General features: G+C 30.7%; 4 protein-coding genes and 2 long non-coding RNA genes across 6 annotated transcripts; 4 read left to right on the top strand and 2 right to left on the bottom strand.

Annotated features, from left to right (window-relative positions):
- Positions 1-41,574: 41,574 nt before the first annotated feature.
- LOC129964056 (uncharacterized) lies at positions 41,575-60,460 on the bottom strand. Its single transcript, XR_008784060.1, has 6 exons — positions 60,230-60,460; positions 50,466-50,536; positions 45,312-45,416; positions 42,276-42,317; positions 42,057-42,092; positions 41,575-41,722 (listed from the first exon to the last, which is right to left on the bottom strand). It is a non-coding gene; the product is annotated as an uncharacterized LOC129964056 (long non-coding RNA).
- Positions 60,461-81,349: 20,889 nt separating this feature from the next.
- On the bottom strand, positions 81,350-83,343 carry LOC129963407 (uncharacterized). The gene is made up of 2 exons (XR_008783973.1): positions 82,994-83,343; positions 81,350-81,729 (listed from the first exon to the last, which is right to left on the bottom strand). It is a non-coding gene; the product is annotated as an uncharacterized LOC129963407 (long non-coding RNA).
- Positions 83,344-83,933: 590 nt separating this feature from the next.
- LOC129963602 (structural maintenance of chromosomes protein 2-like) lies at positions 83,934-139,068 on the top strand. Its single transcript, XM_056078071.1, has 23 exons — positions 83,934-84,180; positions 84,264-84,413; positions 85,849-86,010; positions 86,783-86,893; positions 88,034-88,171; positions 89,782-89,922; positions 90,018-90,167; positions 90,648-90,831; positions 94,757-94,932; positions 95,091-95,209; positions 96,847-96,985; positions 99,764-99,910; positions 105,164-105,368; positions 105,874-106,009; positions 107,036-107,160; positions 116,550-116,737; positions 123,421-123,564; positions 128,186-128,380; positions 129,274-129,474; positions 131,934-132,059; positions 132,190-132,341; positions 133,717-133,864; positions 138,829-139,068. The coding sequence occupies exons 1-23, from the start codon at positions 84,013-84,015 to the stop codon at positions 138,937-138,939; spliced, it is 3,516 nt and encodes a 1,171-aa protein (XP_055934046.1). The 5' UTR covers positions 83,934-84,012; the 3' UTR covers positions 138,940-139,068.
- Positions 139,069-141,900: 2,832 nt separating this feature from the next.
- LOC129962769 (uncharacterized) lies at positions 141,901-193,263 on the top strand. The gene is made up of 14 exons (XM_056076765.1): positions 141,901-142,039; positions 151,018-151,125; positions 151,785-151,986; positions 157,225-157,354; positions 157,719-157,843; positions 158,587-158,702; positions 160,553-160,713; positions 166,060-166,158; positions 168,503-168,602; positions 178,430-178,490; positions 182,444-182,495; positions 189,462-189,484; positions 191,655-191,730; positions 193,054-193,263. Exons 1-14 carry the CDS (start codon positions 141,901-141,903, stop codon positions 193,213-193,215), a joined length of 1,554 nt encoding a protein of 517 aa, XP_055932740.1. The 3' UTR covers positions 193,216-193,263.
- Positions 193,264-198,343: 5,080 nt separating this feature from the next.
- Positions 198,344-231,335, top strand: LOC129962768 (glucose dehydrogenase [FAD, quinone]-like). Its single transcript, XM_056076764.1, has 13 exons — positions 198,344-198,427; positions 204,405-204,567; positions 204,677-204,823; positions 206,410-206,612; positions 208,383-208,572; positions 211,118-211,249; positions 214,627-214,748; positions 216,169-216,336; positions 218,535-218,685; positions 221,844-221,992; positions 226,401-226,578; positions 229,306-229,528; positions 231,191-231,335. The coding sequence occupies exons 2-13, from the start codon at positions 204,528-204,530 to the stop codon at positions 231,333-231,335; spliced, it is 1,848 nt and encodes a 615-aa protein (XP_055932739.1). The 5' UTR covers positions 198,344-198,427; positions 204,405-204,527.
- A 4,381-nt stretch (positions 231,336-235,716) lies between these two features.
- LOC129964138 (glucose dehydrogenase [FAD, quinone]-like) lies at positions 235,717-287,874 on the top strand. Its single transcript, XM_056078832.1, has 12 exons — positions 235,717-235,875; positions 248,263-248,409; positions 253,588-253,790; positions 256,969-257,158; positions 260,022-260,153; positions 268,153-268,274; positions 269,327-269,494; positions 272,632-272,782; positions 275,200-275,348; positions 279,037-279,214; positions 280,298-280,520; positions 287,242-287,874. The coding sequence occupies exons 2-12, from the start codon at positions 248,268-248,270 to the stop codon at positions 287,447-287,449; spliced, it is 1,866 nt and encodes a 621-aa protein (XP_055934807.1). The 5' UTR covers positions 235,717-235,875; positions 248,263-248,267; the 3' UTR covers positions 287,450-287,874.
- The last annotated feature ends 484 nt before the right edge of the window (positions 287,875-288,358 follow it).

Genomic DNA, 288,358 nt, shown 5'->3' with positions numbered 1-288,358 from the left:
ACCATAATTTTATATAATAATAATTTTGAATGCTTTATTTATTTTAAGTTATTATTTCCTTATAAAATCATAACAATTACACGTATTTATTTGTAAGCAAAAAAAAAAATCATATACTAAAAATCCTTATTTTTCATGCAGTAATTTTTTTTATGATATATATGTAATGATATCTCTTAACCTAATTCAAATCCTGATTAATTTACTGATTTCTATCTTAATTTAACATATACAAATTTCATTATAAAATGTTCCCTTATTTATTGATCCAATTATACTATTTATTTCATTACTTTCAACATGCGCTTTATAAAAATGCTTAATTCTGCATTTTCTCGCGCTCTGAGAGAAAGGGACAATCTTTTAAAGATGCCCAGATTCCCCTTCACGTCTCAAAGAAATCCCTATCAAAATCTCATAGTAAAACCACTGAAGGGAAAAATTTTGTCTCTTTTGCTCTTCTGCATTTGTATCACTATGTAAACGGACGTCAGATTTATCATTGCTTCTTGTACATAAATTATGCCTCCGGAAAGGAATAGATTAAAGTTTTAAAATTTCAAAAGTTTCTTCTATTCGGCCACGCATCTGCTAAAATATGTTTACATACATATATTTAAAAAAACAAATAAATAAGAACTTGTGTCTTTTCACAAGTCACTAAAATAGAAAAAAATAGTAATCAATATGTTAATGAAATGTTTCAGTTTGTTTTAAGAAATTGCCGAAATATGAAATAATTGATCAGTTATTAAAAGAGGTACTTCATAAGGCGTCACTGTCTAGTTCTCTAAGTAGTGTATCAATATATCTAAATGCGCCAGTCTTCTGGCGATTGCGCAAATGCGCGGAGGGCTTCCGTATTTCTGAACAGATGATGAGTATAGTTTTTCTAGAAATATGGTTTCAGTTGAATTAAAGCAAACTGAATATAAAAAAAAATGGAAATCTGCTATTTCAAGTTATCATGTGAGAATATTATTTTTTAAGTGACGTGGCGTCAATCCGACAGTAAAACATCATGTTCTCACATGACTCATATTTCGTAGTCATCAACATTTAGAAAAGCGTTGGTTTTTGACCATCTCAAAATGAATCGAGTTCTAAAAAATTTTTTCTCGAGGTCAGATTTTTTTCCCGCGAAAAACCGTTAAATAGGTTTTAAACAATCAAATGGCAATCAGATTACGCATGCGTCGATATTTAGAAAACAATGGGGTTTTATTCCCATCTCAAAAGTTTTTTTCTCTCCGAAACTTTATCTCGTCCAATTTTTTTTTTTTTTTTTTTCGAAAATCCGGTTTTAACTGGTTTGGAATTATCACGTGACTACTGTATTGCGCAATCGTCGCTCTCTGCGCTTCTTCGGGCGATAATTTCTTACGACCCTCACCTTTATTGGCCAGACAGGAGAATGGAGTACATGGCGGACATTCGCGCCACGTTGAAACTTTTCGTTGGCGATACATTGCCAAATGTATCTTTATCATTTTCTAATAATTCTGAAAGCGAAAAGTTGATGCTTCAAAAGCGATAACGCGCAAATTTTGAGGCTTCAAAAACATCAAACCAAAACAACAGCATGTCCTCACATGATAAAGGAAATATTTTCAGGTAAACTATTTAGATTTTTTTTAAATCTTCTACACCAAGATTATGATCACAATACTCCTTCTGTTTAATCACATTAGAAATCTGTCGGAAGAGCATTAAATTAAAATAGCATTAACAAGGTTCTACTTTTGGTAAAAATTGCGGCAAGAGTATATCATGAAAAAGTTTAACACTTACTTATATCTGGCAAAGCAGTGCGCTGCTGAAACAATGTGCTGCGAGTCAAACAAAGTACCTCCGCATACGAATTTCATCGAATTTTTATCATATATACCAACCTGCCCAAAAAGAAAACACTTTTAGTTGGATTATTCTGTATTGTCTAAAAGTAATATTTAAAAACAATGACACATTAATTTCAAAATAAATAAAGGGTATTCGAGCCTTTAGTCAAAAACATTGTGACATGATTTTGTTTTAACATTTATTTGCCTATATGTATTTTTCTAATTTACTCTTAATTATACGTGTAGTAGCTAAAACAACTAAGTATTCTTATAAAATATACTTAAAATTCCTTTTAATTTATCAAAATAAGAGTATAGTTTAGTTTATTAACATCCCATTTTTTAAAGCAACACTTGGGCTACATGGGGATGGACCTCATAATTCTGAATCACTATCAGATGACGAGGATGACGCATGAACTGGAACCCCTCCCCTTTCCAAGCTTTCGCACCACACTAGTGAGAGGACATTTGGCTCCGATGGATTTATTTTCACGGTTCTTCGGCGGAATCGGATCTCGATCCTGGAACCTGAGACTTTAACCATCAGACCAGGATCAATTAAAAATTAGAGAGAAAAGAACGAAAATAAAATTGGTACATTGAAAAAACTTACATTATCATTTAATTTTTTAAATGAAGGAAAAATGATGAGAAATTAATATTCTAATATGATCAGAAGTTAATATTCTTAATCAATTCTCAGTTAAAAATCTAATCTGAATTTTGAGAAGCCCCTTTTCAGGGGGTCCTTATTATCCAAGACATATTTATTTTCAATTTGAAAGTTCCAAGCTCAATGTTCTGTCTTCTAGAGCACTTTGAACGAGTTTTTCATCGTGCACGTCACGATTTAAGGACAATAGACCAACCTATAAACGTAATCATGCTAAAATGCATGAAATAAAATTATTACTCCATTTTTTATTTAGTGAAAAGCCAAGTGTTTTATTTGCAAATGCTATTAAAAATCAACGAGTGTAATGTTTCGGTATGTTAATAATTGTAATTATATGTATAATAAATAATCCGTAGTTTAGTTTTAGTTATGTTAACGTCCCGTTTTAAAGCAACACTAGGGCTATTTAGGGACCGACCTTGTAATCTTGAATCGCCGTCAGATGATGAGGATGACACCTGAGCTAGTACCCATTTTCCAAACTTCCCCACCACACCAGCGATAGGAAATAATAATCTGTAAAATATTCATCAGTTTTACAGATTTTTTTTGTTCAGTAAATCCATTAGAGTTTCTTCGGATCAATATCACTCTTATTTTGCATATGAGTTTGGGTTCATTATGCCAGACTTCATAAAGGAAAATGACAATAATTTTAGCCACAAATTGGGACTTAGTCTCGAATAGGAATCAATAAAAGAAATACCGCAAATAACAGCATTTCAGAATAAAAGTTTGATATTTAAATTAATGAAAATTAATAGAATAAACACTGGATTCAATTCTTGATAACGTGGTACACATCAAACGCACTGCATTAATTTAATTTGGAATTTACTGCGTATTTTACATTTGATGCTAATAATATCACATCGCAATATAGAGGTAGAATTTAGATGGCATACGCATTCACATATAATATTTGATTATAGCGTTACGGGAATTAATTCTCTTGAAAAATCTGAATGAGCTTCTGATCAAAAAATGTAAATTAATTAAAAGTCCTCATAGGAAATAGCAAAAGGGAAAAATCTATAAAATGAGTTTGAAGTCAAGGAAATGGGAGAGAAATTTCATTAAAACATTTGAAAAAATTCAGAATACAAGACCAAGCGCAAAGAATCTGATTATCCCTATTTGACCGCTTACTATGCCTCTTTATTTGAGTTTATTTAACTATATTTTGTTCGCAATCAGTTATTTTTTTTACTTCCGAATATACAAATTATATAAAAAGTGGGATCAAATGAATAAGAGTATCAAAATTGTAGTTCTGCGTCAAATTTTGAACGAAATTGTAGTTCTGCATCAAATTTTGAACGAAATTGTAGTTCTGCGTCAAATTTTGAACGAAATTGTAGTTCTGCATCAAATTTTGAACGAAATTGTAGTTCTGCATCAAATTTTGAACGAAATTGTAGTTCTGCGTCAAATTTTGAACAAAAAATGTCAAAGGAAGGTCCATTTAGGCGCATTTGAACTCTGTAACAAAAATTCAATGAACTAGATGAAACTCGATAAAGGGCTCTATTACTTTGTAGGTCGGGACCGGGATAGCCGGTTGGTAGAGCTTGGATTCGCAACCCTTGGGTGGTAAACTCCAACCCCACCGACCGAAGACTCACCGTGTACATGGTGGCTGGTGCACATATAAATCTGCCGTAGCCATAAAGTCCTTCAAATCGGGACAATACTGCTGAGGGTACTGGATCGGAGGGGGTCGATCTTTGATTTAGATTTAAATTACGATCTGTGGATGGATGAATGAAGGAGAGGAAAGGGCTTTGACTCACGAGTAGCTAAGACGTATTCTTTCCCCTAGATGGCGCTACTGAAGCAAGAAACGCTAAATCTCAGCTTAAATTCGCTGAATTGGTCAGTGGGCTTGTCTATGATAAGTGCCATAAGCAAGAACAACAGCTTTGTAGATCTGTATTATATGCTGCTCCGAATAAATGAAAGAATTGATCGCTTGTCTGTCTGTCTGTTCGTATTCATAAAAGGGGGATAACTCAAAAACTAAACTAACTAAATATTTATTCATTTGTGATCTTCTGACTTCCCCAGATAATTTCCATGCCCATGACCACATTGAACATGACTTCCCCCCCCCTAAAAATCTGTGTCTGCCTTGTTATAGATAGCAATACACTTATAGAACTTTTTAAAAATAAATATGCTCTATTTTAAAGAATTAAGTACTGCATTGAATTCCTAAGTGACTTTAAATCGAGTAACTATTTGAATCAGAGAACTGAGAAGCATTTAGAAGAATAAAATAACAGCTGTCACAAATTTCCACAAATAATGCTTTTAATAGGATTAGGGCATATCGGATCGCTTATAAAAAGATTTATTTGAATTAAACGAACGAATCATATATTGTTATGAATTCGGGGTTCTTTCAATTTGTTAGTCAATGAAGAAACAGTCCTTTAGAAGTCTAAAATATTTATTTCAGAAAATTCCAGCAATTCAGGACTTTACACAAACCAAATATTACAATTACGCACTTGAGTACAACGTAATTAAGTTATAACTAATAGCAGAATAACAGACTTCTAAAAGTCTCAGGGGCCGCGGTGGCCTGGTGGTAAGGTCTCGGCTTGGGAGCCGGAGGGTTTCAGGTTCGAGGCTCGATTCCACCGAAGAACCGTTGTGTAAGGGGGTTTGTTGCACGTTAAATCCGTCATGACCAAACGTCCTCCCGCTGGTGTAGTGTGGTGTGGAGAGGGGGGTGCAAGCTCAGGTGTCGTCCTCGTCATCTGACCAGGGTTCAAAATTACGAGGTTCGTCCGAAATAGCCCTAGTGTTGCTTCAAACGGGACGTTAATATAACTAAACTAAACTAAATTGAACTAATCTAAAAGTCTCAGACGATCCGATCGCACGCGAGAATTCTTTCAATGAATTCATCTCTCTCTTCTTACTATATGAGCGTCATATTTATCCCTTATTGGCGAGATATGACGTAAGCATCATTCCACTAATTTCCAGAAAAATCCTGTAATTCCCGAAATATTAGTGATAGAGCTTAAATTTTCGAAATCTTATGGAATGCCACCAAGATCACCAAAAATCTAGCCGAGAAAGTCGCCAAATTGGTCAACACGCGGCAACCCTGCAAACGGAGAAACCGATGCTTCTCTAGTGGGCACTAACCCTTAAAATCTGATTCGTCTGAAACATTTATACAGAGATATAATAAAAATACAAAATATTTACAAATTTGTAACAATATGTGTCCGAGCAAATTATACCTGCGTAAAAACTCCGCTTTTAGTTTTTACCTTAAAAATATACACTTAAAACCATTCGAGTAACAATGGAACAATGTTAATTACGAATTGGGAAGTTAGATCTAACATTTCTATATATTTTTTTAATGAAATGCAGCATAATCATTCTCAATAAGATTTATATTTACTAATACACTATAAATATATTTATTTGAAACCAGAACTTTGTAATTTCTTATTTACATTATCGTAAGTATTTTTTAAGATTAAGCTATCTCTATGTTTAATCCTTGAGATCAAGGCGTAGTGAAAGGAGCACTATGTATAGATAATAAAAGACCTATATTCAGCATGAATATTTCTTAAACCATATGAACACCTACCCTAAACGATTTCACTTACAATAATTTTACAAAGACGAAAAAAATCTCCAATGAGCATTTTCCCTCGTGTGTTATTACTAAAAAAACATATTAGTAAGAAAAATCATTTAAAAAGAGCTCTTGATCTGAACGATTTCCTAGAGCCGGGATAGCCTGATTGGTAGGATGTTGGATTCGTGTCCTTTGGATTGTGAGTTCGAACACCGCCGACCGAAGACTCACCGTGTCTAAGGTGACTGGTGCACGTATAAATCTGCCGTAGCCACAAAATCCTCCAATCGAGACAAGTACGATTGGGGTTGCAGGATCAAAGGTGATCGTTTTTTGATTCAGGTCTAAATTACGATCAGAGAATGAAATGTATGAATGAAGTCCACCACGTGAAAAGGGTTGTGACGCATGAGTAGCTAAGATGTACTATTGGCCCTAGATGGCGCTACTGAAACAAGAGACATTAAATCTCTGCTTAAAACCGCGGTCTTCGTCAGCGGGCTTGACTATGACAAGTGCCGTAAGCAACAACAAGTTTTAAAAACAGTTTCCCAAATAAATGTATCTAGGTTAGTTTTTAAGTAAGTGCATCCTAAAATATACTTCGTTCATTACGTAAATATTCCAAATAAATATACTTAATTTTATGCAGCATGGAATCTTGAAATTTATTAGTGATTTTAGTGAAGGAAGAGAGTGTAACATTATCATTATTGCTGTCATTATTTTCTTTTTTATCTAAAAAGTCATAGTCTTGGAAAAATTTATAGATTATTTGTTTCTTACCACCCACGGCCAAGGAGCTTCAACATTCCTTCCTCCAATAACGAACTGAGGATTCCGTTTGCTTGTGCCATTTCTGTATCCTATTATGGCATCCTCATCTTCTTCAGGACTTCCCTCTTCTCCAGGTTTGTAAACTTTGAAATTTTTCGTCAAGTGCAAAACCGAAAATTTGCCTTTATTGAAAAGATGTTTCCTGTAGCCCAGATGCACAATCTTTTCGAATTCATCTTCTTCTGAGGGCATGTTGTAGTCGGAAAATGGATTGATTTCTGGTGGCTTGTAAGGCGTTTCTTCCTTGCCATAAAGGATTCGTAAATTAAGAGTTTTTTTCGGTTTTTCGGTGCCTTGTAAGTTATCCTGGTATTCTCGTTGAGGATTTTCTGATTTTGCTCGTGTAGTAAACCAGTTTGGAAGATTTCTAATATGTCTTTGGCTCTTTCTATGCGTCTTCTTGTGGTTTGTCTTGTGGTTTATTTGCTTTCCTTTATGGCTTGTTTTGTGTTTCATTTGCTTTCCTTTGTGGTTTGTTTTGTGTTTCGTTTCCTTTTCTTTGTGGTGTCTTCTGTTGGTATTTTTTGAAGGAATTTGATGTTTGTTTCGTTCATTTCCGGATTTTTTCTGCTTTGTTTTGTTATGAGAGGGAGAATTGTTTTTAAGCTTTATTGATTTAATAACACTGTTTTTGTGATGGTTGTTATATCTTTTTCCCTTCTTCTTTCTATGTATTTTATTAACAGCACCTTTGCTGTGCTTCCGCTTTGTATCCTTTGGAAAACCAGATGTCGTTACTAAATTGGTTAAAAAATTATTTTTTTTGTGCTTCAAATTAACCATACCTCGGGAAGCAGAACTTTTCTCACTGGTTTTTAATTTTAATTCTGTTTGATCACTCAAGTTAGAATTATTTTTCGTTATTGCTTGTTGAATCATGTTTGAATTGTTATCAGAAGAAGTATTCCATTTAACTAAAGTAGTAGTAGTTGTTGGTTGGTTATATTGGTTGATCTGATTCTCAAAGGGCTGTGGTTGTGTCAAAGGTTCATTGTCGTGAAAGGAAATGTGGTAAGGGTAACTGAGTTCTGGTTCACCAAGATCTCTCTTAACTCTTATTCCTAGTCTGAAATTCCTACTTCCAGTATTAAAATTAATACCCTTTTTCAAATCTTTGGAAATTGCTACTTTTTGTGAATCATTAAAAGCTACAACGACAGGCGAGATACTTTCAGAATCTGAATTAACATTTGATTTCTTTTGATTAGAGAGTTTTAGTTCTGGACCGGCATTAAAACTGTCTTTAACATTAGATAAAATATCTTTTGCTTCCATACCCATCTCATGAATAATACTACCCCCTTCCATAGAAACTTTAGACGGATTGCTTTCCTTCTCTACTATGAATAATGTAGCATTCTTTTCAGCCTCTGTTGCTCCAGGATTCAAATGAACACCGGTATCACTGCTTTTATTAGAATGGACTGATAAATTACTATCTAAAATCGTTTCTCCTGTAAAATGTTTAGCTAAATGTTCTAATTCAGATGCTGCTTTGCTTTCAGACTGCATCAGTACACCTGATAAAGCTTCCATATTTAATAAACCAAAAGAGTTTCTTATGTTGCTGTCTTCTGTAGTTAACTCAATTGATGCTTTCGCCAACAAATCTGTATTTAAGGCACTTGATAAATCAAGTGGATTATTTTGATGCCCAGGAATTGAAATTTCTTCTTCTATTTTGTGACTATTATGAAAATGGGAACTTGATTCGCTGAGTTTTCCATCTAATCGGCTTTTATCATCGGTATGAATCTCAAATCCCATTCCTGCGTGATTATTCTTAGATTCAGTCAGACTTCCAGTTTCGAAAATACTTTTCTGTGATTCATCTGTCTGATGATTGAGCAAAGATTTCTCAGTCGCATGTAAATCATGTTGAGACTCGACACTGAATAATACGGAAGGTTCATAATTGCCATTTTTGTTGTTTTCTCCATCAGCATGTAAACTGTGTTCCATGCTAAGTTTAAATTTTCCCGCCATAGAGCCTTCATGAGTTTTACGATTAAATTCTATTTCTGAAGCATTCGATTCTGAATTTTTTTTCGCAAATTCCATTACATCCTTCACATTCTCTGAGTCAAATGTTTGATTGGTGATTTTTCCTACCGAGATGTCCTTTAAGTCCTTAGACTGAGATGAATCATGCATTATGAATGTCGTACCGTCACTAAAACGTGTTTTTGTTTCTTCAGTGATTTGTTGAGAATTAGTGGGTTTGAAAACAGTTTCTCTTACTTCCTTATTTTCTTCACTGTTTCCAACCTTGAATTGTCCAGCATTATTGTTCTCTAACATCACTGACTGTCCAAAATTAATATTTCCATTGTTTGCAGCAGAATCATTGCGAATATTAAACAATAATTCCGCACTTTCACTAGTATGAATTGTCGAAGGAGATGCTGTGTTACTCAAGAGCAGTTCAGAATTTGTATCAGGTATTATCGCAGTTTGAAGAATATCTTCTTCCCCAACATTACTTCTAAAACGAATTTTTGACACTCCTTTTTCTTTTGCTGATCTGCCTTTTAAATTAAACATAAAATCTACATCACTCCTGTTTTCTTTATTAATTTTGAAATCAGTTCCATCTGATGTGTGAGGAATATTAGCTTTCATGAGCTTGTATGACTCGACTATTGTATCAGGAAATTCTTTTCCGCTACTCAGGTCTCTATGTTCGGATGCTTGGTGAAACAAAATTTTCCCTCTGTTCTGACTTGACCTCTCAATTTCTACTGCACTTCCTGCAATAACTTCCTTTTCATTACTATCACCTTCTTCTCTAATATGAGCCCATGCTTCTGTCGTGTCCTTCGCCATTTCTGGAGATTGCAAAAATTCCTGTCGCAATTTTCCATCGGCTCTTAATTGGATGCGATCATTTTTGTTTTCAACAGTCTTTGCCCTCATACGCATAGAATGATTTTCATTTCCAGCTAATTTTTCTTCTCCTTTTAAACCAGCCTTCGAATGTTCTCCAGTTTTAAAGTTCTTATTTTTTGATACCCTAAAATCCACCAAATCTTTCAGTGTTCTACCTTTTTCGAAATCTACAGCCTCATCTGTTTTCAACATTTTGGAATAATCTGTTTTATGATCAACTTTGACATGAAAAACATGCAACGGAGAGCCATTTTCTTCTTCGTTTTCGTCAATTTCTTGGTTTTGAATCATGCTCTTCGATCCTTGGTCATCATTGCTCAAAATGACTTCATGTCTCTCTTCCCCGGTGACAACTTTAATACTTTCTAAAGGAATATTTTTGCGATTTCCTGTTCTCCAAACTTGTTTACTATTATGTATAGTGTGTATGTCACTATTCAAATATTCTGATGCTTCTTTTTTATTATTGGTTGGGGTCATTTCTAATCTTAAGTCCCATATTTTACTTCCATCTAAAATCTTTTCATCGACTGTCCCTTTTACCTCACTCTCACTTTCGTGTTGAACTGCTGCCTGTGACACTGAGCCTTCTATGACTTCAGAAACGTTATTTTTAATCGATGACCTTATTGGATTATTTTTGAAGCTGGAATCGTATAAACTTTGTGATGATTCGATTGCCGTATTCGTAATGGAATCCTTTGAATAAGTCATTCTGCTACCTTTTGTTATTTCTAAAGCTGCACTCCTGTCTATTATTGTCGGATCTCTCACTATTATCGCCCGTAATTGCCTAGGACTAAAAGGAGGATATAAAGGGAGTTTGGCAATGTTTTCGTAAGATAAAGGCTCTCCAGGTTTTTCTGAGACCATCATCAGTAAAAGCTTCCGGAGATATTCCCGACTGAGATAATACAACTGTTCCCAATCCTTTTCGTCATCCTTTGCTTCCCTTCGATTTCTTACCAAGTTTGAACTACCTTTAGCTTCAAACGTTGTTCTCTGATCTTTTAAGAAAGATGATTCTCCCTCCTCCCCAGTAAACTTCCAGTCAGCATAGGATGTGATGATTGAAGATTGAGCTGGAGGACAGTTTTTATTCAATTCTACAGTAAGAATTTGTGCAAGCTCTGGATATTCTCTGCATATGGTATCCATCCCTCCAACTTGAAGAATTAATTTTTCGATCTCTTTCGCCATATTCATATATTCTTCCATTACGTTATGGAATGAATCTGGACCATATGACGTTTGTTTGTTCCATTTTGAAACATTTTGCGGAAAAGACCAAACGATTTGAGGCTTTCTATCCATTAACAGATTGTTGAATCTTCGCTCTTCAACTGATGCTGATTTTCTTCTACGTGTATCTTGAGGTGACACGTGAACCAAAGGGACTTCATAATGAATCTCACGGACAGAATCTGATGGTGTTAACAATTCTTCGTCAATCCCATGCTCTTCTAAAGTTGAATTTTCATTCATCTCACCACTTGCATTCGACGGGTTGCGATTTATTATTCCTAAAGAATCAACTAGAATGTCTCCTTGGGTAAGCATACGCTGCCCATGCATACTTTGGGTAAAAGATGTAAATGCAACTTGATATGCAGCATCTGGAACATTCGGATACCTCGTGTCTTGTGAGGGAGCTGCTATGCTGCGAACTCGAATGCCACATCCTAAAATCAATAAAAGATCGTAAAGATTAATAATCCATTAAATTAAAAAAGCATGAACTTTCATATTTCTGAATTTAAATTGGTTAGGAATATCAAGCTGAAATAGAGAAATCGAATAAATTAAAATAACAGAAAAATAAGCAAAAATAAAAAAAGAAGTATTACATACAATATTCGCCTTTTTTTCATTTTGAATCCTTCTATGAATAGCGTAGATATAAAAGACAACAAAATAAAATAAAGAGTAAGATATTAAGGATTTTAAAGAATTCACTTTTGATTTAATTACTTGCATAGTTAATTTAGAATAGTGCTTTTCATCAATAAACATACTAGCAATCATGTAGCATCAAAAATGAATCTGATGCTGTTAATAAGTCATTAAACTTTAAGTAAATCCAGGAAGCCAATGTTCCATTTAACTCTTTGAGGCATACGATTTTAAAGAAATCAAAAAACTCCTAGTTGCACAGTTTTTTTTTGTTATAAATAAACGAGGGGGAAAAAAACTTATTTATTTCAATTAATTAACGTAAATTATTACAGAAAATAAGAAAAAGATAGCAACATTTCAGAAGTCCTTTTTTCACAGGGTGGGAGATATATAATCCCATCAATGCACAGCTTCAAGATTAGTATTAAACATAAAATACAGTACACTCCCGAGTATCTGGGTCGCGATTATCCGGCTTCTGTACTATTTGGCCTAGTTTTTTTCTTATAGGAATTGCAAGAGAAAGGCAAGGTTTGCATTGGCAACATTGCCAAGAAACTGGAAGCGGGACTCTGCTACGATCCTCTTATGTGTCGTGTACAAAATACAAGTTGTGACAGGAAAAGCGCAGCGTTCTGCTCGTTGTACTTTGTCCGTCAGTGTGTAATGGACCTTAGTTGTTGCCGCTGTTCCTGATTATAACTGAGCAGTGCATGCAGTATTCGTAATTTGTTCTTGGTGTATGCTTAAAGTTTTGTTAAGTGCACCACAATTAAGATTTCAAAATAGCTGATAAACGAAAAAAAAAAGTTGTAGTGACTATGGAGGAGAAATTACGCGGTACAGCAATTAGACTCTGGTGTAACATCAAAAATTGGAAAATGCTTCTGTGGTTCACATTTTACTTTCCTTGAGATTGATGGAGGATTTAGTACTCAATAAGAAGTGAGAAAATAGTATTATAACAGTAAGTTTTTGTATAAAAACTTTGCCTTCTGGTATTGGTGGGAAATGAAATGAGTTCATAAAACTCCGACCTATCCGGCTTTGTCCTTCTGCCACATTAGGCCGGATATTCGGGAGTGTACTGTACCATGTTTATTTTAGTTATAACCCAGTTTAATCGCTCATAATAAAACAATACTGTTATGAACAACACATACCTTTATGAACTATAAAAATTCACACTCATCGCACAATGCGCTAAACTGAATCATTGCAACACATACAACATACTACCCCGTTTTGATATGTATAAATTATTTTCACTTATTCATGCATTCACAGTTGATGCATAGCAATACCAACTGAATAAAAAAAATTAAATAAAATATTAATCTATATGACAGAGCTAACTTTCTACTTTGAGAGGTGGTTTAACCTTTAATTGTAAGTTGTTGTCAGTTGTCTACATCCAGTTCCGCTGTATTTTATTCAAAAACCTGAGTGTGTTCGTTTCCGAACGCACGTTGATAACCATAGACTATAAACCATGAGTGAAAGAAAAAAGTTGACATTACTTTAGGCGGAAAAATTATATCGCTTTTTTTTTTTTTTTTTTTTTTTACATTTGAATGTAGTGTGTGATGATTTTGAGTGTGTTACCTGAAGAGATAGTTTCAGTTGTCGAGTTTCCTATAAAGAAGTGATCTATCTAATTGTTAAAAATAATTACATCTCATCTGTTGTCAGGTAAGCTATCAATGTTTCATGTTGTTTTTGAAAATTATATTAGATACAAGCTAGATTTTTGGGAAATACCGCATGTTGCCAAAAGCCTACATACAACTTTTTTCGAAATAAATATGACATATTTTAACCTGGATTTTTTAAAATTTATTTTTTACGAGACCTATTATTATTTCCCTATAATATGGTTATATAATATTCCCTTTTTTTAATCCGAAAAAAATTATCATGCATTTAAGGGTTAAAATATATCTCATCATGCATAAAAAGTTAGAAAACAGTGGAACAATTTTTAACCCATCTAAGCTCAAAGAGTTAATGAATTGAAGGGATCATAGGGAAAATTCAAAGGCATACAATAAAGAATTCTGATTTCAACAACTTTTCGAATGGGTCATGTTTCGAATTAGAACTAATTTCTGTTGTGTTTGTTACAGCTTCACGCCGATAGATGGCGTATCTGTCGAGTACAAAGTTCTGTTAATTCTTTTTTGTATCTGAACGTAGAGAGTGTGTAGAACGACGTTGTGATTGAGACGTGGCACCAATTGTGAGAGGTGTCCTAATCTGTAATAGTCTACATGAAGTGGCACAAAAAACGTGTCCGAAAATAAAATGGTGTTCACCAGAAAGAAATGAGTAATTATTTGTAGAGAATTACAGTGTTAATAATCATATTAACTAATTTTAGAGCATAATCGATAACTCTTCTTCGCATGATTTTTTTTTTTTTTGTGAAATAAGTCAGGGTAATATAATTCATGCTCTAGATTAAAGGAAAAATGTTTAAAAAGATCCTAGTATAAATATATAATATGAAATAATTAAAAAACAGTATGATGAGAATATCTGTCATCATGTAAATTTACATGTTAAGCTCAGTACAAAATAAATTAAAAAATAGTATATCTTTGTATCATTTTTATACCTGATTATAATTAAAAAAACAATTATTATTCTTATTTAGGCACAAATTAATTCCACATTTACTGCATGAGATTGCAGAATGCCCTTTGCATTTAGGGTATTTGTGAGTGATTCACTTTTTGGCCAATTTTCAATGCCCCTCTTTTCTAAAATTCTCTACAAAAATAATATAAAATAAACGTGTAGTAAAAAACATTTTCGGTATACGTTACAAGTGAAAAACTGCATAGTGATGTAAATTTCTGTCACATGGTTTTGGGAAGATTATTTGGGATTTTTGATATAAATTGCGCAGAAAATAACAGAAACACAAAAAGCAAACTTTTTTCTACTCATTATCGCTTTAATTAGCAAAAAAATATTCAAGAATTCACTTGTTTCTTTCAATCACAACAAATAGCGGAATGACAAGTTCAAACCCGCTATAATGATTATGACATTTGATTTTTTTTATTTTTTGTCAGCTTCCTTATTACGCAATAGTCGTGAAAACAGTTGCCAGCAACAACCAATTTGCAGTAAACTTGTTTCGAGTACAATTCTTTGTTCACTAAATGTTATGATGGAAATTTCCATCATCATGCAAAGAAGGGTTAGAGAATTAAAATGATCATAGGGAAAATTCAAAAACCTACAATAAAGAATTTTGGCTCCAACTTTTCAAATGGCTATGCTTTGAATTAAAACTAATTTCTACTGTGTTAATAAATAATTATATTAACTAATTTTTTTATCGCTTCTCATCCTTATGGCTAAGATTAAAGTGTAGTATTAACTAGTTTTACGAAAACAATCATATTAAGTAAAATATTTTTTAATGAACAGTTGTAACCGTAACTGCTTTCTTTGTCCCCTAGCTGCCTCTGCAATAAACAGGAGTCAAAGCATTGTAAGCAAGCTGTAAACTTGATGTTGCCCTGAGTATCATTTTAATTTATATTTGTAATTAAATGTTATTGTCCCAAATAGTTTTGCCCCCTTGTAAATCATGTCCTTTTATGTTATTAAATGTGTTTTAACTGAATTGGCACGATTTATTGATTTTAATCGTCTTCCCTGACAGAATTTAAATTTTTGCGCCCTTTTGGTCACACAGTAGTGATATTCATCGACCAAAAACTCACACATATTGAAATTTATCTGTTTTCAATATATTTACAATTTTATTTTATTTCCAACTTGCCAACTGTAATTTAATCTAATAGTTTGAAGTGCTAAATTTGTTTCATGGAAATGGTTGAACAAATAGTACGAAGAACTTGAAATAAAAAGAATGCTTACCTGCTTGGCTGTGAAAGCTGATCACTGGACAACAGATTCCGATTCCATTCGGTCCACAGATCACTATCTCAGTCAAATTTTGCATCAGATTTGGTCCGCAGTTTTTTGGACTGATGCATCGAAACGCGGGGCCAACTTCTTGAGCACATGGAGCAGTAATGGTTCGCTGATTCAGTCCGATGTTACACTGGGGCAAAATCAGTGCTGCCAGAACTAAGGTTTAAAGTAACCAATTAAAATAGAATTCTTAAAAATTATCAGTACATTTATCAACATATTAAAAAGGTTTTAGTTACATTAATATCACGTTTTAAAGCAACACTAGAGCTATTTCGGGACAGACCTCGTAATTTTGAACCGCTGTCAGATGACGAAGACGGCCCTGAACTAGCACCCCTTTTCCAAACTTCCACACCACAGCAGCTTCAGGACGTTTCGCCCCGGCAGATTAAAATGCACCACCCTGTGGTTCTTCGGTGGAAGCGGGTCCCGATCTTGAAGCCTTCTAGTTTCGAAGCCATGATCGTACCACCATTTCGCCAAAGCCCAACAACGTATTAAAATGAACAAATATATTTCAATTTTCTTCTCATTTTTTTAAATTTTTTTATGATATATTATTAAAAATACATTTTTGAATCGTGAAATAAGTTTTTAAAAATTCAATGACATATAGCGTATAGAATCAGAATTTAATAAAGTGAACCAATAAAGTGATAATTAAGTTTTCAAAGTAATAAAATAGTGCATGAACATCGGGAATACACATTAGAAAATGAATGCAAAACCATTTTTCCAAGCATGAAAAAAATTAAAATAAATAAAAACATGTGAAAATGCAAAGAGTTTATCACAAGATAGATAATTCTGATACAAATAATTTTATAGCTATGGAACTTATTATAGGATAAGATTCTAATGCAGATTATCTGTTATTTATATTAACTAATATTAGGTTACAAATTAAAAACATCTAAAATGTATATTTGTCTCGCTTTATGGTTATTCTCATTCTTTTTCAATTCCTACTATTAGCTCACACACACTCTATATATATATCTTGTTCAAATTTTCAATCTTTAATAAAATACTTTTTATTCCTCCACTCAAGTTCAAATACATTTTTTTAAACTTGTAACGGATGACACTTGATGTCCATACAGTTTTTTTTCAAGTATTAATTAATTAATTCAATTTGTCCAGTCATTTCTATTTGATTGCCAAAGTCGCCAAATTCGTCGCCATGTCGCCAAATGGTCGCCAAGCTCTATTATGCCACTTAATATTGTAATTCTGTCATATGTATATACATATTTATATTAATTGTAATTATTTAATAAAAAGTAACTAAAATAAAAAAAAATGTTGACTAAAGTAGGAGCTAATGTCAAATATTGATTTAAAAATAAATTAATTTCTATTATATGAAAAAGAAAAGAAAGGAAACAGAATATTAAACTGCATAAAATAAGATATGAGTATTCATATATTGTGCGCTGTTGTGAGTTAGAGAATAAAAAAAAAATGTTTCTGATTTTGATCGTTTTGTTGACCCAATTTTGGCAAAAAGTCTTCCAACAAGGGCAATAAGTTGGAACATGAAATAGTTTTTACTTTTACGAAGTATACAAAGGGAAGGTATCGTCAATCAAATTAAATTATAGTTTTGATATATCTACACGTTTCGAACTCCTAGAGCCCCAAAAAATAAATTTTGTGAGAATGTGTCTGTCTATCTGTTAACATGATAGCTCAAAAGTGCTTCGAGCAACACGGATGAAATTTATTTTGTAATCCATACACCAAATATGTAGATTTCTTTTAAATTTTGAACGATATCCATTCAGAGGGAGTCGGACGATATGATTGGATAAGTGCAAGTGAAAATGATAATTTGAAAACCTAAAGTGTTAGATAGATATACATTCAAGGACACATTCATCATCTATCTAAAGTGTTGATTAAATTTTGAATCAAATTCGTCAAAGGATTGACTGTATGCCTGTAAGTTTCTTCTGCATGCATATAAATGCGATTAAAATGTTTTATATTTGCTTGGTTTCTAAAATTGCAGTGGAGTTTTTTTATGGCAAATTTTGATTCAGATCAGTCGAAAAAAGTGTCCAAAATGCAAATTTGATTTTCTTTACTATAGTGCGAATGAAGTTCCAAACTTCAAGCACCTTACAGGATATTGGATACGCTTTAAAAACATTGTCCCGTGAATGATCTTTTATTCCCATTTCGATGTCTTACATCTTATTAGAGAATATGAAAAACCGATGGTGTCAATGGATTATAATATGGAGAAAACATATTTCCTAGAAAACCTCATTTATTAATTTTTTTATTGGATATCGTTTCTTTATTATTTTTCTCTGACAAAGAACAATTGTAAAGTAGATACAATAATTTAATTCTTGGTGTCAAAATAAGGATAAATTTAATAAATAATTGTTTAATACGACATTGTTCCTATTCCCATGTTTGTTTATTTGGAAAGTAAAAATAAATACAGGTTATACTTTAACGTTTGGAGTCAAGTGGAGATTTATCGTTCTAGTTAGAACCAAAACGACTTTTGTATGTGGTATATATATATATATATATATATATATATACATGCATCCTTTGAAATACTTTAATTATCTCTAATTGAAATATTTATTAAAATTGCGGAATAGCTTGTTCAAATTTAATTTTTAATTTATCATCAATTAATGTTTTCAGTACATTCATTTATTTCCACTTGAGATATGCAAGAAAGTAAAAAGTTTAAGAAGTATCGAGCTCTGACGAAAGCGTAAAAAAATTTATTTTTTCCTCCTGCTTTTAGAGGATGAGCAAATATTTCATATGCATTTGCATGAATTTTAAACATTACTTTCATATGGAAAAGTGTTAAAGCTTTACAAAAGGATACAGTAATAATAATAGTAATAATTCTGACTGTTTCGTTTAACTTCTCTCTAACATATTCACCAATATTCTGGTAAGTGTACATTTATAATTGATTAGTATATAGTTCTACGTTGAATTACACCATGGCAGTTTAATATAGAGAAGTTCCTACATAAAAATATTCTCAATATAATATACTCATGTCCAACACGAAAAAGCTTACTTAAGAAGCTAAAAGCAAAGGAAAAGTAGTTTCCAATTTTCAAACATCCAGATATATCAATAATTAGGATACGTTAAAATCTTTTTATTTGTTGCTTTTGGAAATGTACTTTCACCAAATAGGATATCATAATAATAAATCTGCAGATATACATATTATGTCTTGATTTGCAATTTAAACCCTATTATAATTCATACTAAATAAAAATTTTTATTCTTCTAGCTAAGCTACGTTTTACACAAATTAACTTCATAAATATCCGTTCCCATTTGAGATTTATTTTTTAATCGTTAGAAAAAATCCACATTTAAAACCTTTAGAATAAAAAAAAAATGATGATTGTTTTTTAAAAAATATATGCCCGGTATTTCTCAGAATTTTTTTCTGCAATACATCAACAGAATATTTTATTCATGTTTGGAATAATTTATGATAGTTCTTATGTAAACAATTTGATGGAAAAATTCCATTGCTCACAAACCTGTTTTTCAGTATTGATTTGTTTATTAGAAAAGGTATAAAATCAAAACGGAATTTTTAAAGAGAATTTATTCAGAATTAGTTTTTAGAAATTCAGTATTAAAAAAATATCTATAATATTCGTAGGAAAAAAATATTATTTATTCACTGTAAGTGCAAACGATAATTTTGAATATTAAATCAAATGAAACAACAAATTAGATATTCTTCGGACATTTTTCTCATTTCCTTGTTTTCTCATATTCATTAAAGTTTCATCACTTTTTATAACACGTTTTTAAAAGATATAATTTTAATCAGATAATTTAAACTTATATGCATCAGAAAAATCTATCGAAATATGCAAACGTTCTAATAATTAATATAATTTATATTTTAATGTTTCGCTGCATTTTATGGAATCCAAAAGGCATAGGAAATAGCAACAGGTTTGTATTTAAAACTTTTCTATTTTATGATTTACAAGAATTTATTTTTAGAGGCAACATTGATGCTTTAGCATGATTTAAAAGGTAATTTAATCCCTAAATTGGTATAAATATTCGAGCTTAAATATTTGCAAAATAATGAGTTGTTTTGTCAAAATAGCGGCACTGATAAATTTTCTTTAATCCATAAATATATTATATATATTTTTGGTAATTCATATAAATAAAACTTTGATACAAGCGTCCATTTTGTATTACTAAAATTATTCATGTTAATATCTCTTAGTAGCAGGAAATTCATTCTTGTGTTGCTTTAAAAATGAATTGTTTTTTGATTGTCAGCCTCGTGATGTTTTGTCTAGTGAATTTAGAGGAACAAAAATGCATAATCATCAAATAAACAAATTTGCGCTTTGAAATTTATCGGGTACTCATTGAAGTGTTTATCAGGACGCTTTAGGGAAGAATCATTTTTTAAATTTGTAACATAAAGACTATCTTTGTATCTTATATTTGTATTTATTGATTATATTTATGATAAAATAAAATTATTTTGAAATTTAATAATTCGCTGTATTGTTAATAAAGGACATGGTACTTTAATGGCTGAAATAGATTTCCTTTTTTTTTTCACTCATACGTATTTTCAGCAGTTTTAACATGAGATTTTAATTCATAATAGTAATTTATTAAAAATACAAATAAAAATGTTAGCTTCTAAAGATTTGATGCTTCTTAGTATGTGTATAATTTGCTGAAACTAGTTTGAATTCGATAATTTTGATAGTTATACTTTGATCAAAACATATTTAAAAGTTCGCATCATAATATATATATGTACAAACAATGTATAATGTAGACATATGTATGTAAAAAATTAATTAGTTAAAACTTAGGATGAATTTTGAATTTTTTTTCCGTGAAATTTCCCGAAAATATTATTGTGAAAAAATGATTTTTACAACATTTCAGAATTTAAAAAATATAATTTTAATGATATAGAATTAATAATCGTGCAAAGTTTTTTCGAGTTTTGATAATTTTTAAAGCATTTTTTTCCTTAATTACCAACAGTAGATTAACAACATTTTGCTCTGAAATACAAAGCATTTTTATTGTCACTTCCGTTTTATTCTTTTATATTTTCAGAAAAGGAAAAAAAAAAAAATCTTTTTTGGGATGTACAAAAAGGATTGGAAGCTAGGCAAGACATAAGATTAAGATTTCAAATAAGCTTATTTCACGTTTTATTTTTTATCATCAAAACATCTTTTTAAATAGGGAATTAAAAACAGTTTTACACGTGCTTCGTCATATTGTCACAATAGGCCACTGATAATGATAGTAGTAAAATTGATCCCACAGAAGCTATGAAAAATCAACATTATTTTCTAGCAAAATCGTAATTTTCAACAATAGTTGTATAATTTTGAAAGTTGTATAATTTTTATTTTATACAACTTTGATAAAAAATCTAGTAAAATTATTGTAAATTATATATTCGTTCCATCGTATTTAAATCCTTAAAAGATGGCAAAATTATTTTCGGTAAATATATTAGGTTGCTAAACTTTCTAAAGAAAAGAGATCGCATACGTTAATATTTTTCATTAGCTAACTTTTGGCACAGTTATTTCTTACAAAAATATTCATTGAAATCATTTATCGATTCAAAAATTATTACTCTATTCATATAAAAAAATATCTACCTCTTTTGTATTTAACTTAGACAAAAAAAATTCTAAATAATAAAATTGAACTTCTCTGATAAGATTTTGAATTTTTTTCAAAAACTAAAATTTCAAATAGTCTATATTATAATAGACCTATCTTTTCATATAATTGCAGTAATTTATAAATGAGTTTTAAATAAATTCAAATAATTTTTTCAAGAATCAATACGTTAATAATAATTGATAACAAAATAATTACATAATATTTAATAATAATTAATGTGTAACAATTAATGATAATACGTAATATTAATTAATAATTGATACGTAATAATTAGTAATGAGGTAATAATTAATAGGTTAGTAATTTATATACTTTTGCACACATTTATATTGTTTAAAGTAAGTGATTGTGCGTTTTCATTGATTAAGTTAAATTCCATAACATTGATCTGAAAATGAGTGAAATATTTTTATACTCTAAGTATGAGAGTATGTATATATATTTAAAATAAGTATAAATTTGAATATAAATATTGAATATAATATTTTTCTCTCTATTCTTTCTGCTATCAATTTTCAAACGTGCAGCTCATTATATAATAATATTTATGAAGTACTGGCTTATATTTAAATAAGATTCAGAAAATAAGAATGAGTGCTGTTTTTGTTATCAAAAGGCTGCTTTTAATGGTGAAGTTGAATACAAATAGGTGTTTAGTAAATTCCAGAAAATATGGCATTTTTCTTGTCTATACTTCCTTTGCACTAAGTGAGACGAAAAAATAAATCTGTTGTAAAAATTTGATTTAATTTGTTTTAATTTTCCCAAGAACGGAATTAATTAAAAATGTAAAAAGTTCTTTTAACTAGGATACAGATTTATGATTATATGAATTCTTAAAATAAATGAAACTTACCAAATAGACAAAAGCCTTTTGCCCTTATCATTATCGAAATCTTTGTCGATAAGTATCATCCAAAACAAAATTTTTAATCATACTAAGTTTGAAAATTCGACCCGTGGAAAATGAAAAAGCAAAAAGGATTCGTTCCATTCTTTTATTTCTGGAATTAAACAGATTCGCGGACTCGTTAATACCAGGAAATTATCGATTTCCAGAAAATAGAGATTGATAAAAAGAATTATCGTTCACCGTGCGAGCTCAAAATTCAGAAATATACTCATCTGCTATTATTTTTTTATTTCTTTCAAGCTTTTAAAGTAACATGTAATTAATTAGTGTAAAGTAACATGTAATTAATTAAAGAGGTAATTTTTATATCGATATTTTCTTTATTTTCAATCGGGCTTAAGATGCCAATTTTTGTACATTTCTGTTGCAAACAACAGTTTAATATTACATTATTTTCAGAGCTTAATAATTAGTCTATTAAAATTTTTATACGAGGAGGGCGCCATCTGGTAGTCCATTTCAGAAACAAATTATTACAAAATTTACTTATACTTGTAATAATGAATTAAAAGATGTATGAAAGGGATTAAAAAGGAAAATGTTTGTGTTGGCGCTCTGTAGGCTAGATTGTCTTATCTATAGTTATCAAATTTTGATCATATGTAATTTGAGGCTAAAAATATATATCTCGATGCGATTTTTAAAAATTTTCATTAATTAAAAATAAAGGGAATTTTTGGCCTTTCTACGCAATGATTTTCGAAATTATCCATTTGCAAAAATAATTTTTCGAATATTTTAAATTAAAAAAAAATCTTTTCAATGATACCAATTTAATTGTTATGAATTTTTTTATTATAAATTTAACTTTTTAGAATGCTTTCCAGTGAATTTTATATCAATGTTAATATTGTTGTAAATAAAATCCAAATCGTTTCAATTGTTGCAATTTATATTTCATCCTGGTTTTTAACCTTCCATTTTTGACAATCTCGGTATGAAAATTCGATTCATTTTTCCATATTGAATTGGTTTTTGTTTAAAGCATACTTTTAATAAAATTTTTGATGGTTGAAATTTATTAAAAAGTAAACAATAATGAATCTCTTTAAAAAATCTTGCATTTTTGAACATTTTAAATTATTGCTCTGTTAACTTGATGTTTTACTTTCTTACTGAAATAAGCTGTTATTTTTTATTGAACTAGAGTGATTTTAATTGAATGTTCTTTTAATATATTACATAAATCATAAAATATATTCTGTAATACTTCCAAGATTTCGATGGTGAAGGATTTTTTTTTTTTTTTTTTGCACCTGTATATTTTTTGCGAATGTGCTTGGATTCAATAAATAGGCCAGCTGAAATTTAATCGCTTTCCTTTCAAAATTAAACTTCATATTTTAGATGAAATAACTGAAAAACTCGAGAGGCTTATAGTATAAGGTTTATAACAGTATAATGCTCCTAAAATAGTAAGAGTTACAAGACTATCAAATTTGAAATTTAGAAAATACTTTGTTGAGGAAATCTTTAAGACTAAGTTAACTATAAAAGATTATACTAAGTTAACTATAAAGATAAAATATTTGAAATTTTAAGTAATCAATAATTTAAACGATCCAGTTGGTCGCCAAAAGCGGCTAATCGAAAATGATATTAAAGTTTAATATTGAAAATAATAATATCTCTTCTAATAAAGAAGATGAAAATGTGCGCATGAGTCTGTATACGTGTATTGACTCAATACTGTATAGTTAGATCTAAGCCTACTAAACTTGACACATATATTCTTTGGAAGATGGGCATGTGCACCTCTGATTGAGTTTTAAAAATTTTTAATTAATTAAAAATTAAGTGAAATTTTGGAGATTTCCTTCGACAATTTCAGAAAATAGTGCAGCTCAAAAATAATTTTGACATCAACTTAAAATTCAAAAAATTATATTTTCAATGATATCAATGTTTTGGGCCGTTGATATCAATGAAACACAAATTTAACATCTATAATGTAGATACTTATCAAACCCGAAATTAATTCCTTCAAATTATTAACTTTTTGTCGGTCTATACTTTCTCAAGCAGATATGCAAAATAACTTAAATATATTAAATTTGGTAGGTAACTTTGCAACGAGTATGTTTTGAAGTATGTCGATTATTTGTCTTCAATCGGTTGGAAACAAACTAATTTAAAACACAAATTCGATTTTTGGATATTTATTGTTAAATATCAGGAAATAATTGTCCAAAAAACAAAACAAAAACAAAACCGCCAAAGGTCACTTGATAGGTTCATTCAAAATGCTGTGGGTAAGGATAGCCTGGTTGGTAGGGCGTTGGGTTGATTGTTCGAAACCCGCCGGCCGAAGGCTCTCCGAATGTATGATGGCTGGCGCACGTATAAATTTGTCGCGGTCACAAAGACTTCCATGTCAAGAGTAATACCACTGAGAGTACTGGATCAGGGGTGATCGTTCTAGGATTGAGGTATGAATTACGAACTGTGAATGAGTGAATGAAATGCATGAATGAAGTCCGCCATGTAAAAAAGGGTTGTGACGTGTGCGTAGCTAAGTCATACTCTTGGCCCTAGATGGCTTTACTGAAAAAACAAGGGACACACTCTTGGTTTAAAAGCACTGACTTCTAAAGTCAGTGGGCTTGTCCATGACAAGTACCATTAGAAACAACAATAGCATTAAAAATGCTAAATTCAAGCCAAAGACCAATATTTCGTAGCAATTATTCGCCAAAGCCATTGAAGGCATTTACGAACTTATTCAAAAGCCACAATTTTATTGGGAGAAGGATTAACACTTTTATTATATGGGAGTAAAATTAACTCTTTTGTTATATGAGAGAAGGATTAACACTTTTGTTATATGAGAGAAGGATTAACACTTTTATTATATGGGAGAAGGATTAATACTTTTATTATATAGAAGAAGGATTAATACTTTTATTATATGGAATTAACAGTTTTGTTATATGGGAGAAGGATTAACACTTTTATTATATGGGAGAAGGATTAACACTTTTATTATATAGAAGAAGGATTAATACTTTTATTATATGGAATTAACAGTTTTGTTATATGGGAGAAGGATTAACACTTTTATTATATGGGAGTAAAATTAACTCTTTTGTTATATGAGAGAAGGATTAACGCTTTTGTTATATGAGAGAAGGATTAACACTTTTGTTATATGAGAGAAGGATTAACACTTTTATTATATGGGAGAAGGATTAATACTTTTATTATATGGAATTAACAGTTTTGTTATATGGGAGAAGGATTAACACTTTTATTATATGGGAGAAGGATTAACACTTTTATTATATAGAAGAAGGATTAATACTTTTATTATATGGAATTAACAGTTTTGTTATATGGGAGAAGGATTAACACTTTTATTATATGGGAGTAAAATTAACTCTTTTGTTATATGAGAGAAGGATTAACGCTTTTGTTATATGAGAGAAGGATTAACACTTTTATTATATGGGAGAAGGATTAACACTTTTATTATATAGAAGAAGGATTAATACTTTTATTATATGGAATTAACAGTTTTGTTATATGGGAGAAGGATTAACACTTTTATTATATGGGAGTAAAATTAACTCTTTTGTTATATGAGAGAAGGATTAACGCTTTTGTTATATGAGAGAAGGATTAACACTTTTATTATATGGGAGAAGGATTAACACTTTTATTATATAGAAGAAGGATTAATACTTTTATTATATGGAATTAACAGTTTTGTTATATGGGAGAAGGATTAACACTTTTATTATATGGGAGTAAAATTAACTCTTTTGTTATATGAGAGAAGGATTAACGCTTTTGTTATATGAGAGAAGGATTAACACTTTTATTATATGGGAGAAGGATTAACACTTTTATTATATAGAAGAAGGATTAATACTTTTATTATATGGAATTAACAGTTTTGTTATATGGGAGAAGGATTAACACTTTTATTATATGGGAGTAAAATTAACTCTTTTGTTATATGAGAGAAGGATTAACGCTTTTGTTATATGAGAGAAGGATTAACACTTTTATTATATGGGAGAAGGATTAACACTTTTATTATATAGAAGAAGGATTAATACTTTTATTATATGGAATTAACAGTTTTGTTATATGGGAGAAGGATTAACACTTTTATTATATGGGAGTAAAATTAACTCTTTTGTTATATGAGAAGGATTAACGCTTTTGTTATATGAGAGAAGGATTAACACTTTTATTATATGGGAGAAGGATTAACACTTTTATTATATAGAAGAAGGATTAATACTTTTATTATATGGAATTAACAGTTTTGTTATATGGGAGAAGGATTAACACTTTTATTATATGGGAGTAAAATTAACTCTTTTGTTATATGAGAGAAGGATTAACGCTTTTGTTATATGAGAGAAGGATTAACACTTTTATTATATGGGAGAAGGATTAACACTTTTATTATATAGAAGAAGGATTAATACTTTTATTATATGGAATTAACAGTTTTGTTATATGGGAGAAGGATTAACACTTTTATTATATAGAAGAAGGATTAATACTTTTATTATATGGAATTAACAGTTTTGTTATATGGGAGAAGGATTAACACTTTTATTATATGGGAGTAAAATTAACTCTTTTGTTATATGAGAAGGATTAACGCTTTTGTTATATGAGAGAAGGATTAACACTTTTATTATATGGGAGAAGGATTAACACTTTTATTATATAGAAGAAGGATTAATACTTTTATTATATGGAATTAACAGTTTTGTTATATGGGAGAAGGATTAACACTTTTATTATATGGGAGTAAAATTAACTCTTTTGTTATATGAGAGAAGGATTAACGCTTTTGTTATATGAGAGAAGGATTAACACTTTTATTATATGGGAGAAGGATTAACACTTTTATTATATAGAAGAAGGATTAATACTTTTATTATATGGAATTAACAGTTTTGTTATATGGGAGAAGGATTAACACTTTTATTATATAGAAGAAGGATTAATACTTTTATTATATGGAATTAACAGTTTTGTTATATGGGAGAAGGATTAACACTTTTATTATATGGGAGTAAAATTAACTCTTTTGTTATATGAGAGAAGGATTAACGCTTTTGTTATATGAGAGAAGGATTAACACTTTTATTATATGGGAGAAGGATTAACACTTTTATTATATAGAAGAAGGATTAATACTTTTATTATATGGAATTAACAGTTTTGTTATATGGGAGAAGGATTAACACTTTTATTATATGGGAGAAGGATTAACACTTTTATTATATAGAAGAAGGATTAATACTTTTATTATATGGAATTAACAGTTTTGTTATATGGGAGAAGGATTAACACTTTTATTATATGGGAGAAGAAGGATTAACACTTTTGTTATATGGAAGAAGGATTAACACTTTTATTATATAGAAGAAGGATTAATACTTTTATTATATGGAATTAACAGTTTTGTTATATGGGAGAAGGATTAACGCTTTTATTATATGGGAGTAGAATTAACACTTTTATTATATGGGTGAAGGATTAACGCTTTTTTTATATGGGAGTAGAATTAACACTTTTGTTATATGGGTGAAGGATTAATACTTTTATTATATAGAAGAAGGATTAATACTTTTATTATATGGAATTAACAGTTTTGTTATATGGGAGAAGGATTAACGCTTTTATTATATGGGAGTAGAATTAACACTTTTGTTATATGGGTGAAGGATTAACGCTTTTTTTATATGGGAGTAGAATTAACACTTTTATTATATGGGAGAAGGATTAACACTTTTATTATATAGAAGAAGGATTAATACTTTTATTATATGGAATTAACAGTTTTGTTATATGGGAGAAGGATTAACACTTTTATTATATGGAAGAAGGATTAACACTTTTATTATATAGAAGAAGGATTAATACTTTTATTATATGGAATTAACAGTTTTGTTATATGGGAGAAGGATTAACACTTTTATTATATGGGAGAAGAAGGATTAACACTTTTGTTATATGGAAGAAGGATTAACACTTTTATTATATAGAAGAAGGATTAATACTTTTATTATATGGAATTAACAGTTTTGTTATATGGGAGAAGGATTAACGCTTTTATTATATGGGAGTAGAATTAACACTTTTGTTATATGGGTGAAGGATTAACGCTTTTTTTATATGGGAGTAGAATTAACACTTTTGTTATATGGGTGAAGGATTAATACTTTTATTATATGGGAGTAGAATTAACATTTTTGTTATATGGGTGAAGGATTAACACTTTTATTATATGGGAGTAGAATTAACACTTTTATTAGAGAGAATAGGAAAAAGTTTTGGGGAGGCCAGTCCCCATCATACTCCAAAATACAGGGAATCCATGTTTTACATAACATCATTGAAACAGCTGCTCGGTTTATAAATGTTTTAATAATTAGGAGAAAGAATGAAAGATGTAGAAACCTGATTAATTATACTTGATAAAGTGTTAATATTATCCTAATAGTGATTCACAGTATTTGTAATTTTTAAAAACATTAATTTTTCAAAGAGGGAAAAAAATCCTTTAATCGACCTGCTTCCAACCCTCCTCCTCTCACTATAGCAGTCATTAGCAATTTCCTAATCTGCTCAGTTGGAAATTCTTGCAGTAATGTTTAAATGAAAATATTACGTAGTTTACTTGCCATATTGCTGCCTTTTAATTTATAGATCCAATACAGAAAGCACTCATTTAATAAAATTGCATTTACTGTTATCATTTGCTTAATTATGGAACTCATACTATTCCGATACTTTGAATTACTATTTAGAGTTTGGATATAATTGGAATTCCAAATATTAACAACAATCCGGAATTAGAGGATTTAAGGAAATTACTGAATGGTTAATATTTTGACAAAACATAGATCATCCATAAAGGCGATAAGCTAGGTGCTATCAATATAAAACGCTTATGTGGACGCAAATTCAGGCTGCATTTGTTAATCGTAATTTGGCAACAGCTGGCACATTCGATTTATTCATATGCTTGCCTCATAGAAAAAAGAAGAAACAAGTTATTTGCTTTGAGTTAAATATTATGAAAATAAATCTGTGTAAATCGAGCAGTTTCGATAGTAAATTTAATTCGATGAAAATGAAAAATTAAGGCAAAAAAAAGTGCCGAAGAATCTTTCATAATGAGATCCATTCTGAATGAGAGAAATAGAGGTGAATAATCTTTAATTTACCTCAAGAAGTTTCTGAACTTCTGGAGAATCGCCGATTCATTTCGCCTTTTAGAAGAACAGCTTATCTCTCAAAATGCTCTGTCATTATTGCTCTTGTTTAATTTAAAATAATTTGATAAAATAATATGGTATCTTTTTGTAATATGATATATTCGTGAAAGTTAATTGAACACCACAAAATTATTTTTAATAACAGTCGCTGTCTTCGGTGATTATTTCAACGCTATCAGCATTATAACGACAAATTTTGATGAAACGTATTTATCAAAATTGGAAGAAAAAAAAAGTTCAATTTTGACTTTTAAAGATCTCGTGCTTTTTCTTTCTAACACACATACACATAGTATCATAAATTATTTTGGTTTTAATTTTGTCAACGAAGACATTTTTATCACATATGACATTCTGCGGTCTTTACTAGTACCATACATAATAACTATTAAAAAATATCACTCAGAATTTGAGCAGCAGCTTATCTTTTGCATCACCCAAGGCATTAAAGTGTTCAGTACCGGTGTAGGATATATGGAGTACAATATGGAGTATTTATCTTATATATTGCTGTCACAGAGAGAGCTACCTCATATAAACATCATATTTTTTAATAAAATACAATGCTCACACATAAAGAAATATAAAGAAAATTAAGAAAAACATCTACCAGTCAGATTAAATAAAATTATGCAGAATGAAAGCAAAATTACAAGTGCGAGTTGGACACAGAGTCATACAATTTGAAGTGGTGGGCATGATTTAAAAGTAATTGACATATATGACATATGAAAATCGATATCTTGCGTTATAACATTCCTTACTTTTATTATCGCTAACTGCATTTAGCTATCAGCTGTTTCGCCAGGAATATCGACTGGGTTGAATTTCAGTTATATTTTTAACGGATAACTTGATACTCATTATTCTTGCAATAAAATATTTTTAAGCAACAAATAGTGACAAATATTTTCTCACATAGTGGCTTACTTTTTTAAATCACTTATATCAAAATATTAATTTAAGGTTTAATTAATACACTTATTCATTTTCAAAGAAAAAATATTTTTAAAACTTAAATATATACTTTCTTTATTGAGTAGTTTAGAAATTCAACCACGAAACATTAATTACTCTGATATGAGTGATTCAGAAAAATAAATTTCCATGTTTGAAGGAGTTGATATATTTTAGTATCATTATATTAATTGATATATTTTAGTATTTTAGTATTTTTCACCTATTTTGTGTACAGGTATATTCTTAATAATTATGTCTACAAAAACTTTGGTGTTTAGATAATCCTCGAAATAATTCGTTATTCATTTGAAATAACAAAATTTCATTTTCTGATGCAAATTACTCGGAAAATTAGAAGAATCTTTCTTTTTTTTTTTCAACAACCGAAGAAAAGCAGACGATTAAATATTTGTCGAAATAGTAAAAACATCTTTTCATTTCGTTGCTACAATGAAAACTATCGTTAAAATATACGTATGTCTACAATAACTTTGGTGTTTAGATAATTAGTTATTCATTTGAAATAACAAAATTTCATTTTCTGATGCAAATTACTCGGAAAATTAGAAGAATCTTTCTTTTTTTTTCAACAACCGAAGAAAAGCTGACGATTAAATATTTGTCGAAATAGTAAAAGCATCTTTTCATTTCGTTGCTACAATGAAAACTATCGTTAAAATATACGTATGTCTACAATAACTTTGGTGTTTAGATAATTCGTTATTCATTTAAAATAACAAAATTTCATTTTCTAATGCAAATTACTCGGAAAATTAGAAGAATCTTTCTTTCTTTCTTTTCTTTTTTTTTTTTTTCAACAATCGAAGAAAAGTCGACGATTAAATATTTATCGAAATAGTAAAAACATCTTTTCATTTCGTTGCTACAATGAAAACTATCGTTAAAATATACGTATGTCTACAATAACTTTGGTGTTTAGATAATTAGTTATTCATTTGAAATAACAAAATTTCATTTTCTGATGCAAATTACTCGGAAAATTAGAAGAATCTTTCTTTTTTTTTTCAACAACCGAAGAAAAGCTGACGATTAAATATTTGTCGAAATAGTAAAAACATCTTTTCATTTCGTTGCTACAATGAAAACTATCGTTAAAATATACGTATGTCTACAATAACTTTGGTGTTTAGATAATTAGTTATTCATTTGAAATAACAAAATTTCATTTTCTGATGCAAATTACTCGGAAAATTAGAAGAATCTTTCTTTTTTTTTTTTCAACAACCGAAGAAAAGCTGACGATTAAATATTTGTCGAAATAGTAAAAGCATCTTTTCATTTCGTTGCTACAATGAAAACTACCGTTAAAATATACGTATGTCTACAATAACTTTGGTGTTTAGATAATTCGTTATTCATTTAAAATAACAAAATTTCATTTTGTGATGCAAATTACTCGGAAAATGAGAAGAATCTTTCTTTTTTTTTCAACAACCGAAGAAAAGCAGACGATTAAATATTTGTCGAAATAGTAAAAACATCTTTTCATTTCGTTGCTACAATGAAAATTATCGTTAAAATATACGTATGTCTACAATAACTTTGGTGTTTAGATAATTCGTTATTCATTTAAAATAACAAAATTTCATTTTCTGATGCAAATTACTCGGAAAATGAGAAGAATCTTTCTTTTTTTTTCAACAACCGAAGAAAAGCAGACGATTAAATATTTGTCGAAATAGTAAAAACATCTTTTCATTTCGTTGCTACAATGAAAACTATCGTTAAAATATACGTATGTCTACAATAACTTTGGTGTTTAGATAATTCGTTATTCATTTAAAATAACAAAATTTCATTTTCTAATGCAAATTACTCGGAAAATTAGAAGAATCTTTCTTTCTTTCTTTTCTTTTTTTTTTTTTTTTCAACAATCGAAGAAAAGTCGACGATTAAATATTTGTCGAAATAGTAAAAACATCTTTTCATTTCGTTGCTACAATGAAAACTATCGTTAAAATATACGTATGTCTACAATAACTTTGGTGTTTAGATAATTCGTTATTCATTTAAAATAACAAAATTTCATTTTCTAATGCAAATTACTCGGAAAATTAGAAGAATCTTTCTTTCTTTCTTTTCTTTTTTTTTTTTTTCAACAATCGAAGAAAAGTCGACGATTAAATATTTATCGAAATAGTGAAAACATCTTTTCATTTCGTTGCTACAATAAAAACTATAGTTAAAAAATACGTATGTCTACAATAACTTTGGTGTTTAGATAATTCGTTATTCATTTAAAATAACAAAATTTCATTTTCTAATGCAAATTACTCGGAAAATTAGAAGAATCTTTCTTTCTTTCTTTTCTTTTTTTTTTTTTCAACAGTCGAAGAAAAGTCGACGATTAAATATTTATCGAAATAGTGAAAACATCTTTTCATTTCGTTGCTACAATGAAAACTATCGTTAAAATATACGTATGTCTACAATAACTTTGGTGTTTAGATAATTCGTTATTCATTTAAAATAACAAAATTTCATTTTCTAATGCAAATTACTCGGAAAATTAGAAGAATCTTTCTTTCTTTCTTTTCTTTTTTTTTTTTTCAACAATCGAAGAAAAGTCGACGATTAAATATTTATCGAAATAGTGAAAACATCTTTTCATTTCGTTGCTACAATGAAAACTATCGTTAAAATATACGTATGTCTACAATAACTTTGGTGTTTAGATAATTCGTTATTCATTTAAAATAACAAAATTTCATTTTCTAATGCAAATTACTCGGAAAATTAGAAGAATCTTTCTTTCTTTCTTTTCTTTTTTTTTTTTTCAACAATCGAAGAAAAGTCGACGATTAAATATTTATCGAAATAGTGAAAACATCTTTTCATTTCGTTGCTACAATAAAAACTATAGTTAAAAAATACGTATGTCTACAATAACTTTGGTGTTTAGATAATTCGTTATTCATTTAAAATAACAAAATTTCATTTTCTAATGCAAATTACTCGGAAAATTAGAAGAATCTTTCTTTCTTTCTTTTCTTTTTTTTTTTTCAACAGTCGAAGAAAAGTCGACGATTAAATATTTATCGAAATAGTGAAAACATCTTTTCATTTCGTTGCTACAATGAAAACTATCGTTAAAATATACGTATGTCTACAATAACTTTGGTGTTTAGATAATTAGTTATTCATTTAAAATAACAAAATTTCATTTTCTAATGCAAATTACTCGGAAAATTAGAAGAATCTTTCTTTCTTTCTTTTCTTTTTTTTTTTTTCAACAATCGAAGAAAAGTCGACGATTAAATATTTATCGAAATAGTGAAAACATCTTTTCATTTCGTTGCTACAATGAAAACTATCGTTAAAATATACGTATGTCTACAATAACTTTGGTGTTTAGATAATTAGTTATTCATTTAAAATAACAAAATTTCATTTTCTAATGCAAATTACTCGGAAAATTAGAAGAATCTTTCTTTCTTTCTTTTCTTTTTTTTTTTTTTTCAACAATCGAAGAAAAGTCGACGATTAAATATTTATCGAAATAGTGAAAACATCTTTTCATTTCGTTGCTACAATAAAAACTATAGTTAAAAAATACGTATGTCTACAATAACTTTGGTGTTTAGATAATTCGTTATTCATTTAAAATAACAAAATTTCATTTTCTAATGCAAATTACTCGGAAAATTAGAAGAATCTTTCTTTCTTTCTTTTCTTTTTTTTTTTTCAACAATCGAAGAAAAGTCGACGATTAAATATTTGTCGAAATAGTGAAAACATCTTTTCATTTCGTTGCTACAATAAAAACTATAGTTAAAAAATACGTATGTCTACAATAACTTTGGTGTTTAGATAATTCGTTATTCATTTAAAATAACAAAATTTCATTTTCTAATGCAAATTACTCGGAAAATTAGAAGAATCTTTCTTTCTTTCTTTTCTTTTTTTTTTTTTCAACAATCGAAGAAAAGTCGACGATTAAATATTTATCGAAATAGTGAAAACATCTTTTCATTTCGTTGCTACAATGAAAACTATAGTTAAAAAATACGTATGTCTACAATAACTTTGGTGTTTAGATAATTAGTTATTCATTTAAAATAACAAAATTTCATTTTCTAATGCAAATTACTCGGAAAATTAGAAGAATCTTTCTTTCTTTCTTTTCTTTTTTTTTTTTTCAACAATCGAAGAAAAGTCGACGATTAAATATTTATCGAAATAGTGAAAACATCTTTTCATTTCGTTGCTACAATAAAAACTATAGTTAAAAAATAAAATAAAAATTATTTTCAAACAATTGTCGAAATGCATAGCAATTTATTCGGTACAATTCAGAAAACAGTTATTTACTTTCTCATACATGTAATATAGAGAAAGTATAGTAATCGCCAAAAAATTAGAATTCGAGATTTTGACGAATCCTCGCATTTAAGACCTCCCTCAGTTTAAAAAATACATTGTTGCGAAAATGTCTAATTGTCTGCCTGTGACAAAGATAAATCAAACACACTTTGAGCTAGCTGGTTGAAATTTGGTTGACAATTTTGGCACCAAATTTGCAGACTTGTATCAAATTTTGAGTAAAATCTGTTCAGAAGTAGTTCGAAACGAAGAGAACTAGATAGATACGATTCGGTACACAGAATTCACATGCATAGTATAGACACCTGTCAAATTTTGAGCCAAATCCAACAAAGGGTTAATTGTCTGTATATCTATATATACTTTCAGACACATATAAAGGTGATAATTCAAAAGAGCAATGACTTAAATAAATCAAATTTGGTATGGGATTTTGCGACTACAAGTGCAATTTCGTATTAAATTTTCCCCCCAATTTGCTGAGAAAAATGCATCTTAAGCACATTTTTTTTTCTGGATGCTATAAACTGCGTGCAAGGGATTAATCGCCAAATAACTCGCCAAGGATGACATGATAGATTCTGTAAAAAAGGCTAACTTCACGTCAAAAGTTAATATTTTATAATTATTGAACGCTAATGCCATGCAAGTCTTTTTCTGGCATGGCAAGTTTATTAGAGTATGCGAGAAAGGTTTGGGAAGACCAATCCCACTGGTTTATTTAATTGTAAAATGGTGTGAAAATCAATTTTTTGCAATAATTACGTTGAGAGTTATTGTAAGAAAATGCCAAAGTCGCCCTTAATTTTTAACTAATAATTTTTTTTAAAAAAATCGCTTTGAGGCGCACATTTCCACCTTCTAAAGTATATCTATACCAAATCTAATAGTTCTAAGTAAAACGGCCTGTATTGTAGACCATCAATGAACAATCATATTTCTTTTTTACTTGTAGATATAGTGATATAAACTTCACTTTCATTGCTGTTGCCATTAACGTTTTAAAACAAAGGATATGGTATTTGTGTAAATACAGAAGAAAGTGATTTCCTGGAATTGTTGGAAACAATTAAAATTCTCCATATCCAATTGTTGCGAAAAATAAATATTGCAAAACAATTCATAATTTAATTGGCATCCAGTGTCGAAATCAACCGTATTCTATTCTACAAACAGGAAGCAAAAATATTGAATGCAAATATACATCGAATGGAATGAGGACACAACCTTCTAACAGCATTTATTTTTATGAACTTTCAAAATGGAAAGTAAAATATTCTTGAAACTCTAATATTTTTTAGTAAAAAAAGTTGCACTCTTGGAATGAAAACTGATTGAGTTATGAAAATTTTAATGTCTCTATTCTATAAAAAAGCCCGATTTGTGACCTTTCGTTGACCTTCTCAAAGAAGATATGCCAATCAGCGATTGTACTTTTTCTAAGATTGATTGCTAATAATAATGAAAATGTTGATTCTTTTAAAATAATGATATTCAAAGATCGGTCAAGCTTGATCGCAGAAGATTAAACCTTAGAATGTCGAAATAATTTTACTGAATATGATTTATACGATCGAAGGACTGTATAAAAGGAAGACTGCATAATTGTTTTCAAAGTACATTTACTGATTGGAATAACATTGAATATTATTTACCGCATCTAAATCTTTCTGAAGGTAAAACTGAATTTTATGATGAATTAGAGAATTTTTATTGAATAATTGTTTGAAATATTGCATAAATTACATGAAAAATATTTTATGGTAAATATAAGATTACAATGGTGAATGATTCCATTTTCCATCGCTACGTATTTAAAAATGTGTTTGCTTTCAGCAAAAAAGCTTTATCACTTCCATTTCAAATTCAAATTTAAATCTCATGGTAGCTGATAGCAAATTAGAGAGATACAATGAATAAAATATCGTAAGGCTTCTATAATAATATGAGTTATTTGATGATTGAAATTTAAAGCTTAAAAAATATTTCCGGAAGATTCTATTAAGAGACAAAAGCACACAAATATATAATTGAAAATTATGGAGTACAATATTCCTAGCGAACCAGCTGGTAACCAAAGGCTGTTGGTGAAAAATAATTAAGTTTTTATAAGGGATTTTCAATGTCAAATTTTGCTGGATACGCCGCAATTAATTAAACAGATATTCATAGTGTTTTTAATGTAACTAGACAGGACACCTTAATCATTAATCGCAAAGGTGCAGCATTCTCTAATTATCCGAAGCAATTTTATGATTAAGTGTTGAAAGAATGCCGAAACTCAAGAGTTCAAGTATTCAGTAGTAATACGCTTGGTTCAGCAACTGAATCAGCGATTACCACCAACAAGAGCAAATAAATTATCTTCTTATCAAGCAAGGTTAATGTTCTTACAGTTCTAATCATGACGTAGAAAAATATACATGTGAAGCGCAGTTGCAGAGTAACATTTGCAGTTCAATAAACTACTACTGGGGTCAAATGAAAGTCGTTAAAAGAAAGAAGAAATGGGTGAAAAAAGTTATGTGAAATATTCGGCTTTCTGAACTTTGATAGCAAATAATTTTTCCAGAATATGTTTGCCTTTAAAGCACTCTAAAAGCACTTATTTGTTAACTCCAGATTTTTCCCTGGTTATAATTTACAACAGTCATCAGATTACTATTTTAAGACTCAGTTTTGGGAAGGTGTTGTATTTTTGACCTATTTTCGGTATTTACTTTTTATTTGTTCATTTATATGTACATTATTCTATTATGTATCCCTACCTTGTCTCTGCTCAGTTTTGTATTTATTACATATTTTAAAATCTAAAATTTTTAATTTTAATATTTCTGACTATTTTTTAAAACTTTTATGTGATTGCCAATAGTACAATTTAGTTTTATACTTTTAAACGTTGGTAATTTTGACGTTAACAATTACGCATAAAAAAGGCATTTTATCTCTTAAAGCGATAAAGTAATTATATAATCCGTTCTTCAAAATAAAATTCCTTTTTTAAAACAGATGCAACCTTTTACGCTTAAATAAAAGAGAAATTCCTTAGTTAACTTCACGGCTTAGAAAAAAATAATCTGTCTTCGATTTTCAGAATTCATTTTTCTCAGAAACCTAACAGTACGTTCGTAGCGACTGTTTTTTTACACTTTTGTTGACAATTCATGATGATCTACCTCTCAACTTTCTCTCCTACAAAGTATCGTAATCATCAAAAAATTTGTATTCGAGATTTTGACGAATCTCCAAGTTTCAGTTCTTTTTTGAGACTAGAAAACACAATTTTGGAATTATGATTAATGGGAGTGTTCTGGGAATAAGATTATGCTCTAATGGATGTGTTCGTTCAAAATTTGAAAAAAAAAAAATCAACAAATTTGTTGTTATGACCACATACCAAACTTCATTCACTAAACTTTTAAGGATTTTAGAGTTATCGTCTTCACAGCGGGACATAATTCCAAAATTGTGTTTTCTAGTCTCAAAAAAGAACTGAAACTTGGAGATTCGTCAAAATCTCGAATACGAATTTTTTGATGATTACGATACTTTGTAGGAGAGAAAGTTGAGAGGTAGATCATCATGAATTGTCAACAAAAGTGTAAAAAAACAGTCGCTACGAACCTACTGTTAGGTTTCTGAGAAAAATGAATTCTGAAAATCGAAGACAGATTATTTTTACACCATGTCCGTTTCCTTCATTAAAATAATCACTTAAATTAACGAGAATGGTCCCTCCAAAATTTCTCGTATACTTTCCAAATAAGATTTTATTCCCTTCATCCTTCCCACAACATAAAATTATGGACCTTGGATTAAGTATCAAAAGCTTCAATGGAAATTGATCTAAATACAGATATTTGGCTTGAATCTAACATTTTTAATGAATCTATCTTGAGAACATGTATTTTGGACGCCTTTTTATCGAACAGAACTCAAATTTGGCACTAAATTGCAGTTGTAGTCACTAAATAGCATGTTGAATTTCATTGATTTAAGGATATATGTACACACTTGAAACTTCGAAAATCGTTCAAAATATCGAATATTTTTTTATTGTTTAATAATGTTCTCTGATCCTTTAGCTTTCAAACGATACCAAGATGTTGTCAATATTAGAAATATTTCTCGAGTTATAATCATTTTTCTTGAGATGATTTCATTAAAAATTCTAGTTATAGTTTTTTTAAAACTCATTTTATGAAGAATGATATTTTTCCACTATGTTACTTCATTCAAACAATCATTACTCAACAAGAAATTAACCAAATACAATTGTTTATATATCAAAATAATCTCTATGAAATAGCGAATGTTTTATGCCTCAATCAAAGTTATATTTATAGAAATAAATTTTTAATAGCTATTTGAAAGTTAAAATGACAGAAAAAATCTCGCTTTTTCTATTCATCGTTGATGAAAAAAATGTTAAAAAAAACTATATACTTTTATAACTTGATTGCGGCAGACAACATGAACACTAATATTAGACATAATTTCCAATTAGAATTGTGTGTCCGTGCAAATTAGAATTCAAGATATCATGTTTCAAAAAATTAGGTATGGTAATTAGCTCATTAAATATTATTTAATTAATTAATAATTAGTGTAATTTGGTTTTTTTCTCACTGAAATGAGTTTAAACATATATTAATGACCTACTGTAAAAAAACTGGATTTTTAAAGTTAAAATTTTTAAAAAAATCTTCTAGTGTGTACGTACACCTTAAATCATTCTGTTCATGAGTTATTGAGTTTAAACGTATGCAAAAGTACAGACCAACAAGCGGTTGACCGCTTGAAAGATTTGCATCAAAATTATTAAGTATCTATTTTTCTGATTCCAAACCTATGTATCAAATTTTATTTGTTTGGCTAGTTGTATTTAGCAGCTATCTAGCTCACTCGTACTGGAATAGCCAAACCTCTTGTGAATGGATTTTATTCAAAATTTAAAACTAATTCCATATACAAAATTTCAACCATCTAGCTCAAAGTAGCTTTGTGTTATTATGTTCACAGACAGATCGACTGACAGGCAGACATAATGCCAAAAATATGTGCAAGTCTGAAATGTGGAGATTCGTCAAAATCTCGAGTTTGATTTTATTGACGATTATAATAATTCCCCCCCCCCATATATTTTGTATGCAAGAAAGTAAAAAAATGAATTGATGCGTCGTATTCAAAATATATTGGATATGCAACGTAGTTTAATGGGAAAATGTTTATGTTACTAGTGAGAATATGAGGGCGACTTTTATTATTTGGATTTCTTGAATTTTACGATGAAACTTTCTGAAAAGCAATCTAATTTGGATGTTTAAATTTTTTTTTTTTTTGAATCACTCTTGACAAATCTACTAAATGAGGCATTTCAAAGTTGTTTACGATCATTTGCACGAAGAGTTTGTGGTGATGTTCATATAGAGTGTTGTATAAAGTATTTCATCGCCATTAGAAAAATAAAATCTTTATTACACTAACAACTATCGGAACATCGCTGCTTAGCGCACGTATACACAGAACGGGGATTCCCCGGGAGAAGTATTAACATAGATTGTATTAGGGAAAGTAGATAAGTTGCGCTTTAGAATGACATGAATAAAAGATGGCGCTACGATCACTACAAGTTCAATTAAATGACAAAAATCCCCTATCTTCGCATCTCATTAGAGGGATTTGAGTAAACAAGACATTTTCGAAGAGGATAGACATAGAAACACAGATTGGATCTTAATGAACTCTTCAGAGTCTCATTAGATGTCTTTACGAATGATTGAAATGAGAGAGGATGTAAAAAGAGTTTAAGTCATTTCCTCTCATTTTTAATGTATGTAAAATTCGTTATATTCGATTGGAAATTAATTTTTTTTTAAATTTATATGTTTTTCGTGAATTGCAAATCTAATATTTTTTATGAAAATGGTCGTTAGCATTAAAAATAGAGCTTTCTATGCCTATAGTAAAAGATCATAATTTATTTACTTGAAAACTTTACTTTTTTTTTGACGAGGGGTACTCAGCTTTACGAAAATTATAGAAGGGGTACTCATATGTCAAAAGTTTGGGAAACACTGCCCTAGACTATCAGCTGTCAAATGGTTTTTTTTAATGAGTTGCCAACACTTTACGGCACGGATAGTGGCAAATTTAAATCTTGCGTTAATTCTAAAACATCCTTTATAAAGAAATTTTTTTAAAAAAAATGTTAAAATTTACGAAAACGTTGAAAGAAACTAAATTGTTATCATTAAAAATAGAACTTTAAAAATTTTTAAACAGAATAAAAAATTAATTTTAGGCAATAATATGCTTCTAGCTACGCAAAAGAGAATTGATTGAAAGTCAACAAAATGAATATTTCCGGTGAACCATAAAATTACCAAAGCGTCTAGTATATTTAATAATTTCACAGCACTGAGTGTCAACAATGCCGTACTCTGTATGAAAAGAAGCGTTACATTTAAAACGGTGCGCATGTGATTATTAGTGTTCAGATATAATGATCAATGTGAATTCCAGTATAAAAGTTGCAAACGATTTTTGTTATTGTAAAAATCAATACAGTAGTAGTGTAAAGTAGCGTAATTCATACGGTTGAGTCACCAAGATAGAAAAAAAATCATTTGAAAATATTATTGGGAAGGAATGTTTCCGTGGAAACTGAATTATCAGAAAATTTTATTTAAAAGGAAATAATGACATTAGAGCAAACGAAAATACACTTCTTTTCCAGAAACCAAAAGTAATTTTCCCGAATCTTTCTGACAATCAAACATTCTTGTTTTATACTTCATCAGTAGAATTTGAGAATACATGCAAAATGCAATCCTGTAAAAAATAATAATAATAATTTCTTTAAAAAAATATTACATTTTTGATTCACCGTAACTAAAAGGAGCGTCCAAAGTAATATAATAATAAATGGAAATGAGTATTAAAAAATAATGAATTAAAAGTAGCTCAAAAAATAATACTAAACACAAAGATTAAGAGTTGTTACGATTAATAAATGCCTCGCTAGTTTGTTCTTTTATATTGTTGGAATTTGCTTTTTATCATTCTTTTTTTTATTCATCGCAATTTGTAGTTCAGCCGAGACATAATAAAAAAAAAATACAGCTTATGTTTTTTAAGAAATTTTTTTAAATTGCAATTAACTTACTTCAAAAGGAGCCATGACTTTCTTTATCTCTTCTTTCTAGAAAAGTATTTTAAATTCATCAGATTTTTTAGTTTAATATTGTAAACAAAAAGATATTCAAAAAAAATTTCTAATTTCATTTTTCATAATATAATGTCTAACCAAACTATTTCAACAAAATATTAAACCATTAAAAATTAAACAAATTTTTAATTAAAATTACAAAAAAAAAATACTTACATTTGCAACATTTTTTAATTTTTCTTCTTGACATTCATTGCACTAGAAAAGAAAAAAAAATATTGCATTGGTATCTGAGCTAATAATATTAATCAATCAGAATTACAATAAATGAATTTGTTTAAAATATTTATAATGTTTTCACTCAGTAGCAATGAAAAAACTAGAGATAAAGTAATCTTTCCTATGCATGGAAAAAGTTTTTAATTATTAAAAACTTAATTACCTTATAATGTCACGATGCCTTCACTAAAATATTTATAATGCTTCATAGCATTAGTGAAAAAAATTTGAAGAAATTCTTTTCAATAGTTGGGATTAGTGGATTTAATATTGGGTTGGATCTGAATTTTTTTTATTTATATTGATTTTTCAAAATTGGTTCTTTAAATTGATTTAAATATTCTTTTATTTATTTAGTATGCTTTTAAGTTTTTAGTGTTTCGTATAATATGATTAATTTCTAATCTTTTTCTCTCTCTTTACAGTGTTTGATTTTAATATTATCTTGATAGCTCTAATTCTATTTTTTAAAAGAAATTCCTATAATGTAATTGTTCGTATCTACTTCGAACTTGATAGCTTCAAAGCATTGCACTTCTTAATGAAGAGTACTTCATTTTTTATCTTTACATCATGTTTATTTTGTTCATTTCATTCCATTTTTGTACAAATCATTTTGCATTTGAAAATCGTTTGCAATCGAAACCACTTTATTTATCAACAAAATATTGTGATAAGCAAGTTCTATTAAATTGTTTTAGAGTGAATCAAATCATAAGAATAATTTCTATAAATAATATAATATTACAATTTTTCTTTGCAGGGATATTAATATATCTAAAGTTTATTAAATTTGATCGTGTATATTATTAGTCACTGCTTATCATCAACATAAAAAGGCATACATATCATTAATAAAGTATACATATAAATCAACATATCATCAACACAATATACATATACATCAATATATCATTAACACAGTATACAAACACATCAGCATATCATCAACATAATATATATATATATATACATCAACATAATAACATAATGCACGCATACATCAACACATCATCAACATATATACAAATATATCTACTTATCTGTGATGCTTGGCCGCCATTGACAACGTCTGCGGAAACGATTGGCGAGATTTACCGCCGCCGTTGAGGTTTTTTTTTTTTTTTTTTTTTTTTTGAATAGATAATTTTAAGAAAAGTCTTGAGTGCTGCGTTTTATTTCAGACATGTGTTTTCTTTAAGAATACGCTCATGTCATTACAATATCAACATTAATTTGGAAATTAAATTTTTAAAACTTTTACTGAATTTGATGATTGTAAATGATGTTAACAGATTAACAGACCTATCTATGGATATGCCAAAATATAATTTTAAATGTGTGTATAAATGTGTATTAAAAGTATGTATAACCTTAAATATAAATCTCACAGAAATGGTCATTGCCTCGGTATTTTAAGTCGTATATTACAAAATTTTTATTTATTTTTAATCGCAGTTGTATCTACACAAATCAGTTAACTTAAGGAACCCAAGAATTATTATCAGATTACGCTTTTTAAATAAAATAAATTAATCAAAAAGCACTTATGTTTTTTTTTTTTTTTTGCTTCTTTTTTAATTTCTGGGATATTACCTTTTTTTTTTTTTTTTACTTTTTTTGTTTGATGTAAATACAAAGAAAAATATTGTAGTTATCAAAAAATTCGAACTTAAAAGTTTGTCGAATCTCCTCTTTCAGACATCTCTGAATTCTAAAAACACATTTTTGACTACACAAAATACAATAAAATGCTTTGAGCTAAGTAGATGAAATTCGGTATATGGTCTTTACACCAAACTTTAAGATATCTGATTTTGAATGAAATCCATTCAGAGGAAGTCTATCTGTCCAACTGTCCAAAATATACGTTAACAAGATTACTACAAAACGAAAAAAGCTAAATGAATAAAATTTGTAATACAGATTTAACATCTAAAGTGTAGATACTTATCAACTTTGAAGCCAAATTTGACCGGTTTATATTTTCTATAGGTCTTTATTTGTATTTTTTCAGTTTGTTTGTATTTTTTCGTGCATTTAAACGCAATAACTAAAAAATTGAACTACTCAAATCAATGAAATTCGGTATGTGTTCTTCTGGCAACTGTAATTCTGTGTCAAATTTTAATTTCAATCGATCGAAAAACAATGTTCAAAAATATATATTTGAAGAATAAATTTAATAAAAATGCGAGATTCACGCCAAAGAGTCTATGTATTTATCTATTAATCGCCAATACTATGCGATCCATTGGCGGCCTTACAAAATATCCCTATTTTATGCGGGGAGAGAGTATGCGGGAAAGCTTTGGGGAGACCACTTCCACTGGCTTTACTTCAAATCAAAAATGTAACAAATCAATAAATAATTTGTTAACTTAGTACTAAACTATCTATACATTTTTGTCTTTACTAATAAGAAACATGAATGTGAATGATTATGTGTGTGTGTTGGCATTCTACCGGATAGACACTTTGGCCAAAGGTTGCCAAACCTTTTTGGATGGAAAAAGTTTGGCAACCTTTGGTTTGTTGGGTTACCAACAAACCAAACAACCTTTGCAACTTTTGCAAAGGTTTTTGCAAAAGTTGCATTTTTTTCTTACTGCACATGTATTTACAGAATTGGCGGTTTTTTTTTTTTTTTGGTTTTTTTTACATGAAAAAAAAAAACCCTCGAAACGATTTTTTAAAAATAAAATTAAATATAAGCAATATTTTTGTTTTACCAGATGATGGCCGAGCTGTAATTTAATAAATATCATAAGAAATTATAATTAGATTTAAGAAATTATTTTTAGGTTTGGATCTGCAGTATAAAATGATCAAATTCCTTCTCCTGCTTAAAAAAAAATCTTTGACAAAACGAAATAATAAAAATTTAAGTGATTTACATCATATTTGAATATTAGGATTTTGTTCACAAGCTTTTCACCCATTTTATTTTCTCATGTTTCAAAAACAAAGTACCTTTTTTATGGTTTCCACACTCGTGCTGCAATACCAATCTCTGACTTCCTTGCCCGTTTTGCGATCTCCAACTCCAGGACAGCACTGTTTGGCGATTTTATCAAACTGAAACAAAATATATTAAATTTATTTTAATGCTTGTTTAATGAAGGTAAAATTCTTTTAATAAAGAATTATTTTAAATTTTACCATTATACCAGCTCGACAATTGCAATTTCAGTGCAGTCAATGCTAAATCTGCCATCATCATGAGATAGTAAAACCTTTTCTTTTAGATTCGATTATTATTATTTTCCATATTTAATGAAAATTTGTATTTTTAATTAAATTTATAACACACGCTTAACAGCTATTTCAATTCTAATGTGGTTTCCATTTTAAATTATTTTTTCACATTTTATTGGATCTGCCTATAAGGACAAAGTTTCGAAGAATTTAATTGGCAAGGTCCATTTTTATGCGTTGCTAATTAAAAGGTACAGCATAAGATGGGTTTGCACTCGGTCAGTTATAAGACGGCCAGTAGGCAACGTATGTGTAGAAAGGCTGAAAAATGCTGTTCGGTCAGTGGCAACGGGACAACATTCAGCTGTATGGCATTTTTTTTTCTTACTGCACATGCATTTATAGAATTGGCGTCTTTTTTTTTTTTTTTGACATAAAAAAATTGAACACTTATTATAGATTTATTGCGACATTTTTTCGTCTTTGTCCTTTCTAATGCGAGATGGTGTGTATGTTTTTTTTTTCTATAGTTTTCAAAATTTAGGTATGATGATCCTTTTTTTTTTCTTTTAGCATGTTTTTTTGTATAAATATCCATCCTTTTAATACGATACGCAGTGAAACAGAAAAATTCAGAAAAGCCAAAACGGCAATTTATAGCCAAGCATGGAACGCCTGAATCTATCTAATGAAATTGTGGCGAACATAAATCAGTCCTTTTCTGCATATTCGCTGTCTTACTGGCCGTCTTATAATGGCCGAGTGTAAACCCATCTGTACTCTAATTGTGTCAAGAAAATAGCAGGAAACGAGATACTAATTGAAGATAAAAGAAAAAAAGGAACAAAATAATTAAGATGAAGAAATAAAGCATCGTTCCTTCGTCTTAATAATTCTTTTTGCCTCACAGTGATGTATTGAAATTAATTTCTATTTATTCTGCCGATGTCGTGTTTTCAGAATAAAAATAAGCGATCTTAGTATATTTTTTCTTATATACAAAACCATTCTCCTTTTCATTTTCTTCATGGGATTTGGTACTTTTAACGTTACAAAATAGAGAATTTTACTTTTGTATTATAAGCAGAGGATCCACCTTAATCAATGGAAATCTATATCATTATTTAAAACGATTTTGTGATTAACAATGATCATCCAATCAATGGACTCCATTTCTTTGAGGTAACCGTTGATTGTTCTAAAATAATGAAAGCTTCATAACTCAGTTTGGATCCCATACATTTTATAGACGCTAAAATTTAGAGAATTAAATGAAATTATTTATTAAAAATTATTAACAGGACTTTGATTTCACAGTTTTTTTTCAGCGCGACATTTATTGACTGTAACAACAAAATATAGTTCTTGGCATTAGTTAAAGCGTTTTCCCAATTGAAAGCTTACGCCAATCTCTAATGGATTAAAATTAACAATTGCGATTATTAACAAAAATGCAGCCAAATGGATCGATAAACAACCCGCATTTTCTTTGAAGACATTTTGAAAACACGACAACATGAGTGTAAACAGAAATTAATTTCCAAATATCACTTTGAAGAAAGACAAATAATAGAGACGGAGTAAACGAAACGTTTCCTTAACCTGCGTACACGCCCTCTATTGGCCTTTCAGAGTACTATTTTAACGGCATTTTTGATTTTTCAATATATTTAATACTAGCCGCCTTTGGCGACCAGCCGGTTCGCCAATCTTAATGTTCGTTAAAATTTTAATAATTAAATATTTTATGCAATTCCAACTTTAATAGATTCTTCAGCAAAATATTTTAAAACTTCAAATTTTGATAGTCATATAATTCACTCATAATATTATAAAGGCCTTCAGTCATAACGTGATATGTATCTCTCTCATTTTCTGTTACCCCTCGTAGAATTTATGCTTTAAATTAAAGTGGAAAGGATTAACCTGCAATTAATATAATAATATTTTTTACTGAAACAAAGCATTTTTTTAATAATATGATTACTGATAATAGAGTCACTGAGCGTTTAAACTTTATGGGCACTAAAGAATATCTTTCTTAATTTATGTAATATCTCAAGAATTTGTCAACAAAATTTTCTCAGATTCATCATGAACGGATCGATTCATTAACAATGTTTCATTTTAAATGCATCAAACACTAAGAAAATAAAATGAATCGTTTAAAATAATCGGTCGAAAATAGGTTTAAAAAAACTACTTAAAAAACGATGTACTTAAAACTATAAGCATATATAAAAAAAATATATAACTAACATAAATACAATTTAATTACAAAAGCATGCAACTAACCTAAAAATAATTTAAATCATTGAAAACAGGTTAAAAAAAACTACTTAAAAAACGATGTACTTAAAACTATAAGCATATACAAAAAATATACAACTAACATAAATACAATTTACTTACAAAAGCATACAACTAACCTAAAAGTAATTTAAATCGTCCGTTGATAATGGTTGCCATGCCAACAATCAGAACACAGTGCGCATGCGTGAATTTTCTTCGCCTTTTACGGTAACGCAAATGCGTGAATTTTTCTACGCCAGTTGGGGTAACGCTATGCAGATTATACATTTTTAATTTCCTTTATTCTGTGTTATTTTAATTCAAAAGTACTTCAGAATGAATCTGAAACATGGATTAATTAACAATGTTTAATTTTAAATGCATAAAACATTAAGAAAATAAACAGAATCGTTTGAAATAATCCGCCGAAAAATCTTAACCCTAGCCTCATTACTGTTGGGAGAAAAAAAGAACTAAAGCCTAAATCATTTGGCGTTGGGGAAAATGGAAGATTATTTTGGCGGAAAAGTTGGCGGTGGGGAAAATGGAAGATTTTTTTGGCGGGAAAGTTAGTTTTTAATTAATAATTAAAATTCTAATTAAAATTTCAAAAAAAGGGACCCCAGGTGCACATTCCCGACCTCTAAGGTATACATGTACCAAATTTGGTAGCTGTATGTCAAATGACCTGGCCTGTAGAGCGCCAACACACACACACACACACATTGAGCTTTATTATAAGTATAGATGAGATGTAATATTTCGCTAATTAGTTTTAGCTGACAAAAATTTCGCAATTCTCAACTCCTTATTTCCATACGGACTTTTAGTTTATGGAGAATATTATTCATAAGAGTAAAAACTTTTGCGTGATTTTTATTTTCTTTTTCTATTCAGCATGCATTTCGTATTCACTGATCGATTTTTTTTTTCTATTTTTCGGTATGAAGTTGTGAGTAGAGCTGTGCCGATTTTCGGTTTATCGAAAAAAAATCGATTTTTTTGTTGCCATTTTCCGAAAAATATCGATATATCGAGATCATAATCATGAATAACAGTTCACAATGAATCGCGATACAATAAATCGATATTCACAATTAATTTGCGTTTTCGATTTTGTTGTGGTTATCGGTTAGGGTTTATTGTTGCTCTTCCTTTTTTTTTCACCTTCATACATAATTTTTTTAAACTTTTCTATAAATACTGTCGTGTTCTAATAGATAAAAATATTTGTTTTAAGCACGCCATTTTGGAATAAATTATTCTCTGTTCCCTAACTGAATGATACCATTATAGAAAAATAATAGCGATTGTCAGAAGGTTGTTGACTGTCCTTTGTTTAATCGCCAAATATTCATCTTCATAAATAAAAGCAAAAAGGATTAATTCATATTGAATCCACAATTTTATTCACAGCTCGCATTTATACACTCAAACGTACTCGCGTAAAAAAAAGAAAACGTAATTAATTTTTAAAGAAATTAAAATTAATTTTTCTTTTTTGAATTCATGATTTATTAAAATACTTTATTTTACTTGTTAAAGGCATTATTAAGTCGTTTACCATTTTTTAAAATGAAGAATGAAAAAAACTGAAGTATTTTCAAATCAGCAGTAAAAAGAGTAAAATTTTAAAAATTATTATATTAAAATTATTATTGCTTTGCCATTGGTACACTTTAATAAAGGGCTTTTAATAAAATTATTTTCTAACTATTTTTATTCAAAAGAAAACGAATATTTTTATTATATAAATTGAAACTTCTTTTTATTTGGAGTCGTTCTGATCAGTCAATATGTTAAAGAGATGCTATTTATAACTTATAATAGCTATAGATAAATAATGATATCACGATATAGTGAAAAATATCGTTATGTGTTAGACGATATATTGCGATGATGAAGTTCGGTTATCGCCCAGCCGTAGTCGAGAGCTATGCTATGTTTGCGATGGAATTAAGCTAATTTTGCAGCGAAATAAACGTTATTATTACTCACTAGTGGACTGTAACGTAATTATCAGTACGAAACATAATTAAGACAAGCGAATAAAAACAAGATAAAAATTATTCTTTCTTTAATTTGATATTAGAGGACGGCTTTTTTTCCTCCTATTCTTTATTTGTAAAAATGATATCACGAATTGTATAAAAATAAACGTCGAAGTAAAATTAATTAAATGCTTTTATTTCATAAAATAAACTGGTAAATGTCATTGAAATTAATTGGAATTAGTCAGTTCTAATACTTTTATGCAATTTTATATAACTTGACTTGTTTCAATTTGTAATTACGGAATTTTAGATTTCGACTTTATTAGAAATCAATTTTAATTTACTTATGTGATCGAATTTTAAAATTTTGTATATTTGATTGTACATAATGGCAACAAACTATTTTAATATTTTCAATTATACTTCCAATTAATCGACTGAGTTAGTTAAAGTATATTTCCGTACTAAAAGAGTTACTTGCTAGTGAGTTTAATTTAATATTCCATAATGTTTGAAACAATGATATTGCAAATTAAATAGTGATAGAGCATTTTTAAAATCTCTTTTTAGTGAATTTATTATTTTGAATACTTGGTTTTTTTGTTTTGTTTAAATATTTAAAATAGGAGGGAAAAAATCCTACCTCTTCTGGTATTTATGTTTTCTGTATTTGTCCAAAGCAGTTTTCTATTTTATCCCCTGTAACATCATTATCTAGAAAAGAAAATAGATTATATTTTATGCAAATAGAAAATGTCAAGAATTTATACTAGACTATAGCATGGAAAGTTCGGAAAACTTGCTTTGCTTGTATTCGAAACTGCGTTTACAAATGTTGCGTGTAAAATATAAATAGGAAATATCAAATAATCCTTTTATCATGTTTTCTTTTTTTCCTTTCCTTTTTTTTTTTTGAAAAACATATAAAATTAAAAAGAAAGATGAAAGCAACTACTACAGATAAAACACCAGATACACTATTATATTACAGTACATTCCTGCGTATCCGGCTTAATGTAGTGGATGAGAAAGCCCGATAACAAAAAAAACCCGGGTAGGCCAGAGTTCTATGAACTCATTTCGTTGCCCACCAATACCAGAAGACGAAGTTTTTACACCAAAGCGCTTTTATAATACATATTTTCTCACTTCTTAGTGAGTACTAAGCCCTCCATTTATCTCAAGCCACGTGAAATGTGAAAGCCGCCGTTTCCCGGTGAATCATTGAAGCAGTTGCCTGTAACGTGTCGAGTTGAAATAGAAGACTTTGCACTGGTAGTTTAATCTTCGGCAATGAAGAAATAATGAACAACAAGCAGAACGCTGCTCTTTTCCAAACACAACTCATATTTTGCACACGGCATGAAGAAGGGTCGTATCAGATGCCTGTTTCCAATGCCTTGGCGATGTTGCCTATACAATACCTTGCCTTCCTCATTTAATTACAACAAGAGAAAACTAGGTCAAATAGTTTCGAACCGGATTCTCTGGAATGTACTGTAATTAATTACTTTTCTTTTCGTTAGAATAAATTAACACCAGAATAATTGGCAACTAGAAATGTTCATCGGAAGAAAAGTTTAAAAGATTCCTAGTCCAGAATAGTAGTAAGAAATTAATAAATCCTTTAGTCTAGTAGTTTTTCAAAATATATATGCAATACAAATTTTATCAATTTTAATATTAGTAGTTTTGAATTATTGGGAAAAGAAGTGTTTGCGATTTTAATTTTGGAATCACGATACAAGTTGGTGCACTTGACGTTTTTGAAATCTATCCTTCTTGTAGTATAAGTTGAAGTCGCTCCAGGTATCACGTATAATCCGTACAGTGCCAATTAATATACGTGAGGAGTGTTATGGACTTGACAACATTATTTTGCTTATTATCCGCCTTTGGAAACCAACTGTTTTATTTAGAATATATGTTGCGTTTAAATTTAAACCAATTTCTGAAACATAACTTGATATTCATCATCCCCTTAACATATTTTAATCATTCAATTATGACAGATATTATAGTGGTGTTATATTAATAACCTTATACCTGTGTTCTTTTAATCATGTAGTATATGAATGACCGCAGAGTAGTTAATTATTAAAATATAATTATTCGGTGATGTCGGTCTTCTTAATTTTATGACTTTATTTGACTTTCTTTTTCTTCATGTAAACTACACAGAATCCTTATTCATCAGTTATAAACAATAAATGGCCAAGATCTGTTGCCAATTTTTGTAGAAACTGATACCACAACAATATTTGCTGTTTCCCTCCCTACATAAAACTGTCTATCAAATTTCAGAGCCATATTTTCAGAAACGAAGAATTAACAATACTAATATACTGTTTCAACAAGTAAAGTCCCCGGCTCATTTTTATCCTGTGATCAAAAGCATTTTTATATTAAATTACGTTAGATGTGAAGCCGTTTTATTTTAATGGCCAAACACCTGTTCAGTTTTTTTTTTTTTTTTTTTTTTTTTTTTTTTGATCCACTTGAAAGTTCCTCGATGGGAAGAGTCAAGTTCCAGTTATCACAGAGGTCGTGGTGGCCTGGTGATAAGTCTCGGTATCAGAACCAGAGGACTTCAGGTTCGAGACCTGATTTAACCGAGGAACCGTCGTGTAAGCGGGTCTGGTGCACACTAAATCCGTTGGAACCAAACGCCCTCCCGCTGGTGTAAAGCTGGAGAGGGGATGTCAGCTCACATGTCGCCCTCGTCATCTGACAGCGGTTCAAAATTACGAGGTCCGTCTTAAAATAGCCCTAGTGTTGCTTAAAAACGGGACGTTAATATAATATAACTAACTAACCATGTTATTACAGTGCCAATAAAGGTATAACTGGGCGAATAATCTGTTTTCAAATTGAGCATTCATTCTTAGTACTTTAGCGTACATGGCAATAACTTTCTTATTTTTTATGCAAACTGTGAAATTAGTAAAAAGAATCCTTTTTCTTTAGTTTTCAACAATGAAAAAAAAAAAAGGCATGCGATTCAATATTTCATGAAACAATGACAACTGATTGAATTTCATTACAATAATGGCAACTATTGTTTATTGTTAGTAATTATACAAAAAGTATTTAGAAAAATTATTAAAATTCAAGAAAAAAAAACTGCAAAGCAGTTAGACTGATATCATTGAAAAGATAATTTCTTTTAATATTCAAACTACTTAAATGCTTTTTAACTTTTTGAAATATACTAGGAGAAAGTTTAGTAATCGTCAAAAAAATTCGAACTCCAGATTTTGACATATTTCCACAACTCAGACCTACCTGAGTTCAAAAAACCCATTTTTGGAATCCTATCTGTTTATCTGCCTGTGAAAAGCCAACTTAAAAACTCTTTGACCTAGAAATTTAGTAATTGATTTTTAAATCACATTTTTTGATTTCTTTCAAAATTCGAATGTAATCCATTCACCGAAAACATATCTGTCTGTTTGTCCGAATGCTACTAAATGCCATAACTGCAGAATAAGGAACTAGACAGGTGAAATTTGGTATGCAGTTTAGCATCTTAGAATTATTTCAAATTTTGAGCCGCATTTTTCGAAGAGCTGATCAGTCTTAACTTTTGCATACATGTAAACGCGATTAACTTAAAAACGAAATGACGCGCCTAAATGTGATATATTCCTCGAAATGACAGTTCTGTGTTAAATTTCGTTTTCCATAAGTTGTAAATAAAACGTTCAAAATATACACTCTATTTTCTTCTTTACTCTTATGAAATATAAAAAGTATATGTCCCGGAACCTGACAATAAAAATTTGAGCTCTTATGGCTTTCATTTTCTTGTCTATGGTCCCCAATTTTTATGAGGGAGGTAAGGTGATGAAACCTTTATACGGAAGTATGCCAGAAAATTTTGGAGTTCGAGTATTTTTGCCGACTTGTGCAAAGAAATTGTACAATTTCAGCAATTATTGCCAACAAACACCAGTATCTCGCTTAATTTTTAATCAAGCGACATTAAAAATTAAGGTAAATTTAAAACCATTTGGTGTGGTCTCCTCAAAACAATCTTGCATACTCTCTAATAATTTGCCAGACCTTACGTGGTATTGGCATACAATAGTTACGAAATATTAACTTTTGGCGTGATTTTTGCCTTTTTACTGAATTTATCCACGTTTTTCTCAACCGATTGAAGTAAAAAATTTGACCCAAACGTGCGCTTGAAGTCACAAAATCCCATACCAAATTTAATATATGTATGTTTTTATATATTATGTTATGTTTTTGAATTATCGCGTTTCAATGTTTCTGAAAGTACAGACTGGCAAACCGGTCAATCCCTTGTTGCATTTGTTTCAAAATTTGACAGGTGTCTACGCTATAGATGTTAAATCTGTGTACCCGATTTTGTCTATCTGACTCTCTTTGTTTTGTAATTATCGTGTTAACTTATATTCGAACAACCGGACAGACGAATTTCCTGTGAATAGATTTTACTCAAAATTTGATCAAAATCTAAAAATGTGGTAATGCGATCCTATACCAAATTTCAACCGCCTAGCGTTTCAAAACGCTTGTGAGTTATCTTTGTCACAGAAAGACAAACGAACATCTTCCAAAAATGTGTTTTCTGAACTCGAGGAGGTCTAAAATGTGAATATACGTCAAAATCCCGAGTTCGAATTATTGACGATTATTATACTTTCTCTAAATAACGTATACTAGAAAGTAAAAATAACTCCCTGGTAGCCAATTTTTACTCTCCAAAGTACATATTGGAGAAATTTTGTAGAATTAAATCAAACATCTGCTCTGTAGAGCACAAATGCAGATACAAAGACAAACATTCTCTTTCATGATTAGCACTGATTATGCTCTAAATGGAACGAGATATTTTATTCAAAACAAGGGTTATTTTTATAAGCATGGACAAAGAGTCGGAAAGGGCCTGTTCAATAAATCAGTAAACACCTGATAAAGTAAAAACATCCTGGGCGTGCAAATCTTATCTCTAGTTTCAAAGAAATTCATTGCAGGAATGGAAGAGGAGAATCATCACTCTCCATTCAGATCGAAGAGTAAGTTAGGAATGACTAAAATCGATTACGCTTAGTGCTCATGGCAAAACGATGCAACGGAGTGAGAGAGTGATGCTTTTCAGCCTTAGCCATTCTTCTTCTAGCAATATGATCCCCTCCCCCCACAGGTTGTTTGCGAAACCAGCTGTCGAGGATTGGCGCTCGAAATAGCAATTATTTCTATCCTGTGCTATTGTATTTCTACCACGATGTTTATTTTCTTATAATTACTATTTTTATGGTGAAAGGAAACTTTCCATTTTATTAATGGATATATGCACTCCCGAGTATCAGTTTCGCGACTATCCGGGATAGTTTTCTTTTATCGTAATTAAGTGAGGAAGGCAGAAGCAGAAGCAGAAGAAGTCCTCTATTAAGGACTTTTTCAAAAATTAATAACTGTAAGTTTTGACTCTTATCTTAGGGTTATCTTTTCATATCTGTGTAATCATTTATCAGTGAAAAATAAAATCAGTTTGTGTCTTTTTTTTTCTTAAGAATTAGGCCTACAATTTCAGATTTTGTTTATGTTTCTTGAATTTAAGTTAGGCATTACCGAATCTGTGTTAAAATGTGAACAGTTTATATCCTTTAACTTACTTTTTCTACCGGCAACTGCTTCTATGATTCACCGGACCGCGGCTGTGGTCACATTGAGGTAAATGGAGAGATAAGTACTCAAGAAGAAATGAAAAAATGCGTATGACGTAATAAATTTGATATAAAAACTTTTTCTGGTATTGGTGGACAAAGAAATAAATTCATAGAACTCTGGCCTATCCGGCTTTTTTATTATCCGGTCTTCCCTTCCGCCACATTAGGCCGGATACTCAGGAATGTAGTGTATCTTAAAATTTGTTCCTTCTTCAAATTAAATTCGTGATCGAATACGTTTTATTATACATGGACAAAACGTATTTTGTTTTTACATTATCTTCGAAAATGAAATTCCAGCAAAGCACCGCTTATATGTTTCTCATCATTTTCTCATTTATGCGCCATTTCATTAGAGTACTGATTCATTGTAGTGGCCATAAGTAACAACAAAGCACTTAGTTTTCACGAAGGAAAGAATGCCTCCCCCCCGTTTTTTTAAATTCGAAAATTTCCAACATCACCCATTATTTTTCTGTTCCTTTTAACCCATTCACTGCCATTTACGAAATATCTCGAAGCAAACTGCTATGAAATTAAGTGTCTGTAAATTTCTCTGGCAGTGAATGGGTTGAAAGGACTGTGAAAATAAACATCTGAGCGCTGGTGGAGTTCACGGCCTTGTCCAAGAACCACAGTTTCATGTTGAGGGGAGGAAAGAGGATAGCATTTTTGCGGGAGAATGCGAGAAAGTTTAGGAGTAATCACACCCGCTGGTTATTCTACAAATATTAAATACAATTCAACTTCATTTGCTTTTAAGAATGGAATAAAATATTTCATGAAATAATTGAAATGGTTTCGATTTTGTGAAATACATTCTTAAAAAAAATGTGTTAATAAAAATCTAAATGTTCGTTTGTTCAAAATCTTAATCTTCGAAAGCTCACCGATTGTTTTGAAATTTTAGCATAATGCATTTGAATACATGCATGTTTTTATATATATAAAAACTTTTTTAAGAAATAGCGACACCTATTGGACATTCTAAACATTTTTCGATTCCATTTTAATCTGATATCCAATTTTATGATTCCAAGGTTTCCGATTTCATTGTTAAATTGCATTTCCATAGATTTCAATTTATTTTCTTTGTTATTTAATTCTGTGACATTGGGTTGGAATTGAGGTATGTTGTTTATCATCGCCGTCATTTTAAGGCAATAATTATTATTATTTTTTTTTTTTCATTTCGTTTTTCAAATGTTTTTTTTTTTTTTTTTTTTTTTTAATTCGCAATACAATTGATGGTGGATTTGAGCTGTATCGGTTGACTTTCATTTAAATTCAAATTGCGTTGCGAAAGTGTCTTCTTCGGTATTGCGAGCGGATTGAAATATTTTGTTTCTCATTGTATTAGAATTGAAACTGTATCAGTTGGTTTGTATTTAAATTAAAATATTTCGTCCATATTTTCCATTTTTTTCACAGTGTTTAATTTCTAGTATATGTAGGGTAGAGAAATCGTCAAAAGCTTCGAAATGTGGTGAATCTCCACATTTTTGATGCCTCTGAGTTCCAAAAACATATTTTTTTTAAATAAAAGACCATCTGTCTGTGACAAAGATAACTCAAAAACGGCTTGTGCTAAACAAATGAAAATTGATATACGGTTTTAATAAGTCAACCATCTAACTCTCCGACCCGCCCGAAGGCACACGGATTTAAACCATAAAACTGAATGACCTGACCGCCGCAACAGCAACATTAGCGGGAACTGTGGTTGAGTTCTAAGGGCCGTCACCGGCCACGGTACAACCCTCCCCGAAGGAAGTACGTCCCGTCATCGATGGGAGGAGTCAGATCCCCCACCTAATAGTGTACCCTCCAGAGTGGCGAGATCCAACCACCATGCCGGAAGCATCTCATCCTCATTTCGAGGTGCCCCCCGGGGGTTATACGGTTTTAATAAAAAAAAATTGCAGATTTCTATCAAATTTTGAGTAAATCTGTCCAGAAGAAGTTCATCTGTCCGGCTGTTCGAATACAAGTTAACACAATAATTACAAAATAAGAGCGCTAGCTAGGTAAAATTCGGTACACACATTTAACGTCTATAGTGTAGAGATCCGTCAAATTTTGAATCAGATGAGTTGACCGTCTGTCAGACTGCCCTTTCAGAAACATGTAAACCCGATAGTTAAAAAACGCAATGATTTAGATATATCAAATTTGATACGCAATTTTGTATCAAATTTTTGTTTCATTTGGCTGAGAAAAACATATCTAAAACACAAATTCGATTTTCAAATACTATTAACTGCATATCAATGAATAATCGCCAATAAACTCGCCAAGGATGAGACTATAGATAGAGTAAAAATGCCACATTCATACCAAAAGTTAATATTTCGTAATCATTGTACGCCAATGCCGTGTAAGGCGTCCTCTGGCATGACAAGTTTATTCGAGAATATGCGAAAAAGTTTTTTTGCGGGACCACTCACGTTGCTTTTAGTTTGGGATTTTTCCTTTTTTATTGTTTTAGAATTTTATATGTTAGAACCTAGCATATTCAAAGAAACTACGATAGCAGAATGTGCACGATGGTTCTCAACCAAGTTAATTTCTTACTTAACGATATTTAAATTCACTTTTGTAGCATATCCCGGGTAACATATCCCCCCCCCCCAGCGAAGGCTCTTCAAATATGGGGACGAGAAGCTTCTGGAATGGTGGTTGGTTCTCGGCGTTCTGGTGGACATAGAAATGGAGTGGAAGAACTACCCCTATCGATGACTGGACGTACCTCCTACGGGTAGAGGTTATACCGTGGCCGGTTATGGTTCTTAGGATTAAACTTTAGTTTTCACAAGGTGTCCGATCATTCAGATTTTTCCGTGTGTCTCACAGCGGGTTGAAGTAGTTGTTTAGTGATACCTCGGGTAAAGTAGAAATATTGCCCCGTTTATTTTTCTATATAATATGATTGTTAGGATTAGCTCCCCTTTCTAACCCTATATGGCAGCGCATTCCCATTGTTTTTGAAAGTTATGTAGAAAAGATTGCGAGTTCGCAAATTGTACAGACTAAGTCTATGGCAAAGAATACCGACGTGCTCTGATTGGTTTAAGTCTTGGCATCTTTTTGACAATGTTTTACACTCATAATAGTGTAGTTCGCTTATTTGGCTCATACCTTGTACCTTTCATTAGTTTTATGGAAGATACGAGTGAATATCAACCCTGTCTAATTTTTATTAATATAATTGTTTTCTCTAAATATTACTAGTAATACTACTATTAATAATAATAATAAATATTACTAATAATACTAGTAATACAAGTAACTAATGTTGTTTATGCACAGAAGTATAAAAACAATATGAAAGTAATTATTCAACATATGATGCAGCAAAAATAATTCTTTTTTTTCTATGATTTTCGTGCCTTTATTAGATAATTTATGCAGTCATTGAAACTTGTTGCTGAAAGTTTGTTACTTTCCCAACAACTACATATGGGTAGATGATTACTTAGTGACCAAAACGTATAAATATGTAAGCTTTAACAGAATATATGATTTCGTAGCTAATTTTTTTAGTTATATCAAAATAATATTAAGAAGAAACACAAACAAAAATATTTTTAATTAATTTTAATTTTTATATTTCCTTAATTTAGGTTTCATGATTTGATCTCTTCTGCTATATATGTGTTCCAGATTAATATTACATGTAAACCGTAAAAAATGGGGGGGGGATAAATTCACATATTTTATTTATTTTTATAAAAATATATTTCGGTATGGCATCTTTTTGGCAAAACATTGCCAAAAAAGATGCCAAGGCTTAAACCAATTAGAACACGTCGGTATTCTTTGCCATAGACTTAGTCTGTACAATTTGCGAACTCGCGAAAAGATTTCTTGTTTACTTGGCAGTCAAGAAAAGTAAACGTTCACGTGAATGTGAGCGATCAGTAACTCGCGAGTAAAAGAAGAGCAAATTTATTTTAACGATCACGCGGAAATCCAGCGAGTTTCTTGTGAAATCAGTAGCTTATGAGGAAAATAATTTTTATTGTCTCAAAAAAATATTTGTAACCGTGATATGGAATTGCTTATAATATGGAATTGCTTAAAAATAAGGAGTGGCTCGATGTGAATAAATGGATGTCTAGTCAAGAAAACTGTTTCCTGATTTTTCTTGGGTAGAATCTTCTATTTTTGGGAAACAGAAGCACAGAGTATGTGTTAACGAACAGTGCAGAAATACTTCGTTAGGGAAATGTCCTCTATATTCGACAATAATGAATTAAGGTATTATAACGCGATATATAATAAGCAATTTTTTGTACGTGTTGGACTATAAACATTACATATATGTAGATTAAAAAAACACTCAAAAAATGTAAATAATAAAAAAATAATAATGTACAATTGACCGAGGTTAGATGATTAAACCTGCATTTATAATAATTCCTATTTTCAGTATTATAGTTTTGTTTTATTTTTCAGCTTTTGAATAATAATTAGATTGATAAAATACACTTTTCTGTCTAAGAAACAAACTTTTATTACAGAATTTCTTTTATTTTAAAAATGCAGGCTAAAAATTAATTTCTTGATCATTTGCCCCGCATTTTTTATATAGATTCACGCAATTCTTGTTTAAAAAAACACAGAGAATAATGCAGTGTAAGATTAAAAGAAGAACAAAGTTTTGAACTTTCTCCCTTAATTTTATACAAAACTGTATACATACCGCAAAAGGCAATTTTCAAAGCCTTCGCTTCCTCTATTGTAGATGCCTTCACTGACTCTGCCATAAACACAGCAGTCAAATAAAGAAAAACGCCTAGAAACATTTCACTTTTTACCTGAAAATGCGTTGTGAATATGTTTGAAATAATAATAATAAAAAAGGAATGGTACGCGTATTTTATACTAATGACAAACGAAGAAAATGAATGGCCTTGCTACCTCCTGCCGAGACCCCCAGTCCCGAAAGTGTGTCGCAAATATTCGTTTGATTGAAAAAAGAAACAGTGGTGATGAGTTAGGAACTTTGCTGCTGTCGAATTTTGTCCTAGTTGCGAAAAATGCATGAGGAAAAACCTCGATTTGGAATACAAGATGTACGACGCTAATAACGAAGAGGAGAGATATACGTGTTCGTAAACACGTATTAATTAATTCTTCTAAAAGTTATTGTAGTTGCGAAAGCAATCAAATGCTTCACGAAGAGAAAATATTGTACAAGAATTTCATTAATTATCTTTACTACTATTTTGATGTTAGGGTAATTATCACCATTGTTGCAAAATCAATAAATAGCTGTTTAAAAATTGATGTTCTGTTCTAAAATTGATTTATAGTAGATAATTAAGTTAAAAAGACAATTTTTTTTTATTTAATTAATTAATTTATTTATTTATTATTTTTTGCAAAAATATTTTTTTTGTTTAATATTTTTAATTTCTGAACTATCTTCTTCATAAAATCGTTGAATTTCGTTCCACGCTTATTCTTTTGGAAATAGCATAGATTTTTATATTTGCATAATATATGTATGTTTTTGAACTATTTTATATCTTATTATCACCACTTTTATAGAATTAATAAATAGCTTTCATTTTTAATAGTTCTCATTTCTGTTTTTTTAAATGATTTGTGGTAGATGATTAAATTAAAAAGACATGTTTTTGAAAAAATATAAAATATTTTTTTGTTCAATATTCTTAATTTCTAAACAATCTTCTTCATAAAATCGTTTAATTTTTTTTCTATGCTTATGTTTTTGGAAGTTACATGGATTTTTAAATTTACATAATACATGTTTCAGAGCTATTTTATAGCTCTATGTGCGATTTTGTCAAATTCTATGTTTTGGCCGAATTTTCTAACGGAAGACATCGCAAATTAAGATCTAATCCATAATTATTGTTCTGATATAGTGTAATAATATCTCTAAATGTTCTGCAATTCCTGAACTTGAGAATATGTAATATGTTTGTTTAAAAAATATTCTATAACTGTTTTATTGCTTCAAAATAAGAAAAAAAAAAATGTAAATTTTTATTTATCAGTTTAATCCCAATATTTAAAGACTAGATGGAAGGATAGCTTCGTTTTTAATTCAGAAACTATGAAATATATTTATTAAACTAATAGAAATATTTTGAACAAATCCTTTGATAAATTTTTAAACTAGATGGTTTTACTTTATTATTCTTTTTATTAAAAACATCAGCAACATATTTTTTTTAGAAAAATTAACATTTAACGTATATTTTGGTTTAATTGATTTTTTTTTCATTCTGTTTTACAAAAATATTTCAATTTTACAGCTTTTTTCAAAAAATTCATGAACATAGTCATTTACCTTAATAATATAAAATGAAGTGTTCATATTGATTGAAAGAAATTTAAAATATATTTAACTTTCAAAATATTTATGCTGTTCATAAATTGTATAAAAAGTTGAAAAGGGGTGATTAATTTTTTTACTGTAACTTACTGCTACTTAAAAATTACTTCTCTTTCAGAATTACTTTTGGCCCAGAGTTTCATTTGAAAAAAAAAAAAAAAAGTGTATTATAAGATTGTACAAAATTATTCGTTTTGGAACGTTCCAGAAGCTTCTGCGAGATATATAAATTTAAAACTTGCGGTTTAGTTCCTTTGAACGCATTGTTCAAACAACTGTATTGCTTATTTTTTAACTAATGTTCAAAGCAACATCAAGTTTCTTTGAAAGAAAATATATTTCCACAAAGAAAAGTGAATTTTAAAAAGCAATTTCATTTATTTCAAAATAAACAGAAAAACAAAAATACTAATATACTCGCTTCAAAGATAACGATCATAATAAAATAGATCCAAAGGAATTAAAATATGCGTTTAAATTTATTCATTAAGTAGAACTGTCTAGAATTTTCAAAAATGGACAATTTTATACAATCTTGCCTATAAAGAAAATGAATTAAATCAAGGAACAGAGATTTAATTTTATTCCATTCTGACTCTAGTTCATTTGCATCTAATTTCGTAATTTTAAAGTAGGGTTAGTAAATTAAATGTTTAATTACTTTTATATATGCCAATACAGGCTATTTAAATTAGTTGTTATTTTTAAAGTATAAGTAACATAAATAAATTGTAAAAAAGAAAAAAAAATCATTTAGGGGTTTTAGTTTTTGTTTTTTAGAAATTTTTCAGAATTATCGTAATGTTTTTTTTTAATCAATTCAACTGTTTTACATAATTCATTGAGGAAAATGGCTTTTAATATAACGCCTAAAACGTATTACCAATTGTATGCGTTCATTTGGCCTACCGTCATATCTTACAAGCCAAAAATAATGGGCATTATGTTTACTACATTCTTTTAAAGATACCTAAATTCCCTTTCTTAAATCAGCACAAATGTCAAACAAATCCCTATCAGAATCTTGTAGTATAATCGCTGAAGAAAAAATTTATGTCTCTTTCACTCTTTTGCACTTGTATTGCGATGTGAAAAGACGTCAATTCCATTATCGCTTCTTGTACATAATATATCTCCCGGATAGAATAAAGAGAAGTTTTAATATATATATATATATATATATATACATATATATATATATATATATATATATATATATATATATATATATATATATATATATATATATATATATATATATATATATATATATATATGCGTGTGTGTGTGTAATGATATTTTAATTCTAATTTCAATTTAATTAATTTCCAAGATTTTATGTTAATTTAGCCCATAGTAACTTCATTCTAAACATATTCTCTTATTTCGTGATCCAATTCCACTTTCGGTTTAATTAATTCCTCTGTAAAACTAATGCGCCATCAGTACTACGCATCAAATGAAAGTGATACTTCCGTTGCCCTTGTCAAAAGTCAACATATGTATTCCATCGGCACGTGGCCGGAAATCCTATGTTATATAAGACTAGTGATCATTTGCTTCGTGCCTTTTCCCTTCTTTACTTCGCTTTTGTGCCGCGTGTCTTGTCCGCGTCTCTGCTTGTAAATAATTATGCTTTCACGAAACGGATATTAAAATTAATTTAAAAATACAACGTCTCGTCTATATCTTCAAACCTGCATTCTGCTTCAAACAAAATAATGTTATATATATAATCTTAAACAAAACTAGTTGCCGTTGGGAGCCAAAAAATATTCCTGCTAGGGAAAAACAAAACTCTTAAGGAAAGAAGCTTAAATGATTTAAATCTTTTTAATGAAACAAAAGGACATAACACACGAAAAACAATAATAGGACAAACAATTAATACAAACATTTATGAAAAGTACAATTCTCAGGGGCAAACATTATGCTTAATCTATGACTCCATAGCACAGACTGAAGCTTTATCGAGCGGTCGCTAGGTAGAAAGCTGGAAAAGTTGTCCGGTTACAGACTCTCCCTCTGGTTCGCACGACTTCTCGGCGAAGAGTCAGTACGGAATTTCTTTGGTCTGCCACATCTCCGGAGAGGTGCTACAGTTCCACTGTCTCTAGTAACTGGTAGTTCATATGCTCATAAAGCTAAGCTGTGGTAAGTCCCAAGGACTTCATCTGGCTTTGCTGGGTCAGCAATGTCATACGTAGTGGGCGATTAGTAACCACTAAATAAGGTCCTTCTCGCTTGGACATAAATTTGCGACTTTTCTTACTTTATGACTTGCTAACAGGATGTAATGTCACCCATGCTAGATAACCTGGCTTGTAGAAGACTTGTCGTCATTCATAATAAGCTTTACGCTTGTCTTGCTTTTTCTCGACGTGGTCTTTAATCTCTGCAGTCAAACGAACAAACCGCTTGAGATATGGGGTTTTCTCAGCTACGAAGTTATCATTGTCAATCAGTGCTCTTAAGTCGTATGTGACGTCATCTGTTGTTCTTAACTCTCTCTACCAAATTGCAAATATGCTGCTGTGCGATTTATGTTTTCACACTTGGCAGAGTTTAGTGCGAAGCGAATCATTGGTAGTTTTTCATCCCAAGTGTCGTGTTCATCTCTGACTAGTATGGCGATTCGGGGTTTGAGATCTCTATTTTTACGTTCCAATGGGTTAAATTGGGGATGATGCACAAGAATAAGGTCTTGCTTAATGCCAAGAAAATTGCAAGTTTGTTGTATTACAGCGCTGAAAAATTGTGAACCATTGTCACTGATGAGTCTGCGTGGGAGTGCATATCTTAAGAAGACTTCTTCGACTAAAGTTTTGGCGCAGTTTACAGATATTGTTTCCTCAATTGCAAATACCTCCACCCATTTTGTACTGGTATCTTCTACGAGAAAGATCCACTTCTTACCAAATGAGTTCTCTGGAAGAGGTCCAAACAAATCAATAGCGAGCTACGTTACTCTGTGTTCCATCAGCGAGTGTGAAAAAAATAGTCTTGGATTCTTTTTTTTTCTTTTGCTTTGTAGTATCTGGAATAACTTTTCTCTTGCAATCGATAGAGATTCACTGGTATCAAAGCACATACAGCAGATTCCAATCCACAAATTTTGGAGAACAATTAAACTCTTAGGAGATGTCAGAGATTCAAATGTAAATAAATTGATGCTGTTTGCAGACGCTTTAACTTCTTCTTTAGATACCGAGCAGGTAGGACATTTAGATTGTATATATCCTGGTGCTCCACATCCATAACATTGGAAAGTTCTTCTTTCAGGGATAGAGCTTGTCTTCTTGGAGAATACATTTCTTGCTGTCTTTTCTTGTTTATCTTCTCTTGATGTCGCAGTGGACTTAGACCTTCTCTCTGTTGTCACGAAATCACTTCTAAAATTTTGTTTGTTATTTGGAGTTGAGTGTTTTTTAGAACCTTGATGGTTATTTTCATAGGAATCCAATTTCTTTGCTAATTCTAAAGGCTGATTCCATTCTGCCCATGTATCAATAAAATGTTCCTTAAGATCAGGTGCTGTTTTTTTCTTAATTTGGTCGCTAATAATTTGACTTTTAAAGCTGTTCAAAATCTTTAATGTTAAGCTCTGTGATCCAGCCCTCAAAATATGATGATATTTCAAAGTAGAAATATCTCCAAGTTGTATCTGGGCTTTTCTTGTGTTGCGAAAATAACTGTCTGAAACGATCTGCAGTTAATCTGTATTGCTTAAGAAGCATTTCTTTAACTTTACGGTAATCTTGCAAATCTTCCTCATCTTCTCTCGCAATAAGTTGTGCTATCTCAGTAGGCAATGAGCTTATCAAATAAGGAATTCATTCTGATTCTGGAATGCCTAAGAATTTTAGTTGTCATTCAAATATTGTCAAATAGAGTCCTATTTCATCTGCTTTTGGGTTAAATCTTGGAACAATTTTTGTAATATTCATTCTAGGTTGGTTAGTTTCCTGAACTGTCTCTTTTTGAGAAGTTTTTTGCATTTCAAGCTGAATCTTCAATTTTTCTAACTCAAAAACACGTTCTTTTTCGACGCGTTTAACTTCGGAAGCTTTTTCCTCCTCTGCTTTCTTTTGTATAAAAGCAAGACAAGTTTTACAGAAGTTAGCATTATATGATGCACTTTTAGTGATGAGGTCTTTGATGTTTAAAAACGTCATATCGCTTGTCACTTCAATTCCAAGATCCATAGCTAGAGCCTTTAGATCATCAATTGTGCTTTGAGCCAGGAAGGTCATGGTCTAAATGAGTCAAAGTGGAACCAGAGAGGGAATATAAATGAGTTCTTATCTTGAGGCACCAATGTCTTTAAATTATTATAAGAGTTCTTTTACGGTGCAGTCAATTGCAAAGTTATAATTGATAAATAAAAATGTATATATTTATTTATTTATATAAAAATGTATTTACACTTAACCACATTATCATTTCATATTGCGAATCAATTGCAAGAAGAAAATGATGCCAAACACTTTATAGAATCAAGGAATATGTATATATGCATTCGCTAGTTGACAAGACAAAGTTTAAATACGAGCTTTCACTGAATATAAATAAAATATTTATAACTTCTACTTTACTACAATAAAATAAGAATGCAATTTCAAATTTTATTATTAGAAAGTAGTGAAATTTTCCTTTATTTAAATAAGATTTCAATTAAATTTCATATTTATTTGCATTAAAATTATAGATGTGATAACAATACCATGCAGATATAGAAATATTTAAAATGCTATATTTATGCTATAAAATACAACAGTAGAATATTTTTTAATTACAAAGGAATAAAATTCTTCTTTTCAAAATGTTAGAAATCCATCTGAAAAACATATATACAAGCAAAAAAAAAATTTCACAATAACTGAATATGCATTCGTACTTTTTCTTCTAAAAAACAAAAACTCAGCAGCATTTCTTGAATATAAATGATTAGTTTCAATTTAATATGAATGATATACTAAATTCTCAAATGAAAAGAATCCTTTTTATTTCCGGTGAATACTTTCAGAATTTTATTCTATATAAAAAAAATTCATTTGCTCCAAAAAAAAAAAAAAAGAAGTAGACATAAAACAGAAATAATTTCACCTGCCATTTCCATTCGGAAATATTTAATGAAAACACTGGTTCTTTCTACTTTTATAAATGCTTATAAATACAAAATTGCATAAAGTATCAATACTATTTACTTTAATTCTTCAACAACAAATATTCATCATTTTATATACGTCAGGAATGACGTCGATACGGTACAGAATTTTATAATAATAAAATGAAAAGTTACTTGACTAAAAAAAAGTATATATATATTTTTTTCCTTTTATAAATACTTATGAATACAAAATTAAACAGAGCATCAATAATATATTTACTAATTCTTCAGCACTCATTCATACTTCAATACACGTCAGGATTGACGGCAATACGCTACAAAATATGATATTAATAAAATGAAAAGTTACTTATGTTCTTCCGTGGAAGATTTATTACCAAACAAAGCAGCTTCGGGATGAAGGCTTATATGCATCAATTCTTTTCTTTTTTATTGATGGGCAGAAACAAATCGAATTCGTTTTTAATTTTAACTGATTTCAAGCATATTATAAAGCATATTCTTTGTTATAAAATGCATATAAAACCTGCTAAAAAAACCGCCACCTAAGTTATAGATGTCTCGTATGTGCGTGTGTTTTTCTTTATTTTTCTCTTCGTAAGGAATAGTTTAGAGCCTGTTCAAATAAATATATATGTATATAATTTTTTTCACTGCCCAAGAAGAACTTTCTTATCATTAAATCTTTAGAATCTCACTTATATTATATGGATATTTCATGAAATCTGCCTTCTATTATCCATAGACAATGATCAATCAACCGAAGCCAGCAATTATTTGAGGTCCCGCAATTTTGTATAAAAAGAGGGCGGTGAAAATATCAAAAGACTTTTTCAGATTGATCTAATCGTTTGTTTTCATTTGACTTGTAGTAACCATTTGCTCATACTTATTCACATTAAAATCTATACTTATAATAAAGCTCAAAGTGTGTGTGTGTGTGTTGGCGCTCTACAGGTCAGACCGTTTGACCTACAGCTACCAAATTTGGTACATGTATACCTTGGAGGTTGGGAATGTGCGCCTGGGGTTCCTTTTTTCGAATTTTTAATTAGAATTTTAATTATTAATTAAAAACTAACTTTCCGGCCAAAAAAATCTTCCATTTTCCCCACCGCCAAATGAGTCAGGCTTTAGTTTTTTTTTCTCCCAACAGTAATGAGGCTAGGGTTAATATTTTTCTGCGGATTATTTCAAACGATTCTGTTTATTTTCTTAATGTTTGATGCATTTAAAATTAAACATTGTTAATGAATCGATCTTTCAGATTCATTCTGAAGTACTTTTGAATTAAAATAAAACAGAATAAAGGAAATTACAAATTTCTAATCCGCATAGCCTTACCCCAACTGGCGTAGCAAAAATCACGTATTTGCGTTACGTAACTGGCGTTGAAAATTCACGCATGCGCATTATGTTCTGAATTCCGCATTCTGTTGACAATTATTATCAACAGATGCGGACTGGATTTAAATTATTTTTGGTTCGTTGTATGCTTTTGTAATTAAAATGTATTTATGTTAGTTATATATTTTTTGTATATGCTTATAGTTTTAAGTATTGCGTTTTTTAAGTAGTTTTTTTAAAACCTGTTTTCAACCGTTTATTTTAAACGATTCGTTTTATTTTCTTAGTGTTTGATGCATTTAAAATTAAAAATTGTTCATGAATCGATCTGTTCATGATGAATCTTAGAAAATTTTGTTGACAAATTCTTGAGATATTACATAAATTAAAAAAGATATTCTTTAGTGCCCATAAAGTTTAAACGCTGAGTGACTCTATTTTCAGTAATCAGATTATAAAAAAATGCTTTGTTTCAGTAAAAAGTATTATTATATTAATTGAAGATTAATTCTTTCCACTTTAATTTAAAGCATAAATTCTACGGGAGCTAACGGAAAATTAGAGAGATATATATTACGTTATAACTGAAGGCCTTTATAATATTATGAATGAATTATATGACAATCAAAATTTGAAGTTTTAAAATATTTTGATGAAGAAGCTATTAAAGTAGGAATTGCATAAAATATTTAATTATTAAAATTTTAACGAACATTAAGATTGGCGAACCATCTGGTCGCCAAAGGCGGCTAGTAAATAATAAAAAGTTAATTTTTGGAATATTATAATCAGTATTTATTTAGGTTTTCCCAATTTACTTGTATATCGCTATGGTCCAACTAATATCCCAATTTGTTGATTGACTTATAAGAAATTACTTTGTTAAATTTTATATTAAAATATTTAGAATTTACTTTTAAATTTAATTTTTCTTTACATGCGAAACATTCAGATAACTCTACGAAAATAAATTGTAACTAAATTTATAATTATTAGATTTTGTTAAAATATTTGTTACTTAAAAGCCATTTATACAAGGATTAAATTAAAATCAATTAAAAATTATTGGTTTTCGTTATTGGATGAAGTTTCAAAAGGTCTTCAGAATTTGAATGCCCATAAGACGCTACATAACTAAATCAGGCTCTGCCCATTGATAAAAATTACTTTTAAATTTCAATTTTTACGCGAGACACTCAAATAAACTCTACTTAAACTGAATTGCAATTAAATTTATAATTACTTCACTTTGTCAAAATATGTATTACTTAAAAACCATTTCTACAGGCATTAAATTAAAAACGATTGGTTTTCCTTATTGGGGAAGAGGCAAAAAGTCTCCAACATTTGAATGACCATAGGTAGTTGAACTGAATCAGGCTCTGTTGTAAGTAGTTTCATATAATTGTCTTATTTAATTCCTTTCCTCACTACTATTGTTTGAGGTAAATAGATTCGTTCACTAATGAAAAAAAGATATGACTTCATCCTAATTCATATGACTTCATCCTAGATATGACTAATCCACAATTTTGGTTTAGTTATATTAACGTCTCGTTTTAAAGGGCTATTTTGAGATGGATCTCGTAATTTTGAATCGCAGTCAGATGACGAGGCCGACACCTGAGGTGGCACTACCGTCCTCTCCAAACTTCCACACCACACCATTCCAAAGGGAGGACGTTTGGCCCCGACGGATTTAACGTAAATCAGACCCGCTTACACGGCGGGTCTTCGATGGAATCGGATCTTGAACCTGAAACCCTTCGGTTCCAAAGCCGAGAGTTAACCACCAGGCCGCTACGACCCTCCACAGTTTTGGAAAAAGACTATAAATATTTCAGACAACAGGTTTTCGAATCAATTGAAGAGAAGAGAAAACATTTTTTTTTTTTTTTTTTTTAGTTTCTCCTTCCACATTAAATTTTAATCCACATGAAAATTTTAAATCTTACCCCCTTCTCCCGAAAAGGCCTTTTTTTTTTTTTTTTTTTTTTTTTGTCAATTTGAAAGCTAAACAAAAGGTAGAAACAAATTCCAGTTTTCATAAATTTCGATGGGTACTTCAAATGAGTATAAGGATGAGATTGATTACCAAGGGAAATAATGTGTTGAATGTGTTGGTGAAAATACAACAATACCTGGTAGAAAAAAATCACTTACCTAAAGCTTCTAACTATGGAACAGATTTACATTGAAGGATGGAAATATGCAACCGAATTGAAACTTTAATTAATTAAAATTATTATAAAATTTATTATGCATAGTTTCAGTTTATTTAATTATTTACTAGTCTTCATTGTTGCATTGTAATTGGAATCCTTTTCAGTGTTTTATATAATGTTAAATCAGGTGATTTTTTTTTAGTGCTTATAGAAATAGAAGATCGCATTTGTTTAATGCTTGTGTATCCATTAGAAATAAGAAAATAAAATCACAGTACCTCGGGAGTTAGAAGATTAAAGGACAGTTTCATTTTTAGTAACACTTTGATGTCATGCAACAGAACTCCATTAGAATAAAGTTAATGCACAATTAAAACTACAAGTATAAGGTTATTAAAATAACATGGTTTTAATGCTTATATGCACTCTATTGTATGCTTAAAAATATTAAGATGGAATCACAGTCATGAAATTTATTTATCTCCAAGAGTTATTCTTGAAATAGCTAGAAAAAAATGTATTTTTAACCGTTTCAACCAAAAAATACGAACTGGTATGGACTTCAGGGTATTCAAATATTGCTTAGAATGAAAAGCCTTATTATGAAGCAGAAATGGCCATGGAGTTGTACCCATACATTGAGTGGATTTCTGTTGATGATATAATCTCTTATCATCAAAAAACCTCATTCCAAATTATTGTTACAAACCTGTAATTTTGCATCCCATCACGAATAGTATCATCATAAGAAAGACCATTTTAAAATCATCTGTATCGGATGCTGTCGGATGCCACGCCAGTGATCTCAGAACTTGGCGACCATTTGGCGACTTTGGAGACAAAATGGATAATGCTCGAAACTTCGAGAATTTTGTTGATCCGTCCATTAGGAACCGAAATATGCCTTATTGGTCTAGAAGATTTTAGGCCCGCCTCCTGGGAACTATAAAAGGCAGGCACTCTCAAGATGTGGTGAGTCGTCGAGAGACGTCATCGTGAATTGTAGTTGGAGTCGCCGACAAGTAATGAGTCTTCGAGAGGATAGCGAAGAAACAGCGTTGTGTGGAGCGAGTGCTGAGCTGCTATGTGCCGAATTCGGTTGTCTACTGTGGAAGCAGCGTCGTATCTTTTGTGTAGTAGCCAGTTGTGAGAAGTAATGAGTTGGTAGCTAAAGTGAGAAGAGACAGTGAGAAGTTCAGCCATTGAAGAGACCGTAGAGCGAAGCTTCGAGGATTCCCTCTAATGCTGGATTCTGTCTAGTCGCTTCGTGTGCTGTGGACGATTACTGCTTGTGGGCTACTATCTACTGTAGTGTGCTACTGTGTGCTGCCCTGTGTTCGTCTCTGCTGTAAATATTTGTCGTCTGTGTACTCGTCGTCTTTGTATTAGTGCCTTCGTGTAAATAAATGTCATTAGTTTCTACATTTATTGATTGATTATTGATTTACGTTTATTGCCTGCTGATTGTTTTTCACACCATGCACCCACTATCAAGCGAACCTAGCGGTGGAAAATCCGTAACAATAGACATAAAATTTATCAAAATAGTAAGTACCAAGAAATATTAGGAGATATTCTATCCATTCTTTATTTTATTCCACATAGATTTAAAATAGAAAAAAAGATGTACGTCTAATTACCCCGACGTTACTGCATGAATTTGGATTTTATAACAATCCTGACTGTCTCTTCTGTAACCAAGAAAAGGATATTGAATATACTATTTTTCTTTGTTTAAAATATTCAACTTATAGAACAAATCTCTGCAGCAAGCTCATTTTCAACCACAAAAAATTTCGTCTCTTGAAGTTTCGATCCAAAAGAAACTGTTTTTCATAAACGCTAATTGCAAATTTGTCTTCGTTCGTTGAAACGTTTATTGTGAATGACAACTTTTTCTGCTAAAAATCTGAATTTATCCATTTCAATAATAATATAAATTGCCTCCCAAGATTCGGCACTTGACTCGATAATCGACTGAGCTCAACTCAACTGACTCCAGCTCGGTCACCCGGCTATTTGTAGCTTCCGAATAAGCGCATAGAAATTTCTAGAAGAAGCATCATAATTTGAGTCCTAATGATTCTTATCTCCAAAATACCTGTTGATTCTGGAAACTTCCATTTTGTCGCCAAAGTTATCGCCAAGCCGGTTATTAATCCATTATCTGTTCCGCCTGTATCTTAGCTGTTCGTAAAACTGTATTTCTTACGATAGAACTGGAAAACATAACAAATTCGGAATCATATGGTCTCGTCACTGCAGTAAAAAATGCGATTTTAAACATAAAATATTATTTCTGGATTACGTTTCTTGCACAATGTATTTATGTGTATATGAAATGTTTAGATGGTTGGTACAACATCTGAAACTACATACTATATATTAGGAATCACATAAGAATATTTTCAAATTGTTTATTTTAAGAGTAAAGCCATCTCTAGTAATTAGTTTGCTAATTTTATATACATATATAGTATATATATATATGTGTGTGTGTTACAATTAGTTTAAATATATAGTATAAGTTAAAAATGAGTAATATTGCAATTTAAATTAGGATTGCGTAAGGGGTTTTTTTTATTATTAATAAGGCAATCCTTGTGCACCACAAAGCACAGAACAAAGCTTACAGAAGTAAGTAGAAACAAACAACTACATACATAGATAAAAACAGATAAAAATAAAGATAAAAAGAACCTAAAAAAAGCAAACAAGACTAATTAAAAATTGAAGCAGCAAAGGCAATAAATTTACAGAATGAGAAAAAAGCCATTTTGTAGTCGACCAAAACATGAAGCGGAGGTGGAAACAATATTACAGGCATCGAGATCCTCAATAAAATTCCTTCTTCCTTCAGTAAGTTTGGAGCAATCAAAAAGCAAGTGTTCGACGTTTTGAACTCCACCCACACTGCAAGAGCACAGATCAGTGTCCGATAATCCAAATTTCTTGAGATAATAATTGAAATTACCGTGGCCAGTAAGAAATTTCGTTAAGTGAAAATCACTTAAGAAATGCTTGTTATTTAATCTTTGAGAAATTGAGGGGAAAAATACTTTAGTTAAAGAGGCAGTTGATGAATTCTGGTACAGCTCATTCCATAAGAAAATGTTCTTTTTGTGATTCTCATTGCGAATGCGAGATTTGGGGATGCTCACAGGATCAATGATGTTTAGCTTTGTGGCTTGCTTTGAAAGCCAATCGGCTCTTTCATTCCCTAAAATGCCAGAATGACCTCGGACATGTGAAAAACAGACACTAAATCCTCTTGCTTGAAGCTTGTAAAGAGTGATTCGAAAATTCACTACAATTTTTTTGCAGGAAGAAATATTACTAAGCACAAATAAGGATGAAAGAGAATCAGTACAAATAAGAAACCTGGATGACAGAGTACAGTGGTTCACGATCCATTTGAGTGAGTTACTGAGGCACAGCAATTCTGGTTGGAGCAACACACTACACTCATCAGGAATTCTAAACATAAATTGTTCCATTTCGGCGGCGTTTTGAAACAAAACAAAAAAGCAAGTCCAACACGGTGGTGAGTTTACTGCCATCAGTAAAACACACTATAGGAAAATTGCTAAGAACATTGTCATCATAATCGATAACTTCGATAGAAACACGTTCAGTAGGATGGGGAAGATTAGGAAAAAACACTTTGGAATCTTGGATAATATTTACAACATTATCTTTGAAATCTTTATTTTGCAGGACAAAAATATCAATTAGGGAAACACCGCAATGACAAAACAGGCTTCGTAACTTACAGTCCTGTAGCCACGTATAATTCTGAGTAAAATCCTTCTTTGAATTCTACGTAGATTACGGCAGTTGACTTTTTTTTCAAAGCATTACCCCAAACTCTAGAAGCATAGCAGACAAAAGATGCAATTCTCTGTTTATAAATCATACCAATAACATTGGATTTCAATCCGCAGGTGTTGCAGGAGACACGATTTAGTCCTTTAAGAATATTTTCACATTTTTTGGAGAGATATACAATGTGATGTTTCCAACAAACTTTGTCATCAAGCATTACCCCTAGATATTTGATTTCATTCACCATTCAAGCCGTATGTTATCAAAAAAGAGTTGTTTGCTGGAAAAGTCCACATTCTTTTTCTTACTTGCCATAACCTTCGATTTATTCGGGTTGAATTCCATTTTGAAATTTCTTGCCCAGTTTAAAATATCATTCAATGTGCTTTGAGCAAGTCCAAAATTATCATCAAGACATTTCCCTTGAAAGCCGATGAGCAGATCGTCCGCGAAGGCGACAGTTGCACATCTGGAGAGCTTCAAAAACCTAGCAAGATGGCTGTTCACAATTAAATTCCAAAGAATTGGACCAGAGGCAGATCCTTGGGGATAGCCCCTTATTGTGTATGGTTAAAAAAAAACAAAAAAATTATATATATATATATATATTGGATTTCATACTTCTAAAAAGTTATTCTGCCTAGTACTTTTCTAATAGTTAATTGTAAGCATGACTCAAAAGTTTCAGGAGTATTTTTATTTAATGAAAAAAAAAAAAGAAATATATATATATATATTAATATAATAGGAAAGTGGCTTTCCTTTAGAATTTAATACAGCCAAAGTATTTTAAATTTACAAAATAACTCAATGATATATTTATTAACCATTAAAATGTGAAAAAGTAAAATATCTGGATTTTTGTCTATATATGGAATATAAACATAATACAATTTTTTTTCTATAACTTTGCAGACTATATCATCCATAAAATTCAGAGCTTTATAAAAAAATTATTAAATTACGCGACAAATTTCCAGGTATTTCAGAGGTTATAGTCATTTTATCATGCATTTTAATTTCAATATAGAACATTAAATACTACTTAGCTGTGAATACATCGACTTAATATTTATAACGTAAATTATCCTTAATAATCTACAATTTTAGTCTTGAGAAATATTTTTAGACTCCCAAATTTAATCAAAAAAGCTCTACAAATTTAGTTTTAATAAAAAAAGGAATGATTCGGCTAAATTTAAATGAAAATCATCCTAGATACTATGATAATATCAATTGAGAAAGGTTGGATAATTTAAATAATTGCCCATCTTTTAAAAATAGTAATTTTTTTCATTGATACAAAAAAGGTATTAATACAGATTAATGCTTTAAAAAATAATAATTCATAGCATATCAAAATATTTGATTCCTTCCCCTTCCATAAATCAAAATATTAACAAACATATTTGCTTTGCTATCTCAAAAACAGATATCAAAATGTAAAGTAGCATTTTAATTATTCCTCTGCTTATTATAAGTCTTATTTTCATAATTATACAGGTTATAGATTCATGACAATTTAATCTATATTTAATGTAAAGCAATGTTTGAAACTCACACACACACACACACACACACACACACACACACACACACACACACACACACACACACAACCAATCTAAAGTAAGAAATATTTTGAAAACGAAAACAAAAAGCAATAGTTTGGGAATCGCACCGAAAAATTATTTCTTATTCAAACTAAAACCAAAAGAGGAACAGAAAAAACATCACAGTATTTAGAGAGCGCAAATGCAGCTACTTCTAAAACACAGATGAATTGAGACAAAAGTAATAAAAATCAAGTTAATAGGAAAAACAAATTAAACCAAATAAAAAAAGAATCCGGCCTGAAGACGTTTTCAAAGGTCACCCTCAGGCAGGGATTAAAAAAAATGGATTTTTTCTGCGTAGGAATGCAGACTAGACAGTCTAATAATGATTCCTCGTGATCCGAAAATCCCCTGAAATTAGGCCCAAGAGATATACCATTTTAACAGAAAGGAAAATACTGAACAATAAATTAGAAGAATACATCCACTAATAAGCAAATATACAATAACGAAAATAACAAAATACCATAAAAAACACTCAAACCAGTAATCAAAACAAAAAGGAAAAAACATACCAGCAGCAGGCAAAGAAATTTTAAGCTAGCGATTGTGATTCCTGCTTTTTTACACCTCCAAGCTAACGCATTTAAGGTAAAAAAAAAAAAAACACAAAAAAGAACACACACACACACAATTGTAGGGTTTCAGCGTCATCTATTGAGTGATCTAATATGCAAGGGAAGTTCTATTTTTATTTTAGGTAAAGGATTAATCCCAAATCATGTCTTGTTTAATCAAAAAGTTGATATTACAGTAGTTTCTGGGAAATTTATTATTAATTAAATTTTTAATGAGATTATTTGATGCTTCAATATAGGAATGTTTATTATTGTAAACCCATTTGGTGCTGTTAAATTATGAGAAAATGAGATTTTTGAAAATTTGAGAGTTTAGATTGGAATGATAATTACTAAGTTTTGTTATTTTAAATTTGAATTCATCCCTTTTATCGTAGATACCAACTATCGTTTGATTATTAGCAATTTCGATTTTTAGATCCAGAAAGGTAGCCTCAAGTTGATTTTTATTTGTTTCTGTTAAAATTAAATCTTTTGGATAGCAATTATAGTATTGTAACAATATTAGTATTGTCTAAGTTTATTAAAAGTAGGTCATCAATATACTTCCACCCGTTTATTAAATTATATTTAATTATTATATTAAATTATATTTAATCATAGTAATGTAGGAAAATATTAGCTAAAACACTTGAGAAAGCTGTTCCCATTGGAATGCCCTTTACTTGTTTATAAAAAATAATTCCATTAAAAACGTAATTTTCACTAATATTAAAATTACAGAACTCTAGCCAGTTATTTTTAGGAATAACGTCTTCATTTAAATATTCGTCATATATAAAAGTACAGACCTTTATTAATTTTTCATGAGGTAGATTGGTGTATAAATTTTCGAAATCGTGAGTATTAAGCTTATTAATGTTGTTATCTTTAAGAAAATCCAGTACTTCTTTGTTACTAGAAATTATAAAGTTGTCTTCGTCTTTGATTTTGTCCAGGATAATTTTTAAGTATTTAAAGAAATGATTTCCCGTATAGTAATTATAACTGCCAGTGCTACAAGTCACGAATCTGAATTCTAATGGATTTTTATGAAACTTAACTGTTGGGAATAAATAAGGATAGTTTAGAAAGCAAGTCTTCATTTTTTTTTTCTTTTTTTCGAAAGCTAGCATTTTTTTATCTAATTCCTTTTTCCCGATGTTCTTTAAAATATAAGTTGCGTTAGACTTATATTCTTTAATTAAAAGTTCTTTATAATAATATTTACAAATTAAACAGAAATTATTTGCTGTTTTATCTATTACTGTAAGAACAAATTTTTCTTTTAAATTTTTTTATTTCGTTTTTTAATGTTTTGCTAAAATAAATCCCCCGTTCTTTAGATCTGTCAATATCAGTATTCATTTTTATTTTGATTTCCTCTAAAATTCTCACTTTTCATTCCCCGAAATCTTCCGCAAGTCAATGGTATTTTCTAGATAATTTAGCAATAAAAATATCCAAATCTTTACCAATAGAAATTAAAATGTTATTATGGTTTATTTTTTCTCTTAATCTAAATTTAGTTCCTCTTTCCATTAATTCTCTTAAAAAGTTGGATTCAATAATTTTTAGATTACCTGTAATAATATGACCTTTATCTACATCTATAAAATCTTTAAAGTTTTCTTTGTCACAGTAACAATCTGTTTTATTTATTTTATCTAAATTTTTGCTATAGTAATTATAATTACAAATTTTTTTTCCTTTAAAGTTGAAGTATAACTAAACGCCATTGTAACAGTTGTTTTATCTGATAGAGGGAAAAAAAAAATTATTATTATGTACAGTTTTGGGTAATTTTAGATATTCGAAGTAAAAATCCAAGAATTTAATCACACAGAATTCTTTGTAAACTTTATTTTTATTATTAAAAAGTAAATCGTTTTTTCCAACGTTAAGCTTACATTTAATTAGATCAAGAATTATACATTTTGTGTACGAATTTTTAAACTCTAATTCCCCGAATTTATTATTTAAAAACCATTTCATTTTATTATTTCTAAGACCAAAAATGTATTTCCTAATTTTGTGAATGTTTTCACTATTGTGTTCCAGATTACAGTAATTTTGAAATTACTCAAATATAATTTGAAAATTGCCACCTTTTTCTTTACCTCTTTTAAATCTTTTAGAATAGTTATCTTTATTTAGAAAATTTTTAAATATGTTAAATTTCTAATAAATAAATGCAATTATTGTTTAAATCTGCGTAACCTTCCCCATTTAATTTACTGTTGAGACCATAAGGAAATAAAGTTTTAAGGTTACAAATATAAATGTTTTCTAGGTCTAATCTTTTGCTTAATTCGTTAACATTGTCTTCTTGAATGCAGATATTTATATTATTAAAGTTATGGTTTTGAAAATGTTCCAGTTCAAAGTCAGTAGGAAGCATTCACACAGTCAGTTATCACAAGGAATTTCATTATGATGACAAATTTTAAATACTTATGTAAATATATGGAAGACCAAAAAGTAGTGTCATATTTTTTGTTTTTTTTTGTTTAGTGATAGCAAATAATTTTACAATATGAATTTATTTTAAATCCTTATATAGTAATTTTCACTATGAATGATGTTATTTAGTAGGTAATGATGTTATTAGTAATTTATCTAGTAGATAAATTCTCAATTCTGGATTAGTAGAAGAAAGATCGATTTTGATTTAAGACAAAAATTCCTGAATTTTTTCAAATCAAAAATCTCATTCTTACCATAATCACCATGAAATATTTTTGAACTAAAAAAAAATGTAACAATGACTTGAGTAAGCAACTATTTGAGGTTTTGATATTAAGTTAATTTAGTGGGTGGAGCAGCACTTCCTCCTTTATCTTAATTTTATTTTATCTAAAGTCTTAATGTGGTCTTGAATTGCCATCCATTTCATTTGGCATTTTTATTTAACAGCTACTTTTCAAATAATGCTCAATTTACATTGTCAGCTGTTATGTTTTGTCTTACTTTTCACAAATCCCTCACGGGGGGTACCTCCTAATTGAAGATGAGAAGCTTCCAGAATGGTGGTTCTCACCACTCTGATGGGTACACGAAAAGGTTGGGGTCTGGCTCCTCCCATCGATGAAGAGACATACTGCCTTAGGGAAGGGTACGATAATGGTCCTTAGGACTCAACCACAATTTCCTTCAATGTTTGTTGCAACAGCCATACAGTCATTCAGTTTTTATCCGTGTGCCTTCAGGTGGGTCAGAAAGTCAGTGTTATGACTTACTTTTCATAAATGAAAAATGATTATATTTCAAATATTCTACCAAACACTCAAAAGAATCTTTCTTGAATAATTTTCAATGAATGCTTAGTTTACTCAGCCATCAGGTTTGTTTTGTTTTTAGCAACAGAAAAGTGATTATATCCAGAGCATTCTACCAAACAGACAGCATCAGCTTTCAAGGATGCAAACTTAATTTTAAAGTATATAATGCAATTTGATTAATAGAGAGCCTGTGTGTTGATATATAAGATTTATTTCTCGTCTTTGGAAAATTCTTCCCAGAAAATATTTTAAACACTCAAGAAAATATTGTTTGGGCAATTAGAGATAAAGCAATTATGATCAGCACTTACCTCAAGAAGCTAATCAATTGTACCTTCAATCATAGCACAACCAAAACATCATTCAACTTTAAGTTACTATAACAATTAATTATAAGTAATTGATTGATTAGCTTTGCTCTCTTTCATCAGGGTGTGTAGTATCTCAGAACTTCCTTCTTTAAGATTATTAATTTTTTTTCAAGTGTTCTGAATGTTACTACTTTATCTGATGACTGTGATCATTGACAATGATTTACTTCCACTTCTTAATCATCATCAAGAGATACTAGCCTTTCTGAATTAAACAAGACTTAAAGACTAAAATTATCCCTCATGAACCTAGAAAACTATTTAAAACACAACAAACATCTCTTTCAACTGGATAAACCTCATATATGTTATTTTGCAAATTTTGTTGTATCATCAGCATTTTGTCCCTCCAATAACAAGTATTGCCAGACTTGCAGGTTTTCAGTTTTTAGCATGATATTTCAGACAGGAATCTTATAAAGATGAAATTAATATATAAAGCAAAGCAAAGAAATTATGTCCACGATTAAAAATACTTGTATGTGTACAATCAGTTGATTCAAACAATCAAATAAATCTTGGCATTTATAAATAAGACATCACTTTTCAGTTCTCCTAGAATTCTTATATCTCAATTTCCTTAGGAAAAAATTCTTGGACAGCACTTTAAAAAGTTGTGCATATCATTATAGAGACAATTTACAATAAAACAACTTTTATATTTCTTAAAAATATACAGTAAAACAATTAATACATTTTTCTTCATTTTTGATACAATAGGAAATGAATATCAAGCAGAAATAGTTTAAAGGATCTACAGAATGCTCAAATAAATTAATTTTTTTAAAATAAAAAATTATTCTTAAGAAATTAGAATAATAGAAAAGAATTGCAAATAATTCTGAGATAAATATTATAAATAAGACAATTGAGTAAAAGAGTTCCAAATCAGCTTAAGGTTGAAGGAATAAATATTTTCATAATGGTTAATAATCCTAAGCAGCATTGAATCAGTCACCAAGAAGACATATGAAAATAAACTCAGTTTAACAGTTTGCATTTAAGCTTAAAAACTTATTAATATATGGACATAATAATTGAAGATTAATCCCAAAATACTATACCTTAGTTTATTCTATTTTGATAAAAAAAACTGTTTTTACTGATAATACAGTTTCATATTATCTACAAAATAAAATAAATAAGAGGCAGAAATCACAAAGAATTAGTAAATTATTTATTCAAATCCTATAAATAAACAAAGATATATATAGATCTTTTAGATTAAGGCCAAGATTTTTTTGTTTATTCATTCATATTGATAACTTTTCTGAAAAACTAATTTTCATAGTTTTTCTTACATTTTATTTGAAATATCTGCAGATTCAAAAATATTCTGACAGGTCTTTTCTTTGGCAGATTCAATTTTATTTCATTATCAAGTCCATTTCACATTAGAACAACAGCAAGTCTTTATCAGTCTTTTGAGTTGCAAAGAGCAATTCACGGTCACTCAACAAAAATGTCCAGTCAGTAATTAGTAATATAATGAATAATATGGCTTCTCTAAGTAGACTTCAACAATCAGGTCAATGTCCAGATCTGAAATCAATTACGAAATCCTTGAAACATCATAGTATTCCAATACAGAACCATATTTATAAAATAAAGGCAAAACTTCAACTATTTTTCCTAATTCTATAACATCAACATAAGTTTAGAAGAACTAAAACTAGATTGGAATATATACTCCTCCATGATTAATAAACCATAAAAATTATATCTAATCTGCTGGACATAAAGCTGAGACTGGAAAAAAGTCTTCATAATATTTGCTATCATGCATAAGCAAATGCTTATTCAAACTATCTTTCCGGACAAATGATTTACTGCATTTGTCACAAGCATGGGGCTTTCTTTGCAAATGAGTAAGTGCATGTGCATTCAAATTATCCTTCCTTGAGAATGCTCTGCTACAAACTTCACAAACATGAGGCTTTGTATTAGTATGTGTTAATACATGCTGATTTAATGCACCTCTACGAGGAAATGCCTTGTAGCAAATGTCACATACATGGGGAGTTTCTTTTGTATGAACAACTAAGTGTCTACGTAATGCAGCCCTGTATGCAAATGCTGTCTTGCAGATAACACATATATGGGGCTTTTCTTTTGTATGCACAAGTGTATGAGAACTTAAGCTACTTTTTTGAGTAAAGGCCTTATTGCAAACATTGCATACATAAGGCTTTATATTTGAATGAGTACGCAAATGTGTTTTTAAATTAGCCCTTTGAGTAAATGCTCTATTACAAATATTACACTGATGAGGCTTTTCGTTTGTATGAATAAGCAAATGCGCTTTCAAAACATTCTTAGAATGGAATCCTTTACTGCACAAATGGCACACAAAAGGTTTTTCTGGTGCATGAATAAGTAAATGGGCATTTAGAGATCTTTTTAATGTAAAAGCTTTCTCACAATAAACACAAACATGATTTTTTTCTGGCTTATGAATCAATAAATGAGAAGTCAAATGGGCTTTCTGGGCAAATGTTTTGTTGCACACATCACAGACATGAGGTCTTTCTTTAGTATGAGTCTTAAAATGAGTATAAAGAGTACTTCTATGGGCGAATGTTTTGTTGCAAGCGCCGCAAGAAAGAGGCTTTTCGGTATTATGTTTGAGCTTATGTGAAACAAAACTTTGTCTCCGAGAAAATGTTTTCTTGCATACATCACATGCAAAAGATTTTTGTGTCGTTAACATATTAAAAAGTAAAGATCCCTCCATACAGAAGAATTCTTTAGAAAAATCTTACAAATTATTTTTTTAATGATAGAAACTACTAATGTCACAAAATACCTAAATCATTGTTTGAATTCAAAACCGCCTTTAATGCATCGAATAATTTTTTCATGCTTATTTCTTTTAAAAATCAGTAACGGTTTCAGACGTGTGACGGTTTGTAAAAAAAGGATAAACATAATCGAAGCAGTAAATTTGGGCTCATTTGCTTGAAGTCATTCTTTTGAGATTCATGCTCACTGTTCTTTTCTGATATTCACTACACAAATACGATTGAACTTGAATATAAACAGTGAGGGATACAGCGACAAACGCTGTTATCCCATAGGAACGAAAAAGTCACAAACAGGATTGTTGATCACTCAAAACAGTATGTTTGATTGTATCACTTTGATTGATTGATTGAGATGGCGAATTGAGGAATTTTTAGCAGCAAAGACTTATCGTTCATGGTTCACAAACTAATTAGATAATATCGATATACTTTTGGATCTGAATAAATTCATGAAAATGAGTGCAACTTTTTAAAACACGTCAAAAGATTGTCTATCGAAAAGTTTATAGAATTTTCTGAAACACTGAATAATTTAAACATAAGATGTTATCAAGATAACACTTAGCATAGGATAAGATAACATTGCATAGGATAATTAATTGCAAATATAATGATAATCCTTTAAATTTGCTGAATAGTTCAGAATCTGAATTTGTTTCCTTTTAGTCACATTTTCACAATTATTTCACATGGCATATCGATCAAAACAGAAACCATTCTCATAGACTATCGCAAAGGCACTATCCGATATTAAGTGATAAGAAAATAACACTGTTAAATGATCGATTTTAATAAATTTTATAGGCAAAAAAATTGTGCAATTTTAACTTCAATACAAATTTTACTAAATTTTGATCTGGGATACAAACAGTTAAAAAAAAAAAAAAAAATCTAATTTGTGATTGGCTGCAAGCTGATCATTTCAGTGTACTGTAACTGTTTTTAAAGGATTAATTTCGCGGGAATGGAAAAGGTTGACGGCTATTGTTTTGCTTTTGAATTTTGAAAATTAAATGTCAAAATGTATATTAAAAGCATTGTGTTAGAAGGTTTTAAGTCATATGGAAACAGAGTAGAAATAAATGGATTTGACCCACAATTTAATGCCATAACTGGAAATAACGGTAGCGGTAAATCGAATATTTTGGATTCCATATGTTTTGTACTCGGTATACAAAATTTACAACAGGTAAATGATCTCTTATTCATAAATAATTTAGTTTATTTTTCAAATTTTACTCCCTTTCTTAATTATATGCTTTTTTTAATTAGGTTCGAGCTGTAAATTTAACAGAACTTGTATATAAACAAGGTCGAGCTGGTATAAACAAGGCAACCGTTAGTATTACTTTCGATAACAGAGATAAAGCAGCATCTCCCGTAGGATATGAACACCTTCATGAAATTACTGTTACTCGTACCGTAAGTGAAAGCATTTATATAATTTACTTAGAGTGTAGTGAGTGCTTATCTAGTACTTAAACTAGTTACCCAGTATCCAACCGATTTTTTTTTAGCAATGTAAAAATAGAACTTTACCTTTTCGTTTGATCAAAAATTTTATAATTTTTGAGCAATCATTTACTTTTCTACATTATATTTTTGTATATTTCTTTCATGATTCAAAGATTTCTAATCCAAAATTTTAAATGCATTTCGACTTCAATTTACATTGCAGATGAGCTATAGAAACATATAGATTAGATTTGAAAACACAATAGGACATGAATTTTTTTTTATTATAACTTTCCAAATTTGGCATTAGATTTAATTGTATAATACCCAGTGGTCAGTAAAAGTGTTGTTAAATTTGTGATATGAAAATAACGTGCTCTTAAATGTAATTAATATTCAACGCCCATCAGAATCGTATATTTGGAACCACATTTTTCTTTAAGCAGCAATGAGATATGTTAATGAATCCACATTAAACATCTTTATTTTTCCCCCATGTGATTAAATAACTTGTATAAATCATTTAAACTTATATTAGGCAATTTTTTTTTAAGTTAATAAAATTTAGTTTAATATATATTCTGTTTTATCATTTCTTTAGAATATGATTTTTTTCCCTCTACTATTGTATCAGAATTAATGTTGTAGCTTTCTTTATGGAATATTTTTAAAACTCGTTTTCCAAATGATGAACTATTTTAATGAGATTTATGATATATAAATGTATCAATCTTTATTTGCTTTTCATAAATTGTATGATAGAGACAAATTACTTAGTGCTAAATTTTCAACTTCTTTTCTTATCCTATTGGAAAATATTAATTCCCAGTATTTACAATATTTCCCTGGTTGATGTTTGTAATTTTTTTCATCTAGTTAAATTGAAATTCAAATGCTTTGTTAATTGATTTTCTTGATTATTCTCTATTAGCTTATCAGCTGAGAGCTCTTAACTATATAAATCTTGCAATTCTATGGCATCATTAATATCGGTATCAAAATCTTTATCTGGCAAAATTTCATCAATATTATGTTGATCAACATATTACTGTATTTTCAAACTGAGTCACGGTGGCCTGGTGAGATCTTGGCTTTGGAACCAGAGGGTTTTGGGTTCAAGACCCAATTCCACCGAAAAACCATCGTGTAAGTGAATCTGGTGCACATTAAATATGGTGGGACCAAACATCATCTTGCCTTATATGGTGTGGAAGTTTGGAGAGGGAGATTCCAGCTCAGGTCTCATCCTTTTCATCTGATCATGGTTCATATTTACAAAATCCGTCCTAAAATAACCCTAGTGTTGCTTTAAATAACTAATAACCTAGGGACTTTAATATAACTAAACTAAATTTATTTTCAAACTTTTATTTTTTATTTACTTATTTATTTTTAATTTTAGGTTCTAACAGGTGGCAAAACAAAATATCTCATCAATGGAGTGAGTGCCAATAACAATAGAGTTCATGATCTCTTCCAGTCTGTCCAGCTCAATGTCAACAATCCTCATTTTCTCATCATGCAAGGTCGCATTACTAAAGTATTAAATATGAAACCACTTGAAGTGAGTAAAAATTTTACTATACATTTTTTATAGGACTGATACTTGTATTAATTACTGTTGAAGTTCAAAATCTTTGAAATTTCATTAGAGCTATCAGTTCTTTTCTTATGAGTTGTACATAAAGCAAATGTTTTTTTAAAATTTATCGTGAATTTTATTAATCTAATTTCTACTTTAATTCTACCATGTCACCCTATTTTTGAAATATCTAACCTGTTCTGTTAATTGTTTTAAATCATTTAATAGTTTGAAGAATATTATCTCTTAATTACATAAATATAAGATTTTCAACTAAATACTTGCTGATATCTAAAATAATACTGGAGATTCTCAATAGTTATGTACCATGTTTTAACCATACCAGTATTTAGTGATTGTTGGATATTTGATAGACATTTCTGCTTGTCAAAAGATGTAATTGTATTACAAGTTCAGCAAATCAGGTAAATTAGATTTGAAATCTACTGTGGATTTTCCTAGGTTCAATATATTTAATATTTCTAGAAAATCTATTTCTACTTGTCAAAAATATATTTTATTATATAGTGTATAGTAAAATATATGCATTATATAAATATCACTATCGTATTTTTTATAGAATTTTCAGATTTGTGTTTTGTATTATTCATATGCATCAAATGTATGAAAAATATTCACCTTTACTGACTTCTGTTATCACCTTAATTTTGAAAGAATTTTTTAATCTTGTACTTCACCCTCACTAAACCAGAATAAATGTCAGTTAGTTTTACATAATATGAATGATTTCTAGATTCTCTCTATGATTGAAGAAGCAGCTGGTACAAGAATGTATGAAGAAAAGAAATTAAGTGCTCTGAGAAATTTGGAAAGAAAAGATACTAAACTTCGAGAAATTAATACAGTAATTATTTTTCATTGAAATTCTTATTTTTGTTTTTTCTTAAAATTAATACAATTTGTGTGTGTGTGCTTAAAATAGAATCCAGTTGCACAAATGATGTTTTTGCATTTGGAGTAACTAATTTTTAAAATGTCTGAAAAATAATTTTTTTATTTTATTGCTAATTATTTGAATTTGAGTGCAGCATGTTGCTTTAATTATGTAAGTAAAATGAATTATAAAACAAATATCCACATTTGAAAATTAAATTTTAAAATTAATTTTCATTTTTAATTACAAGATGCCTTCCATTATGGGAATATATGATTGCTGTAGATATATAGTTTTAGCTTATAAATGTAAAATTTCAATAATTTGAATCTTGAATAAATAACTTAAAGGCTTAATTTGTAATTTCCGGAGTTCTTCTAAAGTGATGTCATGTGAACAAATATCTGAAGTTCATTTATCTGATTATTATCTTTTTATTTAGCCATGAAGTTTTTAAGTCTGATGGTATCTTTTGCATGTTACATGATCAAACAAAATAACAGCAAATTTTTAATTAGTCAAAAGAATTGTAGTTTTTGACTTTCCGTTTTTGACATGTCTTTCATTATTATTCTTAACTTTTATTATTAATTATAATGTAAGTGCTTCAAAATTAAGAGAGGTTATAAGTTTAGGGAAACTGAATGCATTAATCCCAAAATCGCTTAAAATGTGGTAAAAATAATGAGCCAATGTTTAAATGAGCCAAATGAATAATAAGAGTTAACAATTACAAATGGTAATGTTTAATCTGGTGTAAATTATGATAATGTCTAACGTGTTTTTAAAAAAAAAATTTTTTTTCTTGGAATTTTTTAATTTTATTCAAAATTAAATTAAGAAAGGTAAAGTATGATATTTTCTGTGTGCTCCTAAGCTAAGAATCCGTTCAAGAGCATATACAGGAAAACGAACATCCATTCTTCCTTCCTTTTAAATCTAAAATAATTGAGAAATTCAAGATTTTTTTTATTTTATGCTGATTTAATTAGAAATTGCTTAATTTTATATCTGTGATTTGGATGAGTAGCAGATAATTAAAGTGATTTTTTTACTTAACACTTGATCAAATTTTTGAAGTGTTTATGATTTTTAAAATTTTGCTTTTAGATGCTTGATGAGCATATCTGCCCTCAATTGGAAAAACTGAAAGAGGAGAGAAAAGAATATACGAAGTATACAAAAGTTGTAAGAGAACATGAACATCTGTCAAAAATTTATACTGCTTGGGATTATTCTAAAACAGAGGTGAGAAATATGTACACATGGGGGGGGGGAGCTCTTTTCAATGAATTATAAAAAATTTTATTTCATGTTAATTTTAAAATTTTCATGGAATGATTAGTTTCAAGTGATTACTTTTAGTTATTGTGATTTTCCTTAATATATAATCTGAGAATAAAGGAATCGAGTATATTTTTACAGTCACCTCTATTTAAACATTGTATTTCTTTCAGAAACATTTTTTTTTTTTTTTTTTACTTAAACAATTTTTAATTCTGAGAGTTTAAAGTAGTATTAAAAATTATAAAACTTTCTCTTGGTTTATTCAGTATATTGGTTTCCAGAAAATACTATGTGGGCAGCTTAAAATTTAAACCACACTTGGTATTGAAAAGAATTAAGTGAATTAATTTAATAAACTCTTATAGAACAATGTCTACACATGTAAAGTATTGTAAGTATTCATTCCATATCAAATCTATAGTTATTGTCGAATCTTGATGAAATTTGGCTCATGCTGTTCAAAATGATTTAAAAAAAAATTTTTTTTCAGAGATCAAAATTGATTGAAAACGTAGCAAAATATTATAACTAAAAAAATGTACATTAGGCTGTACAAAAATGTCGTACCATAATTGTTAAGGATTTGCTCCATGAAACCGATGGCTGAATTATTTGAAGAAGTTGCAGAAATTGGTGGCCAAAATACGTAATTAACATACATAATTGAAAATGAATAAATAAAGAAAAGTAATTTTGCTTTGTAATGATTTTTTGAGTTATTATTAAATGATTTGTGTCATAGCAAAAATGTTTTGTGTTTTATTTCCCTAGAGTTGCTTGATTTAGAGAATTAAAGAACATGAGAGGCAATATGCCCTTCTCCTTTAATATATAAATTTTGTCTTGCTCAATTCTAGATAATAAATACAGAAATATTCTTTTTTTTATTTAAATACAAATCTTTTAATATTCTATTTTGAATAATCTTAAATTGTCCTTCTTTTCCATGCTTTTTCTACTCCTTAAAACCATATTGTATTGTAACTCGTTCATGAGCGCATATTTCCAGGTACCTTGAATATACATACAGGAAAAACACAGAATTTTATTTCCAGATTTGAGTGGCAATCCTGTTTATATTTATTGTCTGTATTATACCACCTAGGTGATTCTTTTTTGTGCTTTGTTAAACTGCAATATTATTAATTTTCATGTGGGAACTGCAGCCCATGATTTTGACTGTTGTAAATAAATTGTATCTTTTTATTTTTTAATTTATCAATTTGTATTATTTCTTTAATGTAAAACTTTGGCCTGAATTTCTAACATTTTCGTTGCAATACATATTGATTCCTACTTTGATACAACTTGATCCAATTTTAAAAAATGAGGTACATAAATTTTTTCCCTTTTAAATTTTTCATTTAAAAAAGTATGTGGTTGTTTTTTATGTGCATATAAATAGCCTTTTTTCATTTTTTATTATAAATATTTCATTTATTAACTAATAAAAGTCTTTTGTTGTAAGTAAAGTAATTTGTTGATTCCAAGAACCTCAATTTTTGTTTAGTATTTATACATAAAGAAAAATTATTCAGCTGTCTTTTTTTTCTTCCTCTAACTCTATTTAGGAATTAGTTCAAAAATCTGATGAAGAAAAAGAAAAACTTCAAAACAGTTATAAAGAGCAAAAGAATTTGATTGCTGATTTGAAGAAGGAGATAGAAAAAGCGGATAAGAAGATAAGTGAAATAGAAAAACAGATAGATGAGGTGATATATTTGTTTATATCTCATAGTGTTTATGATTGTTTGTCTGTAGTACTTTGACTATGTAGTTGTAAATGTTTTGAAAATATTTTATGCAGGAATGTGGAAATAAACTTCAAGAAATTGAAACTGAGTTGAAAAACAAACAAGTTACCGAAACCAAGATTGATACACAGTTGAGGAATTTGAAAGATGCTTTCAATGAAGAGAAGAAGAAACAGTCTGAATTGATAAAGAATTTAAATGAAGTAAATAGAATTTCTTGATATTTTTTTCACCTTCTATCAAATGATTAGGATTATTATTATTATTATTATTATTATTATTATATTTATATAGTTTAAATATGAGATAGTTCAACCATGAGATGTGATAATAATATATAATTTAATTTTAATTTTTTCTCTCCTAGTAATATAGTAATTTAATTTTCTGATTTTAATAATTTTTTTTAAATAATTTTCTCTTATGTAATAGTTGGAAGTTTGTTTTATATGTAAAATTTGTGTGCATAATTTATTTTCTGTCAGAAGCAGGGGCCATAATACAATATTATTCAGAATTCTGATGTTATTCTTCTGAAACAATACGATAAAACTATCTTGATTCTAATTCTAGCATATATGTGACAGTAAAAATGATCTCAGGTTATTTATTCTACTTGCATTTAAAAAAATTTAGTACGTTAGGTTTCGCATCTTGAATTTCATAGCTTTATTTTCTTTTAGGAAAAAACATCTTTAGCCCAAAAGCAAAAAGAATTGACTAATTCTTTGAAGAAGCTTGAAAATTTACAAGCCATATGTGACAAAGATAATGAAGCTGTAACTGCTGCTGAAAATCATTTCCATGCAGTGAATGCTGGGGTTGGTGATGACGGAGAAGAAGCTAGTCTTGCTGCTCAGATCATAGGTATGTATTTATTTCTAAAATTAGATAGGAATTAAGTCATTCAATTTATTTGGCATATATTCTTTAGTTTATATTAAAAAGAAGGCCCAGTGGATTGGTGGTAAGTTCTTGGCTTGGAACTGGAGAGTTTCAACTTCGAGACCTAATTCCAGCGAAGATCCATCTTGGAAGTGGGTCTGGTGCGGAAATTTGGAGAGGGGGTGCCAGCCTAAGTGTCATCCTCTTAATCTTACCACAGTTTAAAATTACAAGGTCCATCCTAAAATAGCCCTAGTGTTGCTTTTAAATGTGACATTAATATAATTAAACTAGAAATTGTATTGAAAAGAAGAAAAAATACTAAAATTCAGAAGCATTTATTTAACTAAATAATTACATGGACTTATATTATAGCATTTTACTTGACTAGTTTTGAAAAAGGAAATTGATATATCTTAGCAAATAATTAATTTGTTCTAATTCTAATATTAAAATGAAGATTATCGTGAAATGCTAATAATATTGACTATAAAACATATTTCCCCAAATATAACATTTTCTAAAATGCTGAGCTTGAACTTGTGAAATTTCAGCATTAGAAATTAATAGCTGTTTACTTGAAAATTTAAAGAAGTTTCTTGTTTTTTTTCTGTGCTATTGAAACAAATATTTATCTTGATGCATTTTTTATGCAGCAATAAACTATAAAACATTTTTCAAGAATGTTTTATGTTTAATATGATCTTATTAAAATTATGTGAATAGCTTATTTAAAATAATTGGATAGTTGTGGGGACATCTTCAATGAACTAGATTATTTAAACAATTTTAAATATATTAAACAAAAATAAAATTACAGTTTCTTTTATTTCTAAAATTTTATTGAAAAATAAATGGGGATTAATTGGGGTTGGTTTTGCTTTTATAATATTTAATGTTATGAATTTAGACTCTAATTTTAATTGAATTTAGCAGGCATTAATTATTCTGAAAAGACCAACAGTAATATGAATGCTAATTGTTGGCCTGCTTTTTCTATTCCTCACCAATCGTACTGAAAATGCAAGAAAATTTTACAATGTAATTCGAAATAATAAATGATGAGTGTTCTGATATTTCAATAAAGGTGTTCATTTGGCATGCCAAAAACTTGCCATTTCCTTATCAAAAGCAAAAACTTTTCTGTACTTTACAATTATCCCGAAATAGGAATTGATCATCAATACTGCAATTAGAGAACTACCATAAAGTTAAAAAAATAATAATTACTCAAAAGAAAAACATGGCTTTGCTATCAAGAAATTAATTTGCAGGTTGCATATTATGCACCCATTTCTAGTCACCCTATGTTATAGCAAGCAGACTAAGAGTATCTGGGAAATAGGTGACTTTCTTTAAAGACATCTATCGCACGATTGCAGTGAAGAACTGATAATTTACTGTATTTTAATTGTTTACAAAATTATGCTACAATAGTATGCCTTAAATTTGGGGGCAACCAAGATAACTGAAACTGCGACAGAAGTTTGGTAACAACTGCAAATTACTTAAACCCAAGAGCATTAAACTGCCTTAAAAAAGGGTGTCTTGTCTCTTTGAAGAAATGGGGGGAAAAAAAAGAAAAAAAAAAAAAACCACCATAAGAATAATGCACCCACTATTAAAAATGTGAGATATCAAAATTTTAGGAATGCAAATTCAAAGCACTTTTACTAACATTAATTGAAAAAACATGAATCATGATGGCTTGTGATGACCCACCTCTCTGCAATAAGAAATAAACATTTATTTCCACAATCTCGGAAGGAAAAGTCAATGAATTTAAAAATAATGTGTATGCCCATAATGGATTTAAGAAAATTTGTGATGAATTTTAAACTTTCAGTGATAAGAAAAAAATGTAGAGCAAATAATGATCTCAGTGAATTTCAGATTTTTACTAAAACTTTGATTCTAAAGTTTTAGTAAAATCCCTCATTCAAAGTTTCCTTTGAATGAGGGATTTATCATTTGCTACTGGAATGATGATCTAGCTGACAAAATTTTACTACCTCTAAATTTTCATAGACGAGCACAATCATTCCAATTTCTTGTTTTAAAAAAGAAAAGCAAAGAAAACAGTTCAAGACAAAAATTCTTTCTTCCAAATTTTATCAAAATCATGGGTGCCAATTTTATTCTGTGCCCTCTTCTAGAACATGTATATTTATTAAACAAAATCTCCTTAAAGAAATTTACATTCCTAATTTCAGCTGTAATTCTACCTCTGTCATCAAATTAAATCTTCTTAATCCACATTTTATTCACCATTTCCTTTGTTTATACCCCTCTAACTTCAATCCAAGCTTTATTAATGATATTTCAAATACCTATGACATTGATAAAAGCATCATTATATGGGGTGTTTTTAAAGCACTGTCTTCTTCCTAAATTTGTAGTTCAATAAGCGGGACAGGCAAATTGTCTTTAAAATATTTCACAAAATAGTTATCTTGGAAACCTTGAGCTTGTCCCAATTAGATTTAGTACCATCTCCATGACTTTGGTATTTGTTTTTCTTTCACAGCATTTTGCGTGCAATTTCAAAATTGGATTCGTAAACTCTTATCCAATTATGAACTCATTCTGTTTTACTCCACAGCTAAATTTATATTTCTTAATTGGTAGGATTAATTTACGTTATTACTGGTAGGCTTAGTTTCAAAAACTACCTAAATAGCATCCCTTCTTAATTATTTAACTCTTTACATCAATTTATTGACTCTATTGTTTTAGAATCATTTATATAAATATATTTCTTGGTATTCAAGTGTATCAAAATAGTTCATGCTCACTGAAAAACTTAAGAACTTTTAATTTCATGTGTCGTTGTTTATCCTGAAATGAAGTAAAAGATCTAGTAAAGCACTGGAAATTCCTCAGAAGAAAATAATTACCACATGGCTCAAGATATGTTATGAAATTTCCATAAATACTGTTAGAAATCTGTAATGCTGCTTCCCAGCACGGTTAGCTCAATCACTAGAAAGACTGTTTTACGATCAACTCTGTTGGATGCTGATTGGGTGCTGAGTGAGTGTTACCAGAGTTTGGTATTAAACTTGGTGACGAATTTGTTAATTTTGGGAAATAAATAAATAATACTGAAAACTTCCAGAATTTTAGCAATTGAGCCAATATAAAGTTAGATATGCCTGGTTGTTCCAGAATCTTCTCTGTCTGCCTCCAGCAACTATAAAAAGCTGTTGGTCTGAAGCCAGAGTAGTCATGAAACAAAGTGTCGAGAGGATAGCGAAGCAATCCGTTGGATCAGTTCAGCGAAGAACAACCATTGTGTGGAGCTCAAGTGATTGCTGAATTGAGCTGTGTACTGAGTCCTCGTGTATTGTAGAAGCAGCATTGAGTCGAGTGTGAAGTAGCTAGTTGTGTAGTAGTGAGTCGGCAGTTGGGTACAGCTAAAGCGAGGAGATAGTGGAAAACTGCAGATGTTTGGAGAGACCATAGTGTGAAGCTACGTCTGCTGAATTTTGTCTGCCTCCTTCTGCTGAATTCTGCCTGACTGCTTTGTGTGCTGTAATTGTTTTTACTACCGATTACTACTTGTGGGCTATTATTTGTTGTATTGTGCTGCTGTGTGTTACCTGTGTTCATCTTGGCTGCATTTGTTATACTTGTTGTCTTCATGTTTAATAAAAGTCATTGTTTGTTACTAAAGGACTATTATATTGTCCATCAAATCATGAAAGAACCCTGGAAGTATCCTTAATAATACTGAAAGAAATTGTATGTATTTAACAGTGAGTGACTTTTGGTATATTTGGAGCAATTTTCTTGATCTCCAATTTTCAATTGTATGTTGCAGCAGGTAGATAAAAAGCTCGGTTCAGTGTGTTGATGTGAATTTTTCTTATGAGTAAAAGCTTATTGCAAATTATGTGTTTTTCAGCTGCTGGAAAGGACAAAAAGACCGCTGAAACTGAAGCAAAGCAACTTGAGATGTCTATAAAACACACAAAAGCAGAAATAGCAAAGAAAGAAGCTGAAAATAAGAAGGTTGATGCAAGTTACACTAAGGATCAAGCTATGCTTCAAAGCTTGAATAATGAAGTTAAGAAACTACAAGTAAGTTGAAATAAGTTAAGCTATATACAAAATAGAAATATAGTTACACTTTATTTCTACTTTGCATATTTAATTTATTTTAGTATTATTTTCTTTAAAAATAAATGTTGTCATTTTGTTACTTTTTAAATATTGACACAAAACACTACTTATATTAGGCTGAAATCAGAAAATTAAATTACCAAGAAAGCAAATATGAAGCGCTTGTTGCAGAACAAAATAAAATAAGTGCAGAAATTTCTAAATACCAAGAAGAAATTGACGTTATATATACGAGGTAAATATATATTATTTATATTAGCAATTAAACTTGTTTGCTGAAAATAAAGTTTGATTATTTGTTTCATTTTCAGAATATGTTTTGTAGATATTCATTGAATTTGTATTGAAGGTTGCTTGAAATTGAATCTTAATCATTATATTTATATTATACTTTTTTAATGTATTAAATCTTTTGCTGTATCTTATAATTAGGTCTATTGATTAAATATTATTCTGATGTCATTTTATGAAATAAACATCTAAATTATTAATTCTTGTTGATTTGATTTGGTTTGGTTATTTCTTGCTAATTTTGCAATACAAGTAAGTTTGTGAAATTTTGGTTAGCGATTGACACATCATAACCAAGTTTTTGTTCCACAACACACAACCAACTGCCAAACTATCATGATAGCTTTATACATTGTGAATCTGTTGAGGTTTATTTAAAAATACTAAAATTTTATTTAAAATAAAGCTTATAAGGTTAGCACCAGTTCCCATTTTAGTGTTGAATAGTAATTAATAGTTATTTTCAGATGTAATTTTTCAATTTTTATTATATTTAGTTCTGGAAAAGATTAATAACTGTCTAATTTCAATGAGGCGTCTTTTGTAGATTGGAGTATATGTTTTTTTTTTTAAAAAAAGGGGGGAGGAGAGAAAAAGGTGCACACACACATACACACCATTATTTTACAAAATCTTTCATCGACTTGTACACTCATATAACCAGAGTTTTAAATTATTTTACCTTTAATTGTCCACTTCTATTGGAAATTCTGATTCAGAAATTATTTGATTAAATTAGCTAATGTGATTTTTGACCAAATTAAATTTATAAGTTTAATTTGTGAAAGAAATTTTCAAAGATGAAATTACCTAGTACAAACAGTGAAAATTGTGAATACTCAACTTTACGTATTGTATATAAACAAATGGATCGTTTTTATGCTTTATATTGGAAAGTGATAAAATAAGAGAAAAATAATGTATGTGAATTATTACTGGCTTAGTAAGTATTATTGAATTTATTACTGGCTTATCCTTAAATAATCCGGTGAAAAGAAAATGATTTGTAGGTTATATTTGTATGCAACCAGAAATTGGTTGAAAGTGTAGAGATCTTTTAAAGGAGTTACTGTTGTTTAAATCCAATAATCTTATATTTGAAGTTTTTAAAATTTTTATTTAAGGGATGAAAGACAATTTTAAATTGACCAGAAAATATTCTAGGTAAGTCTAAATTATGCCTATTATTGAAGTGGTATTACTTGCAAAGACGTACTGATCACTGAAGACTATCAAACACAGAAAGAATAAGTTACACTAATTAGATTTTCAAAACAGTAGAGGTACTAAAAATATTAGAGCAATTTGTAATTATCTGTATTTGAATTAATTAGGAGTAATATTTTAATTTAGTGATATCATTTGTGTTCCTATTGTTGCTGATAGCTTTCGTATATGTGGTTAATTAGGTAGCAAGTTTTCTTATGTATCAACGAATGACTTTGTCTATTAATATTTTTTGTATCTGGTTTCTGTAATTTGTGGCTTAAGAAAAAGAAAAGTTTTTAAAAGTTATTATTTTATGATATTTTGTAATTTAATTTTTACTGGCTTTTACATATGGACAATATCTTTTTATAGATTTCCTCGACTTTCATTTGAATATGTGGACCCTGTTAAAAATTTTGATCGGAAAAAAGTCCATGGTCCTCTTTGTTTGCAAATGCAAGTGAAAGATATTAATGACGCTCGTGGTGTAGAAACTGTAGCTGGTGGGAGAGTAAGGCCAACTTATAAAATGTTCTATTTTTTGTTATTTATATTTATTATTCAAAATGAAACATTGCTAGCAACCTAAACTGAATCATGAGTCCTAAGCCACATTTCTTTCAATTGATGATACCAAAATCAAATGTTATCCATTTTATATGTATTTTATTATATATTTCAGATTAAAATAAATGCTGATGCTGTTTTGCTATTTTTAAATATGATTTTAAAGACGTTTATTTCTACAACTGAAACATTACTCTTCTTTGACACAATTTAACCTGATGAAATGATTCAGTTATTAGTAAAGTTGAATATGCACAGATTGTTTTGTTTGTTGCTGTAATTGGTATTTGGTTTTTAAAATTCTTAAGGAATAATCAAATTTGATTTCCATGGAAAAAAGTGCTTAAGAAGATTTATTTTATTTTATGTACGGGAGCTTCCAGAAATGGAACTAAAAAAGAAATTGCAGAGTTTATCTGTAAGTTCAATTTCTTTTCATCATAAAAAGAAGTGAATCATTTCACTAATTCTTCACAGAAATTATGAAAATTAAATTTTTAATTGAATCTTATGTGCATCATTTAAATTTTCAAATGATGTTGGTTCTTTGAAAATTTAAAATTGTGAGAAATTATTTCATGTACAGATGTTCTTATCAACAAATATGCTGCTTTGGTGTATCATTGATAACTCTTGTAGTATTAGAATGGTAGTATTTGTTATTATTATTATTAAATCATGAATTTTTGAATTTGCAAGTATGAACTCCATTTTTTAAGCATTTTGTTTTAGAACAAATATGATTTTTATATTGCTTATATTATATCAAATGTAGTACATTTTTGACAACCTAATTGCTGTGTCAGACTTTGAAAATTGTCTAGTCTCATTTATAAAAATAGACTTAAAAGTTTTTATGTTGAAAATTTCGTACCAGGATTCTTAAAATTCATTAGCTAAACTTGTTGATAGTTCCTGGAATTCTGATGCTTGAGAGTGTTTATACTTTATGTCTTAATGTAATATTTGAAGCTTGAGTTGAAAAGCTACCATAATTTTTTTTTAAATGTATAAGCATAGACTAACCAAATTTATTTTTACATGTTAGTTTCTATTTATTTTCTTTTGTAATATTTAGTGTGTTTAGAATATGGTTTTATGCAGGATGATTAAAAAGCCCTTAAACAAGTTTCCTCCCAAAAGTCAGTGCCTTTCAAACAGATTTGCTGGTTCGGGTAACATGAATTATTAATTATAATAATTCCCTAGAAATATTATTCCTAATGATAAAAATTTGGTAATTTCTGAATTTGAAAAGAAATGGAATATGCCATATATATATGACAAATTAAGATTTCAGTTGTTAACTAAGAAAAATATGAAAGGAAATTCCTAGAACTTAATACTCTCTCTCTAGGAAGGGGGGGGGAGCTGTTTATATTTCACATTATTTCAAAAAGTTATTCTCAAAAGCTTTAAAAAATTGTGTTGTTGTATTGTATGGTATTATACATATTTGGGATTCACATTCATACATATTGAATTAATGTATTCATACATATGTATTAATGTTAATATTCTGAAATTCCGTTCAGAAATATCTGAAAATTCAGTTCAGAAAATTCTGAATTATCTGAAATCATGTACTCCATGGTAGTTTTCCAGGTTTCTGAAATGGGATTGCTATCCTCTTCTAGTATGAATTTTAGAAGGGGGTAAAAAACCCCTCAGCAAACATAATTGCATTCATGAATTTAAATATTTTAGCCTATGTGTTATGCAAATATATATTATATACTTCTGTTGAACGTTTCGTACAAATGACAGTAAGTGAATTTTGTGGCTGCTACAGAATTCTAATATTTACCCCCCCCCCTTCCATATTTTAGTGTTTTAAAAATATCATCGATAAAACAGTTTACTTTGTACGAGGCGTGATCCAAAAAAAAGTTTACAAGTAGCAGTATTTGCAATTGCGTATGGGAATATTGTTAACCAGAATGGAGACAGATGGCTCTTGTTGTCTTAGACGGGTCGTTAGAGCAGATAGTGTAGTACTGAGACTGAAACAGCTACAGTAATGGCAAGACGTCTAGAGAAGTGGTCTCGCACAGAGGTGTGAGCCGTGATATGATTTCTATGGGCCAAGAATTAGTCTACATTGGACATTCACAGACAAATCGTTGAAGCGTATGGGGCGAAGCAATAAGTAAACAACGGGTAGTGAAATGGTGTCAATTTTTTGAAGCGGGCAGAGAGACTGCTGGAAATGTTTAGGTGGGAGGTCTGGAGCCACCCCCCATACAGCCCCGATTTGGCTCCCAGTTACTATTTCCTTTTTCTGGCATTGAAGAAACACTTATCTGAAACAAAGTTCATATCAGACAGTGATGTTCAAAGAAGTGCCAAGTACTGGCTCAATAGCCAGGGACCTGATTATTACCAAGACTGGGTAAACAAATAGGTCCACCTGTGCGATTAATGCCTCAACAGGTTTTGTGATTATGTAGAGAAGTTACCGCCACATATGTCTCTTAATTACCATTTGTATCCTGTCTGTTGTTAATAAAGCATTTTTCCTTTGCCTAATAAACTTTTTTTTGGATCACCCCTTGTATTTTTCTTGGTTTTACGATTGTAGTATAGATTATAGGTGAATAATACTGCCATGGCATATCACTGCATATGTTTTTAATAAAATTACTTTTGTTCATTATTTATTTATAATCTTTTTCATTGCTCATCATGATTACTCAAACAATGCTTGGTTTCTCATTTATAGCTGTATAATATTATTGTGGACGATGAAGAAGTTGGCAAGCTGATATTGTCTAAAGGACAATTGATGAGAAGATGTACAATTATTCCTCTCAATAAGGTTATGCCAAAAGTGATCGAAAACAGAATGCTTCAAGAGGCTGAAAATCTGGTTAGTTTTATACTATTCATATTGAATTAGTAATAATATTAGTATAAAATCTATGGATATTGAGAAAAATAAAAAAAGAAATACATAACAGTTTCCAGTTCATATGTGTATAGCATGCTTATTCGTATAGCATACTCATCAATATGATATTGTTTTAATTAGATATTAATAAAATTTCTTTTGTTATGATGATATATTGTTTTGATACAACAAAAGAAATATGATATTCATTAATTTATAGAAATGGAAGCAACTATTTTGTTTTCTTTAAAAAAGGAAATCATTATTAATTTTGCTAGTATTATTTTAAATGGAAGTGTCTTCCTTCTCCTATTATAGATCTAGAGATGATTGGAATTTGCAGTTTTGTTTTCTTAAAAAAATATAAATATTTAATGATTCATTTATTACTTCTGGCAATGCAAATAATTGGCAAATTTTTGTATATTGATTTTGTATGTATTTATTTGCATATTATTTATAATATTTAAATGCTGTCTTCTATAATATTAAAGGGCAACATATTTGTTAGATCTGTAGTCTTATATGTTTTATAATTATCTATTCTACTTGGGAAATGCCTTTCTTCCCTTTCTTATTTTAGTAAAATATCAGTAATTAAAATTTCTTTATATATTAACTCTTATAAAAGAATGAAATATGGCCGATAATATTGTTCTTTGTATGCAGATATCAACAGTAGAGGCACTTATTTTGCACACACTTTTTGAGATTGCAGTTGCTTGTGAGTAATGGAAGCACACCTCCATACAAAATATTCACCATACTTGAGTTTTCCTTAAGTTTTATGTTTCAATGTTCTGAAATAACTTGTGTGGCAATGACAGACTTTTTTATCACAGGCGGTATACAGGTCGCCCTGAAAGATAATTGCCATTTGATATGTTTGCTGTTATTTTTAAATTATCTACTCATTTTGAAATTTCAGGCCGTCACACTATATGTTTGCCATTAACATTGATGATTTCACAATGAATTTCTGTGCAATTCAAGTGTTTAGTTCATAACATATACAGATTTCAATTTGAAAGTATGGAGCAAGCATACTTTCATTATGAACTATTTCCCAAACGGATTCTCTGGGAAAATATACTTCTGAATCTTACATCCCTACTACCTATGAAATTATGATTTATTTACAATATGGCACCATGTGTACTGCTTGGTCTCGAAATTAAGAACCCTTACTCATGCATAACAAGATATTTAAAAAAGATACAATAAAGGGATGATATGAGAGACAAAATAAGATGTTGTTTACATTTAGCTATAGAGTAAAGTGGAATTTGGAAGCATAACAACTGCTCATGTTTCTGAGTATCACTCCTTAGCAAAGTATAATCATTGGAAAGTGCTTATCTTGAGATGTACAGTAACGTACTTTTTGATTCATCTTCATAATTGATAGGTAAAAATTGACAAAATCAATCCAGTTATTAAGATTGTGTCAAGATTTTATTTTTTGCTATTTCTGTGAAATGAAGAGCAAAAGGATAGGCAGTCTTTAAAGATGTATCTAGAGGTGATGAGCTTTCATGTGAAACAAAGATTGACAAAATCGGAATGGGAGACTGGCTCTTTGGTGACTTTTATTATATTAATTATATAGATATTTTTGGAAACTGATCTTTAAATTTATAATGACTTCCAGTTTCAATTGATACTTGATTAATATTGGGAGTTATTTTTGAATACCGAGTTTTAAATTCTCACTGCTATTGTATGACCTGGTGAAAAGGTCTCGGCTCCAGAACTGGAGGGTTTCAGGTTCGATATCTGGTTCTGTTGAAGAACTGTCATGTAAGCAGGTCTGTTGAGCTTTAAATCCATTCGGGCCAAACATCCACTGGTGGGATGTGAAGGTTTGAAGAGGGGGTGCCAGCTCATTTATCGTCTTTGTCATCTGACTGCAGTTCAGAATTACTTATGAGGTTCGTCCTAAAATAGCCCTAGTGTTGCTTTGAAACAGGATGTTAATATAACTAAACTAAATCAAACTCATTGTTGTTGTAACATTTAGTTAATTGAAATCTAAAATAATTCATCGTTGCTATGACCAGAGTTTTTACTATTAATGATCTAATATGAACAGCATTTTGAAAATTCAACTGTTAAAGACGAGAGTTGATTTGATGGTTTATTGGTAGAAAGCAATCTATCGAAATATATGTTTTTAGCCAGAAGCTGTAATAAAATTGTTGATAAACAATTTACAATTATGCAGTGAAAATCATTTGAAAAACAGAAGAAAATAACTAAAATCTACAAATGAAATAACAATCACCTACAATATCTTTCAACAATTTTTCTTATAGTGATGGCGATTTTATCATTTGTGCACAATACAAATTTATTATTACTTATTTTGCATACATCTCTCTTGTTTTTTTTACATACTGTATTGTTCTTACGCATGTAGGCCAGTTGACTGGGAATTATCTAGGAATTCCAGAAGATTGGGGGAAGTCATTGAAATTTGTTCTAAAACTGGATTTTTTTTTTTTGAATCGGTAATTCTTATCGAAAGATTCAAAAGTAGAATGAAGCTTCATTATCAGCTAAAGAAAGTTGATCATTTGCATCCATATATCTGTTCATGTGGAAGGTTAAGGGAAGATTTTATATTTAAATTTCTGAGCGATCGAAATGTTGAGTATATAACAGTATCATTACTTTTTGAAAAGATCCTACAATTTTGAAGAATAATCGCATGAATCTAGATTATGATGGGTTTTGATTCAAATTGCACTGGCTATTTTTTGTCTATATTAACCAGGTTATTAATTGCCTTGTTTTTTATATTCTGTACATTTATCTAAAAGAATTTGCTTTGTTATCTTGCATTGTTTATGATATTGAAATAATAATTTGACTTTATCATAGTTCGATAATCCATCGTTTTTAGATTGAATCGCAATTGAGGTTAGGTTTAGCATTAATCAAAACAATTTATGTACAATTATGTTATTTCTGTAAAATTTGTTAAATTAACATTTGGACCAACAGTGGGGGAAAAAAAAGATTAACCATCATATCTAATTTATTGCATATTTATATAATATATTCACCAAAAGTTTTTTTTCTCAGAATAGTAAGTTATCGACATAATTGGCAAAAATAATTTTGTTTTTGATTTCTATGGGAAAAGGCAGTTTGTAGAGTAGGCTTAACATGATTTTGACTATTATTTCAAACGATTCTGTTTATTTTCTTAATGTTTGATACATTTAAAATTAAACATTGTTAATTAATCGATCTTTCGGATTCATTCTGAAGTACTCTTGAATTAAAATAAAATAGAATAAAGGAAATTAAAAATTTATAATCTATATTGCGTTACCCCAACTGGCGTAGAAAATTCATACATTCGTGTTGCTCCAATTGGCGCTGAAAATTCACGCATGCGCAGGAGTAACAAAAGATAAAGCCATTAATGCTATAAATTCCAATCTCCTACTACTTTCAAGTTCAACGGACTGGATTTTGAATAATTGGTTTCCTGTTATGTTTTATTTCAGGTACACACTTTAAATAAACTGTTTTTAGGTTAGTTGTGGGGGCTAAGCTTTGATATGTGACCATTTGGTGCTTTGCGAGGTTGGTAATTTTTTGGTAGCACTTTGTTTGGGTTTACATTGCCATCATTTTTTTTATGTTACTTTAATTCGAACTTTCCTGTTCATTTCCCTTGATTTTTTTTTTTTTTTTTTCCTGCTGTACATATTCCCTCTGCCTACATTCATTATTTTCGATAATTTTTTTGCGTGCATTTCATTTTTTTGCATTTATTGATTTTTTTTCTATGTTTCACACCGTCAGTTCTCGCACATACACATCAAAATTTCCACGCGTACGAAGTCGCTTTATAAGCTAGTTTTCATATATGTTCAATGATAGTGAAAATATTTCCGATTATACAAAAGGCCATAAAAAATGCTGTGTATTATTTGTTATGGATTAGGTCCATTAGCTCCATGAAATTGATGACTGAAATATCTGCAGAAGTTGTAGAAATTGATGCTCAAATACATAAATTGATCAAAATGATTAAATAAAAAAAAGTAATTTTGCTTTTTAAGGTTTTTTTTTTGTTGAGTAATTATTGAATGTTTTGTATCGTGATAACAAAAAAGTTTTATTTCACCCGTCCTTAAATTTTTATGACTTACAGTTAAAAGCATGAGAGGTAATATAACCTCTTCCCCTTAATATATTATTTTTGTCTTGCTAATAAATTCTGGATAACAAATAATGATAATTTTTTTCTGCATGTAAATATAAAACTTCTTTTAATATGCTATTTTGAATAATGTTAAATTGTTGCTTCCTTTCCTTATTTCACAAGTTCTTAAAACCATATTCAATTTTAATTAGCACAAGAGTGGTATTCCCAGATTTCCTCACATCTTGAACATATGTACAGTGAAAACATAGGGAATTTTTTTTCTAGATTTGAGTGGCAATCCTGTTTGCATTTGGTAAAAACTTTCATTTCAGTAATTTACAGCCCCCGGGATCATCAAATCGGCATGTTACCTTATATGATTTTTCATTTTTTACAGTTTCCAACAATTTTCGGACTCTATGTTTTTGCGATTTTTACTCTGTTATTTGAGACTCTATGTTCTATGGTGATTCTTAATCTTCTTGATGCCTATTATCACCTCTGTGAATTTGTCGGTCAAATTTGGCAACACCCTGTTTTTTTTCCTGTTAGTTTCATGTTTGTACATAGCATTTATTTGTATTTTTGTCCTTTTATTTTTTATTGTTGTTTCTGTCCTCATTTCTAGTAGCCTTTTTTTTTGTTAATAATTTTATAATCATTATTTTTTCTGAATTTTATAATCGCAGACAGATTGTAAGTCTGTATAGATTAGTGTAAGTTTTCAGTTTCTCTTTGAAAGTTTGCTTAATAAGTCAATGTCATTTCCCATTTGAATTTCAACCAGCTCATTGCTCTCGGCTTTTTAAAAAAAAATCAAATACTAAACTCCCCTTTCCAAATTTCAATAAATAAATGTCAGACGCCAAACACTTTGGGTGATAGTCACATCGATAGATAAAACACGTTTGTCTTTCGATGTCTGCCCCACTTTATGCTCACTACACTGTTTAAATAACCAGTGAATTATAGTTGCAGGGGCATGAAGCAGTGTTGTGTGTCTGAAGCTGTGATGAACTTTTAATTTTGTAATTAATTTGATTCTGTAAAACATTTTGTTTTTACAGGTGGGAAAAAATAATGTTGCCGTTGCATTGTCTCGTATTAATTATCCAAAACATGTAGCACCTGCTATGGAATATACATTTGGTGATGTGTTTATTTGTCCCTCTATGGATGCTGCCCAAATTGTAACTTTCGCTGAAAATATCCGCAAAAAATCAGTTACCTTGGCTGGTGAACAATTTGACCCTGCTGGTACATTGTCTGGAGGTAATTTTTTCACTTTTGCTTTTAATATTAGAAATTTTTATAATTTGTGTTGCTCAGAAAATTTTCTTAATAATTTGCAATTAAATTATGCTTTTTATTCTACTGTTACCACTGAAAAAGTATTCATTTTTTATGCATAGTTGAATGTATTGTTTGGAGGTAATGTTTTCATTTTAGCTTTTAATGTTAGAAATTTTTATAATTTGTGTTGCCCAGAAAATTGTATAAAAAGAAATTGTTTATGAATTTTTTATTCATTATTGAAAACTGTGCTTAAATATCTTTTGTTCGTTATACAGAATTGAACCAGATGCAATCTATTGCACAATGGATTATTCATAATGCAATAATATTACAAAAATGCAGCATTAGAATTTTTTATTTTATAGCAGCACTAAATTATTTTTCAGTGTTGTATAGTTATCTCTGTTTTTTTTTTTTTTATTTTAATCTTCAATAATTATGGAAAATGTATTTACTTAATATGCTTTTTTTTTAAAAAAAGGATCTATAAATAATAAACCAAGTATATTAGCTGAAATTGCTCATATACCTAAACTAAAGAAAGCAGTGGAGGAGAAGCAACAGCAATTAAATAGTCTACATATAGAAATACAAAATATCAGAAGACTGAAACAAAGGTATAAAATGATTTTTATTGTAATGTTTACATTAGTTGGTATCTATTCCAATTTCAAAGAAATTTTTAAAAGTATCTGCATATATTTACTGTTTGTTATTTATGTTGTTTATTTTCTTTATAGAAATCTGTTTTCAAATTTCTGTGTTGTATAAGCATGTCTTACATTTAATTGTTTAGCTTAATTCCAGCATTTTGACTTTCATTGTGTTCTGTATCATTTTTTTGTGTGGTTAATTTGAACATTTTTAGTATATTAAGTACCATTTGAATAAAAAATGTTGTTCAAGTCAATGTTTAGAATTATTTTTTTATTCTCAAAGCTTTAATTTATTAATAAATTGTTTCAGTTTGCTAATTTTTAATTTTCCCGATTTTCACTCTGTCTTTTGAATTATTTATGCGTGTAAGAAATTGACATATTATTGCAACTGTAACCTATAGGTTCTGCAAATATCTTATGCCCGGATATTGGAATTAGATATGCTGATTTCTTACAAATTAAAATAACTTTATTAACACAAAGCACCGAGACAAACACCAACACAAGTAAGGAGCAAAAACAGAACTACGCAGTAGCATCTTTTACATCGGATATTATGCAGTGAAGTAATGAAAGACCAATCACATCACTTCATCACATCCTTTCAATTTCTCTTACGTAATGGCTTTGATGTCATAGTTGTGATTATGGACAAATTTGTGAAAGAGGAATAATGCAATGGCGTTGCAACAATATTTGTATTTTAAATCACATAATATATCCTGTATTTTTTAAAAAAATACCTCTTTAGTTTCCAGTTTCAATAACTTGAGGCCATTTTCAGTTACCGCAAGATAATTATGAAATATATAAAAATTTTATATATATTAAAAATAAACTGTTACAAATACCTATGTATAGTATTTTATCTTATGCAGGAAGCAAATAAATGTTCATTGAAGATGGCTAGTAGCTACTTTATAAATAACTACTGTATTAAATTTCTTTAAAACTTCAGCTTTAATTGCATATATTTTTTTGTAGGTATGATGAGATGTGTCAGCAATATGAGCTAAAGGAGAATGAAGCTGGCATGCTGAAATACAAAATTGAGCATTGTACTTTTCATAAACAACTTGAAGAAATTCAGAAAATGAAGCAGTCTTTGGGTAAATAATTTCTTTTGTCTGAATTCTGATATATATATATTTTTGTATTGTAAAATGATGCATATATTGGTTGTTAAAGCATTCTTTATTTTAAAAGTATATAAATGGGAGAAAATGTTATTTTTTTATGATATTTGCTAACATCTGCAGACCTTTCTGAATATGATTATCCATATCAAACTATTAAATATGGCTTCAAATTTCAGTGTTAAAATCTTTTGTGTAAGAGTAAAAAGGAAAGTGTTTCTTTGAAATAGTCTTTTCCTTTAATGGATTGTAGGATATTTTATTGTAAACTATTTATCAAGTGGTGTAGATGCAAGTAAGCAACAAAATAGTCAGTTAGTTTTTACTAGTGTTAAATACTATGCAAAGATATTCACTTCATTCCAAAGCATATTTTTGATTAATAAAATAGAATGTACTGATTTACTTTGGTTTTATTGATGGAAAACTTTATTGCAGAATCTGAAAAAATTTCTTCTTCTCCTTCTTCTTCTTTCTAATCCCCTGATCGGAATCAGATCAGGTCCATGAGACCATTCGCCTTCAAACCATCAAGGACATTATTGGGGCTATGAAGCAGGTTCTCCCGGGAAAAGCCAATACAGCGAAGCAAATGTTCAGCAGTGGCCCCGCTTGAATTGCACTTTGTGCAGATGGGGAAGATCTTGTTCCCACCGGAGAACCGAATAGTCTTGAGGTGGCCAGATTTAAATCTAGACAGAGCCGTCTGGTCTTGTCTAGCACCGCCAAAGCTCAGAGCACCACCAGGGCCAGAGCCAAGGTACCAAGGATGGGAAGGTGGTAGTTTCCAAGATGAGTTGACAAGGGCCTTACTTCTGGAATGCATTTCCTGGAAAGTTAAGGGCTCAGCAGAATTCAGAGTCAGGGATGAACCCTTCTTAGCCAGACTATCGGCAATGTCATTATATTTAAGGTTTACATGAGATGGTATCCATTGAAAATGTATAGCGGAGGACTTGGACATCAATTTTAATTTTTCAAAAACACGGATGCCTCTCTGGTCTACAATATTCCTCCAGTTTTCTAAGTACTGTATGACGCTACGACTATCAACTAGAAGCCAAATCTCACCGATTAATTGGTGATCTAAAGAAAAGCCCAGAGCCATGTCAATGGCTATCAATTCTGAGCCAAAGACGGAACTAAAGTCAGGGTTGCGCTGACTAAGGAAAGTCTCTTCATTGCTGGATTTAATTACAACCCCGCTACCAGTGTGACCATTTTCATCTTTACTACCGTCAGTATAAATCAGTACAGCTTCAGATGGGATATTATTGATTACTTCAAGAGCAGCTTGTCTTAGAAATTCAGGATGTTGAGAAGATTTATTAGTGTAAGTCAATAGTTCTGTATGGAAGTACACACCAGATAATTTGTCAAGAGGGGAAGCAATAGGCTTTAGAGAGTTAGAAGAAACAATGGGTTGCAAAACATCTAACTTTTCAGCATGTCCAAGAGGACTATACCTCTTCAACCTCTGAGTGTTCTTCCAACCACACAGGAAATTAGCGGTTCGATGTTGAGAACGGTAGCTATAAAGTTTGCTAAAGTACTTTATAAGATTAGGAATACATCTATCTCTCAATGGCTGTAAGTCAGCCTCGTAGAGTACGATGTTGGATGGCATGCTTCTGCGGAGCCCAGTGATAATACGAGCTGCGCTGAGTTGAACTCGCTCTAGTTTCTGCAAATTGGTATTCGAGGCAACATGATATATTTGAAACCCGTATTCAAGAACTGGGCGAATCAGAGAAATGTATGTAGTTCTTAGGGTCTTAGCATCTGCACCCCAGTCACGTCCAGAAATAAACTTCATAACGTTGAGGCGAATTTTAGCCCGGTTAACAAGTGAGTCAATGTGTTTATTGCAAGAGATCTCAGGATCAAGAATAAATCCAAGATATTTAGGTTTTTTTTCACAATGTAAAAGTAAAGAGTTCATATAAATTCTAGGACTATAATTAAATAGCTTCCTATTAGTCGTAAAAAAGCCTGTAATAGATTTACCAGGGTTGAAATGAAGTTTATGGTCCTCCGCAAAATCCAGAATATTCTGTATTGATTGGTTTAAGCTTGTCTCAACAACATCAATACATGAACCACTACACCAAAGAACAATGTCGTCAGCAAATAGACCAATCTTGCAGTCACCAGAGATCACAGATTCCAATCCAGAGATGTAAAGGGCAAAGAGGGTTGGGCTCAAAACAGAACCCTGGGGCACACCCTGTCTGGAACGATAGTAACTTGAAAGCGTGCCATTATAGCTGACTCTAAAAAATCTATCTTTAAGGAAGTTGTTAATCCATGAGAGAGCCCGACCGTCAATAGCAAATTTTTCATATAACTTATTGATTAACTTATACCTCCATACTTTATCAAATGCTTTATCCAAGTCCAACAAGACTGCAATAGTATGGTTGGTCGGCTTATTATTATGGGCATCTCGCACATGTTGGGCAAAATATAAGATTTGGTCTTGAGTACCATGCCCCCTCCTAAATCCATATTGTTCACTCGGCAAAAGATTATTAGTAGCCAGGTGAAAGTTGATACGATTCAAAAGCAGTTTCTCAAAGAGCTTGCAGACAAAATTTGTCAGTGCAATTGGGCGATAACTGTCTGGGATGCCTGCAGGTTTATTAGGCTTCCTAATGGGAATTACAATAGCACTTTTCCAATTTCTCGGTAGCCTGCCAATTTTCCAAGAATGGTTAAAAATATCGAGTAAAAGTTGCTTTCCGCAATCACCAAGATGAGCAATCATCAGCCCATGCAAACCGTCAGGTCCCGGGGTTTTTGCAGGATCTACTTGTTTCAAGACCATTTCCAGTTCTTCACGATCAAAAGGATCATTAAACAAAGGGTTTTTTGATTTAACCTGGCGGCAGCGATGCGCTGTTTTCCTAGCCTGGACTGCAATAAATTTATCGTCCTGCACAAACTCAAGATCGTTAGCATGACAATAATGCCTGCCAAGAGTATCCGTCGAATCCCGGTCATTTAAAGGTAGAGAGGTGTCTTTTGAGTCGATACAATTCGATTTCTCGTATTGTGGTTGTTCTCTATCAATAGCTTTAGCCAATTTCCATAACTTTGTGTTTGAGGTCCCAACATCTATGTTCTCACAAAGTTCTGTCCATCTCTTTCTTCTTGCACTAGCGTATAACTGTTTAATTTCAGCATTCACTTTGTTGAGCTCTATTCTGACAGATATATTGTTGTGTTCAAAGAGTTCCCTAGAAAGATCATTTCTCTTGAGAATAAGAGGCTCCACCACAGAAAGGTCATCCGCAAAGTTTCGATGGTGATCCTTAATGTTTCCTCTAGGAATAGCAGCTTTGGCTGCACTAATGATGGTTTCTCGGAAGAGAGACCATTGCCCCTCCAACTCAGTGCAAGGAGTTACCTGTTCCAAAGCCTGTGCAATTTTAGTACCAAAGAGGTCCCAGTTTGCCTTTTTGAAATTCCAATACTTTGTCTCAACTACTTTTGCATCTGATGACTGATTTAATTCAATTAAAATAGGTAGATGATCACTTCCTATATTCTCTAATACTTCCCATTTGCATTTGGGAAACAGATCGGCACTAACAAAAGAAACATCTAAAGCCTCGTTTGTTGCATAGCTATATGAACTATGAGTTGGAGAACCATCATTTATACACATGAATGCTTTATCGTCGATAAAATTTGAAAGATCAACACCAATCTGGTTACTTGTAGAACAACCCCAAGAAGTATGTTTGGCATTAAGGTCTCCTAAAATAAATGTCTGTTCGTCAGTGACAAGAGATAGGCCATCGCACAATCCTCGCCCGTTTGGAGGTAAGTAGGTGTTGAAAATCTTTATTGGTTCTCCATTCCAATTCAGAGAAATACCCTGTATTTCAAGATCACAGTCATTATGGAGTTGACCGATATTGATGACCTGGAAGTTTGCCTTACGTATTAGAAGGGCCAAGCCACCACCTCCTCTATTCAATCTATCTTTACGAAAAATATTGAATCCCTTTAGTTTCAACTTAAAGGCAGTCTTGTATTTAGTTTCTTGCAGAGCAATAATTTGTACTCTGTGTTGATCTGCTAGTTTCAAAAGGTGGTCAAGTTTAGCTCTAGTAGCGCTAGTACAGAGCCCATTGATATTGCATTGCAATATTCTCAAAGGCATAGTTCGTTTAGTTTTAGGTGGAGACTGTAACACATTAATCGGTCTGGACCCTCTGCCTAAATCCAGATCGCGTCCCTTGTTAACCCGCGCGACGGACGATGCGGTATTAGAAGCCAAAGGCGAATCCATCATGAACAAAAGGGAAAGGGGGACGGCTTCAATTGGTAGCAAACTACCTAGAGCACCCAAGAAAGGTAGAAGTCCGACTTTGCTCTTTTCACCTCCTAGCGTTAGCTGGATATAATGGAATGGCCTTCACGCCTTGGGTGGCCCTACCAGGAGTAAACTCCCGACGTACTTCACCCATTCCATCCAGAGACACCCCCCCCGCCACGGTGAGGCCGCTAGGTAGGACTTTGGGGGGGGGAAAAATTTAATAGCCTTTTGCAAATTTATGCAATAACTAAATGTGTGTTTTTAGTTGCATGTACATGCATATATGTTGCAAGAAATCTATAGTAAAATGCCTCCACCTAGTTTTAAAAAAAGTTAACCTCTTCAGTCCTGACTTTTTTAAAGCAGGTTTAAAAATTTGATTTCAAGATCTTTTACCTTTGTTACATCTCAATAGTTTGTGGAAAAAAATATTTGCTGATCAAACAATTTTAAGTCTCATAATTTTAAGGTACACATATGTATGCCTCAGGTCTTAACAAGTTAAAGCATCCTTGACAAAAAATAAATAAATAATTTTCCTGGTTACTTAATAGCTATACTTTTCTTATTCTAAGGCCTTATAAATGAAAAAAATACAAAATTTATTATATTAATAATCTATTAAACCTTATTTTGAATAAAATTTCATTTTTTAAAAATATTACATAAGTAGATACTGCATTTTTAGAACTTGGCTCTTCTCCTAGAGTTAATCCTGGGTACCTGCATTTTAATACATACTTATTGTCCGTGTAATGTAGATGGCTTGACATATCTAGTCTTATTTCTTTTTAATTGGGAAGGGACAATTTCTCTTGCTCTTTTAGAGGTATTTTCACCAGATGGTGATAATGTAATCTCCAATGGGCTTCAAGTTGCATTACCATCATTTGATGACCCTTCTTCTATTAATTTGTTTTCATTGAAAAATGATTTTTTCACTTGTTCTTCGTTTCCTTTCTTGCTGCTGATGAGAATTCCCTCATATTTCAACAGGGACCGAATTATATGCATTTGAAATTGTAATAAGGTCATTCCTGGCAGCTCAGCTTGTCGCTTTGCCACCATTTAAAGTATATCAAGCAATTGACAACTATTAAATGCGTGAATGCTCATGTCGGTCATTTTTTGTAATTACTGCATACTGGTAATATGCAAAATAATGGTCGATACCTCCCATATTATATGCTTTTACAATAGCAGATTATTCTATATCAGCTTTTTGTTTCAATTATTTTGTCTGTCTTCTGCCTATTCTAATTGACTCATTACCTATACATGTGGATAATAGTCGCACATTTATTATCTTTCTACTTGAGAAGGCACATTTGATTATCGGCTGTGACCCATTCATCCTATTTGCCAGGTTTTATTAGTTTCGATACATAAGAAATTCTATTGCTTCCCCTAAAATCACTTTTTCCTAAAAGTTCAATAATTTCCTTTTGAGTTAAAGCCACTTGACGTGAACAAAATTCTTATTAGCGTATAAAATTCCGTATATTCTATACATGATGTCGGTTTGAAATATCAATTACTGACTACAAGACTGCTATAAAATTAAATTTCTTATTAAAGTTAAAAAATAAATATTTTTAAATTTATATTTTATTACATTTCAGAACATAAGAATTATTTATTATAAAAAAGATATGCAATATATTCAAGGACAAGAAATGACAATTTGAAAACAAGCGCTCAAAAGATAAACAGGGCAATGGATCGCAAGCAGTCAGAAAACAGGCGCGAAAACGCCCAAGGTACACATGTGTACACCTTAGTTAAATTTGTATTTTCACCGATTCTATTATAGATATCAAGATATAAATTGGTAGCGACTTTAACCAGACACTTAGCATTTTATAAAAAAATATACAAGCGTTTATTTTAATAATAAACATTAAAAAATGTACTTATATGTGCTGTGTTTTCTGTTCAACGCCATTTTCGTTATATCTGTAATTAATAGCGATGGATATGAAAAAAATATCGAACTGTAGTGTTGTTTATTGATGCAGAATGGAAGCTACATTCATGAATGTTGAAATGCAATAACAATTTTTGTATTGTGTAACATCAAGGCAGGTCTATTCTTGAAAGAGAAAGTGTGTATACTGGAAACTAATAAATGTTCTTGGTAAATGTATTTCAGTATATTTATATTCATTACTTTTGAAAAATTCCTTGAATGCTAAAGATTTTTTTTAAATCCCATAGTTATGAGAGGATAAGACTAGATTTGATTTAAAAAAATAGTTTGAATGAAAAAAAAAAAAAAGATTTGAAAATTTTGCTCCATAAAACTTGATTAATTTAAGAACTTTGTTTACAGAACAGTATAATTTCTGTTTGTTGACTTTCTATTTTTATGGCTATTTTTTTAAAAAAATTTGAAGTTTCATATTGGAAACAACTATTAATTTTTGAGATTTTTCTTGAAAATGGACTGTAATGGGGAATAGGCAATCATGAATTATATATCTCGTGACATAGATTTTCATACAAAATGAAAATTGGTGAGATCAATACAATGGTAGTTGCTACGAGATTCTCTCAATGATTTTCCCCTGTACTCTATTTCATTTAAACCATTACTTAGAAATAGAATTCTTATATACTTCATTAGTTTATTTTAATATTATGCATATACGGTTAGGTACTTGGGGTGGTTAGGTACTTCACTAACCATCTTGAAATAGCTGACAAAACAAAAATAATCAGCCACCCAATGCCAACTACTGTTCTGATTTTACTAATTTTTATTTTAAACGACAGCTTACAATTCCTATATTTGTCATTACAAGACATTTGTCTGTCACTTTTCTCTAGTTCAAAAGAAACTATACATTTTGAAAAAATACTACGTCACTGTACATTTTCTAACCAGGAAACCATACCTTAACGCAATAATGAAGAAAAATTTTTTTTTTATATAAGTTGGAAATGAAAAAACATAGTGAAACTTTTTTTTTTTTTTTTTGACACGAATCATTTCTTATCATGACTGTCATAAGTCGTTGCCCGTTATTGAGATATAAGGTCTTAAAGTCTGAAAGTCTGATGACATTTTAAGAAAAGTTGCCAAAATTGGTGGCTTTTGGTGAGAAGAGTTAAAGAATAGAATAAAAGAGAAGAATAAAAGGTTCTGGAAATAGCAAATAGAATGTCACTGTCTTAAATATTAATGAAGTTACAACAACTGCTCTAAATTTGTAATATTTCATTTTAAGAAAATTCCACTGGGTACTTTGCCAAGAGTTTTTTAGTTTTTTTTTTCCCCCCCCCGATTCTAGAACCAGTTTGCAATAACGGAAGGAGGTGTCAATATTTTTCAAAGCAGCATTATCATCAAACTTCAGTCCCTTGTTCATTCGGTTAAGTGCACCACAATACTCCAACATGATTCTCTATACTTGGTACAAATCTGAGTTGTTTAAACTTGGTGACCTCCCTTTGAAATACCTTAGTAATTTCGTTTTTTGCAGGGGGTGGGGGCTTGACCATTACTGCACTAGATTTAAGTTCAGGAAATGTTCTTGGTGCCACAGTTTTCTATGCTTCAATCTTTTTTGTTCAGTTTACATATTTTCTTTTGGCTGGCTTCTTTCATTTTATATTATTAATTTAATTTGTATTTTATATTAATCTGATTGTTAAAATTTTTGAATTAGAACTACATTTTTTTTATTATTTATATTGCTTAAAATAAATAAATAAATGAGAAAACTTTGTTGCGTTAGAGCATCTGGCGGTGCCAGTAATTAATCTAAAGAACATCTAAATTATAAGAAAGGAAGCTACTACTGTTACACAAACTAAACTCTGATCTAATCTTGAAGCTTTGATCTCATTTAACTTATATATAGCATTTGAGACTTTTCTACATAGGAGACATTTTTACATTGGAGACTTTCTACATTCTGATAACTGCTTCCATTTATTGTCCATTATTGTTTCCTAGTTAGATAATGTATGGTGAGTGGTATTTTTTCAAAATGTATAGCTTGTTTTGAATTGGAGAGTAGTGTGAGACAAGTGTCTTGTAATGACATATATAGGAGCTGTGAGTTGTCATGTAAAACAAAAATTTGTGAGATCAGATCAGTAGTTGGAATTGAAGGTCTGATTCTTTTAGTTTTGTCAGTTATTTTAAGATGATTATTGAACAGTGGTCACCAAAAACAAAACAGCATAGGCATAGTATTAAATTAAACTAATGAGGTATGTAAGAATTGTATTTCTTTTGATAGAAAGTGTAAAAAATATTATTTATGAGAAATGGTTTAAATGAAATAACATATATACATAAGAATAAATCTACTTTTAAAATGGTTTATTCATAATGTTAAAATTATCTAGTATTGTAAAATTGTTAAAATCAATATTTTTAATTTTTATAATTAAGAATTTATGTTCAAAATCTCCGTATGTGAAAATTATATATTTTGAGTTAAGTATGTAATGGAAAACTTTTCAAATGCTTTTTTTTTTTTTTTTTTTTGTATGTGTGTACAGAATTGAAAGTTTTTGAATATAATTTTCATTAATCATTATGTAGGTGTATGTTTGCTAGTTATATTAGAAATTTATAATTAGGGGAAGACAAAAATTTTTGTAAACTGTTGATTGCCATCAAATATATAATATCTTCCCAAAAATTAAAAGTTTTATTTGTGTATCGGATACTATTTCTATAAACAGCAGCTGATACATGAAGAAAACTGGCAGTTGATGCCATTGTTAATGATAGCTTTGCAATTGTAAAAAAATCTAAAATTCTTTTCTTTTGTATTTTTAAAATGCCACTTATTTAATTTATTCGTTTTTACACGTTTTCAGAGGAGCAGATTAAAATTAAAAGTTTTATTTGTGTATCGGATACTATTTCTATAAACAGCAGCTGATACATGAAGAAAACTGGCAGTTGATGCCATTGTTAATGATAGCTTTGCAATTGTAAAAAAATCTAAAATTCTTTTCTTTTGTATTTTTAAAATGCCACTTATTTAATTTATTCGTTTTTACACGTTTTCAGAGGAGCAGATTAACAATTTGTCGATGTCCAAAGAGAAACAAAAAAGTGCTGAAAAACTATTAAAAGAATTAGAAGTTAAGTCATCAAAATCCACTAGAGAAAGCAAGGTTAAAGAAGCTGAAACGGCTGTTGCGGAATGTAGAAAGAAAGCCAGGGCTTCTATGGAAAAATTGAATGCATTTCAAGCTGTAAGATATATGTTATTTATTATTGTTCTACAGAATACAATCAACTAAAGAGTTTCTAAAAAAAGAGTTTCTAAAGAGTATCACACTTTTATAAAACTTTGCCTTTAATGATGAATCTCTTGATGAAGAATGGATTTTTATCATTCTTAAAGTGATAGTTTTGAAGATTAATGTTTCTATCTTGTTTAAAACAACTTTCTTCTATCGAAATTACATACCTTGAAAAAGTAGAATTTGATTTTACCTAAGGTAGAGCACAGTTCTAAATTTCTGGGTATTGATTGTGTAGTTGTACTTACAGGGTTGCCATGCCACTGGCAGAACAAGGAAAAACGGAAGAATACAGAAAATTTTCAAACAGGGAAAATGCATGGAAATTTGAAAATTTTCTTTAAAACATGGAAAATACATAATTTTCATATAATCTAAAATGAAGGGAATTTTAAGTTTCTTGACAGACTAAGTTCTCTGACTTGCATGACAGAATAGAATAAATTTATTGGTCGGGAAAAGCGACATTCAATCTGCAAGAGCATCATGGTGGTATTTAGTCAGTCACATGTCAGTTTATTGATTTGTTTGTTTATTATTTTAGAAATTGTGACCTTATTCATAGTTGATTTGGCAAGTGCAAAGCATCATTAAAAAAGCATTAATGACTTCTTTTGTTGGTCCTTAAATAAAGGCCTTTAAAATGCTTTTTTTTTTTTAAATTATCTCGGTGCTTATGCTTTCCTTCTGATAAGGGGGGGGGGTATCTTATTTCACCCCGCTAGATCTGTCTAATTTTAGACTGTATTTTCTTTGGGTCTTTCAGTGTTTAACAGGTTTCAATAAGCGTGGTGGCCAGTGGAAAAGGTTTTATCTCAGTCTAGGGAAATACTAAAACTATGAGAAACATATATCCTTTTCATTTACTAGAATCATCTTTTACCTTTTTTTAATCACAACCCTTTATTTCTTTTGGTTGTTTAGACAGATGGAAAAATCTTTTCTTTTTTACAAATAATTTTATGTATTCAAATAAACCACCTAATTTTAATTTTTAACTGTGAATCGTTGTTTTTCTACATTTGATTTAGTGACTTGCCTTTAGTAAATTATTTAAATTTTTATACTACCGTTAATTTTGATACAGAAGTTTAGAACCTTTTAACTATATACCAAAAAAATGTGTATTTAGTTCATTTTGTAGACTTTAAAAAGTGAATACATCGACTGCAGTGAATACAATGATTTAAGACTTCAAAAAATAAAATTTAAGCAAAATATTTTATGTTCCAAATTTACATATAGGTTATTTGCTACTCTTGCCATAAGATACTAAAAATAAATTAATGCCAATAAAATTACGTTTTTACTTTTTGCCTTCAAATTATTCAAAGAGAAAAAAAATGCAATCGCCAAAACATTCAAATTTGAGATTCTGCCCATTTTCTTGATTCAACCTTCGAGTAAAGCATTTTTGGAATTATGCCTGTCTGTGAACAAGTTAACACAAAAAATGCTTGGAGCGTAAATTTTTAACAACGAATTTGTAGATTTCTAACAAATTTTTAACAAACGGTATTTTTTTCTTCTTCATTTCTGTCTGTTTATTCGAATATGGGTGAATCTGGTAATTTGAAAACACCAAGCTCTACATCATTAAAATTTGGTACATTATTTTAACATCTGAAGTTTGCATCCATATCAAAATTCTGAATCAAATCCTTCCAATGAATTGTCCATCTTTTGGTCTTTTTGTTTTCATGTACATAAATACTTTAACAGATTAACACAAAAGTTTAGATAAACGAAATTCGGTAAGTAATTTTGTTTCTAAAATTGTACCTGTTACAGTTTTCTATTCATTTGGCCAACTAAACCTTTCCAAGCCTACTTGCATTTTTTTTTCTTGTAATATTTAGAAAATAAAAGTCTGTATACTCTTTGCTTTCACAGCCTTGCCCAAGGTTCCTACTTTTTATGCCAGCTAGAGTGATGATAATATTTTTCTTGGGGATTATGCAATTAAGTATCAGCTGGTTTCACATGTGTTATAGAGCATTAAAAATTTTTTTTTTCGAATGTATCAGAGTTGTGATCTATTTTTGGCTTTTTTTTTTTTAAAAAAAAAAATCTTATAATCATAAATAGATAAAACTATGATTGTATTCTTTTTTTAAAAATATTTTGGAAGGTAATTTCTCAGTTGACCTTACTTTTTCAGAAAATTGTTTATACCAGTGAAATTTTTCTTGCAGTGCACAATTTTGATAAGAAAATGCAGGTATAAGAGGGGAAAAAAGAGGAGGGTCTTATATTTCACTAAAGAAATATCTAATAAAGTATATGCTTTTCATGCACAATTCTCAATAGCTTATTTTTTTAAAAAAAAGCCATTAGAATACATAGTGAATAAATCCCTAGTAAATTTTGCATCAGTAAGGAATTGTTTTGTCAAAAAACAAGCTAGTGTAAACAAAAAAGAGACATACTGTCATCACAAAAAAGAAACATACTTTCATCAAGAAAAGATATTATTCTTATGGAATTTCTTGGTCAAACCATCCTTGGTCAAACCAGGAAAACAAGACAGAAGTTATTTTTATTTGAATATCATAAACTGTGAAGAATTCAGAAAATTATTTTCATTCTGTTTCATGAACAAGCATCTGTGCAAACAAATAATTTTATTTTCTTGTTTGATATTCCAGAATTTCTCTGATATGTTTTAAGCATTCAGTTTCTCTTCCCTTCTTTATTGAAAGTATATGCCGAGATTAAATATTTTTGAAACAAAAGATTGTATAACTTTTTTTTCGGCATGTGTGTGTGTGTGTGTGTGTGTGTGTGTGTAATAAGTGATGCTGTTTTGGCATCATAGGTTTTTATGTGTAATACAAAATTTCTTTCATGAATTTTGTTGTTTGTGAGAATTTTTATTTACTGAGAACTTGGGGATTTACATTAAGAAGGAAAACTAACTCAAAGCTAAATTTGTTAATTCCCAACATCCCATTTAGAAGAAAATTACATTTAACTTCTTTGTCTAACCAACCACACAAACACACACACACATGCTAGTCTAAAAACCAGTATGTTTTTCCAAACTTTTAAACAATTTTCAACATATTTCCTACCAAAATATATATTTCAATATATTCCCTTTGTCTTTAGAATGTTTTCTTTTCTGATTTATTTTTGAAGTAATAATAAAAATTCTTAACTTTTGAAAATATTTAACTACATATTATATTTTTTAATAAATGTTTAAAAAAGTTATAAATAAAAGGTCTGTAGAATTTAATTTTATTTAGTTATCTAATTTATGTATTTTCATCTCGGTTTAAAAGAAATTTATTGAAATTTGTACTGTAAATTAAGATAACTTGAACTGTTAAATTATATATTCATCCAATTATATTGCAGAGAAAACAGTGATATTTAGAAATGTACACACTATTAAAAATTTTCACCATTGTTTTCTTTTGACATTATTAAACCTTTTCTGTAATTACAACTAAAGTTAAGATCCTTTTTCTAAAATGATTAAAATCATACTTTAACCCTGTGACGTGCAGTGGTGTCACAGTGAAACCACCATTTTATATAAATTATTCCTAAATGCGCTGTGGTTTCTGATCAAAATCAAAGGCTCTAAAATAATATTCTTTAATAATTGCCTGTAGATATCAGTGCTCTAGTTAATTTCCCTCTTATGTGTAAAAAAATGCATCATTTTTAATGTTTTCTCTTAATGCATTCATAAATTTTCAAAATGCATTCATAAATTTCTTGTATTAAAGTTGTTTGCAACATGCACTTTTTTAAAATCAAATCGCGAAAGAAAAATTCTTCATGCTTGACATCTTTTTAGGTGGTTTCAGAGATATACTACCACACACCTACAGCATGAGATTATCTACCACTTGAAACACATTAGTGAAACAGCTCTGTTTTCCTTCCCTTGACTCTCTTATTCAAGTGGCTGATAATTTATGGGGGTTTTGCCATGTGTTTTGTGGGTGAGGAATTTATTTACATTTGAGTAAGGTTTATATAATAATAGGATGGTTGAAATTTTCACTTTTCAGTTGCATTCTTCTTGTATTAGCAAGCAACCATATTATGGGGATGTTAAATATATTTTCTAACATAGTATAATTTTCTTAATTTTTAAATGGTTAATTTAAAAATTATGTTTCTTTATAATTTGAATATAGTGTTGATTGTATTTAAAGTCTAAATGCCACATAAAAAAACTTGCCATTGTTAGCTTTATGTGAGGATTATTTGTTATTAAAATTGTTTATTTTTCTTTTATAATTTTTTTTTCAGATTGTTTAAGTAGTTTTCATTAATAATTTAGTATTTCCATAAATAATTAAGAAATAATTATGTTACAAAACAAATGAAAAAGTATTAATTATTCATAAGAAGAATATATTGTGGGTGCACATTGGTACTCCAGTGACCCCCCCCCCCCTCGTGGTGCAGTCCACTATAAATTTTTTAAAAAGTTTTTTTTGTCCTTCCTTAGACTCTAAACATGTAAATTAATTACATAATTTTCAAAAATTCAGAAAATTTATGTTTGTGTGCTTCAAAGGGTTAAAATGCTATCTACATATTACGTAGTTGACTTTATGTAATAAAAATTATAAAAAATGTGTCAAAGAATTTAATTTTATAATTTAAGATAAATCATTAACAACTCTGAAAAATTGATTAATATTTTAAATAAAATTAAAAAAAACAGCTGTGAGAAAACAGCATATTTCCAGCAGCTGCTTATACAGCAACAATATGCAAAAACACATTCTCCTTTATACTTAGTAGAAATAAAAAAGGGTGAAAAAAAGAAATAGAATTTTTAAAAATTGAAAATTCTATTGAAAATGTTATTAATGATTTAAAAAAAATAAATGAAGCAATGGTACGGAGATTCAATTATATACAGTTGACATAATGTTTATTTGTACACTTCAATTTTGGAATATTATAGCAAAATAAAATAAGGTAACTAAGTTAAAATTGCAGAAATATATTCTAGTGAGGTAAAATAATAATAAAATATCAACAAAAAACAATCACATAAACTTTGATTGATTAATGAATAAAACTTTATAAAAACTATACAAAAAGAGTATTTGTACACTTACTTAGTGACAAATTTTAAACATAATTATAATTATTTTATAGTAATTTAATACTTTGTATGCATTCCATTGGCTTTTACAATTACTTCAAGACGTCTTGGCATTGATTCTATTAACGTTTTGGTGGTTTCTTAATCTATTTCTTTCCAAGCTTCCATGAGTGCTTCTTTCAAACTATTTTTACTTGTAATATTTTTTTTTCGGACTTGAGCATCCAATAGCATCCACAAATTTTCAATTGGATTTATATCCGGGGATTGTGGTGGAGTTTCAAGACGTCTTGGCGCATTATAAAGCAACCATGTTTTAGTAACTATCGCAGTGTGTTTTGGATCGTTATCTTGTTGGAATAAGAAAGTGTCACCGATACCCAATTTTCTAGCACTGTCTAATAAGTTATGCCGCAACACATCAATGTAACCTAAAGCTGTCATTTTTGTGCCAGTAAAGTGTAATTTTCCAACACCGCCATGAGCTACACAGCCCCAAACCATCACATTTCCATCACCATGTTTCAGGGTCTGAAGTACATTTTTACTATCAAGGGCTGTTTTATTTTTTCGCCAGATTTTTCGGATACTAGAAGGTGAAAAAATTTCAAACTTACTCTCATCTGAAAAAAATAATCTTTTTCCAGAAGTCCATCAGTTTGTCTTTGTATTTCATAACAAATTCTAGACGCCTTTTTCTATTTACTTCAGAGATCATTGGTTTTTTTTCTCGGAGTTCTGCTTTTTAAACCAGCGCTATGTAACACATTTCTTATTGTTTGAGCGGTCACTCTAATGTTAGAAGATGCGAGAAGGTCATTTGCAATTTTCTGAGCAGAAATTCGTGGTTTTCTAATAGCTGCTTTAGCAATACTTCGTTTATTTCTTGAAGTTAATTTACTAGGGCCGCCTGGTCTGCGTTCATTTTCAACGCGTCCAGTATTTTTATTCGATGTAACCAATAGTTGTAAAGGGTAATTTATCCATCTTTTGAATTTCGCGATAAGATTTTCCACTTTTAATAAGGTTAACAATATGATTTCTCATGTCTAAAGAGACTTCTTTTAATTTCGTGGCCATATCTCATCTTTTCTCTGCGAGTGACCTTCACTGTTAAAAAAGATAACCTTCAATGTTTAAAAAATACAAACTAACCAAAAAATTAACTATAATGTGAAAAATTACATGAAATGATAGTAATACTTACCGGAGATATAGGTGTACAAATATACTTTTTGCAAGAAATTTTCCAAGTTTGTAAGATTTAGATTTTATTTTCAATTATTTCAAAATATTTTTTTCGTTTACTTAGAAATAAACAACAAACTCGCGCTCACACATCGCAATGAATAAAATAGATGCTTATTTGTTTCTAAAACTTTAAGAAAAAGTGGTGTACAAATAATCATTTTGCCTACTGTAGCCTTTCTTGCTTCCTCTTATGCATAACCATAATTCTGAATATTTTTCCGCATTCCTTATGAACTTTATTATTAAATGGCAAAGTTGTAAGTAATTTAAAATAATAAATATTTTAATTCCATTTCAGGAAGTAGATGCCTTAAAAATGGAAATTGAAGGTATTATTGAGAGCCTTCCTGCATGTGAAGAACAGATAGAAGCAAGTTCCAAAAGCCTTGAAGAATGCGAAAAACGTTTAAAGCAAGCAGAAGACCAACGTAAAGAAATAAAGGTATTTTATAATACCGATTTAGAATGAATTCCTTTAACGTTTTTGAACAATTAACAGCTTTTCTTTTTGTTGCAAGAAAATGTTGGTGCAGCTTGAATAGAAACTAGCAATTGCAACCAATCTATTGAAGTACATAGTAAGCACAGCTTGAATGTCTGAAAATAAACTGATTTCAAACTTTTTAGTTCAAGAACAATAAATTTAAGCTGAATTTTCATGGTTATTAAAACTTGTTGCATCACATTCATCCTTGAATGCATTTAAGAGAATATCAAAAATATTTACACATATGTCCTCTGAAAATGAATGAGCTGAAAAATGTACATTAGGTTGTACAAAAATGTCATACCTTATTTCACCTATTCGGTGGAATCGGGTCTCGAACCTGAAATTCCCCCAGTTTCAAAGCCGAGATCTTACCACCAGGCCACCGCATCTCCATCTAATTTAATCAAGCTGCGAAGTATACAGTTTCATATTGAAGTTAGTTAATATTTAGTATTTATTTATTTATTTTGAAATAAGAATACTGCCAGGTGAAATATCATGTTCTCCTGCAATTTGGAATATGGCAATGAGAAAGGATGATATCCCCCACCCATCCTGTTCAGTAGTCAGTAGAGGTTCAAAAGTCTGGTATCTTTCAATTTCACATGGAATGGTATGTAGATAAGAAGTGCTATCAAACATAATGCATTTATATTAGAGAATAAAATTCTTTCTGGGATGATCTAATTATATATAATTAAAATTTCCTATAGATTTATTAAGGTAATGTGATTACATGTGGGATAAATTTTTTGAAAAACGTTCGAAACAAGTTATATTTTTGAATATTTGCATACAGAAGATTGGATTTGCATACAAAGATTACATCTATGAAAACAAAATATACCAGTTAAGTGGCAAACGTTTTTCAAAATTGGAAAAAAAAGAAAAGGGGGTGGGTCTGTTTTTGGCTAAAAAAAGTACAAAAATCTTCAGGTTTAGAGGTTTATCAAATAATTTGTTTACAATGTTGCAGGTGGCTTAAGAAATATATCATATAGTTCTTAAACTAAAATTAAGCCGCATTTGTATAAATTCTTTAAATATCGGAATTCAACCGATAAATAACAAGTAATTTTCAAATTTTTTCACATTGTGGAGCACTGTAACATTTATAAAATATTTCTAAATAAGCAGATTATTTATTTTCATATTCAGGAACTGTTGAACATATAGAGCAATTATTATACCAGATTTGAAAGAAAAAAAAAGCATTAGTATTTAACTTATGAGGATTTTCATCAGAAAATTCTGTCAAAGATTAAAATTTGTGAAAAGAGTATCTAAAGGTGCAAAATAGCATTAAATGTACGTAAATGAAAATATAAAAATTCGTGTAACTTCCCTAAAAATAGACTTAGATGCAAAATTCTAATGGTTTTATTTAAAAAAAAAAAAAATCCTAAATTTTTAAAAATATTATAATTTCACCAAAAATTCGCTTTTAAATATAGTCGCCTACCGTAAGTAGTACAAAACAGTGTTATCCTAATAAAATCCCTTCTTGAGTCGGATTGTAAAATGGATGATATTAAGTATAAGACTATGGGCAGTAAGGTAAATTTCAATTACTCCATGGAAGTTTAGAATGAGAATGAGTTGTTATATTGTTAATATAATTTACCTAAATCTTATTAAAAAAATTACAGATAAAGCATTTAGTGTAAATAAGTATTTCAGAAAATAGCAAGAATTAAAGCTAATTGTAGATACTTACGGTGTAAATTTGACAAAACCATCTCTAACATGGTTTTATTGCTAAGGCGCCCTCATAGAAATTCTACATTTATCTAAAAATCATAAGGAAATTATAACTCATCATCATCTTTTCTTTAGATAGGTTCTGTGGGCCTCCGTAATTTAATCTGTGACATTAAGGTAAAATTTTTAACTTCTATATTACTAATGTTATTGTACTTAAGGAATTGGCAAACCATAATTATGTAAGTAGCTACATTAATGATCACAAACATCAATCATTATTAAGGATTTATTCATTTTCATTTAAAAAAAATTGTCTTTTGCTTCAAGGGCATCATGGATGATTTATATTCTTTTATTTATTATAATTTCAGTTAACAAAGAAATGAATTTTACATTTACTATGCAAAGAAATTTTTAAAAAGAATTTTGCTTTTTTATTGGAATTTTCAGAATCAATCAATTTTAAACAACCAGTCAGCTCACTTACTAGCTTTAAAATACTAATATTTTCCCCTTTTGCACTATGTTAATTTTTATCCAAAGATTGAATTTTTTACAGATGTAATCTTAAATCATGTTCTCATTATTCTATTTATTTTTCCCCTCAACAAATACTTTAAAATTATTTGTTTTTATAATTTTCTTATATGCTAAAAATTTTTCTCAAATTTACTGTTTATTTTGCTGACATTCTTATGCAATATGCTGTTGATATCCTAAATAATTTCAAGATAAAGAAGTTCATCCATGTACTTCTCATTTCTTTTTGTTTTATTTTTTAATCAATTAAAAATATTTTATTCAGCAGCATTTTTAATTGAACTGACGAACAAAGTAATAGTAATTATTCTAAATTCAGTATTTGGAATAATGACGATTTATATTATATCAGATTTTATACTTCAAATTTATATCTGAAACTAATCATGGGAGACTGACATATAGTTTTGCTCTTACAGCACAATGTTTAAATGTACATTTATTGAGCCATTTCAAATACAAATCAGAGAGGGAAGATGATTACATAATTTTAACTTTTTTTCCTCGCCAATTTGCGTTTTTACAATTTCTGCTAAAACTTAATTAAACGATTCAAAAAATATTTTAATTTTCAAATCATTTTTCTTACATAGCTGTGTTCAATTCTTTATTTTTAAAAATGCAAATTTCATTATTTAAAGTTTGTATGTTTCAGATTATATGATTTGTAAACAAATTCTTTTTATTAAATAAAAATATTTTTTATTTAATGATATATTTTAAACATTTACTTATTTAAATTATGTTCTCATTTGTAATTTAACTAAAAAAATAGTTTTAAATTTTAAATATCTTTTTATGAAAACAAAGCTCTAGTCATTTTTTAAGTAATTTGTGTAATCAGATTGTTTATGTGAATAGAAGGACATTTAAAATTTTTCCTATGTTTTCAGAGTTTGAGTATAAGTTTTAAAATTTCCATGTTTATCAAATAAAAAAAAAACTATTTAAGATAAATTTTTATTAAAACAAAATAAAGATATTTTGATGTAGTTTAGTGTTTGGCAGCAAATAATATTTAAAGGGTTTAGCTCATATCTGGAACTTGAAGCAACTTTAGATAAAGTTGGTTACATTTTTAAAAACTTTATTAAAAATAAAATTATATGCATTATAGTATAAATTATCTTAAAGCACAAATTGTGCCATTGACACTTTAAATATCTATAACATGATCAATAAAAAGCATCAGTGTTTCATATTTTATTTTAATGCGTGAATTACTGCCTTCATTAATATTTTAAGTATCTTATGGATTCCATTGGGGGCATATTTTGATTGAATTTTGGTAGGAATATAAAACAAAAATTGAAAATGAGTTCCACATTTCCATTAAATCTCAATCTGGATTTTTTCTTTCCCTTATTATATGTGTGAAGACACTTGAAACACTAATTATAGCTCGAAATTAGCTACAATTAACAAATTGAAATAAATTGTTATTAGTATAGCAAAACATGTGCTATACTAATGGTTTTGATGCATTGACTACTTCTGATAACTGAGGAGGTTTTGCATTTGTATTATTCCATGCTCTCTAATAACCAGGGAGTTTCCATAGTTGCTAGAGATATTAGGTTACAGCGGATTTACAGCTATATAGTGGAATACTACAGGAAATGCGGAAAATGCTGTCTTTCCTAAACCTTGTTCAATAATTCAAGCAGTGATTTTTTTTTTTTTTTTTTTTTTTAAGCATAGTTAGGGTGGGGATTTTTAGCATGGAGGCAGAAACACTGAAGTCCCCTCTTATTACAAAAATGTAAATGGGTGTTTATTATGATGTTAAACTGAGCAATGATGACATTAAAAAAAAAAATCAAAAGTGTTTGTTATTTAATGAAGAATAAATTATAAATGTCTAACAAGTAATTTGTTTGATTAACAAAATAATATTATGTCATTTTTTTTATATTTCACTTATATATTTAGTCATTAATTAAGATCTGTTCAATAATTTTAAATAATGAACATTTGTTTTAATTAAAATGACTTGGTAACCAGTGTTGGAGAGTATGTTTGTTATTCGTCGCAAGTTCTGAAATTTAGAATAACTTTTTCATGTTATGGCTATTAAAAGTATATGATGCTTCACAAGAAGATATAAGTTAAACGATGTTTCTACTGATTTTTTTTTAAACATAAGATCATTTGATGTATTTTGATCTTTGCATCAACACTTTTTTAAAAAATCTCATATGCATCAACACATTTTTTAAAAATCTAATATATGTTTTTGATTTTATAATGCAATTATTTAATCAACTTCTAATTTAGCATGGCATATATTGGAAAACTTGGTCATTGTTTATGTGTTTGTTTTGAATAGGATATTGTTGCAAGTCTTTCTGAGGAGTTGAAAAAACAGAAAGGAGTTTTGAAGTCTCACAGTAGTGAAATTGGCAAGATAAATAAAGAAAAAGAAGCCATGAGCAAAAAAATTGCCAGTACAGAATTGCAGATGCAACAGTTGGAACATGATATTAAGAACTGTGGTGATAATTGTGCAGAAGCTAACAAAAAGGTTAATGAATATTTCTTCCTTAATTTCTGAAGAATGCAAATACATACATTCTTATTAAGCTACTGTAAAGAATGGTGTTTTTTTTCTGAAATAATAATATAAAATTAATTAAATGCATAACTATTTGTGTAAAAGCATCAAATTTTAAATCCCAAATAGAATGAGAAAGTCGAAATCAGTAACAAGCAAACAAAAAGGAGGGGGAAGAGAAATATTTAAAGTATATTGAATTCTTGATCACTTGATTTATTGTATGTAACTGAGGGTTGCATGAAATAAATGTAATAATCTAACTAGTATTTGTTTTAAGTTAATGCCAATTAATTGTTTGTTATATAATATTTGAGATTTAAAATTTGATTCTTTACCACAAGAGTGGAACAATGAGTAGAAAATTAATTTTTTCCTATTTTTTCATCATTCTCTTCTGTAGTGCTTTTGTTATTTTTTTTTATCTGTTATGATAAATATTTTGTAGGTGAATTCTTTCTAAATTTCAGTTGGTTATTTATGTATTTTCTAGCTTATTATATCATACTTATGCACATCTTGAAAAGTTTGTATATTTTATTTTGTTAATGAATATAATATATGTATTTTACTAGTTTTTTTTTTCTTTCCTTATATAAATTCTCTAATTTGGAATTTTTTTATTTTACCTAATGATGTACTAATTAGCATGATAGTGTGTTAAAAGGCAACATAACTTGTGTTTAATGATATTTTTAAAGGAATTGTGTGTGTGTGTGTATGTATATATATATATATATATATATATATATATATATATATATATATATATATATATATATATATATATATATATATATATATATATATATATATATATATAATAATTGAGATAGTTATCACATTTTATTTTTAAAATTTAGTTGAAATATCTTTTGGAGAAAAACAAGTGGATTGAAGGACAGAAAAAGTACTTTGGTGTTCCAAATTCTGAGTTTGACTTTTCTTCCTTTAACCCAAAAGTTGCTATTCCTCAACTGAAAGAACTAGAAGAGCTGAAAGAAAAGTTGCACAAGAATGTGAACATGAGAGCACAAAACATGTTATCATCTGTGGAGGAACAGGTATATTTTTAATGTGTTTTAGATATAAAATAACACTTATTTATTCTTTGCTGGTTATGTCATTCAGAAGTGTTAAGTATTCCAATATTATTCGAAAGAATTTAGAAATATAAGAGCAGATACCACTATGAACTTTTTATGAATTAAATGTTTGATTTTTTTGAGCAAAATATTTTCACTAAGTTTCTTTAAAAAGAAATTGAATGGGATTTCGAGAACAGGGAAAATGATATTTGATGGCTATTAAATGGAACCATTTATAATTTTAATATTATTTGAAAATTGTCTATTCTATTTATAGTAAGATGGCAATATTTTTTTTTCTAAATGGTAATTTTAGGAAGATATTTTAAACTTTAATGAATTGACACTGATGCAAGTACTTGTGGAATTTGAGCTATTTCATTTTGATGTATGAGATATTTTTTAAAGTTGATAATTTAATATAGCTTGAAATTTCAAATGCATTTCAAGAATACACATTCAATGTTCTGTTATTCTTTGCATAAATTATAAAATTTTTATCTGTTTCATCAGTTTTAATGCTTTGTAGTGTAGGATTGAAAGTAATCTCGTGGCAATTGATTGTCCAGTTCCTGACTGCGGTAATAAAATAATTGCAGATATCCAATGTCAATATGTAAAATTTGCATTGACAATGTAATGAGTGATAGCAAAATGTAAAAAAAAGTGAGTTTGTTCTAAGAAAATATCCATAGGGAATTGTCTCTGATTAACCAACCTACATCCATTATTCAGAATGTAGTGGTTGTAGTTAATAACCCAAAATCATGCCAACAGGAAATGCACCATTTGTTTGTGGGCATCATAATTTATATAAATTTCAAGGTTAATTTTATTTCAAATTGTTCCAAGAATTTTTACATCGATAAAAAGTTTTTTTAAAAAAATCAGTTGTCATATTGGTTTAAGGTGATATAAAATTGCATACATGCAGTTGAAATTCAAAATATATTTAGAAGGCATTTAATTATCTGATGTGTATTCTTGATTTACTACTGGATGCATACTGCATTTTTTATCTTCTGAAAAAATTTCTGTAACCATTTAGATGCTGGTGAAATAAAAATAACCTTGAAGAATTGACAAGATATTCAATAACTTGTTCACTATTATTCACTAACTTGTTTCAGATAGCAAGAAAATTATGCATAAAAAAGAATTACTCTACCATTAAGTAATTGAACATCTGTGTTACAAGAAATAAACACAATTTATAGTTCAATTCACTAGTTGGTAGAACCTCCAGCTGAAGCAATTACAGCCTTAATCCTCCGGGGCATATTTTCCTTAAATGTTTGGACAGTGGTATTTTCTTTCACTCAGTGTAGAGAAGACATGTAAGTTCTTTCACCGATTTTGGCCAGTTGCTGTTCCCCTTAATTTGGCTATTCAACTCGTCCCGGAGGTTTCCTGTAAGATTCAAGTCTGGACTCTGAGCAGGCTAGTCTAGTCAGTTCATCCTATTCTCATCATACCAATCCATGGTGGACCTTGCAACATGACAAGTGGTGTTGACATTCTGGAAATAACTAACTGTCCAAACTGTTGAATTGCCACAGCATAGGAAGCACATTATTATCTAGAATAGTAGAATAGGATTTGGCATTGAGCTTATCATGAATTGGGTCGAATTATCAAGGGCTTCCATACTATGAGAAACATTCCCAGACCATAATTACATTTGTCAAATTTTACTGTAGACACAAAGCAATCTGGCAAAAGGCATTTTCCATGCATATGTCAAACCCATGTCCAAATTGCCATCCAACAGGTAGAGATTGCACCTTTTCCAGTTTCAACATGCCTTGCAACATCTCATTGAAGCAGCGCAGTTGGATTTTTTTAATCAAATGCTTTGGCGGAAGGGCAGTATGATCATGAAAACCTTCAAATGGCATCATCCTGGCAGATAGTATTTATCAAAACAACAGGCCTGGGTGCTTTTTGGAACTTCTGGAGTATGTGAACCATTGGTTTGGTGTGTTTTTCCAAATTTCGTTGGACATCATTCTTTGGTCTCTATATCTTAGTTTTGTGGGCCTGCTGGGTCGAGGCACATTCTGACAATCACCACTTTCGATTTCATAATCACTAAAGCCATTGTCAATTTTGGAATGTTTAAATCATTAGATATATCCCTTAAGGATCGGCCATTTTTATGATATCCAAAAATTATGCTTTTCACGAAGTCAAACAGCTCTGAATTTCATGGCATCTTTCATGTGACTAATACCAATGTTTCCTACACATCCGCAGATATCTTCATTTGTTTGGTTGTCCAAATACTTATTGGTAGATAGTTTGTGTGTATATACACACAAAGTAGAACTTACTTTAAAAAAAAAAAATCCTAGTTTGTGTATGCTTGTATTTTTTGTTATTGTGCATTGCTGTCTTCATACTTAGTTTGATTCAATATATGTTCTATCCTGCAGTATGACAATCTAATTGGTAAAAAGAACATTGTCATGAATGACAAAGCATCCATAGAAAACCTCATAAAAGAACTGGATGAACAGAAGAAAGTTGCTGTTGTACGTGCTTGTGAAAATGTCAACAAAGTAAGTGATATTTTAGTTTAACTTTCTGAAATTGAATTTACTATGACTAAAAGTTTCAAAAGCAATGCAGCAATAATATTTTCCCCCTTCTTGTATGTGTTTTAGTATTAATTGTCATTTTTTTATGTAGGATTTTGGTTCTATATTTCGAACCTTGTTGCCTGGCTCACAGGCAAAGCTTGTGCCCCAACCAGGGAAAACTGTCCTTGAAGGACTGGAGTTTAAAGTGGCATTTGGCGATATTTGGAAAGAATCTCTTAATGAATTAAGTGGAGGTCAAAGGTGAGTAATTTGACATCAGTGTTTAAGTAGATGGCATTCTTATCCTCTCTCCTATATTTTGTCAAATTAATTTTTTCATTATTTTTATTCTTTACAATATATTAATGCCAAAAGAATATGAAATTAACTGTAAAAGAGCCTCTCCCTCCTAAGAATATCATGCTAGAATAAAATGAGTTTGTACCACATTTTAATGCTTTTGAAATAAAATTGCCTATATGAATGAAAATTGCAAATGAAAATATTTTACTTTGATGCTTTGTTTAAATACTCCCTACAGTTTCCATAAAATGTGAAACATTTACTACATCAGTTATTGCATTATTAATATTATTTAATTGGATTTTCATCTGCAGCTTCTTTAAAAAAGTTGCTAAATTTTAATATCAGCTTATATCTTTCCCCCTTTCCCCAGTTGCGAGTAGGTTTTCTCAATGGTGTGTGTGTGTGTGTGGGGGGCTTAAGGCTTGCCAAAATGTTATGTTAAACAACTAGCATTTAAGAACAGAAAAGGCTGTATCAAATTAAAGGTTTGATTGAAAAAAGATGTTGGACTTTCACTCAACTGCTCATTTTTACAATATGCATGAAGATGAATAAAGTTTAATAAATACTTTGTATTACCAACACCAGTGTAAATGGATTTTAATTTTATTAAATATTTTGAGATGCTTATTTTCATAAAGTGATGGGAAAATATATAACCAGTCAATTTTAGCATAGGAATATTTTACAGAGTGCCTTTCTTCATATTTTTGGGTTAAAATACCAACTTAACAATATCTTAGTTACCCTAAAATTCTGGATTTTCTTTTTTTACATCTATTCTAATGTCAATTTTATAATTTCTATTTAATAAAAAAAAAAAAAAAAATTATGGTAGAAGTTTGTTCTATTTTAGCATTTTTATTTCCCCATTCTCCTGCTAGTTCTTTTAGATTTAAGAATCTAGATTTAAAAACAAAAATTGCCTTAATGAGGTTTTTATAAATTGGATTTTCTTTTTAGAATAGTGTTCTGTAAGTTATATAAAATTTATTTTTGCTTTTTGGGTGTTGTAGTGTCAGAATTCTAATTCTTTAATGACTAGCCTTCTGGAGCTACAGTAATATAATGTATCCATAATTATTAAATTAATTACTATTCCTAATTATGTTCTTTAGAGTGTTTCTCTAACACTTTTGTTTCTGTTTAAAATAGCCTATGTGACATCACCTTGAGATCCATGCCCATTGTTTTAATCTGTCTACATATGTGCCTACTCATATCGACTGTTATTGCAACTCTTTCTATCTTTTTTGGTTGCTTTTTGAAGAATTAAGATTTTATACTACATTGAAAACTGAAATTATTTATCATTATATTTTTAATCTAGGTCACTTGTTGCTTTATCCCTTATTCTGGCTCTGTTGCTGTTTAGTCCTGCTCCCATATATATTCTAGATGAAGTAGATTCTGCACTGGATCTCTCTCATACACAAAATATTGGAAAAATGCTAAAGATGCATTTTAAAGCTTCACAGGTGAGATACGCTTTTTTTTTGTGCTAACTATTATTGTGCTTTAAAAATTATGCTAAAGGAGGAAAAATTATGGAATTTTGTCAATATATGGTGAAAATATCCTTCTTTCTTTCTCTTTGTCTCTATTATTTTCTTAGTATTTGCATACCAAGTATTTCAAATTATAAAATGCAAAGTACTAAAATTGATATAAAGAAAAAGAGGAATATGAAGATGATTAAAAAAATGGCATATAGTATTTGTCAACAGATTTTGAGACGACCACATTTCGCTGATTCCATCTCATTAAGGGGTGAGACGCAGAACAATGATCGCATTTCTGGTATTTTTCTTTGACCTTGGATTTCCCCCCATTAGATATTTTTTAGTTCAATTTTTTTTTTTTTTTTTCAGGTGTATGTGAGTGTTGTGTTATTTCTGACAGCATTTTATTTTAACTGAAAATTTTGTATTGATATGGGTAGCCAAAAGTGGTAAAAAAAGCTTTCAGAAATGGTATGAAGAAATTTTTACATAATATCATTAAATATTGTGACCAAGAAGCAGAAAACGAGGAATTAAAATATTGTCAAAAAAAATTTAATGGCATATGTAAAAGAAGCATTTTAATATAAAAAAGATCATTATTTTGTAAAAAAAAAAGTTATTAACATAATTTTAAGAACAGAATTTTTTTTATTTATTCTTCATAATTTAATGTTTATGCACCTTACATTAAATAAAAATTGCTCTAAAATATTTTAATGTGCATTAGTACCTTTTTCCTTCTGTATTACTTAATTATTTGTAATGTGTACATCTCGTAAAACAGCGAGTCTTCATCGTTAAATAAAAACATATTCTCATTTCATCTTTCCTCTCATCCCTATTTTGTCGAATTAAACCCATCCCAACGCATGCGCAAAAGCGCTGAGGGTTTTACAATCCATTGTCAAACATTAAGTGTCCGTAAAAATTTGAAAGTAAACAAAGATAATAAAACAAAAGCAGTCATTAAGAAAATAATAGAGGATTTTTGCTTTAACAATATTTTTCTCCACTTCACAATATTATTTTTGCAAAGACTAAAGAGGTTTGTGGTTTCATAAAGCGTAAACTGTATTTGATATTTATGATACTTTCTAATGCTTACCCCCCCCCTCCCATTGTAATCAACTATTTGAAAATCTTAACCTGCATCACTGCAAAATCATTTGATCATATAATGAGTTTAAATTTCTTTTCTTGTTACTTTACCATTAGTAAATTATTTTAATTTTTATGCAGTTTCTTATTTAAATTCTGCAAAATATATTTAAAATATTTACATCTTGCTGTTGGTTAAATCTTTTAACTCTTATAATTTATTAAGTATATTTTATAATAGAATTGTATAATTTTTCCTTAAGATTTCATTAGCTATTAATGTGTTATTTTTCTTTATTATTTCCAATTACTGGCTATTGAATTTTGCAATTTTTATCACTGTTTTTTTTTTTTTACCGAGAGAAAAATATTTAAATATTTGTAAATATAATTTCCATGTCTTTCTATTTTTAAAGTACTGTATGAGTTATGAGTGTTTTATTAAATATTTTGCAAAACATATTGGACACAGTTGCAGATAAAATATGTTGATGTGTTGAAACTCAGAGTTCTATTATTAAACCAGTTACTTCAGAAAATAGCAACTTACTCTAGATGTAGGCATAAATTAATGAAGAACGAGGTAGCTACATAAAGGCTTGAAATAAAATAAAAAGTATTGCTAACTATCAATAATTCAGTTGTGAAATGAAAGTACAGTTCATATAATTGGTTAGCAAAGACTTTTTTTTTTTTTTGATAACATCCTTAAGTAATAGATATTGAGATCTTTTGTTGTCTTTTATATACAAATCATTTAAAGCAGTGGTTCTTAACCTTTTTAAGCCGCGACCCAAATTTGAGAAATATGTTCATGTCGCGACCCAAAAAATAGTCAAAATTTTTTCATTGCTTTATTTTAGATCGTATTTTTAAAAAATCTTCAATCCCACGATGATGATTTTTTTTAACTTACACATTTTTTATTTATTTTTTTAATAATAAAGATAAACAAGAGTACTTTTCGATCCAAGGAAAATTTAATTAATAATCAAGTGTTTTTAATAATTTTTATTGACCAAATTAAAATATATTTATAACTTTTTGAAAATAGTTGACATTTTAACAGTTAACTTAATTAACTTATTCCTAAAAAAAAAAAAAGAAAGAAATATCAATACATATGTTAAGTCTTTTAAATTTTAAATGCAAGTCGTACAGTTTTAATGAGAACCTTGCGCTTGAATACATTTTAAAAGATCTTCAAACCTTGGTTGAATGCTTGTCAAGGAGCACCTTATATCTATTTCAGGATTTAACTTGTTCCGGTAATTGTTTTTGATTACGCACAGAGCCGAAAAACCAGCCTCACACATATATGTTGTTGAAAAGGGCAATAATACTTTTAGGGCTTCTTTAACAATTATTGGCTTTTCGGTTTTTAATTTTAACCAGAAAGCACATAAAGATTCAGTGTTTTTGTAGAAATTGTATCGAAGTGCTTGGTCACTTTGTATTTCTATTAATTGTTCTTGAAATTGATCAATATTAACAAATTCCTCATGCAAATCACTTACATCAAAATTAAATGGCATTCGAACCCAATTATATTTGAAAACATCGTCTGCAGGGAAATATCGATCAAAGTCTGCTATTAGTTTTTCTAAATGATTAATAATAATTTTCTGTATTTCAAAATCTGTGATATCAATATTATTGTCTTCAACAAGTAAATTAAGAGTCGGGAATGAAGCAAGTTTCTTTACTTTAACCTTATTTCTCCATAATTTGAGTTTATTTTTAAAACATGTAATTTTTTCAGTTAATTCAATAATAGTATGATTACGTCCTTGCATAGACGTATTTAGATTATTTATTTCAAATAAAATATCTGACAAATAAGCAACTTGAGTAATCCACTTCAACTCGGAGAATTTAGATGCTAATGGGTGTTTTTTTTTCTCTCAAAAATAATTCGACTTCTGTCCGTAATGATAACACTCTTTGAACAACTTTGCCCCGGGACAGCCATCTAACTTCAGAATAATATAATAAATGTTCGTATTTTGCACCAAATTCAAAACACAGTTCGCAGAAAATTCTACAGTTAAGAGCTCTTGATTTGATAAAATTGACTACCGCAACAATTTCATCCATAACGATACATAATTCGGGTGATAATTTTTTTGAAGCAAGATTTTGTCAATGTAACAAACAATGAATCGATATAATTTGTGGATTCATTTGTTTTGCTCTTGTCGAAAATCCCTTTCGAGATGCTGTCATGGCAGTTGCACCGTCGGTGCAAATACTGAAACACTGATTCCAATTTAATCCTTCTTCTTTAAAAAACGAATCGACCATAAGAAAAATGTCTTCACCTCTAGTCGTTGTTGACATTGGTTTGCAAAATAAAATGTCCTCCTGTATATCATCTGTTAAACCTGGATACTGCACATAAACCATGAGTTGAGCATCTTTACTTACATCTGTCGTTTCATCCAGTTGAATACTAAATAAACCAGCAATTTTTATAGCAGAAATAAGTTGATTCTTAATATCAAATGACATATCATTAATTCGTAAACGAATTGTATCATTTGATAATGGTATCTTTTGTAATTCCTTTGAACTTTCATCTCCGCACATGATATGTGCCATGTCAATGGCAGCAGGTTTTATAAGTTTTTCAGCAATATTATGGGGTTTCTTTTGTCTTGCAATATGCCAAGCCACATGAAAAGAAGCAAGTGTAGCTTGTTTGGCAGAATTTATAAAACCACTACTACTTGGTGCATCCAAACGCTGTCTTTTTAAATGGGCTTCTTTTCTTTCGAAAAAAGTACGATCTTTTCCCTCAAAGGAAAAAATTTTATGTTTTGCATCAAAATGTCTTTTAAGTTTGTTCGGTTTCATCGATTCATTACTTAATATTTCACTGCACAACACGCATTGCGGCTTGTTCACTCCTCGATCATAAATGCAAGTAAAACCTAATTCTAAAAATGCTTCCTTGTATTCACGTTTTGCCATTATTAGGGTGATTACAATACACACTGCAACTTGATCACTTCACTATTAATAATAAGACAAAATTTGTTTCTAAAATGCTTGTATTCACGTTTCACTGTTATTCACAACACAATACAATACGCAGAAACGAGTTTTTGACAGAGAGCTTAATGAGTCTGCGCGCATGCAAAGCAATGGCGTTCATATTACCAACACCTCCTATACTCTGTTTCACCCCAATTGTAAAAGGCAGAAAATGTGACGCTCTGCGCTGGGAAAGAGTTCCCCATCCATCCGGTCTCAAAGGTCAAATATTTGGCGCGCTTCTCTTGTACGCCCTCACCAGCTTTGCTCCGGAAGGCCATTCGCGAAGAGCTGTAAAACCGAAACATTGTATTAGGGAATAACTCTTCTAGGAGGAGTTGGTATTACTTATTATTTGGTGTATTACTAACTTTTTTGGTTCGACTCAGCGTGACCCAAGAAATATGCTTCGTGACCCAATTTTGGGTCGCGACCCATAGGTTAAGAACCGCTGATTTAAAGAATGCATCATTTGAATAAATGCAATATTTTAAATATTTTGTAATTTAATTTAAGAAATTTAGTTAACAGTTTAATGCAATCATAAAATTTTAATTCATTGTAAAAAAAATTAATAAACTTATTTAGATTGTTATTCTATAAGACAATGGGCTTATGTAATAATGTAAATATGTAAAGTATTGACATATTTTAATATGTAAAGTATAATATAAAATGGAAATTTTTATGTACTAATTATAAGAGATTCATAATGCAAGCATATTTTTGTATTTTGTCAATAAAATTAAGATTATCCCCTGCTTGGCATTTTCTTTACTATCATTACTTATTTATTTTTTCAGTTCATACTTGTATCTTTGAAGGAAGGAATGCATTGCAATGCCAATGTTCTGTTTAGAACTAAGTTTGTTGATGGCATGTCAACTGTCAGCCGAACTGTTCAGAAGCAGTAATTGGACTTTCATTTATTCAAAAAAAAGAAAGAAAGAAAAAAATACTTTTCACTTTTATGCATTTTATCATTAATCTGTACATTTTTGTGGTTATTTATAAATTTTAAAATAAAACATCATGATCTCTTTCTTTTGTGTGTGTGTGCGTGTTTTACAGATAACAAATTGATTTCTTTGCAAAAGTAATGATTCCTTTTCTGCATTTGAAAAAAGTTGTTTGGGTTGATAATTTTGCCACTCATTTGCTTTGAGAGCTACACAATAAATGTTGAATTAGAAATTGTTTCAAACTGCAAATATATTATTAAGTATGCTTTTAAAATACAAGCTAATGGATATTACTGAAAATTACTTTCTCTTCTTATACAATTAAAATGTTGCCTTAAAAAGCATTGCATACTTTATATGAAGTTTGTTTGTTATGTGGGCCGTGAATTCGAATTTATTAGTATATATTGGAAAAGAATACTGGATATTGGTTATTCATTGGTACAATGTATCAGAAAAAGAAAGAAGCAAAACAGAATGTTCACAGCTTTAATTACTGTAGCTATTGTTTTGAAATTTTAATTTCATTTTAAAGTTCATGATGCTTAGATGCATCTTCAATGATCACTTGTTTTCCTTTTTTACTATTTCCTACATGAGTGAGAGAATACAACAAAATTTCCTGGTCAAGAAAATTAATAATATTATTTAAAGTACTGAATTACATTAATTTTTATTCCATTTGAAAACTAAGAACCCCTAGATATATTGTCAAGAGACACTTTACTTTTCTTCATCCATTTTCGAGAAATATTGCAAATTAACTGATTTTTCTGTTTTACAAATACAGTGAACCAATCAGATGGGCCTTGATAGTAAGGTCATGCCCTTGGAACCATGTTCATTACCTAATTTCACTAAAGATAAGTTGTGTAGCATTCCTGTTGCAAAATCGAGCAATGCATTTTCATATTTATTTTTAAAGAAATAAGTTGTTATGTGAGTGGAATCAATTGCGAAAGTTCTTAAAATTCTAGAAATATGTTAGGTCTGAATTATATAACTAGTATTAGTATATTAACTTCTTTATACATGTTAAGAGGAAAATAGTTCAGAATCGCAAGTTAAAAGGTGTTTCAGTTTTTAAATGTAATTGACTGAACTTCTGTATCAAGTAACTACTAACAGAACATTTTTATAGTGAAAATTGGAAAGAAAGAAACTCATTCAAATAAGTACCACAGGCAAAAAAAAAGTAAGATATGCATATTTTAAATATTATTCTATTGGAGTTGAATAAATGTTAATAAATTCACATTTGTTAATATTTGTTTTTCTTACAGAATACAGAAAAGCATCTTTTTACTTTTTATCTGAAATTAATAAAATTCTCATAAAAATGCTGTTTTCGAAGTAAACAGTATTATAAATGTTCATAGGCGAATTTATTTATTTTTTATGTAAAAATTTATATGTGCTTTTTCATTCTTATTTGTATTTTGTTAATGAATATTTTGATGATTTGTTTCTTGGTAGAATTCAAATAATTATATATATACCATTTTGAAAATGGAAAGAAAAAAAAATTAGGAAAATTCCTAAATGTTGTATTAGATTTAAAAATAGTGTGCAAAATAAACTGATGGTTTGTGGTGTAATTGTAAAATAAGTATTCTCAGACCTAGGTTGGAAAGGAGGGGTAGGCGATAGATGAAATGGAAGGTAAAGATCTCTTCTATTTCATTAAAATATTCTTTTTAAAGTTAGAATTAATTTTTATAAATATAGAAGTCGTGAAATAACAAAAGGCAAAGAAACGATGCATATTTTGAAATTTTTTTTCGATCAAACATTAATGTAATGCATATTTTAGTTTAAGATTTTCAATATATTCAAGTTTTTAAGAATAGTTTTTTTAAAAATGTTGTTTTCTAGAAATACTAAAATCTAGTCATTTCAAAGTAATATCATGACACGGTTAAATAAAAAAGAAAATATCAAAGGTTTTCACAATTAAAATATATTTAAATGCATATTATCTTAAGATTTTTAATTTTTACTACCGCTTTCCATATATTTTATATATATACCATCTTATATTTTTTTATTAATTTCAAACATAACGCATATACGTTGGTTGAGAATAAACTAACATCGCATTGACTTAAAACAATATTATTCAGAGTTTTTCTTGTTATTTCTCGCATTGGAAAACAACAAAAAGCAAAACAAAGCGGCACTGAAATGACTATATCGCTCTTGCCGCCCTATCTGTACTACTAATAAAGAGGAAAAGTGCGTGTGTATACCGTTCAACAATTTAATCTTTTGAGAATTTAATTAAAAATTAAGTAAAATTTTGGCGCTTTTTTTGCAATAACTTCTGAAAATATTACAGTAAAAAACATGAACGTGCTTTAGAATTCTAAAATACCGGGTGATTATAATTAAAGTTACGATTTCAAAAATCGATCATTTTAAAACTACTGGTCAGAATGACTTGATATTTTAGCAGAACAATCGTGAGGTAATGGAATTTTATTTGGCGAAGGAAGGGAAAAAGAAACTCCAAAATGTGCGAATAGATGGCACTGTCGCGGTTCACATTGTTTTGAGATATGCGAATTACTTGTACGTGACATTTGCACCGCAGACATGTAGCACCAGTATAAAAATGTAGAGCACCAGTTCTTTGCCAGAATGCTTTAACATGATTCTGATTATGAAGGATCGCGCTCTGCTCTTGAAGTTTTTTTATAAGAACGATGGCTGTGCCCTTACAGCTATCAGGAAGTTTCGAACATTAAAATCCATAAAATCGGGTCCAATAACCACAAGTGGTCTGCAAAAAGTAGTTGCTAAATTCGAAGAGACCGGTTCATTTGACGTGAAACAGGAGTAGAGGAAGAAAACCAGTTTCGGCTGCGGCAGTAGAAGATGTGATTACAGCATTACAAGAACAGACTAACAGTGATGCTGGATTCACGGGGAATTGGCCGAATGCTGGATATGCCGATCAGCACGTTGCTTAAAGTCCTACGGAACATCTTGCGCTGCTATCCGTACAAGATAACTCACGTGCAGCAGTTGCTACATGCTAACCTGGAAGCACGTGAATTTTTTGCACTACGATTTCTTGCCCGGATGGCCATGGAACATTCTGTGTTCTGACGAAGCCCACTTCCCTTTTCACGATTCTGTAAATACGCAAAATTGCAGGATATGGGCGACCGAGAATCCGTTCCATTTACAGCCATTACCTCGTCAGTCTGAAAAGGTCACTATCGAATAATGGTAGTGTTTATCGTCGGTCCGTTTTTTTTTTTTTTTTCAAAGTGATCACACCTGCGGATACTAGCTAGCGGTATGCAGCACTTTTGCGTAACCATGTCCTTCTGGTACTTCGGCAGCATCAGGTGGCGCTCCTCCACACATTGCTACTTCTGTGAAACAGCTGCTGAGTGCTCATTTCGAAGATGATAAGATCATAAGCCGCCATTTTCCAATAACGTGGCCGGCACGTACCCCAGACTTAAACCGGTGTGCTTTCTGGATTTGGGGGTACCTGAAGAATGTCGTATACAGCGGGCGGAGTAGAATCTAGCAGATTTGAAGGCAAACATCACTCACCACATCCATTGTATCAGTACAAGTACCCTCCGATCTGTTGTGGATCATGCCGTTTTGCGCTTCCAATTAGTAGCGGAGGGCATATTGAACAACTTATGCCTTAACCACCCATCAGTAAGGTGTTTGTTCAATGAAGCTTTTTTTTTTTTTTTCTTTTTTCATTATCACTGCTGTCGCTACAAACATACATTTTTGTCTCATCGCTAATAAATTTTTAGTAAATCCCTGAGCTTTACTGTTTCCTTTTGGCTAACAATATTCCTGTATTTAACGAATCCATTTTTGGTCTTCGTTTCCTTTTCTTCGTAAAACAAATCTTTACTCCTATGACTCCAACTATGTAAGAAAACACGCGATTTAATATTCTAGAAATATTGGAAGCGATTTTAATTTTATTGCAATAATGATAAATATTAATAAAAATATTATTTAAAGAAAATTTTCACAAGATTTCGAAATTCAAGAGAAACTGCTTGCGAATTGTTTAAATTTGCATCAGTAAAAGGATTACTGATTTGTATTTTAAAACTGTATTTATAATTTTTGTGTGAGAATATTTTTGAAATTTATCGAAGAAAACTCTGTCATTTTAATTAAAAAAATTGCTCCTAGTACACATTTCTACTCAAAAGAATATTTGTTCTAATTCGGTAGTTCCAAGTCCAATGGTTCCTTAGTAGAAAGCTAACACACATTTATTAATAGAATTTTATTATTAATCGAGAGTATTATTAATTACTAGTCGACTGAAGCAACGAGCTGCTATGCCGGAAATACTTGATTTTAACTAAATCGTTTAGGTATTTACATAAATGACCATGATTCTGCCAAATTTTCTCGCATTGACACCACGTTATTTTTATTATCTTAAGTTTTTATCTATTGTGCATTGAACCTTTCCAATAGACAGTCCAAAGCATAAAAATACTATTGAAACGTAATGTACGGTTCATTCGTCTTCTTAATTTCACGAAATTGTTACTTCACTTTTTTATGATACACACATATGCAAAAAACAAGTGATATATAAAACAATTTTTTAAGTCAATTCCTATTTAGGTCAACAAAAAAAGTTTTTATTTTTTTTTTATTTTAGTTACTTTTTACTAAATAATTACAAAATTAGTGACAAACTTGGCGACCAAATAGAAATTACTGGAGAAAATTAATTAATTAATATTTGGAAAAAACACTGTATTAACATCAAGTGTCATCCACTGTAAGTTTAAAAAAATGTATTTGAACTTGAGTGGATGAATAAAAAATATTTTATTAACGATTGAAAATTTGAACAAGATATATATATATATTATAGAGAGAGTGTGAGCTAATAGTAGGAATTGATAAATAAATAATAAAATAAAATAAAACCTTGCCTTTGTAGCTTTTAACAACAGCCAAAATCACGCCAGTAAATATTTGATGAAAAAATGAAAACGGTTTGAATTTCTGGGCAATAATGTCATCTATTGTTAGTAACTATGAAAAAATTATTTTTAAATTTAGTGGGAGTGGTCTCTAATACGCTTTCTCGCTTACTCTCTAATACTCTTGCCATGCCAGAGAACCCCTTGCATGGAACTGACGTTACAGCTATCACGAAATATTAATTTTTGTCTTGAATTTAGCACTTCCAATGAATCTGTTCTGACATCGATACCGATTAATCCCAGGAATGAGCAAATGGAATCCAAAAATCGAATTTGTGTTTTATACACGTTTTCCACAACCGATCGAACCAACAGTGTGACGCAAAGCTGCATTTGCAATCACAAATATCCATTATAAATTTGATATATAAGTCATTGCGTTTACTTATTTCTGAAAGTACGAATCGACAGACTGTCAACTCTTGGCTGGATTTGGCTCCAAATTTGGCGGGTGCCTACACTATTGATGTTAAATCTGTTCACCGAATTTTAACTATCTAGCTCTTTTTGATTTGTAGTTATTATGTTAACTTATATTCGAACAGACGGACTTCCTCTGAACAGATTTTACTCAAAATTTGATAGAAATACGCGAATTTGGTGTAAAGACTGTATAACAAATTTCAACCGTATAGCTTAAAGAATTTTTGAGTTATCACTTTCAAAAACAGACAGACGGACGGATTTTTCCCAAAATTGTGTTTTTCGAACTCAGTGAAGTCTAAAACGTGGAGATTCTTCAAAATCTCGAGTTCGAATTTTTTGACGATTTCTATTACTACGTTTACGAGAAAGTAAAAATTCGAATGACTGTTTAGTTAGTACCATTGAAACTGCAATTTTTTAAATTTTGAAAAGATGGTATAAAATTCATTTTTGTGTGACAATGTTTTTGGAAGTTATTGCTGAAAAATACCAAAATGTGGCGTAATTTTGAACTAACATTTGTAATTAAAATTTCAAAAAAAAAAAAAAAATGCTCCAGGATGCACATTTTTATCCTCCAATTTCAGATTTCGTAGCTATAGGTCAAACGGCTTGTACTGTAAAGTGCCAACATGCACACACTTTCATTTTTTAATTTCTCGTATACGTAGTACATAGAAAGTATAGTAATTGTCACAAAATTCAATTCAAGATTTTAACGAATCTCCACGTCCCCCCCCCCCTCCGAGTTCGAAAAACACATTTTTGGAAAATGTCCCTCTGTCTGTCTGTGACAAAGATAACTCAGAAACGTGTGTAATTAGATGGTTAAAATTTGGTATAAGGGCTTTAAACCAATTTTGTAGATTTCTATCAGATTTTGAGCAAAATCCGTTTTGAAGAAATCACTCTGGCAGTTCGAATATAAGTTAACACGATAACTGTAAAATGAAGAGAGCTAGATAGATAAGATTCGGTACACAGATTCGGTAAACACTTGTCAAATTTTGAACCAAATTCAACTACAAGTTGACTGTCGGATGGTCTATACTTTTAAAAATATGTAAACGCGAGAACTAAAAAATATTTTGCCTTAAATATATCAAAATAGGTATGGGATTTTGTGACTAAAAGTGCAGTTTTGTGTCAAATTTGTGTTTAAATCGGTTAAGAAAAACTTGTCGAAAACTGAAATTCGATTTTCATATACTCTTAACTGCGTGCTAGCGATGAATCTCCAAAAAAATCGCCAAAGATCATACGATGCATTCAGTAAAAATGCTACATTCCCGCCAAAGGTTAATTTTTCTTAACTATTGTACGCTAGAGCCATACAGCTCGTTCTCTAGCATGACAAAGTTATTAGAGAATGGGAGGAAATTTTTGGGAAATCACTCCCGCTGATTATTTTTATTAAAGATTACATTGATTTTATATATTTAAATATCCTTTGTTATTAAAAAATATTATATAGCCCTCAAATAGTTTTTTTAAGAAGGAAAAATGTTTCTGCTTCATATTAATAATTTGATGAAACTAGCAAACGATCCATGATATTTTCGAATTTAAAATTTTTATTTGGAACTTCTGGTTTCCTTGACAATCTTTGTTTCAAAAATGTTCGAACCTATTCATTAACGCAATCATGACCAATTTTTTATAATAGGCACAGGTTGGAAAGAAAGCTAGGTGATAATTAAGATCATTACAAAATATTGTTATGGAAATTTTATTCTGAATTTAATTCACAGCTATGGTGAAAAAAGATTTGGTAGCATCAGATCAATTTATGTGAACGTGAAAATTATACTTGCCCTATTTTGTAATCATACATACTTTTTGATAAAAGAAACCTTCATTTTTTAATTTTATTTGCTAAAAATATTGATGTTTGCAACAGAAAGTCAGAAGTTGAGAACAATCTGTCAGACGCAACACAAACCTACAACTTGGAATCGGAGTGTTATTGCAAAAATGTAAGTTGAATAGCTTTTCATCAATCAATTTCGTAATTTGTCATGTTTCTAATAAGTTTAACCTACCAAATACGTGTTTCCTAATCTCAGTGAGATTTTATTTTGTATATTGTATCTAGGGATTGCAATACCGGACCAAAATTTCAATACCGGTATTCGGTATTTTTTAAATCTTAATACCGGGATACCGGTATTAGAAATATTAGAAAAAGAAAGAAAACACAGGTGTTTCTTTGTTTTATTTGCCAGTTTTGTTAGAGAGTGTAAATATCACAAAAAATAATTTGTAACTTATAAATTATAACAGTATATAATCACAAAAAAGTAAAGGAACATCTTATTTATTTAAATCACAAAAATGTGTAAATATCACTATTCAGTCCGTGGTACTATTACAAATTTTTGAAATGTCATTTTAAAAAACATAATGCATCAATTGTACTGTCATTAAGCCTGAAAAGTAATTTTGTGTAAAAATTACCAGCTGTCGAAGACGCTCTCTCGGCATCCACGCTAGTTGGTAGTACTATTAGCAATGCGTGATATACTTTTCAAGTATTTACCTCTAAATCCCTCATCTTCAAATAAATCGATTTCTCGTCGGATGGTTTTGGATATAGCTGATTTCAGTATTGTATTTTGGTTCGTTAAAATTTTTTTTATTTATCGCTCATTCTAATTTTTGTTCAAAACACAATTCCTTTTCACTATCGACAGTAGTGACATCATAATCTTCGATAAGTGAACCGAATTCTGAATGTGGATAGGTTTGTGGGAAAAAAGTTTTAAGAAAATTTACTCTAAACTTAATCAGATTTGAATTGGTTATTTTCTATTCTTCGTTTTCATTTTCATTTTTAAAATCATTAAAATTATTTAAATACCAAAAGACATTTTCTATTTCGGTATGCCTTTCTTCTGGGCGATTTTTCAATGTAATATATAATTCTTTAGATAGGGATGCGTGCTGTTCTTTCAGTGACTGCAACATGAAATTCATTGTTGCATTAGCTGCTAATAAATTAGAATCTCTCCGACATAATGCCTCAATAGTCAGTTTTATTGGAAGTAGAGCTGATATAGTTCTGGATATTACATCGAATTCACTATCTGAAAAATTAATTTACAGGTTTAAGTCGGTTATTGCTTTTTGGATTGGATTTCTCAGTTTCAAAAATCGTTCCATCATTAGGAGTAAACTGTTCCAACGTGTTTTAGAATCTAATATTAACATATACTAACTGAAAATAAAACAGAATATATATTTTAGTGATATATCCTTTTTTATAGGGAAACGTTTAAATATCTTAACAATTTTTCAAACTTTATAAATTATAGGAAGCAATTCTCGATAATTTAATATTTCATCCTCATTAGCAATATCTTCTTCAACAATTACATTGTCATTATCTTCATTGTCAATATCACTAGCACTCTCTTCAAAGTCTGAATCCGAAGTTTCTATATCCACAGTGTTTGGATTCTTCTGTTCTTTATTTTTTTGGTATACTACATCTATTACTTCTGATTGAATTCCATGTGCATAGCACAACTGCTGATTTGCACCAATCAACTTTCCAACTTTTTTCATAATTGTTGCTCCATCAGTCGTTATGGATACAATATTTTCTTTCAGGGATAATCCATGTTTCGCTCATTTAGATTTAAGCAATTCATTAAGCCATTCATTAGCTAATTAATTTCGCCCGTTAGGGAGACATAAAAACAAAAACGTATGCTATTTTGTCATGTTGGCGATCCCTGAACATATAGCGGAGACAATTTTAAAAATTACTAGTAAATACCGAAAAACCGGTATTTAAACTTGTGAATACCGGTATTACAAAATTGTACAAATGGCTCAAAATACCGGTATTCGGTATCCCGGTATACCGGTATTGCAATCTCTAATTGTATCTCATTCAAATAGTATGAATTCTGCTTTGTTCAGTTATCTCTATACTGAATTCAAATTTTGCAAAAAATATTCACTTCTCTCATTAAAAGTTAAGTTACATCAGTGCTCCCATTAGTGGTATATTTTCTAAGAAACCTCATAATTTTGAAACGTGATCAGATGATGAAGATGATACTTGAGATGCTACCTATTTTCCAAGCTTTTGCGCTTTTTTTAATGACAGCCAGTCAAATTTTTGCATAAGAAAATAATGGTCAACAAAAGTTCAAAGAATCTTCAAAATGTTGGAAAAAAGCTAGAAATCTTTTCCATCATTTCTTTTAATATTTTTAAATTTCCAAAGTATTGTAATATTGTGTTAAAATTAATATCCGTAATGAGTTTTACTCTAATTTCTTTGAGTTCTGATCGGCCTTGCCAATGCCATCTTGGCAGGTTGGTTTCTATTTTAAAAAAAAGGTGGTAGATATCAAGCGAGGACATCCTTGGTCAAAACTCGTTTTATGCATACTATTGACTATGTATATACTATACTATTTATGAATATACTATTGGTTATTATTCGTATTTGAATCGATTATTATTCATATTACTTGCTTTGTACTGATAGAATTTGTCAATAGTGATAAACGTGTTCTAAATTATGTTGCTTGATTAGAGTGGAAATAAGGTATTTCAGAGGAAGAAATTCATAAATAAATCTTGGATCGTGGTTCTGGCGATGATCGATTGACTGTCGAGGCGTATATGATTCAATGGGTGCTTCATGCTATATTGCTTAATGTCCGATACTGATGTTCTACGTCACAGCATGTCTTTTTCTCCCTAAGTTTCACGCTTCAAATTTGCTTTTGATATATATGAATTTTAGCAACGCTTAATAAAAATAAGTACCATTCAGTGGGAGTGGTCTCTACGAAACCTTCTCGTATAATCTCTAACAAATGAACGTGTGCATTAATAAATATGCATGCCACTAGCGAACAACAGTTTCGAAAAAGCCTATTAGACCTTTCACTACTGAACCGGCCAAATCGGCCTAGCAAATTTTATCCTGGTAGGTCGATTTCTGTTTCAAACGAGAGGTCCAGAACAAAAAATGAATTATCAACTAATGATCTCCTCGCTTTATATCTTGCACCCCTCGTTTGAAACAGAAACCTACCTGTCTGGATGGAATTCGCAAGGCCGGTTAAACCGGGCTAGTAGTTAAAGAGTTCTCATGTCCCCCCCCCCTCCGATTTCATTTTGGCTATTAATCGCTGACATAAGAACCAGAAAACTGAAGTATATTTTGGATGCATAGTTGCCAACGGATTGACACCAAAATTTGCCACAGAACTGCAATTGTAATCACAAAACTCGCATACTGAATTTCACATATTTAGGTTGTTGCATTTTTTGAGTTATTACGTTTGTATGCTTGTGAAAAAAGAAGACCGACAGACGGTTAACACCTTAACAGATTTGGACACATAATTGATTGTTATCTACACTTTTGTTTTTTTTAACCTCCTTAAATGACACATCTTAGTTTGGACATTTATTGTTATTTTGATTTTTATAATATAAGGAGCATTTCAGATGTCGAAGCGTTTCTAAAAGATTTTTTACATTTTTAAATACTTAATTCTCTCGCTTAATTGCAGACTTGAAACTAAAAATTCAGTAATTCGATTCCGCATACAATGATATGTGAGACACGCCACTGTATGCGGAAGGGTTAAATCTGTTTACTTAATCGTATCCATCCAGATCTATTCGATATATAGTTATCATGTTAATTTATATTTGGACAATTGGATATACCGACTTCCTTTGAATGGATCTCTTTAAAAATTTGACAAACATCTGCAAATTTGGTGAAAAGACAATACATATACCAAATTTTGTCCACCTAACTCAGAACTTTTTAACTCAGTACAGACAGAACATCAAACATACAGTACACACCCGATTATCCGCGGAATTGGGTGGCGCGGCCGTCGCGGATAACAAAAATCGCGGATAATCCGAAAAAAGCTAAAAACGGGTATAGCAAAAGAGAAAACAGTCCTTCCAACTTTGAAAAATCGTTTTATGTACAATAAAACGTAAAATAAACAGCAGGAAATGTTTAACTAACGCTTAATATTTTAGTATATCACTCAAAACTAACCTAAAATGCATTTTGTTAATGAAAACAGAAAAGTGCTTTGTACTTACGAGAGGCGACAAGGATACACAGAAAAATTAATACATATGTACTGTTTTAATACTGTAATGTATTATGTAATTACAAAAGCATAACTGCACCTTTTTGAAGAAACCAGTCAAAAAAACTTTGTGCGGCAGGCCAGGATAACCCGCCCGCGGATAATCGGGAGTCTACTGTAATGCCAAAAATGTGTTTTTCGGTATCAGGAATGTCTGAAACGTTTAGATTCCTCAAAATATTGAATACGAATATTTTAGCGAATTACAATATTATTTTTCGCATAATTTATGCATTAAAAAGCAATAATAGAGTTACAAAAGGTGAGAAGAGGAAATTGCCACACCCTTAAAATAATTTAGCTTAATTGAGCAAATAACATAATTGAGCATAATTAATAATTAATTGAGCATAATTGTACAAAATAACTGACATTTAATAATAATAATAATTTTTCCCCTTAAAATTTAAAAAAAAACACTTTTTGAACTTTCTGAATAATTTAAAAAAAATTAGTTTACAGGCCGAAAGATAGTGGTATAAAAAAATGGAAATTACGGAAAAACAGCCTCGGCCAGTTCAGCAGCTACTTCAAACAACTTTGCGAGCAGTCACTTATAACAGGTAAGCAAATTAATGAACTGACAATTTTTGTGCCAATATAATTCTCTCGTACGCATTTGTGCGATAAAGAGTATGAATATTGTTAGTTAAATAAATAACATTTTGTCAGTTAGTTAACTAACAATTTATAAATTGTATTTCCTGTCTGTAATGACAATTTATTCAATTTAAAAGATATGCAAATAAAAGAACCCCTTTTCAGACATGCTTATTATACGCTATAACTAAAGGCAGAACTGCAAAACTTTAAAGGGCTAGAAGACATACGAAGCTTTTACAGATCTTGAGCCGGCGTCCTGGCATAGGGGTAGCGCGTCTTCCCCGTGACCTGGGCGTCCTGGGTTCGGGCATGTTTGTTCTTCCTGTTCTATGTGTGAATGTGACCCCCTGTAAAAAGGGGTTGTGCAAGCGAATGTGATGCGTGAGTAGCTAAGACGTACTCTTGGCCCTAGTTGGCGCTACTAAAATAAGAGACGCTCCCTTGGCTTAAAATCACTGACTTCGTCAGCGAGCTTGTCCATGGCAAGTGCCATTATAAACAACAACAACAGATCTTGAACATGTAATCAGAATCCAATATTTTATCTTTTTTAAAACTGTTTAAATATATTTGGAAAACTTTTTATAACTAAAACATTAATACTGCTTTTGTTTTCTAGGATTTCCTACTATCATTGCCACTCGCACGCCGTGGCGAAAAGTTGTCAAAATCATCGTGTTCGTGGGGTGCACTTGCGGCTTCTTGTATCAGACTTCGGAATTTCTGGAACTGTACTGGGCTTACCCAACTATGGTGGATATAAAAGTGGAGAACCCAGATTCAGTAGTATTGCCCGCGATTTCTTTCTGTAATGCAAACAGGTGGTGTCACCTTTCTTTATTATGCTCTATTACTATTACTCTTTTACTTTTTTTCTGCACCATAACTTAAAAATTAATAAACCTAAAATGAAACTTTTTATGCAATGAATAAAATATTGTTATGGACAAAATCTGGTGGGTGTATGGTGAAAAATTCTTTCTGAATGATAGATGAAATGCAAGTTTACTATTATTCGAAACACAATTAGACAGTACCAAAATACAGCCGAAGAGTAAACAAGAAATACTTATAATTATCAAAATTACACAAGAAACAAATCTTTACGCATAATCGCAACTGCACAACACGCTGAAGATCAATATTCCAAAAAGAAATTTCGTTCGCCTACCCATTACTCGACTCGCTTAATGTCTTCATTAGTCTCAGCGCCTCTGCTTTTATAGTTCATGAGACTCTAGATGAAATGTTCTAGAACAAACGTTGGAACAAGAGTCCTAATGGAAGCATTACTAAGATTTCGAATACCTGAGAACCATTTTTATTTCAGGTCATCAAATTCATCGCCAAATGATTACCAAGTTTGTCGCCAAGGCCGGAATCATTGGTTTAGAATCGATTCAGCATCCATTACAATTTCTGTAAAAATTTTCCTTAGCAGAATAGCAATATTGCAAATTCGTAATACTAAATTTATAAAATATGTGAAGTATATGCAGTAAGTCATGCAATTCTGCACAGTTATTTCTATTGCAGTTAATGATAGTATTGAAAAGAAAAAGTGAAATGTAAATATCTTTCCGTTGAATCTTTTGTTATATAAATATTTCAGTTTCAAATTTCTGGATCTGAGAATTTGCATTCTTTTGTGAAAAGTATCCACCTCTATCTCTAGTACTAATAAAGATGGATCTGAGTGTCTCTGTATGTTGGACACTCTAAAAGACAGATCGTTTGGAAGATGGGAATATAGTTAAAAATTGAGCGACATTTTGACATTTTCACACAGTAAGTTCCGAAAATATTACAGCGCGAAAAGATTTTTACATCCTCATAAAATTAAAAAGAAAAATAATCTTTTCACTGATATCAATTTTTTTAAAGTAGGAATTTTATTTTATTTTTAGTCAATTTAAAAAAAAATTGATCGTATTTTACAATAATTTATCATATTTTTGAAGTGGAACTGAAATCGTTTTAAATGTTGCTACTAATATTTCATCGAAACAATTATTTCCATGTTTGATGGTCTCGATATGAAAATTGGATCTATTTTTCCATACTGAATAAATTTATTTTTCCATGTTAAATTACCCCTTTTTAAACACAAATTGTTCTTTTATGTGATATGACTGGACGTATAAAAGTGACTGTATAATAGTACGAGTTATGTGCCTAATACAATTTGAAGTTTAGAAATATTTTTGATGTTGAAGAAATTCAAATAAAATTCTACAAAATATTTAATAGACGCGTTTTCAACAACATTGATTTCCGCGAATCAACTTGTCGCCGAAGGCGGCTTGTGATAAATAAGATATTAAAGGCCACTATTTTCTTACTGTTTTTCCTTTATTCTGACGTATAATAAGACACAAAATTGAATTAATCATATTGCCCTAAGTATATGTTAGGAGAAAAAAATAAAAACAAAATAACAATCGTATAAAAAAATGTCAAAACTCAATCGACAAGATGCAGTTTTTGCTTCGTAACGCAAATAATCGCAAACATAGAAATAAGACAGATAAATGAGTTGGGTTGAGTTGTAATAATGTAGGAAAGGCAGGCTTTAGTTTAGTTTAGTTATGGCAACGTCCCATTTTAAAGCAACACTTGACTATTTTGGAATGGACCTCATAATTTTGAACTGCGGTCAGATGACGAGGACGACACTGAGCTGGCATCCAAATCCACACCAGAGGGAGAACGTTTAGCCCCGACAGATTTAACATGTACCAGACCCGCTTACACGACAGTTCTTCGGTGAAAAAGATCTCGAACCTGAAACCCTCCATATCCAAAGCCGAGACCTTGCCACCAGGCCACTGCGGCCCACATAATAATCTAGGAAAGGCAGGCAGTAGGGAAATAAGGTAGATAAATGAATATGCTAGGAGTTGCGTGTTCATCGATGAACATGAAATCATAAAAAAAAATGAGGACGCTGAAATTCACGTTTCCTCTTTTATTCTTCCACTTCTCTTCAACGGTCGAATAAAATCAAGATTTTACACAGAACTACAGTTGTAGTCACTCGATATCATAATAAATTTCATTGATTTAGGCCATTCAGTTAGTTTATTAGTTATTACATTTACATACATGTAAAAGAACAGACAAATCTTAGATAGATTTAATTCAAAATTTGATAAAAATCTGTTAGATGCTAAATCTATGAACCAAATGTGCATTATATGCATGTGATTGTGATTTTCATGTGTTTGGTCCTCTGAAAAAACAAGTGAAAGGGAAGCGCTTCAACTCGGACGGCGAACTCAAGGACGTTGTGAAGGACTGGGCCTCGTCACGGCCACAGGAATTCTGGGAAAAAGAAATCTTTCGATTCGTTAATCGATGGGATCGTTGTGCTCTGGCCTATGGTGTATACTTTGAATAAAGTCTTCATTTATAACCACTGTGTCGTTTCGTACCTTTTCATTTGAACATCCCTTGTAATTAAAAAAATTTGATTGTGTTGATATACAATCCATTGACATGGAAATGAGAGTTAAATCATCATTGTTTGATGTGAAATTCATACTAAAAAGTGTTTGTGTGAAGCCGGCATGATCAATAGGAAGTCAAGTCAATCTGAAATCAGTATTCCACTGAAATAGCAGATGCCAGCATATTCCGAAGTTAATGAAATCTGTTTTGCTATGTAAATTGCTTGATTATTGTCACCTAAACAGTCAAAACCGTTAATAGTTTGTTTAGCATTGAATTAAGGTCATGATAAAAAAAAAAAAGAGAACAATTAGTAACAAATTCATTGCAGTTACGAATATATTACTCAGAATTAAGGAAATGCAATTTCAAAACACTAATATGTATATTTTAATAAGTATGGAATATCCAGAACAAAATACTCTCAGATAGTTTCTGCAGCACTTTTTATATGTGTTCGTATATTGAATTATCCTTACAACTTGCTTCTATTTTGAAAATAAATGTGAATAAAGTTTTAATAGAATAAGTGATATGCATGGATGATGGTCAACCATCATGCCTCTAGTTTAGTTTAATTTAGTTATATTAACGTCCCGTTTTAAAGCAACATCAGGCTATTTTGGGACGGACCTCGTAATCTTGAACCTCGGTCAGATGATGAGGATGACACCTGAACTGGCACACCCCTCTCCACACCAGCTGGAGGACGTTTGGCCAGCACGCTTAACGTGCACCAGACCTGCTTACACGACGGCTCTTTGATGGAATTGGGTCTCGAACCTGAAACCCTCCGGTTCCGAAGCCGAGACTTACCACCAGGCCACCGCGGCCCTGACCATATGCCAGATATTAATTGCGAAAACTCGTAAGGTAGATTCAGTAAAATATGCTAGATTCATGCCAATGATCGATTTTTCTTAACTGTAGTTAATTACCCATTGCATACAGTTAACACTCGAATACGTATTTTTTACTTTACCATGAAGAATGCAACTCTAATGCGTGAAAATAAAAATTTGAGTACTCATGTTGTTATCCAAAGTTCACAATATTATGAAGGAAGAAAGGTTATAGCATCCTTATCAAAGAGTGCACGAGAAGGTTTTAGAGAGGCCATTATGCAGGTTCAGTTTCGGCCAAGGCTTCTACTACCACATTGCTTCAATGAATTTTATTTACAAAATGCTATCTAATTCTTAATTTCTGTAATCATGAAAGTTATTTTACTTTTTAAAAAGATATGGATTGGATGACAGGTCTAGATCTACAATTAATCAGAATAATACAAAGCAGTAATACTAGAAAAGCAGAAGTATTGTAAAGTACACCTAAATTATATTTAAAATGTGAAAATATAATTATGAATATAAATTATTTTGCTAATTAAATAATATTGAATAATTGTAAAAAAAAAACATTTAGTCATTTTATATAAATTACCACAAGAAAACATTCTCCGAAAAGGAAAAATACAACGAAAGACATTGTTTAAATTCTGTAAAATTATAAATACAGTACACTCCCGAGTAACGGTTCGCGACTATTTGGCATTCGTACTATCCGGCCTAGTTTTTCTTTTATAGTAATTAAATGAGAAAGGCAAGGCGTTGCATTGGCAACATTGCTAAAGCATTGGAAGTGGGCTAAAAAGCAGAAGCAATAATCTAATAAGAGGTTTTTCACAAACTAAAAACTTTAAGTTTTGACTCATGTCTTAGGCTTACATTTTTATATCTGTGTTATCATTTATCTGTGAAAAATAAAATCAATTTGAGTTCATTTTCTTAAGAACTAGGCCTACGATTTATTTTAAAGTTTTGTTTATATTTCCTGCATTTCAGATAGGTATTACATAATTTATGTTAAAATGTGAACAGAATATCGTTGTTAAAATGTGAATTGTTATATCCTGTATCTTATTTTTTCTCTAATAAATTTTTGAAAGATGCAGTGCAGTATATAAGCACATATAAACTATCGGTACAGTGCTTTCTATTTTAACTCGACGCGTTACCGGTAGCTGCTTCTATGATTCACCGAACCGTGGCTACATTCATACTTTACGTGGCTTGAGATAAATGAAGAATTTAACACTCAATAAGAAAGGAGAAAATACGTATCATAACAGTGAATTTTGGCATTAAAAAAATTGTCTTCTGGTATTGGTGAAACGAGTTCATAGAACTCCGCCCTATAAGGCAGTTTTGTCAACCAAACCTGCCTGACTCCACATTAGGCAGGATACTCGGGAACGTACTGTATTAAAACAAGTGAAAAAAAATTCCGGCTGAATAATGTTAATGTTCACAATGATTACATTTGAAATTCTATGGTTCTTATAGTCATTATTAACTTTTCATTCTTATTTGTAGCTAGATGCTAATTATGACTTTTATTTTAGAAAATTCAATTTTACCTTCTTAATTGTTACAACACTTTGAAATTAGAAAGTCGATAAGAACTTGTGGTGGTAACATCTTAAGCCAGATAACAACTTCCGGAGAAGAGTGTACACTTTTGTCTAGTGGCTTTGTTACGCGGCTACGAACCCTAACGTAGCGAGTTCGAACCTCAACCCGCACAAACTTTCGAATACTTTTTTGCAGGATCCGACGGAAGGCTCTGTGCACTATGATACCGGATGATTGTGGCTGGTTTGATAACCGATCTGAATTCTGCACTACTTATCCCAAGTATTGCATCCCTTGGGAGAAAGACGAGGACAATGTGTACGCGGTAGGTGTTTATTTTTGTCTTATCATTCAAATACTTTTTTGTTGTAGAAATTATTAAAATCTTTGTGATAACTAAATTTTTCAATGTATTATAAAAGTTTGTAATTTTTTTATTGTAATAAAGAATACGTTATTAAGATTTTAATTAAATGTTATTCAAAACATAAACTTGAATTTTTTTTTCAGAAACGCATTTGTATCACTGTACTTTAGAAGATAGAAATTCTTTTTTTTTATTTAAATTTTTTAGTTTAGGATTTAATGTTATAAATATCATAGTAACTTTAATTTTTTCTAAAGAATTATCATGTGACATCATTGGAATAGGACAAAATGATTAAATACATAAATTTTTCTCATCACAGATCCCGATGTTTGCGTATTACGATAATGTAAATCGGAGTCGAGAGTATGTTCGACAACTGGGTGAAAAGATGGAGGATATTATCCAAGGATGCCTAATCAAGACGAACTCAATCTTCCCTTGCAAGTAAGCAAATATTTCTTGTGCCTTATTTGCTAGATTTTATGCATGGAATTATGTTTCGATATTCAATAAATACTTTTTAAAAATTTGTCTTAAATATCATTTGGTTTTTCCATCTTTTATCTCTCATTCGTTGTGTTCATGGTCATTATAATATTATCGCTTTTCAAACATTAAATCGTTCTAAGATGCTATAAATGATACATTTGGACGGAATCAGTAAAACAGCTTTTTCTCGAAAAAGAAGGGATAATCTAATTAGATGATAAAAAGTGTAAAATAGTGGATAAGTGCGCATTACTTATAGTTTGTCGATTAGTGGTTCTTTTATTAGAGCTGCAAAGGCGCAAAGTTTTTTTTTTTTTAAATAAAATTATTTTACAGAGAGAGGCAAAGGGATTAGTTGTGTTTCAAAGATCGCATACTCGATTCTGAAAAGAATAGATATTAAGCGATTGAAATTTTTTTTTATTGTTTTTCCATAGAGTTAAAAACAAAACAAAACAAGAAAAAAAAATGCAAATTTTCGTACATATTACGCAACAGCAGTTATAAGAAACTTTCTCAGAGATTTTGTTTTCAGTATGCTTGTTATTGCTAATCAAATTGGTGTTGCGTTTATTAGATCGAACTTCATTATTAGCAGTTTATTAATAGCGACTTTTTCTTTGAAGCAGCAATTGAGATATAAATCCAATGAATTTATAGATTCTGAATTATTTGCTAATGGTAAAAAAACATTGCAGGAATTATGTGAGCGTATCGTGGGTGGATAACGATGGCTACCCGTTCAATTGCTTCACAGTGGAAACGCTCTGGGGACAACCCGATGAGGAGCAAATAAACATACCACTTGAAGGAAGTAAGAAGTATTTTTTAAATCATATTTTTAATAAGGCTTCACTCTTATTAGCAAAGTAAATCAAATATAAATACTGAATATATTTTAGGTATTTTCAGTATTTATCGTGGATTAATGCTGAATATCTTTTAAAAATATAACGTTCTGTGGCTCTTGTTATCAATTACTTTTTTTCTTTCTAACGGAGATTTAAAACAGATGTTTTGGCAATAAATTCTCCGCATAATAATTTTTTTGTTGGTGTCCAACGAATTCGACCTCAATTTTCTGATGAGTTTCATCATTAGATGTCCCTGAATCTATTTTTTTTAAGTTATGCCTATTTATATGTGAGTACATAAAAATAAAAAGCCTATACCCAAAAAATAAGAGTTTTCCTTTCAAAAACTGTGAATAGTTTTTCTTTTTAACTAACCGTTCATCTAAGAAAAGAGAGAGAGAGAGAGAGAGAGAGAGAGAGAGAGAGAGAAAAACATCATTTTAATCTTTATCAGAATAAATCACTTTTAATTCCTTAGTATTTCCTTTTTACTAATAAATCCATAATTAACCCTTCACACTCGAGAGGTGACTCGTAGTCACCATTCAAAACGGTATATTATTTTGACGTTTTATTTATTTATTTTTTAAATTTTGATTGCTAATGATACCTGAAAAATGGTAAAACGATGTAGATTTATTTTACTGATCCCTGATGCATGATGTGTTTGTGATCCATTTCATAAGAAGTGACGATTAACGACTCTACTTGATAATTATTAAAGTTTATGTTCGAACTTACCTACATCAAGTAGTTTTGCTTACCCAGTTGTACTACTGGGTAATATTAACTTATAATAATAATTATAATATATCGAGTATCTGCAAACGATTCAGAAAATTTATCAGTAAAGAAATAAATGTCTTTAATAGTGTTACTTTTTTAGATGGAGAAAATAATTTCTCCCGAAAACAAAACAAGTAACAACAAGATTCTGTTAACACACTGTGTACGGCACTATGCGCGCTTAACGCTCCCAGGGCCCTCACATTTTTGAATGCTCTAGAAGCATGCTTGGCAAGCAATAGGATGCATATATGCACATTTTTAATTCGCATTTGGTATTATATTAACATAAAGTATTCTTAAATATTACTATATATTTTATAACATTGTTTGCATCTTAAAGATTATTTTACAGACTTGAATAGTGCTTTAGAGTGTGATATTCGGAAAAAACATGTTCTCTTGTGCAGTGGTGTTCGGCAAGATTTGCAGCAGTATCTCGTTTTAAGACATTAAGAACCGTTCACGAATTTTCTAGTTCTTCGCGTCCCATCTGTTACGAACCGTTGACGAATTTTCTCGTGTTTCGTGTCCCATATGTTAAAACCGCTCACTAGTTTTCTCGTGTTTCGCGTTTCATCTATTATTGCTTCATAAATAACAAAGTTATGATGAATTTAGAACGCACAAGATTGCCCAAAAATGTGCTGTTCCAGACGTATGTCTTGCAGATAGAAATCTGTATTGCGGTCTTTAATGTGTTAAATATTTGCCTCTGATTGATTATGCGTCGATGTAGCCGTGGGAAAAACATGAAAACGAGACATCTCGTGACCCGGCCACAAGGTTCGGCCTGCTAAAAACGAGAAATTTCGTTGACCCGTGCTCAATGTGTTAAGAACAAATGAGTATTGTTTGAAATAATGCAACTTTTTGCTATAAGATGGTAGCCCATACCTAAGTAAGGATTAGAGATCCAAGATACAATACACCCAAACATATTCAGTTAATAGGTTTTGGCTGAACTGATTTGGGAATGAATTTAAGACGTTTGACTGAATCATTCTGTTTTTTGCATTTGCAGAAGTTTCGATGTTGCTGAACTTGCAGCCGGAAGAGTACACGCTCTATTATGACCTGGTACTGGTGCACATAGGGTTGCATGAGGCCCACGGACTTGGAAATCCGTTCAGGGAAGGCATCAAGCTGCAGGCGGGTCGCACGTATGATATCTTTGTAAATCAAGTAAGTATCTTTATTTAAAGATTTGGACGGTTGCGACCAACTGAAGATCCATTATGATTTTCAGTTGACATTTGCACACAAAAATATATGAAGTCTGCAGCTTTTTGTTAAATTACAATTATCTAATAATTTGTTTAGTTATTGCTTAAATTAAAAATAATTTTAAGTATAATTACTGATTCAATGTGATGTTTGTCTGTTTTTTTTAAAGCTTGGTTACCAAATGCAATTGGAGTTCAGCCATTCCAGTTTTATTGAATTCGGCTTTTCATTCATTTATATATATGATTTGGTAACGAACCGGTAATTATGAATACTAATTGCCTGTAGTATTAGAACAGGCAATCATGAATTTTAATTGCTTACAGCATTAGAATAGCAATCATGAATTTTAATTGCTTGTAGTATTAGAACAGACAATTATAAATTTTAGCTAGTTTTATTATTAGAAAAGGCAATGACGGATTTTAACTACGTACGGTGTTAGAAAGGCAATTATGAAATTTAATAACTAATATGTAGATATTTACTATCTCATGTGGAGCTTTCTGGAAGAAGTAGGCTATTTAAAGCTATTTGTGGTAGACGAACTACATCTAAAGATAGTAGAATGGAAGATTTCAGAAATACAGATAGATATGTATAATAGGAACGATCAATGATTAACCGTGTATTGCTTATGAATAAGATGAAAGTCTGTGAAAATGAGCCTGTCACACTTTTCTAGTAAGATATTGGAGCGAATTCATCTACTATGCATCATATAGGTAGCTATAGCTAATATAAAATTACTTGCGTCGTTGATGGTATGCGAATATAATTAGTTTTTCCAGAACACGGTTTCAGAAAGATTTCAAAGAATAGCAATCGCCTGAATGAATGTAGAATGTAGAATATAAGAATGTAGATTATCTATGTGAAGGAGTACCGGGAGTGTATCATTCAGTACAGTTTCATCTCATCCCTTATTACATACCTCACTGTGTGAATCTTGGATTATGCACTTGACTGTTTCGACCTTTAAGGAAAATGCGTATCTAAATTGTGTCCCCGGATTAATTATTTATTAATTGTAATCCTGTTAAAATATACTTTGTGTCTTCTGATTAATTATTATTCCAGACGAATAAACTCGTCATAATGCAAAATGTTGTACTTTTTCTATGACGAGTATACTCATCAAAAACAGTTAACTGCTTATGTGAAGGATGCCTTTTTACATTATCTTTGATGCAGATATCTGGTAACCTTAGAATACATCTAAATGGATCAATAAACAAATTTGTCTTATTTGGTGCATTCCGTCAACTATTAATACTTGGATCACCTTTTTTTAATTAATTTGTATCTCATCTGTAAGACCAAAAACAAAAAAAGCCTTTGGAAAATTGCCCTATAACACTAGAAGCTTCGGAGTTGCGCAGGTTGTTAATTTTCAAACGGAATCAAAACGCTGAGGTCTGCAAAGATAGAAATACTTTCTCGTGATCGCTATTTCATCCTTTCTGTTTTCCTAGTCGCCTCGCCGCTCTGCTGACAAAAGTTAAAAATTGGACTAAACCCAAGAAATTATAAGGAATAAAAAAGTTGAAAAAAACATACACACACACGATCAGCCTTATAAAAGTTCTGAAGCTGCACTTGCTTTAATCTTTTTGTATACATTTTAAGCACACGCACGCACGATCAATTTTAGAAAAATTTTTAAGTTGCACGTGCTTCATCCTTTTTAAATACATTTTATTACAATTGAAGCGAAAATTCAGGCTCGTATTTGTTTTATTTTTATCTCACCTTTATCATTTGTCTTTAACATTTTTAAAATTATATTTTCTTCTCGACAATATACGATTACAAAAAGTAACAACGCTATGACGAGTACACATAATGCACACTAAATCAATAACAGTAGAATAAAAGGTAAAAAAACTTTAGTCAAAGAATCAATTGCGTCATTAAGGAACGAAATCGCTTTAAAGGGGAAAAAAACCTTCTTATAAACAACATAGATCAGTAAAGTTAAAAAGTACAGTTTTCACACTCAGTGCAATAATAGACCAATATAAATGAAAATAAAAGAAATACAAAATGGAGGAACTGTATGAAGAAATGAAAAGAAAAGTTTACATCGCTAAAAGAGGTAAAAATAATAAATAGTACATAATTCTTCACATGTTGCACTGGTCGGACGCTTATAGTGAGTGTATCAAGTTATAAGATTTTATTGCTTGCTGGGGATTTTGCCAGGAAAAGTTTGATAAAAAAATGTTGGATATGTGAGATTAAGACATCCATGGAGATTAAGGAAAAATTAATTTGAAATAAAAAAAGGATAATTTGGAACACACATACATCATATATATATATATAAATATAAAGAAATTAAAAAAATAATTTTTTATAAAAAAAGTGAAACAAATTTGAAAAAAAAAATTTATTATTTGGGACTCAAAAAATATAGTTAAAAGATGTATTTCAAGGTTTATATCAAACCCTGTTGGCTTGGATGACCCTTCATCAATAATATAATTGCGTCACAGTTTTAAAATATAATTCTTTTTCTTCTTTTTTTATATTTTCAAACCATTAATTGAAAGCTCATAGATTAAAGCGCTTATGTAACTGATTTGATTTCTGGCTGAATTTGTATAGTTGTGTGTTTTCAATTCTTAAAACTGATTCATAATACAGTTTTTGTAAATTTTGTAGGAAATATCAATTTACCAAGAAATAAATTAAAGTTCGTTCCTTTTGCTAGAAATATAATTCAGATAAATTTAATTTAAATTGTTCTATCCAATTATCAAATCTGAAAACAGTTGCTGACTTTGATTAGTTTTAGTCCATTAGGATAAAAAGTTTGTGTTGACCACGAAAAATTTACAGGTTAAATATAATTTCTTATGTACATTTGAAAGAGGAATTCAAGTTTAGAATGCGCTCCTTTTAAAGAAATAGAGAAATAATTTGATTAAAAATTTAATTTATTTAGTATATACTTAATAGTGCCTTAAGCTTTCATGATATTGATCTTCTTATCTTTTGAATTATATAATGTATTTCGTATTTTTTAATAATAAAAACGAGTTATGAAAGTTATTTTTATTTATAAGTTTATTTCTCTGTAATATGATTTATTAATTCAGTTAAATTTCAGTTTGTGCTTGATATATTTCCGTTTTTAGTTTTAAATGGTACCTCTCATTTTTTTCAATCTAAAGATGATTAGATAGTCTAGTAGCTTCAATTCTATCATAAATTTGCTCAGCAAAATATTCTGAAAGAGAGTATAAATATTCACCGATCAAACAATTTCTTAAAGATTTAGTGAGAATGATTTATTATTCCTCAGGTTTCAAGACTTGTTACTTTATTTAAAAGTGAACTTAATGTGGAAATCGCAAACATCATTTTTGCTCACAACTCTCTAAATTTAACCAGATCGAAACTGTGCAATTTCCAATATGTGATAAAAATGGAATTCACTAATGTTTTCGAATTTCAGAAAAAAGCAGTTCAAATAAGTATAACCATAATGCAACCTCTGTTTTGCATTTTGGATATATCAAATAATTATATGCTTCTCTTAGACACTTTGATCAGCAAGAAGGGAGAAAAGTAATTACGGTGTTTTTCTCACAGAAATGTTGATGAAAAAATGAAAATGATAGCATTGGACGAATAAATAAGCAGTATTTTATCAAAGTTTATCATATTTGGGAAATAATACATTTCAGCAACAGTCATTTCCAAAAATATCCATTTTTACAGAAAAGTCATTTTGAATGCTTATTTTTGAATGCAAAAATAAGAATTTAAAATGAAGAAGAAGTTAAAATAAAACCAGAGATCTGATAATAGTTAATAATCGATTAGAATTTGCAATAAAATTCAACCATATTTTTCAGTGTTTCATAGCAAGTAATTTGAAAACAGAATATAAAGACTGAAAACGTTATTATACATAGCGCTACAAACTGATAAAGCAACAAAAATTATACTTTATTTTTGTGTTTCTGAGTCAATGTGGTAACTAACCAATCAGCAAAAAGTAAATAATTTATTCCGTTTTCTTTTGATTTTGCACAGATTAGCTATGAATATAAATCTAGTAGCCTCAGTTCGTTTAAGATAACAGAGAATTTTGAAATTTCTCACACTTGTTACTAAATTAGATTTGTACTGATTTGCAACTGATATTTCATATTGGAACTTGGAGTGTTGCTCTCTTTTTTTTTTCACTATTTTAATAGCATAGCAACAAACATAAGCAACTTAAAAAAAATTAAGTAAGATTGTTAAGTGAAAGGAAAGCCAATCTTTGTAAGAAACTATTTATGGAATGAGGCTCACAATTTCCTACATAGATTTTGAAAAATAAAAAGCATACAAAAAATAAATAAGTTTTAAGAATTTATAATTTGGCTTGCTGTATAGTAAGGCGTTTGTAGTTTTCTTTTAATAGCGGCTATAATAATGATCAATTAAAATATTTAAACACTTTTAGTACTGGAAGGTGGTATATGGTAGTGAGGGCTCGGCTTAGAGGAGCGATGATTCGGGATTTAATTCCACATTATTTTAGTATATTGCATTTATATAGTTTTCCAACAGTCATAACATTACAGGGAATACTCCAGAAGAAATTTTGGATCTCAATTCCTAATGGATATACTGTCATAATTCTTGTATTTTCCAGAACCAAAGTCGACATATATATTTCTAAATGGCCATATACTCTCCAAGATAGTGGCTCGTTCATTTAAGAGTCTAAATGAATCTCTTTAATTCTACAAGACTAATAGATACGGAAATGGTATAACAGATGAACAACAGTATATAAAAGTATAAAAACAATTAATATATTTAATTCTACTTTTATAGTTGTTGACTACTGAGCACTTAATATTAAAAACAAAACAAAAAATTTAAATCATAGTGGAGATTGAATATGTAAAGTTGTAAATTTCGGATTTATTGATTATGTTAATTTAACATAATCAATAAATGTAAAACAAGAGATAAGAGGCAAATAGATTTAACATCCATAAATATATTCAACGTTTTTTAATAATATGTTAAATAATTAGTGGATGGAGTTTCGAATTCGTGAGCCTCCAAGTTCGAAATCGATGCTTTGCCATAAGGTTCTAAGAAAGCACAACAATTATTCTCGAATTTCTGCTAAATCTAAACACTAGACTAACGATAAAATCCTAATTTTCAGACAGATAAAAAGTTGCAGGTATATTCCAAATCTGAAATTTAGTTACTCATAGAAAAAGAAAAAAAATACGCAAGAGGAAATTTCCATTTTAGATTTGTTTTGCTTTTGTTTTTTTTTAGCGTGTTACTATACGCCTTGGAGCCCCCTACGTGACCAACTGCACAAACTATACAGAGCTGTGGAAGAAAAACGGCGGATATGGGTCCCTCACTAGAAGAGTGAGTCTATACTTGATATCTGTATCTTAATATATTTTAACCTTGACTGCTATGGGCGCATATGTGCGTCCAGCATGAACCATTGGTGTGACATATGGACACATACGTGCATCCGGCAAACACCTTTGGCTGTTTACTGCTGTCTCCTGTGTATGTTCGTAGTAACGAGAAAAAGAAAAAAAAATGAAACCTCTTTTATTTAGTTGGTTTGGTTTGGTTCATCCTGTTATTTCCTCTGACGGTTAAACATTTCATCTTCTAAAATTATAAATGCAATAAGCAACTTGAGAAGAAGAAAAAATGTTGCTTGCAGGAAATTTAAAAGAAGGAGGAATACCCCATACGAGTGTACAGAAATGCGACGTCGGATTATGTGTTGACACTTGTTTTGACATTTACCATACGCATTAGCTCTTCTTCAAAGGTGGCTAATAAATAATAAAAAAAATATTTTTAAACAAAAATCATTTAAAATCAGTTACAGGATTTGCCATGAAATGCTTAGTGGACAGCAATCTAACATCTTTCTAATAAGTTGTTTTTATAATCAGGCTTGTAAATTTTTTTTAAATCGAGGAATAAAAAAAAAATCAAGTACTCCAGCTAATTTAGTAATTAAAAACAGTTAAAATGTAAAAAAAACCCAACCCTTTTCTGTTTGAAATATGTTTATGATTTAACTTCAAGCATTAAAATTTCAAGCTCTTCCGATTGCGATGCGATAGATAATGCAATTAAGAAATTGAGAGTAATCCTGAGTTTCATCGGTCTGTCTTAGTGTCTCAAAAATTATTAATCTCTTGAATCCCATTTTAATTAAACGAATTTTTTTGATCATAAAACATATTTAAGAATATTGCAGTATAAAAAAAATTCCACTCGGCAAGATGGAAGGCAAAAATAGATTCATTTACATTTAAGTTGTTATTTGGCAACATAAAATGGTGATGTTACAGTCAATATTAGGCCTTGAAAATCACTTTTCAGCCCCGAACTTTTAAGACATTGCAGCTATGGAAAAACTTTAACTATAAAAGTTGTTAATCTTAATAAGGCGATAATTTGGTTTATTGGGTTTATTTTTCTGTCTTCAATATTAAGAAAGTTATAGCGAAATGAAAATCTCAACCCCTCTACCATTTCCAGCCGTTTTGAGTTAGATGGGCCATTTACGAAATAGTCTGAGATTTTTACATTTCTAACAACATATTACAAGCAAAAATTCAAAATAAATTATTCTTACTCTATTTATCCTATTACATGACAACATGGGCAAAGCAGGTATACATATATAATAAATACCTTTGAACGAAGGGTGGTTTGGGATTCTAGGGACCATGATCAGTGAAGAATTGAAGTAATTTTTTCTCGAAGTCTTGTCATGAGGACCATTGCAATAGATAGTCTTCCTATAGGAATCTACCTGATATTGTCAAGGAGGTTTTTTAGTGTGGAATTCAATGACACACACAAGAAGTAGAGCTAAACCAATTTATTAACTGAACTCAGAACACAGTGAATGACAGATCTTCTGCTTTTATTCCAGAATACTTTTCTGGAGACAGTAAGAAAAGTCCAGAACACTTGTCTGGTAAACTAAAAAAATGTCCAGAATCTTCTGGAACATGAAATAAAGGAAAACATAAAATCAAGGATTTAAATATTTACACAGACTGTGAATTGCATTGTCTCTAGCGGGATTCGAACTTACGATCTCTTGATTAAGAGACCAGTGCTATGACCATTCGGCCATGGAGAGTCGGCTGTCGCTTTTCAATGCTGCAATATCATCAAGACCAGATTTCTTCAGAGATCCGCTGTGTACACGAGAAAGCTCTTCATGTCCTTCTACCTCAAGGCATCTTGTGTCTATGAGATGTTCAAGTTTCTAATGTTGCAACTGTGGTCAGTGGCGGTGCTTAATGAAGGACTTCCAAAACTCGGTGCATTTAGATATTTTTTATTAACAATAACAACAGAGTTTAACACTCATAGTAAATTGTATTACCGTTAGGGTCTGTACCTGCCACGCACGTCCGCGTTCTTGGGAGTGGACATGTTTACAAACAGGAAGTAAACAATTGGCGGGAGTACCATATATGCACAATCCGCAACATCCAACAAGGAAGCAGGTTATGTGGCGGGATTCTCATTCAAAAAACGGTTGCACTTATGCAAAAAAAAATATGGCTCAAAATTTTCCTGTCTATTCATAATAATCCTAGTGTCTCTTCACACTCGAATGGAATTGATAAAAACATATGATTCATTCATATGCTTGAATTTATATTCGAAAAATTTGATCACTGTTAATTTAATTGAATATGTATGCTTTTTTTTCCAGGCATGTACCGAAAAGTGCAAAATGGAATCGATGATCGAAACAGAAGGTTGCGCTGCTCAAACTATTTCATATCCAGAAGAATATTCAATCTGTCCCGATGGTGAGTTCAAATTTGAACGGACTTTCGGTAATTTTGTTTTCACATTCTGTTTTGAAACGAATTTACATACCAGGAATGGAGTTAATTCAAGCTATCACACATTCAAAATGCCTTGTGATATTGAAATTTTGGATTCTATTGTCCCTTTTTCATGCAGAGATAGAATGTTACATTAAGTATATCATAAGAAAACAATAAAACATGTATGTAGTGACGAGCGCCTGTTGGCGAGCGCCATCTGCTGGTTGTTAGACGGAGTTGACGCTGGTTAGACGGAGAGCAGATCAGACGGATCTGGACGAGAGAAAAGACGTGGCAGATCAGACGGATCTGGACGAGAGAAAAGACGTGGCAGATCAGACGGATCTGGACGAGAGTAAAGACGTGTCAGATCAGACGGATCTGGACGAAGTAAAGACGAGACGCGACGTATTCGACGAAATCTACTGAATGTTCAATTCTTTTATGTTAATGTATATATATCCTAAATGTCCTAATCGTCCTAAATGTAATTAAATGTGCGTTCTAAAATAGTAGTGATTTCTGAGTCCTACAAAATATGAGGGTTCGGCCGAGATATTAATGAAGAGCCAAACAGGAGTGAAATTTGACGTAGAGCAATTTCACGTGCTACAATAAACCTTTTGGATACCAACTCCTTGTGGACTGACGCAGTGTGGATCGACGTTGAAGAAATTGTGAGTACAATTTTGATTTATTCTCAAGTATGGCATTTCTTACACGAGCACGAAAGAGCGACTTACTAACTTTAGTAGACGAATTAGAACTAACGGCACCACAGGATGCCAAAGTGCGACAGTTAGTTACAATGATAACAAAGTCGAAAGACTATGACGAAAAGTTCGTAAAAGATTTACTTTTAACTATCACTCAGGAGCGCGAAAGGTTAGATGCTGAAAAGGCCAAAGCCGAAAAGGCTAAGGCAGAAGCCGAAAAGAATGAGCGTGAATATACTTTGAAAAAGTTAGAACTTGAGTTAAAAAGTAGAGAAAATACTTTAACTGCATCAGATATGCCTAAGACTGATATATTAAAATTGCTAAAGAATTATGATAATAGCGGAGACATAAGTGTTTACCTTTCGTTATTTGAGAAACAAATAAGTAGGGCTAACATTGCAAAAGAAAACTGGATTTCTTATTTACTCGGGTTATTACCATTGGATATAGTCAATTTAATTGCTCGCGAACCTGATCCATCAGCTAATGACTATGATTACATAAAAAAACTGTTGCTTAAAAGATTTAAATTAACTTCCGAACAACTCAGGCAGAAGTTCTTTACTCACAAACGAGATTCTTCTTCATCATGGCGGGATTTCGGTTTTGAACTGAATAACTTTTTTGAGGAATGGATAAATTGTTTAGAAATAACCGATTTTGAAGATTTAAAGCAGCTAATGGTCGTTGACCAGTTAAAGAGTAAAATACCAAATGACGTACGCGATCATTTTCTCGACGATTTGCCCAAAATAAAGAAAGTAGAAGATTTGGTTAATAAACTGGACGAATATGAAGCTGCACGAAGTCACCTTAAAAAGGAAACAAACAGAAATTGGCGTGTTTCCGAAAACAGAAGTAAATTTGATATCGCGAAAGAAGCTAAAAATTCACCATTGCCGTTCGTTCGTGCTCAAAAGAATTATGCTGATGATAATTACTATAACAAGAGTAATAATAAATGTTTTAATTGTAATGAGACTGGCCATAAATCAACTAATTGCAAGTTTAAAAACAAAGGATTGAAATGTTTCCAATGTGGTAACTTTGGCCACAAAGCCAGTAACTGCCCGCAAAGAGATTTTAAAGTGTCTCTCTCTAATAAAGTATATACTCGTAACTCTCCAAAAACTGTAAATAAGCTTAGTAAAAATGTTGAAATAAATGGTGTAAATTGTGATGCATTAATTGATACTGGAAGTGATATTACTATGATTAATTATGATTTTTATTTGAAAATTGGTAAACCTAATTTAATGACTGATAATGTGAAATTAGCTGGTATAAGTGGCGATAGCATTACTCCTCTAGGTTTTTTTTATTGTGATATATTAATTGATGAATATGTAATATCAACTAATGTGTATGTGTTAGAAATAATGCCGAACGAAATAATCATTGGTATGGACGTATTAAATAACCTAAGCTTTTCATTCCAAGAAAATCAAATTATCATTCATGAAAAAAGAGCCCAAATAAATTACACCCGGCTGGTGAGAAACGAGGTCAAGGTCGTATCACTACGTTCCTCGGAGCTGAAAAGAGACAGTCAGGCACCTATTTTTGCTGAGACTGGCAATAAAATAAATACACATCCTCTCCCATACTTCATTCATTTAATGGATTCGATAAACTATGATGAAATCGACATGAGTCATGTAAAAAAACCGTTGAGACAGGAAATAAATCGTCTTTTAAATAAGTATTCGCCAAACAAAACAAAAAGTACGGATTTGCAAATGAAAATAATATTGAGCGATGATATTCCGATTAGTCATAACCCTCGAAGGCTGCCTTTTAAAGAACAAAAATTCGTTGAAACTCAGATTGATAAATGGTTACAGGAAGGGATAATAAAACCCAGTAGTTCAAATTTTTCTTCACCCGTGGTTTTGTGCAAGAAGAAGGATGATAGTTATAGGTTATGCATTGATTATCGTAAGCTAAATAAAAAGATGATTAAAGATCGGTACCCTTTACCCCTCATAGAAGATTTGCTCGGCAAACTTGAGCAATCAAAAATATTTACTACTTTGGACTTGAAAAACGGATTTTTTCATGTAGACGTAGAGAAAGATAGCACAAAATTTACGTCTTTTGTAACACATCATGGCCAGTGGGAATTTCTTAAAGTACCATTTGGACTTTCCAATAGTCCAAGTGTATTTCAGCGTTACATTAATGTGATATTTAGGAATTTGATGCTAGATGGAACTGTACTGATTTATATGGACGACATTATTATACCATCCAAAACCGAGGAAGAAGGGCTAGAAAAATTACAACGTGTTCTGAAGGTTGCATCAGAGTACGGTTTGGAGTTTAATTTTAAGAAGTGTCAGTTTTTAAAACCACAAATAGAATTTTTAGGCTACAGAATCCAAAACGGAACTATACAGCCCTCTGTATCTAAAACGGTAGCCGTACAAAAATTTCCACAACCACAAACTGTTAAACAAGTACAAAGCTTTTTAGGCCTTACTAGTTATTTTCGGAAATTCATACCCCACTATTCAAAAATCGCAAAACCGCTTAGTGATCTACTAAGAAAAGACGTTGCATTTAAGTTTGAATCTGAACAAAAGGAAGCTTTTCAAAAACTCAAAGATATTTTAACTCAGGAGCCAATTTTGCATCTCTATCAACAGGGATCAGTTTTAGAACTTCATACAGATGCTAGCAGTCAGGGGTTCGGAGCAGTGCTGCTGCAACAGGGAACCGACAATAAGTTTTCTCCTATTCATTATTTTAGTCGAAAAACATCTCCACAACAAGAAAAATATAGTAGCTATGAATTAGAAGTTTTGGCTGTGATCGAAGCGTTAAAAAAATTTAGACATTATTTACTGGGTTCTAAATTTAAAATTGTGACTGATTGTTCCGCTTTTCAACAAACTATGAGTAAAAGAGATCTTACACCAAAAGTTGCAAGATGGGATTTACAATTAGAGGAATTTGATTACCAAATTGTTCACAGATCAGGAAAACAAATGGCAGACGTAGATTCTCTTAGTCGAAACGCAGTACTTGTTGTTACTCGTTCATATAGTGAAGTGACCACTAAAATAGCCAATGCTCAAAATCAGGACGAATTCCTTAAGAAATTGAAAGCTTTGATAGATAAACAAGAAGACGGTGAACACATTGTGAGAAATGGAGTTTTATACAAATACGATTATGGTAGAGAATTGCTCATAGTCCCAGAAGCATTACAAAGAGAAATTATTCGAGAAATTCACAATAAAGGACATTACGCTGTGGCTAAGACGGAAGAAATTTTAAAGCAAGAATTTTACATACCAAAGTTGAGGTCAAAAATAGAAAGTGTGATTGCCAATTGCGTGGAGTGTATTCTTTGTAATAAGAAACGTGGGAAAGGTGAAGGTTTCCTTAACCCCATCCCAAAAGAAAATTTGCCTTTAAGTACATATCACATAGATTTCATTGGCCCTATGCCTTCTACAAATAAGAACTATCAGCATATTTTTTCAATAGTCGACGCTTTTACAAAATTTGTCTGGTTGTACCCGGTTAAATCAACATCTACTCAGGATGCAATAACTAAACTTAAGCTTCAACAATCTACTTTTGGAAATCCGACGAGAATAATAACAGACAGAGGTTCAGCTTTTACCGCAAAAGAATTTGAAACATACTGTCAAGATGAAAATATTGAACATTTCAAAATTAGCACTGGAATTCCTCGCGGAAATGGGCAAATTGAAATAATGCATAAAATTTTAATACCCATTCTATCAAAACTCTCAATAACAGATCCTACCAAATGGTATAAACATGTTGCATCAGTGCAAAAAATAATCAATAGTACTGTTTCGAGGAGTACAAAGTTTACCCCGTTTGAGCTTTTAACTGGTGTAAAATTAAAAGATACAACTGATTTACATTTAAAGGAAATATTGGAAGAAGAATACACAAAAGCAATGATGGAAGATCGAAATAATATGAGAGAAGAAGCAAGGGAAAACATTTTGTAGATGCAAGAAGAGAATCGGAAAAGTTTCAACAAACGAAGAAAAGTGGCGCGCATCTACAAACTCGGTGAATTAGTGGCCATACAACGGACGCAGTTTGGAACTGGACTCAAACTAAGACCAAAGTTTCATGGACCATATCGGATTGTTAAGGTTAAACCTAAGGATCGCTATGACGTGGAAAAAGTTGGATGTCATGACGGACCAAATACAACTTCCACAGCAGCCGATTTCATGAAAGCATGGTCTTCATACTAAAAAAAAAAAAAAAATGTTTATTGTTTTATCCAGATACTGTTTTCTTTTTTTTATTCTTTCAGATTTTTCTACTATAACTTTCGAGGACGAAAGAGACGTCAGGATCGCCGAATGTAGTGACGAGCGCCTGTTGGCGAGCGCCATCTGCTGGTTGTTAGACGGAGTTGACGCTGGTTAGACGGAGAGCAGATCAGACGGATCTGGACGAGAGAAAAGACGTGGCAGATCAGACGGATCTGGACGAGAGAAAAGACGTGGCAGATCAGACGGATCTGGACGAGAGAAAAGACGTGGCAGATCAGACGGATCTGGACGAGAGAAAAGACGTGGCAGATCAGACGGATCTGGACGAGAGTAAAGACGTGTCAGATCAGACGGATCTGGACGAAGTAAAGACGAGACGCGACGTATTCGACGAAATCTACTGAATGTTCAATTCTTTTATGTTAATGTATATATATCCTAAATGTCCTAATCGTCCTAAATGTAATTAAATGTGCGTTCTAAAATAGTAGTGATTTCTGAGTCCTACATGTATTTAGTTATTAAGTGACTCCTTAAATTTTATTGCTCACGTAATTATAATTTAATTGGAATTAATTTCACGTGAATATTATTTAAAGTCAATTAACTTCATGACTAATTGTTACGCAGTACACTCATTGCTCTAGTAAATATGAATTAAATTTGAAAAGATAATGTTTTGAAAGAATAGCTAAGAAATTCGCATCATTAAAATTCAAAACGTGATTTTTTTCTCAAAAGCGTTTTTCGAATTAGCGGCTGCATTTATGTTTAAACGGTAATTCTTTTAGAAAATGATTTTGAATTTATTTTTAACTTACCCATAGAGAGACAATGGTTTGGTGTAAAACGTAATTTTAGGTGACCCTGCAGAAAAAATCTATCATCTTCTTAAGTCATTGATGGGCGAATTGCGGCCCATTTAGATTTTTATCAGAGCTACTATAGTTTTTTAAATAATATTAAAGTAACTTAACCCTTTAAAGGGCCATTTTTTTTCTAGTCATATTATGTTAAAATATTTTTAGGCTTGAAATTAGAATAAGAAAAGGGATTCATTTAGCTTATTAGATAAATTTAATTTGATTAATTAATTAATAATTAAGTAACAAATCAAGACACATTATTTTGCCTGAGATAAAGAACTGAAGCATCTACGTTTCTGACTTACTAAAAAAATTTTGTCAGAACTTATGCCAACCTACATAATTTCATACAGAGATTGATAAATTTGGTGGGAAGCATACTTCCCACGGTCTTAGAAAGGGTTAAGATAATAGTATAATAGTATATACAATATATATTGACTCAAGCCGGATTATGAAACGCTTTTAAAAACTTAATCCCATTTTAACCCATTTCATTAGTATTAAAGAATTTCCAGATCATTATTTTTTGATTCCTCAGAATTTATTATCCTCATTACTTTTTTTGCCTTGTTCTTAAAGGCTTGCACATCCTTGTGATAGTTTCAGTTTTTATACAACAGGAATGCAATATGCACAGCGATTTAATGCTTTTTGACTCTTCTTCCAAATAATAAATTTAACTGCTTTGCCAGCTTTTTTCACTCTCTTCGTCAATTACTGTATTCTGATATCGTCTTCTTTGTGCTAAAATGAGATGAGCGGTTGCTTCATTTTTTTATCGATTGTTTACTGTTCTTGGAAATAGGACTACCATGTTAAAAATCTTTGCGATATTAAATTCGTCAGTAATAGGAACTTACCAACACAAGACAGGAATTTCTCTTCGAATTTTAATTAGAATGTGTTATTACATAAAGTTCAAAGATAAAAATGCTTTCTACTCAAAGAAAGTCATTTTATCTTGCAGAAAACAAAGCTTTAAAATAACGATAAAGTAAATAAATAACATTCCAAGTAAATAATACTTATGAAAAGCTAAGCAATCTGTAGAACTAATTTACCATTAATATTCGTTTCAGAATTTGAAAAATGTTCGAAAATAAGTTCAGTGATTTTTCGATTGCATGTAGTTTTCTGTTTTGAGAATAAGTGCATTTTTCAAATTTATATGAACAAATGTCACCTATTTTGCCATAAATATTACCCAATAAATTTTAAGACAGCTTTATGGCTGTGTTCGAACTTGATTGCTTGATGTTTCAACATAAAAATTTGCTGTGTTTGGGAAAATGTATTTTCTGTCTGGTGGGGAAATAAATGGATTTCAATGATAACAGAAGGAGCGATAAATGTCATTATAAGTAAAGATTACTTAAAGCAATATTACTTATAACAATATTACTTATAACAACTTATAACAATATTACTTATAACAACTTTACTTATAACAACTTATAACAATATTACTTATAACAACTTATAACAATATTACTTATAACAACTTATAACAATATTACTTATAACAACTTATAACAATATTACTTATAACAACTTATAACAATATACCATTTATTAATACAATTTGCCATTAATATTAATTTTGATCTTTCAGATCACCTTGTAGAATTTTCTTTTGAGAAATATAATTTTTTAAACACATCAAATATTATTTAAGTAACCATAAATATTACCAAATAAATTTTAAAACAGTTTGAGAACGAGTGGAAAATAAGAAGAGGAAAAAATTGGTACAATAAAAGTAATTTAAATTAGTATGCTGCGTGTGATTTTTAATTATTTATTTTTCTTTCAAAGTTCTCTATCAGGGACTTAAAAAAGAAGCAGACGTCTGAACATTATAGTTTATTTATGTTGCAATCAATCAAAGAAAACTACAAATCTGAAACCATTGCAATAAAATGGATCGTCATAAAAAGAATATATATATATATATATATATAAATATTTTTAAAAGCTTCCTTTCAAACTAGTAATTTGATTTTATTTGATTTGGAAATGTCATTTTTTTTATATCAGCATTTTTATATCAGCATTTTTTTTATATCATTTTTTACTTCAAAAAAATGTTGATATAAAAGACTTTAAAAAAAAAATTCAAGTAAGAAAATTAATCACCAGAAATACGAAAATGAAATAGATTCTTCTGTACTATTTATTTTATGTAATTAAGCCAAATGTTGACATTTATTTTCTTAAATTAGTTAATTACGAATTTGCGCTTTGGTTCGTTGGGAATCTCAAATACTTTGTAAAAACGCTGCAAGATGATATAATTTTTAAAATTTTAGTAGTATTTATTTATTTTACCCATTTTTTTTGTACAAATCTGGATTACTGCAGTTGATGTCATAAAATAAAAGTATCCTGAAAAATGTAGGATGGAAAAATAAATTAAGATAGCTGTGTCCAATTTATCTCCTAAGTTTGAGAAAACGCACAGTGATAGACAAGCTGATTCATTCCAATTATTATTATGCTAATTAAAAGGTAAATCACGTGCTTAAATACCACATCAAGCAGAAGCTCCTGGAACTTTCTACAACTGATCATTTTACACAATGCTGCCAATAAATCTTTAACTGTGTAAAGAAAACAAATGAAAACAGCCAGAGTGATAATTTTCTCGTTTGCTCACTAATAAAAGTGCTATCTCGGAGAACGCCTTGCATGTTATAAGCGTGCAATATTTACAAAATATTAATATTTGGTGTGAATTTAATATTTTTACTGAATCTATCATGCGATCCTTGGCGATTTTCTTGGCGATGAATCCCTGGCATATGGTTAATGGTATCCGAAAATCGTATTTGTGTTCTAGACGCGGTATTACCAAACGATTGAAATAAAAATGTAACACAAAACTACACTTGCAGTCATAAATTCCCAAACTAAATATGATATATTTGAGTCATTGCGTTTTTAAGAGCTATCGCGTTTACATGTTTCTGAAAGTAGAGGCCGAAAAGCGGTCAACTCTTTCTTAGATTTAATTCAAAATATAATAAGTGTTTTCACTTAAATTCTTTTAATCGGTGTGCCGAATTTTATCTTTCAAGCTCGCTTCCTTTTCTAGTTATCTGTTAACATATATAAAAAACAGTTAGACAGACAAATTTCTTCTGACCGAATTTTGCTGAAAATTTGATAGAAATCTAAATATTTAATGTATGTTAAATTTCATCCATCTAGCTCAAATTTTTTTTAGTTATTTTTGTCCCAGACAGACGGACATTTTCCAAAAATATGTTTTTCGAAATCAGGGAGGTCTAAAACATGGAGATTCGTCAAAATCGCGAATTCGAATTTTTTGACGATTACTATATTTTCTTTATACTACATATACGAGAAAGTAAAAAAAAAAAAAAAAAAAAAAAAAAAAAAAAAGGGTTCTGTATGTAATCTCAAAAAAAAAAAAAAAAAAGAACGTAAAAGAATTTTTATCTTTTTTAAATGTGGCAATATAAAAGTGGAACAAGCAAGTACTGTGTAGTTCAAAATCTAATTGTTACATTTTAAGCATCCAGTGAAGTTAACTTTATAAAAATATACTACCACTATAAAATAATTTTTAACTTAGTTAAATAATTTTTATATACATTTTTTATATACATTATTATTAATAATAATAATGTATATAAAATAATTTTTATATACATTTTTTTTTGCTTTTCTTCAAAAAAGCCATCTTGCCACGATAAAGGGTTAATCTTGCTATCTTAGAACTAAGTTGTATCTAACTGTTGATACTGCATCTAAGAATAAACAATTTCTCCTTTCCAAGATAGCTTCTAAATTTATAAGATTATATTGATTTTTGCGTTTACTTTTTAAAAAAAAAAATATCCATCATCACATGGGAATTTTTTTTACCAGTATTATTGACCTTCAAGCTTTCATGAACTTTTTTCATTTTTATATCTTAGGTGTTTATCCATCTGATGCCATTGTTGAGAAGTGCTCGCAGCAGTGCAATGAAGCATGCAAGTAAGTATAGATCCACATTATTTTTGGCAATATTTCAATCGATGAATTTACAAGTTCAGATACATTGCTATGTCAGTTTTAACTTGGTATAAATTAAAATCGTTATATTCAACTATCCTTCCGTTCGAGTGGAATTTATAGTAAGGAGGTGACAGCTTGAGTGTCATTATTTTTATTTGATAAAGTTCAAAATAGTCACTATATAACTCTTTGGCAAGGATATGGTCCTTATATAATGAAATATACTCTGAAGAAAAACCACCTAAACAGAACTGATATTTATCGAGCAACGAGCCAACATAGGAATCAGCTGAACAAATAGAAGACCTTTTTCTCCAAATATCGCTACAGTTCAAACCTTCCTTGAAAATAAGAACCTAAGGACGTTCAAAGAAGACGTAATTTTGCAATCAAAGGCTCACCATCAATACCAAGCCATACAAGGCTACACCATCTTTTACTCGAAGTTGCTAAGAAATGTGTTAAATTATATTAAGAAAGTATCGAATCACGCATTGAAATGACATAATATAAAATGATTTGGCCAGTACCGACTCCACAATTTTAATCCAGTTTAATCCATTAGAGGATTGAATTTAATTTAATCCATTCCTATAAACCAGTTTTCCTTTGTGATAAAGTTTTTAGTTTAAAAACACAAAAAAGAGAAAGATAACAGTTCTAGGGTTTGCACAAATAGGAGAAACAAAATTCAAATTCACCAAAAACAAAGTGAATTTGAATTTTGATGCAGAAGTCTCAAACAGATAAATTCAACCGCGTTTTTGTGGATTACAGGATTGTAACGCTTTTATGATTATACTCATAAAAGCGTTACAATACTGTCTGTATTAGATATGATTCATAATTTAGCTATCATGAAAAGGTTTTCTTGTAATAAATGTCAGTCAACTATATTTAGGAAATAAAATGTAAAGCTAATACAGTTCATGAAAAATAGATAAACACTAGACCATATAATACGAATGAGTACCAACGTTTAGAAATACGCAGCCTATAAAATTTGATGATATAATTTCGAACTTCTGAAGTTAAGTCGTTACGGTAGTTACTTCAAAGTTAAAATCCAGCAAAATTTTAATACTCTAGTTTTTGAAATATCGGAAAAACATGTGAATAAATACATTGCAAAAGAATAAAAATGATTACAGAATATGATTTAGCAGGAAAATATATCTGAATTGTCGATCATACGATATCGTACGGTTTAAAGAGCACTGAATTCTGTAGTTGGAATGGAAATTTAAAAGATAAATACGTTAAAAAAATATTGCATTCAGTAGCCCCTAATGGATCAATTAAAAATCAGAAATAATAATATATGATCCAAAGTTCAATCGTTTAACACAAAAACAGAAGCATGTCAAATAATTCTAAATACATTGTTTGAAAAGCAAATACTATGTCTGCATATTAAAACGAAATAAGAGTGGAAATGAATACTCTATTTAGAATATTAACTTCCAAAGACGGCATTTTTTTAAAATGCTAACTTTATTAATGAGAAAAACAACTCACTTTAACATTGATAAAATTAAGACAAGGGATTTGAAATTTTAAGAATTAAACAAATATTTTATAAATTTGTATAAAAAATTAATTCTGAAAAATTTGTAAAAAAATGAACCGAAATATTGTATCGGAATAAAAAATTATTTCTGAATTTAATTTGTAAAAAAAATGAATGAAAAAATTGTATAAAAATGTCGCATAAAAACCATTTTTTAAAAATTTTCAAACGGAATAAAAATTTTTTTTGTGGCATACACTTTTTGAAATATATAGTGGAAAAGCACCAAATTCTTGATTTTTTTTATCTCATCTCATCAAGATCGGTGGAAAAAAGTGTAGATATTTTTGAAAGATATAAAAACAAATATATATAATATCTCATAATATTAATTTAATTTAAATTTTAATTAATTTTCTATTTTTTTATCTTAAATAAGTTTATGTTACTTTATTCTATAACTTTCTTTTATATTCTGATTCAAATCCCATTTTTTTATTTAATTATTTCTAACACGCGCTCTAAAAAATTGCTGATTATGCACTTTCCACATTCCCAGCGAAGGAATAAAATTCCCTACTACCTACGTGTCCCTTTCAGAGTTATCTAAGATTCCCTTTCCTAATCGACACATAGACACCCTATAAGAATCTTAGTAGAAACATCAAAGGAAAACTTCGTTCACTTTTCCTCAAGCGCCGCGGTGTAACTAGATGCGTATCATTGCTTCTTCCGTGCACAAATTATGCCCTCCCGTGGGAAAATAAATTGATGTTTATTTTTAACTAGCCGCCTGTGGCGATCAGCCGGTTCGACAATCTTAATGCACGTTAAAATTTTAATAATTAAATATTTTATGGAACTCCCATTTTAATTGCTTCTTCATTAAAATATTTTAAAACTTCAAATTTTAATAGTCATATAATTTACTCATAATATTATAAAGGCCTTCAGCCATAACGTAATATGTATCTCTCTACTTTTCCGTTAGCTCCCGTAGAATTTATGCTTTAAATTAAAGTGGAAATGATTAAACTGCAATTAATATAATAATATTTTTTTTTTTTACTGAAACGAAGCATTTTTTTTAAATATGAGAACTGAAAACAGAGTCGCTGAGTATTTCAACCTTATGGGCACTAAAGAATATTTTTCTTAATTTATATAATATCTCAAGAAGTTTCCAACAAACTTTTCTCAGATTCATCATGAACAGATCGATTCATTAACAATGTTTAGTTTTAAGTGTATCAAACACTAAAAAAAATAAACAAAATCGTTTGAAATAATCTGTCGAAAACATATTAAACCTTCAAAACCAAGTCCGTATCCGTTGAAAATAGTTGTCAACAATCAGAACGCAATGCGCATGCGTGAATTTTCAACGCCAAATATGGTAACGCAAATGCTTGAATTTTCTACTCCAGTTGGAGTACCGCTATGCAGATTATACATTTTTAATTTCCTTTATTCTGTGTTATTTTAATTCAAAAGTACTTCAGAACGAATCTGAAAGATCGATTCATTAACAATGTTTAATTTTAAATGCATCAAACATTAAGAAAATAAACAGAATCGTTTGAAATAAGCGTTCGAAAATTTGTTAAGCCTATTCTGTTTAGAGGGAAAAAAAATTGAAGCCTTATTCATTTGGCGGTGGGGAAATGAAAATTTTTTTTGGCGGGAAAGTTAGTTTTTAATTAATAATAAAAATTCTAATTAAAAATTCAAAAATAGGAACCCCAGGTGTACATTCCCGATCTCCAAGGTATGCATGTGCCAAAATGTGGTAGCTCTATGTCGAACGGTCTGGCCTGTAGAGCGCCAACACACACACGCACGCACATTGAGCTTTATATAAGTATAGATGTGTCATTTTTTTGACCATCTGCCCAAATTATGCTATATGTAATATAATATAATATATATTTCTGAGAAAAGGTGAATAGATGTGATTAATCAGAAATTACATTTTTCTTTTTCTTTGCTGCGATTAAGAAAAAAATATCAAAAAGTTCTTTATTAAAATCATGACTAGGAATTGGTGCAGTCCGAATAGGAAAGCAGAAAGCAGGAAAAACATTCAGTGTGAAAGTGTTTTAACTTTTATAGCTTTAGAATTGATATTTGCGATGAAAGCATTTTTGGTTTCAACACGTAGAGTGTCAGCTTGGAAAATTAAAATTCCGGGCAGCTCAGAAGTTAAAAGGAAAACAGAATTCGATTGATTAAAAAACATTTAGTGTTAGAAAGTTGTTTAATTGAAGTTATTGCATAAATGTATACATAATATACATAAATGCATGCTTTTACATATTATAAAAAATGTCTAAATACAATGGAATTTATGGCATAAGATATTTTAGATACTTAATGAGTAAATGGTATTAAAAGTTCATAATTTTCTTCTTTAATATTTCAGAGAAGTGTCATACAATTTGCGGCAAGAAGTCATTTTTGATCAATCAGCGAAGGTGAAGTAGATTTTTCTTTCTTTTCGAAAAACATCTGAATTATTGGGATATTAAAATTTTTGTGGACCCTCCTCCATAAAAATAGAATTGACACAATTTAATTGATGCCACAGTAAATTACAAATGCCAGCGACGGATGCAGGCATTTTGCGGCTTATGCAAGGCACGTTATGAGTCTCTCTTTTCAATAAATGGCCAGGTCATTTTAACATTTTGGACTTAATAAATATATTATTTTTTAATTATTTTTATTTATTTTTTATACACTTTTTCATTTTTTAATACATTTTTTATTTATTTTTTACACCACTCATTCTCTTGCTGGAGTTTTGAAATTTTGTGTATATACTGTTTTGATTTTCAGATAATCTATTAATATAAGTAAAATTTGATTGCATGGCTATAGTGCCACCTGGTAGTAAATTAAAAAAAATGATTTCAAGATTTTGCACTGTTTATAATTATAAGTTATAAATTAAAGACTAAAAAGTAGAACATGTTTAAAATGAAAACTTTTAATTATTTATGCTCTAATAAAAGAGTTTTAAAATATTTTTTTATTAAAGTTATTTATTATAATAACTTTGTGAATTTATCTAATTAAATAATGTTTTTCGAAAATTTAGACATTCTTTATAAATACAATAAAAATTTAATTTTCCCTTGGCACGTGATTTTTTTCGTTTTTTTAAAAAAAACGTTTTTAGAATGCTTATCATAGAAACCTGGTTAAAAATTGTTGTAAAATAAACCATAATTACTTCTAAAAGATTTATCTTATTTACATCTTACTTACCAGGGAGAACATTAAAATTATTATTTTATTCGATCATCTCAAAAGGAATATAACATAATCTGTTAAATGGATTATTAATACATGAGTATATTATAAATAAGTAAATAATTAAATTAATTAATAACTATTTTAATAACTGTTAACACACACTATAGTTTTAAAATTTTATAGCTCATAGAATTTGAATTTTTTTAAACAATTCATTGATTTGAAAACTGTTCAAATGACATTTCTTGGACCGACTTGCCTACATTATGGAAATCTGAAACATTACATAAGATTAAATAAGGATACAATGATCAAATTAAACAATATATAAATTATTCTTATTCTTATTCTTCTCAATATCTGTTTTCATATTCCTTTGTGTTGAAAGAATTCTGATTTGGGCTAATTAAGTTAATTTTGAAAGGTTTGCTACGCTAGTGAGGTTTTTTTTTAATCATAGGCAAAGTTTAATATATATTTTTTAGATTCAAAATCAATTATGTTCTGTTTGTTAGTATTTCGGAAGAATATTAGTTATTTAGATAATTTCTACAGAGCAACGAGCAGAGGGTTTAAGGATTGTGGACGCCAACTTGATTACAGGAATCTTTCACTTCTTCATAATTTTTTTCTTATTTGTCAGGACAAATACAAATTCAGACATAAGATAGAAATTATATAAAAATATTGTTACACACCTGTAATGTTGCTTCCCAGCACGAGCAGTTTCATCGTAAGAAACACCGTTTTACGGTGAACCTGTTGAATGCTGATCGGGTGTCACGTCAATGATCTCAAAGCTTGACAAAAAACTTGGCGAAGACTTTGGCGACAGAAAAGAAATTAATGGAATTGTCGAGAATTTTATCGATCCATCCAATAGGAACTGAGATACGCCTTATTGGTCCGAGTACCTTCTCATTCCGTCTCCCGGAAACTGTGAAAGGCCGGCAGTCTCAAGCTGCAATGAATCGGAGTCAACCATCAACCGGAATTGGAGTTGGAATCGTGAAACGAGTCGTCGAGAGGATAACGAAGCAACGGCGGAATAGTCCAGCGCTGTATGGAGCCCAAGTTATTGCTGAACTGAGGTGTGTGCCGAGTCCTGGTGTCTATTGTGGAAGCCGCATCTAGTCCTGTGAGGAGTAGCCATTCGTGTAGTAGTGAGTCGGCAGTTGGATACAGCTAAAGCGAGGAGACAGTGGAGAATTTCTGCCGTTTGGATAGACCATAGAGCGAAGCTCTGAGGTGCTTTTCTCTTGCAGAATTCTGTCTGGCCGCTTTGTGTGCTGTGACCGATTACTACTTGTGGGCTACTGTCTGTTGAAGTGTGCTGTTGTGTGTTGCCTGTCTTCGTCTCTGCTGTACATATTTGTCGTCTGCGTACTCGTGTCCTTTGTGTTAGTAAATATCGTCGTCTTTTGTTACTAAAGGACTATTTATTTCTGCATCGACCATCAAATCTTAAAAGAACCCCAACAGAAGTCCGTAACAATATACCTGTCGCCAGTATATTAACCCTAACAACAAGCAAAATACTTCTTCTGCAATCCTATATGCAGTGTTGTGTATTTTGTTGATCATCTCGATTATTAGTTATTCATCTGATAGAAGATACTGCCTTCTAAAGCTTTCTACATCTCTTGTGCCATATTCTCTCGAAGTCATCATAGAGTGACGCATAGCTATGAAGACAGTATTTTATGTATTCCGCCATACTGTAAACATATTTCTAAGAATCTGAAGGGTAAGGAAAGGACTTTATAGACCAGCTGTGTCTAACACAGACCGAGTTTCAGTAATATCTCATAAACAAACAATTAAAAATTGAAAACGGCTATCTCGTAAGTGACAAATTCGGAATTTTTCATATTTAACAAGCTATAAAACTTTTCTTACTAGAAAAAAATTTTAGAAAATAAAATGTTTATCACATTATAAAATATTTTATTTGATGTTTTTAACGAAAAAAGAATTATCCGGTGAAATGCTTTTGCACATTTATATCGTTTATCATTTTTGATCTTCATTAACTTTTAAAAAAAATCAAAGAATTTTTTTTAACTAAACAATCTTTTAACAATTATTTTAAAAGTAAAAAAAAAAAAAATAAATAAAATCATATTCTTTATAAGTTATAAATAAAATAATAACTTTTCTGTGCATATGGAGATTAAATTGACATTAAATAATTTCAGAAAAATCACCGATAAATGTCGCTAAAAAGCAAATATATAAAATGTATGTAAACCAAGTTGTTATTCATAGTCAAATATGCATAAAATAATTTATGATTTCTCTTTGTAAATATTACATGCGGAATCTCCACAAAAAAAAAAGTACTAACGTATCTCAGGAACAGATCTGAAAAAGACTAATCTAATATATATATGTACATATAATAATATAATAATTCTTACGTGAACCCAAAAGCAGGCCAAATTCGTTATTTGACTACAACTCACACGTTCGAATTGATTACATGCTTGCCTTGGCCGATGCTATTGAGGCAACGTCATTTTTTTGGTGTTGGATAATACTAGTTGAGATCATGTAATGATTCTAAAAGAATCGCAGTGTGATTCTTGAGGGGGGGGGTATGAGCGAAATGAGTAGAGACTGTAACTCCTTAGCACTAAAATAGCCGTCATGATTTTAAAAAATTGACCTTTCGACACAGCATGACTGTAGAATAGTGCAGAAGGTATTTTTCAAATTTAACGGAAACTTTCTTGATCGAGCCGTTTGGAGAAAACAACACATTTAAAGGTAGAAAGAAAAAAATTGCCGTGTTCTCCTCATCCAACAGATTTAAATAGGGTGTAATTTGGATTTAAGAGATATTTGTAATCGTGTGTAAATGGTCACCTTTCGACTCAATCGGAATTGAAAGAGTACGATTCGTGAAGGTTTCCGTGCACTTAAGCATGCTGCACTTTTTTGTCATTGACATCATAACTCATACATTATACTGTGCTTTGTATTGGAGGCTATGTCAAACAATTTTCTAACAAAAAGATCAAATTAGTTATTTTCTTTAGGCCAGTTTATTCATTTGATTATAAGAGCACCCTCTATCGATGATTTTTATTGTTATAAGAATTTTTTTGAACCCGATAAGAACCCCATTTTGTAAAGAATACCGCCTGATATAACTTCACAGGATGTTTTTAAATTATACTATTTTTTCGATTTCTTTGTGAACTTTTCAATTATTTGGTAACTTAGAATAATACTTGTTAAATATAATAATATATTTCTAAGTTTTCGCGGTTTTGATTACAGTTTTTTCCCAAGATACTAAAATCTCTTTTGGTTTAGTTTAAGGCTCCATTTAAAACTATAACAGAGAGATTTTGGTCGAACCTCTTAATTTCTTGCCACAGTCAAGTGATAAGGATAATATATTAGCCGGCACTTCAATCCTTACATTTCCACATCACATTCTTAACAACGGTGCAAGGTATACCTTATCCACAAGTACTGTGTCCTGAAACTGAGATCATATTAAGGGATCACTGCTACCTCTCCTAGTATTTCTAAATTACGAAAGATTTTCTAAAAATGTTAAGGCTGGTTTGATATGTAGCGGTTGTTATACCACAATACATATATAATTAAAAAATAACTGTTCAAGTTTTTCTTTTTAAACATTATTATTCTAATGGTATTTTTATTTTGCTGCTGCCATTCGCAGTTTATATAAAGTTTTCGAAATTAAAATTATATATGATTTATAGATGTCACAAGTGTTTGAGTTAGGTTTGATTATACTTTCTTTAGAGCATTACGTTACGATCAAAAATTTTATTTATTTAATATTTTAAATTAATAATTAATTTTCCGTCATTTAATTATTTTATATCAATCTGTATGATACCAGAATAATTTCTTTCAGTTCGAGAAATAAATATTTCAATTAATTGACTAAAAGTCATCTAAATTTTTTAGTGGGCCTTTTTAAAACTTTTATTAAATGATATAAAAGCATTTTGTTAAAGTAACCAAATCTAAAGTATGTAAGGTAAATGAAAATTTTCGTAACAAAAGTTGCAATCATTCTATCTGAATTCCAAATAATTGCTTACCTCAATACCTTTATTCTAAAATAAAACAAGTTATTCGAAATCTGTTTTTTTAACATAATAAAAGAGATATATGTGTTGCTATTAAGCCTAAAGCAAAAACAAGTATAAATTCATTTTAAATATATTATTTGTGGAGAATAAGCAGAAATTTCTGTTTCAGATAAAACAAAATGAAGCGAAAGGGAGAATAAACTCTAACTAAGAATGACTTGACATTCCGGTTGCTACTGGTGACATATCTGTTTTCAGCGCACAAAATTTCGGTTTACACATCTGCGTACAAATGAGACCTGCTTGTTTATCTAAAGAGAAGTCTTGATTCTTTGAAAATTCGATGTAGAAATTTTCATTGAATTTTAAATTATTAAAATTGATTTCCGATGCTCTTGAACAAAAACTATACTGCTAGATTTTTCCTTACGAACCACAATTTTATTCGACTTTTACATTTACGAAGGGAATAGTAGTGTGATTGGAGAGAATATGTAAATCTAGAAAATCCACTTACATAGGTTAAAAGGGCCAGGATTTATTACATTAATTGTTTATATATTTTATTTTATTATCATGTGAGAACATGATGTTTTAGTTTGGAGTTTCTGAAGCCTCAAAATGCACCGGCAGGAAATTGGCGATTTATCGCTTTTGAGGCATCATTTTCTCGCTTTTAGGATTATTAGAAAAGAATAAAGAATTTTGTCACATATGGTGACTTTTCGCCAACAAAATATTACAACTTGGAGCGAATGTCAGCCATGTACCTGATTCTCTTATCTGGCCAATAAAGGGAAGGGTTGTAAGAAATTATCCTCCGAAGAAGCACAGAGAAGAAAATAGGAATGAACTCGAAACAGCGAGAAAAAGTATCGAAAGTTATATATTTTTTATTTATTTAAAGTAAGCACACTACGGAGTGCACGAACCAATGATACACAGAGAGCACAAACCATAAAGCAAATTAAAAACTCATTAAAAAAGTAAGAATAGGGAATATAGAATTACAAAGATCAAAACCGTATTTAAAAAAATACAAATACGTATTTAGGTGAAAAAGTAAAACACACAGAACTACAATACCAATACAGAAGTACGAACACATAAATATCTATATTTAATTATATATATATTTAAAAATAATGCGTATTTCAGCATTGAAAATAATATAGTTAAGTCAATAAAAAGGAAGATCATGTAAATAAAGGTTGAGAACAAGTTGCTTTAAAAACATAAGGAGTTATATGATGAATGTCAAGTTCCTCCGAGGATATGAAGTTTTATAAAATTTATTCAACATAAAATTGTTAACAGAATTAAATTTAGAATAAACATTTGAAAAAGTGCTCTGATTCCTTAAAGTTCTCACAGGCACAGTGAAATCTACAGAGCTCAGTGTATTAGTAAAATCGTTCGAAACAATTGATAATTTTACAAAAGAAAAGGCTACAAGAAAAATATCATACAGCACAACCTATGCAAATTAAACATATCACCTAGACAAAAAGACATTTTAAGAGTAAAATTCATTTTTCTTGTAAAGAAAATACAGAATACAGATAAATAACGAATATGGATTAAAGAAAGCAAGAATACTTTCATGAGATTTCTATTCAACAGGCATGGGTGACACATTATGCTAATAATATATTAGATAACTGGAAAAGCAAGTAGCACTTTCTGAAAAACTACATATTTTTAGCATTACAGCATTTCACCTTTACTTGACCCATAAATCGATACACCGTCTCTGAAATTCCACACCATACCAATAGAAAGATTTTGAATATTCGATAAATTTAGCATATGCAGCAAGCATTTCATGTACTCGAATCTCAAACGTTCTTGCCTAAGATTACAAGTGCGAGACTCTGACATAAGATTAAATCGATCTAATTATAATGAAATTAATTTTGTAATTTATAAAATATAGTTTTCATGTCTTTAATAGAGAAATATTATCGCTTTCAACCGAATATTCTGGTAAAGTCTCAGCAAAGATTTCAATGAAAATCGAACATTTTATGCATAATTGTTGTAATATATATAAAATTCATAAATTTCAAAATGTGTCACTTATTATGCATGTTATTTTTTTAGTGCATCGATGATGCTAATTGCAAGTGAGTAGACTGCTTTAATACTCTTTTGTTTCAAGATAAATTGATTTATAAGTAATTTGAAAATTATCAATTATCATTTGACCAAAATCGAGTTTGTTTTAAGATTTGAGTTTATGGTGTTTCAGAAAATGCGTAGGTAATAAATAAGGGGATACACATTTTTACTTTCTCTTATACGTAGTATAAAGAAACTATAGTAATCATCCAAAAATTCAAACTCGAGATTTTGACGATTCTCCACGTTTTCGGTCTCTCTGAGTTCGAAAAACATATTTTCGGAAAATTTCCGTCTATGATAAAGATAACTAAACACTATTTGAGCTAGACAATTGAAATTTGGTGTAAGGTCTTTACAGCAAATTTGCAGATTACTATCAGATTATGAATCAAATTCTTTCAGAGGAAATCTGCCTGTCCGAGGATTTGAATATAAGTATATATAATATCTATAAAACGAAGAGAGCTAAATGGCTAAATTTCGGTACGAAGAATTAGCCTCTACAATCTATACACCTATTGAATTTGGAATCAAATCAAACAAAGAGTTAATCATCTGTCGGTCTGTCCCTTTAGAAACATGTAGCCGCAATAATTCATAAACGAAATTATTTAAATGCATCAAATTTTCCATGGGATTTTGTGATTACAAGTATGGTTTTATTGTCGAGTTCCTTATCAGTCGGTTGCGAGAAACGCATCTAAAACACAAATTCGATTTTTGGATACTATTAGCCGATTGGCAGAGAATATCGCCAAATAACTCGCCAAGGATGACATGATAGATTTAGTAAAAATGGTAACTTTACTTCAAAGATTAATATTTCGCAACTATTTTACGCCAATGCAAGGCGTTCTCGGGTTAACACCTTTATTGAGATAAAATTTTGGAGAGATCACTCCATCTTATTAAATTAGTTAAGAATCAGAATGTTTGTCATGTGGAAGTTGACTCTAATCCTTAACTTCAACTTTTGAATAAATAAATAAGTAAACGTATGTACTTGCTTATTCTATGTCGTACGAAAAACGTATTCTATATATTTTGTTTCATTTTATAATCCGTATACCATCGATTCGTGTGAAATTCAACATCGTTTGGGTACTATCGGTCAAAGTTGAAAAAAAATTATTATTCAATCAAACGTTAAATGTTCCTGGAAATCGTCGCTTGTTACTTGTTGTCCTCCTTGGGTCTTTGCAGATGATGGAGGCCCAGTAGGTCCCAAGTTTAGCTATATTAACATCCGTTTTAAAGCAACACTAGGGCTATTTTGGGACGGACTTCGTAATTTTGAACCACGGTCAGAGGACGAGGACGACATTTGAGCTGGCACCTCCCTCTCCACACCACACCAGCAGGAGGACGTTTGGCCCGGACGTTTAACGTGCACCAGATTCACTTTCACGACGGTTCTTCGGTAGAATCGGGTCTCGAACTGAAACCCTCTGGTAGAGCCAAGATTTTACCACCGAAGCCGAGACTTTACCACCAGGCCATTGCGGTCTCCAGTAGGTCCCAAGGAGGTCCAGTAATAAACGACGATCTCTAAGATCATTTAACGTTTGATTAAATAGTAAGTTTTTTTTAGTATGTTTTTTTCCTTTTAAAATTTCATAACCTTCCTTAAAGATAATAAGAGACAGATTGCTGACCTTAATATTGAAAATTTTACTATGTTATATTGGAGAAATAGGTTTTACAATAGTAAAACTTTTTCTAGTTAATTTCAAAACTCATATTATAATTACCAATTGCTTTCGAAATAATGTTATATTTTACAGATTTGAACAGAGAGAAGGAAATTTGAACTGACCTGGAGATTATATCTTCCAAAATTTCTTTAGACTACTTTTGTCCAATTTGCAACACTTTTCAAAAGGATACTCGTTTCTGCTGGCTTCAGCAAAAATAAGAAGCTTACACTTTTCTTAAGATTAATTCTTGTGACTTCCAAAATACTATGAGACTTAAGCCAAATCCATCAAGAAAAGTGACAAATTCGGTGACACTGAAGCGAAAATGACAAATTTGAATCTGCAGTGAAAATTAACCTGCATTATTTCCCATCTAAGTTTTAGATTTTCTCATCAGAAATAATGTAAATTAATTGTTATTTCTTTGGATAAATCATAGATTTATATGTGTAATTGTAAATTCCTTTTTTTACAGAGAGAGAACTCTTTTTATGAACTTTGTTTTCAATCGCCTCGAAATAGAGAAGTTCGAACATCACCCAAGATATGAGGTAAGTAACTGCTTAGATGTAAAATTAAGACTCTTTTACAATTAGTATTATTAGATCTACAAAAAAAAGTAGTTACAAAAATTATATTAAGTATCAAAGAAAAAATAAGTATTCCATATGCTAGTTTTATATTTCTTTATAAAAACATTTATTACCTTTTTTATGATCTGTTCTTGAATTCTCTTGCTAGTAATAAATAAACAAATACACATGACTTAACATTAAAGGAATACGTACAAGGGAAATGAAATTCAAACATTCAAATTCAGAAGCACAAAAGTCATACTAGACCGTACACCAAATGAAAATAATAGGAATGAAGATAATTAGATGAAAATATGGTTTTATCAGCTTATAGAAGGAAGGAAAAATGAAATTTTATCAAAAATTTATAACTTAAAACAAAATTGTAAAGACATGGCAAAAGGTAGAAATATCCGAATTGCACAGAAATTTTATCAAATTTACAATATTATAGCTTTTGAAACAAAACAAAAAGCAGGTTTTGGAAAATATTTACTACAACACAATTTTTTAAATTATTGCTTTCTGTATTTTATAATAAATCTGATCTGATTTCACCTGCGTTATAATAAACCTGATTGTTTTGTTAAGTTTTGTTTCAAAAGTCATAATATTGTAAATTTGATAAAAATCTTGTCTTAAATCTTCTTGTCATGTCTTTGCAACTTTGTTTTAACCACACTGATCCAAAAAGTCCAAGTGAGTTTTTGATAAAATTTTCATTCGAACTTACAAATGTTTGATAAAAATTATTTTTATTTACTTATTAATATGTTAATAAAAGCATATTTTAAAAGGTTTAATGAAACTATTATTATAATTATTATTATTCTCTGCTTTTCACTCCTTAATATATTTCATAATTCATTGTTACAAACATTATGAAATTTTGCAATCAATATTTTTTTAAATTTTCTACCAGATGACGCCTATGGAATAAAAACTTCATTGAAAACAATTGATTTACTGACCCAAGTAATTTACGAAAATATTAAAATATTTTATTTTCATTCGATAAACACAACGCACAAAGATTTTAAATCCTAATAAATTAGGGAGAAAAAAAAACACATGAAAAATCGTTTACAAAATTTCATATGTACAAAAATAAAAATTAAACTATCATGAAAGAAATTAATTAAATTCATATAATATAGCATTTGTACCATTCTTGAATGAAATGTTAAAAAAGTCTACTTTTTTTTCATAAATTGATTGTTTATTTTTGAAAGATTCTGAATGTATTCATGCATTTAATGAATAAAAATTTTCAATTTTTGATACCATTAAATTTTTCAGAGCGTGGAAGTCTTCAGCTATGTGGGCGGCTACATGGGCATGTGGTTGGGGATATCCCTCATCTCCCTGTTCGACTTGGCTGAGACTATGGTCGCCTTGATGGCATATCCGCTCAGAAAAACTACAAGGAAGAGAATGAATTCAGTTGTTGATATCTACTAGTACTACACCCGATACCTTGTCTTAAAGCATCGTCACAGAAAATAGCATTTCTTGCCTGCTTATTAATTGAACTACTAAATTCTGTCACTTCAATTAAAATTACAGAAAAATTCTTTCATTTGTTTCAGAATTGCACGGATGAATTGAAGAATTAATATCAAATGTATCACAATTCACATACAAATATTTTATTAAAAGTAGACTTTTAAAAGCAAAAACTGTCATGTGTGTTTTTAAGTATTCATTTTATGTATTCAATTCTCGTATTATATCACTTTTAAATATGATTTTGGAAAAGAAGTTGGAGGAAATGAAATTGAATTGAAATGAACCGGAATAAAAAATGATTATTTAGTTAAGAAGTTTAATGATTAAAAATAATTCCTTATCTGATGGATTTAAAATAATTCAATAAGGCAATCGAAGTTTTTTTAATGCTTTTTAGAAGATAAAAGGTATTTTAGAAAAGATAAATTATAATTACATGAATTTTTCATCTTTTCTTCGGAAATTCTTTTTACAAGTTAGTATTTCTAAAGCCGAAAAATCACTTTCCGATCGAAAGCAAACTTCATATTTCTCTCCCAGGCATAGCAGTCTTTGTCTCACCTTTCTCTGAAAGATTTCTTCGAATCTTTCTGCCTGAACCACCAATCCTCCTGTAATTCATAAAGAAGTTCTCGGAAGGATTGTTTATTTATAAAAATATACTTAATTTGCTGTCCTGTTTTAGATATGTTTCTACTACAAACGCATTCTTCTATAAGATCTGGTTAATGATATCAACAAAACTGAATAAATGAATTTAGTAAAGGAACAATATTAATAAGGAATTTTAACAAAGAAATTCTATTACTGAAAAACATTAATTAGATCCTATATACAAATTATTCTTGTTAAATGCTTCTTGTATGATTTTCAGAATCAATTTCTCTTATTAAAAGAATAGCATAAGTGAAAATAATCTTCACCAATACCAGAAGGAAAGTCCTACAGAAGAAAATAATGCCGCAACCAGACAATATGAAATCTGAAATATTTTATGTCTCTTCTTATATGCAAACTTCATGTTTCTTTCCAGTGCAGAGAACTTTTTGCTTCATTTTGCTTGCATCTTCAAATGCTCCTTTGAGCCTTCTTGATTCAGAGGGCAGTCTTCCTGCCATCCACAAATAAGCCAGCAAATATGTTCATATTCGCAGAGAACAACATAAATTTTTAGTAAGCTTTTAGTCCGGTCACTATTTCCAAAATTGCAATCTAGTTAAAAAATATGTTAAAAATAGGAAGAAAGAAGGAATGAAAAACACTTTAATCCTTTAAAGGGCCATTTTTTTCTAGTCACATTATGTTAAAACATTTTTAGGCTTTAAATTAGAACATGAAAAGGGATTCATTTAGCTTATTAGATACATTTTATTTTATTAATTAATGAATTTGGTTAATTAATAATTAAGTAACAAACCAAGACACATCATTTTGTGTAAGATGAAGAATTGAAGCATCTAAGTTTCTGTCCTTCTAAAAAAATTTGTCAGAACTTATGCCAACCTACATAATTTCATACAAAGATTGATAAATTTGGTGGGAAGCATACTTCCCATGGCCTTAGAAAGGGTTAAGCAGTATCTGAATCGAATTGTTGCCTTGTTATTCATATCTCAAAATTTTCGCTTGCCTACATGATATAAAATTGCTTTAGAAACATCCTTAAATCTTAGAAGTCCCGATTTTAGCTGACAAATATATCTTTCGACAAGTAGTAAAGCAAAACCGCCATATTGGTCCCAATGGGATATATGCAGGCGTTCTGGAAGATTTGATGGTAAAAGCAATGAGTTCCGTGCATCACTTTAAAACCGTACAGAGGATGTGGAATAGAATCATTTTAAAAACGTTTAATGAAATCTATCGTTGTAAATATAACAGACATACCTAAAATCAGATTAAAGTGTGGAGGTTTATGTACATTAAAGGACCTTTTGTAGCTTGCATCAAAGCACATAATCATATTTTTTTACGTCGCATACTCAGGCATATATAAACCAGATAAAGATAAAGCTGCCGATGTTAAGCAACATCATTTATTCTAAACGCGAAAGTAAATTTTCTCATATTTACAGTAAATATCATCAGTGTATATATACTTAAAAATGAAGGAAAGATGGAAATCTGTAGATTTTGCCAAAAGGCCTGCCCAGAAAATGAAAGCATCTAAAACGATGTTTTCATTTTTTTTCTATAAATAAAAATTTGCTCGGCATGTGAGTTTTTAAAGGGCAAAAATGAAATTTTTATTAACCATCTTATTATATTTGAAATTCTAATTCTTTTAAAAAAATTTATTGTAATAAATATTCAGCAGCTTCGAAGCGTATATTAATAACTTAAATTTTGTTTTTGAAATTTATTCTCAATTCTTTTTCAGAACTGAATGATTAGTAGCATTCTCTAAAAGTCCATTTTAAACACTGACTATGACCACAATGAGTTACAACGGTTTGATTATCTGATATTATCACCAAAATCTGTAGTTGATTATAATGTATTTGTAGGTTATCACCAAATACCTCAAAGACAGATATGTTTATATAGAAAAGAAGTAAAATTGGTATCGAGAGAGAAAAAAAAAAACTGGCAGTAAAAACCAGAAAAAAATAATACACAAGTAACACAATCAAGTGGTGCGATTCGCAAAGTGTAATCAACTAGTTTGGGTGATAGATGATTTCCAGTGGAACTGAGTTATACTATTAATGCATGAATAATTTAATTAACCCATTAAAGGGCCATTTTTTCTAGTCATATTATATTAAAATATTTTTAGGCTTGAAATTAGAATAAGAAAAGGGATTTTTAAAGCTTATTAGATAAATTTAATATGATTCATTAATTAATTTGGTTAGTTAATAATTAAGTAACAAATCAAGACACATCATTTTGTCTGAGATAAAGAACTGAAGCATCTAAGTTTCTGACTTACTAAAAAAATGTGTCAGAACTTATGCCAACCTACATAATTTCATACAAAGATTGATAAATTGGGTGGAAAGCATACTTCCCACGGCCCTAGAAAGGGTTAATGCCGTATTAAATGTCTATGTTATTAAAAAGTACCGTATTAATAAAAACGGGATCTCATCAGAACCTTTGATTTAAAGATTGAATCGGACAGACCTTATCAAATAATAATCCTGAAGCACATAATTTTTAATTATTTTTATGATGATTGTTACCAAGAAAAGTGACACAATTCCTAAACTGTTTTAAACTTTTCATAAAATTGCTTGAAAGGATGTATTATTTTGGTCTGAAAGAATGCCAAAATATTCTTCTTTTTTTAACGCAAAGCACAATGATCCAAAGTTTTTGAAACTATTTACTTTTGAAAATTATTATTTTGAAGTTATATCACTTTTTTGTAAAAAGGTTGATTTAAACACAATTTTGTGGGCGTTCAAATATTTAATTTGTTATGAAATTGCATACTAGATAATTTTAAAAGCTATATATTTAAACATGTGTATGGATTAGATCTAAGAATGTAGTTCAAAAATTTGAACTTAGATGACTTTTTCCGAGTGTTACACTTACTACTTTATCGTGTGCAAAGTTCTATCGAGTTACTTTGCTTTTAAATTTATAAATTAAGTCAATGTAGATGCTTTAACTCGAAACAAAAATTACGTACAGTCCATAAATACTTCCGAAGATTCTGATTATTTTTAGATGAACGAAGACGATACGAATTTCTCAAAATAGAAGTTTTTTGTAATTAGATAGAATTGGAAAAATATCGAGTAGTGTTAAGCAAACAAAGTGATTTTTATAGCCTGATTGAAGGGATTTTATATATAAACAATACAATATTTTAAGCGTATTTTTCATCACTTTTAAACCGGATTTATTAATTAAAAAAAACTTCATCCATCTACAGACAATACAATCATTTATTTTTGCAACTAGATGGAACTTATACATGATCTTTGAAACTCATCATGAAAAAGAACCTGACGTAGACACAATTGTAGACCTCATTTACAAATTCTATAAGAATACTGAAAGGAAAGTATTAAGGCAAACGATTCTCAAACGATTAACGATTTCTGTTTAAAATAATGAGAAAATTTTTTATTAATTTTATCAACGGAATCAATTTATTCTAATATGATAAACATTAAGGACGTCATATTGTTTAAATTATGAAATATATTTCATAATTGAATGGCAAAAGAAGATATCTTACACAGTACAATATAGATTAATGCATAGGATGAAATCGTAGAACCACTTATATATCTATAAGTCAATTTATTGACTACAAAGTTCAAATATTATGAATTATGCTATAAACACTTGAATGAAAAACAACATTTAAATTCATTAACAAATTTTCAAATTTTTATTAAAATTTGTTTAGAAAGTTGACAATTAAGTTATGAAATTCAAAGCTAAAATTTAAAATAAAAAGCTAGAGTAATAATAATAAAAAAAAAGAACAAATCGTTTCCATCTAAAATAGTTTTATAAAATCAAACTTGACACTTTTTATTAAACATCGTCATATTATTATTATTAGAAGAGATTTCACCACATTTTATACTTGACGATTTAAAATGATACATTTTCTAGGTTAAAAGTAACTTTTAAATCTAATTTTCTAATTTAAAAATTCCAAATTATGGAACAAATCTTGTTTGCTTCCCGAAAAATTTCTGTCGCACCTTGTTTTTAAAATTCCTTTGTGCTTTAGAATTACGCCCCCCCCCTATTTTTTAAAATTGTACCAAAATACTTCGCAATGTAAAAACGTTAAATAAAAAAAAAAGCGCCATTCTAATGATTTCATGGTTTTGAGTAAACAAGTACACAATAGAGAATTCGACTCCGTGATGGAAATGTTTACTGCATTTTAAAAATTCTGTCTAGCTGTACGCTAAAATAAATCCATGAAAAGACACCTACCTCTATTGTTGGGCTACTTGTTGTTCTCCAACTAAATATCTGAGTAATCTAAATTAGTAACATTATATCAAATGTTTATTTTCAGCTGATTTAAATCACCCCGATTATCATAATGAATAGCAAATGATTATGTCGTAACATTAGCCACATTTTAAAGGTCTGTATTTTGAAAACTTCTACAGTTCTCTTATTGAACTGTTTGGATATTTTGTCCCAAAATGCAGGTAAATTTGTTTCATCATTGGAGGTAAGGCCGTATTTATATTTCTCTGAAGTAATTTTTTGGAAAAAAAGTTTTCTTAAGGTGTATGTACACACTTGAAACTTCGAATATCGTTCAAATTATCGAATATTTTTTTTTATTGATTAATAATGTTCTCTGATCCTTTAGCTTTCAAACGATACCAAGATGTTGTCGATATTCGAAATATTTCTCGAGTTATATTTATTTTTCTTGAGGTGCTTTCATTAAAAACTCTAGTTACGGTGTTTTTAAAACTCATTTTATGAAGAACGATATTTTTCCACTATGTTGCTTCATTCAAAAAATCATAACTCAACAAGAAATGAACCAAATACAATTATTTATATCTCAAAATAATCTGTATGAAATAGCGGATGTTTTGTGCCTCAATCAAAGTTATATTTATAGAAATAAATTTTTAATAGCTGTTTAAATGTTAAAATGACAGAAAAAATCTCGCTTTTTCTATTCATCGTTGATGGAAAAATTGTTAAAAATAAACTATATATTTTTATAACTTGTTTGAGGCAGACAACATGAAGACTAATATTAGGCATCATTTCCAACTAGAATTGTGTGTCTGTACAAATTAGAATTTATCATGTTTCAAAAAATAGGCTAATTAGCTCATTAAATATTATTTAATTAATTAATAATTAGTGTAATATGGGGTTTCCTCACTTAAATGAGTTTAAACATATATTTATGATCTACTGTGAAAAAACTAGATTTTTGAAGTTAAAATTTAAAAAAAAATCTTCAAGTGTGTACGTACACCTTAAATTCAAAAAAAAATTATGAAGCCTAGGAAAATCTTTTTATTATATCTGTTGGATTCGCGATTTCGCTATTACATTAATCCCTTACTGTGTAAATTTACTTAACTTGCTTTTTAAATAATCCTATACCTATTTGTAATATTTTTTTATTTCGATTTTGCAATGAGCTCCAAAGATACTTAAACCTATCCAAATGAATATTTTGTTTAATTTTAATTGATATTTTGTCTTAATTACTGATTTAAATATCAAGCAACAGAAGTTGCAACAAAAGTTGTGTATTTATATGCTGCATATTCGGAAATAACCCCCGGGCATTTACTAGGGGGTTATTTCAGAACAGTTGCCTAAAGTCACTGCAGCAAAGATGCTATTAGCCTAATAGACAAATAGAAACATTAAAATGAAATTGAAACTTTTGAATAAAAAAAAAATTTAGGACTTCAGTGAGTATGCATATTGAATTATTGAAATCATTAATTAAAATTACTTCTTTCCAGTAATTTTAATATTAATTATTCACTAAGTGTATGTTTTTTTCCCATTTGATTAGCCCTGTTAAATAACAATTTTCAATGTTATATTTCGTGAAATTTATTGTTTCTGTATACGTTTTCGTAATAATTAAATGATTATATTTGTAAGTAAGAGAATCTTTAGTTAATAATTAGGGCTAAGAATTTTACTAGAACAAACAACTTAACAAAATAAAAATAACTAAAATAAATTAAATATTCACAATGTATTAAAACCTGAAAGTACATTAACCAGTTGTTAAGAGAGGGCCCAGATAATGTACGTTGCTTTGGGTCACAAAATTTGTAAATCAGCCACTGCAAATGATGTATAAGCAGTCTTTCTTTCCTTTTTTTAAAAAAAAAGAATGAAAAAAAAAACTTTCGTTGTTCCACTAAACCTTTACGAATTCGATTTCCTCGCGAAATTTGTTATGTCTATGTTTATTATTTTTCTTTTTATACATATAGATTCATTTATTACTAAATAGAGGATAGCTCATTTGGTCATTTGATGACAGAAAATGGAGGAACATCTTATTTTCCATTATTATGAGAAAAAGGGAAGTGTAGAACTTAACCTTTTCTCAGATAAAATTTCCATAAAAGAGACTTTCATTTCGGCATAATCCAGTAGTCAATTCTTTAGACGCTTGCCTCTCGATGAACACGGGTTGGAAACTTTGCTTTGTTTTTACTACATTCTGCAATTACCTCAGCATTGTACGTTTATCCCTTAGCCCGGAATCATAGTATAATATAATACTGTTGCATATAAATATTTGCAATTTGCCCTTTTGGCCACATTATACAGAAAGAGTGATTTAAAAATTCTGTCGTTGCCGATTTAAATTCAATCCTTAAAATGTTGAACTACACCTACTTATTACTAACGAATCTTAGCATTCGTCGGAGCTAGATTATTCACTATATTGTATTTTTGTAAGAAATTTGACTGCTGTTAAGAATTGAATTCGAAATAGAGTTTGCATATTAGAAATATTTCGAATCTTTTTCAAAATCCCCCCCCCCTTTTCTATGAATAATGAATCATCATCAAATTTACGGAAAATAAATCTAATGAGATTTGTATTTATTAGCCATCATAAATATAGAATTCCCAAGAGGATTCAAATTATTAATGTATTTATGAGTTTTTGCCTGATTAGTTATATAAGTCCTTAGAGAAAGAATATGGCTTCCAATAAAATCCAGAATCACTAACATTTCCGAACTTTTACAGAAATTTATTGGATTATTAGAATTGCTAATACTGCTAGCATTTACCAAATTCCGCTTTCGGAATTCGTCTGTATCATCAGAATTTTAATAAAATGTCTAAAGTAAGACTCACCAATTTTTTTGAGTTTTGTTCGAATAGATATATGATTTTGTTATGATCACCAAATGAGAATTTTTTTGAAATGATAACTTGTCAAATGTGACAACTTAAGCATTTCTAATTGCAATCTTAAAAAAATGAAAAAAAAAATGTTTTCTTAACGAAGCTTCGCACTTTTTTTGTCACTTCCCGATGAGACCTTTTTGCTATTCTATTTAGAAAAAGTAAAAATAACAGTTAATTTAATTTTGAAGATTTAGAAGATTTCGAGAATTGTCGTCCTAATAATTTAATATTTATTGAATTTATTCGGATAAATATATTCGTTATGAATATAATTATTAATTCGATTAGGATGTTTGGCAATGACAGTTTATTAGGTAAGCAAGTTAAAAGTATTTTTAAAAAAATCATGAATTAAATGAGCTGATTACATACTAAAAAAATTTTCATCAAGTTTAATAGTTCGAACCCTGTTCTGCATAACAAAGCAACAACTTTGATAAAAGTGATAGATAATTTATTCAATATATTCAATAAAGAATTGCTGTTTAATCAGGAAATCAAAAAGATTCAAGTGCCGGCTTCCTGGCCTAGGTGTAGCGCGTCTTCCCCGTGCTCTAGGCGTTACGGGTTCGAGTCCTGGTTCGGGCGTGGTTGTTCTCTTCCTTGTGTTCTCTCTGTGGTGGTGTGTGAATGAGCCCTGTAAAAAGGGGTTGTGCAAGCGAGTACGTGTGTGTGCTCTTTTCATTTGAGCTAGAAGTCAGACAACTGTGCTCAGGGGTCTTTACCCTCAGAAGCTACTGCGCAGAAATTTGACTTAAAATATTCGCACGAGAAAAAAAAAAACTTTTAAGTAATTGCAAAAACCAGACTTAAACAGGAACTGAAAATACTTATGTTGTTAACTGGATTGAACCTGGATTCAAATTACAACAAAAGGCGACAATGAATTTCCAAGACCTAACAAAACTAGTTAAATATGTTACGCTTTCTTTCAGGGATTGATTTTTTTCAAAGTCCAATAAATTAATTGGATGATATTTTGAAAAACAAACTCCTTTGCAGACGTGACACATTCCCACTGAAACAAAGATTTCAGCGTTTTCGGAATCAAATTTTATCATTCTTGAGATCAATTTAATTTCTTTTAAGTTATAATTTTACAATAATGTAAATATCCCAAGCAATTTTTTATAAATATATCCATTTTATTATTCAATTAATAACACTCATTTTACTTCTTGGTGTTAATGTTTGGTACAATTCATTATTTTATGAAGTTCAGTTATTTGTTTTGTTTTAAGCCTTTGTAATGTCTTCTTGTGCATGCTGATAATGTGCATGCTGATAATATGCATGCTGATAATATGCATGCTGAGTAAACAGTAAAATATTATTTATTTTTCTTTAAACAAAAATGCATGTGAATATTTCTGAGGTTATATCGTGTCGGAACTTAGAAAATCTTCAAAGTTCCATTGGTCAAGATTTTACGTAAAACCTGTTGAATATTCCAACCAAAATTCTTTATTTCCCTTTTTATTACTGGTTTCAGTTTCTCTCCGAATCTTGTCAACATGGATATTTTAACAAGCACTTCGGATTTAAAGGGAATACTGGAAGGGTAAAGTAAAAAGTCATGGTTTCGATCAAACTAAATTTTCACTCATTAGTGGAGAAAAATGAAGAAAACAGTTTCAGGAAATATCTACTCTCCCAAATAGTAATCTGAATGTAACAATCATTAAAAAGAAATGAACTGCAAAATACTGAATAATATTATGGAATGATGCAGTGAATAATTATTTTCAAAATTGCATTTTTCATTGCTGAATGAAATTGTTTGAAAATATACACATCTCAAAATTATTAGAAATTTTGTTAAATGTACGATAATTTTTCCTATTTTTTTCAAAATTGTGCTTTTTTACCGTATTAATGAATTTAATTTAAAGTTTTTATTTTATATATATATATATATATATATATATATATATATATACACAATGGAAATGGATATTTTTTTAAGTAGCAGCGTGGTCGAAGAGAGAGACACTTTTGAAATTTTAAACTTCGCTTTATTTCATCTCGAGAGGCATAATATATGCAAGAAAGAAGCGACAAGATACTTCAATCTACAGCGCGACACAAGAGCCTAAAGCGAAAGAGACCGAGATAATTTTCCCCAGTAATTTTATGTTATGAGATTCTTATGGGGATCCTTTGACTTGAGTAGATTTAGGAAAGGGAAATATAGGTATTTTTTAAAGGAATTCACTTAGCTTCACAGATTTTTATCCCTTCACTTGGAGCGTGTGAAAGTGCTGATTTAAGCAGTTTTGCAGAGCTCGTGTAGCATTAATTAAATAAAAGAAAGGTGGAATTGGATCAGGAAATAAAAGAACATTTTAGAATGAAGATAATATTTGTTAAATTAAGATAAAAATTAGGAAATTAATTAGGATTTAATTTAGATTCATATATATATATATATATATATATATATATATATATGTGTGTGTGTGTGTGTGTGTGTGTGTGTGTGTGTGTGTCTGTGTGTGTGTGTGTGTGTGTGTGTGTAATGATATTTTAAACTTTAATTTCAATTTTATTAATTTCCAAAGTTTTATCTTAAATTAGCCCATAGTAACTTCATTCTAAAGTATTCTCTTATTTCCTGATCCAATTCCACTGTTTCTACTTAATTAATTCAAGAGGAGCTTTGTAAAATTACTGAATCGGCTAAAAGTCTAACTTTCCTCCACGTGAAGGGCTAGAAAAAGGTCCAATAAGCACATTCTTTTTTAAAAGATCCCTGTGTCACCCCTTCCTCTTCGGCGCATGTAGCGAAAATCACTATCGAAATCTCATTATACATATAAGCACTATGGAGAAATATTTTCCCTATCAATATCTCAGGTTATATAAGACCAGAGAAAAAATGTTCAAGAGCTTTTCCCTCATTTATTTCTGTGTCGTTCTGTGTTGTGTGTGTTACTTGTCGCTCCTGCTTGTAAATAATGCGTGCTTCTCCAAGATAAAATAAAACGACGTCACGAAATCGAAAGTCTCTTCACTATCTTCGAAACTGCATTCTGCTTCACATAAAATAATGCTTATATATATATATATATATATATATATATATATATATATATATATATATATATAAAATGTTGAATTTTACTTCATGCTAGTTTACAGGAATTTTTATATGGAGATGCAACCACCTTTATATATGTTTAAAGCTTTCCATTTTTAGAATATGTTTAAGTTGCCTATTTATTACGTTGCAATGCCCGTGACTATAAAGTGACATGTCTAATCATTCATATTTTCAGCAACAAATGAAGCAAGCGAATTATTCCAAGTGTTGATCTCAAAGAATACTGAAGTCCAGTCCAAAGTGCATTCCACGAGTGGACACATTTGAAATTATCAGTAAAAAGAAGTAAAAAGGGATCATGGAGTGTGATTTGAAAATATCTAATCCAGAAATACTGGGTAACATCTTTCAAATAGACATTACCGTATTTAAGTACAAAATAGTGATAAAGAACTTTAAATAATAAGTAATTAGAACATGTTTCTAATAATGCACTTTTTTATTTAGATACGCTGAATTTAGGATGCGAGAGGTCCTACCCTACGCCCTATTCGAATTCTCCTCTCCTCCCTTTGCTCATTCTCACTCTAATGAGGCAAGGAATCGCTCCAAGGACAGCGAAGACCTTTAAAAAAGAATACGACTACATCGTAGGTAAGCTAATATTTAATAAAATTTGATAAAACAAGTGAACCTCGATAATCCTTTTCTCTATCATCCGATGTTTCTTTTAATATGATGCCTTGCATTTTTTAATAACATCAAAGAATCTTTTAGAAATGGGCACATTGGCATTGGTGAATTTTTTAAGAATGGGAAAGTTTATAATTGTCATTAACAAAAAGCTACATATTACAACCCGAGAAGTTATTTACAGGAGAAAATAAAAGCACAGTTTCGTTCTTAAATATTTAAGTAGTGATGTTAGGAAAAACTTTTCATGCATTTTCCAGGAAAAAAAAGTGGGAAAAAAAGGGAATTTTTTCATTATTGGAAAAGATGAAATATTATTTTGAGAACACCTTTACAGAATCATGTAAAAATGCAAAAATCAGTAACAATTGAAATTCTCAGTGCAGTTATTGTTCTTTTTACCTTTCTCATATCCTCCGAGGAGACATCAAGAATGGGATGAGGGGCTTCCGTCATGGTAGTTAGTTTCCGCAATTCTGGCGAGTACAGAAATAGCGTGGAATTAGCTACCCAAACCGATAACGGAACAAGCTTCATTTGGAAGAATTGTACCATGACCGTAGGTGGTCCTTATTACATAAGCCTAGATAGAGCAATGTTGTCTCTGTATTCCGGTCATTAATATTTATTCAAAGGCCTTAGGAGCAGATTTTTCTGTTAACCTTTCTTATCGAAGATGGGTCTTTTAATGCCATTATGGACAATGCGATATAAGGATTTCTACTTTTCTCGTCATTCAATGATACACTTGCTCTTGCGAACATATTTTTATAATATTCCATACAATCAATTTCTAAGGTATGAATGTAGGTGGTCCTTAGGACATAACCCTAGATACAGGAATTCTTTATCATTAGAGAATAAACCATATCTTAGAAGCATATCACTATATCGATTATCAGATATATCAATAAATTCGGATATGGGAAGTTCGACTGTAGTTTGATTAAGCAAGTTTGTGCAATAGTTAACCTTGTATTCTTTTTTAAATTTTGGTGCTACTTGAAGAGAGAAGAAATGTAGCTGAATTCCACTCTTAATATCAAGGTATATTTTCTCTCTATAGTTTTATGATAGAAAATTTTGTAATGTTTTAAATTTTAATTTCCACATGGTAAAAAATTCTTATATAATACTTATCATGCATTTCAGTTTAAAAGGAAAAATTCGTAGTAGATAATACAAGATTTCGAAAAAAACATTACGTAAAACAAAAACAAAAAGAAAAGAAAATTCTTAAGATGAGCTTCATACTGTATCTTGTATCTTTATATAAGTAGATGCAAACAGAAAGTCTACCAAACGCATAATTCTCATCTGATTAAAATAATTTAAATTACAACTTCAGTGTAATTTATTCGTCATTATAAAATTTCTCCCAGATTTACATTTCACTGTCCGGAAGAAACAAACAAAGTGAAGTGTCTTTCTTCCATTTCTTTCAATAAGTTTTCATCAAATTTCCACACAAAGCATTCGTTTTTTTTCACAGCATGCTATTATTTCATAGCAAGTCTGAAGCACATTTTTATTTATTTTTCTTTTAGTGGGGGCTGGCGCTGGTGGTTCTGCTGTGGCGGCTCGTCTGTCCGAAGAACCTTGTGTGAATGTCCTTCTTCTGGAAGCTGGAAAAGCGCCACCTGTTCTCACGGACATTCCAGCAATTGCGAGATCTTTTATAAAATCCGATATAGATTGGAAATACTGTACAGTACCACAGAAAAACACTGGCAGGGCTCTCATTAATAGGGTATGCAAGGTTTTTCTATTTTTTCCTGTTTCATTTGCTTAGCTTAATCTAGTATTTCTCAAATATGTGAGAAAAGTTGCGAGATTTTTAAAAATAACGATATGTATTTTTAACATACAGAATAGTTAGAATATTCTATCTGCCTATGTTATCTTCATAACATATTTCATTATTCTATTAATAAATATTAAAATGTATTAAAATGTAGAATTGCCTAGAATAGCCCTTTTGCATAAAGTTAAAAATAAATGGCTCAGTTGCGATAAGTAAAATTTTTCTGTATTATATAAGGATAATAAATTCATAACCAGGAAATTTAATAACGTATTGTCATTTTCTTGATGACAATCCTGTAGACTGCCTCATCGTGGCGAGGGGGTGTCAACTGGGCAAAATGGGGGAAGGACATCGGGAATCCTTCCCTACGAGACCGCATTTTATTTACACTCAAATTAAATTTTCTAATGAATGTATTAGTATGAAAAACTGCTAATATAATTTGTAGATATTTTTCTTGATATATAGATATGTTTTAGAAATTTTTCAAAATATATTATCATTGAAAAAAGTAAATGCGTTGGAACATATATTTTCTTCTCAAATTACATGTGACAATAAATAATATTCTTGAAAAACATATTAGTTTCTTCTTTTTAAATGATATTTATTTGTACAGTATATGAAGGTTTATAGAAGACAATATAATGTAAAATTCAACAATTATAGGAAAAATAAAAAAAATTGACAGTGGGTAAAATTGGCCCTTTTTTTATCGGCTTGTGTGACTTTCATAGCACGGTTTTCTTGGGCATTTTAAACACACAGATTAAGAACTAGTATAAAAATCAACCTATAAATTCTGTATATATATATATATATATATATATATATATATATATATATATATATATATATATATATATATATATATATATATATATATATATATATATATATATATATAATTATAGATTTTCAAAATACATAATCGTTAGAAATATTAATTATGTTTGAACATACATATCAGAATCAGTTGAATGCGAACTCTCATCGAAAAAACTCTTTTGTGTACGATTATCCTTATCACTAAAATCATTTACTGCTTCATTTAAAAGTGTCAGGAGCACTGCTTCATCATAGGATCAGTAAATTGGATGATATTTCGGGGTCCAAGTTTTAGCGCCATCTGCTAAGCCTTGTTTATTACTGGGACACTAACAGGGAGATGCGGTCTTAGAGACCGCGCTCGAAGAAATAACTAAATTATTTTAAAAAGCATTCGCTGAAATCGGTTGAAAAAGTGCACGTGTATTCAAGGTTATAAAACAGGAAGCTACAGGGTCAATCCATTCAATTGAGCTAAAAATAGAATAGGGGTGACCGAAAATCCATCGCTAGCGGTCTCACAGATCGCACGTCCCCAGTTAAGGGTTAACTTCTGGTAAGGAGTTTAACTCCTATTCTAGGCGTGAAGGCCATTCCAAAATGCCCAGTTTTGGTCTACAGATATTGGAGCTAAGTCAGTTAGAGTTCTACCTTTGGTACTTCAGTCTTAGGACACAGAAGCTGCCCGTGTTTTCCCACCTATGAAATTTCATAGACCTGATATAGCTCTACTTTCTTGGGGATGTACAACAACAACAATTTCCCGATACTTTTAATTTCAATCCGGTTAGTTTACCAAAACTACTGTAATTCTTAAAGTATTTTTTAATTTTTTAAATAATATGATACAGAAATACTGTTAAATTATTTCACTTTTTTAATTAGCAATCGTACTGGCCCAGTGGGAAAGCTCTTGGTGGAAGTAGTGTCTTCTCTGGATTAATTTATGAAAGGGGCAACCGTATGGGCTACGATCACTGGGCAGCTCAGGGGGCAAAAGGTTGGAGTGCGAATGATGTACGCCCTTACTTTTTGAAGCTGGAAGACAACTGGGATCTTGATATCCTGGCAAACGGTAAGCGATGTCATTCTATTTTGAAATTAATAAGTATTCGTTCCACTGCTTTTCAGTTCAGTTAAATCATTATTTTAAGTTCTCTTTATAGTTTGCATATTTTATATGCAAACAAAGCTGTCTAAACCACATATAAAAGCCCTCCTCCGGAAAGACATGCTTGAGGAATGGCAAGGATATTGGAGCAATGGTGTCACAGGCAGGAAAATTTTTAATATCCTGCCTTCAGTCAACCTTAATCCCACTAAATGGAACAGAGAGGATATTATTTTCTTCTCAGAACACGGCCCTTTTCCTGCCTACCTCAAAAGGTTCAATCTGTCTGAGAGTGACCAGTGCAGTTGTGGTGGGACAGGCACCGCACTTCATTATGCTACGGAATGCCTCCTTACAATCTTCTGGCATATGAAAAAACCATCACCAAGCCATGAAGAGGAATGGCTGAAAAGAGTCGCCAACAATTTCCTTTCCAGGCAAAAAATCCACTGTATAATCAAATTTATAAGTGAAAATAGAGACCTATTCTTGCCTCCATAGCTTTCAACACCAAAAAAGACTGAGGAAAAAAAAACAAGCACCGCCATCTTCTGTCACACATTTCAATCAAATAGAGATTCTCTTCATTTCCATTTCTCAAACTATTTTCCATCTGATTTTTTTAACTGCCTTATGATCTACTATATCATAAAATATAAGTGAACACAGATTATATGTATATTTTTACACATTTTATCTCTCAGCATTATATTTCTAAGTTTATTACTACAAATTATATTTCTAAGCTGAAAAATTATGTAAACGGTCTCATCTCAATATCATTTCTTATATAATTGTAAATTCTGTAAATAATTATTTTTGTTTCGTTTTCCTACTGTAAATATTTTGTTAATTAAATAAAATTCCCGTAACATGCCCACCAAACCATTCAGTGACCAGAATGGTCACGGATATGGGGGTATGAGACGGCGTTCTGTTCTGTTATATGTATGAAAGCATAAATTATAATTTCTAATGATAATTAATAATATGAAACCAAAAATGCAATATGCTCATGTCGTTTTAAAGATATTATCTCGGTTCAGAAAAATGATGATTAAAGAAACTTATCTCAGCTCAAAACTTAATTCATTCGAAATGGAGATTGCTGCTACTTGTATTCATGTTAAAAATTGTCTAGATTATATAAGTTTCGTAAACCAACAATACAGAATAAAGGAACATTTTGAAATAAACGAAAAATAAGTAGAAACATGGGGAAAAAATGGAGATTCGTATTTCTTGTCTGAAATATTATAGTATGGCAATGCTTTAGAACTGAGCATTAAAGCAATGATGATTGGCTGCTTTGTTGTGTCCTTGAGATTTAAGCAGACATTTTTATCTTCGATGAAGGGGAAAAAGTTTGTTGAAATGTATAAGTTGAAGAATTACTTATAACATTATATAAAAGTTTAGAAACGGTAAACTTGATAATTCTAATTGATTGAAAATTCACTCAACAAAGATTGTTTAGAAAAATCACTCAACAGCGATCAACAGCCAGAATTTCGATAACAAATAACAACAAACAAATCGATAAACAAATCTCTATTTCGATTTTTCAGCAAAAGATGGACTTTAACAACAGGGAAAATTACATTTTATTTATCTTTCAGTGGCACAATAATGTGCATACAAAAAGTAATTAATATAATTACAATAAATTTGTACATAAACGTATTTTCTAAAATATTGGAAAATATTATAGTAAAATACACGTAACAATAACCATAAAGGCTACTCCGACCAGCCCGTAGGCACACGGAAACAACAACAACAACTGAATAACCAGATAGCCGAGACAGCAACACTTCTTCTTCTTGCGTACAGCCGACCACCCCGCCACCACTGAACGTAGCAGTACGACAGGATTTGTTGTGGCCGACTGCTATAGACAGCAACACTGGTGGGAACCCTTCCCATTGGAAGTACGTCCCATCATCGACAGGAGGTAGCCCGCACTCATTAGGGTGGTACCCATTAGTACTGTACCCAGTAGGGTGGTGAGAAACAACCACCATACTGGAAGCTTCTCGTCTTCATTTCTGAGGTATCCCCGGTGGGATGAAAAATGCAAGAAAAATATTTTTAAAAATTAGAAAAAAATAATTGAATAGAAATAAAATCAATATCATTAAAAAGCTTACTTTTTTAATTTTAAAGTGTCACAAAATAGATTTTGTTCAATAATATGTTTCTAAATTATCGAGGATAATATTTAAATGACTTTTACTTTTTTAAGAACTCCTTTCTTACTCTTCACCTATCTAAGAAATAACTACGTCCTAAATTTGGTAGAAATGGATCCATCAATCTACATTGCAAAGCGTTTCGAACTGAGTTTTTCATCATGATCTTCAGTTTCTGTTAGTATGACAACTTACTATAAGAAATTATCTTCTTAAAAACGCGACAAATCTTTAAACAAATATTATGCATATAAACATAGTCGCTTGTTTTAACTCTTTATTAAAGTTTTCTTAAATGTTATTCTATTCTTTTCAAGGATTTCATTCCATCGGTGGCCCAGTAGCTGTTCAAAGACCAGGCTATTGCTCAGAGATAAAACAGCCTCTTTTTGAAGTAGCTCGACTGATGGGTCTCAGAGTCGGAGATTCAAACGGAGCACAACAGACAGGTGAGTGTCTCACTCTTCCCACCTACGCACGAAGACGTAAAGCATTAAAATAACTGCACTCGAATAAATTCACTGAAAGATTTATTTTTTCTTTATCTGCCTTTTAAACTTAGTCCTTTTAATGTTCATTTGGTTAGAATGGTCTACTCAAAATGTGTACTTAGTCAATAAAAATACGAAAGATGTCACCTTTACTTTGTATTATAAGAACACAATAATTTAAAAATAAAATGGATTATCTTTTTGATATTTAGTATTTGATACTTAGACTGTAGGATTGTTTGAAGTTTCAGGTTAAGTTCTTCAAGTGGAAGACAAATTTTTCTTAAATACGTACTTGGTTTCAATTACTGAATAGACTGGCCACAAGACTCCTGTCGTTCCAACTAGGGTTGACTTAGAAAATAAATGTAGGCAGTTTTATTAATTAATGACAATGCTGAAAGTAACATGAATAACATATACAGGGTGGTCAAAAAAAAACTTCACCTATATATGAAACCCTAGCGGCCTATCCGCTCAACCAATCGAACCAAAATTTCAGACATGGTTGTTTGAAGGTATGCGCTCGAGATTGTGATGATTCTAAACAACACAGGGTTAACGGTTACGGTTACAGTGAAAGAATTTTGAAATTTTCGAATGGCAACACCCACTTTTTCCTTGCTCAAATTGATCAGCGTATTGAAAAACCACAAATGGCGTTGGAACGATTAGCGTGTGACAAAAATTGCCGCCGTAAAGCATTCGCAAAGAAAAGCATTATAAAGGACTAATGACAACACCGAGAGGAAAGAGAAAAAAAGATTTTATTGGAATTCAAAGTTATAATTACAGGTTTTCAAAGTGTTCATCTTCGCAGGCGACAACGCATTGCATTCGGGAGATTGTAAACAACAATGCCGAACGTAACATGAAAGGAGGAATCTGCATAACTTCACGTGTTATTGCATCTTGCAATTCTGATACATCTCGTGGGCCAGGCGTGTACACCTTAGATTTCAGATAACCCCAGAACCAGAAATCCATAGGAGTGAGTCGGGGGATCGTGGTGGCCACGAAACAGCAAAGTTACTAGAGATGACTCTATCACCAAAGTGTTGTTGCAGCACTGGTCGAACACATTGGTCGACGTGTGGAGGAGCCCCATCTTGCATCCATACAATGTCCCTAATGACATTTCGTTGCTGCAATTCAGGAATAACGGAATTCTGCAACTGTGTCAGAATTGCAAGATGCGATAACACGTGAAGTTATGCAGATTCCTCCTTTCATGTTACGTTCGGCATTGTTGTTTACAATCTCCCGAATGCAATGCGTTGTCGCCTGCGAAGATGAACACTTTGAAAACCTGTAATTATAACTTTGAATTCCAATAAAATCTTTTTTTCTCTTTCCTCTCGGTGTTGTCATTAGTCCTTCATAATGCTTTTCTTTGCAAATGCTTTACGGCGGCAATTTTTGTCACACGCTAATCGTTCCAACGCCATTTGTGGTTTTTCAATACGCTGATCAATTTGCGCAAGGAAAAAGTGGGTGTTGCCATTCGAAAATTTCAAAATTCTTTCACTGTAACCGTAACCGTTAACCCTGTGTTGTTTAGAATCATCACAATCTCGAGCGCATACCTTCAAACAACCATGTCTGAAATTTTGGTTCGATTGGTTGAGCGGATAGGCCGCTAGGGTTTCATATATAGGGGAAGTTTTTTTTTGACCACCCTGTATTTAAAACAAAACAGTACAACACAAATATTAAACGATTTTCTCTTTCACCATATTTTCCAAATCTTTCTTACTTCTGTTGCCACTCCCGAACATAGAAACTTACATCCTACGGAATTTGATCGAGACGCAACTACTCCATTACCCATAACAAATACACAGAAAATGAACAACCTTTCTTATAGGAGATAAAATTTACCATGAACCATATATTTCTGAGCTGTGACGTAGCCCATTAATTATTCAAGGGACCAATTTGTTCATCAGAATTATGGCAAAAGATAATGCAACGCCGGAACTTGTACAGCATTTTGATGAGCTGCTTAACACGAGTGAAAAGAGGTTGCTACTCATTTTTCAGTTCTTAAGTGGTAACTTAACATTCCTAACCATAATATCTTTTATTTACCTATGAATCCACATTCTCATGGCAATTCTCACTAGTAGAATCTATATAACATCTTGTCGAGTATTGTTGGTAAAACATGAATGGAAGTTTATCGCCGTTAGGATTCATAAAGGTTAATGAGACGCCGAAAGTTTACAATAAAACTGAAGAACTTAAAGATATCGTGTGACCTGCTTTCACTCATATTAGCCAGTGGTGCTTAATAAAATTCTACCCGGAATCTGGCGTTGCATTATCTTTAGACATAATTAAAGTAAACAGATTAATCCCTTGATTAATTAATGTGTATTACATATTTATTGCATGACACAAGTCCAGAAATGTTTGGTGCATTGTAAATGCAACCTCCTACACGAAAGTTGCCCATTGCGATTTTTAGGTGTAAAGGGACTTTGTAACCACTCTGTATAATGAAACAATACAACAAAGGGGGCATACTTAAAAGGACCTTTTTAGCATGATTGTTGGCTTTTCATGTTCAATGCATTGTAAATGCAACCTCCTACACGAAAGTTGCCCATTGCGATTTTTAGGTGTAAAGGGACTTTGTAACCACTCTGTATAATGAAACAATACAACAAAGGGGGCATACTTAAAAGGACCTTTTTAGCATGATTGTTGGCTTTTCATGTTCAATGCATTGTAAATGCAACCTCCTACACGAAAGTTGCCCATTGCGATTTTTAGGTGTAAAGGGACTTTGTAACCACTCTGTATAATGAAACAATACAACAAAGGGGGCATACTTAAAAGGACCTTTTTAGCATGATTGTTGGCTTTTCATGTTCAATGCATTGTAAATGCAACCTCCTACACGAAAGTTGCCCATTGCGAATTTTAGGTGTAAAGGGACTTTGTAACCACTCTGTATAATGAAACAATACAACAAAGGGGGCCTACTTAAAAAGACCTTTTTAGCATGATTGTTGGCTTTTCATGTTCAATGCAACTATTATCTACAATTATTGCATTAGTTTTAGAAATTGATTGCTATTGCATATGAGTTAGCATAGAACTATGATTTTTCACATTATTAACTAGATAGGGATTTCGGAAATGTCCTTCATCAGAGTTCTGTTTCTACGCCTGAAGTTTGAAGATCTCTGAAAATCTTTGTTATCTCATCTTGGTTATATGTTGTTGCAAAAAGCATCTTTATATCTATTCTATAATTAATAAAATTATCCAGAAAAAAAATTCAGAACATAATCTAAGGATTCCATTCAATGTCTCTACTTTTTCAGGTTTCTCCGATTTTCAAGGTCATATGGGAGGTGGACAACGATGTAATACTGCTGAGGATTACCTGGTACCAGTTGAAAATCGTACCAATTTGGATATTCTGCCCAATGCCCACGTGACAAAGGTATCCGGATTAAATTTTTTCTTAGTAAAATTTCCCAATGTTTATATTTTTTTAACAAATTCAAAAGACATTTCCTGTATGGGAAAATTAATATGTAAACAAATCAAATTCAACGAAATACCTCATTTTTACCACAACAATCAATCACTTTTTAAATATTATTGTTGCGCCCAATCGTCTTTTTAAGGGTTAGTCTTTTCTTTCGTAATCGGCATATTTCTTTCAATTCAAGATAAAACTCAAAACCATGCACAGTTTTATTGATTTCTAAATACATATTTTCTGATGAAAGAGTTGCCACAAAACACTAGATAACAAATTATAACTTTAAATAATCCGTTAATTATTGAAATATTAGTAGACTGTTGACACCATATTCGAGAGATACAATTTTGCCAAGCTAAATAGCCACAATTAGTAAAACTTTCAAGGATGAACTGAAAATTTATAAAATCTATATTAATACCAATTGGATAGCACCGTCTAATTTCTCTTTCACGTAGGCATAGATCAATAGAGTATATATTTGCATCGAATATAACTTAAGAAAATTATATATTTTTATTTTATATTATTTTATATAATTATAATAATATATAATTAGATACACACATTATATAATTTATATATATATATGTAAACGTAATTTTTTTGAAGTAGAAGGCAGTTTCAAAGACAGAAGACACTCTGAAATTCCAACTTCGTTTTATAGCATCCCGGGAGGCACGATTTATGTACAAACAGAAGCGACGTGCACAACACAGAGCGACACAAAACGAAATGTTTAAAAGCTAATGAAAATTTTATCCCTGTGAATATATTCTGTGAGATTTTAATAAGGATTTGCCTCACGATGATCTATGATTCCCACAGGCAAGGGAATCATAGGGATCTTTTAGAAGAATGTGCGTCAGTCAGGAATTTTGTATTCCTTCACTCGAAGCATGGGAATCGCTGAAGAAAGCATTTTTACAGAGCTTTTTGTTGCATTAATTAAATAGAAAAAGTGGAATGGGATCAGGAAATAAGAGAATACTTTAGAATGAAGTTAACTGGTGCTGAATTGAGCGAAAAATTAAGAAATTAATTAAGTTTAAATTAGATTTTAAAATATTATTACATATACATATTGGATATCTATACTAAAGTGTAAGATATCCAATATTGCATAACTAATTATTTAATAAATCTAAAGTTAAAACTTCCGAGTACTTTAATATTCTACAGAGATACGCTTATACACCAGATTACATTGCTCTAAGCAAAATAATTTTGATTCCAACCTCCTAGCAAAAAATATCAAACAATATCCTGGAGATATGCAAAATATCTTGTGCTAATAGGGTAATCTCTCTCTGTATATATCGTTTGCAGAATTCTAAATATAGTATTAAAATACGATTTTCTCTCATATTTTAAGGTGATAATGGATGGCTGTCAAGCAGTCGGAGTTCAGTTTGATCACAAAGGATCTACTTTCAAGGTCAGGGCCAAGTGGGAAGTGATTCTGTCCGCCGGTTCCACAAACACTCCGCAACTACTAATGCTTTCTGGTATAGGGCCGAAGGAACATCTAGAAAAATTGAAAGTAAGTTGAAAAAAATTCACATTTTCTTTTATTTAATTTAATTTTATTTTTGGGAATATATTTAGCCGACTTTACTTTTATATGCTAGAGTTTCAAATTTTGATTGCTTGCGTGTTCTTGATGACAGTGCTCTTTTTTATTATATCCAAAAACGATTTTAAGTTAATCTAACTATTGAATTTCTATCCCATATGAGTTGCACACTATCTGATAGTGAAAATGAGAAAATCTCGATTTTAAGATTTAACAATACCTGCAGAAAATAGATTATAAATTCATGATCAAAAAGTAGAAAATAATAAAAATGAAAAAGGCTCTAATTATAATTTTATTGATGAGAGTGAATTTTTATATCCATTTTAATTCATTCTATCTTGTTATTTTTTCTTCAATATCAATTCTGTTATAGATTATTATTGAATCGCATCAAAATAAAATCTAAAAGTTAACAAATTATGTTTATGGAACTTTGATACGCATGATGTTTTAGTAACATGTGTACAAACATCTGGAAAAAGCTGATGTTTGTACACATCTGCTTCTATATTCAAGGACAAATTATGCAGATAGATGCGGAGTTAGAAATAATCCCCTGCGACAGATGGTGCATGTTACATGGATCTTTGAATTCAATGTTTGGTCAAACTTACAGTGAGGGAATATTTAATAGGCCAATGACTGATGCCTGAAAGTTTCTGCAAATAAAGTTATTAAATATTGTTTGAAGAAGCTGCGCTAGAACTTATGCTAATATTGGAATCAGTATGGACGATGGATTTATTCTGCATATCTTAGTATGTAAAATTATCTGAAAATTTTGATATTTGACCATAATATATATTGAAATTTGTCAAAGTCAATTTTCTCAGAACATGATAAGAAAACACTTCTATATAGTATTTATTGCAATTATAATTTTTATCGATATTTCTTTATTAAAATATATGTTTACTTTGCCAAAAATCTAAAGAAAAACGTATAAACGTGGAGAACTGAGAGAAATACTGTAAGGCAATTGGAATTTTAATTATTTTTAAGGCTTCATTTTAATTTGGAATGAATTTTTAAGAATTGATATTCATTATGGAGTAATTGCTTTCAAAGTTTCACATTTAAAATTTTATTTTAAGAATCATTAATTTTTAATTTTTAGATAACAGATATCATAATTATTCTAAAAACTTTTTTTATTTTCGTTTTTTTATATTTATAATTTATAATTCATTTTTATAAATATTGTGGATTACTGAAATAAATTCTTCTCAAATTCAACAGCAGATGGCATCTTTCTTTTAAAATCATCAAAAATGATTAACAATTCATTAAGTTATTAGCTAAAAAAATCTTGAAAATATATTCTATTTTTGCCTTGAGATGATGATGTCATGTCCACGTTACCACGGAAAGGGGTTGCAGTGGCTTCTGAGGGTAACGACCCCTGAGCACCCGAGAGCAGAAGTCTGACTTATAGCTCATATGAAGATGAAGCTCACGCATTCGCTTGCACAACCCCTTTTTACAGGGGGGCACATTAAGTTCCACACACCTCACAAATAGAACACAGATGAACAACCATGCCTGAACCGGGATTCGAACCCGGGACACCCAGATCACGCGGAAGATGCGCTACGCCTATGCAAGGACGCCGACTTTCCTTGAGATATTACAAATATATAGCCTTGAAATATTTCAAGGGAGGGGGGCTGCCCCCTCCCCCGAAAAAAAAATCGTTTAATTATTTCTCAGAAAAGAGTTGAAAAATATAACTCTGGAAAAGAAAATTTCCATATCATGTCAATTAATATAGTATAAAATTTGGGCGTAAGGCCATGCACCAAATATCTTCTGTCAAGCTCAAAATGTTTTGAGTTATTACTTTCGCAGACACGGAGAGATGCTTTTAAGTGCCAAAAATATGTTTTTCTGACTCATAGAAGTCTGAAACGTAGTGATTCATAAAAATTTCGAGTTCGCACCTTTTGACGACTGAACTGTTTCCTTCATACTCGAGAAAGTAAAAATCGATTACATATCTCGCCCTTTAGAATGATGAAAAGTAACAGTTTAAATAAAAATCGTTTAAAAAGGGGCAAATTATCACGTTTGAGTTTATTACATTGCACCAATTCATATTATATAAACGCAATTAGTTTGAGGGCAAAAAACGTTTCAGTTGGGTTTTTTTTTCTTATTCGTAGATTCCAGTCGTCGTAGATTTGCCTGTAGGGAACAATTTCCACGATCATCCTGCCTCTTTCCTACCCTTCCAGCTGGATCCTGCGATACTTACAGTTGAGAAAAAACTCACCAATCTCAGAAATCTTGAAGAATATATTAGTAATAGAACAGGTGAGTCAACTTTTCATATACAATGTATAAGGAATACCAGTAATAAATGAATGTGTGTATGTGTTGAGCGTACAAATGCAATGAGAAATATATGTTTAAATTATTATTCACTGTGAATAATTGTTTAATGAATTTCAGTATTTGCTCATAATGATTTTAAGGGAAAATGCAACTCGAAGTTCCTTAAATAAATTTGTGATAAACATATTGGATTTAGTTTTCAATCTGCAATCAGGAATGCCTACTGATTATATTCATGATATAAAATGTAAATTCAATAACAAAGACAAAAATCATTTTCGGCAAGCTGGGAGACAAAAGTAGATTCCTTTGCATCTAAGTTACAATTTTCAAATTCATTTCAATCCTTAGACAAAACCTCATGAGGAAAAGAGTTATAATTATTGCTTGAAAATCACTTTTTAACCCTTAACTTCTGAGATATTTCAATTATTTTAAAAACTTTAAATACAAAAATTGTTTATCTTAATGAAGCGCTAATTTTGCTAACTGGATTTATTTTTCTGTCTTCAATATCAAAAATGTTAAAGCGAAATGAAAATTTCAACCCCTCACCTTACGAATTCATTTGAGAATTTTATATTTTTAATAACATAGTCCAAACCAGTTAAAATCCAAACAAAATTACTCTAGTTATCCTGTTGTCAAGATAACATGGGCAAAGCGTTATACTCGCATATATATATATAATGATATTTTAAACTCTTAATTTAATCCAAATTAATTTCCAAAGCTTTATCTTAATTTAGCCCATCGTAACATCATTCTAAAATATTCTCTTATTTCGTGATCCAATTCCACTTTCGGTTTAAATAATTCCTCTGTAAAACGTATCAAATAAAAGTGATACTTCATTTGATATGTTGCCCTTGTCAAATGTCATTCCATCAGCACTTGGCCGGAAATTATACGTTATATAAGGCTATTGATCATTTGTTAGGCCCCTTTTGCTCTTCTTTACTTCTGCTTTTGTGACGCGCTGCGTCTTCTTGTAAAATAATCATGTTTGACTCCCGGGAGAAAAGAGAGAGAATAAAACGAAATTAAAACTACAAAGTCTGTTCACTCATTAGAACCTGCACTCTATTTCAACCAAAAACAATGTTATATATTATTTTGACGACAGGATTCGAAAGACCTTATATATATATATATATATATATATATATATATATATATATATATATATATATATATATATATATATATATATATATATATATATATATATATATATATATATATATATATATATATATATATATATATATATATATATATATATATCCCAGCACGGTTAGCTCTATCACTGGAAAGATCGATTTATAATCATCTGTATTGGATGCTGCACGGGTGCCGAGCCACTAATCCCAGGGCTTGGCAACAAACTTGGCGACCATTTGATGACTTGGTGACGAATTTGGGGACAAAATAGAAATTACTAGAAACTTTGAAAATTTTATCGATACATCCAATAAGAACCAGGATACGCCTGTTTGGTCCCAAATCATCTCGCCAAATAGAAATTACTGGAAACTAATTCCAAAGCTTGGTGACAAACTTGGCGACCATTTGATCACTTGGTGACGAATTTGGCGACAAAATAGAAAGTACTAGAAACTTTGAGAATTTTATCGATACATTCAATAGGAACCAAGATACGCCTGATTGGTCCCGAATCTTCTCACCCCGCCTGCCGGGAACTATAAAAGGCCTGTAGTCTCAAGTTGCAATGAATCGTAGTCGGAGTCTTGAGCAAGTAACGAGTCGTCGAGCAACGAAGCAACGGCGGAATAGTTCAGCGTTGTCTGGAGCCTAAGCTATTGCTGAACTGAGCTGTATGCTGAGTCCTGTTGTCTATTCTAGAAGCAGCATCATGCTGTGTGTGGAGTAGCCAGTCGTGTGATAGTGAGTCGGTAGTTGGTTACAGCTCAAGCGAGGAGGTAGTGCAGAATTTCAGTCGTTGAAGAGACAGTAGCGGGAAGCTCCAAAGATTGCCTCTCCTGCTGAATTCTGTATGGCCGCTTTGTGTGCTGTGGACGTTGTTACAACCGAATTACTACTTGTGGGCTACTGTCTGTTGGTATGTGCTGCTGTGTGTTCGTCTCAGCTGTATTTGTTCGTCTGTTCTGTTCGTCTGTACTGTTCCTTGTGGAAATATCGATGCCACGCCGATCCACTACGTAACAGAATGTATGCGGACTTCTTCCTTCCATATGACCAAGCTAACATCTAAACTAGAACGAGTTTGGTTCGGTAGTGTTGCCTCCACAAAAGGATCCAAGATGAAAATTCAGAGATTGATTCATCCTCTTGAAGAAAATCAAGATCTGTTTAGATTTCAAGAATACTATTTTTAAGAGTAGCACTATCTATACATCTATATATTTATTTTCTGTAATTTTTGTGTTTGTACATAGCATTTATTTGTATTTGCATTTTTTTGCGCTGTTCCGTGTTTTTTTCTTCTTCCCATTTTTCTTTCTGTTCCCATTTCTAATTTTTCTTTAATAATTTTATTATTTTTTTGTCCGAATTTTGTAATCACAAACAAATTGTAAGTCTTTTTATGTAAAACAGCACAAGTTTTCAGTTTATCTCTGATGGTTTGCTTTACAAGCCAAAGCTGATTCCCATTTTTTATTTCAAATAGCTCATTGCTTTCGGCTTTCTTTTGTCCAATATTAAAATCCCCAAACCAAATTTCAATCAATAAATGTTAGACGTCGAACAATAGTCACAGGGATGGATAGAACAGGAGCGTCATTCCATGTCTCCCCCACTTCATACCCATTACACTGTTTAAATAGCAAGAGGGTTATAGCGGGGCATGAAGCGGTGTTGTGTGAACGAAATTTGCTCAAAATTCGATCGAAATGTACAAATTTGGTTTCAAGCTTGTATACCAAATTTTATCCCTTCTAATTTAAAATGGTTTTGAGTTATCTTTGTCACAGACCGACAGGCAGACAGACCAATATTTCCAAAAATGTGTTTTTTGAACTCTAGAAGGTCTAAAATGTGGAGATTCATCAAAACCTCGAGCTCGAATTTTTTAACGATTACTATACTTTCGATATATTTTTTTGACGAGAAAATAAAAAAAAAAAATTGATATCCGACGTAATTTTTCACAGGTCCTCTCTCTTCAGCAATGTTCATATCAACTTATGCATACTTGCCTGGGGAGAGCAGCTCTCCTCTTGAAGATGATCCTGCTTTCAGATTGTTTTTTGCGGAGATCTCTACAGATTTCTGGACAAAACAGACGAACATTAAACCAGATGTAAGTAACCCGAATTTTGGATTTGGTATTTCCAAATTTTTACTAATAATAAAGGTGAAAGTGTGTGTGTTGGCGCTCTTCTTCTTCTTGTGTAAGCCTACCACCCTGCCACCACTGAGCGAAGCAATATGGAGAGGATTTGTTCTGGCTGACTGCTGTCTTCCATAACACCGAAATGACAAACTCTTCGAGGCGGTTGGCCCCCAGTCACAAAGGGGTCAGTCTCTGACCTTCCTCATCATCTTTCTGTACACATATCCTTCTGTTAAGCGAGCCCACCACTTTAAGAAAATCTTCTAAAATTTCTCAATATTCCTCCAAATTCTTGTTCAGTAACAAAAGAAATTCAAAACACTTTAAAACTTGTTGTTGTTGTTTCTAATACCAGGTGTTATATCTGCGCTATACAACCTCCATAAAACCAAAAATCTCTAAAAAGTCCAAAAACAATAGCGTATCCCTTAAAATCTCAAAAATCGTAAAATTTAAACATTTAAGAATGTGTTTGGGGGTGGTTTGATCTGCCTTGCACCAAGGACATTCAGCAAAGATCCTCTGTCCGTGTTGGAAGGTGAGGGATTTAGTATGTCCACTCAAAAAACGAGAGAGAGCCGTTTGCTGTTTTCTAGAAATATTCAGGCGGTGACACCAACCAGTACTCTTGCCAAAGTACCAGGGGTGAGCTGGTAGAACTCTCCAAAGTGCACTCGACTCCATTTTTTTGATAGAGGAGTAAAATATTACTTTAAAACATTCAAATAATTAGTAAAAAGCTGACAATTTTTAACATCATTTCTTTTGTGTTGGCGCTGTAAGGTAGATTATTAACTTAGAATTAGCAAATTCGGAATATAAATGGTTTTGTGGTGATAACATTATAAGCCAGATAACAACTTCCGGAGAGGAGAGTACTCTTTTGTCTAGTGGTTATGTTACTCGGCTATGAACCCTAACGTTGCGAGTTCGAACCTCAACCCGCACAGTTTGAAAGGTGGGAATTTGCCCGTCGAAGCGAACAAAATTTTTAATTAATTAAAAATGGAGTAAAATTTCTGCTTTTTTCTGTAATAATTTTCAAAAATAATATTGCATACAAATAAATTTCAAAACATAACAATGTTTTCTTTTTAAATGAGGAAACTTTAATAATCGAATAAAGTTTTTCAAATTTTTAGCAATTTTCTAAAGATATTTTTTCCCTTAATTCCCATCAATGAATTGCATTGTTGCTCTGAAATTCGAACCGCTTTCGTTGTTCCATCCAATATTTGATCACGTGACTTCCTTCCATTATTTAAAGCGAAAGATTCTGTTTATTATCTGTATAGTTTACATGACGAATGAAGAAAGTAAGTTACAATATTGCGAGATATAGAAGACAGATGAACTAGATATTTACGCTTTTAACACCGCCATGATTTTATGGAACTGTTTAAAGTAGTAATGTTCATGTACAGACAGTTTGGAGCAATCATGGTATGAAATAATATCTAAACGATTTATTTAAAATCAAATATACCAATTTAGTGACAGCTAGTCGGCTAAGGTGACTAGTTACATATAAAAAAAGAAAATACTTTTCTGTGTAACGCATTGCACTAGTAAGTATCTTCAGTGTACGTATTGTGTATGATGATATGGGTATTCTTGCTAAATAAAGTCATTGGACGATAGTTTAAGCCTTTATTGAAAATGGGCCCTATTATATTACTACTAATAATTATGCGTGTGTGTGTTGTCGCTCTACTGAACAGACCATTAAACCTACTGCTAAATTTGTCACATATATACCTTGAAAATTAGAAATTTGTAATTTTTTCTGAAATTTTAATTGATTTAAAATTAAGCTAAATTTCGCCGTTTTTTGTGATATCTTCCAAAAACATTATTGCTCAAAGATGAGTTTTACACCATTTGAAAATTTAAAAAATAGCGCCAACATTGGAGCCCCGAAATTCCCACCGGTTTTATTGTTTTATCAAATATTTTATCGCTAATGAAGAAAGATTCTGTTTAATGCCTGTGTAGTTTACAGGACGAGTAAAAAAGTGAAGATACAATACTGCTAAACTTCGAAGATAGATGAATTGGACATTTACGTTCGTAATGGTGCTATGATGTCATGTGACTGACCTCCATTATGAAGATTTTTATGCACAATGAGCAGAACAAATATAATTAAAATGGCATAAAATTACTCGGCGAACTAGTTAAACGCTAAATGCCACCAATATATAATAAAGCCAAGAAAATTCTATAAAATTTAAATTAATGAAATGATTTTTATTGTGGACGAAGAAATCTGCTTTGTCTTGCTTTCAGAAGTGGAATTATGATGGGAAGGCCGGATATGTGTGGTGTTAGGATCGAAAAGTTTAAGAATTATTTATAAACTACAGCCAGATTTCTTTTTTCCCTTTTAAGAATGGGCAATGATTGATTCTATCCATCTTGACATAGAATAGAGATCTTACACATCTTGAGGTATTATTTCAAATTAGGTCTGGAAATTATTGAAGGTGCTTACAAAATTATTACAATTGAAAGATGTAACCAGTGTAGTGACCGAACTGCTCAAATGAATTCGAACGTTTCATGCAAGATATAGTACTAGAATTATATCACTATTATCAAACTGCAAACTATTGTGATAAATCTTTTGATATCAAGCCTAGAAAGGATGCAATAGTAGTATTGTCACGGAAAAGTTTGCAAAATTTGGTCATAAATTCGACGACAATCAAGGATTCGATGTAGTGAGTGAATTGCGAAACAGTACAAGAGCTCAATAACAAAGAACGATGTCTTTTCATCACGAAGACATGAACAAATACGTGACAAAAATACAGCCAAATGTACATAAGAGCAGTGCTTTCAGTACTTAGCAACTCACAAACAGTAAATAGAATATAAACAAACATAACAGCACAAAACAGTCAGAGAGAACTCTGCTAGGAGAGAGACTTCACACTTATTTATGTCCCTCAAACATTTGCTAACTTCTAATGTCTACTTGTTTGAGCTGTTCTTGACTCCTTTTTCTCACTACTGATTCAGTTATACGACTGGTTGCTCAACATACGTCTTGATGTTGCCTCAGTATGTCACTACAAGATTCGGTACTCGACTGACTAATCGATTGAGCTCCACTCAATCGACTGACTTCATCTCGGTCTCCTGGCTTTTTATAGCTTCCGATATAAGACCACAAAAACTTCTAGAAATATCTCATAATTCGTGTTCTAATGGTCTTATCACCAAAGCTCTTGTTGATTCTGGGATTTTTTTTTATTTTATCGCCAAATTGTTGCCAAGACCGGGGATCATTGATTCGGCATCTGTTCAGATTCAACAGAGATGTCTGTAAAACTATAGAGGAAACGACTGCGTTCTTTTAGGTTGGGTTATTTTAATTGTCTTGTATATGTTCTGTTATTTGTAAATATGAAATTTTTCTAATGGAGACCAATTCTAAAACATTATAGCGCTATTATGTAATCTCGAAATTTCTTTAGCGGTATGGCAACTTCACTTTTTTTATTCATTCTGTGAACTTCATAGATATTAAACAGAAGCTTTCTTTAGCTTTTAACAATGAACGAAAACCCTGCGATCAAATATTTTATGAAACAATTAAAGCGATTTCGTTCTCAGTAATGAAATTAATTGATTTAATTAACTTAAAATTATATTTAAAAGTTAATTAAACAAACTAAAAATTTTTAAAGCAACAGGCATTATTGGAAAAATAATTTTTTGAACTTTAAAATGCTGAAAAAAAAAATTTGCTCGAATACTTTCAGAAATTGGAGCAAAAAAAAAAATCAATATCTTGTTTATTTTCTTACAAATTTAAAGTCTAATTAAAATTAAAAAACAAACGTTTCCAGATGCATATTCTCAACCTCCAAATTATCTGGACCAAATTTGGAAACTCTAAGTCAAACAGTCAGGGGTGTAGGAAACCGACACACACACACACAATTTTCCAAAAAATGTAGAAATTTCCAAAATCCACTTACTAACATTTACAAAAAAAGAAAAGGTACAATGTCGCTGCGTGATATTGGCTGATTGTGCTTTACGTACCTTACCTTACTTGGAATTGAAAAATATTTTTGAATAACGCAAAGAACCAACGAATTTAAAACTTTTTTTCTCGTCTCAGAGTTTAAAATACTTTCACAACGATTTGTTTACCTTTTTTTTTAATTGCAATCGCAATGGCATCCTTTGATTCATACCATTATTAAAATTCTATTATAAAGAATGTTAATTGTTATTACTATATATTCAAATACAATTATCAAAAATAAGTTTCTATTTCATTGATATATTTTTTCTACTCTTTTTCATAATTCACCATCTTGCATGTAAATTTAACTTTTCATATGATTTTTATTTACAGGTCTATAAAAAATTTGCCGCATGCTACGATAACATACCCAAGTACTTTTGTTTTGTCAATGCTTTAAAGCCTAGAAGTCGAGGAACAATACGACTCAAATCCAAAAATCCATACGATGCTCCACTGATAGACCCAAATTATTTCGACGATCCAAGGGATATTGCTGATGTTGTAGAAGGTAAAAATATTGTACATTCCATTACACAAGTTGAACATCAAGCCGGAGGGAGTGGTCTTTCTAAAACTTTCTCGCATACTCGCCTTACTTGCTATTGGCGCTCAATAGTTACGAAATATTAACAGCTGGCGCGAATTTAGTGAGTAACTATCTTTGGCGAGTTATTTGACAATTAATCCCTGGCGTTAATCTAACCGAAATTCTAAAACCAATTTAAATTTAATAGGAATTCTTTTTAAGATATCCATTCCCTAATATATTATTTGTTTATTGTGAAAATGTTTAGATTTGTTTCCATTTCCCCCCTTTTTAGAGTGATATGCTTAGAACACACATCACGTTTGAAGTGTTTATAGTTTAAAATATGGATCAGCTTTGGAAAGTGTCAACAATTAATTCCATTTTTCAAAATGAAATCTTATATACATATAAATCTATTGCTGCAATTAATCAATCCATGAATCATGTATATTTCTTTTGTTTGAAGCTTGGCATAATCAAACTGGATATACAATACTGTTGGTATTCGTATTAAATTAGATATGCAAGCTTTGGCTCATATAAAGCAAACTGAAAAATAGAAGTTCATAAAATGCTTTTTTCATTCTTATGCAAATTTATTTAGTGTTTAATTACAAACCAATTTTGAATCTCAATGATTTAAAAAAAAAAAAAAAACAGGTGCTCTTTCACAGTCGAAAGTTGTTCTTTTATATTGCATTGTAAGTAAACACAGATTTTGCAGGTTAATTAGGAACCTGCAAATGTGTGCTTATAAATGCTACAATAAGTGTGGGAAATGACGAAATAGCGAGATGTGTCTTTGAAGAAGGTATAACTGATTTGGGCAATTATTTTATCATTTTCTTCAAAATACCTAGACACGTCCATCCAAGAATTTACTGTCTCTGGAAACTGTTCACTGTGATTCAGCTGATAATGCCTAGAACTGTTGAAAACTCTATTAAATACTCTACAAGGAGGTTTCTATAAAAATATGTTTTTATCATATGTCAATGTATTGTTATAAATACTGTTACGAATTTATAATATTATTTCCAGCACAGTAAGTCTCCTAGTAAGAAATATATTTTTTCTGATAACTCTAATAGATTTCGTGCCATCAACTCCCCGTCTTGGTGAGAAACTTGGCAATCATTTGATAATTTGGCAGCACTGACAACAAAATCGTGTTTTTGAAACAAGTAGAATTGTGGTGATGCTAGAATAAATCAGGAGTGAAGATGCGATGTTTTTCTAGAATTTTCGTTTGCTCTGTTCTATAATTATAAAAAGCCGGGAGACAAAGTTGAGAGCCAGTCTGTCAATAGTGAGTCGGCAATAAAATGCAATTCGAGCGAGTAGTCAATTGAGAGTAGCAGACGATTTGAGAGAGGTGAGTAGTTGTGCGAAGTCTCTTTCCTGTTAAATCTCCCTGACTGCTTTGTTTTGCACCGATTGTTCATTATTGATCTGCTGTTTATTGCAAATGCTATTACGTACGCTTTGCATAAATGCACGCAAAGGAATAATGATTTATGTCTACTTCCTCGGCGCACAAGAAATATTAAAGTTTTAGAGGTAAGAAAACGATAAAAATATGAAGATGAAGAACGATGTCCAACAGCAAAATATGTTTGTAATTTTTTTAAGACCAGTAGATGTAGACCAGTAGAGTAAGAGAGATATGCAGATAGGTTTGCATAGTACGATGTTTCCAAACCTTTTGTTACTTTTTTTCCTTTCTCATACAAGTAGTAGTATAGAGAAGATGTAGTAATCGTCAAAAATTCAAACTCGAGATTTTGACGAATCTCTACGTTTTAGATTTGCCTGTTTGAAAAACACATTTTTTACAAAATGTCCGTTTGTCTGGGACAAAGATAACTCAAAAACGCTTTGAGCTAGATGGTTGAAATTCTGTACACAGTCTTTATACCAAATTTGAATTTCTATGGAATTTTGAGTAAAATTTATTCAGAGTAAGTCCATCTGTCTGGCTGTTCGAATATAAGTTAACATGATAATTACAAAACAAAGAGAGCTAGATGGACAAAATTCGGTACACAGATTTAGCATCTATAGTGTAGACACCTGTGAAAGTTTGAGACATATCCAATAAAGGTTTGGTTGTTTGTCGGTCTGTACTTTTAGAAACACGTAAACGCGATAATTCCAAAATACAATGACTTAAATATATCCAATTTGGTATGGAATTTTAAGACTATAAGAGCATATTTGTATCAAATTTTGGTTTCAATTAGTTGAGTCTAAAACACGAACTCGGTTTTTGGATATGATTAAACTCATGACAGGAATTAATCACCAAAAAAATTCGCCAAGGATGACAAGAAAGATTCAGTAAAAATGCTAAATTCACTTCAATTGTTCATATTTCGTATTTATTGAACGCCAGTGTCATGTAAAATGTTCTCAAGGATGACATTTTTATGACAAAGTTTTGGGAAGATCATTCCCATGCCTTAAAAATTAGATCCAAGGAATATGGTTCTTTTTTATTAACATCTTTTAGATAGTGTATATCATTGCCTAAAATAATAATGAATTTTATCTCAATGCTGTATTGCTGAGAGAAAAAGCATATTTCATTTATCTAGATGTCATTGCTTAATTTACTTTTTCTAGTTTAATATAAATATTGCCAATTATCGCTGTATTGTTATAGGAATCAGTTTAATATCTTTAATTGAAATTCGTCTCCTACAGGTCTTAAGGTGTGCCAGAGGATAGGAACTAGCGAGCCGATGGCGAGAGTCGGATCGAAACCTTTCGAGACTCTCCTCCCTGGTTGCGAGCACTGCGCAGGGGATGAAGATCGGTATCTCGAGTGCTTGGCCAGGTCCCTCTTCATGTCATTACCACACGGAGTAGGAAGTGCCAAGATGGGAGATCCGAATGACCCTTCTACAGTTGTGGACCCAGAACTGAGGTATAACATCTGTTTCCCAGTATGTTTTATCAATCTTAAAATGGTAGTATAGGAGGTTTCGGACAATCGGATGTTTATCCTTTAAAAAATCCAGTTTTGAAACTACTCTATATCTTAACATCTTAACACCCCACCCCACCTTCGTTTCTAGAGCTCATGTGGCCCTTTTCCGGTTTTGTATCGATATAGGTGGATTTTAATTAAAAAAAGTTTAATTAAAAAAAGTTCCATCTTCTAATAAATGGAGTTTTATTAAAAAGTTAAAGCATAACAATCAATTTGAAAGAAAAAACAAATGACAAAATACGAATACATATAACATAACAAAAATGATAAATACTAGAATGAAAAATTTCTGGATTACAATAAAATCGGATGAATGAACATGATGATGTACAGTATGAGGGAAAATATGAAGGAATTATAAAAACCAGTTATTTGAGGGGGCTTAAGGATATATCATGAATAAAATATGAGGTGTATTGACGCCCAAAACGACTGAGAGGGTTAATCTAATTGGAACAGTTCTCCATGATCAGTTAGAAATCTAATCATGTTTATGATTCTTTTTTGGAAGATAGATTGTTAAGGACTCTTTTGTATCAAAAACTTTCTAGCGAGGATGAGGGTTTGGGAGGTGCCATGAAAAAGTAAAAGGATCGCCGACTTCTACACAAGAGCAATGCTCATCTTCTAATAAATGGAAACGATGAAAAAATAAAGAAAGGATTGTACCACATCCTGTGACAAACAGGATTTCTTTACAAGTCCAAGAAAGAGGCTGCAATTTTATTGTTTTGATGACTTTATAAACAGAACGGCCAGTATTTCCACTATCTCAAAGACTTTGCCATTTTCTAATAAATGTTTCCGGAGACGCTGTTTAAGATGGCACCGGGGTTTTGGAGCTTCCATTGAGACACCTTGGATAACGGCTGCTTTTGCTAGAATATCAGCTTCTTCATTACCCCGATAACCAGCATGGGCTTTGATCCATCTTAAGAGAATAAACTATTCTATGTAGATTTTTTATTTCCTCAAAGGACTTATCGAGAACAACCAATATTAAAATAAATAATTTATAATCTTTTCTCAAGCATTTAATCCTTCCATTCCCATTTAATCTTTTCTCAAGCACATTCTCATTTCAACATCGGACCTGAAGTACAACAGGCCCACCCATATGTACATTAGATCTTCGGTGGAACCGGGGTTCGAACTTGGAGCATTGCTGTTTCTTAGCTGAAATCTTACTATCAGATAACGGCAGAGCTAAAATAGTGGAATATTCAATCTCAAGCAATTTTATCTTATTTATTATTAAATATTATTTCTCAGACAAAAAGAAACCTGTGCTTGATTCTTTCCCCATGTTCATCGACTCATTATGCTAGCCCAGCTTTACATATCTTTGGGATCATTTAGTTATGAAGAATTAATCGAGACGTTAAAAATAGTTAATAATAATTGAATATATCCCGTTAATCATGAGCGAAATAATAGAACATTCATCTATAATTAAACGTATAACATCGCTGCTAAGTTCATATAGAAGTACTTGTAGAATTACTTCTGTATAAATACTTCTGTTAAGTTGTACAGAAATACTTTCGGAATTAACAGAATCATTCTAAGCCAAAGAATTAACTGTCTTTCTTTCAGGGTGAAAGGTGTGAAAGGACTGAGGGTTGTAGATGCCTCTATTATGCCCACTATACCAGTGGGGAGCACATACGTCCCGACAGTTATGATTGGCGAGAAAGCAGCGGACATCATCAAAGAAACGATCTACTGCTCCAGTTATTAATTTGTAAAAAGAAATTCCTTTTGCCAATAGATTGTCGATGCTTGGTTCTTCCAAAAAGAACATTTAATTTTTTTTCTTCGTTTAGAATCCAAAATCATTCCATCAAAATTAATTGTATCTTGTATCACTGTTGCAAACTTTGCAAGCAATAAAATTATACAAAACAGTTTTCGGCACCAATTATTTTAGTGCATTTAGAATTTTAAAATCATTCTGTGGAAACTAATTCCAGTGAGCATCACTATTACAAAACTAATTGCAGCGAATTTGTGCACTGTTAAATTGCACAAAACTGCTTTTTGCAGTGATTATTTTATTACAATAAAATTTTTCAAACTATATTTTGAAAACTAGTTGTAGCGAACACTGATATTACATACTTACAAGGAATAACACAGCTTTTTGCAGCATTTATCTCATTATATTTAGTATTTAAAAAATATTTCATTAAAGGTAGCTGTATTAGCATCATTGTTACAAATCTTAAAATAAAGCAATAAAATTGTACAAATTTTTACTACAATTCCTTTTATAGAAATGGATGTTATTTCTTTTTGCCAAGAAACTGTATTCGATTTATCTAATACGGAACATTTTTTTATTTATTAATTATTCGTTTTTATGATGAGAATTGTTGTAATCATCACGTTCGAGAGAAATCTATAGATTCTCTAGGGGAACAAAAGCAAATAATTCTCCCAAGCCCAACTACAATACCGACTTCGCTAACTTTTATTTGATATGAAATTCCATAATCTTTAGAAGCATTTTCAGTATCAATATGTTTCACCAGTTTGGAGAAATACCACAACATAAAGCTTTGTCAAAAGCCTCATCATCAATAACTAGGAATGATTTCGCGAATTTTAGCCAACAGTTAATTTCGATGTTTTGTAAATACAGCTATCTAATCAGACTGCTACAAATTTGTTATGTAAATATAATTTTTAACTAAAACTTTCTTATGGTTTGATATGATGCAGTTCATAAGAATTGATTGGCCTGATGGAATTAATATTATTAATCTTTTGGATGAACAGTTGGTCATTGAAACAGCGGCTAGGTAATTTGTTATAATTTTTTTTTTTCTTGAGTAAGTGAAATAGTATCATGAGCTTTATTTGCAAATCAATTGGAGAGATTGAAAAGAAAAATTGTTAACATATTATGCTTAACTTTGCTCCCAATGCAAATTTGGGCACCATTACTTAGTTTTTTTTAAATTTAAAAATGGTTAGAAGTTTTTTGTTATTCATCTTTAACAATTATTCTAGCACAATTTAAAAAATATATTTACAAATTCACATAATGATGATTTATTCATAGCGTATATAGGAAAAAAAATTCAATGCTTCAAAATTTGCTTTGAAATACCAGTAAAAGGTAATTTTTCTGCGCAACAGCGAAAATGTTGGATATCTAAGAAATGTTATCGTTTCTAATGGCATTTGTCATAGAAAAGCCCACCGACTTTAGAAGTCGGTGATTTTAAGCCAAGGGTGCGTCTCTTATTTTTTCAGTAGCGCCATCTAGGGCCAAGAGTACAACTTAACTACACACACGTCACAACCCTTTTTACGGGGCGAATTTCATTCATGCATTTCATTCACAGATCGTAATTTAGACCTGAATCAGAGAACGATCATTCCTGATTCAATACTCCTGGTGGTATTGCTCTCGACATGGAGGACTTTGTGACCACGACAGATTTATACGTGTGCCAAGCCCTACATACACGGAGAGTCTTCGGACGGTGGAGTTCGAACTCGTAACCCAAGGGACGCGAATCCAACACTCTACCAACCAGGCCATCCCGACCCTCTGGGAAACGTTATTAATATATATCACGCTGCCTATATTGATAACCATCATAGTTGTATAATACTGTTCAAATAAGTCTATGTTAATATTAATTAGATAATGTTTATAGGCTAATACATTGTCTCTGAATTGCGTGATGCTACATGTACGAAGAGTGGAGTGGTCTCCCGGAAATTTTCTCGCATTCTGTCCAATAATGGTTTTATCCCCTTTTCTCCGCATAAAATTGTGGCTACTGAGTAAGGCCATTGGTGATCGATAGTTACGAAATATAGATCTTTGGCATAAATGCAGCAATTTTACCGAATCTATAGCGAAAATATGCATTTTGGACACCCGTATGCCTGCCAATTGGCACTAAATTTGACACAAAACTATAGCTGTAATCACAAGTCAGCACAACGAATTTCATTGATTTGAATCATTGCCTTTACATGCATGCGAAAGTATAGATGATCAACTGTTTGACGAATTTGCTTCAAAATTTGATAAATAAATATCTATATTTTAGATACTGAACCTGTGCCCCACATTTTAAGGTGTATGTACACACTTAAAACTTCGAAAATCATTCAAAAATATCGAATATTTTTTTATTGCTTAATAATGTTCTCTGATCGTTTAGCTTTCAAATGATACCAAGATGTTGTCAATATTTAAATATTTCTCGAGTTATAATTATTTTTCTTGAGGTGCTTTCATTAAAATCTCTAGTTACGGTTTTTTTAAAACTCATTTTATGAAGAATGATATTTTTCCACTATGTTGCTTCCTTCAAACAATAATAACTCAACAAGAAATTAATCAAATACAATTATTTATATATCAAAATAATCTTTATGAAATAGCGGATGTTTTGCGCCTGAATCAAAGTTATATTTAAAGAAATAAATTTTTAATAGTTATTTAAAGTTAAAATGACAGAAAAAATCTTGCTTTTTTTTATTAATCGTTGATGAAAAAATTGTTAAAAAAAACTATATATTTTTATAACTTGATTGAGGCAGACAACATGAAGACTAATATTAGGCATAATTTCCAACTAGAATTGTGTGTCTGTACAAATTAGAATTTAAGATATCATTTTTCAAAAAATAGGCTAATTAGCTCATTAAATATTATTTAATTAATTAATAATTAGGGTAATATGGTTTTTTCTCATTGAAATGAGTTTAAACACACACTAATGACCTACTGTGAAAAAACTGGATTTTTAAAGTTAAAATTAAAAATAAAAAATCTTCTAGTTTGTACGTACACCTTAATAACTTTTTTATTTGCGTTTTTTATTGAGTTCACTTGTTCTCGAACAGACAGGCAGACTTCTTGTGAGGGAGTTTTGACAGGAATTTCATAGAGATGTATAAATTTGGTCGTAATTCCGTATACTAAATTTCAGCCGTCTAGCTCAAAGTATTTTTGATTTATCACGTTCACAGACAGACGGGCAGACAAACATATCATCAGAATTATGTTTTCCGGATTTATGGAACATAGAGCTTAGTTTAAAATTTTGAATTCGATTTTTTTTATGATTATAATACTTTCAATATTCTTCATATACAAGAAAATAAAAAAAAATCCACTCAAAAAGTTTTACAGAGTTGAATATTGGATCTAAAATTTTCATCAGGACATAATACTTGAATACTTACATAATACTAATCAAAACATAATACGTGAAGGTGCACACTAATTAATGATTTTACAAAATTAGATTTTTGACCAAAAATTAAATGCGAATGTATTTTCTGTCAGTAACTTTGGAGCATGCGATAAAACAATTTAAATCACTTAAAATTTAAAAAAACGTTTCTCTGTAATATATACCCATTGCATTTCTTATTTACTTTAATTTTAATACATTTTTAAAAATATATTTAAAACAGATTTTATAACAGAACAACAACTTTTTTTGATTTTGATTTAATTCCTATATATATATATATAAAAGAGTTTGATAAATTACATCTAAAATTTTTCATTTTAAGTTGTTTCGACTATAGGTTCGAATTTCTTTTAATATTCGTTTTAAAAATAAATAATATATAAGTTATTGGATAAACTAATATATAAGTAAGGCATAAGATGATATTAATACTATCTCAAGAAAATTAAGTCAAAATAAAAATTCTATTAAAAAATTTCCACGATGTCATTAAAACTAAAAATATTCTATAAAAAATATGAATGAAATGGATATATGCAAAAACCTAATATGAAATTCCAATTCCAGCATAATATTAATTCCAATTATCTAAGGGAATTTGCAATAGTTGAATAATTTATACAAAGTTGACCTTCATAGTTATTTTTATCTATCGTTACGTCAAGAACAAACTTAGATTCAGATGCATCGAAGATTGCCAAAGAAGGAGAAATGGACAATGAGATCGCACGAAGTTTGATTTAGTAGCTTTTTATTTCAGCTGTCGATCGCTCCCATTTCAATCCTAGAACCTCTCAAAGAACACACACACATTAAATAAATACAATTTGCGTTGCCTTTCAAATGTGGTGAAAAAAGTTAATGTCGAAACATTAAAATTCTCGTGTAAACAGCTGCAAAGGGGTTCTATCGGAATGTCTTATAAAGAAACATCTTTTCGATTTCTTACAAACTAATCACATTGATTCTACTTTACCTCTCAAACAGAAACTTCGATTTTCTTGCAGGGTTCCAGGCCACCAGTTCCGATAAACTTTCATATTTAACCAGGTAAATTAACTTCCAGTTTATAGTCCTTAATTTTGTTGACTTTAATGCTTTCTAAATACATTACTGTTAATGTATATTCATTTGTTTCTTTAAAAAAGTAAGTTAATATTTATAATCAATATCAGGAAGATACCGTTATCCTATATATCCAAGGCACACACTAATTCTTCTTTCAGTAAGGAACTTTGATATTTTTTGGTGAACCTTATAGGGGTTTTAAAAAAGCAAACTTTAACAACATATTAAATATAAATATATATGTATGTGTAATGTTTTCAATTTTATAGCTGGTATAATTTTTTCCCTCTCTGATTTTCACAATATTTTTTATTTATATTAAATGCTCAATATTTTATTGCAACATATTAGGCATTTATTAATAAATGTAATATAATATTTTCAATAGATGCAAAAATTAACATAAATTCAATAACTGTACATAATTATAATAATTAACAGGAAAAAAACTTATTTTTTCCTTGTCCTGAACATTAAATAATTTCAATAATTAAAAATACGTCTAAAATATTTATTCTACATGAATGGCAACAACATACTACATGTCAAAACTCTCTTTTGTAAATATGGCGTTGTTCCGTTCGTTTTCATAACGCACTGGAAGAAACCAAAAATAGAAAAACACCTCTTCTCCTTGAAGAATTTTTTCGGACATTTCTTATTTATGTACAACATTAGAAAATACATTTAGCATATTTATTCCACATGAATGGCAGCACACATGCTGAAATTCTTTTTATAAAAGTGGCACTGTTTCGTTTATTTTCAAAACATATTGAAACAAATCAAATATTAGAAAAATATAGAAAAGATACATCTAATGTATTTATTCTTCATTAATTTTATACTCTACAAATTTTCGTAAATTTTACACTGTTTCATTTACTTTCATAACATACTAAAAGAAATGAAAAATAGAAAAAAAAATCTCTCTTTCTCTTTAAAGAAATTTTTCGTTTTTTTTTTTATTTATGTACAGTAAATAAAAAGGCATCTAATATATATATTCTGCATAAATGGCAGCACGGTTGCTAAAAATCTCTTTGTAAATCTGGCGCTGTTTCGTTTATTTTTAAAAAAATACTGAAATAAATTAAATATAGAAAAAAAATCTTTTCTCTTTGAAGAATTGTTTCCGTATTTATTTATTTATGTCCAACAAAGTTTCATCTTTATTTAGCCTATATTAACTTCATTCTAAAATATTCTCTTATTTTCTGATCCCATTACACTTTTTCTATTTAATTAATGCAATAGAACACTCTGCAAAAATGCTTTCGTCAGCGATTCCCACGCTCCGAGTGAAGGAATAAAAAATTCCTGAATTATCCCTTTCTAGGGCAGTGGGAAGTATACTTCCCACCAAATTTATCCATCTTTGTATGAAATTATGTAGGTTGGCATACGTTCTGACAAATTTTTTTTGGTACGTCAGAAACTTAGATACTTCAGTTCTTTATTTCAGACAAAATGATGCGTCGTGATTTGTTACTTAATTATTAATTAACCAAATTAATTAATGAATCAAATTAAATTTATCTAATAAGCTAAATGAATCCCTTTTCTTATTCTAATTTCAAGCCTAAAAATATTGTAACATAATATGACTAGAAAAAAAATGGCCCTTGTAAGGGTTAAACCATATGGCTGAAATTTAGTATATGGATTTACGACAAAATCTTTAGCATTTATCTAATTTTGACAAAATTTATTCATAGGAATACTGTTTGGCGATCTTAATTTTATACGGGGGGGGAGGGGATAGTTTTTAATTGGAGAGTATGTGAGAACGTTTCTGAGAAACAACTTCCGTTTTTTTCGAAAAGAGCAGACCATTATAAAATAAAAAAAAAAAAAAATTGTGGAAAAACATTCATAATCAAAATATGTGATATTTTAAAAACTCAAAAGATAAGATATTAATTATGTTTAAGATAAGAGAAATAGTAACTAAAAAAGTATAACAAAACGACGGCGCTGTTCTATTTAAAGAATTAGGATCTATATATCTTGCTCATATCATTACTACGTTGGGCTGTTCTCATAAGATAAAAAAAAATTTTCCTGAAAAAAGTTTTATCTTTTTGAAATACGAGCTGTTGGCAGTGATGGAACAATGACAAGCACGATTCTTATAATGGTATCTTAAAACAACTTGAGGTTTCTAGGAAACGATTTGAAACGAATAAATCACTATTTTATAATCGATGGAGACATTTCGTTGAAAAAATTATTGATATAAATTTGTATGAAGAAAATATTTTTAGTGGATTAAATTTGTATGGATTAAAATTTAAAATCTTATAAAACATTGTCTGTAATACAGTTGGAAAAAAGTAAACGAATTAGGTGAATAATTTAATGCAAATTTTATGAAATACACACTAATAACAAGAATACAATGAATTCTAATGAATTCGCAGTTGTAATGATTCTAGCTAGATAGAAAACAACAAACAACATACATACAAGGCATGAGAGACAGAGAAGGTGAAAGAATCCTTTAATTTCCCAAGTTTATGTTAAGTTTTAAACTTTTAAATTTTCCTGAAATTTAATTTCAATCCTCACAATTTACAAATAAGAATAATTATAATTTATGAATATTTTTTGTAAGTTGTGTAACAGGTTAGACGAAATTTCTGAATTCTTATTATAAATTATTATTATTATTATTATAAATTTGTTTTATAATAGGCATCTTTCTCGCATAGGCATATTAATATCAGGTGTTTTTGATAATTTCCACTCCATCTGCATAATTTGTGTGACATATGATTTTCTCTACCGTTCTCCTTAATTATATACTTAGATGTCACTAATTGTTGCACAGATCAGGCAAACCAATTTCTTGGTGAGGCGTGATTAGTTGTACGTAGCAATGTGCGGTATTTCCAATCCTCAGTAAAGAAAACCGTGTCACAGAGCCTGACATCTGTAATACTGTACTATTTTTGATTATTTCCACTCCATCGTACTGCATAGTTTGGGTGACATATGATTTTCTCTACCGTTCTCCTTAATTATATTCTTAGATGTCACTAATTGTTGCACGGATCAGGCAAAACAATTTCTTGGTGAGGCGTGATTAGTTGTACGTAGCAATGCGCGGTATTTCCAATCCTCAGCAAAGAAAACCGTGTGTCACAGAGCCTGACATCTGTAATACTGTACTATTTTTGATTATTTCCCCTCCATCCTACTGCGTAGTTTGGGTGACATATGATTTTCTCTACTGTTCTCCTTAATTATATTCTTAGATGTCACTAATGGTTGCACGGATCAGGCAAATCAATTTCTTGGTAAGGCGTGATTAGTTCTACGTAGCAATTTGCGGTATTTCCGACCATGAATAAAGAAAACCGTGTGTCACAGAGCCTGACATCTGTAATACTGTACTATTTTTTGATTATTTCCCCTCCATCCTACTGCGTAGTTTGGGTAACATATGATTTTCTCTACTGTTCTCCTTAATTATATTCTTAGATGTCACTAATTGTTGCACAGATCAGGCAAATCAATTTCTTGGTGAGGCGTGATTAGTTGTACGTAGCAATGTGCGGTATTTCCAATCCTCAGTAAAGAAAACCGTGTCACAGAGCCTGACATCTGTAATACTGTACTATTTTTGATTATTTCCACTCCATCGTACTGCATAGTTTGGGTGACATATGATTTTCTCTACCGTTCTCCTTAATTATATTCTTAGATGTCACTAATGGTTGAAAGGATCAGGCAAATTAATTTCTTGGTGAGGCGTGATTAGTTCTACCTAACAATATGTGGTATTTACGATCCTGAATGATGAAAACCATATAGAAAACTGTGAGTCACAGAGACTGGCATTTATAACATTGTGATATTTTTGATATTTAAATTCCCTTCTACTACACAGTTTTTATGACATTCCTTTTTCTCTGCTGTACTTCTTATTTATACACTTAAATGTCATTAATTTCTGCATGGAGCAAGAAGACCAGTTTCTGGGTGAAAAACGATCTTTCTGTATAATAATTTGCGGTATTTCTAATTATTAATTAGAAAATCCGTAGAGAAAACCATGGTTAACAGAAACTGGGGAATAGGGTGATATGGAAAATATCAAAATCATGACAATGTAAATCCTATTTGAAAAAGAAGCCAACAAACTAAACTGTTTTAGCTGACACTTGTGACGACATTATAAGAACATCGTCGTACAGTCTAACTTATACCTCTAATTTGCCAGAAAAATTTTAAAAATCAAAAAAAAACTTTTTGAATCGATACTTAGCCACCTGGCAGTTTTTAATACTACCCATTTTTTTTAGCTGAGAAATCGAAAACTAAATTAAGTCAAGAATTCGGAAATACTGTGAAATTTAATTAATCGGAATGCTTTTGATTTGAATATCCGGTTCGTGTGAATGTTTCTCAGGTACTTGAAATTTCTCAATTGAAAAAATTATTTTGGTTAAAATACACTAATTTAAATTTCTTCTGCTTGCTTCCAAATACAAATTTAAAATTTTGAAAATTAAAAATTAAAATAATAAATTAATTAAAAAATTAAAAAAAAATTTGATCATATTCTTGAGATACTTTTTTTCGTCATTGTCTTTTGTCTTCAGTAATAATAAGTGAGCAATTTCTAAGGCTTTTAATCTACTCAAGGACTTGTACATTGCTTTAGTTTAGTTTAGTTATATTAACGACCCGTTGTAAAGCAACACTAGGGCTAGTTTGGGACAGACCTCGTAATTTTGAATCACGGTCAGATGACGAGGGCGACACCTGAGCTGGCACCCCATCTCCACACCACACCACACCAGCGAGAGGACGTTTGGCATGACGGATTTAACGTGCAACAGAACCCCTACAAGACGGTTCTTCGGTGGAATCGGGTCTCGAACCTGAAACCCTATGGCTCACAAGCCAAGACCTTACCACCAGAAAGAATAAAAAATTGTCACTTTTGAGAAATATTTATTCTTCAGTTTTAAGGAAATTAAGGCTTTATTTGAAAGTTTCTACTTTTCGTATTCTTCATTTTGAAATTAAATTGGAAATTGCTGTATTCAATTGTTATACATTGATTTATTAAATATACTTTTATTGAATCATTCAAAAAATAAAAAAAGCATTATATCAATTAATATTTTTATATCAATAACTTTCCTTAGTTTTTTTTTAATTATGCGTTAATGACTTTTATTAATTATGTATAATTTATTTGTACTTTTAAATAACAGTATAACTCGAATCTTTCTTTTTTTAAAATTGCGCTTACAAAATAAGGATTATAATATCATTTTCTGATATAATCTCGATCATGTGAATATTTCTGGCAATGAAACGATAGGTTCTTTTTCAAAATCTGTATCGTCATTTCGGATCAAAGAATTTTTGTTCTATGATGCAAAGAAATCCTTTGCTTTTCTCTTTTATTTTTTATTTTAAAAGAAACATGAGAGTTACAGAACCCAACACATTCTATCAAACTTCGATTGCTTTGCGACGTATTCTTCCTATATGAGAGGGCCGTGGTGGCCTGGTGGTAAGGTCTCGGCTTGTGAGCCGTAGGACTTCAGATTCGAGACCCGATTCCACCGAAGAACCGTCGTGTAAGGGGGTCTGTTGCACGTTAAATCCGTCCTGACCAATGTCCCCCCGCTGGTGTGGTGTGGAGAGGGGGTTGCCAGCTCAGGTGTCGTCCTCGTCATCTGACCGCGGTTCAAAATTATGAGGTCCGTCCCAAAATAGCCCTAGTGTTGCTTTACAACGGGACGTTAATATAACTAAACTAAACTAAACTTCCTATATGAGAGGCTGCCACAAAATTGATTCGTCTTCGAACAGAACATATTAACTACACTCACTAGTATATTTTTGACGACAAGTTTCTAACGTGACATATATGTCTCGATAATTTTAGCGTCAAGTTCATTACAGTTGAATGTCCTTTTAATTATCATCATGATTGTTGTTTCTATTCATCGTCTTTAAACTTTCTTTCTGTCTTTTTGTTTTCGTCTTTAAACTTTCATCGTCTTTACGGATGAGAGACGTCCTCCAAATGTTTTTATTTCTTAACCCTCTCATTACTTACTCAGTCGTGCAAGTTCTGGGGGTAGGATTTGGATTGCTTTTTTTTTCAAAAGAAGGGGGCAAAATGCAAAATAAAGACATCCGTTTTGATGATTCGCTTTACATCCTATACTTTCGTTTGAATCTGAAACCGACCCAAACCGCCTCACTAGTAGACAATTTTCTCGGTCGGTCGCAGTGAAAGAGTTAAAGGTTATTCGCGATATTATTTACATTAAATAATTTTTAACATAGTTTTCTATTTTGTGTTACATTTTTTGAAATAGCGCTGTATCATTATTCTCGTATTTTTCTTTTACTTTAGAATTATTCATCATTATTTTAGAATTCTGAAATGTTAAAACTTAGTCCAATTATTATTACATAATTACATTTTATGCGTTTTCATCTCGTTTTTTTATCAATATATTCTAACTAACTGTCATTAGATTAAGCCAAATGCTTGGCGTAGTGTTGGCGAACTTGGCGAGCCAATAAGAACCAAGTTAGATGCGCGACAATTAACTGAATACATGGACTCGGCTTCTAGAAGTTAAAAAAAATGCATGCAATTGTATGAATTGATTTTTTTCTCCAAGATGATGACTGTGAAAGTAATTTTTTAGTTATGGAAATCAATCAACGTGTAAATGAAACATTTTCTAGAATGGTGCCTTCAATTAGAAATGTCCGAGTGCAAAAAGTTAAAAAAAGCCTATAATTCAAATTCCTCATAAATATTTCCAGATTTAAACAAAAAATCATTATTTTGTAATTATTTTCGTTTAAGTCCACCTATTAATTGCATATGTTAATTCATCCATCATACATGTAGAATGAATATAATGAAAAAAATTATTATAAGATGCATTCAATAATAGAACTTCCATTTTTTTCTAAGAAATATTTTTATTGCATTAGATGTAATTTGTATTATTTATTTTAAAATTTTATGGTGTAATTGTGTACAATTAAATATATTCTGTTTGTCTGTTAAAATTTTCCGTATATTATTAAAAATTTTATTTTTACAATTGTAACATTTTTTTTATTATTATTCTATTTATCAAAATCTTTCACTACTCAACTCTGCATTATGTATCAAAAAAGAAATTAAAAAATTGTACATAATAAAATTGTACATTTCAAAAATATCATAGCATAGTAAAGTCTTGTTGCTGCCGGCGATAGGCGAGGATCAAACTCGCAACCTTTGGGTTCGTAGCCGAGTAACAAGACCACTAGACAAAAGAAATTTCTCATGTCTCGTAGCTGTTATCTGGCTTATAAAGCGTCACCACATTACTCCCCCTTCAGTGCGTCGGAGGTGAGACGAACGATTTTTTGTCCTGTTTTTGCTGTTATTAGTGGTGATATATTGGCTGTAGCGTCTTATCCATTTTTTTTATTGGCTGATTATTTATCAGCTTCATTTATTTATTGGCTGATTATTTATCAGCTGCATTTTTTTTTATTGGCTAACTATTTATCAGCTTCATTTTTTATTTATTTATTTATTTCTGGTAGAGGGCACCACAACAGTTGTATGAAGTTTGCGTATCACGTCCGGGTCACCAATGTTGCTGCTGGCGATAGGCGAGGATCGAACTCGCAACCTTTGGGTTCGTAGCCGAGTAACAAGACCACTAGACAAAAGAAATTTCTCATGTCTCGTAGCTGTTATCTGGCTTATAAAGCGTCACCACATTACTCCCCCTTCAGTGCGTCGGAGGTGAGACGAACGATTTTTTGTCCTGTTTTTGCTGTTATTAGTGGTGATATATTGGCTGTAGCGTCTTATCCATTTTTTTTATTGGCTGATTATTTATCAGCTTCATTTATTTATTGGCTGATTATTTATCAGCTGCATTTTTTTTATTGGCTAACTATTTATCAGCTTCATTTTTTATTTATTTATTTATTTCTGGTAGAGGGCGCCACAACAGTTGTATGAAGTTTGCGTATCACGTCCGGGTCACCAATGTTGCTGCTGGCGATAGGCGAGGATCGAACTCGCAACCTTTGGGTTCGTAGCCGAGTAACAAGACCACTAGACAAAAGAAATTTCTCATGTCTCGTAGCTTTTATCTGGCTTATAAAGCGTCACCACAGTCTTACAATCAATTCGTCTATTTTTATAAACGCTCTGATTGCGTACTTTTTAAAAATCACTATTATATTCGATGCTTGTAAATAATTTCAAATATTTTTCAAACAAAGTGAATTGATACTAAACTTTACATGACAATAATCTAATACATACAAATGATTTTTTGCTTGTTCGTACCTTATGCGCTGCTGCCGTATCGCTCAGTGGAACTTTGTCAACTTATTGCTTGCACTTGCGCTAAGATTATATTTTAAAATTGACAAATGACAAACAGCAAACGGTACATGTCATTCAGAGCTAATCACGCATATATAAAAAAATAAATAAAATTACTATGATTGATGCCAATCAATGTGAGAGAAATGAAATTTATATTTAGTGCAAGCGCTAATTTTTTTTCTTTTCATTAGTGAATAGTCATCTATACAGGATGTTGTCATTCAAAGTGCACAGTGTTTTGTGTGCGAGTTCGCAAATTGTACAGACTAAGTCTATGGCAAAGGATACCGACGTGCTCTGAAAGATGATTTAAGCCTTGGCATCTTTTTGGCAATGTTTTGCCTTGGCATCTTTGGCAATATATTTTTATAAAAATAAATAAAATATGTGAATCCCCACTTTTTTTTACGGTTTTTATGTAATATTAATCTGGAACACATATACAGCAGAAAAGATCAAATCCTGAAACCTGAATTCAGGAAATATAGAAATTACAATTTATTAAAAATATTTTTTGTGTATGTTTCTTCTTAATATTATTTTGATATAACTAAAAAAATTATCTACGAAATCACATATTGTGTTAAAGCTTATATATTTATACGTTTTGGGCATTAAGTAATCATATCCCCATAGTAGTTGATGGGAAAGTAACAAACGTTCAGCAACAAGTTTCAATGACTACATAAATTATCTAATAAAGGCACGAAAATCATAGAAAAATAAGAATTATTTAATTGCTGCATTATATGTCGAGTAATTACTTTCATATAGTTTTTATACTTTTGAGCATAAACAAATTAGTTACTTGTATTACTAGTATTATTAGTAATATTTATTATTATTATTAATAATTAGTATTCATAGTATTACTAGTAATATTCAGAGAAAACAATCATATTAATAATAATTAGATCGTGTTGATATTCACTCGTATCTTCCATAAAACTAATGAAAAGTACAAGGTTTGAGCCAAATAAGCGAAAACTACACTATTATGAGAGCAAAACATTGCCAAAAAGATACCAAAGCTTAAACCATAAACCAATCAGAGCACGTCGGTATCCTTTGCAATAGACTTAGTCTGTACAATTTGTGAACTCGCGTTTTGTGCACAAACCACACATATTATTCAGAGTTTATCTCACACATACAAAATAGAATTATTATCATGAATGCCGATCAAGTAAAGCTATATAAAGTGGTAATTTTTCAGTGCAAACAGTAATTTTTATTTATTCAGGGAATCGACGAACGATATTTCGGCTATACAAACGCATATCGTGTTGATTGCTTCGACAAAAAAATATGTTGGCAATGTTCGTCACTTAAGAGATCTATCAGTGCAGCACGTAGAAACAAGCCAATTCGAGCTTCTCAAACAAACCAGGAACGACAAGTGAGCAATAAAGCAGATCGTTTACGAAATGCAAATTCACGTGCTTCAGAATCTGAGGATCAGCATGCGGCAAGAATCCAAACACAATGTTTATATGCTATCTGACCACACGCATCAGAATCAAGAGACCAATATGCGCAAGAAGCGAGGCAGCTGTTCTTAACGGAAAGTTGAATGGAGAATATGGGCTCATTCCACGCATTCCCATTATCTCCACCAACATGCCTTTTCATTTCAAACGACTGCATTTCCCCATCCGACTTGCATTCTCGATGACCATCAACGATGCTCAAGGTCAATCACTTCAAGTGTGTGGATTGACCCTAGAAAATCCATGTTTTTCACATGGCCAATTGTATGTTGTATGCTTACGAGTCGGACAGCCAAGAAATTTGTTTTTGCTGAAGATTGAAAAAGAAAAAAAAAAATATTGTCTACTCTAAAGCACTTGAATAATAAGGTAAAAAAAAAAATAGAATAAACATGATTGGTACTTCTTTATATATCGTTAAATTATATAAATTAATATTCAATTATTTGAAAAATTTATTAAAATTAGTGAAAAAAAGAGTTTAGAAACAAACTACTATCATTGAAAACTTTTTTAATTTAAAAGATATTAGAAAATGATTTTAATTTTTATACTATCCTTTAAATTTTTTGAAGAAAAAGTTTGTAATCTATATCAATTTTTAATTAAAATGTTGTTACAAATTTTTAAAGCTTTTTATTTATGAATCGCCAAAGAAGTAACTACGTGCCAAATTTGGTAACTCTAATTGCAATATTCTGCCCTTTAAAGACTTTTACAACATGCGATGTCATTTTATTTTATTGCAACACGTCAACATTTTTTTGATATTTGAAATTATTTCGACAAACTTCTTCGAAAAATTACTTTCCAAAAGGTCTGGCATGATTCAAGTAGATCAGTGAGTGCCTTAAGTAAGATTTATTTTTTGATCGTATCTGATTTCTGATGAATTTTTCTCAATCAATGAAAATTTGGTATATCCAGGCTATTTTAGTTTAATTTTGCTTTCTTTCAGTTTAAAGATCTTTGACATTTAAAATTTTTACTTGATTAAATTTTTATAATCAATTACATAAAAAATAATTTAAAGGCTCACATATAATAGTACCAGATGATGATGTTCGTTATTAGTACTGTCAAAATTGGTTTTATCTCTTCGTCTAAAAAATATTCAGAGAAAGTAATGAAATGGTAAAAAAATAATAATAATAAATGATTTTGATATTCAAAGGTGAATTTTTATTTAAAAAAAACATTTTTAACCCTTTAAAGGGCCATTTTTTTCTAGTCATATTATGTTACAATATTTTAGGCTTGGAATTAGAATAAGAAAAGGGATTCATTTAGCTTATTAGATAAATTTAATTTGATTCATTAATTAATTTGGTTAATTAATAATTAAGTGACAAACCAAGACGCATCATTTTGTGTGAGATAAAGAACTGAAGCATCTAAGTTTCTGTCTTTCTAAAAAAATTTATCAGAACTTATGCCAACCTACATAATTTCATACAAAGATTGATAAATTGGGTGGGAAGCACACTTTCCAGGACCTTAGAAAGGGTTAATGATATTTGAAATTACCTTTATCTCTCTGTCTCATGTCTGTGAATACGAAACCTCAAAAACGGCAGTAAACTTTTGTTCGCCAAAGAATTCTAGAACCTTCCGCGCTTTTGTCCATGCATTAGGATGGATTTAATTCATCGAAATAGGGGTGAGAAGAAAGATAAAAGGAGGCGATGCTTAGATTTAACAATAAAGTAAATTCGAATTATTTGTGGACTGAATTAAAATAAAATTATACAGTCAGAAACGACACGTTACTGGCATACAAGTGCAAAAAAAAACAAACCAAAAACAAAAACGAAAAAGTATTTAACAGGGCAGAAATCAAGGTAAAAGAATGACGAAAAATTCCAGAAATGCGTTCATCCTTCCCCGTCTCACCCTTAGTGAGATAGAATCGTCGAAAAGTGGTCGTCTCAGTTTACTGAAACGAATAATAAATAGATAAAACTTGGTATGAAAATTTTAAACTTAAAATTGAAGATTTCTTACATATTATGAACTAATATTATCTAGGAAAATTTTGTTTTTCATTCTTCCTAATTTCTTTGATCACGATATGATAATTTACGGCCTTCAAAATATCGAACAGAATCAAAGAGGTATTATTACATAATATCTTGTATAAGAGGCTTCAGAAGTCTCATAAGCGGAGTTTTTTTTTTTCCTGAGCACAGGCAAATAATACTGCCATTATTGAAAAATGATGTTATCATTTATAATAATGATCAAGGTACCAAAATTAAGTATCCCTTTTATTAAAACATTCACGTAACGCAGAATTTAACCTATACTGTAGCTAAAGATGAAATTGAAAGGTATCGTTTTTAAATACTGTGATCAATCAAAATAAGTTGCAGCGGTTGAAATCAATTTCAAAAATAAAGCATGAGGAATTTTTTCAAAAGTTTTTATGGACATTATGGAAAATGTGCAAACATTCAAAATTACAACGGAACATATACTTTTCAGGTACCATGGACATAGCAGCCGAGAGGGCGTATCCTACGCCCTTCGCGAATTCTCCTCTTCTGCCCCTTCTACTCATTTCCCTGGCTACACAAAGGAACGCCCCTAAAACAGTTGCTACCGTCAAAGATGAATATGACTACATCGTCGGTGAGTTTTTGCTATAAATTTTTACTTGTCAACGATTGGGAAATGTTTTGTAAGTATAAAGGATTTGAAAATTAAATAATTGATGATTTTAACTCCTCAGCACACACCCAGTTTTTGCACATTAACACACGCGATGGATCATTTTGACCCCAAATTGTCAAGCACTTACTCCTTATTGCTATTTGTCTAAAAATAAAATATTATCAGAGTAGATAAATGTTTTTCCACTCAAATGTGTTCTTATTTAAGATACAAATGCGATTTTTAATAAGAAAAAACAAAATTGAACTTAGCACCTTTTTTTTCATATATTTTCTGTATTCATTTCTCTTTTCCCTATTCCATTCATATAAAAATTATTATTTTTAATGTAAGTAATTTTTTTTCTGCATAAAAATATTGGAAGAATAAGAAAATCTATATTTCCCATATAGTTTACGCTTGGAATTTATTTTTTTTTTTGGAACAAATAATAACAAAAATTTCAAAATTTTCAATATTCATATTTCAAAGTTCAATTTTTAACGTTTAAATATAAAACTTTGAAAATTCGTAACTTTTATCTATCATTTTCATGCACTTACGCATAACAAATACTTTTATCATTCCTCATTCAGAATAAAATGAATTGTTAACATAAATTATAGACAATTTATCCATATTATAAAAGAATTATTTTATATAAGGATTTGTTACTTTTTTCACGAGCAGAAAAGGAACCGATCAGATTTTCTGGAGAATTCAGAATCTGCGTTTTGTTCGTTTGCGTTTTGCGTCTGATCATAATCACTTTCTAAAATTTCATTACTGTATAAGGAATCTAAGCTATCATCATTTTGTCTATCAACAGGAAGACTTGCAAAAAGATCTCTGAATCTGTACTTGTCACTGTCATAACCATAATATTAAAAGAATCTGAAACAACACATGCAGGGTTAACACAGGACCCCAAACCTTCCTTTAAAAAATAAAATATATTGCTTCATTGTTCTCTGTTGTTTTGATCTTTTTTTCTAGCTTCCCCATGAAGGTACAGGAAGTAACAGGTATAAACTTTTATAAATTCCTAGAATGCATAAACAAAAAATAAATGATGGTGTCGGAAAGACCCCTTGCATGGGCTGAAATAGAAAATGATCGAAATAAAAGAAATTACTAGTATGCATAATATGTTATAATGGATAACTGTAACTATGCATATACATATAGTACTTACTATGCATAATAATGATACGAATTAAAAGAAACAATTGTTTTTTAAATTAAGTGGAATATTGGGTTATATCTCTCTAATTGTGAACAGTTGGCACCAAAACCAAATCTTCACTCAAACCGTTATTGATAGCAAGGCAGCATGTGCGACAAATAACTCCTTTAATAAAAATATAAATAATAAAAATTAAGAATATTTTTATTATATGAGAGCATAGTTTTAGGGACTCTTCCGAATCATGACTATCTATTTAGATAAGAAATAGAAATAATTCCCTGAATAATCTATAACTGAGCACTATAGACGGAGCTCTGCGAGACAAATTGTCAGAAAAGGAAACTGAAAAATGGTCCAGATTTAAACGGAATTCCTTCACTCAAATGGACTTCCACCTCTTGAAAACGACTATCAGATTCATTATAGTTCGCATCTTGTGATGAATTGAAGCATCATCTAGGCAGGCAAAGTGAGATCAGCCATGGTAGATGGAGGAAAGGATGCTCAACCTATAGAAGAACTCTTTTGCCTCGAGTTTGCCGAGCTGGAGAGAATGCAGCGTTTAGGAGATTCGGAAATCTTAGAAAAATTTTGGATCATAAGCCTAGGATAACATATTGTTTAGATTGAGGAGATTTTAATTGAGAGGAGATTTCATTTGCAATGAATGGAGATGTACATGTTATATTATCTTCTGTCAATGATACTAATTGAATTTATGAGTACTTTAGAGTTGAGCTTTAAAAGGTTAAAAATTGATGAAACACTGTGCAGTCTTTTATATTTAAGGTCTATGATGTAATTTTCAATCTGCTTAAGAGTTCATCGCTGTTAGGAATTTTATAGAAATTGATGGGGATTTTTTTTACGGTTTTCCATGATAGGTACAGTAGAACTTTTAAGAGGTCTGTGGTTCGCACATACCATCGAGCTTTACATACGCTACTTATGACGTCGTATTGTGCTTCTATTAATGTTAGGTTAGACTTAGTAGCATGGCTTCAGAGAGGACATGGGTAAGTTCTTGATTCAAACAGGGCGTTCAGTGAAAGCACTTTTGTATCTGCTATTTTTGAGTTCCGAGCTATTAAACTTATTAATCCTAGCTTTATAGGAGAGTGCTTTAAGTTTAGTAGAGGAGCATGTGTTTAGGGTTTCAGATGTACGAAAATCAAGTCTGAACTTAGAAGTTTTGTCGTTCGCCACCCCAGCGTGACTGGCGCTGTAACTAAGCTTAAACAGGTAATTATATGAGAGCTTTGTGAAACATAATAGCTTCTAGTTTAATTTATCTCAATCTTCCCGCTTAAGAACCAGCCCTCAGATTTCTGGACATGCCTCTTTAGCTCTTGATTTACCGACGGTACTTTAAAGCACCGTTTAAATCCGGCTCATATCTTCACAATATGACTATTTTTTCTAACAGTATTTGAAAGAACTCAAAGAACGTGTGATGGTAACATCATAAGCCAGATAACAACTTCCGGAGAGGCGTGTAAACTTTTGTCTAGTGGATTTGTTACTTGTCTATGAACCCTAACGTTGCGAGTTCGAACCACAAACTTGCACAAACGTATTACCAATAGAATGCAATTGATGCTAATTAAAAATAATGTTCATTAAATTAATAATAAAAGATTTTTAAATGATTTTAATTAATTAAAAGTTTTTCACTCCTTCTTCCTTGGTTTATTCTGTACTAAAACTTGACTAGTGGTTCAAAAATAAATTTGAAAAATTGTTGGTAAAAGAATTCGGTAAATAAAGGGTTAAAGTTAATTGAATATTTCTAGGATTTTTATTCCTGCCTAGTTTGATGTGTTATGAGAATTTAAGCACAACGTAGAATTAAATTACTTGGGCAGATCATTTATGAGTAACTTCAAAAGTAGTGAGTCTGGTGTGGATAGATGTGCAACACCTTAAATAATGTTTTTTTGTTTTCAAAGTCTGACTGCCCTTTGATTTAAACATCTGATCAATAAGGTAGGATTCCATAATATTAATCAAATATCTTGAGTACGATTTTCTATCAGCTTTTAAATAATAAATTGATCCCCATTTGATCGAATGATTTTTGTTTGTCCAGGAATACAGCTTCTTTTTTTGCTTATTGAGGAGACTTTCTGTAATTTATTCGGCTATTCTTACAAAATGGAATGAATATTGATAGTATTGGTCAAAACTCGAATTATTTAAGACAAAGAGCGTTGTTTCAACAGGCGTTTGTTAATTCTTGGTAAAATTACATATTTATTAATTTTTGCTTAGTGATGAAAGCTTGGAAACTGGTATACATTTGGTAACATCTGTAGAACAGTTTCCATTAGTCATGGAGTTCTCAGCAGCTTTCAACATAGGAATACTCGTTCTATCGCAGTGGGAAGTGATCTGCTTCCAAAGTTATTGAATAAGCAAATTGAAAGTAATTATTATATTTAAGAAAAATTTTTATTCATTATGCTGGAAAAAATTCGATCTTAAAACGAGGGTAAAATACAGAACAAAAAGAATTTAATTTATTCTTCAAGATAATAGTCGAAGAGGTTCATGCATTTGTCATATTGATGGACCAGGTTCCGATTCCTTCTTTAGAAAAACATTGTCAGCAATGATGTGAGATGGATCTTAATGTTTTTTTTGAAATTACTATTAATCTAGAAGTTTTGTCTTCCTAAATACTTCTTCAATTCAGGGAAGTGGTGGAATTTCCTCGGTTCTGAGCCCTTTTCTCGATGAAAGGTCAAACAAGGATGCTAGTTTTTTGCAACAGCTGATTTTGTTCAAAGTTTATCAAGTAATTCAAAAGAAATGGAGAGTGCTGGAATCCTAGGCATCTAAATAGCTGATCAAGATGCCAAAAACTGAGACTTTGACAAATGAATGCTTGGACCATTTTGCTGCATGTTCTTTCCATAAAGAAAATACAAAGAGCTTCCAAACTAATGAAGTACGACCAAGAAACGTGACTATTTTATATCACTGGCTGCAATGGTTTTCAAAGAGGGAACGGAAACCTGACCCATCAATATGACAAATTCCCGAATCTTCGCGGCGATCGTGCTGTAAAGTAATCAAATTTGTGCATCACTTTGGATAATAAATTCGCTTTTCTTTATGCTTGTCTTTGCTTATGATCCATCGAAGATTGAAATAAAAAATAACCCCCAGATTTTTTAAAATCTGATAATGATGCTTTACGCTTTTGAAATCAACTATTGTTTTCTTTTTGTCACGAATTTTGAGATAAATATATAGGGTGTTCATTAATTATTGTCGGGGTTTCCGTACCTCATAACTTTCGAATAAAAAATATTGCGCAAAAACCGATTACGTATTCGTAAATTACAACTCAAAGAGTTTTATTAATGATATTAAAGTGTAAAGCTTGAACAATTTGCACTTTGTAGGCATTCAGCTGAAGGCGATTATGTATTCGTAAATTTGCTGAACAAATTTTGACTCGAATTGAGGATGATGAAAATTACCTTCGGAAATGGTTCTTCAGTGACGAATCCACTTTTCATGTGACAGAAAAAGTGAATAAACATAACTGGAGAATATGGGGCTCGGAGAACCCGCACGATTATCAAAAGTCAAAATTTGTTCAGCGAATTTACGAATATATAATCGCCTTCAGCTGAATGCCTACAAAGTGCAAATTGTGCAAGCTTTACACTTCAATATCATTAATAAAATTCTTTGAGTTGTAATTTACGAATACGTAATCGGTTTTTGCGTAATACTTTTTATTCGAAAGTTATGAGGTACGGAAACCCCGACAATAATTAATGAACACCCTGTATATTGTCCAAAACACCATTATGAGCTCAATGAAATAATAGTGCATTGCTACTCCACTATACGGAGGCTACAATTTTACACTTCTAAATATATGTAAAAATATAAATAACACTTTGTATATATGTTGCTGATTCGATATGCATCTGTCTTTTCTGTACCAACAGTTGGTTCTGGTTCTGCTGGATCGGTGGTGGCGAGTCGCTTATCGGAGGAACCCTGCGTGAGTGTTTTGTTGCTGGAAGCTGGACAAGGTGCCCCTTTGCTAAATGACATCCCTTCCATCGGTAGAAGTTTCTGGTTCACTAACCTCGATTGGGCATACAAGACAACACCCCAAAAGAATACTGGAGAGTCTCTTGTCAACAGGGTAGGCCATAGTTTACTTAATAATCTTCTCTTCCCCACCAACAGATACAGTAAATTCTATTATAGTATTCTGTTTTTTCTGTGTTTACGGGAATACAAAACAATTCTCAAAAATTTATCATTGGAATTTCGACCTATTTTTCGAAGAACTACTCTGTCTGTTTCCTAATTACAAAGTAGATAGATGGTTGATTTTTTTTTTATTTATTTCAGAATGATGAGTAAATTTATTGTTTAAGTCGAAAGTGAAAGCAAATTCTATTTTTCAGTGACTTGGAAAACAGCTTTTTACTATCTTTCGGTCTTAATATTTGTTTAAAGGAATGCCTTCGTGCATTGATAATGTGGTGAAAGCTTATAATGCTTAAATGGGTATGGGTGCATTAGAATCAACAGCTACTACATCAAAACTAAACAGCCATATCGTTCGTCTCACCTCCTACTCACTGGAGGGAGAGTCTGTGGTGAAAGCTTACAAGCCAGTTAACAGCTACGCTACCCGAGCAATTGCTTTTGTATTGTGGTCATGTTACTGGGCAGCGAACCACAAGGTCCCAGGTTCTATCCTCACCCATACATATTCGCCACAATAACATGAAAGTTAAAAAAAAAAAACCTACGATTATAGATAATTATAATTAACCTAGTAAAAAACGAAAGCTTGTATTTTTGAATCAATTGGAAATTTTACCTTTCATTTATTTCCAAAAATTATTTCATTCTTATTGAAAACTGTTTAGACATAGTTGTGCTATAGGACTGAATGGCATAGTTAATAGGAAACGCGGGAGCGTATTATATGAAACATATGATGTAAGCTCACATAGAAAATAGTAAAATTCCATAATACGGTAAAAACCTATGATTGAAATTTTTTACAATACTTACACAACGAATAAAGCAATTTTGTAATCTAACAATAGACAAGAAAAGAGATACGCTATAGACAAAAATGAAGCAAGTCAATGGGATTATATTCTATTAATACTTCTGCTTGCTTTTATCTAACGTCAAAAAGGTTTCTAAATAATGGAGATGAACATATGAAGAAAGATAAACAAAGCCCTGATCTTTAAGAAGAACTTTAGAGAAATGACAGTACAATAGAAAGAATAAAAAAAACTGAATGGCCACTTTGTAGTTTGAATAAATATTTAAGTGAATGAAGGTAGTTCTTGAAAGTAGAATGAATACAAAATTTATGCAGCAAAAAATTCAAAGATATTTGCCTTAAAAAAAGAATAATATATAGAATGTTTAATGCAAAAATTCATTGAAAGGAAGAATACGAATAAAAATAGACAAAAAAACCCTTTTAAACATAAGATATTAAAAGTGACTCCCTTGTTTGTTGACTGACCAGTATGATTAAAAGACAAATAAGAAAAATTTGCAAATTCCGAAACTTTGGAAGGAATGTTCAAGTGACGGACGAAAAACTTCCCATAGCTTCTTCTTCTTCTTGCGTACAGCCGACCACCCCGCCACCACTGAACGTAAATTCCCATAGCTAAAATCCATACAAAAGGAAACTTTTCTGTATAAAGAAAAAGATAATGGCAAAGCATCATTAACTCTCTAGTTGGGGAGTGAAGGGGAATTGGAATCGTTTACTACGGAATTATTGAGAGAAACATAGGTACAAAAAAACCGCTAAGATAAATATCAAGTGAATCAAAGAATGTAAGAAAGACTTCTTTAAAATGAAAGTACCGAGAAATGGAAAAAATTCGTAGTTATATTTATAAAAGACAATCAACAGCAATATTATGTTTTTTTCCTTATATTCTGGCATTAGATGGGTTTCCCAAAAATTGTAGATAAGTTCAAAATAAAAAATAAATAATAAATAAATTATGACATTATTTAAGAGTAATACCACTGGGGGTATTGGATCAGGGGTGATTGTTCTCTGATTCAGGTCTAAATTACGATATGTGGATAAGTGAATGAAATGTGTGAATGAAGTCCGCCCCGTAAAAAGGGTTGTGACGTGTGTGTAGCTAAGTCGTTCTCTTGGCCCTAGATGGCGGTACTGTAAAAACAAGAGACGCACCCTTGGTTTAAACCACAATTGACTTCTTAAAGTCAGTGGGCTTGTCTAGAGACAAGAACCATTAGAAACTCAACAACAATATGACATTATAGAGTTTTGAAAATGCCATTTCCAAAGTGAAGCGAGTCTCATGAACTTTCAGCAATATCTTAAAACTATTATATATTTCTTAAAAATTTCACTTACTAAAAGAAAATTATTTAATAAAATCATGAACTAAATGCATAAAAAAATGTAATTTTTTTTTTCTTTTTTGTAAATTTTGAAAACATGAGTGTGGAATAAAAGTGAAGTATGAGATGCTGCTCAGAAGTGAGGCTTCGCTGAGAGCAATTGGAAAATGTGTGAAATCGTGAGATATTTGTAACGAAATTAAGAAGGTTATGAGGTGGGTTTGTGCTCTGAATTCTTGGCGGTCTTGCTTTATTTATTCCTTTATTTTGGATAGCATCTCATTATTATAGTTGTTAAAAATTTTGTACTTTCTTGTGCATAATTTTTTCTAGTGGTGCCTTATTTGTCATTTTTTTTGCTGCCCTTGCCTTATTTAAAATCTTAAATGAGTTGTTCATTTTCTTTCTATTTTTGTCGATTAATTCTACTTTGAATGTTAATAAGTTTTTGTTTGATACTGCTATGCAGTATACTATATCTTCCGTCCTTTAGGCGTTGTGATTTTATTTTTATGTTTATTAGATTTTTCTGTTTTTTTTTTATTTAAGTTTTAAATTAAATATATTCACTCCAAAATAAGCTTGTTTATTAATTAATTTAAATATTTTATTTTAATTAAACCAACTATAATGTATGCACTTAATTATTGCCCATGTTCTGGCTATGATTGTAAGTCTTTCAATAAATAGTTATCCCCCCCCCTATGATTTTCAAAGTTTATACCCTTATGGATAGGCGGGTCGTCCTGGCCAAGGCCGAGAACAATTATGCGTCCGAAAATGTAGAGTCCAAAATGTCAGAGTTATGCCAAATGAGACGAGTCCGGAATCATAGGGTTAAATATTATAAGAACGAAAAGAAATTATATGAATAAATTTTACTTTAAATCAGTGCATTAGCTTTACTATAGAATCATATTTTTTAAATTTTTTTATTTTCCAACTTGTAGCAAGTTATATTCCCGGCCGGCAAAGGCTTCGGAGGATCAAGCTTGTTGAATGCGATGCTCTACGTCAGAGGCAACCGGAAGAACTACGATGATTGGGCAGCTAATGGTGCAACAGGGTGGAGTTTCAAGGAAGTATGGCCTTACTTTTTGAAAATGGAGGACAACCAAGATCCGGCATACTTAGCAACCGGTAAAGTAAACAAATGCCCAGTTAAAATGTTTGCCTTTGTTTCTTAATGACAAAAATTGATTTGAATTTGTTGGTTGCCGAAAAGCTGCACTTTTTTGAAATTGTGAAAAATAAGCAAAGCATGAGATTCACATCAAGAACTTTTAAACTAATTACTTGTTTGTCATTTATAGTTATCGATGGAATTAAAAATTAACGAAAACTTTCCTAAATTGATGGTTTTTAGAAAATGAATTTATCATTTATATCTTTGAGCAATTTTTAAAAAATTGTGATTATATGACAATTGTCTTCAAAAATTATGCCAATTTAAATGCTTCCCTCCATAAAGTGCCTAGGACTAGGCTGCGAATCTATGTGTGAAGAATATTTAAACACATATAGATAGCATAATATTTCGTAACGAATGGAGTTAAACATAACAAAAAGGAATGTGAAAGAGCGTAATTAAATAACTATTCTGAGAATTCTGAACTTTTCTCTTTCGTAAAAATCTGCAATCTTAAAAGAAGTGCTTAATCTGGTGTAACTAAGCAAAATATTTTTTGTTTCTCCGTATTTTATATGATTGCTTTTAATCGTTCAGATGCTTGTATGTACAAGGTATCTCCTGAAATCCTATCACACATCAATTTGAGAAAGGCGGCAACTATTGCCACAAATTAGGAGTTTTGCATGAGTAAAGAAACTTATACACTTTGTACATATAAACACTATACTGTAAGATCATATATCGGCACCTGGTGACATAAACAGAGTTAGCTTTCCAATCTCGAAAACGGTACAAGATATAGATAGTTTAGATTAGTTATATTAACGTCCCGTTTTAAAGCGACACTAGGCCTATTTTGGGACTGACCTCGTAATTTTGAACCGCGGTCAGATGACGAGGATGACACCAGAGCTGGCACCCCCCTCTTCACATCACACCAGTGGTATAACGTTTGGCCCGGACGCATTTAACGTGCACCATACCCGCTTACACAACGGTTCTTTGGTGGAATCGGGTCTCGAACCCAAAACCCTCCGGATCCGAAGCCGAGACCTTACCACCAGGTCACCGCGATCCGCAAAATACGTTAAAAAATAAATCAATCAAAAATTGCAGTGTGTTTTCGATTTAGTATAAAAAAACGCAATGAGCGCTATAACATTAAGAATAAAACATATAAAACGCGTATTTGTTTGTTCGACATTTCCAACATTCTTATATCAGAAAAGAGTTGAAAATAACACAAAACAATTAATTATGCAGGCAATTTTATTTTCAATGCCCAAAATGTTATCCAACATCGAATCAAAGTTTATTGCTCAAATGATGATCTGCTATCGCGAGTTGTTGCATCACAAGTTCGCAAATGTAAAAATCGCACCATGCAAATCAGTGTTTCATATACTTCATTCTCAGCACTATTGCACTCAAGGTATCTTTTCTTTCTAAATCTAAGACACTCTACAATTTATCAGCTGGTCTTTTCCTTGTATCTGGTGTCGTCTTTGATCTAGGAAAGTTAACTCCATTATTCGCTTACAGGTGGTATTGTAAACGATTTCATCATGCATGACATGGTTATCTTAACGTATTTAGATACCAAATTTGGGGCAATGGTTCCTGTTATTATCCATTTAATAAGTAGTATAAGGACCTTAGTGAATCCATATATTTATAATGTATATATTTTCATTCTCATAATATATATTTAATAATACATGTTCTTTTAAAAAGGTTTCACTTTCTTCCATGCGCATTGAAAAATGGAGAGGAATCCTGCGGCTCTCAACTTGTGGATGTAAATTTTACAAGCATTTTTAAGAAGAATTTTGATTCAGCTACCGAATTTCGCGTCAAATACTTATGGGATATTCGAGGCGTGGCAAAACTTGGTTCTGAGATATGAAGAAATTTCCATAAACTTCGGTGTATCATTTCGTCAGATTACGAAAGGTGCATAACTGTTCTGGAATAGTTTTTGAGTGTCGGACGAGATACTAACCAAGGCGATGCCAGTGAATTCCATGATATCTGCGAATCGTGCAATTATATAGTTATTGTTTGTGCTGTATTGCGATTGAATTATATATTTCTAAACATATTGAATATATTATAATTCTTTGAATACAAGGAACCTGCGTCATTACTTTCACCTCCTTTTAAAAGTAAAGGACAGTACATGGATCACACAATTATAGATTTCAGTAAAGTACTTATGCAAATTCATCATATCAACGAAATGCATTTTCAAGATATTATTGCAGTAGTCGTTTGTGCGTATTTGTGAATGAGATTTATAAATTGGCATCTTGAGCGTACAAAATAAGTAACTTCCTTCATATTTGAGCAACAACAGGTTTTAATCAAAACTTAAAATATTTTCAGATCTAAACAAATGGAAAGTTTACGTTTCTTTATTTTCTTGAGGTATCAGATTGTTTCCTAAATTTACTTTTGCTCGTATCTAAAATCCATGAAAAATATTTACTGATGAATGTTTGTAAAGTTCTGTGGCATTACAAATTTCAAACGACCTATGAATTCTTATCTGAGTTTTCTTCTTCTCGTTTTGTCATGATTTTCCAGGTAGCACATTTCGTTACACAATGTTATACAACATTGTGTGATTTTATATAATATTGTAAACTATTGATATTGTATAACAATGTTTAACAATATTACAGAATATTGTAAATATTATATAATATTGTACAATATATGTGTGCTACTAGGGTTGTTCGGTAATTGAATTAATAACACTTCTCATCAAAATTTCTTTAGATAATGTAGTTTGGTTTTACAACAGTAATTCTTAGATAATTCTTCTGGTATTACAATGACAATATAATAAATCTTTTCCGTAAATTTTAGGTTATCATGGCATTGGTGGTCCATTGACTGTCGAGAAGCCAAGATATACATCAGAGATAAAAGGGCCTATTACAGAATCAGCTTTGCAGCTGGGTTACCAAATTGTCGATTCTAGCGGAGCCAGACAGACAGGTTGGTAAATTAAAATTGAATAATTCTACTAAAAAACACATGTTTTTATTGCCAGAATGCTAAATAGTGACATATGTCGAAAAATGTCTTAAGTTCTTTTCTATCAGTCAGAATTAGTGAACAGAAAAATAATTGAAGAGTGTTATTCCATTACTTCATATGTTGTCATAGAGGTCTATTCTCAATACAGAGAAAAGTTTTCAAAAGATTTCAATATTTAGAAAAGGTAATCTTACAAGCATTAACCGACGACACTGTTTTTTTTTCTTACCCCCCACCCCCCGATGATCCTATTCTATTTTTTTTTTTCACTTTAAGTTCAGATTTTTTAAAACTAATGCAGATATTGATTTGAATATTTTACCAATTACTTCCGTCTTGTAAAATTTACTTAAAGAAAATTGAAAATTACTTCACTCTAATTTAAAAAAGAAAAATGAGAAATATTTTTCCAAATTGGTGCAGCTAAAAATTTTACTCCTAGTCTAACCTAATTATGTTCTATAGAAAAATTTACAGGTTATTTTAACATTTACAGCTCTTTATTTAAAAATTTTCTATTAAATTAATAGCACTTTACTGAAACATGAAAAATTGGGGTTATAAATATACTTCCCAATCTTGTTATTCGAGGGAAAATTAGGAGGCCTGTTTTCTATAGCCATCTCAACAATTAAAGTTAAAAGTTTAGCTGTTTTCTATTTTTTCCATGAAAAATACATTTACAAGTTTTTTAATCATCAGCGAAATAGATTACAGGTAATTGATATAAGTTATTAAAAGCTTGCTGTTCATCTAATGTCTACAGTTTTTGTTAAAAAAAAATTTCATAAAATTTCATAACTTAAGTGAATTTTCTGACTAAAAAAGTATTACTCATCTCAGTTTACATATCTTAGATTTTATTTCTTTTTAAACATGCCATCAACTCCCAACTGAATTAATATGACATCCACCTTATCTCAAATGTCTGAGTTGCTTGAAGCCAAAACAGATGTTGGGATTTATGTACTGATAACGACGCAGACCAAAGGGCTTGGGGGTTTTTAACTTCGGCTTCCGTTGCAAAGTTCGTTGAACTTTTATATTCTAAATGCTATCGTTTAGGTATGAAATCCGCTGTTTCATAAAATGCAATCTATTATTTCATGAAATAATTGATAAATCATTATTTTACACTTTATTATATCTTTATAATACACAATTATACATTTTAAATGGGTTTATGGGTTATGGGTTTATGAGGTTTAATGGCACAAGAGCCAATCTTGGCTAAACTGCGCCATACATATGGTTAAGAATAAATCATATCCAGCAACAAGAGTAGTATTTAAAAATTAAAACACAAGTTCAATGAAACTATATAAGAAAATGCCTCAAATATGAAAACAAGATACAACTGATAAAAAATTACAAAGTTAATAAAAAGAGCGCAATTGAAAAAAGGATTAAGTTTATCCAAGATAAATATTTATCATATACACGTAAAAAAGCGAATATCTTTTAAAAAATTAAAAAGTTTTAGGTGGTGTTTTTCACCCACCAAGTCCTGCATAGTTAGAGACGATGATTGGAAAAATAACTCACGATGTGATTTAAAATCTGGACATTCAATAAGAATGTGTTTTACAGTAAAATCAGTACTGCATGTAGGACACATGGGTTTCCTCTCTCCACAAATGAGATATTTATGAGTAAAACGTGTATGTCCTATACGGAGGCGGGTCAATTTAACATCCGACCCCCGTATAGGGAGTATAGGCCATAATCCAGTGAAAGGTTTGATGGTATGTAATTTGTTATGAACCTGTTCATTCCAGTTTGTCTGCCAAGTGGAATAGAGATGAAGAATAAAGAACTTCTTCGCATCACTGTATGGCAGATTTTGTGAAAGAAATGAAGAAGCAGCTTTTGCAGCACAGTCTGCTGCTTCATTTCCCGAAATACCCGAATGACTCGGTACCCAACAAAATAAAATATTAAATGCCTTATTTCGAAGAAGGCATAAAATGTTCAAAATTTCTAATGCCACAGGATGCATTTGATTGTCGGGGTGAGAGAGCGTCTCCAAAGCACTCAGACTGTCAGTATAAATAACGAAACTTCGGTTAGTAGATATCGAAATTTCCTGAAGTGCACAGGAAATTGCTATCAGTTCCGCAGTAAAGATAGAAAAACTGGTATGTAAGCGATAGCTCAGTATATCAGATGGAAGTACAATGCCACAACCGACATGCCTATCCGATTTCGAGCCATCTGTAAAAACAGGGATGAAAGATGAATACTGACAGCGATGATAGAAAAACAACTGTTGAAAAACCACAGATGCTGTTGTGGATTTTTCAAATCCCAAAAATGGATTCAAGAAGGAAAATTCTGGCTTATCCCATGGTGGAAAATAGAAGTGATTAATAGAACTAATTGTGGAATTATTAAGGCCCGAGTCCTGCAGAAGCGTTTCTATTCTCACACTGAGCGGTGGAATGCAGGAGGAACGAGCATCATAAATTCTCCTAAGACTTGCTGGAAGGGTTAATTCAGATATAGGGTGCTTCGGAAGAGACTGCGTTCAGAGGTAATATAAGGCGGTAATTTTTTTACGCCTTAAATAGAGGGGTAGTTGGTGGCAGATGTTATACAAGCTTTCTATGGGGGATGTTCGAAAGGCACCGGAGCAGATTCTCAATGCAGAATGATGGATAGTGTCCAGTCTGTGCAAAACACTAGGGCGTGCAGATCCATACACTATGCACCCATAATCAAGACGGGAAAGAATGACTGCCTCGTAAATTCGTAGTAAGGAGGTTCGATCTGCTCCCCAAGAAGTTCTGGAGAGGACCTTCAAGATGTTCAAAGATCGTTCACACCTCTTTCTCAAATACAAAATATGAGGAAGGAAAGTGAGTTTTCGATCGAATATAACCCCCAAAAATCTTATTTCACTCACTATGGGAATAGCAATGTTACGTATGTGAATGATAGGATCGGGATGAATATTACGTTTCCTACAAAAATGGAGGCACCGACTTTTCTCTGGCGAGATGGTGTGTCCATTTTTATCACACCAAGCTACAAGCTTGTTGACAGCATTTTGGAGTTTCTTTTCTATAAGTTGCATATCATTTCCTTCGCATGAAATTTGAAGATCGTCAACATAAAGACTTCCGTTAACAGATGATGGCAAATGATTTAAAATTTGACTCATTTGAATAATAAAGAGAGTGACACTAAGGACACTTCCCTGAGGAACACCCTCAGCCTGAATAAAATAGTTAGAATAAAAGTTTCCCATACGAACTCTAAAAGTGCGATAAGATAAAAAGTTTTTTAAAAATACAGGTAAATTTCCTCTAAAGCCTAGATTAAAAAGTGTTGAGAGTATGCCATATCGCCAAGCACGATCGTAAGCTTTCTCTATATCAAAGAATATAGAGACAAGGTGATTTCTCTTAACAAAGGCATTACGAATTTGGGTTTCCAACAAGAGGAGATTATCGGATGTGGACCTACCTCGACGGAAACCACTCTACAACAGGGGAATGCATCCTTGTTTCTCTATTTCGAAGATAAGACGGTCATTCACCATGCGTTCGAATGTCTTACATAAACAACTAGTCAGGGCAATTGGTCTGTAGTTCAGAGGATTTGAAGAGTCTTTGTTATGTTTTAAGATTGGAATCACAATAGCCTCTTGCCACTGTGAAGGATATTTTTGCTCCATCCAAATTCTGTTGAATAACAATAACAGATTTGAAAGGGAAGCTGTGTTCAAGTGACGAAGCATATTATATGCGATTCCATCTGGCCCGGGACTTGTATCATGTGCTTTAGATAGAGCCGTTTTTAATTCATACATTCTAAACTCTGAATTATAGGGAAAACTGTTATGGATGTTAAAAGGCAGATGAATTTGTTCAGCACAATTCTTAGCTGCCATAAAGGCAGGATTATACGAATCGGATGCTGAAACCTGCGCAAATGCATGCCCAAGAGCATTGGTTATGTCTAGTGGGGCGGTATATTTCGTATTTCCTGTACAAAGTATAGGAAAGGTAAACTCACTATACATACCATTAACAGCTTTAACTTTTTTCCACAATTGTTTACTTGGAGTTGAGGATGTAATAGAAGAAATAAACTGAATCCATGATTCCCTCTGACTACGACGACGAATCGAACGGGGAATGGCTTTGGCACGTTTAAAAGCAACAAGGTTTTCTGTTGTTGGGTACCTCCTGAAAATGTTCCACAATTTTTTTTCTTTCTTTCGACTTTCGTAACAAGCCCTATTCCACCACGGCCTACGAAATTTTCTTAGCCGAGGAGAACTTTTTGGAATAGCGCTTGCAGCAGCATGTAAAATTGTATCTACAACATATTGTACTGCTTCGGTAATGTCCGCAGTACTGACCATGGCTTCGGTGATATTTGCTAGTTGGGAGAAAGCAGTCCAGTCTGCCCGCTGGAATAGGAAACGCGGAGGACAAGGAATCGCACCGCCGCTATCAGCATGGGAGATAATAACTGGGAAATGATCACTGCCATAAAGATTATTACTGACTGATAAAGTGAGGAATGGTAACAGTTCAGGTGTACAAATGGCCAGATCAAGTGTATGGAAGCTACGTGTGGGTTCGTGAAAGTAAGTTTTTTCTTCGCTGTTGAGCAGACAGAGACAGTTGTTAGAAATTAACTGCTCAATCTGTCGCCCGCGAGAGTTAGTCTTATCCGAACCCCACAAAATACTATGTCCGTTAAAGTCGCCTAATAAAATGAAAGGAGTAGGAAGCTGATCCACCAACTTGTCAAACTCTTGCTGACAAATAACATCGTGGGGCGGCAAATAAACGCAACAGACTGTGACCAAAGTTCGAATGTGAACCTGTACAGCCACAGCCTGTAGAGAAGTGTGTAGAGTTAGATGTGTACTCGGGTATAAGTTTGATGTTAGAATACAGACACCCCCTGAATGACCTGTTTCAGATTCGGTGTCTTTACGGACACAATTACAGCCGCGCAATTTAAAGGGATGATTAGGTTTCAAGAATGTTTCTTGAAGACCTACACAAACAGGATGAAATGTGTTAATGATGTTCTTAATGTCATGCAATTTTGACCGAAGACCACGACAATTCCATGAAAGGAAAGTACCCATTAAGAAATAGATTTCGCTTGAGAATTGGTAGGAGCAAGTAGATGAGTTGCCGAAGCTTCGCAACTCATGCGTAATTCTTCATACTCATCAGATGGATGGAGTGACAGACGATCAGGACTTTTAGGTAAGCCACCAAATACAGACGATAAGTCTTTGTGGGCTTTACCTTTAGTCGCAAGTCCGAGAGCGACTGAATTTTGTTTTGTAAATTTTTTAAAATTTAATCTCAGTTCTTTCGGTGAGAGTCCCCGTTTTGAAAGCTTTAACTTAAGAGCTTTTTCAGAATTTGATTTTTGTTTTGTCCGAACAAGTTTGTCAGTTTCAGGTGCATTATTTGTTACATTTTCCATCTCAGAATCGGATGATTTTTCAAAGGTAGTAATCTGCGTGTTATATTTGACACAATTTGTACAATTACAATTTACACAAAAGTGAGTTTTCACGACGGAAGCATAACTCACACCAGGTTTGGGTGTTTGAGATAAAACTTTTTTTCTTGCTTCGGGATAGGAAATGGATTCTTTGAATTTAACAGAGGTTATTTGCCTTTCAAGTTTCCAGCGTTCGCAGGATCGAGAAAATGATGAATGTTTGCCACCGCAGTTCACACATTTTTCTTCTGCGGAGCATTCCTGGCTATCATGGCCTTTTTCTGCACAACGGGCGCATGTTAGAGTCCCGCGGCAATTAATCTTTGAGTGACCAAAGCGCTGGCATTGGAAACATCTCACAGGGTTTGGGATATACTGTCGGACTGGTAATTTAATATAACCAGCATATATGAATTCTGGAATATTTGGACTATGGAAGGTGAGGACAAAATGCTTAGTGGGAAGGAGTTGTTCGTTTCGCCGAATAGTAATTTGGCGTACATGGGTCACTCCTTGTGGTTTCAATTCCGAAGTGATCTCCTCAAGGGGAACATTGAACAGTTCACCGCATGAGATTACTCCCTTGGAAAAATTCAAAGATGTATGAGAGGCAGCGATTACTGGAATATTAGCCAAAGCTTTCAATTTCATTATCTGCTGTGCTTGCTTTTTGGTGGAGACTTCGACTAGCAAGTCACCAGAACGCAATTTACGTATGCCAGTGACGTCACCAATTGTTGCAGTGATAGCTCTCTGCACAAGAAAAGGTGACACAGAATTAAATGTTTCATTTTTATCTGAGACTCGTTTAATTATAAAAAAGCGATCGAAACGTGGAAGATTTGTAATTGGAATAGTGACTTTGCGACGCCCACTGAAGGGAGATTTGGTTTGAGGTCCCATACGACATGAACAAGATTTCAGGTCCGACGGCACCGCCCACCACGGAGCCCAACAAGGGAAGGCAGCCACTGGCTCTGCCCATTCCCAGCCTCGGCACTTACCTTAGTGCTAGCCGGAACCTATACGCTCGGAGTTACCCCCGGGGACAGTTACCACCCTTAACGCCAAGCCCAAGGAGTAACCCCTTCGCTTGATCCCTAGCAGACTAGCCACTAAGGTGACCAGCTACCAGACGATTGATGCACAGGGGACCACAGTGCACCACCCGTCTTTCTAGTGGGTTGCCACGCACGGCCAACACGTGGGGTTTTGACTGTCCATGAGAAGCAAGAAGCAAACAGAGCGGCAACAGCTTCTCATGGAGAGCTCCCTCGCCTGCCGTCGAGGGATGGAAGGATCAAGCAAATAGCAGAAGGCGTAGAGGAGGAGAATCATGAAAGGAGTAAAGATCCCTGGGTACCTCGGGATTGGGACACCCGTACTCACCTATAGTAGGTGAGCCCCTGAGGGGTATACATTTTAAAGGTAATATTTATACACAAATGATCGGTAAAATCTTTTAAAACCTTTTAAATACAAAACGACTTCGCGTATAGTAAGAGAAATATCCTGTATGTATAGAAAATAGACTGTGTTGGATTTATTGAGAAATGTTACAGCTCCCCTAGCGGCGAAATAAGAAAATTACAACAAAAATAAAAAAGAAAGAGCTGAAAAAAGTCCAATTATAAAAATATACTTTATATATATCATAATAAAACACAGGAAAAAAATTTCATGGAGTTATCTGTAAAATTGGTGGAGATCTTTGTAATTAAAGGATTCGTCTCAAAACTGAAAAATGCATCCACAGACGCTCCTCCTCCCCTCCAACAGCATTTATCAGATTAAAAAAAATTTTTTTTGTTTCATTTCTTCGTTGCTTAAATTTCAATTTACTGTTGCTTAACTCGGAAAAACAGTAGAACCCTTTCTTAAATTAGGGAAAATTCATAATTTTAATCGCAAATATCTCCACACATTTTGCAGATAGTTCTAGTAAACGATTCCCTGTGTTTTATTGTGATATAGCGTGTATATTTCTAACGAACTTTGAGGCTGAATCTCCATTACTTCCAGTTATTTTTTGTAATTTCCTTATTTCGCTGCTAGGGGTGCTGTAACCTGTTCCGTTTCCAAAAATTCAGCATAGTCGCTTTATTATAGGCAAATATTACTTCTATGGCTGTACGGGACGTCGTTTTGAATTTAAGTTTAGTTTAGTTATATTAACTTCCCATTTTAAAGCAACACTCACGCTATTTTGGAACAGACCTCGTAATTTTGAACCGCGGTCAGATGACGAGGGCGACACCTGAGTTGGTACATGAGTACTTCCTTCAATAATTAAGCTGATAATCAGGGTTTAATATATGAAATAAATTGCAAACATCCCCTTCACATGATTTTTCTCACTTTTGAATTGATGAAATCAACGGTTCTTGGCGCATGCGCAAACAAATTAAGGATTTCCGTATTTGGGAAATAGATAGTAATACTTTATTCGAGTCACGAATATTATTCTTTACAGGTTTTGACGACTTCCAGAGTACGGCGAGGGACTCTCAGCGTTGTAGTACAGCCAAAGCTTATTTGGTGCCTGCAGAAAACCGGACTAATCTTGATATGGCTGGCAACGCTTTTGTCAAAAAAGTAATTGCATTATTAGCTTTTAAATTTCTATCATAAATAATTTTATATATGAAACATTTTAGGGCTTAAGAGATTGTTATTTTCCTTGTATAACACATTTTTGTACTTTTAATCTTTAGATCATATTATTAAACGATATTGAGCATTTGATTGTAGTACAATGTAATATTGTTTTATGGTATAACTAACATTAAGTTGTGCATTATACTATACATCTCAATATCATTTTGAGCTTTTAAAATTAATTTTGAATAGTTTAAGAATTAGTTAAATTATTGTCTTCCTTGATAGTTAATAGCTTTCCTTAATTCCTTTTTTTCTCTTCAAGAAACGAATATTATCAAAGTTATTGAAACAAACAACTAAAGAATAATTGATTTTTAATAAATTAATTTTAATACAAATATCAGTTAAAAAGAATATTTTTTTTCATTTGTTTTTTTTTCATTCCTTGCACTTTTTATATAGATTTATATATTTTTTTTGTTGAAAAATAAGAAAAACTGAACTATAGCAATAATTCTTACTAAAGAAAATTATATTTTGACTCGGATTTTTTAATTATAAATTATTTATTTTATAACATCTTATAGTCTTAGCCCCTTAATTTTCATCAAATAGATGATTATATATTTTAATTATATTCTAATTATAAAAGATAATTATATATTCAATTATAAAATTAAATATAATTCTATTCTACTCTAAAGACTGATTACCACGGACAGTTACTTGCAACCATTCTTCTGTAGCTGTCCTTGAACCGTAAAAAGAAATGCATCCCTTGTAAAGCTGAGTCTACATATTTTTGTGTGTATACAATATAAAGAGAGTGTATTTGAAACCAATCTATTGCAAATAGACCAATTTTCATGAATAGCTAATTAATTTTTGAGTGATATTAAGTTTATAAATGTATTCAATCACTGCTTAAAGCTGTTTCAAATTTTTGAAATTTGATTAATTCTGTTTATTATCTTTTCATCTATTTGATTAATTTTGTTTATTATCTTTACATCTATTTGATTAAATCTGTTTATTATCTTTAACAGATATTATTCCAAGGAAATAAAGCCATTGGTGTCGAGTTCGATCGCGGCATGATGACTCACCAAGTAAAAGCAAGGCGGGAAGTGATCATTTCTGCTGGAACAACAAACTCTGCTCAACTTCTTATGCTCTCCGGAATCGGACCCAAAGAACATCTTGCAAAATTCAATGTGAGCCGAGCTCATCTGCCACCAATTTTTTATTCCATTATTATCTATCTGTGATAGATTACCTTTGATATTGCCTTCGATATTTTATGCTGAAAATTCATTTTTAAATTCTAAATAGTGTGGAGAATTGGGATGTGCGAGGATAGAACCTGGGACCTTGTGGTTCGTAGTCCAGTAACATGACCACGATACAAAAGCAATTGCTCGGGTAGCGTAGCTGTTAACTGGCTTATAAGCTTTTCACTACAGACTCTCTCTCCAGTGAGTCATAGGTGAGACGAACGATATGGCTGATGTATTAGCTGTCCATTCTAATGCGCCTGTACCCATTTGAGCAGCGCCAAGCGTTATGGAGAGCGGCGTGTGTGGGTGATTGGTTGCTGCGTCAAATGAGTCTGACGACTTTTGGGTTGCTGCGGCCTTTTTGTGTTGCTGCGTCAAGTGAGTCTGACGACTTTGGTTTACTGTGTGTAGATGGCGCCACAACAGCTGTACAAAGGTTGAAGGTTTATCATCCGAGGTGGTCACCAATGTGGCGGATTGGAATAAGCGAGGATAGAACCTGGGACCTTGTGGTTCGCTGTCCAGTAACATGACCTCGATACAAAAGCAATTGCTCGGGTACCGTAGATGTTAACTTACTTATAAGCTTTTCACTACAATATCATCGCAATCAATTTAAGAATTAACCTTTTGACTCACAAATTTATTTAACTTTCTAATAAGATGTTTCATCTTATTTCGGAAGCAAAGTCTTCCCTCCTAAAATACTATAACGAATCAGTATTTTTGTTTTATAAACACATTTCTTCTTTGATTTCAGTTTTTAATCGGATATGCAACAAATCTGAAATCAGCAATATCTCCACCATAGTATTGTGCATTTATTAAATAGAAAACATTAATAGTCCCCTAGTCTCAACTATTGTACCAATTTCGCCAATTTTTATTTTAGTTGAAAGCTCATGACTCCTAGATAAGTGATCAGTTGTCGCCTGCTTTCCACTTTTCTCCATTTGTGTAAGAAATCTGAAAAAATTATCGACTTTGCTGTACATTTTATATGGGCGAAAAACATTTATATAGTAACCTATCCAAACTCTCTCTAACGATTTTACCAATCTTTGTGTTAGATGAAATTTCATGGCACCTAAACACCTGATGTCAACAACGATCACTCGCTCTACTTTCTACTTCTATGAAAGAAATTCAGAAACTACTTTATTGTCTGTTACTCTATAAGGAGGAAATATTCTCGTCAATGCCCCTCAGATGCGACTATAGTGCCGATTTCTCCAATTTTTATTGTATATGAAATCTCTTAATTCCAAGATATGCCATCCATTTTTAGCTATGTTTATTCCGCGGATTGCCAATTTTGACACATGTCCCAAGTAAAACTTGGAAACACAAAAACAAGTAAACAGATGGAAGGTAACAATACAATTAACAAGCCCCCAAAATTAAAATTTCATTGTGCAAATAATTTCACTACTTGACAAGCGCATTTAATCAGTCAGAATATTTTGCGGTTAAATTATTTATTGTGGGAACATAATTTAAAATTATTATCCACAGTAAATATTATGATATGACTAAATGAATATTTTTAATTTGGTGGGTCAACATCTGACCTCTGGAGGCGGATAGTAGAAAGTGAAATATATACTTTGCCTTACTTCTTCGTATATGAAGAGAAGAAACTGTAATCGCCATAAATTTCAAACTCGAGATTTTGGATGAATTCCCACGTTTCAAACAATTCACGAATCAGAAAAACATATTTTTATGTCTATCTTTGTCTGTGAACATAACACAAAAACGCTTTTAGCTAGACAGTATATGGTCTCCAAGTTTGTAATTTCTATCAAATTTTATACAAAGTCCAATCAAAGGAAATCTGTCTTTCTGCAGATCTGAATATAAATTAATTACAAAAGGAAGAGAACTAAATAATAATTTTATTTCTGTACACGAATTTAACATATAAAGTGTATAAATACATCAAATATGGAACTAAATTCGTTGAAAAAATTGACCCTCTATTTGTCTGTACTGTTGCAAGCATATTAACGAGATAACTCTAAAACGCATTGACTTAAATATATGAAATATGCAATGTGATTTTTTGCGCATGGAATTGCAATTTTGTCTCAAATTATGGTTTCAATTGCCATAAAAAAGCGTTAAAAATACACATTTGATTTTGTGATATTAACAGCACCCGAGTGATTTATCGTCAAAAATCGCACTCTAATGTGGTCTTTCACAATTACTGTTCGCCGATGGCATATTATTAAAATAATAAGCTGTTACATTTATTTGAGAGCGTGTAAGAAAGCTTCGGAGAGAACACTAGTTTGATATAAAATTTAGTTTATTATAGGTGTTTGACACGACTGAATTAATATTATTAACTCTTTGCATTAGGGTGGCTTTTCTCAGGCAACTTTCAAAATGGTACATCATTTTGATATTTTTTTTAATTGATTGTTAAGAATACATACAGAGTGGTAAGAAGATGTAAATTAAGCTTTCAGGGAAAACCAATTTTATATTATATTATATTATATTATATTATATTATATTATATATATATATATATATATATATATATATATATATATATATATATATATATATATTCTAATTTCAATTTAATTAATTTCCAAGATTTTATCTTAATTTAGCCCATAGTAACTTCATTCTAAAAATATTCTCTTATTTCTTGATCGAATTCCATTTTCGGTTTAATTAATTCCTATGTAAAACTAATGCGCCATCAGTACTACGTATCAAATGAAAGTTATACTTCCGTTGCCCTTGTCAAAGGTCAACACATGTATTCCATCGGTACGTGGCCGGAAATCCTATCTCATATAAGACTAGTGATCATTTGTTCGTCCCTTCTTTCTTACTTCTGCTTTTGTGGCGCGCTGCGTCTTCTTGTAAATAATTATGCTTTCACGAAATGGATATTAAGAGAATTAAAAACACAACGTTTCCTCTATGTCTTCAAACCTGTAATCTTCTTCAATCAAAATAATGTTACATATTATTTAACCGACAGGATTTGAAATCCATTATATATTATTCTAAAATTAAATATTTATATTTCCTCACAATTTTGTTAACAGATTCCTCTCGTTGCTGATTTGCCTGTTGGTGATAATCTCCAGGACCATATTGCCGGATTTCTGTCTTATACTTTGAGTCCTAAGATTCCTACAGTGCCCCAAAAGCTGACGAATAATAAGAACATCTATGAATACGTTTTTAGCAGAACAGGTATGACTTGAAGCTTTTCTCAAAAATTAAGTTAAGTTAAAATTAAATTAATAGAATTAAGTCTACTTTTTCATATACTTAACCTAGTTGATTTGCCTGTCTAAAGCAGCGTTCACACGAAGCCAACTATTGTCCACTTTTGAAGGCCGCGCCTAACTCAAGAACATCACATGACCTCCAACGGGACAATGACAAATGATTCTACTTTCTACTTTCTCATATAATTAATATAGAGAAAGTATAGTAATCATGAAAAACTTCGAACTCGAGATTTTTACATATCTCCACTGTTTAAACCTCCCTCAATTCAAAAAACACCTTTTTGTCAAATGTCCGTCTGTCTATGACAAAGATAACTGAAAAACCGCTTTGAAACTAGGTCGTTGAAATATGGTATGCGGTCTTTACACCAAATTTCCAGAATTCCATTCAATTTTTGAGTAAAATTTGTTCAGAAAAAGTCCGCCTGTTGATATAAGTTAACACGATAATTGTAAAATGAAGAAAGCCTCATAGCCAATACTCGATATATCTGTCAACTTTTGAGGCAAATCCAACAACGGATTGATTTTCTGGTGGTCTCTACTTTCAGAAATATGTAAACCGATTAAAAAATGCATCGACATAAATATATAAAAAATTTTAATGTGATTTAGTGACTATATGCATAGTTTTGTGTCAAATCTTTGTTTCAATCAATTAAGAAAAACATGTCAAAAGTAGAAATTCGATTTTCCGATATTATTAACAGCATACCAGGGATTTATCACCAATTAACTCGCCAAGGATGACAAGATAAATTCAAGTAAAACGCCAAATTCATGATAAAAGTTAATATATAGTAAATATTGTATGGGAATGCCATGTAAGGCCTTCGATGGCATGGCAAGTTTATGGAATATGTGAGAAAGTTTTGTGGAGATGACCGCTGGTTTGAAACGGTAACCAAATGGTGTTTAAAGCATTGAACCATCTCTTTCTACAACAAAATTCTTATAAAGTAGTTTAAACCGTTCCTTTTTACAGCCTTACTTTAAATGGCAAACATCTGACGCACGAAATTGCTTGAAATATATCTGAAGGATTAAAACCTCTATCAAATTTTAAAAAATAAATATGGTTGAAAATATCAAATTTTGTTATCTAACATTACATTTCAATGCTCTGGAAACAGAAAAAGTCAATAAAATTTAAAACTGCAACATCTTGTTGAGCATTAAATTCTTTCATATAATATAAAACATTTGAAAACGTCTTTTACCTCTGAATCGTTTTTAAATTTGAATGAAAACACTCGATAATATATTTAACAAAGATGACTTAAATAATATTAAAAATATCATATTAACTCAAGGCGAGTCCTGGAATCGAATACTTCAGGAAGCAAAGAGATCCTTACAAATTTAATTGATCTCAAGGTAGGCACCTCGTAATTGAGGATGAGAAGCTTCCGGCATGGTGATTGGTTCTGGCCACCCTGGTGGGTATAGAAAAAGGTGGGGGACGGCCGTTCCCCTCAATGAAGGGACATGTTTCCTAAAAGAGGGGCTGTACTGTGGCCGGTGATAGACCTTAGGTCTCAACCACAATTCTGGACAGTGTTGATGTTGTTGCAATCCGATCATTCATATTTTTCCGTGTGCCTTCGTGTGGGTCGACGTATCCAGTTTAAGGTTACAAATTTAATTAATTATCTCTTAAATTCCATTGATTTCACCAGCCAATATCAGAAAGAAAGAAATCTTCCCCGCTTTCGTCTTTTCTTCGTCGAAAAACTTCAAAAAATGACAATAAATGATCTGTAAAATCTTTAATACTGTGAAAAAAAAAAGACATTTTTGATATTTCCTTAATATGTTTAAAAAGGATGCATATGAATATTGTAGAATTCATGTATTAACTTTGTAGATTGCCACTCATTGGTAGCTCATCTTTATTCCAGGGTTGACAACTATCTTGATATAAAAATCTTGAATTTCATTATGCATGCATACATTAAAGCTTTTTGAACACAGCATTTGAAAAGTTAACAATGAAAAAGTTAACTTTTAAACTGCTTATGATTAAATATTTCAATGTGTAACAAGTTAAACAATATTTTGTCCCCTCGTTAAAACATTAACAGAAACTGCTGAACGGAAGATCTTAGTGTGGTTTTCGCGATTTGTAATAAGCTCAAAACTGGATAACCACTTGATCTCCGAATCATTTATAAATATAAATATTATAATTGCTGTCTTTTTTATTTTGTGATTCATGCAGTGATGAAATTGATGTAGTTCTGATAGTTCTTAAGAGATCTATAACATGAAATGAAAATATATAAAGTACATAAAATACAGAAATATTAAAAGGTGTCAAGCCAACAAGATGTAAACTGAAATTTCATAACAAGTAATTCAAACGATTTCTTTCAGGTCCTTTAGCATCTGCGGAATTCCAATCGTATCTCGCCTTCTTGAACAAAAAGTCTAAAAATCCTCCAGTGGATTATCCTGATTATGAGCTATATTTTGCTGAAATCCCCAAAGAAGTTGCACAAAATGAAGTGGGACTGAAGCCAGAAGTAAGTCAGAACAATGAAAAGTTCGAATTAGGGATAAAAAGATTCTTGACATTAAATTAAATATGTTCTTAATTTGCTTTCAATTCTAATAAGTATTTTTATTAATTTATCATTTCATTTTTTTAGAAATAAAATAAATTCTTACCTATGATGAAGAATGTCTTCGTAAGGATATAACATGTGTAATGTAGATATCAATATTGCAATATTGTGGCAATGAAAAAGCCGGTGGAATGCGGTGATTCAACAACCAATTGAAGCTGTTGAACTTTTAATAAATATAACGTTCAAAATACTCATACAAACTTTAAAAATCTATAATGTAATCATCCATCACCCTCTGTAACGCATGGCGGATTTAGAAATATCCCCTTTGTTTTAGTCTGTGTCATTACTGGGAGCGCAAATCCTAACTTTTGTTTTGATGTAACTAAGCGCCAACAGAATCTATCATTTTTAAAAAATGATTTATCTATGTGCGAATAAATCCAAGAATGAATAAAAATTAGTTATGGAATTGTAAGCTTGTAATTTTATTTATATTTTTATGCTAGATTTTAGCAAAGGTCAATGAGCTGAGCTGTAACTTTCATTTATGTTGATTCATTATATTCTCACTATAAAGCCCGTTAGAAGTTATTGTTAATATTTTCTTTCGGTATTTTTAAATTTCGTATTTAGCAATGCCTCTTTTTCTGATTGTAGATCACAATTTTTTTCTTCTTTTCAATTTAAGTTATTAGTCTTGATTTGAGTGTTTGAGATCATTTTCTGTAGAAGGAAATTCTACTGCAAGAAATAAAGATTAATGAAAGAGAAAATTGAAACATGCAGGGCAAGACAAGGTCAAATTGCATTTAATCAGATCTGAGACATTATTGACAGGGTAACAGCCCATCACACAAATATTATAGATATATAATATAATAATATTATGGCATCTTTTTATTTTAACTGCCTTTACCAAGAAGGAAATCGATCCTATTTGAACCTCATAATATTATTAATCGAACTACTTTCAATTCAAAATTCAATCGTTCCATCACAGAATATGGGTTCTTTGTTATCTATCCCCACCGATTAGGTCTATATTCATCTGACATTGTATCAATACAGGTAATCTAGAACATTGTTATTGTTTTCCCACTAACAATAATCTTTCAATTTACTTAGCGCAGTATAAGAAACATTTCGACATGGTATATATCGCTCGAAATAAAACATCTATGACAAGAATAAGGAAGGTTAGGTAATTTCTACAAGAACGTAGATATATCATCTCTGACTAACAGCTTTCATTAACCATCAAGTTCATTGCGGGTTTTTTTTCCAGTACATTTCCTATTCCATTTACTATATCCTAAATTCTCCTTATGTCTATAAGATATTGCTTAGCCTTAACCCTCATTAACTAAGTTTCCCCCCAATGGTTACGAAATAATAAATTATTGCATTATTTCAAAAATGGCTAATAAGAAGCACTGAAATAAAATGCCATATAAAAATGCAGTTGTATAATAATGCGAAAGAAAAGAATAAAACATTCCTCGTAAATATTAGTCGTAGCAAACCCTTTTGTAGAAATAAATATAAAGAGGAAGGCTTCCCTTCAACAACATCAGTATCAGCTTTAAGAAAAAGTTTCTTTTAATTTAAAATTCATGTAATCTGCTTAATTCTGGCTTTTTAATATCAATTATCCTATAAAATTGGGTTAAAAAACATCTTACATAAAAAAATTACCTTTTAAGATTCTTTCAACTTCAGTATAATTGCAAACTTCAAGATTTTTTAAAAAAATTGTTAATTATTAAAAATGAATTCACAAAATAAATTAATTTCTTTGTCTTGATTAGTATTTTTGATATTAAGCTTGACTCACAAATATATATTTTTCAACAGATAATTGATTAAATATCGTTTATTAATAAAAGTTAGTTAATGCTAATAAACCTGAATATAAAATTTAAAATAGATTGCCATCTGCAAACTATTGAAAATTGATTTTCTAAATCATTGAAATAAAATTAATTCATGATTTATTTAAAAAATTTTATCTTATTATTTTAAATATTTTAAATTTCTGATATTTGTTTTATAAATAAACTTACATTTATCACAATGCTAACGTCAGATAATTTTGCTATATAAACCACATAAAATTATAACCATACAGAAATTATTACATTGGAATAATTTTTTTGATTCTATATGTGTGGCAAATATTTTTATAAGCACTGCAATCATTTTTTTTCTGTGTCCGAATCAACCCTCCATGCTTTGAAAATACCTAGAATCCATGTGCTATCTCATTTTTTAAATCTCAAAAGAACGTTTAATAAATATTGAAACTAAGTTTCTCACGAATTGCAAGCATCGTTTAATCAATTTTCGCTAAATCATTTAGTGTATTATAAAACACGTTTTTGCCACTTATTCAAATTGATCCATGCCAATATCTTGAAAATATTCTATATAGAAACTTTGTCACTCATTCAAAATGATCCATGCCAATATCTTGAAAATATTCTATATAGAAATTTTGTCACTCATTCAAAATGATCCATGCCAATATCTTGAAAATATTCTATATAGAAACTTTGCCACTCATTCAAAATGATCCATGCCAATATCTTGAAAATATTCTATATAGAAACTTTGCCACTCATTCAAAATGATCAATGCCAATATCTTGAAAATATTCTATATAGAAACTTTTTGATTAATCACACTTTGGAAATGTAAATAGAACAAATATGATTAATTATCAATTATCTTTGTATAAAAATATTTTTTATCATACACGCACTATAAATGAATTGAATAACAGCTTAACAGATAGCAATGAATATAAAGGAAAAGAGCTTTTGAATTCAATGATAAAACAGAGCAAAAAAAAAAAAAATTGTTTGCGCTAATTTATTTTAATTTAAGATTCATATTTTGAATATTTTTCTTTTAGAAAGTCAATAGCGATTGTTTTGATTCGCTTAGTTCGGAATATAAAGCATCGGACGAAATGATGAGTGTCTCAATTTCATTTCTCTGTAACTTTGTAAATATTAAAGATCTAAAGATTATTCAGATAAGGCAAATGATAGCCTCATCATAACAATTTTTGTACTAACAATTTATTGGCACCCCTTAGAAGATAAAAACAATCAAACTTACAAATAAGAACATCTCTATATATATTTTATATTTTGTTTCTTTGAATTCATCAACATTTCAGCTGCGCGGTAGTGGAATTTCGATTTCGAGTAGGAACTCTTCAGATTTCAGACAAGATTCCACAGAAAACAGCTTTCACACGAGGCCAACTATTGCGTGCAATAAAAAGCCATGCCTAATTCAGAAAAATCACGTGACCACAATAGCAAATAGTTGTCCCGATGAGATAGCCTTTGTGTCATTGGGATCGCATGGTGTTCCTTGAAGTAGGCGTGACCTTCTATTGTGGACAATAGTTGGCCTCTTGTGAATTCTGCTGAAGAATAGTAGTGTTTGCACTGAATTTACACAAAATGAAATCTACCTTCAATTTCCGGTTTGCAGCCAAAATTTTTGTTTTAAAAATTAGAGCAAATATGTAAGAAAAATGTTACGTTCATATGTTATTAGAATTAGGGAAAATGCGTACAATACAGTATTGATTTTATTGTCTTTTTAATATTGATTTTGATTTCAGGTTTATAAGCAATTGTTTGGACCCTACGAAAACGAAGCATTCATGTTCTGTGCAAGTCAGATTCTGCATCCTAAAAGTCGAGGAACTGTCAGACTGCAATCTAATAATCCTTATGATCCACCCCTAATCGATCCCAACTATTTGGATCATCCCGAAGATTTTGATGATGTCATAGCAGGTAAGTATTAACGAATGAATACAGTTTTGTAATTGGGAATTAGTTATTAGTTTTTGAGTGTCGGGTTCATGATTGAAAACAATACATATAGTCCTGTTGAATTGGCATGAAAAATCACAAAAAGTGGGAAACTTATATATTAGCAATTTTATTGATTTAAATAAAAATATTTAGAAACCTGTTTAAATCATTTGCCATTGTCCCGTTGGGGGTCATGTGATATTCCTGAGTTAGGCGTGGCTTTCAAAAGTGGGCAATAGTTGGCCTCGTATGAACGCTGCTTTAGACAGGCAAATCAACAAAAGTTGAGTAGGTTGAATTAAATATGATTAATAGGACCATAAAACTGTATAAAATGTTGGAATTCGTATTTTTTTTTTCAGAAATATATTTATTGACTGAAGCAACAAAATCTAATTTTTCATTTAATTTAAATACTTTTTCCAATTGGAACTGTATGTCTATCTGTAATGATTTTGATATTAACAAGTGGGCCCCAATAAGAATAGATACCTTGTATGTGATCGGAAGGAAAGCATAAAGGGTTCACACAAAGCCAATTATTGCGCGCAATAGAAGGTCACGTGGCCGCAATGGGGCAATAGCAAATAGTTTTCCCGATGTGACAATCACTTGCTGTTGTTCCATTGGGGTCACGTTATGTTGCTGAGATAGGCGTGACTTTCTATTGCGCGCAATAGTTGGCCTCGTGTGAATGCTGCTTAAAAATACTGACATTATTTTTTATGACTTAAACATCTGCATGATATTCATTGATATGCAATATGAGGTAAATTAGCAATAAACTGTAGTTTGTACGGAACAGCAATATTCGTAAAGACTTCCAACTTTCCAACTACTGCCGTCAACAATTTCTGCAAAAAAGATTTGATAAGTTTGATAAATATAACAATATTTTAATCTAATTTCCTGGCTATCTGTACTTATCTGTGGTTATACTTATTGTGGAAATTTTCTGTGGTTTGCGGTCACCTGCCATTTGGATATTTACAGTTGATCGTTTATAGATTGTAAACATTGGTCATTATTGTCGTGATATATTAAAAGTTTTTTTCCCCCTAGGCCTTAAGACTTGCAAGCAGGTCGGGGAGAGCGCACCGATGCAGAAAGTTGGATTACAACCATTCAACACCACATACCCGGGATGCGAAAAGTTGATGGGAGATGAGTATCAGTTTTTCAAATGCATGGTGAAGAACGCCGTCATAACTCTGAGCCATCAGGTGGGAACTTGCAAGATGGGAGATCCAAAAGATCCAACCACAGTTGTTGATCCTCAGCTGAGGTATGCACAACAGCTATTTTTTCAGCTCAGGGTTAAATGACGGAAGCACAGAGGATATGAATCTCTTTTCCCTTAATTATTTTCTCGTATAGAGAAAGAATTATAATAATCGAAAATCTTGAATTCAAGATTTTGACGATTTTCTATGTTTCAGACTTCTATAAGTTTGAAAAACATATATCTGTAACATTATTTTGGTTGAATCAGAATGCAGCAGGTTTAACAAGCAGTGAAGAGACTTTGTATCTTTAATTTCGTTTTATTCTATTCCGAGTGGCAGGCATGATTTTTTTACAAACAGAGACTCGACAAAGCACAGCGCGGCACAAAAGCAGAAGTAAAGAAGGAAAAAAAGAGCAAAAAGGACGAAACAAATGATCACTTGTCTTATATAACATGGGATTTCTGGCCAAGCGCCAATTCAATACACGTGTTGAACTTTGAGAAGGGCAACGGAAGTATCACTTTCACTCGAGACGTAGATATGATTGCGCAGTACTTTTTACACAGATTCATACGTGGAATGGGATCAAAAAATAAGAGAATGAAATTACTATGGGCTAAATTAAGAAAAAGTTTTGGAAATTAATTTGGATTAATTTAAGAGTTTGAAATATCATTACATATATGTCATTGTGTTTGTGAGTGAACGCGCTTACTAAAAAAAAATACTTTGACTGGCGAAATTTAGTATAAGGATTCACAACCAAATTAATAAATTTGTATCAAATTTAAAACGAAATCGATTTGCAGGAATCTCTGTCTTATTGATCGATTACAACTGAACTCGATAATTATAAAACGCAAAGAATTCGGGATATAAAATTCGACACACAGATTTAACATCTAAAATATAGATCCTAATCAATTTTGAACCAAATTTATCAAAGGGTTTATCGTTTGTCGGTCTACACTTGCGCATAATGCAAGTGCATATTAATACAATAACTCATTAATGCAATAACTTAAATCAATGAAATTCGGCAAGTTGTCTTACAGGTACAACTAAATGTTAAATTTTGACTTCAGTCGATTGTCAAAAATGCATCCAAAATATAAATTTGTACGATAAACTGCTACATTCTCGCCAACGATCTACATTTCGCAGCTATTGCTTGCTAACACCATGCAAATCATTAGCGGCCTTACCAAAAATTCATGATTTTATACAGAAAGGAGCGAGGTAAAATATTAATAGAAATGTGTGCCAGAAAGTTTCAAGGAGACCATTCCCATTAGTTTCTAATCAGGCAGAGATTCCATAAAAGCTGAACTTTTTAAAAAATTAAATAAAAAATACTTTTCATAATATTATCTATATCATACATTTAAGTCGGTAGAGAAAGTGAACAGAAATGGAACTTCGAAAAAAAAAATTCTGCTTCTATATACAAATTGGTTGCAAAATTAATGTGAAGAGATTATGAAAAAAAAAATGTAGTTCGACTTGATGTTACCAGTTTTGGTATTTTATTTGTCAGTGAACCGAAATGAAACTTCGAGAAGAAGAAAAATTCTTCTTCTATATACAAATTGGTTGCAAAATTAATGTGAAGAGATAATGAAAAAAAAAAAATGTAGTTCGGCTTGATGTTACCAGTTTTGGTATTTTATTTGTCAGTGAACAGAAATGAAACTTCGAGAAGAAGAAAAATTCTGCTTCTATATACAAATTGGTTGCAAAATTAATGTGAAGAGATTATGAAAAAGAAAATGTAGTTCGGCTTGATGTTACCAGTTTTGGTATTTTATTTGTCAGTGAACAGAAATGAAACTTCGAGAAGAAGAAAAATTCTGCTTCTATAAAGAAATTGGTTGCAAAATTAATGTGAAGAGATTATGAAAAAGAAAATGTAGTTCGGCTTGATGTTACCAGTTTTGGTATTTTATTTGTCAGTGAACAGAAATGGAACTTCGAGAAGAAGAAAAATTCTGCTTCTATATACAAATTGGTTGCAAAATTAATGTAAAGAGATTACGAAAAAAAAAAAAATGTAGTTCGCCTTGATGTTACCAGTTTTGGTATTTTATTTGTCAGTGAACAGAAATGAAACTTCGAGAAGAAGAAAAATTCTGCTTCTATATACAAATTGGTTGCAAAATTAATGTGAAGAGATTATGAAAAAGAAAATGTAGTTCGGCTTGATGTTACCAGTTTTGGTATTTTATTTGTCAGTGAACAGAAATGAAACTTCGAGAAGAAGAAAAATTCTGCTTCTATATACAAATTGGTTGCAAAATTAATGTGAAGAGATTATGAAAAAAAAAATTTAGTTCGGCTTGATGTTACCAGTTTTGGTATTTTATTTGTCAGTGAACAGAAATGGAACTTCGAGAAGAAGAAAAATTCTGCTTCTATATACAAATTGGTTGCAAAATTAATGTGAAGAGATTATGAAAAAGAAAATGTAGTTCGGCTTGATGTTACCAGTTTTGGTATTTTATTTGTCAGTGAACAGAAATGAAACTTCGAGAAGAAGAAAAATTCTGCTTCTATATACAAATTGGTTGCAAAATTAATGTGAAGAGATTATGAAAAAGAAAATGTAGTTCGGCTTGATGTTACCAGTTTTGGTATTTTATTTGTCAGTGAACAGAAATGAAACTTCGAGAAGAAGAAAAATTCTGCTTCTATATACAAATTGGTTGCAAAATTAATGTAAAGAGATTACGAAAAAAAAAAAATGTAGTTCGCCTTGATGTTACCAGTTTTGGTATTTTATTTGTCAGTGAACAGAAATGAAACTTCGAGAAGAAGAAAAATTCTGCTTCTATATACAAATTGGTTGCAAAATTAATGTGAAGAGATTAGAAAAAAAATGTAGTCATCTTGATGTTACCAGTTGTAGTATTTTATTTGTCACATCCTAATTAACATTTCCACTTATTTTTCTGATCATATGCAAAAAAAAAAAAAAAAAAAAATTCTCTATCGTATTTTAATTCAATTGTCAAATCAATTGAAATAATTAGAGAAATCATAGTTCCCAAAATACATTTTATTTTGGCAAGGTTTATATATGTGTCTTTATCCTTTTACACCTCTGACACTCAAAATAAAATAAAAATTGTGTAATTGCAATAGTTGCTGCAAGTTATTCAAAACCTCAAATTGGCGGCTTCATTTTTGTCCGGTAACTTGTTTCGCAGCTGCACAGAATATGAAAATACAATTCTAAATTTTGTTATTTCACAATTGCGACAGTCTAGATCTTGCATTCCATCGTATTCATACAGGATGTAGTTTCTCCTTACACCGATTTATACGTTCAGCAAACTCTGAGGCAATATTTTACAAACGAACAGAGAATAAGCATTTACTTCATAAAGAACTGCCAATTAGAAAAATCAATACAGAACTTTCCACTCTGATATAGAGCATTTTTCGGAACATCTGAGAGATCATCTTTCTGAACCATATGCAGCAACGACGTCGAAATAAAAATTTGCTGCGAAAATTGTAACTCTGTTCACTATTTGATTTGCCCAGCTGAGTGTACACCACTTTATTGTAGCTTGTGGCGAAAATTACGGATACTTTTCTTTTCTTTTTGAAATGAACGGATATATCAGTTTTCGGATAGTGTGCAGACTAAATTTTGTTACGTTTAACTCAACATACTTTTTAACATTTGAATTTTAAACACCTTACATTACTTTATGGCCAACATATATATATATATATATATATATATATATTTAAAATAACTTGAAAAACCAAAGAACCATTCCTTCAAACCCAATCAGTGTGCCACCCTTGGCCATGTTTTTTTTCCATACTAGTCGCCTTGGGCGACCAGCCGGTTTGCCAATCTTAATGTTCATTAAAATTTTAATAATTAAATATTTTATGCAATTCCTACTTTAATCGCTTCTTCATCAAAATATTTTAAAACTTCAAATTTTGATAGTCATATAATTTGCTCATAATATTATAAAGGCCTACAGTCATAACGTAATATGTATCTCTCTAATTTTCTGTTAGCTCCCGTAGAATTTATACTTTAAATTAAAGTGGAAAGGATTAATCTGCAATTAATATAATAATATTTTTTACTGAAACAAAGTATTTTTTTGTAATATGATTGCTGAAAACAGTCACTGAGCGTTTAAACTTTATGGGCACTAAAGAATATCTTTCTTAATTTATGTATTATTTCAAGAATTTGTCAACAAAATTTTCTCTGAAGAACACTAAGAAAATAAAACTAATCGTTTAAAATAATCGGTTGAAAACAGGTTAAAAAACAACTATTTAAAAAACGATTTACTTAAAATTATAAGCATATACAAAAAATATATAACTAACATAAATACAATTTAATTACAAAAGCATAAAACTAACCTAAAAATAATTTAAATCAAGTCCGCATCCGTTGATAATACTTGTCAACAATCAGAACACAATGCGCATGCATGAATTTTCAACGCCAGTTACGGTAACGCAAATGCATGAATTTTTCTCCGCCAGTTGGGGTAACGCTATGCAGATTAGACATTTTTAATTTCCTTTATTCTGTTTTATTTTAATCCAAAAGTACTTCAGAATGAATCTGAAAGATCGATTAATTAACAATGTTTAATTTTAAATGCATCAAACATTAAGAAAATAAACAGAATCGTTTGAAATCGAAAAAACAGAATCGTTTGAACCGAAAAATCTTAAGCCTAACCTCATTAGCGTGGGAAAAAAACTGAAGCCTTACTCATTTGGCGGTGGGGAAAATGAAAAGATTTTTTGGCGGGAAAATTAGTTTTTAATTAATAATTAACATTCTAATTAAAAATTCTAAAAAAGGGACCCCAGGTGCACATTCCCGACCTCCAAGGTATACATGTGCCAAATTTGGTAGCTGTAGGTCAAACGGTCTGACCTGTAGAGAGCCAACACACACACACACACACACGCACGCATGCACGCACGCACACACACACGCACACACACACACACACACACACACACACACACACACACACACACACACACATTGAGCTTTATATAAGTATAGATAAAAGTTCATGATTTCAGATATGTCATCTTTAGTTACCCTTAGTGTGTTAATAGCCTTTTTTGAGAGAAGCTTCAAAAACACAAATTCACATCATATTCTCTATTGTTGGAATAACTTTGACAGCATTTACCAATGTATTGATTTCGCCAGTTGGTATTTCATATAAAAGCTCATGATCCCTAGTCAAGTTTTAGCATGGCTATGTTTGATTTATGAAAGTTCATGACCCCTACACATGTCATGAATATTCGGCCTCCTCGACCTCCTTTTTTCAGTTTTGAAAGCATTCACAAAATATCACTTTGCAAAAAAAAAAAAAAAAAAAAAAAAAAAAAAAAAAAAAAAACCCAGCTTCGACCAGAATCTTTAATTGATTTTCCCACTTTACAAATATAACTTACTAATCAAAAAGCTTTATTGTGCCAAAATAATTTTAAATAAAATTCACTATTAGTTTATCAAAGTTGGTTGACATGACTAAATTATTACGATTATTTTGCTGATCAACAAATTACTGTTATTAATATGATGGCTGGTCTCAAATGCAGACAGTTAAATTATTGTTTCCTAGATTTAATCATTGTTGACTGTTCTTTTCTTCTGTGCAAGAGGAATATTGACTTTCTGAGTTTTTTTTCTTTCCTCAAAACTTTCATTACCAATAAGTACCAATAAATGAATAATAAGTTTGGAGAAACCACCTTTTACAATAATTAACATGACAAATTTTTAAGAAAATCCTGAATTCTGTATATTTTTTTTATTGATGGTCCCTAAAACTTTAAATCACCCCACCTTGTCCAAAAATGCATGTATCATCAATATAATATTGAGCTATGAAAATTACAAATCAAGCATTTTAACGTCTTGAAAATAAATATGCTTCGGAATATTTTCCAGCTGGATGCTAGTGAAATGTAAAATCAAATTTCTTAACCTTAAAGACTTCATTTTGAGTTCGAATAAGCAATATATTAAAAAACATGGTAAAAATAACAATGGCAATTGATGGTAAAAATAGCAATGGGTAAATAGCAGCTGTTACTTTTGAAAATCTCCTTTATCGAATCCACTCAGTTATTTTCAGATATAATTTGCTATTAAGAAATGCTATAATGGAAGAAATATTTATTTTTATTTACTTTTGATGCTGGTTTATAAATGATGACTTTCAGAGACAAATGTCAATTAGGTAACTACCAGTAAATCACGGTTTTATGTCGATTTTTTTTATTGGAAAATCTGAAAATATATATTAAACAAAACTCATGTTGTCACAAGATGATCTGTAATTTGTTACTGCGCCAATTCCATTTTTTAAATAATTTATTGTTTTCTGTTTCAGAACATGAGAGGATTTAATCATAATAATAATAATACATAGAAAAAACTATATATTATTATTATTTTGCTGATTAACTATTATTAGTAGCTTATAACTTGAGGTGACAAATTTCATTTCAACAACCATAATTAAATCATGGTTATGTTTTATAAAAATTTTAATTAAAAACTAAATTTGAATACCAAATAACACCTATGCTGTCATTTGATATCCTATGACCTTTGGCAAATTTAATTTTGGCATTATTTATTATTTTCAATGTTATGCTATGACGTAAAGTGACAAGATAACAATATATTTATGTACCATTGTTATATTTTGTAAATTCTTCAATTCTTTGTCTTACATTTGTTTATGTTTTCAGAGTGAAAAATGTGAAAGGCCTTCGTGTTATCGATGCTTCCATCATGCCCATTGTGACGTCAGGAAACACCAACATCCCAACAATTATGATCGCAGAAAAGGCCTCGGACATGATAAAACAAACCATAGGATGTCCAAACTATCTGCAACCGAATTACGAGAATTTCATTAATAAACCGCTGCCTCCCATGAATGGTACAGTCCCATAAAGCACAGTTGAAAGTATATATTTTCATACTTTGAAATAATTATATTGCCAGTTTGAAAAACGAATTTGTAAGAAATATGGAAGAAAGACACAAGTGCGTTGAACTTTACACAGATGTTGTGACATAATTGTTCGCAACAATTTTATTCTGACAAAATTGTTGTGAACTTTGTAATAAAATTTCGATTTTTTCTTTTTTTTTCCTTATAAAATTTATATACGTGTGACATTGATATTTCAAGAAAATATCTTAAATGTTCACCTTATACTTTGAAAAATAAAATTTTTATTTCCACAAAGTACGCGATTCTTTATATTGTAATTATTATACATCAAGAATCATATAAATATTTAATTTTTTTCCCATTTAAGTGTATTAATGATAGTATAAGATCGATCTTGATATTAAAGTGATTCAAAATTTTGCTAACATTGTTTTAGTTGATATACAAAAATATAAAATCTGCAATTTCTATTGAATATTTATTTCATTTTCAGATATAATCTTCATTTTGATTTAATAATCTCCATATCTTACAACTATAAAAAATAGATTCTTTTAATGACATAGTAGAACTGAAAGAATTTTTTTTTCCATTTACAGGCAGTTTCTTTTGATCTAAACCTCAACAGACAATCTGGCAAAAAACAAACAAACAAAGAACTTAAAAAAAGAGTACAGATTTTTTAAAAAAAATTTCAACATTTTTCACGCATGGAAATGACGAATTAAATCTTCTTAATTGAAGATTCACAAATTTGGATCATTGATGTTTGGGAAATCAAGATTTTTTTATGATTAGAAGAACATTTATATTAATTAAAATGCGAAAGATTTAAGAAAATGAAATAAAAAAAGATATAAGATAAAGAAAAAGATAAAGTTAAAGAAAGTTGAAAATCCTCTCAT

This window comes from Argiope bruennichi, chromosome 3 (assembly GCF_947563725.1).
Source record: "Argiope bruennichi chromosome 3, qqArgBrue1.1, whole genome shotgun sequence".
In the NCBI taxonomy this organism is placed as follows: Eukaryota; Metazoa; Arthropoda; class Arachnida; order Araneae; family Araneidae; genus Argiope; species Argiope bruennichi.
The sequence above is the reverse complement of the archived record's forward strand: the minus strand, read 5'-3'. Positions and strand labels throughout refer to the sequence as shown.

Excerpts from the sequence above, each read along its gene's own strand:
- LOC129963602 (XM_056078071.1), top strand. The coding sequence starts at position 84,013 with ATGTATATTAAAAGCATTGTGTTAGAAGGTTTTAAGTCATATGGAAAC. Across the intron at positions 86,894-88,033 it reads AACTTCGAGAAATTAATACA|ATGCTTGATGAGCATATCTG; the intron begins GTAATTATTTTT and ends TTTTGCTTTTAG. Across the intron at positions 95,210-96,846 it reads ATTGACGTTATATATACGAG|ATTTCCTCGACTTTCATTTG; the intron begins GTAAATATATAT and ends ATCTTTTTATAG.
- LOC129962769 (XM_056076765.1), top strand. The coding sequence starts at position 141,901 with ATGCTGGATTCACGGGGAATTGGCCGAATGCTGGATATGCCGATCAGC. Across the intron at positions 168,603-178,429 it reads ATATTCAATCTGTCCCGATG|GTGTTTATCCATCTGATGCC; the intron begins GTGAGTTCAAAT and ends TTTATATCTTAG. Across the intron at positions 191,731-193,053 it reads AACATCACCCAAGATATGAG|AGCGTGGAAGTCTTCAGCTA; the intron begins GTAAGTAACTGC and ends TAAATTTTTCAG.
- LOC129962768 (XM_056076764.1), top strand. The coding sequence starts at position 204,528 with ATGGAGTGTGATTTGAAAATATCTAATCCAGAAATACTGG. Across the intron at positions 214,749-216,168 it reads CCAATGCCCACGTGACAAAG|GTGATAATGGATGGCTGTCA; the intron begins GTATCCGGATTA and ends TCATATTTTAAG. Across the intron at positions 221,993-226,400 it reads AGACGAACATTAAACCAGAT|GTCTATAAAAAATTTGCCGC; the intron begins GTAAGTAACCCG and ends TTTTATTTACAG.
- LOC129964138 (XM_056078832.1), top strand. The coding sequence starts at position 248,268 with ATGGACATAGCAGCCGAGAGGGCGTATCCTACGCCCTTCGCGAATTCT. Across the intron at positions 257,159-260,021 it reads TCCGGCATACTTAGCAACCG|GTTATCATGGCATTGGTGGT; the intron begins GTAAAGTAAACA and ends CGTAAATTTTAG. Across the intron at positions 275,349-279,036 it reads AAGTGGGACTGAAGCCAGAA|GTTTATAAGCAATTGTTTGG; the intron begins GTAAGTCAGAAC and ends TTTTGATTTCAG.